Source organism: Neltuma alba, unplaced genomic scaffold (assembly GCF_004799145.2).
Source record: "Neltuma alba isolate B1F8T4 unplaced genomic scaffold, ASM479914v2 tig00011737_pilon, whole genome shotgun sequence".
In the NCBI taxonomy this organism is placed as follows: domain Eukaryota; kingdom Viridiplantae; phylum Streptophyta; class Magnoliopsida; order Fabales; family Fabaceae; genus Neltuma; species Neltuma alba.
This window is the reverse complement of record NW_021636365.1, coordinates 107594-395951: the sequence shown is the minus strand read 5'-3', so window position 1 is coordinate 395951 and position 288358 is coordinate 107594. Positions and strand designations below refer to the sequence as shown.

General features: G+C 36.2%; 21 protein-coding genes and 1 long non-coding RNA gene across 30 annotated transcripts in view; 16 read left to right on the top strand and 6 right to left on the bottom strand.

Moving 5' to 3' along the window:
* LOC114717476 (uncharacterized) overlaps nt 1-2166 on the top strand; it is a 3314-nt gene extending 1148 nt beyond the window's left edge. The window contains exons 4-8 of the mRNA XM_028902614.1: nt 299-394; nt 490-588; nt 674-862; nt 954-1294; nt 1378-2166. Coding sequence (XP_028758447.1) covers nt 299-394; nt 490-588; nt 674-862; nt 954-1294; nt 1378-2166 — 1514 coding nt within the window. The remainder of the gene's footprint in view (nt 1-298; nt 395-489; nt 589-673; nt 863-953; nt 1295-1377) is intronic.
* A 32180-nt stretch (nt 2167-34346) lies between these two features.
* On the bottom strand, nt 34347-36391 carry LOC114717475 (uncharacterized). The gene is made up of 2 exons (XM_028902613.1): nt 34633-36391; nt 34347-34525 (listed from the first exon to the last, which is right to left on the bottom strand). Exons 1-2 carry the CDS (start codon nt 36389-36391, stop codon nt 34347-34349), a joined length of 1938 nt encoding a protein of 645 aa, XP_028758446.1.
* Nucleotides 36392-49238: 12847 nt separating this feature from the next.
* Nucleotides 49239-52841, top strand: LOC114717474 (uncharacterized). Its single transcript, XM_028902612.1, has 4 exons — nt 49239-49318; nt 49425-49509; nt 49760-49796; nt 52270-52841. The coding sequence occupies exons 1-4, from the start codon at nt 49239-49241 to the stop codon at nt 52839-52841; spliced, it is 774 nt and encodes a 257-aa protein (XP_028758445.1).
* A 21395-nt stretch (nt 52842-74236) lies between these two features.
* On the top strand, nt 74237-77043 carry LOC114717473 (uncharacterized). The gene is made up of 6 exons (XM_028902611.1): nt 74237-74738; nt 74812-74964; nt 75335-75430; nt 75589-75711; nt 76223-76423; nt 76823-77043. The coding sequence occupies exons 1-6, from the start codon at nt 74237-74239 to the stop codon at nt 77041-77043; spliced, it is 1296 nt and encodes a 431-aa protein (XP_028758444.1).
* Nucleotides 77044-80908: 3865 nt separating this feature from the next.
* LOC114717472 (uncharacterized) lies at nt 80909-84183 on the top strand. Its single transcript, XM_028902610.1, has 7 exons — nt 80909-81503; nt 81740-81889; nt 81972-82103; nt 82454-82588; nt 82680-82886; nt 82967-83334; nt 83426-84183. Exons 1-7 carry the CDS (start codon nt 80909-80911, stop codon nt 84035-84037), a joined length of 2199 nt encoding a protein of 732 aa, XP_028758443.1. The 3' UTR covers nt 84038-84183.
* An 18877-nt stretch (nt 84184-103060) lies between these two features.
* LOC114717461 (uncharacterized) lies at nt 103061-103950 on the top strand. Its single transcript, XM_028902600.1, has 2 exons — nt 103061-103217; nt 103324-103950. The coding sequence occupies exons 1-2, from the start codon at nt 103140-103142 to the stop codon at nt 103930-103932; spliced, it is 687 nt and encodes a 228-aa protein (XP_028758433.1). The 5' UTR covers nt 103061-103139; the 3' UTR covers nt 103933-103950.
* Nucleotides 103951-119687: 15737 nt separating this feature from the next.
* On the top strand, nt 119688-120137 carry LOC114717462 (uncharacterized). The gene is made up of 3 exons (XR_003737710.1): nt 119688-119766; nt 119857-120006; nt 120125-120137. It is a non-coding gene; the product is annotated as an uncharacterized LOC114717462 (long non-coding RNA).
* Nucleotides 120138-121213: 1076 nt separating this feature from the next.
* On the top strand, nt 121214-158651 carry LOC114717471 (uncharacterized). The gene is made up of 4 exons (XM_028902609.1): nt 121214-121340; nt 121553-121735; nt 157575-157945; nt 158043-158651. The coding sequence occupies exons 1-4, from the start codon at nt 121331-121333 to the stop codon at nt 158649-158651; spliced, it is 1173 nt and encodes a 390-aa protein (XP_028758442.1). The 5' UTR covers nt 121214-121330.
* Nucleotides 158652-162334: 3683 nt separating this feature from the next.
* Nucleotides 162335-166286, top strand: LOC114717470 (ankyrin repeat, PH and SEC7 domain containing protein secG-like). The gene is made up of 7 exons (XM_028902608.1): nt 162335-162848; nt 162935-163087; nt 163455-163550; nt 163985-164113; nt 165469-165669; nt 165984-166031; nt 166198-166286. Exons 1-7 carry the CDS (start codon nt 162335-162337, stop codon nt 166284-166286), a joined length of 1230 nt encoding a protein of 409 aa, XP_028758441.1.
* A 2784-nt stretch (nt 166287-169070) lies between these two features.
* LOC114717469 (uncharacterized) lies at nt 169071-172557 on the top strand. Its single transcript, XM_028902607.1, has 8 exons — nt 169071-169572; nt 169656-169808; nt 169926-170018; nt 170113-170334; nt 170805-170864; nt 171053-171112; nt 171755-172098; nt 172204-172557. Exons 1-8 carry the CDS (start codon nt 169071-169073, stop codon nt 172555-172557), a joined length of 1788 nt encoding a protein of 595 aa, XP_028758440.1.
* Nucleotides 172558-176687: 4130 nt separating this feature from the next.
* Nucleotides 176688-179074, top strand: LOC114717460 (heat stress transcription factor A-7a-like). 2 transcript variants are annotated; one of them, XM_028902599.1, is made up of 5 exons: nt 176688-177274; nt 177366-178164; nt 178244-178309; nt 178402-178497; nt 178940-179074. In XM_028902599.1, exons 1-2 carry the CDS (start codon nt 176972-176974, stop codon nt 178098-178100), a joined length of 1038 nt encoding a protein of 345 aa, XP_028758432.1. In that variant the 5' UTR covers nt 176688-176971; the 3' UTR covers nt 178101-178164; nt 178244-178309; nt 178402-178497; nt 178940-179074. The 2 variants fall into 2 exon arrangements, with proteins under 2 accessions (XP_028758432.1, XP_028758431.1); XM_028902598.1 differs by lacking the exon at nt 178940-179074 and having other exon boundaries at nt 178402-178675.
* A 4654-nt stretch (nt 179075-183728) lies between these two features.
* LOC114717452 (protein indeterminate-domain 12) lies at nt 183729-187834 on the top strand. 2 transcript variants are annotated; one of them, XM_028902590.1, is made up of 4 exons: nt 183729-184147; nt 184254-184427; nt 184687-185083; nt 186676-187834. In XM_028902590.1, exons 2-4 carry the CDS (start codon nt 184259-184261, stop codon nt 187418-187420), a joined length of 1311 nt encoding a protein of 436 aa, XP_028758423.1. In that variant the 5' UTR covers nt 183729-184147; nt 184254-184258; the 3' UTR covers nt 187421-187834. The 2 variants fall into 2 exon arrangements, with proteins under 2 accessions (XP_028758423.1, XP_028758422.1); XM_028902589.1 differs by having other exon boundaries at nt 184242-184427.
* A 5339-nt stretch (nt 187835-193173) lies between these two features.
* Nucleotides 193174-201254, bottom strand: LOC114717446 (jmjC domain-containing protein C). Of its 3 annotated transcripts, none has more exons than XM_028902578.1 (15): nt 201097-201254; nt 200880-200957; nt 200369-200452; nt 200106-200276; nt 199817-199885; nt 199589-199715; nt 199089-199161; nt 198631-198747; nt 196977-197096; nt 196833-196851; nt 196202-196277; nt 195732-196051; nt 195075-195190; nt 194882-194975; nt 193174-193561 (listed from the first exon to the last, which is right to left on the bottom strand). In XM_028902578.1, exons 1-15 carry the CDS (start codon nt 201190-201192, stop codon nt 193493-193495), a joined length of 1629 nt encoding a protein of 542 aa, XP_028758411.1. In that variant the 5' UTR covers nt 201193-201254; the 3' UTR covers nt 193174-193492. The 3 variants fall into 3 exon arrangements, with proteins under 3 accessions (XP_028758411.1, XP_028758412.1, XP_028758413.1); XM_028902579.1 differs by having other exon boundaries at nt 195732-196015; XM_028902580.1 differs by lacking the exon at nt 193174-193561 and having other exon boundaries at nt 194877-194975; nt 195075-195236.
* Nucleotides 201255-208684: 7430 nt separating this feature from the next.
* On the top strand, nt 208685-227416 carry LOC114717467 (protein SPIRRIG). The gene is made up of 19 exons (XM_028902605.1): nt 208685-209293; nt 210295-210364; nt 210469-210554; nt 211136-211271; nt 211367-211423; nt 211790-211960; nt 213400-213591; nt 213727-213792; nt 214912-215026; nt 215221-216392; nt 216697-217396; nt 217485-217587; nt 217684-218798; nt 218901-220551; nt 220711-223743; nt 224097-224405; nt 224719-225025; nt 225128-225274; nt 225536-227416. The coding sequence occupies exons 1-19, from the start codon at nt 209127-209129 to the stop codon at nt 226706-226708; spliced, it is 10770 nt and encodes a 3589-aa protein (XP_028758438.1). The 5' UTR covers nt 208685-209126; the 3' UTR covers nt 226709-227416.
* A 5425-nt stretch (nt 227417-232841) lies between these two features.
* LOC114717449 (peptidyl-prolyl cis-trans isomerase CYP63) lies at nt 232842-239066 on the top strand. 2 transcript variants are annotated; one of them, XM_028902584.1, is made up of 14 exons: nt 232842-232918; nt 233785-233882; nt 233976-234030; nt 234854-234942; nt 235775-235799; nt 235886-235924; nt 236104-236221; nt 236501-236661; nt 236814-237156; nt 237259-237386; nt 237509-237707; nt 237839-238123; nt 238201-238281; nt 238425-239066. In XM_028902584.1, the coding sequence occupies exons 2-14, from the start codon at nt 233805-233807 to the stop codon at nt 238789-238791; spliced, it is 1968 nt and encodes a 655-aa protein (XP_028758417.1). In that variant the 5' UTR covers nt 232842-232918; nt 233785-233804; the 3' UTR covers nt 238792-239066. The 2 variants fall into 2 exon arrangements, with proteins under 2 accessions (XP_028758417.1, XP_028758418.1); XM_028902585.1 differs by lacking the exons at nt 238201-238281; nt 238425-239066 and having other exon boundaries at nt 237509-237607; nt 237839-238003.
* A 634-nt stretch (nt 239067-239700) lies between these two features.
* On the bottom strand, nt 239701-242580 carry LOC114717444 (2-methyl-6-phytyl-1,4-hydroquinone methyltransferase, chloroplastic). Its single transcript, XM_028902575.1, has 4 exons — nt 242412-242580; nt 241708-242275; nt 241253-241559; nt 239701-240138 (listed from the first exon to the last, which is right to left on the bottom strand). Exons 2-4 carry the CDS (start codon nt 242265-242267, stop codon nt 239983-239985), a joined length of 1023 nt encoding a protein of 340 aa, XP_028758408.1. The 5' UTR covers nt 242268-242275; nt 242412-242580; the 3' UTR covers nt 239701-239982.
* Nucleotides 242581-244078: 1498 nt separating this feature from the next.
* LOC114717453 (beta-carotene isomerase D27, chloroplastic-like) lies at nt 244079-248199 on the bottom strand. The gene is made up of 7 exons (XM_028902591.1): nt 247983-248199; nt 247750-247889; nt 247488-247580; nt 246565-246626; nt 246177-246283; nt 244913-245005; nt 244079-244633 (listed from the first exon to the last, which is right to left on the bottom strand). Exons 1-7 carry the CDS (start codon nt 248197-248199, stop codon nt 244593-244595), a joined length of 753 nt encoding a protein of 250 aa, XP_028758424.1. The 3' UTR covers nt 244079-244592.
* A 1523-nt stretch (nt 248200-249722) lies between these two features.
* Nucleotides 249723-251518, bottom strand: LOC114717454 (histone H2A variant 1). The gene is made up of 3 exons (XM_028902592.1): nt 251430-251518; nt 250865-250981; nt 249723-250348 (listed from the first exon to the last, which is right to left on the bottom strand). The coding sequence occupies exons 2-3, from the start codon at nt 250976-250978 to the stop codon at nt 250052-250054; spliced, it is 411 nt and encodes a 136-aa protein (XP_028758425.1). The 5' UTR covers nt 250979-250981; nt 251430-251518; the 3' UTR covers nt 249723-250051.
* Nucleotides 251519-251761: 243 nt separating this feature from the next.
* LOC114717464 (uncharacterized) lies at nt 251762-252972 on the top strand. Its single transcript, XM_028902603.1, has 3 exons — nt 251762-252204; nt 252317-252433; nt 252675-252972. Exons 1-3 carry the CDS (start codon nt 251833-251835, stop codon nt 252747-252749), a joined length of 564 nt encoding a protein of 187 aa, XP_028758436.1. The 5' UTR covers nt 251762-251832; the 3' UTR covers nt 252750-252972.
* Nucleotides 252973-259600: 6628 nt separating this feature from the next.
* LOC114717447 (uncharacterized) lies at nt 259601-262085 on the top strand. Its single transcript, XM_028902581.1, has 3 exons — nt 259601-260611; nt 260743-260935; nt 261334-262085. The coding sequence occupies exons 1-3, from the start codon at nt 260192-260194 to the stop codon at nt 261885-261887; spliced, it is 1167 nt and encodes a 388-aa protein (XP_028758414.1). The 5' UTR covers nt 259601-260191; the 3' UTR covers nt 261888-262085.
* Nucleotides 262086-277630: 15545 nt separating this feature from the next.
* On the top strand, nt 277631-281150 carry LOC114717448 (V-type proton ATPase subunit F). 2 transcript variants are annotated; one of them, XM_028902583.1, is made up of 5 exons: nt 277631-277747; nt 278540-278618; nt 279246-279327; nt 279903-279985; nt 280561-281150. In XM_028902583.1, the coding sequence occupies exons 2-5, from the start codon at nt 278556-278558 to the stop codon at nt 280723-280725; spliced, it is 393 nt and encodes a 130-aa protein (XP_028758416.1). In that variant the 5' UTR covers nt 277631-277747; nt 278540-278555; the 3' UTR covers nt 280726-281150. The 2 variants fall into 2 exon arrangements, with proteins under 2 accessions (XP_028758416.1, XP_028758415.1); XM_028902582.1 differs by having other exon boundaries at nt 278535-278618.
* Nucleotides 281151-282310: 1160 nt separating this feature from the next.
* LOC114717437 (tryptophan synthase alpha chain) lies at nt 282311-287830 on the bottom strand. 3 transcript variants are annotated; one of them, XM_028902563.1, is made up of 10 exons: nt 287634-287828; nt 286905-287100; nt 285924-286070; nt 285787-285852; nt 285141-285249; nt 284225-284301; nt 283877-283954; nt 283074-283151; nt 282690-282749; nt 282311-282606 (listed from the first exon to the last, which is right to left on the bottom strand). In XM_028902563.1, the coding sequence occupies exons 2-10, from the start codon at nt 287085-287087 to the stop codon at nt 282472-282474; spliced, it is 933 nt and encodes a 310-aa protein (XP_028758396.1). In that variant the 5' UTR covers nt 287088-287100; nt 287634-287828; the 3' UTR covers nt 282311-282471. The 3 variants fall into 3 exon arrangements, with proteins under 3 accessions (XP_028758396.1, XP_028758395.1, XP_028758397.1); XM_028902562.1 differs by having other exon boundaries at nt 286905-287106; nt 287634-287827; XM_028902564.1 differs by lacking the exon at nt 282690-282749 and having other exon boundaries at nt 286905-287106; nt 287634-287830.
* Nucleotides 287831-288358: the final 528 nt, after the last annotated feature.

Below are 288358 nucleotides of genomic sequence, written 5' to 3'. Positions count from 1 at the left end.
TGCGTTCCTTTTACTATGCATGCAAGTCAGCCTGCGTTTTCTTTCTTTTGCCTTGATTAGTTATTTTTCAACATCTCAGCAGTGTGTAATTCGCCGTCTTCTACCACCGAGTACATTTTTAAAAAATAAATAAACATATTATTGTAATTTTAAAAAATTACTTTAATAACAAAGATATAAAAAAATTATATGCTATATTTCCTTTGTATGGTCAGAAGTTAAGCGTGGGTTGTTACCATTAGCTATGATGTGCTGATCTTATTATTATCATGCGATTCAATGAATAAACGTTTGGAAGGTAAATCTATGGCTGGAGGAAAAGAAAATGAACCTCAAGCAAATAGCAAGGATCTCGAAAATGCGAGAAATCCTCATACAGCCGCTGGTGCTGGAGGTCAGGATTTTATTTTATTTTTTAAATTTTAGAGAAATGTAAGTTGATAAACAATCTGATCATATTATTAATTGTTTCATTAACCAAACCGGAAGAGAGAGATCATGGAAGTCGATTATTTCCTGCCAACTACAGAACCTGCTTTAATTTCGTCAGATTCTTTTATCTGGCTCTACTGGTGATTCTTGGAGAAGGTACGCCATTTGTACATTAATTCCAACCTTGTCTTGGACATTTATATATCTCTGTCTAATTTACGTAATATAATATACCCTACAGGATCGAGCAAGTTAAACAAGATACGTCGAAAGAAGGAGAAGCACACTTGGTCTGTTCAAATAATGCATGCACTTCTTAATCGTGCCTCTGATTATGAGTACGAAGACAATGGCTCCAAACCGGACGACTCCCCTATTTTAGAGGACCTGCCATCCTTTGGTTTTAAACCATCACCTGCCAAAGACGGGGGTAACTATAATACACAGCCTGCATCATGAATTTATAAATTTAAGTATCAAATATGCATATCCTCATATTATTAACATTAATTAATGCGCAGGTGTGGAAGAATGTGAAAAAAGGAAAAAGGAGCCGCCCATACTCATTGCGGCAAAAAATGGCGTGATCGAAATGGTAAAGGAAATTCGAAGATTATTTCCGGTGGCTATCTACGACGAGAATGAAGAGAAGAAGAACATAGTGTTGTTAGCAGTAGAGAAGAGGCAACCCCATGTGTATAAGTTGCTGCTGGAAAATAACTTCTTCAAAGAAAGTCTATTTCGGCAGGTGGATCATGAAGGAAATAGTGCACTGCACTTGGCTGCCAAAAGTGGATCCCACGAGCCATGGCGCATTTCTGGTGCCGCCCTCCAAATGCAGTGGGAAATCAAGTGGTATGAGGTATGTATGACTGTGATGAACTGAACTGATAGCTGAATACATAGTAAGGCACCTCGTTTCTTAGTTAATTTTTGGTGATGCAGTTTGTGAAGAATTCAATGCCACCTCATTTTTTTGCCCATTACAACAAGAGTTACAAAACCCCGAAACAGATATTCACTGAAACGCACAGTGAATTGGTGCAAAAGGGGGGGGAGTGGTTGACGAAAACCTCAGAATCATGCTCGGTGGTGGCGACATTGGTGGCCACGGTGGCGTTTACGTCGTCAACCGCCGTGCCTGGTGGTTTGGAAGAGGCCACCGGTCGTCCGCTTTTGAGAGCAGAGAGAGCATTCGACTTGTTTACCATCTCTTCGCTGGTGGCGCTCTGCTTTTCCATTATTGCCACCATCATGTTCCTATCGATACTCACTTCTCGCTATCAGGAATTTGATTTCAACAGGGACCTGCCGAAGAAGCTTATTCTGGGTATGTCCTCGTTGTTCATGTCCATTGCATCCATGTTGATGTCATTCTGTGCCGGCCATTTCTTCGTGCTCAAGGATCAGTTCCAAGATGCTGCGCTTCCTATATATCTTTTGACTTCATTTCCGGTGACACTTTTTGCTCTGGCGCAATTCCCTCTTTACTTTGATCTTTTGAAGACTACGTTGAAGAAGGTTCCACAGCGAAGCTACAAAGCTACCCCAGTAATGGAGCTACAAGACTCAGAGGCGAAGAAGAATAATAAAAATGGGGAAGAAGGTCAAAAAGGAAGAGATCATGGAAAAGGATCGCCGAAATCCAATGAAAAGACTTCAACTGGAGATCGAAACCAAAGAAATCATGGAGAAGTGGGATTCAGTATCGTGGAATTTAGTGATGCAGAGTGATAAATCCTGATTTTATATTAATTTTTCATATCTTATTTGGGATTTTTATCAATTAAATTGGGCTTAATTGCATTTATTATGATTAATTTGGATTAATTGTGATTGGATGAAAATATTGCTAAAAAGGGCAAAAATATCATATTTTTCTGATTTATTTTAACTAATTATTATTATTTTTTTAAAAATATGATGTCACAGTATCTTAGATTTTATTGTAGAAAATTTGGGAGAAATTGAAGAAAAAAAAGCAGAAAGAGAACGAGCAGCGGCGGGAGAATTAGGGTCTTCCATCATCTTCTTTTATATATATATATATATATATATATATATATATATATATGAAAATCCACACACACAGGCGGCACTACCACATCACGTCGTCGTCATCATCATCTTACGAAACCATCACACCCACACACCAAAAAAATCCATCCACACAGATGCGACCTTATTCCTTTCCACCTTCATCACCGTCTTGAACCATCATCCCCCTTCTCCAAATGTGCGTGTCGCTGTGATAATTCTCAGAAGGTTTGAGGAGCTCGGTGGAGCAAACCAAACTACCATGAGCAGCTGAATCTGATTTCCCCAGGGAGCAGAGAGCCATGCCAGAGAGCTTGGAGCAATTAATTAGGGAGTTTTAATAATATTCTTATCTCTAATTTCAGTTTTGCATTTTGGTTTATCTTAGTTAGATAATTGGATTGGGATTCTGGATTTGTTACATTACAGTTGTAGTGTAGTTTGGGATTTGAATAGAGTTTGACAGCTGTGCACTTGATTTGCATTGTTTAATTCTTAACTTGATTGCTTGATATTGTATTGAGTTAATTTAATATTAATCTTTTGAGTTAAGTTTCCAGTTCAATCTTGCATTGTTAAGATTAGGGGTGTTCACGGGACGGATCGGGACCGGGACAGGCCCGTCCCGATGAACAGTAACGGGACAGATTTTCTGTCCCGTGTCCCGGCCCGTCCCGGGGTTGTCCCGGTCCCGGTCGGGAAGGGACGGGACAGATCCGGGACGGGACTGGGACGTCCCGAAATAATTTTATTTTTAATTTTTTTTAATTTTTTTAAAAAAATCTAATTTTTTTAATTATATTTTTTTGAGCTTAAATCTTATAAAAACATCTTTTTTATTTGTTTGGGCACTCTTAAACAAAAGCTCAAAATATTACATATAATAGTTATTAAAAACTCTAAACAAAAGCTTTTAACACAATAAAAACTTGCTAAAAATTCTAATCATCAATAATCTCAAATCATTAACAAATATAAAAACTCTAAATAAATATATCCATAGTTCCATACAATAGTCTCAAATCTTAAAAAAATATAAAAAAAATGATATTATATAAAAAATTAAAAAATTAATTTTTTTTTTTAAAAGGAACCGGGACGGGACGACCCCGTCCCGTGTCCCGTCCCGTCCTGAAAAATTTCGGGACGGATCCGTCCCGTCCCAATAAGACCGGGACCGGAACGGGCCGATCGGGACGGGCCGGCCTTGAACACCCCTAGTTAAGATTGTTGAATTTTGATTGTGCAAAGTTATTAATCTTTTCCAATGGGACTTCATGAGGATTGTTAATGCTGATAAGAACTCTTTTAGTTAAAGGGCTTTCGATACAGGTTAATTAATCTAAGTTTAAATGGTTGCTTGAACTAACTGATTTATTGAAAATTAAAATTCTATAAATCTTTTGAAGCAAGGAAGGCATGGTTTAAAGCTCTAAAAGGAAATTCATTTCAATTGTTATATCTTTAATCAAGTATCTTTCAATTTTTAATTTTAGTTGACCTTTTCACTTTCTTTATAAAAGAAAATCCAAAAAGAAGTATTTAGAATTATTTTCAATTTATTTTGCAAAGTAGTTTTTAAATTAAAAAAAACAACAAAAATTCCCTTTTTAATAGCAATTTTGATTTTTAGTTAACTTAGAATCTAATCAATTTCTTCTCCAATAAAAGAACGACTTTGGTTTACATCACTTGTTACATTCTAAATTTAATTAAATTTCACCCCAAAACGACATTGAAGATCACAGAGATAAAGTGATAAAGTCACTATCTTGGCTCTTTTTCTTTCTTCATTTCGGTTAAATAATTTATGTAGAGGTTTAAGCGGTCGACTGAAAATTTCAGCAAGGAAGAAAGGGCTTCCATATAAAGAAACGCTTTAACTTTTACTTTCAACTCACACTCTGACCCTCTATCATCATCCCACGCCACTCCACACACCTCACGCAATCAGACTTGTTGTTGGCCTGTATTCTCACGTCACATCTTCACTCTCTTTTTTCTTCTCTTTTGCTGATGCTAAAGATACAGGCCCCCTTCCCCTATTCATATTAGAATTAAACTGGATTTAGCATTCCAAGAGCATTTTATCGGCACTGTTAGTATCTTAAAATAATTTGTAGTGTAATTTTTATCTATAATATTTCTGAAAAATAATTTTAACTTTGTTATTAATTATCAATAAGTTTATTAAATAAAACCCATAAATTTAGAAACAAAGTGCATCTAACCCCCTTAAAATAAGGTTTGAATGAAACTTAGCGTTCTTAAATATTTAACGGTAAAACTAACAAGAAATTATGAAGAAAAACTTTAAAGGTGGTAGATGGTCATTAACCTTTCATATTATGATCACGCCGCCCTTCATAGTTAATTATTAGTCGGTTTCCCCTCAGTCACAGTCTCCTGGAACATTCTAACATTAATGTTCACAGCCTTTGATGTTTGGACTATATTTATTGCTACAATCTTGTGTAGTACGAATGATCATTTCCTTTCTTGGCACGAAAAATTCACATTTAACTATGTGAGAGTGATCATTGAAGATTATATGAAAAATTGATGTCAATTTACGAATTTTAAGTTATAAAAATATTAGAGTTAAAATAGTAACCCTTATCACTTCAATGAGCACCAATACCAGTTCAAATTTAGAAGTTGAGAAATAATACATATATTATCCTCAATTTATTACATTAATTTTGTTAGAGAATCTTTAATGGCCATTCTCTAATTAATTAATTCCTTCAACAGTTCAATCCCATCTCTTCTTTTGGCTCTTGTGAGTCACAATCTTTTATGCTGTTCCCTTTCTTTTTTTTATTTTCCCCGCTCTTTAAAACTCAGACGTACGTACAATTCGATCATAATAAGGAGGCTTCAGAGAGGCAAAGTACTGGACTTCGGTTGATTCTTTTTCTTTCTTTTTTCAATTCGTTTTATCTGTTCACTGCTTGATTTTACATCCATGTCCCGCGCCATTCCCTGCTCCGTGTCACTGGCTTTTTTGAGCTACAATTTTTCCTGCTTTTACCTTTCCGATTCAACTGCATCCATCCTTAACTTGTTATTGTTTCTATGAGCCGTGCAAAATCACGTGGTATATGCGCATTGGTTTGTGCTTGCCAATTCTCCAGTTTTGATCGGCAAAAGCTCGCACAACTTTTCTGTCGAGAGTCTCAATTCAATTTTGTAATTTTCACGATTGCTAAAACTGTGAAGGCAAGATATAGGCAAGTACTTCAATCCATATAATTTACAAAGAGAAAAGAATTAAAAGAGAGTCACACGGCACGACATTTAAATTGTGTCATCTGTACCAACACTTAAATCCTTTGGAATGAAAGCGAATTTACAAAGAGAAAAGAATTAAAAGAGAGTCACACGGCGCGACATTTAAATTGTGTCATTTGTACCATCACTTAAATCCTTTGGAATGAAATTTTCTAACAAGTCGTGTAAGAAAATGGGCCAGTCCACCCTCGGTGGATTGGACCCAAGCCCATTATCATTTGGGGTCTTAGTGTGAATAGTAAAAAATTATGGGTCCTTAACTGTAATTTTCGCCTTTTCATATATTATGCAAAAGGGAGGGACGGTTAACAAACAGATGAGGCGGTTTTCACATTTGAAAATAACGTGGAGTTATTAGTAACTCCCAGATGATCAGTTTCGGTCTCCACGGTTTTTCCTTCCTCTCCTGTCTCCTCCCTCTGCATTCTATTCATCATCCTCCCCACCCGGTGCATTTGCTGTGTCTCCCAGATCCGACTCCATCACCGTGATCGGACCTCCGCGTGGCAACCTAACTTCACTGCAGACTTCAGGTATGCTCGAAAACCTTCATTGGTATCAGAGCATGTGATTTTTCCTGTTGATTCTGTGGCCTGCGTTTTCATATCAGTATTTTTTTCTGATGGTTCGGTCTGAGTAACTTGCGATTTGCTTCAATATATTATGCAAATCCTCCATCTTACTTTCAGTATGATAGTTTTTGTGTCTTATATTTATGTTTAGACATATTAGGTTGCTTCTCTACCTCCATGAAAATCGTTTCATGCAGTAACTTCATTCGGCTGTACACTTGTTCGTTTTTGGGTTGCTTAAAATCAAGTTTTTAGGCTTCAAAAATTTATCCCATTGCGTAGAACTCAAAAAAACGAAGAAAATGGTATAAAGTATGCTAAAAACGGACACCGGACGGCGAAAATACGGAGGAGAGAAGAAATCGGGTCTGACCCGACCTAGTTGCAGAAGCCGGGTCAAGACGACCCGGTTGGAGGTTGAAGGTGACCTCCGGGGCCAAAACGTCGTCGTTTTGGCCCCTGCTTTTATAATAAAAAAAATTTTGACCTAGCACAAAAAAAAAACGGATGGGCGGAGTGGGCTTACTTTTGGGCTAGTACAGTTACCAAGCCCAAACAGTATTTAAAAAAAAAAGGTCTTTCTAAAAAAAACAAAAAAAATTTTGAGCCAGCAGCGCCACGTGGCATCCCATCTGGACAATTGGGGACCACCACCTGAAAGGTGGTGGCGCGTAGAGGCAGCCGGGGCGGCGCGTGTCCGGCGGCGAGCTTCATGGAGGCGCGTGTAGTACACGCGCCGACTAAGCGAGTGGGAAAATATTTTTTTTCTTCAATTTTTCGCTAATTTTTCCTTCTAAGGGCACGTGTAGGCGCGTGGAGGGTCCGTTTGAGGTGCGGTTTGTCTCTAAAAATCCCTAAAATCAAGATCTTCATTTTGATATATAATTTGATAATTTTGGAGACAATTAAGGATCTATTTGTGAGTATTTTCTGGTATTTTCATGCGGAAATAAATTCCAGAATATTCAAAATAATTTAAATTATTTTGTTCTAGGTGAAAATGAAGCAAGAGGCTTCTAGTAACACTGAAAATATCCAAGATGGTTCATTGGAATACTTATACATGGATAATGTAGTTCCAGAACATGAACCAGAGGATGAGGATCCTGAAGAGGACCCTGAAGAGGTTCCTCAAGAAATCCCGGAGGAGTTAATGGATTCTGGACCTGAGTCAGAATCTTTATTTCCCACTGAACCCCTCCGTACCGAACCTCATTTGGTCTGTAATGATTCACTAGATCTTCCCAATAAAACCGAAGTAGAGGAAGGCGAAGAGGTGGATCAACCCTGTACCCCTGCTTTAGCTATGAGAATAGCTGAAAGAGATGCAGCTAAATTGACAAACATAAAAGGCATCAATGGTGTGCTCGCTAGCTACGTCCATTACATGACCGATAAGAAGAATACCGAATTCTACCTTAGAGTCATAATGGAGTACATAAGAGCAATAAGAGTTAGAGGTGGACCTAAAGGCAAACCCATAAGAAAGTCTTACTGGATTTGGGCCATAGAGCTAGTGTCCTCCTTTATGAACAAAACGTGCAAACTTAGAAGCCTAAGAAAAGCAATGCTTGATTACTTTTATGTTCATATCAAATGATGTAATATTAGTATTCGCCTTAAGTTTGTGGTTTCATGCATTGTAAACAGACTAAGTATGTTATTTCATTTAATGAAATTACTTGAATTATTGTTGTATGATTATTTGTGAATATCATGTGTATGCCTTTATAAGTGGGAGCTTTTAGAAGATAAGACTTCTAAAGGTTACATTTTTAAAGTGCTTATATAGTATTCTTGATAGAATATAATGATAATTACTAGTATTTGTGTGATGGGAGGTACAAACGTATTCTCCTGATCATAGATATTGTAATTTCATTATTTACTGATCGAGGATAATATAGGCACATTACATTGTATACTTCATTGTGCTATATAACTGAAATGTTCTTTGGTTCGATTCTCTTTAAAGAGAACATAGATTAATGTGGGATAGATTTGTCATAGAACTAAGAATGGCAACCAAGAACATAATTGCTAAATTGAACAAAGGGGAAAAGCTTAACGGGGACAACTGGGACATCTGGCACCGAAAGGTCCAATATATCCTAGAAGAACAGGATGCGATAGAGCCTCTCACCACTGCTATGGTTGAACCTGAAGCTGGCAACACGGTCCAGCACAGGAGAGACCAAGAGGCATATCTAACCTGGAAAAAGAAGAATAGCATAGCAAGAATCACACTTTTGAGCTCCATGGCTGACGACCTGATGTGCGAGTTTGAGTCGTACAAAACTGCACAAGCCATGTGGATAGCATTGAAGGATAAGTTTGGCGGAGTCTCTACGACCAAGCTTAGAAGGTTGACAATTAAGTTCGATACCTATAAGCTCAAGCCAAACAATCCTATGAAGCAACATCTGAGAGAGATGGCCAATATGATCCGGGAACTGAAGGAAGCTAGACATAACTTGTCTAATGAGCAGCAAGTGTAGGCTGTCATCAGGTCACTCCCTGCAAGTTTGGAGCACATGAAAGTCAACCTAACCCACAATGAAAACATCATCACTTTTAGTGATGTAGCTAAGCATTTGGAGCTGGAAGATGAATGGCTCGAGGCTTACAAGAGCTCTGGACAGACCTATTTGACTGAGGATGCTGGCACTTCCCAATCTAGGCCCAATTTCAAAAAGGACAAGAAGTCCTAAAAGAAAGGGAAGAAGGGCGGTCCTAATTTAAAAAGGGCAAGAAACAATTCAAAAGAAGGGAAAGAAAGGTGGGAAGAAGAAGCTAGACCTGAAGAAGGTCAAATGCTTTGCCTGCCAACAAATGGGCCATTTCGCACGTGACTGTTCCAAACAGGCTGAAAGCGAAAAGGTATTAGTGAATTATGTGAATTCACATGTTTCATATGTTTCTAGTACTGTTTTTCTAACAGAACCTGTTTCTTCTTCTTGGATTATAGACTCAGGCTCCACAGACCACGTAAGCAGGGATCGGGGATCCTTCGTGGAATACCGTCAGTTGCCATATCAAAGCAAGTGGCTTTATGTTGGGAACAATGCGAGAATCGAGGTTCGAGGCATTGACACCTGCAAACTTGCTTTGCGTGGTGGAAAGACCTTGATACTCCATGATGTGCTTCATGCTCCCGACATCCGGCGGAATTTAATTTCTGTAATTTGCTTAGTAGACTTTGGGTTTAATGTTAATTTTCATAGCAAAGTTGCAGACATTTTCTTCAACTCAAAACTTTATGGTTCAGCATTCAGATTCCAGAAATTTTTTGTTATGGATCTTGCTTTTGGTTTTAACGCCCATGATTGTTTTGCTATTTCTTCAAGCAATCCTGATATGAATATCTGGCATGCTAGACTAAGACATATTAATCAAAATAGAATGATTAAACTGGCAAAAGAAGGAATGTTGGGCGCAATCTCTAACATGGAAATGTCTTTATGTGAAAATTGTCTAGCTGGTAAGGCAACTAGAAAACCTTTCGGTAAGGGAACAAGAGCTGAAAATCCATTGCAATTAATCATTCTGATATCTGTGGTCCGATGAGTGTGAGGGCGAGACACGGAGCTTGGTATTTTATTACCTTCATTGACGATTTTTCACGATATGGTCATGTCTATTTGATCTTGCATAAGTCTGAAGCTCTTGAATGTTTTAGACGATACATAAATGAGGTAGAGAATCAAATGGACAGTAAAATTAAAGCATTACGTACTGATCGAGGTCGTGAATATTTATCTGATCAATTTAAACAACTCTGTGAGGAAAAAGGGATAATTAGACAACTGACTATCCCTGGCACTCCACAACAGAATGGAGTGGCTGAGAGGAGGAATAGAACTCTTCTAGACATAGTTAGGTTTATGATGGCTCAAGCAAACCTACCAATTTCATATTGGGGTGATGCTTTATTAACGGCAACCTTCATACTTAACCGTGTGCCCTCAAAATCAGTCGCTTCCACACCCTATGAATTATGGACAAAATGCAAACCGGATCTAAGTGTCCTAAGACCCTGGGGGTCAGCGGCATATGTTCATGATGATTCCCACAAGCATGGGAAATTGGGTCCCAGAAGAAAGAAGTGTATCTTTATAAGGTACTCTGAACAATCTAAAGGATATGTTTTCATAGGTGAAAACGAAGATGGAACAGTGACTGAAATGGAATCAAGAGATGCCACATTCATTGAGACTGAATTTCCTAATAGAGGAGATGTTGACCGCACTGTATCTCTTTATGAGACACAGGAACAAGTCAGTGCAGAACAAATTGACAGACCAGAATCGTCTAGGTGTGTCAATCTGAGTGGGAGCCAAGAAAGGTCAACACCAAGACCTGAACAAAGAAAGAAAGATAACAAATAGCTCCCGTCAGAAGGAGTAACAGGGAAAGTGTTCCCAAAAAACGCTTTCAAATAGAAGGCGAATCTCTCTTAGTTACTCCAGAAGGGGATGATGAGCCCCGTTCTGTACGAGAGGCCTTGTCAGGTTCTGCAAAAGATGAATGGATGAAAGCTATGGAAGAAGAAATGGACTCAATGAAAAAGAACCAAGTTTGGGTGTTAGTTGATCTTCCAAAAGGGCGTAAAGCCATTGGGAACAAGTGGGTTCTCAAAATTAAAAGAAAAGTGGATGGATCAATTGACAAATACAAGGCTCGATTAGTGGCAAAGGGGTACACACAACAGGAAGGAATAGATTATGAAGATACATTCTCACCTGTTGTGCGTTTCAATTCTATTAGACTTATTCTGGCAATAGTAAACAGTTTAGATTTAGAATTACATCAGATGGATGTAAAAACCGCATTTTTGAATGGTGATCTGGATGAAGAAATCTACATGGAACAACCATTAGGTTTCATTGAAAAAGGAAAAGAAAATAAAGTTTGTAAACTCAAAAGGTCCATTTATGGATTGAAACAGTCATCCAGACAGTGGTATTTGAGGTTTCACAAAGCAATAACCTCATATGACTTCCAAATGATAGAGGAAGACCACTGCGTCTACATTAAGCGGTTTGAGGGTAATTTTGTCATATTATCCTTATATGTAGACGATATACTATTAGCTGGAAATAGTCTAGATTCAGTGGTGGCTATTAAAGAATGGCTTTCGTCAAATTTTGAAATGAAAGACATGGGTGAAGCAGAGTATATACTTAGAGTTAAGATCCAAAGAAATCGTTCAAAACGAATCCTCTCTCTTTCACAAGAGAATTATATCAACAAGATTCTTGAGCGATTTAACATGAAAGACTGCAATCCCATGAGTACACCCGTTGCCACTGGAGTGGCTTTGAGTTCTGACATGTGTCCCAAAACGAATCTGATAAAAAAAAGATGGAAAGAGTTCCATATGCCAGTGCTGTTGGTAGTCTGATGTACGCAATGATGTGTACAAGACCAGACATCTGTTATGCAGTGGGACTGGTGAGCAGATTCCAGTCTAACCCCGGTGAAAAGCATTGGAAAGCAGTGAAGAGGATCTTGAGATACTTAAAGGGCACTTCCAATTATGCACTGTGCTATGAAGGAGGTGACCTGCGTCTTGTTGGGTACTCCGATGCTGATGTAGGTGGAGATGAAGAAGAACGAAGGTCAACTTCAGGTTATACCTTCTTACTCAACAATGGCGCCATATGTTGGAGTAGCAAGAAGCAAACGTGCATTGCCTTACATTCGATGGAAGCTGAGTTTGTGGCTTGCACTGCAGCAGTGCAAGAGGCTTTATGGCTGAAGAGATTTATAGAACACTTGGGATTTGGAAACAAGAGTACCAATCTGGTGATAGTATATTGTGACAATACTGCAGCCATAGCCTATACTAAAGATCCTAAGTATCACAGCAAAACCAAGCACATTGACATCAAGTATAATTTTGTTAGAGATTACATAGCACAAAAGATTGTTACTGTACAATACATTTCAACCAAATGTATGGTAGCAGATCCTCTGACAAAGCCAATAGGCGAAAAAGTTTTTAAAGAACATGTACAAGCCCTTGGCATACATAAAGTGTAATATGAATGCTTCATTAATGAAATTATATTTCGTTATCACTTTATGTGTCTGTCCAAAAGTATACAATGTCTAGTATGTCGTACAGGTTAAAAAGGTTGGCTCTCTCACACGGGCAACCACCTTTGACACTCGGGTGGAGTGAACAAAGATGAGACATTTGTGTTCACCAGTAAAGCAGCAATGAATGCTGATATGGTAGAGAAGAAACGCAAACTATATGTCGCCTTGACTAAAGTGTAGCAAGTCAAGATGAGATCCACGTTGATAAAGCTGGATCGAAGTTTGGAATCCCACTTCCATAATACCTGTAGCCAGACAACAAACTCTTCAACGTTGACGTCATAACAATGAGCAGAGTTGAAGAATTTGGGTTTAGATACTGAGTGTGTCTGGACCTAAGTCTGTACAGTGTTAATAATAAATCTAAATCGACATACGCTCTTATGGTAAAAGAGTAACACCGTAGCATGTGTTTCATACCACATGTGCTGGGAGAACCGCAAAAGGGAAGCAAGTGAAAGATCCCTGCTTCATTGCTGTGTGAGTCCCAGGGAGGAATTATCCTCCTGCTGGTGTCCTTTGACTTTGACAATATCATGAAGATATGTTTCAGTGACTGCTACTTTGGCATATGTCCTATGGTCATGATTGATGCGATCTAAGGTAGTATGCTGAGAAAGCGACTGATTCATTTCAAGGTGATATTTGGGCGAAAAGAAGATTGACTGTGATATACACACCTATGCTAGTGTCTGTGACATGTCCCTTATGACATTTTGTGGTCGTAAGTATGGATACTAGACATAAGAGGAAAGTAATCTAAGTCAACCATTGACTCGAGAGAGATTAGATTTACCGTGAAAAAGTGTATATAAGTAAATCTGGGACATCTGAGGCATAATTGTAAAATTCAAACTACACAAAAGAAAGGGTGACCTGTGTTGATCCTATAAAAGGAGTCTCTAGTACAAGGACCCAAGCAAAGACGTCATGCCCACGCGGTCACGACAAAGCACTAAGCATGAAATTGGGGGAAGATGAAGAGACTAGACCCGCGACATCTAATTCACCAAGTGTGAGTGGGAGATGTAAGAAAATGGGCTAGTCCACCCTTGGTGGATTGGACCCAAACCCATTATCATTTGGGGTCTTAGTGTGAATAGCAAAAAATTATGGGTCCTTAACTGTAATTTTTGCCTTTTCATATATTATGCAAAAGGGAGGGAACGGTTAACAAACAGATGAGGCGGTTTTCACATTTGAAAATAACGTGGAGTTATTAGTAACTCCAGGATGATCAGTTTCGGTCTCCACGGTTTTTCCTTCCTCTCCTGTCTCCTCCCTCTGCATTCTATTCATCATCCTCCCCACCTGGTGCATTTGCTGTGTCTCCCAGATCTGACTCCATCACCGTGATCGGACCTCCACGTGGCAACCTGACTTCACTGCAGACTTCAGGTATGCCCGAAAACCTTCAAGTCAGAATGAGGAACTGGTTTGTTTGTGCAATTTAACAGATCTGGAAAACATACTATAGGGTGAGATCTGAAACGATCATTGGTTCCACACGTCACAAGAGTGTGTAAACACCCGTTTTTGTTTTTTTTTAGACGTGAGATTTGTAATATTAATAATGTTGTAGGCTTGGCGTCGTTCTCTCGCCTATTACAATCTTTGGCATATATATGTGCCATCTCTTTCTCTTTTTCTCTCCAGCTTTATTCATAAGATGCGAGTATTTTGTCCATAATGGGTGCCCCTTGTGTGTCCGGTAAAATCTTTTCAGCTTTAATTATTCTTCTCTTGTGACTCGAACGGGAAATGCGTCTATCTTACTCTCTCTCTCTCTCTCTATATATATATATATATTTCCTTACAGCTTTAACTGTAAGAGAACTTTATCTTTTAAAACCTTTATTCAAACTGACGCTGTCCCACTCTCTATCTTTTTAATTTCCAGAATTAATCAAGTAAATTAACCTAACATTGTCTTCCCTTGTGCTGTAAAAGATTTTAATTTAATTTGAGGAGGGTAAAAAGCCGCTGGGTTTGGTATGAATTAGCATGGATGGGCGTGGACGATGAAGCGGTGAAAACATTAGTACTGTGATCTTGTTCATCATTCATAATATATAGTTCCTAAACAAATGGAGTCTCCCTCGTCATCATGGCGACACATGAGGGAAGAGAGCGATGATTCTGAACTAGATATGGGTAAACTATACAGGCACGCGTTCCGGAAGTCGGAAAGGTTGGTGAAATTATACGAAACAAGACCAGAGGTGTGGAACGCAGAGATCACGAGCTCAGAAGACACAGCACTGCACATGGCCATCAACGAAGAAAGGGAAGATGTTGTGGTGAGGCTGGTGGAGATCCTCGCCGAAGCTCACGACGGCGACCGGTGGTATGAGAGAGATGCTGAGGAGGCTCTGAGGAAGGCGAATGAGGTAGGGGACACCCCTCTGCATCGCGCAGCTGCGAGAGGGTCCGTGACAATTTGCAAGTGCATCGTAGAGGCAGGTAATAAGATGGGCGTGGATTTGCTCAGAATCACTAACGATGGGGCGAGACCCCTATCTTCGTCGCTGCTCTCGACAACGGCAAACAAGCCTTCATCTTCCTCTTCGGGAAGCTCAACTACCAAAGGATGAGCTGCTCAGATCTCCCTCAACGATGAAACTGTACTTCACTCCGCCATTCGGAGAGAGCATTACGGTAATAAGCGTCCCGCATACACCAGATAGCTAGGGTCTTCATCTAGTACTCATCATCATTATTGTAATACAATTTAAACTATCTAAAATTTAATATGGATGCTACATATTTAAAATTTTTAATATATAATTTTTTAATCATAAATTTTTTTTAAAGATATGTTAGTTATGATATTATATTCATTTTAAATTCTGTATCTATTAAAAAGAATTGATTAAAATATATAAAAAAATTTAAATTTAATCTGAATCATCTAAAATCAATTTGGATGGCCCAAATTGCGATGAGCATGGAATGTGCTCCCAAACAGCAATTTTAATTTCCCTCATGTGTGTGTGTCCCTCTCTACTCATCATCGTCATCTTAATTATATCATTAACGTGCAGACTTGGCATTTCACATAATGCGACTGTGCCCATGTCTCGTGGTCAGATACAACGAAGAGAGAATAACTCCTCTTCACATCCTAGCCAGCAAACCTTCAGCTTTTGGAAGCGGCTACGACCCCCCGTGGTGGCGGCAATCATATACTACTGCAAGTACACACACACACAGATATATGTGTGTGTAGATAGGTTTTAATTTGTTTATTATCAAACATGAATGTTGGTGAAAGTAGGAACTAAACACTCTAAACTCATCCTATCTGGACCATCTATATATGATTTGAATAGTTCGGATTTAAAATATTTATTTAATTATTTTTAAATAGAAAAATTATTTTTTGAAAGAATAATAGTTAAAAAATTATCTCTATTTTAGATTCTATATATATTAAAGTAATTATTTTGAATAAATAAAAATAAAAAAGAAATCAAATCCGAAGCATCTAAATGAGATATGGACATTCTAGATCTGATGAATCAGAGTACTCATTAAAGTGATGAGTAGTACTAAAACTAGTTCCATAAAAGTAGCGTATTACTATATTATATTATGTTTGGGAAATTGCTCTTTTTCTGCGCAAGCTATACGGGTAGATCCGCTGGAGTTTGACGATTCTCTCCCAACAAATCCAATCAGAAGCTCGGAAGAAGAATTTAAAATTTAAAGATTGAGATTGAGAAAATCTATAAAAAGTATTTAATATAAAATATTACTTGTTATATGGAATTAGCAAAACTTGTGTATATACGACTCGGGAGTACCAATGGGAGAAGCGGTATTCTCCAATCCCATTTTTATAGATTTGCCTAATCCTATGTAACAAGTAATTTCTCATACTAAATACTCCTCCGGTCCTAATTATAAGACCCAATTGACTTATTTGAGGAGATTAAGGAAATAAGTTAAGTTGGTTATTTATAATAAATAAGTGTTGTTATTCCTAAAATATCCTTGCTAATTAAGTATATTGGCTAAAACTATCATTATTAGAAGGATTATCTTGGAAAAAAATGCATAAATATAAGAGAGAAAATGGATTGGGTCTTATAATTAGGACCAAATAAAAAGTCAAATTGGGTCTTATAATAAGGACCGAAGGAGTACTATTTTAATGATTTTTTTAAATTGCAATCTCAATCCTTATGTCTCAGTTTTAATACTTCGTATCAAATAGGACCTAAGTGTCTAGAAAACTACTTGACATGTCATCAGTCCTTTTCAAGTTGGTGTTCTGGTAATTAATTCGAGCTTAATCTTAAGTCCTGACTGAATCTCCTATATATGTGCTGCGCCTTTTATCACTACTTGCATTGATGCTGCTAATTTATTTTGTTAAAAATCACGTTTTTCTATCTTTAAAATATACTTAAACAAAAGTCACGTTATAATAAACTTACCCGATGCATAATCAAAATCAAGTTTGCACTTTGCAAAATAAGTCGATTCAAGCTTATCTTTTAAACACGTTAAATTTATGATTTATTTACCATAATAATGTGTATACTTTATTTATTGGCGTATCCTCCGTTGGATTGTCTTTAATTTATTTTGTTGAATGGAAGAGAATAATATATAAACTCATGTCGGTGGAATATTAACATGGATTTTATGTGTTTTTATTTCACCACACACATGGAACCAGTTTCGATGCTCATTACTTTGATGAGCATCATAAGATCATCAAATCTAGATTGTCTATATCTCATCTGGATGGTCCAAATTTGATTTTTTTAATTAATTATTTTTAAATAGAAAAACCTTTTTTTTTGAAAGAATGATAGTTAAGAGATTATGACTATTTTAGATTATATACATATTAAAATAATTATTTTGAATAAATAAATAAAAAAAAAGAAATCAAATCTGGACCATTCAAACAAGATATAGACAGTTCAAATTTGATGAGCACTTGGTGCTCGGAACTGGTTCCCCACACATGTACGCGGGAAATGAACATCATATATTAAATCCAATGTAGGTGGGACATTCAGATGAATCAACTGGTAAATTAGTCTCCTGATTAGTTGGGTTAAAAGTTTTGAATCAATCAATCTGATTAGATTTTATATTTCTTCCTTGCCGAGTGTATGTAAAGACGTCGTTTTGATTTTGAACAAATAGCAGTCCATCATATTTTTTATTAACTTTATTTTCTTAAATTATATGTTACTCAAACATAAATATTTCATTTATTTATGAATTAATATTTTTATTTAAATATTTCTATTTTTAGAATTATATATGGACAGTTTTTTACATTTTTTAATTAAATTATATTATTTAATCATTATTGTGTCGATACTGTGCAATCTTAGTTGCACCATTTATCTTTGAAATACTGTATTACTTGGTTTAATATGGCATGTTGATTTTCATTAGTAGTTCGGAAATAAATCATGCTACTGATATATTAGTTTTAATTTGGTCTTCATTTTTTAGGTTGGACCTGACAAAAAAATTCTTGAAAATTGCTTACTCACACATGGGTTCGCACCAAACTAGAACATATTTTCGAAGGGAGGATAGCACATGTGTATGTTTAAAATAATCAATATAGATGAGATTTAAAGCTAGGAAGAAAATCTGAGAAAGGAAATCTCTTTTCCTTTTTACACCCTTTTTCTACCTTCTTTTTTTTTTGGTTTCAATCCCTTCCTATTATAATTTGTCAAATTAAAGCTAAAAAGAAAATCTGAGCGCACATATATTCGTAAAAGTTTTAAATTTTGCTCAAGTTATAGACAGTTACAAAATTTTTCAACATATTTTTTAACCTTAACTAAAATGCCTTCTTAAATATTTTCATAGAGGGCAGCATAATTAAAAACCTAAAATTAATGAAGAGGAAAAATAGATAAAAACTAATTAAATAAGTATAAAATATTCATAAATTTGATAAAATATATCCCAAAATAAACTATTTTAATTATAAACTAAAATGTATATTTTAAAAAAATAAAAGAAAGATCACACGAGTCTCTTTGATCAGAAAAATTTTAACTCAGCTCTCAAAAATGTAACGTGCTAAGTAATTATGTTAATTGAACATGCAATTTTCGGATTGTCATTCATTCATAAATTTATGAAATTAATATGGGAAATTAAAAAAAATAGTCGGCTTGGTTTGACAAATTATCATGCGTTTATCATCTTGGCAGGAGTAAAGGCGCCAGAAAGGGATGCAGAGAAGCAGTACAACTCTCATCTTCAGGGAAATATTGTTCCCCAAAATTCTGTTACCTGTTTTCAGTTTCTATTCATTGTCTTGCAATTTTTTTTTCGCGTTCTAGGATTGGGTATGCCACATTCATGTTTAACTTATATTGATTATATACTGTAATTCTTCCAATTAAATTAAGTTTTCACTTCTGCGTTCGTTTTTTTTTTTCAACCCAAAAAAAAAAAAACCAAGTTGTCTGTGTGAATATGCTTGTCAGGGAAAACATTTGAGGAAATAACAAATGCGAGACGCAAGCATACATGGAGTATTCAGATATTGGATGAACTGATGAAAGACCCTAGGAGGACATACCTGACTAAAGGTGGAGGAGGCCCTGGCCCATTGAATTTCGGAGTATTAGGTGGTTCGCTCCATGGAGCTCCAGTTCCATATATATTTCAAAAAAATAAACAAGATGAGAAAGGTAATCCGAACATTTAATTTTGAGTTTGTTACGATCGATATGTAAAATAGAGGATCAAGAGGATGAATTGGCATATGGCAGGTGATGAAGAGGCTCCAAGAAGTGATGCAGCCTTGTTGGTGGCAGCCCAGAAAGGCATACTCGAAGTAGTGAACAGAATTCTTGAACGATTGCCAGCCTCCATCCACGATACTTGATCAATGAAGAAAAATATCGTACTGGTGGCAGTGGAGAATAGGCAGCCCCGAATTGCAGATGCACTATACAAACACTTAATTGTGGTGTGGAAGAAGCCTCAACTCTGGTCAGACCTTATTAAGTCAGTGGATTCTAATGGCAATACTGTGTTGCACTTAGCAGCAAAGTACGAATGGCGGACTATGGGCTCTAGCGCCTTGCAGATGCAACGTGAAATCAAGTGGTATGAGGTAAATACGTAGATATTATATTATATTTATTTTCCACTCTCAGGATGCATGTATTAGTTATCCTTTTAAGTATTTGCATTTAATTATTCTCACGATCGAATTGGGATGGCAGTTTGTGAAATCGTTGGTGCCAGCCCATTTCTCATTCCTTACAAACGAAAAAGGGGAGATTCCGGGATAAATCTTCCTTAGAGATCATCAATATCTTGTTGAAAAGAGTGATGAATGGCTTAGTCGGACGTCTGAATCTTGCTCAGTGGTGGCTGCGCTGGTTGCCGGAGTTGCCTTCGCAACATCGAGCACAGTACCCGGTGGCAATGATGACAAGACTGGCAAACCAACCTTAGAAGGACATCCTGGGTTTGATGTTTTCGCTATCAGTGCACTCATTGGGCTCTGCTTCTCTGTTACTGTACTCATCATGTTCCTTTCCATCCTCACCTCTCGAAAACAACGAGCTGATTTTATGAAAAAATTGCCGGTGAAGCTTTTTCTGGCCTTAAGCTCACTGCTTGTGTCCATTATCTCAATGTTCATCTCTTTTTGTGCCGCACATTCCTTTGTGCTTGAGGACAAGTTCAAGAAATCAGTGCTCCCTCTTTACGTTGTCATTTGTCTTCCTGTTTCCTTCACAATTGTAGAGTTTACGCTCTACATGGATCTTTTCAAAGGCATTTTTATGAGAGTTTAATGAGCATACGATCAGAGACGTCTTTGTTCCTAGACCCATCTAGGATTATGTTTATTCAAGGTTTTTTTTTTTTTGCCAACGTTTATTCAAGATTTTGTGTAGTGTGGACTCTTTCCCTTCGTCTTCCATGTCTTTATTCTTTCTTGTAACTTCTTGTTTCCTGATAGGTTCAAATTAAATGAACATATGTTCATGGATAACATCGTTTGAAAGTGGCGTGTAATTTCAAATGTTACGTTGAGTAGCTGATGATGGACTGCTAATCCTAATTTTTACTTGGCCTTAGTTTATGAGGAACTTATATCTTAATTATTACACATTGAAATGATTAAAATTAAAGACCTTTAAATATCTTGACATAGTTAAGTAGAAAAAATTAAGAAGATATCATTTTAAAATTCAAGATAACAATATCAATGCAGCAACACCACCGCCACAGCCACCAAATATGCGACCCGTAGTAGAAGTTATTTTATGAAAAGAACATAGCTACACTCAGGGTTTTTAGATGACTATCGGGGATTGTAAATGAGTTTGAATAGAAACATAATCAGATAAATGGAAGTATAAATTATAATCATAAAAAAATTCATCAAATAATAAAATTAATAAAATTAAAACACAAGTTCATATAACTTCACCTTATTTTTAATTAGGTCCTTATAATTTTTTTTCTTTTTCTTTTTTTTGCTGAGCCGTACGTCCTTATAGTTTTATCAATTATTAGTTTATATGCTCGTATATAATTTGTTAATTTATAAGAAAACATTAGTAACTGATGGTGATGTGGCTCACTCACCATACACATGGATTAATTTTGCCACTCCCATTTCCATACTCATTCCCAATCCCATTCCCATTTACAATCTATCAAAATTCAGACATGCATACCAAACAGTCCCTGGTGTCTTGAACATGAGTCCTGGAAAGCATATAAAATTATTTGTATTATTGTGGTAAAAATTTAATTACCAAAATATATTAAAATTAACGAATTTTCAGCCCATCAATTAAACTGAGTCCTAGTTTTTTAATTCCAGAATCTCGATCGAAGATCAAATATAATATTTGTGTGAAGTCAAGAGGATGTAATTTGTCTTTGTAGTCTTCGGCCAAATATGTATGTGTATGAAACACATGGGTATCGGCTGCTGCTTTTTTCAGGACAAATATTCTGGTATCAACAAAATTAAAGCTCGCCAAAGTTCTCTCTCTATTTCAATTTTGTAACTTTCAAGATTTCTAATTGTGAAGGCAAGGGGGTCGAGTACTTAATTAATTAGCTATAGATCATTGGTATTACCATCTCCGAGTGATTTGATATTTACAATACTCTGGGTTACATTATTACTATATACACTTGTATGCTTGAAGGAAAGATCATTTACTTTCTTGCCACAAAGCACGAAAATTCACATTCAATCAAGGGAGGGTGACAATCAAAAACTGTATAAAATAATTAGTGTCAGATGATGGTCTTTTATTTATAAATATATCGTTCAAATAGTAAATTTAGAAGTTCAAAATATATATATATATATATATAAATACACACACACGTTCTCATTTTACATTACTTTGTTAGGGAGTGTTGAATGTCATTCTCCCTTTAATTAATACCTTGAGTAGTTCAATTCCATCTCTTTTGGCTTTTGTGAGCCACAATCTTTTCCGCTTTTCCCTTTCTTCTTTTATTTTCTTCCCTTCTTTAATACTCAGACGTACAATTCATATAAGGAGGCTTCCAAGAGACAGACCTGGGCTTCGCCTGATTCTTGCCTAACTCCATTCTTTTTCCTTCCTTTGTTTCAATTCACTTTATCTGTTCATGCAAAAGCTCGCATAACTTCTCTTCCGAGTCTCAAATTAATTTTGTAATTTTCAAGATTGCTAGACTGTGAAGCGAGATGGTCAAGTACTTCAATACGTATAATTTATGAAGAGAAAGAATTAAAAGAGTCTCACACAACACGATTTTAAAAATAGTGTCATCTCTACCCACATTTATATCCTTTGGATTTTGTAATGAAATTTTCCAACACGTAAGAATGAGAAACTGGTCCGTTAAACTTTTCAGTTCAACTCGTTACAAGTATACATTTATATATACCCCTTGTTTTTTCTTATAATTATTTTTTTTCAGATGTGACATTTGTAATATTATTTGTGATCTTTTGGGCGTGGCGTGGTTCTCTCTCGCTTTTTCTCTCCAGCTTTATTCATAAGATGTAAGTATTTTGTCCTTAATTGTTCTGGTCTAAAAACTGAGAAGGTGTCTATCTTAGTACCACTTCCAGAGATTTAGAATCCTACTAGTTGCTTCTAAATACAAGGCAAAGATGTGGTAGTTAAACTGTTTTCCCAATAATCTTACTCCTTAATTGCAACAAGTTGGAATTCTTTCAATTATCAGATAACATTTTACTGTGGTAATTAATTTTAAAACGGTGAAGTTAATTAACTTGACACTAAGTTTAGGATTAAAGGAGGTATATCTGATAAGTAGTACACTTTATCTTATTAAAAACCTTTATTCAAACTAATGCTATGCTCCAATCTCTACCTTTTTCATTTCCAAATCTAATAAAGTAGTCTCGCTTAGCATTCTCTTAACCCCTTATGCTGTACAAGATTTAAATCTAATTCATGGAGGGCAAAAGTTAAAGCGTCAGAGAGAGTTTGGTATAAACTGACATGGATAGTCGTCAACGACGGAGTGGCTGTTGAACGTTATCGATCAGTACTGTGACCTTGTTCTCATCATTCATAGTATATAGTTCTCAAATAAATGGAGTCTCCATTTTCATATTCCCAAATGAGCGAAGAGAGAGAGAAACATGATTCTGATATGAGACAATTATACGACCACACATTGCAAGGGGAGTGGAGTGAAGTAGTGAAGCTATACGGAACAAAACCAGAGGTGTGGAGCGCAGAGATCACGAGCTCAGGAGACACGGCTCTGCACATGGCCATCAACGAAGACAAAGAAGATGTCGTGAAGAGCCTGCTGGATATTTTCCTCAAAGCCGACAGAGGATATAATCAGCAAAAAGTGGAGGCTCTGAGGAAGGCGAATGAGGCAGGGGACACGCCTCTGCATCGCGCGGCCGCGAGAGGGTCCGTGGAAATGTGCAATTCCATCGTAGTGGTAGCAACTGAACTTGGTATGCTCATTGATGCTGTTATCGTCCGTGGATTGCTCAGAGCTCATAACAGATGGGATGAATTGGTAAGACAGGTAATCCAATTATTTAATTTGAAGTTTGTTACGATCGATATATAAAATAGAGAATCAAGTGGGATGAATTGGCATGGCAGGTGAGAACAAAGATGAGACTGAAAGAACTGATACGCCCTTGTTGGTGGCAGCCCAGAAAGGAATAACCGAAGTAGTGGAAAAAATTCTTGATCGATTACCAGTCTCCATCCACGATACCTCATCGAAGAAGAAAAATATAGTGCTGGTAGCTGTGGAGAATAGACAACCCAGAATTTTAGATTTACTAGAGAAACACTTGAACGAGGTATTAAAGAAGCCTCAACTCTGGCAAGACCTCGTTCGAGCGGTCGATGATGACGACAACACTATATTACACTTAGCAGCCAAGTACGACGAATTCACGTCTCACCCTTGGCAAATTCATGGCGATGCCATGCAGATGCAATGGGAATCAAATGGTACCAGGTAAATACCCGCCTAGATATTTATAATCACTAGTGGTTTAAAAAAAAAAACAAATAGTTCGTCGATGTTAAGAATGTAATGGGTCCAGTATATAAGCCCAGATATATAAAGCCCAACTAACTGTTATTTCTTCTAATATATTCCTGATCTGTTGTGCAGTATACACGTGTAAGCTTCTCTTGTAAACTAGGGTTTATATGCTGTCTATATAAGGAATAACAAAGGGCCTTGAACAGTGCGCCTCATTAAATTCATTCTATTTTATTATATTTCTTATCTTGGTATCCAGAGCCAGTTGGTTAGTCACCAATGTCGAATCCCAGTGAATCACCAGAGTCCCAAAATAACCCTAGGACATCATCTAAAACGTCCAGAATGGATGACAACTCTATTGTCTCTACCGCCCTTTTAGCCAAACTTATTGAAAAGAGTAGCCCATTGTCCCAATCCTATTCTGTCAAGTTGGACAGACTTAATTACTCATTGTGGCTCACACACGTCTTGCCTGTTATTAAAGGTCATAAGCTGGAAGGGTTCATCAATGGAACCAAATGGTGCCTAACTCAGTTCATCACCGAAGGAACTAAAACGAAGATCGACCCAGCCTTTAAAGACTGGGTAGCAACCGACCAGCTCCTCTTTGGATGGCTTCTTAATACCATGACCACGAAATTTCTGCTGAAATGACCTCAGTCTCCACCTCTGTTGGTCTCTGGCGTGCTGCAAAGGAGATTGCTGGTGCTCAAACCAAATCTCGTCTTCTTCTTCTATGTTCTGAACTTTAGAGGACAAGAAAAGGCTCCATGAAGATGTCTGAGTACTTGGCAAAAATCAAGAATCTGGCAGAACAGCTCTCACTTGCCAGTAGCCCAATACCGTTGCTAGATCTCATCATTTAGGCTTTAGCTGGACTGGACGGCGACTACAACCCTATTGTGGTTCAACTCTCCAACCATGCTGATGAGTTAAGTTGGATTGAGATGCAGTCTCAACTTTTTACCTTTAAGAGTCAACTAGAGTAGCTTCAACTTATTTTTGAAACTTCAACTCATTTTGCAAACTCTATTCGACTTGATGACTCCTTCACCTCACATCAAATAGTAGTTCTTTCTCTAGAAGCAACTAGCGTGGTGGCCGTGGAAATAGAGGAAGACGTGGCAGAGGTCGAAATGAATGTGGAGGTTCTGGGAGAAACAACAACAATGACGATGGTCCACCAAAATGCCAACTCTGCAGTAGGGTCGGTCATGTGGTTGAGAACTACTTTTACTGTTATGACCGGTCCTTTGTTCCTTCTGGTAGTTGGAAGCAGCAGAGAACCACATACACTTATCCGGATAGTGCTTATTGGGCAACTCCAGAGGTGGTAAATGATGATGCTTGGTACCTGGATAGTGGAGCAACAAGTCATGTGACCAATGATATCAACAAAATTGATAATGCTACTAAAACTAATGGTAAGATGAATATTGTGGTTGGAGATGGTTTTAAACTTGGAGTAGAAAAAATGGGTTCCTCAACTATTAAAAATGTCAGTAATAGAGAAGTTAAGCTGAATAGAATACTTTATACTCCTCAAATCAAAAGGAATTTACTCAGTGTGTATCAAGTGGCTCATAATAATAAAGCTGATGTGATTTTTAACACTAATGGTGTTTCTCTGAAGGATCAGGTAACAGGGCAGTTAATACTACAGGGAAAGCCAAGTAGTAGGGGCATGTTCCAAGTTCTAGACTTGAAGAGGAAAGGAAGACAAGTATATAGTTTTAGTTGCTGAAGAAGCTGTTAACACAGCATCTAGTTTTAAAGCCTTTAGTAAAACCTTTTGGCATTGTAGACTTGGTCACCCTAATGACAAGATTCTAAATAGAATTATAGCTGAATGTAATCTGAAAATATCTTCCACTAATGAAAGTGAGCTAGTTTTTGTGAATCTTGCAACTATGGAAAAATGCATTCTTTACCATTCAAAGTGTTGACCTCACATGCTTCTAAACCACTTGAGTTAATACACACTGATCTTTGGGGACCCTCACCACTCCAATCTATGAATGGTTTCCGATACTATATTCTCTTTGTTGATGATCATAGTAGATACTCTTGGATTTTTCCTTTAAAAACCAAGGATGAGGCTCTTCACATGTTTGTTCAATTTAAGAATTTTACTGAAAAACAGTTTGAAAGTAAGATTAAAATTGTTCAAAGTGACTGGGGAGGTGAATATAGGAAGTTTTCCAAGAATCATGCATACATTTTAGATATTCCTGCCCCCACACATCTCCACAGCATGGGAGAGCAGAAAGGAAACATAGGCACATAGTGGAAATGGGTCTGACTCTCCTAGCTCAAGCCAAGATGCCCTTATTCTATTGGTGGGAAGCTTTTCATACAGCAACTGAATTAATTAATCGGTTACCATCACTGGTTCTAAGAGAGATCTCACCCTTCTTCAAACTTACTAGCAAGCTTCCAGACTATGAACATCTCAAAATATTTGGAACAGCGTGCTATCCATGCCTTAGACCCTATAATGATCATAAACTGCAGTTCAGAACCACTAAGTGTCTTTATTGGTTACAACAACAATCATAAAGGATATAAGTGCCTAAGTCCTACTGGAAGAGTTTACATTCTCATCATGTAGTTTTTAATGAACATGATTTTCCTTTTTCTACAGGTTTTCTAAACAAGAAAGAGGTACCTGTTGAAGAAGTTCACCCAAAATCCTGCTTTCAATCTGCTCTGTGCTCTCTGCCGAGATACTGTCTAGCTGATAGTGGTGATAACAACATTCAATGTAGTAGTCCCAATGATTCTCAAGATGCCTCAGATCGTATTCCTTATCTTCCAATGATGGAATGTGATTCTACACAAACAGAGCATGAAGAAGAAAGTGAGCAGGTCTCTACTAATTAATCTTCTGGTTCAGCTGGTGACAAATCTCCAGAAATCTCTTGTAGACAGGCTGAAGAGAACATTCAGACAACAGAATCCTCCTCAGGAGATAATTCTCCAATCAAACATCAAATGGTGACTCGAAGTAAAGCAGGGATTCACAAACCCAAATTTCCCTACATTGGAACTGTAACAACAGAGACAATTATTCTAAAAGAGACTACAATTGTACGAGAGGCACTTAATTCTCCATAGTGGCAGTAGGCAATATTGAATGAGTACAAAGCTCTTATGATGAATCATACACGGGATTTGATTCCTTATACTGGACAGAAGAAACCTGTTGATTGTAAATGGGTTTTCAAGGCCAAACAACTACCTGACGGATCTGGTTACAAACCTAAAGCAAGGTTAGCTGCCAAAGGCTTTTAACAGAGGTTTGGGGAAAATTTTGATGAGACCTTTAGTCCCGTGCTGAAAGCTTCTACCTTGAGGTTTGTACTATCTCTAGCTGTTACTTTTGGGAGGAAAATTAGACAACTAGATATTAACAATGCCTTCCTAAATGGTGACTTACAAGAGCAAGTGTTAATGAAGCAACCTAAAGGCTTTGTATCCTCTAAGTTTCCTAATCATGTCTGCTTACTAAGAAAAGCACTCTATGGCTTAAGACAAGCACCTAGAGCCTAGTTTGAAAAACTAAGATCTACTTTGTTGAACTGGGGCTTCTGTCATTCTAAATGCGATACTTCTTTGTTCTTTCTCAAACACAAGGAATTTGTTTTGTTTGTTCTAGTATATGTGGATGATATTGTGGTCACAAGTAATTCAACTAAAGTACTTGAGCTGTTTATTAAACAACTTAATTCACGGTTTCCTCTAAAAGATCTAGGAAAACTTCATCATTTCCTAGGCATTGAGGCCTTTAGAGATTATACAGGCTTATATTTGAAACAGAGCAAATATATTTCAGCTATTCTTGACAGATTCCATGTGACAAATTGCTCATCAGTACCAACGCCTGTGGTAATAAATAGACACTACGCCAAAGATGAAGGGTCACCTCTCAATAATCCCACTGCATTCAGACAAGCAATTGGGGCTCTACAGTATTTGATTAATACTCGGCTTGACATCACTTTCATAGTAAACAAGTTGAGTCAGTTTCTTTCCTCACCAACTGATCTACATTGGGAAGCACTCAAATAGATTCTCAGATATACGAAGGGGACTATAAACCTAGCTCTACATATTAAACCGAGCACTCACCTCAATTTGCAGGGCTTCTCAGACGCTGACTAGGTGGCTTGCCCTGATAACAGGAGTTCAATTGGCGGGTACTGTGTCTTCTTGGGAGATTCGTTAATTTCTTGGTCAGCCAAAAAGCAGCATGTAGTAGCATGATCCTTAGCTGAGTCAGAATATCGAGCTCTCGTAAATCTAGCTACAGAACTCGCATGGTTTCAATCTCTGTTCGGAGAACTTGGTGTCTACCTAAAGCATCCTCCCATTGCCTAGTGTGACAACTTGAGTGCAGCTGCCTTAGCATCAAACCCAGTTTATCATGCTCGGTCGAAACACATAGAACTTGATGTTCATTATCTGAGAGATAGAGTGTTAGACCAAAAGCTCACAGGTCAGTACATTCCTACTTCCGAGCAATTAGCTGACGTCTTCACCTAAGGCCTTATCTCATTCCAAGTTTCAGGCATTTAGAGACAAACTGGGCCTTATAGATTCACCAAAACCTAGTTTGACGGGGAATGTTAAGAATGTACTAGGTCCAATATATAAGCCCAGTTATATAAAGCCCAACTAACTGTTATTTCTTCTAATTTATTCTTGATCTGTTGTGCAGTATACATGTGTAAGCTTCTCCTGTAAACTAGGGTTTATACCCTGTCTATATGAGGAATAACAAAGGGCCTTGAACAGTGTGCCTCATTAAATTCATCTCTATTCTATTATATTTCTTATCTGTCGATATTGAACCTGAATGTTTGCAGCATGTGAAAGCGTTTCTGCCATCCCACTTCATTTTCCTTGCCAACCAAGAAGATGAAACTCCAGGACAAATCTTCATAGAGATCATGAACTGCTTGTCGAGACAAGCAGCATATGGCTTAAGGATACATCTGAATCTTGCTCCGTGGTGGCTGCGCTGGTTGCTGGAGTTTCCTTTGCAACGTCGAGCCAAGTCCCCGGCGGCACTGATGAGCAGACTGGCAAGCCAAAGCTAGAAGGAAGGCCTGCATTTGAACTTTTCGCTGTCACTGCACTTATTGGGCTCTGCTTCTCTGTCACTGCGCTGATCATGTTCCTTTCCATACTCACCTCTCGGAAACAACACAGAGATTTTAGGAGGGATTTACCACTGAAGCTTCTTCTGGGCTTAAGCTCGTTGTTTGTGTCCATTGCCTCGATGCTCATCTCTTTTTGCGCTGCTCATTTCTTCGTGCTTGAAGACAAATTCAAGCAAGGAGTGTTCCCTCTTTATGCCGCCACTTGTCTTCCTGCTTCCTTCTATGCAATCGCGCAGTTCCCGCTCTACCTGGCTCTGCTGAAAGCCATTGTTAGGCGTGTTCCCCAGTCGCATCAATTTGGCCATTTTTTATTATTTTCATACGCATATAATTTATGCTTTTAGCTGCGGGCTTTCTTTCTCGTCTTCAATAAATGCTTTTCCTCCGACGATTGGAATTTGGAAAAGTAGCCGGTGTGTTACTTGTGCTTTGTTTTCTCAAGGGTGTTTATTACAAAACCCTCCAAGTAAGTACTTATTATCTACTCGTACATGATCAACCTCAGAGAATTAATGTATCTGATTCGTTGTTGGTTTTAATTTGTGTTTAGCTTTGTGCTACTTTTAAGTTATGAGATCCAATATTTTTTTATCAAGATTAAGTAATTCAAGGTTTTGTTAAATAAATTAGTTTAATTGTCAAATGTGTTGTAAAAGCATCTATATTAATAAATAATCTTTAAGTATGTTTTGAGTCTTGAAATTTACCTTTGATCGGTTAGTATCTGAAATCCAATTTATACAAAATCTAATTAAAAAAGAAACTTTATATGCATAAATATAAATGAAGTAGCTCATCATCTCTCCTTAAAACTGTTTAAATTAATTTTAAATGATCGATATTATTTCCTTAACTTTGTTATATATTATTTTGAAAATTATTAAATTTGGTATTTTAGAATTTCATTTATAAATAATTTGTATTTTATCAAAAATAAAAATTAAAACGTTTTAAATAAGAAAAATATTGAAATGGAAAAAATGCAGGTTAATTTGAAATATAATCTATTTTCTATCACTGTTTAAATTATTCAAAGAGAAATAAACACAATACTAATTGATTCCCATGACATATTAGAAAACTGAAGTGAGATGAGACGAAGAATGATGCGGAAAAGGTCTAGTGTTTCTTTCTCAGCCCTGGTGCATATGGGCTGGGTTGTCAGCTGTACCTGAGGGAGGGAATAGAGATGAGAGGAGTGGGGTACTCGAGACCAGGAGAGGGAAAGTGAATGCTTTTTTTTATAAAAAAAAATTGCGGATGGTAGAGGGGGTAGGAGAGAGAAAGAGTAAAGACACACGAATGACTAAAAAATTATTAAAATAATAGGGGCAGTGACATGTGGGTTGACAGGTAGGATAAAGATTCCTTGAGTTGTCAAAGTGTTATTGGCCAGTGTATAAATGGGGTGGTACACCTGGCGTATACAAGAATTTCTCAGCCGAAGGAAGTCATTTTAAGGTGTGTTTAGATGAAACCAAACCGTGGTTTGGAAAAGTGATTCTAGAGAATAGATTCTGGGAAGAATAAATTCTGTGAAGAATAGATTTTGTAAAAAAGTGATTCTGAGAAGTGAGAGTATTTGGATAGTTGTTATCAGAAACACTTTTTGTATATACAAATTACTAAAAAAAAACATAAGTTAATATGATAATTACAGAAAAATAGATTTTATGATATATTTTAATTTGAAGGAATAAAATTATTAATAATATATTTTTTACCAACATAATTAATAATACATAAGATAATATAATTAATAAATAATTAATATGTATATATATTTATAAAATATAAGATTAAATATGTTTATAAAAAAATAACAAGATACATATCCTATAGGCTCTCACACTCTCCCTTTTTTCTCCAAAAGCAAAAAAATTTTGCTTTTTCTAAAACCATGGTTTTGGTTTTTGGGTGGGTGTTTGGGTGATTTATTTCCCAAACCATGGTTTGGGTCTCCAAATCATGGTTTGAAGTGTCACCCAAACACACCCTTAATCCAAGAGGCGCTAAGTTGGAGGGTGCTTCTAAACATTTTTGCCGCATTGGATGATTCTGAAAGTGACAAGAATAATAATATAAAAAATGAGAACATGAAGGACAAAATTAAAAGTGAGTTAAAAAAATTGAAGGAATAATTAAAAAATGAGTCATATATAAATCAAAAATTGAAAGATTAAAAGACTAATTTTTGCTTGATAAATTAAACTAAAATAAAATTTTCCACTTATAAATTAAATCGAGCAGTATATAAGAACCGATTGGAATAACTTATAATTAATTTTCTTCAATCATGATTAACAAAAGACAAAATAAATGTGTGAAAAAAATTTTGTCTCAAAATATATTTATAAATAATTTCAATCATGATGCCAAACAAGCACAGATTTTTAATCCTAAAGTCTTGCCTGAAAGACCCGATTGCGTAAGTTGTAATATTAGTCTCTAGGTTTGGCTGCGCAACACATGGGGTTCGGTGTGGGTGTGTTGATATGCCTTCCTCATGCAAGTTCTGGCTGATTCGGGGCAAACACTTGCAAAAGGTCTCTCTCAAGTTTCTCAGTTCATTTTTGTGATTTTCAGGAGGTCTCTCGAGTGATATACAAGAGGTCCCTTAAGCTCTTGTAGAATCTTGATAGGGTCTCCCTAATAATTAGTTAGATTTTTCAAAAGTACTGTTCACATATCGCTCTAGTCAAATTTATAAGTTATTTCTGACGAGGGGTAAAGGCAAAAATTGATAATAAAAAATTAAAAAAATTATAAATGATCAAATAATTCTTTTCCCCTCGTATAAAGAGGAACATGCTCTGTGGACTCCACCTGGCTTTCGAGCAGGTTGTTTTCCCCCTCTATGCTGATCTTGTCAGAGCTATCTTCAGCAGGGTGCCCCAGTCGAGAAATGGAGAACCTCATAAGCTTATTTCGTAGAACTCTAATTCCTTTTCCGTATGCCGAATAGTACTCTGTTTTGCTATCAACAGCAAATTTAAAATATAAGATAAATTTTGTTAGAAGAGTTTTTTTCATAAGATAATATTTATTTTCGTTTCAACATCTAATGATTTTTTTTTTAATTTTACCTCTCATATATTTTTTTTTATTTTCAATTCATTTATTATATCTTTTACTTATTTTTTTTCATTAATTAGGCCATATTCAGGGAAAAAAAAGCCTCATATATTTAGTATTTTAAACTAAATTTAACTAATCTTTGGATAAACATAAATAAATGAAATTTATCTTATATTTTGAACTGAATGGAATATTTTATTGTTGTCTTGTTTCAAAATTTATTACTGTACGTAAGAATCCTCTGTTATAATCTTTTTCTTCAGTTATATTTATAAACTTCAAATTTAAAAATGGGTGTGGTTCATTTTATAAGTTTCAAGTTGAGTCTGTTTTAACATTTAATGTATTTTTTTTAATGTTGTTCTTAATTTTTTCTCTCTTGTCAAACTTTCCCATAATTCTTTTCATCATTTTTCTCATTTATTATAAAGGCATATTTAAAAACAAAAGTATTTTTTAATCTATTTATTATTTTTAACTAATTGTTTATTATCCGTGAATTAGTTATTTAAAACTTATAATAAAGATAGGGGCAGTACTCTCTTCATCTTCTTTTTATAAGCAACTTTAAACTCTATTACGTAGATAAAAAATTAGTTAAAATTAGTTAAATACAATAAATATGTAGAAATTGAAGGTTTTTCCCCTCCAAAATACCTTTATTTATGGGGGGAGGAAGTATAAGGAAAATAATAAGAAAATTATTATAATGAAAAGAATTATGAGAGAGATAATGCATGATGGAGAAAGTATGGTTTGAAAAATAAAATAAAAATATATATATTGAGTATTAAAATAAGTAATTAATATGGGGCAAAATAAAAATTTTGCTACAAAAATTTATGAACATTTGTAAATGTTACTTATATTTAAGAACAAGAGGAGAATGATAGTTGTTACTAATAAGGAGCGTTGAATAACTAGAAACTTGGAGAGAGATTCAAAATCACTATTCATCTAGTCATATTTATAAGTCATTTTCAACAAGTTTTATACAGATTAAGAAAAATTTTAAAATTTGTTAATCCTCATTTAAATTTCAACAATTTTCCTACTTTATCCATATTTAATAATATATATTATACCTCATGTAAATAAAGTCATTAACACAATAATAAATAAAAGGTAAAATTATACATCTATATATAAAAAAAAAAAATTTAGTGTCCTCGAAAAAAAATCTTCTCTCCGTTTTATGAAGAGAGTACCTTTAATATATTGAATTTGAGTCTCTCTTGCAACATTTATCCCCTAGCCAGAAGCCGATTTGGTGCCATTAAAGATCTATAAAACGAGTGCGGCCTTTATTCTTTATAACTCTTCACGGGAATTCAATTCAAGATTAGTGTGCTGGCACTTAAAGTATATATGTGGCAGACAAAATTGAGAACTACGAGCAATGAACAAAAAACCAGACCGGATACTAAACCGGTCTAGCTAGTGGGTTAAGGGTCAATGGGTCAGACCGGGGTCAGACCGGGGTCAAACCGGTCATATTAAAATAATATAATTTAATTGGCAATGACAAAATAAAAATAACATTCATCAATAATAACCATTCAACAAAATACAAAAAACAACCAAAGTGATTTAAACATTTAATTGTACTAAACTAACATTAACAAATATATATCTTCATCATTACAGAAAATCAAAATCATCATTAAATTCATTGGCAGGGTCAGGAATTGAGACATCAATAGTTGGAAGAGGAAAATTAGAAGGAGTAGCAACATCATCTTGCAGAGGTGGAGGTTCAACAATATTCATATCATCATCACCACCTAAATAAGACAATAATAAAGTGTCAATTAAATGTATGTAAATCAATATTAAAATAAAAATATTTATAAAGTTCTAAGAGACTAAGACAATAATACCTTCATTATCCCTCCCAGGAGTTGTCAAATTTGAAATGTCTTCATTGTTGACAACACTTTCAAATGTTGCCACATCTCCATCATCAAACTCTGGAACAGGATCTTCTTCAGTCACCCAAAAGTCCACCAAATCAATGTTTTCAAAGTCAATAGGATCATAGCTTGCCTTCTGCTTCTTCAATGTACTCCTGACAAATAAAATTTTAATTAGATGTAAATCCATATCAAAATAAAAATGTTCATAACTTATAAAATTACCTATACTTTAATCGCAAGTTATAGTTTGTGAAAACTAAATCATTTAGCCTTTTGTGCTCCAGTCTATTTCTTCTTTTTGTATGAATGCGTTCAAATAAACTCCAATTCCTTTCACAGCCAGAAGAAGAAGAAGTTTGACTAAGAATGCGCATTGCAACACGTTGCAATTCTGGCACTGAACATCCATAATATGTCCACCATTCATCTAAATCATGAAAATATGAAATATAAAATTAGTAAATGACCATAAATATACTATTAGCTATTAAATAAAACACTTACAAGGGTCAAGTTTCTGTGCTGCTTTTTGACATGATGGTCTACTGAAAGATTCTTTGGCTTCACGATAAGTAGTTGCTTGTTTCATTACCAAGAAGCCATCAACCTCTTCGTTTGAGTAAGACTCCACCACATCAATTAAAGCCATCATTAACTTTGACTTGATAGAGCAGTCTGGAGCATATGTGATTGCAGGATTCAGCAAATATGATGCTGCATGAAGATTGGTCTTTAAATGCTTGTCCCATCGAGTTTGAATGATTGTTGTGTAGGGCTTATACAGCTCCTTGTTCTTCTTAAACATCTCCTTAATTGCCATTTTCGCCCTTCGCATGCCTTCATAAACATAAGGCAATGAAGGCTTCTCATCTGAATCAACAATTCTCAACAATTTTATGAGAGGAGATACAATTTTCACAACTTGATAACAATCATTCCAAAACCAATTGTCCAATATGATTGCACTAAAATTTTTTCCTGCTTCAGTCCTTGATAATTTGTGGTCCATAAAGTGTTTATCAACAACTAAAGCTTGCAAGTCATTCTTGTGCATATATATGCTGTGCAATGTAATAAATGTGGTAGCAAACCTCGTGGCACCAGGACGCACAATTTCTTTCCAAGTTGGTCTTCTCCTCAACCACGATAAGAAAACCATATGATTATATGCAAATACAGTTATCTTTGATGCCTTTGATGCGAGGTCTGACACATGAGGCATGCTTGAAAAGTCTTTCAATACAAGATTCAAACAATGTGCAGCACAAGGTGACCAATAAATACTTTTATACTTCTCTTTAATCAATCTACCACATGCTACATAGTTAGCTGCATTGTCAGTCACCACATGAACAATATTTTTAGGACCAATCCACTCAATGACTTCACAAAATAGTGTGAATAGAGTTTTGGCATCTTTAACTAGATCTGATGCATCAACAGACTTCACAAATACCATACCATGTGTAGAATACACTAAGAAGTTTATCAAGGTACGCTGTCTAACATCAGTCCATCCATCAGCCATGAGTGTGCAACCATTGTTTTTCCATTTAGCACGATGGCTATCAATGAGTAACTGACATTCTTTTCTCCAGTCACTCAACAAGTTAGTTTTAAAATCATAAGCACTAGGAGCTTTAAACCCAGGCCCTATTGAAGCAATGCCATCCACAGCCTTTTGAAATAAAGGACAATCAAACGCCTTAAACGGAATGCAGTTTACAATAGCCCATTCAGCAATCAACATTTTCACATTATGCTTTGCTTCTTTAGTTGCTAATGCACTCTTAATGCCAGGTTGGGAATCAGGAGTTGTCCTAGGAGCAAAAAAATTGTCTATGCTCCCAGAAGCTTTCCTCTTCCTCACACTACTTGTGACATTTGGTGATTCAACATGAGTTTCTTCGACTTCCTCTTCTATGTTTTCAATAGTTTTCTTCTTTGACCCTTCTTTTAAAGACTCTGCCATTCTATAACGTACATCATGTGGAACTTTTTTACAAGCAGCTATTTGACCAACAGTGCCAGCAAGATGTTGCTTCATCCTATTTATCCCACCTCCTCTATAACTATTAGTACAAAAAAGACACGTATATATATTTTGTGTTCCTTCTTTTTTGTACGCAATATGTGCCCATGCTGGATCAGTTTTGGCACGTAATGAGGATGTGGGTGTGGAGGTTTCGGTAGGAGGATTTGAAGATCCAGTATTAGGAGTCATGTTGTCATTTCCAGAACTTTGGTTATTTGAAATATCCATCACTGCTACTCAAAAAACAAATCAAAAGCTTAACACAACATTAATCATTAAACAATCAAGTTATTTAGTTTCAGATTTCATATTGAACAAAGTGGGGAACCGTCCATAATTTTACAACCGTCCATAGTTTCAGATTTCACTACTTCATTATATACAATGAAATGACCACAATTTTAAATCAAACACGTTCACAATTTTGAAACCAAACAAGTAATTCTAAACTAGAGCATCAAATTATTTCAGAGTACCATTAATTTTCAGAATATCCGTTTCTCACGCATCAATTTTGGAATCCATTGATGAGTTCAGAGTCTTACTTTTCACACAATTGAAAATGAACTTCAGACAATTAATTCGGAAGCAGAATTCAGACAATTAAATGAACTTCAGACAATTAATTCGGAAGCAGAATTCAGACAATTAAATGAACTTCAGACAAATAATTTTCACACACAGAATATCCATTCCTCACGCAGAAGCAGAACTCAAATTCGGAAATTCCAGAATGACAAAATCAAACCATAAAAATAATTATCAAACCAAAATGGCAGAGATTAATAGATTATCACCGTCACTTCCTCCAAGTTCGACTTTGCTGAGTGGCCGAGAGCAGAGAATGAGAGTTCAAAATCAAAACTTCAAACGAAAATTGGGAGGCTGGACCTGGGAGAGATCGGCGAGCACTCAGCCGCTCTCTAACAATTGGATCGGCGCGACAGGGCACCAACGGCGCGGGCAAGGCGACGAGCTTCAGGCGCGGGCAAGGCGAGGAGCTTCAGGCACGGCGACGGCAGGGCACCGAGCAGCTTCAGGCGAGGCAGGGGACGACGGTCGACGACACACCGAGAGTGAGGGCACAGAACCGTGTGCGAGCTTCAGCGAGCTGGGAGATTCAGCGAGCTGCCGAGCTGGGACCGAGGACGCCGTAGCAAGCTGAGCACACGGCGGCTGCGAGGGCGACGGAGGACGAGATCGAGATTGCCAGAGACCGAATGAGGAAGAACCGAAGAAGGACTGAAGGAGACGGGTGTAACATCCTAAGTTTTATCGGGTTTTAATAGCCTCTTTTGGGTTGATTTTGAGGATAGATTAGTGATTTAATCTTGATCTTGGTGTTTGGGTTGGATTTGAGGTTTGTTGGAGGAATAGGTGAACGTACCCCTTTCAGGGTATGTTCGCCGCGGCGAAGTTTACTTCGCCGCGACGCACCGGGAGTTTCAGAGGGGAGTGTCTTCTCGGGAAGGTTTGGCCGCGGCGAAGTCTAGGGGACGCCGCGGCGAAGTTACTCAGGTGAGCGAGGCTTCCCTTTCGGGAAGGTTTCGCCGCGGCGAAGGTAAGGGCACGCCGCGGCGAAGTTCTTCTGGGCGAGCGAGAGTTTCCCCTCGGGAAGCTTTCGCCGCGGCGAAGATTGGGGTTCGCCGCGGCGAAGTCAGGTTTTCAGGCGACTAATTCCTCTCGGGATTAGTTCGCCGCGGCGAAAGGTCGCGATTTTATATAATCGCTGGAGGGTTCAGTTGTGCGAAAATAAGAAAATCTGAAGGAGGAGAGAGGAGCTCTGCTAGGGTTTCGTTGTTGAGGCTTGGGAAAGGCATTTCTAAGGATCCATTACCTCAAGTAAGTGATTTTAACCTCTAATCTTTTTTCTTTCTTGAAATTCCATGGAATTTATGAGGATTTTTGGTGGAACCCTAGGATTTTCTAGGTTGTGATGGAATTGAGGTTTTTGACCGATTGTTTTGAGTTTAATTGATTGCATTGGGTTAGTTTAAGTATTTAATCGGTGTAGTTTTCTTAGATTTAAAGAATCTTGAATTTTGGAGCTAGGGTTTATGGAATTGGATGATTTGGGATTGAGGATGATAATGTAGAGATTGAATTTGAGTTTTGTGAATTGGGTTATGTTAAGGAGGGTTAAATTGGAGGTTTAATCGGTTTAGAATTGTTGTTGGAACCTTAATTTCTCAAATGGGATGTTGGAGGTTGAATTCCTATAGTGGGTCCTTGAGGTTTGAACTCTAATTGATGCTTGGAAGGAGACTTGATGTTTTAATAGACTTTGAGGACTTTGGAGTGTGGTTTTGTTAGTTATACCCTTTAAGTTGGGTAGAGTTTTGATGGGAGATAGGAATTTTATGTCCCCAAGTGTTGTTTTGGCCACATTATTAGTTTGAGAGCTAATATATGTTGGTTGTGCGTTTGTGTGCTTGTGTAGACCGGTTGTGAGTCTTGGTGGTGCGCGGGGCCACTTTGTTGGTTGTTATTCCTTGCTCAGGCGAGAGGTAACCACTTTCCAATCCTTAGTACTTGCTTCTGTGGTATTGTGAGTAGATTTGTGTTTTGTGCTCCAATTAGTAATTGTGTTCGAACTGTATGTTGTATATAAGAATGGAAAACCGTCTTGTGGGGTTTGGACTTATGATGAATGAATTTGTGGAATTGTGAAAGATATGCCACTGAATGAGGTTAATTGTGAAATGATTATTACTCTTGATTATGATTTGAGCATGATGCATTAATTGGGAAATTGGTGAGAGTTTTGTCTGTTACTACCACGTGGTAAGGCCTCCATTAATGTATGATGGTTGGCTCTTTACGTCCCCCATAGCGAGGGATAGGCCTTCGGGCTCATTACGTCCCCCAGAGTGAGGGATAGGCCTTTATGGCTCCTTACGTCCCCCATAGTGAGGGATAGGCCGGGTTCGGCTCCTGAAAATCCCCCAAAGTGAGGGATTTGGTTGATGGGATTGCATCATTTCACTTGCATAAATTGTTGTGGCCATCATTATGTATTATTTGTGAATTGCCCCACTTGACACCTCACGAACACCTATTTAGTAGTACTTAGTATTGGAAAGGTTGGTTACTGAGACTTTGTCTCACCCCGTGGCTTACAATATTTTCAGGTGAAGGTTCTAGGCGTGTGCCTTCGGGAAGAGACGCGGAGGCTTGAGCTTGGTTAGCTTTAGGCCTCTAGCTTTATTATGTATGGATAGTTGTATATTGCCACAGCTAGGGTTTTCTTGAAATATTCTGATTCCCAGCCTTATTGTAAATTGGAGAATACATTATCTACTCGTTTTGTTGGCCGGAGGCCATTGCTATGGTTTTATGGAACTATGTTTTACTTGGTGGAGAAACTATTTTGATGGGCTGATTTTGATGTATGTGTTACCCGGGCCGGAGGCTCGGAGGCCCAGTGAATATGAATGGGTTATTTTAGTTGCATGCAACGTCTATCGGGTTGACCCGAGTTTGGAAAGTTAATTTCTAAAAATATGAAATTTTCCTTCTACTATGGTAGTTCGTTTTAACAGCTTTCCTTTTCTACCATAGTAGTGGACTTTATGACGAGTTACGATGTTTTGGAGGTTAAGGGTTTTACAACGGGCGCTGGGTCGAGACTCGAGCGACTGAGCGAGGCTGCGGGAGTTCGAGCTGGTGTTTTGGAATCGCCGAACCGGTTTGCAAGTGTGTGTTTTTTTTTTTTTTAAGAAACGGCGTCGTTTTCGGGCTCTGGAGGGGGCAAAAAGGTGAACCGGATAAACCACCTAAACCGGCGGTTTACCCGGTTTAACACCGGTTCTTACCGGCTCAACCGGTTCACCACCGGTTCAAACCCTGGCCAGTTTTTTCCTTAACCCAGACCGGACATCAGGCCGGTTCACCGGTTCACCGGTTGAACCGGCCGGTCCGGTCCGGTTTTTTTTTCCATGACTACGAGTGGCATAAATTTGGGAACATTTTTTTTTAACAAGAAAATTAGAGCCTGCTTCTCGCAGTTAAAGTTATTTTTGAAAAGAAAACAATGATCTGTGCGGGCCAAAGGTTCGGAACCTTTTCTTTTTCCTTTTTATTCTATTTTTTCATTTCTTTTTCCATCCCTTAGATTAATATATTCTAACAGCTCACATTTTTATTTTTTATAAACTATTTATAAAAGTTTTAATGGTTTTCATTTTATTATTTAATTATTTTTATGATTTAATATTTTAATAATAGTTGAAAAAGATTTAAATCTTAACAGTTGAAATATTAATCTAATAACTAGAAAAGAAAAAAGAAGAGGGAATAGGTAAGGGAAAAAAAGAAAGAAAGAAGAGGTTTCGAATCGCTGTATCTGAAGATGAAAGGAACAAACTGCAGGAGGATAATATACATTGCTGCTTTCGCGCTCCCTTTTTTTGGACGAAACGTGTATTCCAAAAGAAGAGTCCAGAACAAATCAAATGCTGGACCAGATTCCTGTCATCATCAACTTAAACCGCCCTTGCAATTTGAGTGACTGTTTGGCAAGGTGTTTGTAGAACTTAAAAAGAGTTTATTGGTGCCATAAACTCGACCTGCAAGTTTGTCCCTGTTTGGATAAGCTTTTAGTTTATTTAGTTTATAAGTCAAAAGCCGATGAAAAGCATAAGCTGGGAAGAAATGTTTATAACTTATGGAATCGTGTGTTTGCTTTGGTAAAAGATCCGGGAAACGTTTATTGCAAATTTAATACCAAATTTGCCTTCTGGCTTTTCTCCCTCGTACGTTGATTTTGTGCATTTTCAAATTTTTTAATATAACACAATTTTCTAAAAAGTTATCGTATGATAAGTAACTTTTTTTATTAACGGTTTTTTTAATATTTTTTACCATCTGTAAATGTAATACACACACGTGAACATATGTATTACTCCCTCCTATTCATATTATAAATTAATTTAAATTTATTGTATTACAGTATGTAAAATCATTTTTAAATCATATTTTATTATTTATTAAAACTCATATCTATTTTGGTCATTTTATAACCAAACTTACTTTTATCCAATCATAATCCAAACAATCTTTTATCAATCTCACTTTTATAAGCTAAATTTTCTGAATTTCAATCCAAATATAATTCAGTTTATCCAATTTAGCTTTTATCTAACTTTATTTTTCTATAAGTCAAACTCATAATAAACTTCTTTTCTAATTGTTATTCCAAACGGACTCAGGTGGATTATTATTAAGGGAGATGCGCTTTCGGTTTTCCCGCCCATTAATTGCCACATACGGATTGCGGTGGAGGGCACACCGGAATAGCCTTCGGCGGGGTGTGGCCTGTTGCAGCATATAATGTCCCCAGTTATCTTTTTATTTTTTATTTTATAGTTACTTCATTACATTTTTATAATGATTAATTAACACAAAATACTTCGTAATTTTTCTTGTTAACATTAATAGTTACGTTAACTCTTAATGTAAAACCAATATTATGATATCTTTATAAAATTTTTAGAATGCCTTGTAACATAATTATATAGTACTTTATTAAAAATTTTATAATGTGAAATATATGTATATTTTTAGAGTAAAATATTTTTTTTTAAAAAAAGAACTCAATCCTGAATCCTTTCTTTTATCTCATGTTTTTCTCGTTATGAGACAGTCATACTTTGTTTTCAAATAATTCAAAGAAAAATTAAATTCGTATAAATTTTAGACTCACATTTTGGTGTTACATAACAAGCCTATAACTTCCTTTAGTATCGCGAGACACACGGAAGGTATTATGTCGAGTTAATTAGAAGCTATTTTTGTAATGCTATTTCCAGTTTTTAATATAAATTTTTTTATCTCTTTTATTTATTTATTTTTTAAGGTACTTCTTGTAATAGTTGCACATATTAAATATTTTATTACATAATAATTCTAATATATACACATATTTATTACAAATAACTAATTTAATTAATTTTTTTAATTTACTTAAATTAGTCAACTAGTTTTTACATCAACTATCAGAGATAGTATTTAAGAAAAGAATATACAAAAGCAATTATAACCTACACAAGAGAGCAAAAGATGATACCTTGCTCTTTCACGATAAAATGCCATGTATTCTTGCTTGCCGGACTGCTCTGTAGCGTGCGGTAGACACACACACATATATGTAAGTGGTGCATAAAATGCGAGTTTTTTAATCAAAAGTAAGCACCGGCCACCACGAGATCGAGTCTCTGCAAGATGTTGATGTCGGTGAAGGCGGAGAGTTTATATTATTGCACATTAGAAGGGAAGTGGGATGACATGGTGGCGGAATACCAAAGAAACGCCAAGATACACAAGAGAGCAATCAACAGCTCGAACGACACTGCATTGCATGTGGCGGTGAACGACGGCAGGGAGGCCATCATGATGAAGCTGGTGGAAGCACTCAGGAGATCAGGGTCGTTGTCGCTGCTGCGGATAGGGAATGAGAGGGACGACACGCCACTGCACTGCGCAGCGTGGAAAAGGTCGCTGCTCGCTGGAGATGTGCTGGTGCATAGCCGAAGCTCAAGAAGGCGACTCCGAATTGATCGAAGCTCGCAACGAGAAAGGAGAGACGCCTCTCTACTTGGCTGCTCTTCAAGTCCACATGGACACTATTGTGTATCTTTACTCTCCTTGCGCCGACAAGTCTGTGGGGCCTTGTCGACGAGGAGGCGATGGAGACACTTTGCTTCACTGCACCATTCGCCGAGGCCACTTTGGTTTCACCCTAAGGGGTGCAGGGGTTGTTTGGATAATTTCAGAATCACTTTTCAGAAATAATTTTTTACAGGTTGAGACAAACTCCTCCATATATTTATTTCGTCTACCATAAAAATACTTTTAAAGCCATGATTTTTTTCTTACCCAAATATTCTCTTAAATCTCTCGTGAGTAATCTCAATGATTTGGTTTGCTGTTATTATTATATATGATAATTATACACGGATGGATGGATTGAGAATTATATAAAATGTTAATGGCAGAGGTGGCAAATGAAATCATTCGTCTGTACGGAGCCCAGATTGTGGGTTCTGTGAACGAAAAGAGGATTACTCCTTTGCACATCCTGGCCAGCAAACCCTCCGCCTTCCAAAGCAGGACTAACTTTGGATGCTTTAGCAAGCTTGTCTACAGCTGCAAGTACAGCACTTGTCTTACTCTCTCTTTTTTAGATGTAATGTATCTACTAGTATATACTACTATATCTATATCTATATACATAATAAATAAAAATCAAAAGCAAGCCGAGCCAACTTTCTATCCATAATGGCTCCTCACTTATTTTCCTGTCCTATGAACAGTAACAGCTAAGTGAACAATATCGGCTCTTGCATGTGGTTCTGTGCTAGGATGAATTTCTTTGGTTTTAATTTTCTGATTTTCTCTCTCTTGTTTCGTAGGAAAGGGTAAATACTGGTCTCATCTCATCATATTTTTCAGTCTTTACAAAGAGTGTGTCAGCTCCTTTACACCTGCTACATTCAATATTTTCCCGGTTCAAATTCAAAATTGTTTCCTTTCCCCCTCATTTTCTTCTTTTCTTCACCAAACCTGACAATAGAGAGGGGGAGGAAATTTTCTGCATAGGTAATCTTTTCTTAGATGGGATAGGATTTAGCATATAACTTTCTCCCTCTCTTCTACATCGCTGGACAAGAGGAGAATTAGTGGCTGGAAGAAGCTCCTTCTTTCAATCCAAGGATGTGAGGAGGCCAAGAATTTATGATCAAGAGAGACAATCCGTTTTCCTTCTTACACATTAGGTATGCATCTTAGTAGGGTAAGGCCCTGTTTTTCTCATTAGAATCACTACATCATCCACATATATATCTTCATCTCTGTATTGGCTATTGTACATGCCATGTTTTATGTCACCACACTGCAGCTTGGAGGCACAATTACATATCCATAATTTGGGCAAATATGATATTGTATTGCAATAATTCATTTTCAAGGACCTTATAACAATTATGCAAAATGTTGTTTTATTTTTCATACTTCCTTTATTGTGTTCCACAGCTGTTATGCATATTGGTTAGTCTTTAATTATTTACCTGAGTTCATATCTAGCAGAATGTGAATGTGATAATTATTTTTTAATCCTTTTTTTAAGCATAAGTTTGATGCTATCATCCTCAATAGACTGCTAAAAGTATTGAGTATGGTATTGGGTAATATCTGCAAGTCAATGTGTTAATTACTAAAGTTTATTTGCTTGGCAGTTGGCGATGTGCAGCTTTCTTGTGAGTTTCGCGTAAGAAAAAGATTTGTCCCATACCTTTTTACTCAGAGTTGACGTTAACCAAAACCAATAGGTTTATCCTCAATTGAGGATAGGGTAATTATCAAAACTCAATGGTACTTGCCCACTGGTTCCAATGTTGAACTTGGCAGTTGAAGAGAAGGAAGAAAGTGTACGTACAAAGCGAAACAGAGGATGGTCCTTGGTGTTCTTAGGCTGTGATTTCGAATTAAGACATCCATTGAATCAAGTTCTCCCTCTTGTCCATTTTGGCTCATTTCTCCCTTCCTTATCTCATCATATATGAGCGATAGACCAACGGATGAGAACAAAGTTGTTTTGTCCATAGTATCAAATAGCTAAAAGTCACAAGCCAAAAACCATGACTAAAAACACAGTTGTTTTGTGGGACTGAAATAATGAACGAGGGGATCTCTAGCTTCTTGCTCTTTCTTATAATTCTAATTATGGTACTGTTCTTTTCCTTATGTTTATTTGATACATGTCCAAGCTCTTCTTTTTCGTCATTCATCATATAGGACATTTAAAAAATTGTTGTTTGCCTTTTTTAAAAAGAAAAAACGGGATTGTATTGATGAATCAATTTTTTTCTTCACTTTGGATGGTTAATAAAAGAATGTTATTACTGCAGCAAGGAAAAATTTGAAAGAGGAAGATTTTACAAGGAAAGTGCAAAAGATGATATTTGAAGAAGAATACTAACGGATTCCTATTGCAATAGGTCTTCCTTGAATAGCAGATGAACCAGTGGCATAGGTCCAACAATTGTTACTTTGTAAGTTGTGGTATAAAGCTTGATTAAGTGTTGCTAACGAGGTTGCTTTCAATTTGTTTTGTTACTTGGTAAAGCCTCTGGTGTAGGAAGGTATCATGCCTATTGATGTGAAACTTCATAGTGATTTGCGAGCCATTGACTGAGCTGTCTTTTACCATTCAATGTCTTCTCTTTCACCTGTTTAAACCTTTATCTCAGTTTTTACCCATTGGGTCAGGAAAAAATGTACTTGTCTTTTGGGTCAAGGGAAAAAAATTATGCCGGGTGGAACACGGTTCTTCTGATAAAAGTGTAAAAGTTAAAAATCGAGAGTTATGATGGTTGCTCTTATGAAAGCGTAATAGCATATATAAGAGATAAGGCTATATATTTTGAATTTTCTTCCACCTGCTCAATAATTTTTTCTTAATTTTCAAATCATTTCAAGACAGTGTTTCTATTCTTGCTCTCCATTTCTCTTTTTTTTTTTTGTTTATTTTATGAACTGGAAGATCAAGATGATTTGTTGGGCTAACTTTGCAGCTTTGTTATTGACAAAACATAGTAGTTGTGTGCTTTAGATGCAAGGGAAGATGTCAAGTGAAAAAATGCATAATAAGAATGCAAGTGAATATAAGTAGTGAAGGGAGGTTTTTTTGGGTATTTCTTTTAAACTGATTAATTAATACAACTCTTTTTGGATGGCTTTTATAGTTGGTATCTATATTTATTTTCCTCCATTTTGAATGTTTTAACTATTGGACTAAGTAATTCTTATGTCTCAAAGATCACACGTTATCCAGATTCTCATGTTATAGAGTTACATGTTATCCAGATTCTTATGTTATAGAGTTACATTTCAGGAAGATATTAATAAATAAAAATAGATCCTTACACCAAATACAAGTAAATGAAAATATTGAACAAATGCTCCTCATACCAAATACTGCTAGGTACTATTTAAATTTGAACCAAATACTGTTTGAAATAAATATGGTGCAAGGGAGCAGAATCCTATCTTCTGTTATTAAGAAGACTGGTTTAACCAATTTAAAGACAATCAGATCGAGTGATTTACTTCATGGCTAATTTTGTGGTTCAGATACTACTAAGAAAATTAAGGCCACAAACCATGCATATAATATATGTTAAGCTTAATGAAAACATTAAAATAAATTCATCCCGTGCATCGCACGGGGAGAGGAAACTCTAGTTTTATTATTATAATAAAGTAGTATAATTGTTAAATCTATGATCCCGTTTGATAAGAAGTATTGGAATTAAGAATAGAGATTTGAATTGAAAAAATCTATTATTAAAAAGATATTTAACATAAAAGATCTATATATCATTTAAATAAAAATCAAAGTTAAGCCTAGCCATTTTCCCATTCAGGATGGCTCCTCTCTATTTTTACTGTTTTATGAACAGTAATTGGCTTGTTGTGAATAGTATCAACTCTTATTGGGCTTTGTGCATTAAGTATTTTTGTTTAGTCCTTATGTTTCTTTTGATTATGCAAGACTTTTTTTCCTCTCCTTAAATTTGAATTTTAAAATTTCAAATTCCCTCCACTTACATTCCTTTATTAGCATCACCTGTTCCCTCTCTTTCAGTTTGCAATTTTTTTTTCCCCCTTTCCAGCCATATACTCTCTTTTTCTCTTCATCTTTCTCTGCGAGCTATGCTAATGGGACTCCAAACCTCACCTTCATCATCCTTTTTCCAGCCGACCCTTCTCATCTTCTATTCTTTTTTCCTCCTATTCTTTCCAGTACAAGTAAAGGGGAGAATAGAGAACAGAGGGCTTTGAACGTGATGCTTCTAAAGTAAAAAAGGAAGGATGGGATGTAGAGTTTCATCAAAAGGTTTGTAACTTTATTTTCTGTTGGGTCACCAATTGATTCGATGCTTAATAGTTTTCTGTGTTTGGCGTGGAAATTCAACATCAAGAAGTTACACTTGTTGAAGCTGAGACAAAGAAAATCAGGTAAGAATACGAGCGCAAAGAGAAGCAAGTTGAAGTTCAGAAAAAGATGTAACTTACTTTCTACTTTGATCTACTTCGGCTTTTTTCTATTTCTTCCTTCTTGATTCTTGAATTCAAAATTTTCCATCACTTCTTCCGTTGAGAATTGTTTTAGCAAGCTATTGGACATAACTCACAAGAGAAAACTTTCATCGCTTTTTAAGATTACATGATGCATGGTACGATTTTTATTGCAACGATAGCCTTAGATTTACTTGCAAAAACTGGCATGATGATTCAATTTGCTTTGGTGCAAAGAGATCAAGGTTATCTCTCTCTCTCTCTTGCTCTCTCTTCTATCATATTAGCATTTTCTTATTTGTTGTTTTCCTTACTTTTTATTCATCACTGCCAGCGTCTTTTAATATCATAGAAGGTTTATATTGGTATTATATGATTATATGATGGATGCTATTTTTTTGTGCGGAGATCTGGTGTTTATTGTCACAGAGTATATACAATTAATTTTGTTAATGTCCACAGTTTTAATGGTGCCTTTGTGACTTTGTCTACCATGAGTCTTTCCTCTCAGTCTCTGACAAGTTTTATTGCTACAAGCAAATGTAAAATGAAGTTACAACTGGTAGCCAAATGTCAACCTTAAAATTCACGTGAAAAAGGTAATAAGCAAGACATATTTGTTAAAGTGACTGTCCTTCAGGCCAAGAAAAAAGTGACTGTCCTAAACGGTGAGGGAAAGATCTGACTAAGCAAGTGGTACTAGCATTATACTTTTTCTTTTCTTGCAGCAGTACCTTTTAGCATGAATTCTATTGGTATGTTAACTTTATTTTATGACACAAGTAATCGGAGGTTTGGATCATGCATTATTCTTTGTAACTTTATTTCTTGCACTTGCACGCCAAATAGATGAGGTTGGTAGAGTGCAGAGAAAAACACATCGTTTTAAGAGATTCAGGCCCATGAAGGAAGGCTGCAAATTTAAGCAAAAGAACTTATTTTTATGATCTTCTAAGTTCTTTAGTTCTTTTATTGTTAAATGCTATTCTCAATATGCTATGCTTGGCTAACTTATTTATATGTTGCCCGATGCTTGAATCTTCTAGATTGAAATATGGGGAAGGATAGAACACAGCATGTTATATATTCCTCCGGTCCTTAATATAGGACTCATTAGAAGGTTGATCTTGGTCCTAAATATAAGACCATTTTCTCATATTTTTTTTATTCTTTCCTAAATTACCCCTATTAGATAATTAAATACCACAATAATACTCATTATTCATTAATAATACATCTATATATTTTATAAAGTGAATGAATACTTATTACTTATTGATTCCACACAAACATCAATTCTACCATTTTATATTTTTTAAAAATAATTTAAACATTAAAAAAAATATTTTCATACAAATACCCATTCAAGGTAATTGGATTTTTTACCTCCAAGGAATAGCATAATAATAATCGTACTATCTATTTTCTTTGTGCCCAGAAAATATAATCTTCTATTTATATTTTACCCAATCAAACAGAAAACTTAACTACGTTGTATCGGATGGTGCGTGAGCCAGGAGAATTTGGACGACGTGGTACCGGAGGAGGCGAGTTAACCAGACTAATTTTTTTCAAATGTCAGTTTCTTTTTAGAAGTGTAAACGGAGGGATATTTTGGGATATCTATATTTATTACTTAACTTAACTACCATCCTTAATTTAATCAAAATAGTCAAAAGGGTCCTATATTAAGGACCGGAGGAGTAATATGTTTTCCTTGATAGGTGTCTGTTAAAATGCATGTGACAAAATTTTGTGTAAGTGGTGTTTTTGTTGGGTATATCCTCTCTATTCTGTTTTTTGCTTGCTAAAGTGGTGCGACAATTTGTAATCTTTGATAGTCCGGAAGAAAAGATTATTGAGTGAATGTAATAATCTACGGCTAATAAAGAAGGTCTTGTCTAAAGAGTCTTATTGAGTGAATGAGGTTTGTTTTGATGGATGCATAGGGGGTTGGTGAATTGAGTTCGTTTTCCCCTCTGTTACAACATGAACCATGTCTGTGGTATTTCTGGTAAATTTGACTTCAAACCTTTGTTCTTCAGGAGGAATTAAGAAGGAGTTGCAAGGAAAAAGGTCACCCATTATATTTTTTGATTTCCTTTACTGTTTTATTCATGCATCGTTTCTTCAATACAATTTTAGCTTAATGACAATGGTTTAATGTTAACTTTGGTTACAGGTTGCTGATAGACTTTACGCAGAGAAAAAAGCTTAGTCCAGAATGTTTGCATGGAGTTCTCGGAGTTGTGGCACATACTGTTGCTGTGCTATGAAACAAAATGGGGATGACTGCTAGATATCATCTGGTCAAAATTTTCTCATTTTCCGTTGCAAGCTTAAATTGTCTTTTAAAATCATCAGGTATAATGTTAATTAGCATTATTGCATTTCTTCTTTATGTATAGAGCTATGATGGGATAATCTTTCTTCTATCAATTTTCGTTGCTTAGGATTCGAACTTGCATACCTTGATGTGCCTTGTATATTTTCTGATGGAATGTGTTTCAATCTCAGGTATCAGATATCAAATCAGTCATGCCCAACTTTCATGGTTTCTGTTTTTGGTGTTGAGTATGTTAAAAATTAATACGACGTGAATCGTCGTCTGTAACTGTAACTTGAATGTTGGTTCATGTAACGAGGAGACAAATATATGCTAAAATTCCAAAGACGCCCACTCGAAGTGAAATGTTCAAGAAGAAATGGTGTTGAAGGATACGGATTTGGAGGGTTGGAAGCAACAAAATATGCCCACATAAGACTCTTATATGTAAAATTTCAATTATATTGCAACCTCTCATTGTAACCAAATGCATTGACAGTTTACCATTCGAGTCGAATAGGACTGTGTGAGGTAAAATTTCTTTATAAATGTGATATAGTTGTTTCCATATCTGCCATTTATGATCGGAGGTTTGGCTGATAATGTTTGATTTTAAAAAAATAAAGGAATAATTAATATATAAGTCCTTATAGTTTCAATTGGTTTTTAATCAGGTCCCTATAATTTTTTTTCTTTTTATTAGGTTCTTATACTTTCATATATTTTTAATCAAGTCCTTATAATTTTTTTCTTTTTATCAGGTCCTTATTGTTTTACTTTGTTTTTAATTAGGTCCTTGTAGTTTTTATTATTTATTCTACAAATAATAATATTTTAAAAATAATAAATTATTGTAACAATCTTATGTTAATATTCTTTTAAATTTTTAGTTAAACAAATATATTATTTATTTTCAATTTGAATTTTTATAATTATAAAATTAAAATTATAATAATAAATTTTTCTAAAATTAAAATATGATTATAAATAATTTATATTTAAGTATAATTATTATTCTAATTATTTATTAATTACTAAATGATTATATTAATTATTTTGTCCAATTATATAATTATCAATTTTAAAATGAAATTAATTTTAAAGAATAAAGTTAATAAATAATTTTTCAAAAACTACAAAGCACCTAATTAAAAAATAAGTGAAACTATAATGACCTGATAAAAAGAAAAAAATAGAAGGACCTAATTAAAAACATACGAAAGTAAAAGGATCTAATAAAAAGAAATAAATTTATAAGGACCTAATTAAAAATCAGATGAAACTATAAGGATCTGGAGATTAATTATCCCAAAAATAAACATAAAGTTATTGAATTGGCAAATTGAGATTTAGTTATTTCATGATAATTATAGTACCATTGTTTATACATGGTGTCTATTCTATTGTGTTGGCGTCTTTGTGCTGATGGAGATTATAATGAATTGGGCTTAATGATTAGACTGAAGTGAATTCTTCCCGTGCATCACAAGGGGGAGTTAGTGCTAGTTGTTTGATATATAGGAATAGCTAAATTCATGTATATGGTATTGGGAAATATATCATGGGAGGAAGTGGTATTTCCTAATTCTATTTCTGTGAGTTTGCCTAATATCATATAACAAGTAATTACTTATGTTAAATATTATTGTGATAATTTTTCTCAATTGTAATCTTAATCCATATTTTTCATTTTTAATGCTCCGTACCAAACGAGACCTAAGTTTGAACAAAGCTAAGGCTTTATTTGGTACTTTGGTTCAATGGAGTATAGGAGAGGGGAGAAGAGGTATTTAAATAATTCTTATTTGATTTTTAGGAGTAGGGGGTGGAAAGCTAATTAAAAATTTGTATGATAGGCCAATATATACATAGCAAACTTTGGGTTGTGTTTTTCATTCATCGTGATTCATCTGATTTATATTCTAACTCACGTCATCACAAATGTGGGAAGGATGAGTGAGTTTCGTCTGTGATATATATTGGAATATTGCAGATAATAAACAGAGTGTACAGTAGACTCAAATTGATGTTCCTGACCATCAAAGCAAACAAAAAGGTAACTCTGCCATTATATCGGTCATAACCATATAAAAGCTACTTTCTCACCGTCTCTAAAATTGCTGGGGGAAAATCTGTCTATGCTCATCAATTCGAGAATCCGACGGTAAAATATTGAAAAGAAAAGGAATAACTGCATGAATACGCACGGGGTGAAGAGAAGGAAGGTAGTGGTGGGGACAAAAAGAGAGTCAGAATTGCTTATTGCAGCCAAAAATGGAGTAGCTGAGATAGTGAAGATAATTTTGAGGGATAAGCCTGGGGCCATCTAGCAAACCAACTCTCAGGGCCGAAATGTATTGCATGTGGCTGTTGAGTTCCGGCAACCCCATATATTTGAGATCCTTAGGAAAGAGAAGTCATGGGATGTCCTTATTCACTCAGGGGATTTTGATGGCAATAATACATTGCACATAGTAGCAAAGTCCAACTTGCAGATTCAGGGCTCCAGCGCCTTGGAGATGCAAGATGAAATCAAGTGGTACGAGGTAACCATATGTGTAGATGTTATATTTATTTTCCACTCACTTATACATGTATTAGTTATTCTTGTAATTAAATAATCAAATTTAACTACTCTCACCATCGAATTTGAATTGCAGCATGTGAAATCATTGCTGCCATCCTACCTCATGGATCACAGTCCTAACCAACCAAGAAGGTGAAACTCCGGCAGAAACCATCCTCAGAAAGCATAAAGATCTTGTCCAAAAGAGTGATGAATGGCTCAGTCGTACTTCTAAATCCTGCTCAGTGGTGGCTGCGCTGGTCGCCGGAGTTGCCTATGCAACATCCAGCACCGTACCGGGCGGCAACGATGACAAGACTGGCAAACCAACCTTAGAAGGACGTCCTGGATTTGATATTTTCGCTCTCTCTGCGCTAATTGCCCTCAGCTTCTCCGTCGCTGCACTCATCATGTTCCTTTCTATACTCACCTCTCGAAAACGTCCCGCTGATTTTATGAAAAAATTGCCAGTGAAACTTCTTCTGGCCTTAAGCTCATTGTTTGTATCTATTATCTCAAGGTTCATCTCTTTCTGTGCAGCGCATCCCTTTGTGCTTGAGGACAAGTCCAAGACATCAGTACTCCCTCTCTATGCTATCATTTGTCTTCCTGTTTCCTTCAAAATTGTAGAGTTCCCGCTTTACATGGATCTTTTCAAAGGCATTTTCATGAAAGTTCAACAGCCGTACGATCTGAGACGTATTTAGAGGAGGGCAGGGGGATACTGGTTCAAAAAAAATAAAACGCTATGAATTTTGGAGAAATTTGGCCTTCCCCCTCCTAAATCCATCAAGGATATGTGTTTGCTCATGATTATATGTAGCTGGCCTGGGGACTCTCTCCCCCTCTCTTTCGTGTTCCACATCTTCCTTTCTTTTGTTCCCCCTCCTAGTTATTACTCCTCCGGTACTTATTATAAGACCCCATTTGACTTTTTATTTGGTCCTAAATATAAGACCCCAATCCATTTTGTCTCTTATATTTATGCATTTTTTTTCAAGATAATCCTTCTAATAATGATAGTTTTAGCCAATATACTTAATTAGTAAGGATATTTTAGGAATGACAACACTTATTTATTATAAATAACCAACTTAACTATAGGAAAATGGGCCAGTCCACCCTTGGTGGATTGGACCCAAGCCCAATTACAATTCGGGGTCCTGGTGAAAATAACAAGAAATGTGGGTCATTAGTTGTAATATTCCCCTTCTTGTTTTTGGAACCGCACGGTTACGAGGAATAGATAAGTGGAGGTAATTACAAAAAGGAAAAAACTGCCCCCATGTATAATTTCAGTTTTTCTTTCCTCTCCATAACACACCAGCGGGTTCATTTTTATTTCATTCAGAAAAAACACTTCCTCCCTTCGGCTCTCTCTCTCTCGTGGTGCATTTGCTGTGAAAACATAGATCCGACTCCGTCACCGTGATCAGACCTCCGCGTGGCAACCTGATTACATTGCAGACTCCAGGTATGCCCGAAAACCTTCATTGGTATCAGAGCAAGGCTTATATTTTTTTCTTCCGCTGCCCGAGTCCTTCTGCGTCTGCATTTTTCGGTTTGGCATTTCAGTACACCTTAAGTGATTTGCTCTCAGATATTAAGCAAATCCTCCATTTTACTTTCAGTATGATAGTTTTTGTGTCTTATATTTATGTTTAGATATATTGGGTTGCTTCTCTGCCTCCATGAAAATCGTTTCATGCAGTATATCAGTTCGGCCGTACGGTTTTCGTTTTTGGGTCTCTGGAAAATCAAGTTTTTTGGTTTCAAAAATTATCCCATTGCGTAGAGCTCGAAAAAACGAAGAAAATGATATAAAGTACGCTAAAAACGGACACCGGACGGCGAAGATATGGAGGAGAGAAGAAATCGGGTCCGACGGGTCCGTCGGACCCGACCCGGTTGCAGAAGCCGGGTCAAGGCGACCCGGCTGGAGGTTGAAGGTGACCTCCAGGGGCCAAAACGGCGTCGTTTTGGCCCCTCCTATAAAAAAAAAAAAACAAGAAAAGGTTTATTTGGGCTGGAGGCAGGATCCAGCCCAGACCCCAAAAAAAAAAATTGTGAAGGGATCCGGTTGGGCCGAAATGGACCCAAACCCAACCGGTCCAAATACTTTTAATAAAAAAAAAAGGGGCTGTCCAAAAAAAAACGAATTTTAAAAAAAAAATTTTTGGACCAAGCAGCACCACGTGGCGCGTTCTGCCACGTGGCACCCCACCTTGGCACGTGGGGACCACCACCTGACAGGTGGTAGCGCGTGGAATCCGCAGGCGCGGCGTGTGTCGCCTGTGGCAAGCTGCATGGTGGCGCGTGAAGTACACGCGCCGACAGGGCGAGTGGGAAAAATATTTTATTCAGTTTTTCGCTAATTTTTCCTTCTAGGGGCGCGTGTAGGCGCGTGGAGGGTCCGTTTGAAGTGCAGTTTGTCTCTAAAAATCCCTAAAATCAAGATCTTTATTTTGGTATATAATTTGATAATTTTGGAGACAATTAAGGATCTATTTGTGAGTATTTTCAGTGTATTTTCTGGTATTTTCATGGGGAAATAAATTCCAGAATATTCAGAATAATTTAAATTATTTTGTTATAGGTGAAAATGAAGCAAGAGGCTTCTAGTAGCACTGAAAATATCCAAGATGGTTCATTGGAATACTCATACATGGATAATGCAGTTCCAGAATATGAGCCAGAGGATGAGGATCCTAAAGAGGACCCTGAAAAGGTTCCTCAAGAAATCCCGGAGGAGTTAATGGATTCTGGACCTGAGTCAGAATCTTTATTTCCCACTGAACCCCTCCGTACCGAACCTTATTTGGTCTGTAATGATTCGCTAGATCTTCCCAATAAAACCGAAGTAGAGGAAGGCGAAGAGGTGGATCAACCCTGTACCCCTGCTTTAGCTATGAGAATAGCTGAAAGTGATGCAGCTAAATTGACAAACATAAAAGGCATCAATGGTGTGCTCGCTAGCTACGTTCATTACATGACCGATAAGAAGAATACAGAATTCTACCTTAGAGTCATAATGGAGTACATAAGAGCAATAAGAGTTAGAGGCGGACCTAAAGGCAAACCCATAAGAAAATCTTACTGGATTTGGGCCATAGAGCTAGTGTCCTCCTTTATGAACAAAACGCGCAAACTTAGAAGCATAAGAAAAGCAATGCTTGATTACCTTTATGTTCATATCAAATGATGTAATATTTGTATTCACCATGAATTTGTGGTTTCATGCATTGTAAACAGACTAAGTATGTTATTTCATTTAATGAAATTACTTGAATTATTGTTGTATGATTATTTGTGAATATCATGTGTATGCCTTTTATAAGTGGGAGCTTTTAGAAGATAAGACTTCTAAAGGTTACATTTTTTTTTTAAAGTGCTTATATAAAATCCTTGATAGGACATGATGATTGTTGCTAGTATCTGTGTGATGGGAGGTACTAACGTATTCTCCTGATCATGGATCTAGTAATTTCATTATTTACTGATTGAGGATAATATAGGCACATTACATTGTATACTTCATTGTGCTATATAACTGAAATGTTCTTTGGTTCGGTTCTCTTTAAAGAGAACATAGATTAATGTGGGATAGATTTGTCACAGAACTAAGAATGGCAACCAAGAACATAATTGCTGAATTGAACAAGGGAGAAAAGCTTAACGGGGACAACTGGGACATCTGGCACCGAAAGGTCCAGTATATCCTAGAGGAACAGGATGCGATAGAGCCTCTCACCACTGCTATGGTTGAACCTGAGGCTGGCAACACAAACCAGCACAGGAGAGACCAAGAGGCATATCTAACCTGGAAAAGAAGAATAGCATAGCAAGAATCACGCTTTTGAGCTCCATGGCTGATGACCTGATGTGTGAGTTTGAGTCGCACAAAACTGCACAAGCCATGTGGATAGCATTGAAGGATAAGTTTGGCGGAGTCTCTACGACCGAGCTTAGAAGGTTGACAATTAAGTTTGATACCTATAGGCTCAAACCAAACAATCCTATGAAGCAACATCTGAGAGAGATGGCCAGTATGATCTGAGAACTGAAGGAAGCTGGACATAATCTGTCTGATGAGCAGCAAGTGCAGGCTGTCATCAGGTCGCTCCCTGCAAGTTGGGAGCACATGAAAGTCAACCTAACCCACAATGAAAACATCATCACTTTTAACGATGTAGCTAAGCATCTGGAGCTGGAAGATGAACGTCTAGAAGCTTACAAGAGCTCTGGACAGACTTATTTAACTGAGGATGCTGGTACTTCCCAATCTAAATCAAATTTCAAAAAGGGCAAGAAGCCCCAAAAGAAAGGGAAGAAGGGCGGTCCTCAATTTAAAAAGGGCAAGAAACAATTTAAGAAGAAGGGAAAGAAAGGCGGGAAGAAGAAGCTAGACCTGAAGAAGGTCAAATGCTTCGCCTGCCAACAAATGGGCCATTTCGCACGTGACTGTTCCAAACAGGCTGAAAGCGAAAAGGTATTAGTGAATTATGTGAATTCACATGTTTCATATGTTTCTAGTACTGTTTTTCTAACAGAACCTGTTTCTTCTTCTTGGATTATAGACTCAGGCTCCACAGACCACGTAAGCAGGGATCGGGGATCCTTCGTGGAATACCGTCGATTGCCGTATCAAAGCAAGTGTGACAGACTCAATTATTTTTACATATTTTGATATCTTTTATATGAGTTTTGTCAACTTAATTGGTTCCTTTTGGCCTTAATTGATTATTAATTGGTTTGATATGTTTTATTTTGAATTATTTTTTTATAGGGGTAAAATTGTCATATTTTGGTTTAATTGTGACTAATTAATTTTTGAGGACAATTAATGCTACCTTATCTTTGAATTTTTGCTTGCAGGTATTTGGAAGATTTTGAAAATAAAAAAAGAAAAAAAAAAGAAAGAAAAATAAAACAAAAAAAAGAAAAAGAAAAACTAAAATAATAAAAGGGGGAGCAAAACGTTGCGTTTTGCCCCCTCCCCACTAAACCTATTATTGATATGATCTTCAACACGGGAGGCAGGAGAAGACGCCGAACGCTGGAGAAGAAACGGAACACACACGCGCGACGAGACGAACCCACGAGCTGGCGGCGGAAAACGAATAGAAAAAACAAACCAGCGGCGTGAGGGAAGAGGATTCAGCGTGAGCTTCCACAGCAAAATCACACCCCAGCATTCATCTTCTTTGTTCTTCATGGCTGAACCGAATTGGTTTGTTGGAGCTGTGGTTGTGATGGTTAAGAGTAACTAAATCTTCTAATTCTCTAGAGCAATGGTTATGGCTTGAACTTAGAGCTTCAAAGGGGAGTTTCAACTCTTCTAATCTTTACTTCTTTCATTATAATTGTGATTTCTAGGTCTTAGAATGAATTTTATAATGTTTGAATGGGCTGTGATGATTTATATTTGCATTGAGATTAGTTGTAGTTGTTAGAATCTTTGATTAGCATTTAACATTATGCTGTAATTAGCTTTAATTTCTTTACATTGTACTGGGTCAGACTATGTTTTGAAATTATTGTGAACATTTAGTGGTAATTCAAGGTGGCTTGGTTATTGGACTAAAAATGTTAATTGCTTTTCTTTGATTTTCTTTTTGGCTAATTGTGCTGAAACAGTTTAATTGTGAGTAATTAATATGCAAGGTGGCTTGGTGTTGATTATTCTAATTAAACCGAGTCTGGGGGGTGGCCCTTAGAGTCTTTTGAATTTAGCTAACTCCCAAATTAATTGAAGTAATGATAGCCTTAATCATTGTGCTAGAGGATTGCTCTTCCATTTGCTATCATTTGTTAATTCTCTTTATTTATTTAATTCATATCCATTTTATAAACTAAAAATCCAAAAATTATTTACTCATTTTGCATCCTTTTAAATTTTGCCAATTAGTTAATTAAAAAGAAAATCAATCCCTTTTCAAGTCAATTCTTTATTTTTGATACTTAGTTGCTTAGGATTTCAAATAAAGGCTCCTCAAAGTGAAACGACCCGAGTTTTGTACTATATTGCATTACTTGGATTTATTTTTGATTGGGAACCCCAAGGCAAACGACAAAGGCTCTCATCAAAGTGGCTTTATGTTGGGAACAATGCGAGAATCGAGGTTCGAGGGATTGGCACCTGCAAGCTTGCTTTGCGTGGTGGAAAGACCTTGATACTCCATGATGTGCTTCATGCTACCGACATTCGACGGAATTTAATTTCTGTTATTTGCTTAGTAGACTTTGGGTTTAATGTTTATTTTCATGATAAAGTTACAGACATTTCCTTCAACTCTAAATTTTATGGTTCAGCATTCAGATTCCAGAAATTTTTTGTTATGGATCTTGCTTTTGGTTTTAACGCACATGATTGTTTTGCTATTTCTTCAAGCAATCCTGATATGAATATCTAGCATGCTAGACTAGGACATATTAATCAAAATAGAATGATTAAACTAGCAAAAGAAGGAATGTTGGGCACAATCCCTAACATAGAAATGTCCTTATGTGAAAATTGTCTAGCTGGTAAGGCAACTAGAAAACCTTTCGGTAAGGGAACAAGAGCTAAAAATCCATTGCAATTAATCCATTCTGATATCTGTGGTCCAATGAGTGTGAGGGCGAGACACGGAGCTTGGTATTTTATTACCTTTATTGACGATTTTTCACGATATGGTCATGTCTATTTGATCTCGCATAAGTCTGAAGCACTTGAGTGCTTTAGACGATACATCAATGAGGTAGAGAATCAAATAGATAGTAAAATTAAAGCATTACATACTGATCGAGGTCGTGAATATTTATCTGATCAATTCAAACAGCTTTGTGAGGAAAAAGGGATAATTAGACAACTGACTATCCCTGGCACTCCACAACAGAATGGAGTGGCTAGAGACATGGTTAGGTCTATGATGGCTCAAGCAAACCTACCAATTTCATATTGGGGTGATGCTTTGTTAACGGCAACCTTCATACTTAACCGAGTGCCCTCAAAATCAGTCGCTTCCACACCCTATGAATTATGGACAAAACGCAAACCAGATCTAAGTGTCCTAAGACCCTGGGGGTCAGCGGCATATGTTCATGATGATTCCCACAAGCATGGGAAATTGGGTCCTAGAGGAAAGAAATGTATCTTCATAAGGTACTCTGAACAATCAAAGGGATACGTTTTCATAGGTGAAAACGAAGATGGAACCGTGACTGAAATGGAATCAAGAGATGCCACATTCATTGAGACCGAATTTCCTAATAGAGGAGATGTTGACCGTACTGTATCTCTTTATGAGACACAGGAACAAGTCAGTGCAGAACAAATTGACAGACCAGAATCGTCTAGGTCTGTCAATCTGAGTGGGAGCCAAGAAAGGTCAACACCAAGACCTGAACAAAGAAAGAAAGATAAGCAAATAGCTCCCGTCAGAAGGAGTAACAGGGAAAGTGTTCCCAAAAGACGCTTTCAAATAGAAGGCGAATCTCTCTTAGTTACTCCAGAAGGGGATGATGAGCCCCATTCTGTACGAGAAGCCTTATCAGGTCCTGCGAAAGATGAATGGATGAAAGCTATGGAAGAAGAAATGGACTCAATGAAAAAGAACCAAGTTTGGGTGTTAGTTGATCTTCCAAAAGGGCGTAAAGCCATTGGGAACAAGTGGGTTCTCAAAATTAAAGAAAAGTGGATGGATCAATTGACAAATACAAGGCTCGATTAGTGGCAAAGGGGTACACACAACAGGAAGGAATAGATTATGAAGATACATTCTCACCTGTTGTGCGTTTCAATTCTATTAGACTTATTCTGGCAATAGTAAACAGTTTAGATCTAGAATTACATCAGATGGATGTAAAAACCGCATTTCTGAATGGTGATCTGGATGAAGAAATCTATATGGAACAACCATTAGGTTTCATTGAAAAAGGAAAAGAAAATAAAGTTTGTAAACTTAAAAGGTCTATTTATGGATTGAAACAATCATCCAGACAGTGGTATTTGAGGTTTTACAAAGCAATAACCTCATATGACTTCCATATGATAGAGGAAGACCACTGCGTCTACATTAAGCGGTTTGAGGGTAATTTTGTCATATTATCCTTATATGTAGACGATATACTATTAGCCGGAAATAGTCTAGATTTGGTGGTGGCTATTAAAGAATGGCTTTCATCGAATTTTGAAATGAAAGATATGGGTGAAGCAGAATACATACTTGGAGTTAAAATCCAAAGAAATCGTTCAAAACAAATCCTCTCTCTTTCACAAGAGAATTACATCAACAAGATTCTTGAGCGATTTAACATGAAAGACTGCAATCCCATGAGTACCCCTGTTGCTACTGGAGTGGCTTTGAGTTCTGACATGTGTCCCAAAACCGAATCCGATAAAAAGAAGATGGAAAGAGTTCCATATGCCAGTGCTGTTGGTAGTCTGATGTACGCAATGATGTGTACAAGACCAGACATCTGTTATGCAGTGGGACTGGTGAGCAGATTCCAGTCTAACCCTGGTGAAAAGCATTGGAAAGCAGTGAAGAGGATCTTGAGATACTTAAAGGGCACTTCCAATTATGCACTGTGCTACGAAGGAGGTGACCTGCGTCTTGTTGGGTACTCCGATGCTGATGTAGGCGGAGATGAAGAAGAACGAAGGTCAACTTCAGGTTATACCTTCTTGCTCAACAATGGCGCCATATGTTGGAGTAGCAAGAAGCAAACGTGCATTGCCTTACATTCAATGGAAGCTGAGTTTGTGGCATGCACTGCAGCAGTGCAAGAGGCTTTATGGCTGAAGAGATTTATAGAACACCTTGGATTTGGAAATGAGAGTACCAATCCGGTGATGGTATACTGTGACAATACTGCAGCTATAGCCTATACTAAAGATCCTAAGTATCACAGTAAAACCAAGCACATTGACATCAAGTATAATTTCGTTAGAGATTACATAGCACAAAAGATTGTTACTGTACAATACATTTCAACCAAATGTATGGTAGCAGATCTTCTGACAAAGCCAATAGGCGAAAAAGTTTTTAAAGAACATGTACAAGCCCTTGGCATACGTAAAGTGTAATATAAATACTTCATTAATGAAATTATATTTCGTTATCACTTTATGTGTCTGTCTGAAAGTATACAATGTCTAGTATGTCGTACAGGTTAAAAAGGTTGGCTCTCTCACACGGGCAATCGCCTTTGACACTCAGGTGGAGTGAACAAAGATGAGACATTTGTGTTCACCAGTAAAGCAGCAATGAATGCTGATATGGTAGAGAAGAAACACAAACTTTATGTCGCCTTGACTAAAGTGTAGCAAGTCAAGATGAGATCCACGTTGATAAAGCTGGATCGAAGTTTGGAATCCCACTTCCATAATACCTGTAGCCAGACAACAAACTCTTCAACGTCGACGTCATAACAATGAGCAGAGTTGAAGAATTTGGGTTTAGATACTGAGTGTGTCTGGACCTAAGTCTGTACGGTATTGATAATAAATCTAAATCGACATATGCTCTTATAGTAAAAGAGTAACACCGTAGCATGTGTTTCATACCACATGTGCTGAGAGAACCGCAAAAGGGAAGCAAGTGAAAGATCCCTGCTTCATTGCTGTGTGAGTCCCAGGGAGGAATTATCCTCCTATTGGTGTCCTTTGACTTTGACAATATCATGAAGATATGTTTCAGTGACTGCTACTTTGGCATATGTCCTATGGTCATGATTGATGCGATCTAAGGTAGTATGCTAAGAAAGCGACTGATTCATTTCAAAGTGATATTTGGGCGAAAGGAAGATTAACTGTGATATACACACCTATGCTAGTGTCTGTGACATGTCCCTTATGACATTTTGTGGTCATAAGTGTGGATACTAGACATATGAGAAAGGTAATCTGAGTCAACCATTGACTCGAGAGGGATTAGATTTACCGTGGAAAAGTGTATATGAGTAAATCTAGGACATCTGAGGCATAATTTTAAAATTCAAGCTACACAAAGGAGAGGGTGACTTGTGCTGATCCTTTAAAAGGGATTTCTAGTACAGGAACCTAAGCGAAGACGTCATGCCCACGCGGTCACGGCAAAGCACTAAGTATGAAATTGAGGGAAGGTGAAGAGACTAGACCCGCGACATCTAATCCACCAAGTGTGAGTGGGAGATGTAGGAAAATGGGCCAGTCTACCCTTGGTGGATTGGACCCAAGCCCAATTACAATTCGGGGTCCTGGTGAAAATAACAAGAAATGTGGGTCATTAGTTGTAATATTCCCCTTCTTGTTTTTGGAACCGCACGGTTACGAGGAATGGATAAGTGGAGGTAGTTACAAAAAGGAAAAAACTGCCGCCATGTATAATTTCAGTTTTTCTTTCCTCTCCATAACACACTAGCGGGTTCATTTTTATTTCATTCAGAAAAAACACTTCCTCCCTTCGGCTCTCTCTCTCTCGTGGTGCATTTGCTGTGAAAACACAGATCCGACTCCGTCACCGTGATCGGACCTCCGCGTGGCAACCTGATTACATTGCAGACTCTAGGTATGCCCGAAAACCTTCATTAACTTACTTCCTTAATCTCCTCAAATAAGTCAATTGGGTCTTATAATTAGGACAGGAGGAGTATTATTTTGATATTATATTTGATCCTCTCTAGCTATTTTTCTCATCTTAAGTGGTGGCTGATTTGCTAATTTGCGCTTTCAAAATTATTATTGACCTCATGAGATTCTATAATTTTACAAATATTGCATGACAATAAATGCCATCGCACATGCTTAACAATTGACAATATTGAACAGGACCTACATATCCCTCAAGTTTTTTTTTTTTTTTAAAAACATCCCGTTTACTTCTTTAGACTCTGTAATATAAAGGACTAATCTTGATAGCAAATAAAATAAAATAAAATAAAGGACTAATCGCAAGCGAAATTTCATATAAATAAAGATTTTAAGCTTTTGTAATAAATCTTGGTAGCATCTCCCTAATAAGTCAGATTTTTCAAGAGTTCTACAATAACACAGTAGTCCTTGTATAACTTCCATGTTATTTATAAGTTATTTTTAATGCATTTTATAGTAGTTTAGGAAAACTTTAAAACTCATGAATGTTGTTTAAAAATTTAATAAATTTCTAACTATGCCCCTCCTAAATAATTTATATTAAGAATTAAATAATTTCTAACCTAGCGCCATGCAGATGCAACATGAAGTCAAGTGGTATGAGGTAAATATGTAGATACTATATTATATCTATTTTCCATTCTTGGATACATTTATTATTAGTCATCCTTGTAAGTATTTAAATTTAACTACTCTCATGGTGGAATTTGAATTGCAGTATGTGAAATCGTTTTTGCCATCCCACTTCACATCCCTTACAAACGCAGAAGAAAGAACTCCGGAAGAAGTCTTCCTCAGAAATCATGAACTACTTGTTTTTGAGAGTGATGAATGGCTTAGTCGTACGTCGGAATCTTGCTCAGTGGTGGCTGCGCTGGTTGCCGGAGTTGCCTTTGCAACATCGAGCACTGTGCCCGGTGGCAACGATGGCAAGACTGGCAAACCAACCTTAGAAGGACACCCTGGTTTTGATATTTTCGCTATCACTGCACTTATTGCGCTATGCTTCTCTGTCACTGCACTCATCTTGTTCCTTTCCATACTCACCTCTCGAAAACAACCCTTTGATTTTATGAAAAAATTGCCGGTGAAGCTGTTCCTAGCCTTAAGCTTACTGTTTCTGTCCATTGTCTCAATGTTCATCTCTTTTTGCGCCGCACATTCGTTTGTGCTTGAGGACAAGTTCAAGAAATCGGTGCTCCCTCTCTATGTCATTGTTTGTCTTCCTATTTCCTTCACAATTGTAGAGTTTCCGCTTTACATGGATCTTTTCAAAGGCATTTTTATGAAAAATCCACAACCATAAGATCGGAGACGTATTTAGAGGGGGCATTGCGGATGCTAGTCCCCTCTTACATAATTCTAGATTTATTCCTGATTATTATATGTAGCCGAGACTCTCTCTCTTTCTCTTCCTCCACCTTCTAATTATTATTAGTTTGAAAATATATTTGAAGGTCGCTGGATCATTTAATTTGCTGATTTGCCTCTTCAATATTGACTTTGTTCTAGTTGTACAAAACATTGCACGACAATAATAATGCCATTGCACTTGTTTGACAATATCATCCAACGTCAACCTGATATTAATCTACATCCTCAAGTTTTAGACACCGCCCCAAAAAAAGAAGAAGAAGAAGAAAACACTCATTTACTTCTTTAGACTCTCTTTCCAATATAAACGTAACAGTCGCAAGCCAAATTTATAAGTTAGATTTTTTAAATGTAGGGTTCAGATATCACTCTAGTCATATTTATAAGTTATTTTTAACATGTTTGATGGGAAGGAAAAAAAAACTAAAAAAAAAAACCTCAAAACTCATTAACTCTATATAAAAGTTTTATAAGTTTTTAATTTTAGTCTTATTAAATATATATTAAAAATTAAATAGCAAACCAATATTTAATGAGAAGTAAAGGGAAAAATTAACAATAAAAAATTAATAAAATACCTTATAAAGGATAAAAGAATTTCGTTTCTTTTTTTTTTATGGGAAAAGAATTTCGTTTCTCCCCCAGATAAATAGGATGAGAGTGAGTCAACGGTAATGATATAGAGAATCTAAGAAGCTTATTTTCTAGAACTCTAATTCCTTTCCCATAAAGTACTTTGTAATTTTTCTTAACGTAAAAAATTAATATTATTTTATTTTGGAAAAATTAATTTTTTAGTCTTTTAACTTTTAACCGACGTTTAATTCAGTCTCTTTATTAAGATTCGGTGAGACTCAATTCCTAAGTTTTTGACTTGCTAATGATTTAGTCCTTTATCTTTTTATTTTTTGAAAATATTATTATTCTTATCATCTATGACTCACTTTGAGTCATCCTACATGGCATCTGAGTTATCCTTGTCCTCTATGACATGTTAAGATTGCTCCACCTCAGGTCGGCTTTTTGTGAAAAAATCTAAAAACAGAAGGAAGGACTGTAGCAGGGACGAAGATGGGAAAGACAAAAAAAACAAAGAAAGGAAGTTGCAGGTATGAAAAAAAGGTCGGAGCTTGAAGAGGAAAAGAAAACAGCTCGGCTTTGTGAAAAATTGCTCCGCCTCAAATTCCACGCTGCCACTAACAATGCTCCAAATTCAAATTCTCACATTCTCTCATACCTCACTCCACTTTTTTTTTTGGTTACCCAGAGTATCCTCCCACCCGAACGGTAAGAGACTAATCTCTCTCAGGATACTGTTAGCCGCCGTAGCAGAAACCCCTCCCAATAGTCTTTTTTTAATACACACCGCCCCAATGATTGAACCCAGGATATAATGTTTAAAGTATCCAAGTCCCTTCCCCTTGGACTAACACTTTAGTCTAACTCAAAGACGCTTTCTTCTTTTCTTATCACCGCTGCTTCTGCTTCAACTCGGCGCCACTTGGAGAGCACTGCAGTGTCTTACTAGTTCTCTTTTTCCCATGTAGTTTGTTTTTCATCATTTATTTTATTCTTCCATAATTGTAAATATAATTAGTTGGGGAACTAGATGTGGTTTTATCTTTTTAATATTAAATAATAGTTTTATTTAATATAAGAGAGTCATGTGGTGGCTGAAAGAATAGAAAAGGGGAATTGAAAATTAAAGAAAGGGGTCGGGGAGCAAAAGCCGCGGACTGAAAAAAAGGAAAAGAGAGGAACAAGAGGAAAGCGGCAATGAAGAGGAAAGGAAGAAGGGAGATTAAACAGACCAGAGGCGAGAACGCGTTTGTTCTTCCTCACAGTGTAAATTTTTAGCTAACTTAATAAAGATGTGGAGGTGAGGTGGACCAATTTTAACAATATCATAGATAACAAGGACAACTCAGATATCATGTAGGACGACTCGGAAATGAGTTATGAATGATAAAGACAATAATATTGAAAAATAAAAAAAATAGGGGAATTGAGTCACAAGTGAGTCAAAAATTTAGAGACTGACTTGCACCAAGTCATAATTGAGGGACTGAGTTATAAGTGACCTAAAAGTTGAGAGAGAAAAATAATTTTTCCTTTTATTTTTATAAAAATTTTACAATAACTTATAGTAATATTATTATATTTATTGTACTTTATTACAAACTTTTATAATGTGAAAGATTGTAAACTTAAATTTAATAAAGTATAAACAACATTGCGTGTGTTTTCACCCTAACTTTTATTTTTTTGCGTATAGTAATATATGCATATTTTAAGGTAAAATATTTCACATATATGCATGAGATTTTATTGTTTTTGTCAAATTCCCCCCTCCCCCAAAAAAAAACAGCTCTGGATCTTCCTTTTATCTATCTCACTTTTCTCTTCGTATCACACTCATACTTTTTAAATTTCATTGGCTGATTCCAAATAATTAAAAACTAAGCTCGTATTAATTATACATTCACATTTTGTTGTTATGATAACACGTCTATAATTATATATTCGTCCCAAATCTTTCGTGAATTCTTGATTTGGTTCTTTGTTATACTTATAATTTTACATGGTTGAGTTAATTGATTAATGTTAATGGAAGAGTGTTGGCATTTCAAATCATTATAATTTGCAGGGAAACCAGATCGCGGGCTATGTGGATGACAAGGGGATTATATTACTCTGCACATCCCGCCCAGCAAACCCTCCGCCTTCCATATATAGCAGCACTGACGTTAAAATAGTGTCATCTGTTCAAACATATGAACGTTGGTCGTCACTTTAGAATGAATCTTTTCTCGTAGGAATTAGAAGCTGCTCTCTTTGCCTCATCCTCTCCTCTATTCCATGCATTCTCTCTCTCCCCCCCCCCCCCTCTCTGCACCTCTTGCGAGAGCTAAAATGCTTTTTGCTTTTTATGATTCTTGTGATATCATAAACACGAAAGATATCTATTGTGTACGTTATAAAAGTGAAGTTAGATACGGATTTCATTTATGGCTTCTTTGCCACTCTTTATTTTCTTTCTTTCTTTTAACCTTCATTCAAATTAACGTTGTCCCCACCTATTTATCTTTTTCCGTTATGAAGCTAATCAAAGTAATCTGGTGTTGATTCTCTTTGTTAGTGTGTTATTATGCAAGTGCAGAGTTTGGTATAGAATGACATAACCCTGAATCGGGATCCAAGTTGAAGTGGTGAACATTGTGGTCATCATATACCTATTCATCCCGATCGTCAAACCTGGACAAATGGATATGGATGATTTCCCTCCATTTGCTGGTTTTCCAACATCGCCAGCAGCTTCAGAGAGCGAAGATTTTCCATGTGCTGCTGCTTCACCGGAGGGTGTAAGTGCCGAAGAGGAAACTGAAGTATCGCATTCCACATTCAAAGGTGACTGGCAAAAGGTCATGGAGTTGTACGAAACAAAATCAGGGGTTCAGCACATTGTGATCACGAGCTCAAAAGACACCGCACTGCACGTGGCCATCAGTGGTGACAGAGAAGAAGTGGAGAGGATGGTAGAATCAATGCTCAAGTGTACCAACAAAAAAGCTCTGAAAATAAAGAATAACAGAGGGGAAACCCCTCTGCATCGCACAGCCACAAGAAAGTCTGTGACAATGTGCAAGTGTATCGTAGAGGCAGGCCAACGCATGGGTCTCCATTTGCTCAGCATTACCAACAAATAGGGCGAGACGCCCATCTTCACGGCGGCTCTTCACAACCGTAAACCTGCCTTCATCTTCCTCCACCGTGCTGCTGAAGAAGCATACTCGCAGGACACAGAAAAACCATATCAGTTTCTTAAAAGAACTATCGGTGGTGCAGATACTGCCCTTCACGCTGCCATTAAGAGAGAGCATTTCGGTAAGCAATCCATCATTTGTTGTTAGGTTCCTTTGATGATATATATGAATTGATTATTATTTGTGTTGTGTTGTTAACATGCTTTTGCAGATTTGGCATTCCACATAATCAAAATGTGCCCAGATCTATCTTGTGGGCAAATCCAATGAGAAGGGAATGACTCCTCTTCATGTCCTTGCCAGCAAAACTTCTGCCTTCAGAAGCGGCCTGCGCCTCTCGTGGTGGAAGCAAATTGTATACTACTGTAAGTAGAACACTAATCCAATTATAGTGTTTGTGTTCTTTCCGGGGTGGGGACTAAAATAAAATTGATAACTTGAGCCTTTGTACGAAATAATGATTTTTTTTTTCCTTTTTGAGGGCAGGTATCCATGTCGATCAGCTAAAAGATTATCCAGATTGTACTTTCACTTCAACAGTATCAGACAAAACATCGGAACACGAGTGCCCGGCCCTCAAGAACTACTTGACGTTTTATCAGTTTTTTGAGGGTTGGTACTTTGGTAATTCTACAACTTAACATTTGTCATGTAGTAGTAATTAAATTAATTACTATGGTAATTCTACAACTTAACATATCTCATGTAGTAGTAATTAAATTAAATATCTCTTATATATATATAGATATATTCACATACACATATATATATGACAGTTTTGGGTAAAATTAAGGATAAGCGGGGACCCACGGGCAAATCAGCAGGCAGCCAAAGTGGTAAAAGCCAACTAATTCATACTCCTCTTGACTTTAAAGTTATACTTTCCGAACGTCAAAATATGGATTAAATTGTTTAAGCATTTTGATTCTAAGTGTTAGCTAGAAGGGTTTTTGTTTAGATCTTTTTTTTTTTGGGCCATGAAAGTTGGCCTTGCCTTTTGTATCTCAAAAAATAAAAAACCAAAATTGGATATAAAGCTTCTTGGGGATTTTTGTTTGTAAAATGCTATTCAACTCGCCCATTTTTAATAATCCTCGTGTTCTTCATTTAAAATCTAATTAACTAATTTAAGTAGATTAATAATGTTAATTAAATTAGTTAATATGATTTTTTAAAAATATCTTAATCATTTTTCTTAATTTTCTTTATTCCTCTTTTACTTGATTATTGTTAAGAAAATATTAATATATAAAACTAATTTGATTGAAGGAAAACTGATAAACATATAATATATGTCTTACATATAGAACGAACATAAACTTTTAAATTAAATCTTAGATTAAGGACATGAGGAGTATTTTTTTCTGTGGAAACCATTTTGGTAAAAATTACATTAAAGAGTGTGTTTCACTGTTTTATAATTTCAAGGGACATAAAAGAATTTGTTGTAATATACTACGAAAAATATTTGACGCTCTATATAGTTTAAGAAATTAGTAGATTGAAACCAGAGACGGAATTTTCCTTTGACATCTAATCATGCATTATTCATTTGTTGGTGCACAGAAAAGGAGAAAGGAAGAGATCCAGAGGTTCCAAATAACTCCCATATTCGTAAAAATATTCCTCGGAATTATACCGCCTGTTATGAGGTTCTGGTCTCCGTCTACCTAAATTTGTTCCGCTACATGGGATTTGGTATATATACACGACCTTCAAGTTTCATTTCTTGCACTCCTCTTGTTATATCTAAAAGCCATAACAGGCCACATACACTATTTACAAATCGTGAATTATATTTGCTCAGTTTAGATTTTATATAAATGTAGGAGTTCACTAATCTAGTATTTAATCATTATAAAATAAGTTATAAAAAATTATGTTGCTCATGAGAGAATTTACTTGACAGAGAAGATAGTTAACAAAATAAGGGAGGAGAAAGAAAAACATGAATGGAGTGTTCAGATACTGAAAGCACTCATGGAAAAGCATAGTACAGCATACATTACCGAAGGAAGAGACCCGGGTAAAATAAGAAAGGTATTTGATCCGAGAAAGCAACAAAATGCACCAACGAATGCTCAAGTTCATCAAAAAGGTATAGTCCATTGAATTTTCAGCTGTTTCAAATCAATTAAACATACGATATGTATCTCTTCTGTACTAATGAATAAAGCAGGCACAAACATTCAATGTCCAGCTGTCAGAAATAGTATTGGGGGATGCATGGATGAATTTGAATATTATATTATGTATGTGCATGATATGGCAGGCAATGGTCAGGACTGAAATGAGGAGACAGAAACTTCTACACCCTTGTTGGCGGCAGCCCAGAAAGGCGTAATTGAAGTAGTGAACGAAATTCTAGGCCAACTACCGGTGTCCATCTACGAAACCACATCAAAGGACAAAAATATGTTGCAGGTAGCAGTGGAGAACAGGCAACCCAGGGTTATTGAGGCAGTGCAGAAACAAGTAAACAAAGAGCTAAAGCTTAATCTTTGGGCTGACCTCATTGAATCAGTGGATACTGATGACAATACTATATTGCACTTAGCAGCCAAGTTTGAAGAATCCAAGGTAGATCCTTGGCAGATTCATGGCACTGCCATGCGGATGCAATGGGAAATCAGGTGGTATGGGGTAATTTAACTTGCTATAATTAAGCAGGCATGTCTAAGTGCTATCATCACAATATCCATGTACTCTTTTGACGATGAAATTTGAATTATTATTGCAGTATGTGAAATCCTTGTTGCCACAACACTTCTTTTCCCTTAGCAATGCAAAAGACGAAACTCCGGAGCAAATCTTCACTAAAGGTCATGGAACTCTGGTCAAAGACAGTGGCGACTGGCTCAAGGATACGTCTGAATCTTGTTCGGTGGTGGCTGCGCTGGTTGCCGGAGTTTCCTTTGCAACGTCGAGCCAAGTCCCCGGCGGGACTAATGGTGACACTGGCAGCCGACCTTAGAACGACAGCCGGCATTTGAACTCTTCGCTATCACTGCGCTCATTGGGCTCTGCTTCTCTGTCACTGCACTGATCATGTTCCTTTCCATACTCACCTCTCGAAAACTACCCAGAGTTTTTAAGAAAAATTTGCCCCTCAAGATTCTTCTGGGCTTGAGCTCGCTGTTTGGGTCCATTGCCTCGATGCTTGCATCTTTCTGCGCCGCACATTTCTTCGTGCTCGAGGACAAATTTAAGACAGCAGTGTTCCCTCTGTATGCAGCCACTTGCCTTCCTGTTTCCTTCTACGCAATCGTACAGTTTCCACTCTACATGGATCTTTTGAAATCCATTATTACAGAGGTTCCCCAGTCACTCCCTTCTGGCCATGTCTGATTATATATTTTCTCTAGCGACGGAATTTCTTGTCTTTCTTTCGTTCATTTGTTCCCCTCCCAATTGAAACCTGCATTTTCTGATCTCCAATTTGTGCCTGTTTATTTATTATGGGAGATTATAAACCTCGTTGACGTGAGCAGCCTCAATGTAAGTGATTCGTCGTTGTTTTTGAATTAAATAAAGAAATCATTTGCGTGCTACTGTTTTTGTTTTTTCTCAGATACGATAGCTTGTATCAAACTTAATTTAAGCGACACATGAAAGGTAAGATTAAGGTAAGAAATTAACATTGGGTAATCTTAATTTTCTAAAATTAAGTAACAATGTCTTTTTTAAAACTACCCCCCTAAAAGAGTGAGTCAATTCTATTTTCTAAATACTTTAAGATAAATAAGGATATTTTAAGTAATTATGACCAATTTAAAAGGTCCTGTATCAGGGGTCTGCAGAGTAAATTATCCAACAAAAATGAACAATCGCCAAGCCGCCCACAAAAGGCTAAGTATTTTCACCAAATCAATAGCTATGAAGCAGTTAATTAATCACGATTTAATAATAAGATGCTTAAAAAAGGCTTTAGAAAATAAAGAAATGTTTGTACCCAAGCCTCTCTAATGGCAGGGACCATCTGATGAAGACGTGACGACACTGAGAGCAGCGGAAGTCATATTATGGTTCGTCCGTCGCTCTTTTCTTCAGATAATGCGTTTTCTTTTCTTAAAATTACAGTTGTGTTGAAAAATAAAATAAAATACGTTTTTCATATCAAATGCCATGTGTGTTTCATTATTTTGACATCGCAAACGGAGTCAATAGGATGAACAGCAAGGAGGCTGAGTAAAAAAATGAAAATAATAAATAAATAAAATTTCATGAAAGTATAATTTGAACTGAAGGAAGTACTTAAAAAAACAGCTGATTATCAACACAATGATAGATAAAAATTCTGTCATTAATCACATACTCTTTTTATAGTGAGTTATTTAATTATTTATGGTTCTGGAAAAAGTTTTGAGAAATGGTTCATATATTTTTGCCGAAACTGAAACGTAAAACTTACAAAAATATGCCTCGCATCATATGCCAAAAGTGAGAAAGCGATACAAGTTGATAAGATTAGATATGAGGCCTATTTTTTCACTATTGTTTATTCAAAAATGCGCCCCCAACCTTCCTCCTTGAATAACACAAAAGATGCATTGATTTTTTCTAAAGTGACGAGTGATTAAGAATTAAGGAATATTAGTAGTGATTAACAGAAATTTGGTCTATAAAAGGTGTCAGTTCATAAAGTGGTAAACCACAGTTTCAACCTTGTTAAATCACATTTAATACCCAACTTAAAAATAAAAAGGAAAGAGGAGAGAAAATATTATGCGTGGGGTGAAACGCATGGGTATATTTGGTTGGTGCTTTCCACAGGGCAAAGCAAAAGGTTCTGTCTAAAGTGAGGATGTCAATTTTGTAATTTTCAAGATTGCCAATTTGAGAGGGCAAAATGGGGAGGCACTTGATTAATTAAGCATGGATAATTTATTATATTAAAAAAGAGGGAAAAGAATTAAAAAGAATGAGTAGGGAGTAGGGGGCTTTTAAAAAATTAAAATATATATGCCATTGGAACGCACATTTGATTTGAGAATTGAGAATGATCCCTTGAGAATGAAAACACTCTTTGCCGACACACATGAATTAGAAGCCAGTTTAAACTACTTGCATATCCCAAAAAGAGTCAAATCAAACCCCACCCAGGATTTAGTACGGATGTTAGTCTTTTAAACTCAACACGCATTCGATTCTACATATTCCTTTTTTTTTTCATTTTAATACAGCCATTAAAGTTTTAAGGGAACTATACTGCCTCCGGTACTTTTTATAAGAGCGTAATAATTAAATTACACAGTTTAAAAAAACAGTTAAAATTAGTTAAAAATAATAAATATGTAAAAGAATAAACTTTTTTTCTTTACTTCTCGCAGTCGAAGTTATTTTTTTAAAAGGAAATGGCATTGTCTCTGACGAAATTGGAACAAATTAACTTCGGGGGAGGATGACATACGCTCGCATATATTCACAGCCAGATGTTCTTCCCACCTTTCTCTCTTGCTACGCTTTTCTTTTATATTTTTTTGATTTTCAAATAATTAAAAATATATGCCAAGAACCTTTAACTCAAATGACAGCTCACATAATAAAAAGTGGTGAGATTAATCTAATAGAGGGTATGCCGCGCGCGTGGGTGTGTGTCTTCCTTTTAAAAAAAAACAAAAAAAAGAAGAAGTTAGGTTAAATTTCTTTGAAAAAAAAATTGAATTGAGATTAAATTCATACTAGTTATGTGCACTTTTTTTTTTCGTGATAAGCTGTATTCACATTTTATTGTTAATTAACATGCCTATAACCCTTATAAACAGGAAGAAATTGTGTAGGGAGATTACTATTATGGTCAGGATCGAGCCATTTTTAGAATGTGTGTGCTCACACTTTCCGACGCGTATTTATTTGATCATATATAATTAAGGAATTATCAACTTAAACAGAATCACTAAGTTCAGTTGTGCTCAGATTATCTCTTGGTTCACCTCTGCAAGCTATGCTTAACACACTACGTACTATACTTTTGGGTTTATGCTTTACTATGCCACCACACTTTTCAAAGGGCTGGAGAGAATCCATCTCAGCCTCGTAGGCTATTTGATTCCAGGTTATCGTTGCTCATCACATTCGAAAGGGCAAGCAACGTGTTCCATATACATATGTATAATTATTAACTGATACAAAATGAAAAGATAAAAAGATATCACATTGCCCTTCCACAATATAATGAAAAGAGATTCCTCTGTACCGTACAGACACACATGGCAGCAGTTGAGAAGTATAAAAAGCGAGTTTTGGGAGCGAAGTGACCACCAGCTACTGCCACCATCTTAACACACACACATAGTCACGTTGTGTTGGTTTCGCGCATCAGGGCAAAATCCAACATATGTATTCTGATATGGATGTTCTGACGACGAGGCACAGTTTATACCATTCCACGCTTCAAGGTGATTGGCAAGAAGCTTTGGCGATATACAAAAACAATGTGAGTATTATTCACGATGCAGCGATCAACAGCTCCGGCGACACAGTGTTGCATACGGCGGTGAACGACGACAGAGGAGATATGGTGGAGAAGCTAGTAACGGAAATCCCGAGAAGTGGGTCGTTGTCGGCGCCGCAAAAAAAGAATGATCGAGGAGACACCCCACTGCACCGTGCAGCATCAAGAGGGTCCCTCGAGATGTACAAGTGCATCGCCGAAGCTGAAAGGAACACCCAACTGATTGAAGCTCGCAACAAGGAAGGAGAGACTCCTCTCTTCTTGGCCGCTCTTCACGGCCACATGGATGCATTCCTTTACCTCCACTCTTGTTGCCCCGATCCAAGTAGTCGCCTCTGGAAAAGATCCAGCGATGGAGAGACTATCCTTCACTGCACCATCCGCCCAGACCACTTTGGTTGGTTACTCCCTTATTCATTCATTTCATCTTAATCATTTAACTCATTTCTGTTCGCATTCTTCATATATAGGGTTGGCATTTGAAATCATTCGTCTTTACGGAGAGCATATAGTGGGCTCCGTGGATGAAAAGGGAGTTACTTCTCTCCATATCCTGGCTGAGAAACCTTCCGCCTTTGAAAGCAGCAGCAATTTCAGATGGTATAACAAGCTTGTCTACAACTGTAAGTACATCGATCGCTAGTTTAGGGGTGAAAAACTGAAGTTGGAGCCAACAACCATGAGATCCACTGGCCCCATATTTCTTTATTCTCTGTTTTTTTCCTTCTTTGACCTCTTTCTCTACCGGATAAGAGAGAGCTTAATTCATGAAAGGGGACCAAAAAAATTTAAAAAGAAAAAAGAAAGAAAGAAAGAAAAGAGAAAGAAACAAAGAACATAAGCCTCTTTACATGGATGTCAATTTGTAGAATTTTAATAACACAAATTAAAGCGTAATTCTTTGGCATCGTTTATATTTTAGAATACATACAATCTGCTAGCTAGATATATCGATAATTGAAGTATTTATTTATTTTCCTTTTGTGACGCAAGGCATTCACGTGAAGTCATTGAGGAGCCTCGAACAGTACCCAAAGAATGACCCATGGCTCTGGATAAAATCATCTGAAAGACAAAGAACCCAGACTGGCAAGTTCAATATAAATGAAAACATGCTTCGTATATATCTTTAGTTTGCTCAGTTTAGTCTTAAAGTATATATAGTTGCATGCAGTAATTAAGTAGTCTGTTGTTCCTTTATAATTAAAGTATCTTATGATCTGTTGTTCATGTTTTGTTGTACGCAGGAGCGGATGCAGAAAACCCAAGTTACGACGGATATGAAAATGTGTGGCCAAATTACTGGACATGTTTTGACATTTTCTCGCGTGCATTCACCTTTGTTATTTGGCCTGTCGTTAAAACCCTTGGTATACACTCTCGATCGCTACCTAATTATAATATTAGTAACTGACAGGCCCCGGCTTACTTGTGCTGATATAATATAAATATGTGTTAAGGTGTATTCAACACCTTCAGATATTTTTTTCAAGCATATTCAATACCCTAAAGTATCTAGTATTACATCCAGCATCCTAAAATATTTTTTTTAGTACATCCAAAATTTAAAATAATTTTTAGTGCAATTTTACATATAGCAATTTAGGGTATTGAATGCGTACATCAAAAAATAATGTGAGGTATTGAGTCCACTTGAAAAAATATATTAGGATGCTGAATGCACTAAAATATAACTTAAGATATTGGACGCACATGAAAAAAATACTTTAAGATGCTAGATACACCAAGAAATATTTTAGAATAATGAATGTACCATAAAATATTTTAGGATACAAGATGCACCATAACCTTATAATTATTTGTGAATCATGGTTTTAATTCTCTGTTGTTGACGGTACGCGTGGTTTTGTTTATATAAAGGATTTCGGGTACTAAAGGATTTGGAGATCAAGAAACAAAGGCACGTCTGGTGTCGCCAAATACTGGATCGACTTTGGGAGAATAAAGATGTAGCATACGTTGGAGGTGGAAGTGCCCTGCAAAGCTCTGCCTTAGTTCATGGAACTACCGGAGGAGAATCATCATTTCCCAGACCTAGTGGTCTGATCGTTGACAAACAAGGTTTTTAACCTTTAATTGAAATTTCCCAATTTCTCTGCAAAAGCAATGTAATTAATTGCAGGCCAAAAACAATATAGAACGCGAAGTTTCGGTCGTCGTATTACCATTATTGTGCTTAATCTGATTTATATTCTAATTTCTAAATAGGGTGCCACCAATTTATAATTTAATAATTGCAGTTGCAGGACAAATGATGAAACCAAATGATGATAGCAATCAGAATCAACAGGAAGGTAGTCGAAATTTCCGGATTTCTCTGCAAAAACTAGGTAATTAATTGCAGGCCAAAATATAGAACCTGAAGTTCAGGTCGTCGTATTATTCCTATTGTGCTTAATCTGATTTATATTCTATTTTTTAAAACGATCCGAAATCTAATCTCTACTTTATGAATTGCAGATAAAAAGACTGAGGAGGCTAAAATTGTTGAATTCATAAGGAGGCTTCAAAGAGACAAAGTGTTGGCGGCAGCACCTGCAAAAATAGTTAATCCGAGTCACGTCCTAAGGACGCTGTCCTTAAGAGCTATTCCGCAACCACCGGTAGATAAGGATGCGGCACTTCCCAGGATTAAACGGATCCTTCCTGTAAAACAGGGTGAGCAGAACAGCAGAAGATAGTAGTAAACTCAGCAAGTAAGAGAGCACACAAGAGGGGGAAGAAAGGAGCTCGAAAACTCTAGAGCTGTGTGTAACCTTAGAATGAAACACCCTTTTATAGGCCCCATATATTTTGAACGTTGGCAGCCTTCTTTTCACATTAAGTGGTCAGTTTTATAGAATTAAACGCATGCCATCAATTTAGGGACGTTGCAAAATCATGGACGTTGGGAGTGAATGGAGAATCCGTTCACTATTTCAAACATTCTTAATATATGATTGTTTAATGTATTAAATGTATTTGAATGGACCTAATTTCAAATTGCTTCAACCGTTTTTATTTAGATTGAAGGGACCGTAATAAAAAACCTGCCGTTTTTATTTGAAACCTTCCACCGTTTGATACACACAAAAATAATAAATACTCATTAAGAATTTTCAAACACCCAATCTTTAAGGCATTGAAAATCCGTTTATGATATTAAAACTCTACAATATTTGATTTTCCTATTCCTAATAATAATAGGAAAATCTGTCCATGATTAATGCTCAATTTTTATTTTTATCTTCCCACATTCCTAATTAATGTAGGATCCTTTCTTTGACACACCCAAAAAAATATTACAACACAAAGTACTGGTCTTCGCCTGATTACTGCCTGACTCCATTCTTTTTCCTTTCTTTGGTTCAATTCACTTTATCTGTTCACTGCAAAAGCTCGTGTAACTTCTCTTCCGTGTCTCAAATTAATTTTGTAACTTTCAAGATTGCTAGACTGTGAGGGAAGATGGTCAAGTACTTCAATACGTATAATTTATGAAGAGATCGAAAGAATTAAAAGAGAATCACACGACGCGCGACTTTAAAAGTAGTGTCGTCTGTACCCACATTTTGTATCCTTTGGATTTTGGAATGAAATTTTCCAACACGTAAGAATGAGAAGCTGGTCCGTTAAACTTTCCAGTTCAACTCGTTACAAGGACACGCGCACATACACCCTTTGCTTTTTCTTTTAATTATTATTTATAATCTTTTGGGCTTGATGTGGTTCTCCCTCGCTTTTCCTCTCCAGCCTTATCCATAAGATGTGAGTATTTTGTCCTCACACACACACACACACACACACACATATATGTATGTATGTATGCATATATAAGCGCGCTACTTAGGTAAGGCAAAATGCTTTTAGCTTTAATTGTTCTGGTCTAAAGACCTGAAAAGGTGCCTATCTTAGTACTACTTCCAAAGTCTTAGAATCCTACAAACTGGTCTAAATACAGATCAAAGATGTACTACTTCTGATCCTTAATATTAATATAAGAGTTTGTGTAACTTTTAAATGAACATGTGTTCGTGGATAACGTTGTTTGAAACTTCCATGTAATTTTAAATGCTGAGTAGCACTAATCCTACCTTTTTACTTGGCCTTAGTTTATAAGGAACTTATACCTTAATTAGTACACATTGAAATGATTAAAAAATAAAGACCTTTTAAATCGATATTCTGTAATATCTTGACATAGCTAAGTAGAAAAAATTAAAAAGAAATCATTTCAAAATTCAAGATAACAATATCAATGCAGCAACGCCACCGCCAGCGCCAAATATGCGACCCGTGGTAGAAGTTATTTTATGAAAACAACATAGCTACACTCAGAGTATTTAAATGACTATCGGGGATTATAAATGAGTTTGAATAGAAAGACAATCAGATAAATGGAAATATAAATTATAACCATAAAAAATATATGATATTCATTAAATAATAAAATTAATAAAATTAAAACGCAAATTCATGTAACTTCGCCTTGTTTTTAATTAAGTTTTATAATTTTTTCTTTTTCATTTTTGCTGAGTCCTTATAGTTTTATCAATTGTTAGTTTGTATACTCATATAATTTGTTAATTTATAAGAAAACAGTTGCAACTGATGATGATGTGGCTCACTCACCATACACATGGATTAATTTTGCCACTCTCATTTCCAATCCCATTCCCATTCATAATCTATCAAAACTCAGACGTGCATATAAAATTATTTGTATTATTGTGATAAAAATTTAGTTAGCAAAATATATTAAAATTAACGAATTTTTAGCCCATCAATTAAACTGAGTCCTAGTTCTTTAATTCCAGAATCTCGATGGAAGATCAAATATAATATTTCTGTGAATTCAAGTAGATTTAATTTGTCTTTGTAGTCTTCGGCCAAATATGTGTGTTGTGTGTGTGAAACACATGGGTATGGCTGCTGCTTTTTTCAGGACAAATATTCTGGTATCAACAAAATTAAAGCTCGCCAAAGTTCTCTCTCTATTTCAATTTTGTAACTTTCAAGATTTCTAATTGTGAAGGCAAGGTGATCGAGTACTAAATTAATTAGCCATAGATCATTTGTATTACCATCTCCGAGTGATTTGGTATTTACGATACTCTGCGTTACATTATTACTATGCACTTGCATGGTTGCAGGAAATATCTTTACTTTCTTGCCATAAAGCACGAAAATTCACATTCAATTAAGGGAAGGTGACAATTGAAAATTATATAAAAAAATGACCGTCGGATGATGCTTTTTTAATTATAAATATAGCATTCAAATAGTAAACTTAGAAGTTCAAAAATAATATATACACACGTTCTCATTTTACATTGCTTTTATTGGAGAGTCTTTATCTCCCTTTAATTAATGCCTTGAGTAGTTCAATTCCATCTCTTTTGGCTTTTGTGAGCCACAATCTTTTCTGCTTTTCCCTTTCTTCTTTTATTTTCTTCCCCTCTTTAACACTCAGACGTACGATTCATATAAGGGGCTTCCAAGAGACAAAAGAGCAGGGCTTCTCCTGATTCTTGCCTAACTCCATTCTTTCTCCTTCTTTTCTTTCAGTTCACTGTATCTGTTCACTGCAAAAGCTCGCATAATTTCTCTTCCGAGTCTCAAATTAATTTTATAATTTTCAAGATTGCTAGACTGTGAGGCGAGATGGTTAAGTACTTCAATACGTATAATTTATGAAGAGAAAGAATTAGAAGAGTCTCACACAACACGACTTTAAAAATAGTGTCCTCTGTACCCACATTTATATCCTTTGGATTCTGTATTGAAATTTTCCAACACGTAAGAATGAGAAACTGGTCCGTTAAACTTTTCGGTTCAACTCGTTACAAGTATACATTTATATATACCCTTTTTTTTTCTTTTAATTATTTTTTTTTCAGATGTGACATTTGTAATATTATTAATGATCTTTTGGGCGTGGCGTGGTTCTCTCTCGCTTTTCTCCCCAGCTTTATTCATAAGATGTAAGTATTTTGTCCTTAAGCTAAGATGCTTTTGGCTTCAATTGTTCTGGTCTAAAAACTTGAAAAGGTGTCTATCTTAGTACCACATCCAAAGATTTAGAATCCTACTAGTTGCTTCTAAATACAAGGCAAAGATGTGGTAGTTAAACTTTTTTTTCCAATAATCTTACTCCTTCTTAATTGCAACAAGTTGGAATTCTTTCAATTATTAGATAACATTTTGCTGTGGTAGTTAATTTTAAAATAATGAAGTTAATTAACTTGACAGTAAGTTTAGGATTAAAGGAAGTATATCTAATAAGTACACCTTATTTTTTTAAAAACCTTTATTCAAACTAACGCTATGTTCCGATCTCTACCTTTTTCATTTCCAAAGCCAACAAAGCAATCTGGCTTAGCATTCTCTCAACCCCTTATGCTGTACAAGATTTAAATTTAATTCATGGAGGGTAAAAGTTAAAGCGGCGAGAGAGTTTGGTATAAATTGACATGGATAGTTGTCAACGACGCAGTGGCTGTTGAACGTTATCGATCAGTACTGTGACCTTGTTCTCATCATTCATAGTGTATAGTTCTCAAACAAATGGGGTCTCCATCTTCATATTCCCAGGTAATCAGAGAGAGAGAGAAACAAATAAGCGAAGAGAGAGAGAAACATGATTCTGCTATGAGACAATTATACGAGCACACATTGCAAGGGGAGTGGAGAGAAGTAGAGAAATTATACAAAACAAAACCAGAGGTGTGGAGCGCAGAGATCACGACCTCCGGAGACACAGCTCTGCACATGGCCATCAACGAAGACAAAAAAGACGATGTGGCGAGCTTGCTGGATATTATACTCAAAGCCGACGACAGACATCGTCAGAAAAAAGTGGAGGCTCTGATGAAGGCGAATGAGGTAGGAGACACGCCTCTGCATCGAGCGGCCGCGAGAGGGTCCGTGGAAATGTGCAAGTCCATCGTGATGGCAGCAAGTAAACTGGGCGCGGATGGATTATTGCTCAGAGTTCTTAACAGATGGGACGAGAACCCTATCTTCGTGGCTGTTCTCGACAACCGTAAACATGCCTTCATCTACTTCCTCAAAGCTTTCAATACCGTAGAGGATGAGTTGCTTATGTCTCCCCGCAATGGAGATACTGTACTTCACTCAGCCATTCGGAGAGAGCATTATGGTAATAAGCGTCCTATACCAAAAACTTGTTTTCTCTCTCAAAAATCCCTCACACACCTTCCCATGCACGCATATACGTATATTCGTACGTAGCGATATCATATATGGTTTTAGTCTTCCAGTTCCTATTCATCCTTCTAGCGGTTTCTCTCCCATAATAATGTGTGTGTACACATACATAAATAAATATAAATATTCATCGTCATCTTAATTATTAACATGCAAATATATATGCAGAGTTGGCGTTCCACATAATCCGAAAATGCCCACAACTTACGGGCAAATGCAATGAAAAGGGAGTGACTCCTCTTCATATCCTGGTCAGCAAACCTTCTGCTTTTAGGAGTGGCTCCCACCTCTCGTGGTGGGAGGCAATCATATACCATTGTAAGGTTTTAATTTGTTTATCCTCAAACTCAACGAGTGTTTGTAAAAGCAACATGGATTAATGATTCATTTTCGGCGCTAGGTATAGCGGTAGATCAGCTGAAATATGATGATTCTCTTCCGACAACACCTTCGATCAGAAGCTCGGAATTTGAGTATAAACCAGACAACTACAAGACATGTTATCAGTTCCTTTCAATTTTGCGCTGTTGTGGTAATTTGTTAGAGCTGAATCTTGAGAGCGCATGTTACACCCTGAATCTCCTATATTTTCTTTGTCTTTTATCAGTACTTGAATTGAACCCTCTTATTTACTGTGTTAAAATCACTTTTCATTGTGAAAGTATTTAAGCGAAAATCACCGTTATAATAAACGTATTGCTAATGTGTATAAAAAAAATATTAATAATCAAAATCAAGTTTGCAAAATAAGTTGATTCAAACTTATCTTTGAGATACTCGTGAAATTATTTATTTACGATGTGTATCATTCATTTATTGGTGTTAAAATATGTGGGTGGCTTTGTTTGACATAATATTATCATGCGTTTATCATGTTGACAGGAAGAGTAATGGCAGGAAGTGATCCCGAGAACCATTATAACTCTCATGTCAAGGGAAACGTTCCACAAAATTATGCTACCTGCTTTCAGTTTCTATTCATGGTCCTGCAACATATATTTGGCGTTCTAGGATTTGGTATGCCACCTTCAAGTTTCATTTATTGATTACACACACCCTCTGTAATTCTTTCGATTAACTGAGTTTTCTGTGTGAATATGCTTATCAGGAAAAACAATTGAGGAAATAATAAATGCGAGACAAAAGCACACATGGAGTATGCAGATACTGGATGAACTAATGAGAGACACTGGGAACATATACATGACTGAAGGTGGAATTGACCCTGGCCAAGTGGATTTCGGATCATCAAACGATTCGCCTGAGGGACTTCCAGTTCCAGAGACATTTAGGAAAACTAAACAAGATAAGACAGGTAATTCAATTATTTAATTTTGAGTTTGTTACGATCAATATATAAAATAGAGAATCAAGAGGGATGAATTGGCATGGCAGGTGAGAACAAACATGAGACTCAAAGAACTGATACGCCCCTGTTGGTGGCAGCCCAGAAAGGAATAACTGAAGTAGTGGAAAAAATTCTTGAACGATTACCAGTCTCCATCCACGATACCTCATCGAAGAAGAAAAATATAGTGCTGGTAGCCGCGGAGAATAGGCAACCCGGAATTTTAGATTTACTAGAGACACACTTGAAGGACGTATTAAAGAAGCCTCAACTCTGGCAAGACCTCGTTCGAGCGGTGGATACTGACGAGAACACTATATTACACTTAGCAGCCAAGTACGACGAATCCAGGTCTCACCCTTGGCAAATTCATGGCGCTGCCATGCAGATGCAATGGGAAATCAAGTGGTACGAGGTAAATGCCCGCCTAGATATTTATAATCACTAGTAGTTTTTTTTTTAAAAAAAAAAAATAGTTCGTCGATATTGAACTTGAATGTTTGCAGCATGTGAAAGCATTTCCGCCATCCCACTTCATTTTCCTTCCCAACAACGAAGGCGAAACTCCGGTACAGATCTTCGATAGAGATCACCGCAATCTTGTCAAGAGCAGCAGCGACTGGCTTAAGGATACGTCTGAATCTTGTTCCGTGGTGGCTGCGCTGGTTGCGGGAGTTTCCTTTGCAACCTCGAGCCAAGTCCCCGGCGGCACCGATGAGGAGACTGGGAAGCCAAAACTAGAAGAAAAGCCTGCGTTTGAACTTTTCGCTGTAACTGCGCTTATTGGGCTCTGCTTCTCTGTTACTGCACTGATCATGTTCCTTTCCATACTCACCTCTCGGAAACAATACAAAGATTTTAGGAGGAATTTGCCACTGAAGCTTCTTCTGGGCTTAAGCTCCCTGTTTGTGTCCATTGCCTCAATGCTCGTCTCTTTCTGCGCTGCGCATTTCTTCGTGCTTGAAGACAAATTCAAGAAAGGAGTGTTCCCTCTTTATGCCGCCACTTGTCTTCCTGTTTCCTTCTACGCAATCGCACAGTTCCCGCTCTACCTGGCTCTTTTGAAAGCCATTGTTAGGCATGTTCCCCAATCGCATCATTTTGGCCATTTTTTATGATTTTCACACGCATAAATATATGCTTTTAGCTGCGGAGTTTCTTTCTCATCTTCAATAAATGCTTTTCCTCCTACGATTGGAATTTGGAAAAGTAGCCGGTGTGTTATTTGTGCTTTGTTTTCTCCAGGGGGTTTTATTACGCACCCCCATGTGATCAACCTCAGAGAATTAATGTATCTGTTTCGTTGTTGGTTTTAATTTATGTTTAGCTTTACGCTACTTTTAAATCATGAGATCCAATATTTTTTTATCAAGATTAAGTAATTCAAGGTTTGTCAACTAAAGTCAATTTAATTGTCAAATGTGTTGTAAAAACATCTGTATTAAATGAATAATCTGTAAGTATGCTTTGAGCCTTAAAATTTACCCTTGCTCAGTTAGTACTTAGTATGCGAAACCCAATTTATACAAAATCTAATTAAAAAAGAAACTCTACATACATAAATATAAATGAAGTAGTTCATCGTCTCTCCTTAAAACTGTTTAAATTAATTTTAAATGATCGATATTATTTCTTTACCTTTGATATATATTATTTTTAAAAAAATTTAAAGTTGGTATTTTAGAATTTCATTTATAAATAATGTGTATTTTATCTAATATGAAAATTAAAACGTTTTAAATAAGAAAAAATATTCAAATGAAGAAAAATGCAGGTTAATTTGGAATATAATCTATTTTCTATTACTGTTTAAATTATTCAAAAAGAAATGAGCACAATACCAATTGATGCCCATGACACATTAGAAAATCAAAGAAGATGATCGATCTGAAAAAGGTCTAGTGTTCCTTTCTCAGTCCTGCTGCGCATATTCTGGTTTGCTAGCTATAGGCCTCTCCCCTCTCAGGCCCAATACATACTCCATTAATAACTTGCGTAAACTTCTTAGGTATGATAACTCTAAAGCCCGTACTTGCGTAAACTTCTCAGGTATGATAACTCTAAAGCCGAAAGTAATAGAGTTGCTGATGCGCTAGCCAAGAAAGGGTTATCTGAATCCTCCTTCTTTGATGTTTGCCCGACCATTCTAAGGGCAATTGTGGAAGCTGAGAAACTGGGAGCTAGTCCCCACTTATTCTAGTTTTTTTCCTTTTGGACTTTGGTCCTCTTTGTTACCAAAAAAAAAAAACTCTAAAGCCCGTAATTATATATATGATTATTATTTGAAAAATTTATTTCGAAGGGACCTATAATTTTTTTAATTTTTAATTCCGTGTATTTTTTTTCCTTATCAAATCTTCAATTTTACTCTTCTAACAACATTAATCTCTGTAACTTTTCTCTATTAACTTTATTAGATCATTTACAAAAACTAATTGTGCTAATAAGATAAAATTAAATGATTTAACATGGAAAGAAAAACTCATAAGTATCAAATTAAAAAATTTTAAAAAATAACTATCTCAAGAATAGTTTCCCTTGTTATTCACACGAGATTTATAAGATTTAGGAGGTCGATAATTTCCTTTTCCTCTCTTTTTTTTTTCCTTCTCAAAATCTTGTCACTATATACCTACATGAAAAAATAGATAGTTTAAATGTAATATGTTCTAAAACCATTATTCTAATATTTTATAAATTAAAATTTTTGTGCATGTCAAATTTTAATACTTTAATTTTATATATTTATATTTATAATAATTTTATAAAATATTAAATCTGACGAATCATTATCTGTTCGATCTAAGGATAGATATGAGATTTTAAAAAAAAAAACAGAAGAAAAAAAAAAGAGAATCACCGTACCCCCTTATTTACTTTAATTTTGCCAAGGCCTTCCTTTTCTTTAATTACTCTAATCACTTTTGATTTCTTTTCTCTCCTAACACAGAACAAAACCGCACGGAATTATTTCATCAGTTCTCACATATATAATCCGTTCTCTTTCTTCTTTTTCCTCTTTAAAACTTGATGACATTTATACATTTTTCAACCGCATCGACCTTATACTTGTCGTGCTTATTATTATTTCCTTAAGCTTGGTCGTCTGCTCTGCAGTTAGAGGGAATTAATCCGTTGGTGGTTGTGATTTTGTTGATTGAAGAACGAAATATTCCCATTTGAACTTAAAATTAAAAATTGATTTAGATAAATCACATCGCTATCAAGACTTTTTCATATCATATGCCATCTGTCTGTTTTGTTCATGTGATGTAGCAAACAATAGCGTTAATAAGATAAACAGATGGGGGGGTTTGAGTAGAAAAACAAAAACTCACAAAGGTATATAATTTAAACTTTTAAAGACATAGGAGCTATTTGCGTAAATTGAAATAAACTCTCAAAAATATGCCTGATATTATATATTTAAAGCAAAAATGATACTATTACTTATGAAGCCTATTTTTCATTATTATTTATTCAATGCTCTTGCTCCCGCCATTCATCCCTGAACAACACAATTTTTTTTGGGCCAGAGAATAACACAAAATATACAATGATTTTTGTAAGGGGATGGGTAAGAATTAAGAAATATTAGTGGCGACCAACAGAAATTTGGGGGCTTGTTTTTCATAACGCGGTAATTAAGATTTGAATTTCGTTAAAAAAAAAGTGTTCACACTTACCACCAAATACTTATTATTTTATTATTATTAGTTGTTAAAATGTGTATTTGTGTTTGTAAATTTTTATCAACATTAACATGAAAAAACCAATTGCCAGCAAAACTTCATATAAATAAAGATTTTGTGCTTTTGTGAGATCTTAGTGGAATTTTCCAATGAGTTAAATTTTTTAAAAACTGTACAATAATGGACTCAGTTTGGGTGCTTATCACTCTTGATAAACATCCAAACTCATCAGGTCTGAACCATCAGGTGGCCATCAATCTTAATTCGCTTCTCCCTTCCAAGGTTTTGGCTGCTATTCAACTTATTACCTCAGCAATGAAGAAAAATATAGTGCAGTGGAGAATAGGCAACCCATAATTTTAGACGCACTTTACCCACACTTAACCGTAATATTTAATTATTCAAGACCCAACTTATCTAAATTTTTGTAATGAAAAAAAGGAAAGCTTATACATAAATATAAATGAAGTTTAAAAAATGGCAATCGAGAAGTTCGTTTATAAATAATATTTCTCCAATTGTTAACGGGTAATCTATTATTAAAAGCAATCCAAAGAACAACTCTAGTTCTCTCTGCTCCTCTCCATTTCCAAATAGCCTTGTAGGTTGAACTATAAAGATTAGGAGGTGGGTTTTCAATCATATAATAAGTGTTTTCAGTAGTGAAATTACCATGAGAATGAGACACCAAGCCATCACGTCATGTCCGGCTTTAGGAATAGGAGGGAGAATTGAGATGAGCTGTTGCATTACTTCTCTTTTCACTATTTGAGCAAGAGGTGTGAAATCCCAAGAATTATGCACCACCCAGATAGCCGCCGTACTTGAGAACTCTGGCGGAATTAGCTGTCTGATGCATAAATCTTTAATTTTCTTTTCATGAAAGAGCCAGCAGTGATTGAAAAAATTGAGAGATTGCCCATTACGTATTTCCCATCTTGTACGGCTTGCCCTACAATCTCTTTTTGTTGACATATGAATTTCCACAACTTAAGAGTCACCTTGCATCACATTCAGCCGATTTTCATCACCTCTCATAATGTATTTATGCAGCAAAACTTGAGCCCACAATCTATTAGAACCAGGAACTAAATTCCATGCAAGCTTCACACCCATTGCTTGATTAATTGAAGTTTGCTTTTTGAAACCAAGCCCTCCATAATTCTTTGGTTAAATAATTCTTTCCCAGATCATAGGATGAAAACTGTGGTTGTTCTGCACTTTTCCCCAAATAAAATTTCGTTGCAATCTCTCAACTTCGTCGCACACAGTCACAGGTAACTTAGCCACTTGCGTAGGACACAAAGGAATAGTGTTTAAGACTGTTCTTGCTAGAGTAATTCTTCCAAAACTAGATAAACAATCAGATTTCCAAGCTAATGATTTATTCTTGACTCTATCCACAATGTATTGAAAGGTTTCTTTATTCCTTCTATTATCAGTAAGGGGAAAACCGAAGCACCTTGCAATTTTAAGAAGATCTTCATACCTGTTATGTCTTTCAACTTGCCTTTCCAAGTAGCAGGAACTTTTGGAGAAAAGAAAATAGAAGATTTAGCCTTGCTAACTTTCTTCCCAGAGGCAGGGCATAAAATGTCAAGACACTTCATCATGCATTGAGGTTGAGTTTCAGTTGCCTCTCCAAAGAGAATGCTCCTTTTCCTTGTCAATCAAGCTGAATCCGCTGCGCTCTTTGCCTTTCTTGGAAAGTCGGCTGCTCACATTAAGTAAGTTGGATTAGCTAAGCCCAAAGACATTAGGTCGATTGGACGGGCTGGGATAGGGTGGGTTTTGTCGGTAACACTTTGAGTTGGACCAAGTCCACTTATGCACACATTTCTTGGCTGAAAATGAGGCCGAATAGCATAGCACGTGGGCCATCTCTTGGGATCTAATCAATTGTTTCTGAGAGAAGGGATCTAATCCATCAATAGTACAATGATCTAATCAGTTTCTGCTTTCAATTTGTTTGAGTCTGCACGTATGATCCTATGCTTCTTGGCCTGTGCACCTGCTGACGTCGCTCCTTGTATATTCATCGCCGACATTGACGTCGAGATCGGGGAGGAGAGAATCAACCGGGAGAAGTTGAGGGGAGAAATTCTTGCATACATCAAGTGTATCGCTTAATTTAGGCACTGGCCAGTAATATTTTGACAGTTTCTGGAATTTTTATCCTCCATGTCAGCCCACATGTTATTTCTTCCCTTTCATTATTTAAATAATTTTTCAGTAATATGTGTTTTTTATTCTCTCTCTCCCCTCTACCCTCTCTCCCATCTGCAAATTCTTTTTCAAAACTCCTCCCTCCGCTGTTACCGCCACTCCTCCCATCTCTCTTTCCCCCACCACACCACTCTCTCTCTTTCGTCTTTCCCTCCCCAGTCCCCTCATCCCCTCCATCTCTCTCTTATATGCGATCTTGTCTCAGCGAGGCCCTGTGGAGGTTCTGATACATCACCCTTCATGAGCTTGTGGGTTTCACCACTTATATCTTTTCTCCTCTCCATCTCTCTCTCTCATAAATGGTGTCTGATTTGTTTGGAAAATATGAAAAAGAAAGAGAAGCTTCCGGCCTGGGAGAAATCTGTATCTTGTTCTGTACCTCCTCCAGCATCAGCATGCCAGTAACCGATTACTAGCTCACCAATCTTCTCAACCTCCATCGTTATATACCGACAAGGCTACTCGTGTTCTCGTTGTTTGCTTAGAGATTAGCGTCGTCACTTTTTGGAGACGGTGAGGCAGCAGCCACGGTAGGCGCAGACCCTGATCTTTCCGTGAAGCTCCCCATTTTCCGGCTGGCATCGGCAGCGTAGGCCACTCTCCCAGACTCCGACGGAGGTAGGTCTCCTGATATCCACTTGCCTGAGAGAGGGTGATGGGAGGAGTGGCGGTACTTGAGGGAGGGAATAGAGATGAGAGGAGTGGTGTGGTCGAGACCAAGAGAGGGAATTGAAAGTGAAAGTTTCTGGGGGAAAAAAGGTTTTCAGATGGGAGAGAGGGTAGGAGAGAGAAAAAAAATAAAGAAACACGAATTACTAAAAAATTATTAAAATAATAGAGAGGGGAGGAGTTGCATGGTGGTTGACAGGTAGGATAAAGATTCCTTGAGTTGTCAAAATGTTATTGGTCAATGTATAAATGAGGTGGTACACCTGGCGTATACAAAAATTTCTCAGTTGCGGGAAGCCATTTTAATCCAAGAGGCGCTAAGCCGGAGGGTGTTTTTAATCACTTTTGCCGCATTGGATGATTCTGAAAGTGACAATAATAATAATATAAAAAATGAGAATATAGAGGATAAAGTTAGAAGTGACTTAAAAATTAGAAGACTAAATTGTGTCGAGTTATAATTAAGAAACTAAATTGTATATAAATAAAATGTTAAAGGATTAAAAACTAATTTTTGTTTAATAAATTAAAATAAAATAAAATAAAACTTTCCACCTATAAATCAAACCAAACCATATATAGGAACTAATTAGAATGACTTACAAGTAGATTTTTTAATTGTGATTTACAAAAAACGAGATAAGTATGAGAGAGAAATTTTATCTTGATTTATATAAATTATATTTATAAATAATTTTAATTGTGACGCAAAATAAGTCTAGATTTTTAACCGCAAAGTCTCACCTGAAAGAACCAATTGCGTAAATTGTAATGTTAGTTTCTAGGTTTGGCCGCGCAACAGACGAGGTGCGGTGTGGGTGTGAGCTGATTTGCATTTCTCATGCAAATTCTGGCTAAGTCGGGCCAACAACTTGCAAAAGGTCTCTCTCAAGTCTCTCGGTTCATTTTTGTGATTTTCAAGAGGTCTCTCGAGTGATACACAAGGAGTCCCTTGAGCTCTTGTAGAATCTTCATAGGGTCTCCCTAATAATTAGTTAGATTTGTCAAAAGTACTGTTCACATGCCGCGCTAGTCAAATTTATAAGTTGATTTTGACGAGGGCTAAAGGCAAAAATTGATAATAAATTGTTTTTACAAAAAAAACTTATAAAGGATCAAAGAATTCTATTCTCCCCGTATAAATAGGAACGTGCTATGTGGACTCCACCTGGCCTTCGAGCAGGTTGTTTTCCCCCTCCATGCTGATCTTGTCAGAGCTATCTTCAGCAAGGTCCCCCAGTCGAGCAATGGAGAATCCGAGAAGCTTATTTCGTAGAACTCCAATTCCTTTTCCATATGCCGTACTGGTACTCCGTTTTGTTACCAATAGCTCGTGCCGGCATGTTATTTTGAAATGATAGCCCGGTTTAAAATATAAGATAAATTTTATTAGAAAAATTCTTTTTATAAGATAATATTTATTTTTGTTTTAACATTTAATGAATTTTTTAAATTTTATCTCTCATATTTTTTTATTTTTAATTTATTTATTACATCTTTTACTTATTTTTTTATTAATTAGGACATATTAAAAAAAAGTCTCGTATATTTAGTGTTTAAAACTAAATTTAACTAATTTCTTGATAAATATGAATAAATAAAGTTTATCTTATATTTCGAACTGGACAGAATATTTCATTGCTATCTTGTTTCAAATTTTATTACTGCATATAAGAATCCCCGTTATCATCTACTTTCTTCGATTCTATTTATAAGTTTCAAATTTAAAAATGGGTTTGATTCATTTTATAAGTTCAAATTTGAGTTTGTTTTAATATTTAATGATATTTTTTCAATGTTATTCTTAATTTTTTCTTTCTTGTCGCATTTTCCTAACATTCTTTTCATAATTTTTTTCATTTATTATAAGGGCATATTTGAAAACTAAAATATATTTTAACCTTTATTATTTTTAACTAATTGTTCGTTATCCGTAAATTAGTTATTTAAAATTTATAATAAAGACAGGGGATTACTCTCTTCGTCCCTCTTTTTATAAGCAACTTTAAATTCCATTACGTGGATAAAAAAATTAGTTAAATATAATAAATATGTAGAAATTGAAAGTTCTTTCTTTAAAATACCCTTGTTTATAGGTTAGAAAGTACAAGAAAAAGAATAAGAAAATTATTATAATAAAAAGAATTATGAGATAATGTATGATGGAAAGAGATTATGGTTTGAAAAATGAGATAGTAATAAATATATTTAGTATTAAAATAAGTAATTAATGGGGAAAAAATAAAAATTTTGCTGCAAAAATTTTAGACCATTTGTAAATGTTACTTATATTTAAGAACAAGAGGAGAATGATAGTTGTTACTTATAAGAAGTAATGAATACCTAGAAACTTGGAGAGAGATTCCAAATCGTTACTTATCTGGTCGTATTTATAAATTACTTCTAATATGTTTTATACAAATCAAGAAAAATCTTAAATTTCATTAGTCCTTATTTAAAATTCAACAACTTTTCTGCTTTATCCCTATTTAATAATATATATCATACCTCATTAAATAAAATCAACACAATAATAAATAAAGGATAAAATTATTCATCAATGTAAAAAATTTCTCTCAGTGTCCTATAAATAAGATCAAAATATATCTTTTCTCTTTACCTTATAAATAATACCGGAGGAGTACCTTTAATTTATTGAATTTGAGTCTCTCTTACAACGTTTATCCCCTAACCAGGAGCTGATTTGGTGCCATTAAAGATCTATAAAACGAGTGCGGCCTTTATTCTTTATGACTCCTCACAGGAATTCAATTCAAGATTAGTGTGTTGGTACTTAAAGTATACATGTGGCAGACAAAATTGAGAACTACGAGGGGCATGAATTTCGGAACTTTTTTTTTCCCCCACAAGAAAATGGGGTCTTGCTCCTCGCAGTTAAAGTTATTTTTGAAAAGAAAACAATTCTGTGCGGGCCAAAGGTTCGGAACCTTTTCTTTTTTCTTTTTATTTTATTTTCTCTTTTTTTCCCTAAGCCGTTAGATTAATATTTTTAACCGTTCATATTTTAATTTTTTATAAACTATTTATAAAATTTTTCATGGTTTGCATTTTATAATTTAATTATTTTTATAATTTAATATTTTAATAATAGTTGGAAAAAATTAAAATCACAACAGTTGAAATGTTAATCTAATAACTAGAGAAGGAAAAAAAGAGGAGGGAATAGGATAGGCAAAAAAAGAAGAAGAAGGGGTTTGAATCGCTGTATCTATCTGATGATGAAGCGAACAAACTACAGGAAGATAACATGCATCGCTGCCTGACCATTTTACTGTAATTTGTTCTAGGTCATTTGTAAATAACGATATACCTAGGCCCTAGCTGATGTACAGATAGTCAATTGAGTTCTTTGATCCTTTCTTCATCAATTCTCTGATAACCAAATTGGCTGGAAGCTGGGCTTAAGGGAAAATGTAAAATGAAAGTACAGAAGTATACAATAGCTTTTAAAGTCATATGAAAACAGTCACAGCACAGAAGCTGTACGTGCCCCCGGTATTTTTGGCTAGACGAGTATTTTCCTGAATTCTTAGTGGGTTTCATTCTTATGTGGGGAGGAGTATATGAGTATATATATCATCAGAATTGTTTGCTACAAGCACAAACTTCTCAACAGCTTTTTCGTGAAGAAGGAAAAAGAAGCAGCACTTAAAAAGACGATATCTCTAGCCTAAGTCTCTACTGGGCATATTTTCTTATTATATCAACAGAAGTTCATCAAAAAATAGAAGAAATTGTATGAGAGAAATGTGTTTGAAATGATATAAATTTCATAAGGTTTTAGTTAAGAAATACTTTGTTTTTATTTGAACTTTATTTCTTTTCATTCAATTGGAAAAATGAAAATTTTAATGCTTAAACATCATTATATTTGATTCTTTGTAGAACTTACTCTTTATTATTTAATACGATTCGCACACTTGCATTATTTATACTTTGCGTGCATAAAAATAATTGACTATAATTGTTAAAAAATTATGATTCACATAATAAATCAAAATAATCAACGGATTTTCAATCCATAAATCAATCCGAGCCCTAGTTTTTTAATTCCAGGACCTCAACAAGATCGAAGGCCAAATATTTGTGCGAATTCAAGCAGCTTTAATTTGTTTTTGTAGCGTTGGGCCAAACACGTGTGTGTAAGAAACGCATGGGTATATGCGGCTGCTGCTTTTTTCAGGACACATATATCAGCAAAAGCTCGCCAAAGTTCTCTCTCTAATTCGATTTTGTAATTTTGGAGATTTCTAAATTTTGTGAAGGCCAGGGTGTCATGAATCTAACAGATATTTGTGGGACCCAAGGAAGACACGTGGCTTGTGACCACCTCATAAGTGTGGTTCCTCCGCATGATGCCGTTAGAGATAACCGAATGAGAAAGGAATCCCAACAACATGAAGCAAGATGAGGCAACATGTGAGAGTAGGATGTGATTGAAAAGGGTGCGGATGATTTGTACGATATTCTTTCTGGTCCCATCCTTGGGAATCTTTTTGTGGCTCACTTCTCCTTTCCTTCCCTCTGTTGCTATCAATTTGTTTACAGAGTTATTTGAATGCATTTTTAGATGCTTGTAGTTTTTATGAGTGGTTGAATATTAAATATGTGCTGATGATTCCACTGTGTTTGAGATACTTAGGATTTAGGTCATCACACAGGAAAACCAAATTGTGGGCTATCGTGGATGACAAGGCGATTACTCCTCTGCACATCCTGACCAGCACACCCTCCGCCTTCCATTACAGCACTAACGTTAAAACAGTGTCATCTGAACGTCGATCGTCACTTTAGAATGAATCTTTCGCAACGCGTAGGAATTAGAAGCTGCTCTGTTTGCATTCTCTCTCTCGCCTTCCCTTCTCTGCACCTCTTGCGAGAGCTAAAATGCTTTTTGCTTTTGATGATTCTTGTCATACCATGAACACGAAAGGTATCTATTGTGTATATTATAAAAGCGAAATTAGATATGGATTTCATTTATGGCTTCTTCGCCACGCTTTATTTTCTTTCTTTCTTTCTTTCTTTCAACCTTTATTCAAATTAACGTTGTCCCCACCTATTTATCTTTCTCTGTTGTGAAGCTCATCAAAGCAATCTGGTATTCATTCTTTTAGTTAGTGTGTTGTGCAAGTGCAGAGTTTGGTATAAACTGACATAAACCTGGATGGGGATCCGCGTTTAAGTGGTGAACATTGTGGTCATCACATATTCTTCATGATCGTCAAACCTGAACAAATGGATATGGATGATTTTTCCTCCATTTTCTGGTTTATATATTTTTGCCTAAATTGAAGCGTAAGATAAAACTAATATAAAAACATGCCTTGTATCATACGTCAAAAGTGAGAAAATGGTACAAGTTGATAAGATTAGATATGAGGCCTATTTTCTCATTATTATTCATTCAATGCCTCCCGAGTCGCAACCTTCCTCCTCGAATAAAACAAAAGATACATTGATTTTTCTAAATCGAGGGATGGCTAATAATTACTCCATCCAGTCCTTATTATAACATTCTTAACTAATTTTCACATAGCAAGAATTGAAAGTCAAAGCATTAAATTGGTCTTAAATTAATAATTTTTTTTTAGTTTACCCTCACTTAAACGAAGAGAGAGAAGCACCAATTATGAGGAGTTCATGAAAAAATCACTAAATCTTACTCCTCTGGTCTTTTTTATAAGGCACTTCCAGCATATTTTATATAGACCAAGAAAAACCTTAAAATGCATTAAACATATTTTACGTAGATCAAGAAAAATCTTAAAATGCATTAACTCTCCATTAAAATATAACAATTTTTCAAGTTTACCTATATTTAATATATGCCCTTTTCAAAAGAGATAACTACCTATATTATAATAAATTAGGACAAAATAGTATATTCATACTGAAAATTTAATAAAGTGACTCATAAATAGGACAAAAAAACCTTCTCTTTCTACCCTATAAATAGGATTAGGGGTAGTAATTAATGATGAGCGTAAAATGAGAAAAAAAATCATTAATGAGTTAGCTATTGACTTGTATTTGGGATAAAAAAAGCTTCTAGAATATGCCTTTTAATAGGGATTTTAGGGAGCAAGAAATATTATTAGTGACAAAGAGAAATTTGGTCTAAGAAAAAGAGTTGGTTGCTCATAAAGTAATAAACTAACGTTTAAACCTCATTAAATCATATTTAATACCAAAGCACTTAAAAATAAAAAAGAAAGGGGAGAAAAAAGTATTATTCTTGGGGTGAAACACATGGGCATAGATGGCGCTTTTCCACAGGGCAAAGCGAAAGCTCTGTCTAAAAAGAGAATATCAATTTTGTAGTAATTTTGAAGATTATATTGCTAATTTGAGAAGGCAAAATGGGGAGGCACCAGATAATTAAGCACAGGTAATTTATTATATTAAAAAAGAGGGAAAAGAAATAAAAAGGATCAGTGGGAGCTTTTAAAAATTAAAATAGTTAGTGCCGTCGGAAGGCACATTTTATTTGAGAAATGAGAATGATCCCTTGAGAATGAATACTCTTTGCCGACACGTATGAATCGGAAGCCAGTTTGCCCTATTTGCATATCCCAAAAAGAGTCATACGAAACCCCACTCGGGATTTAGTACGGATGGAACATTTAGTCTTTTAAACTCAACACGCATTCAATTCAACACATTCCCTTTTATCTTAACAGAGCAATTAAAGTTTTAATGCAAGTTGAGAACTGTATATAGGTGGCTTCAATTTATTATTACTCCTCCGGTTCTTAATATAAGACCCATTTAACTAATTTGATTAAATTAAGGAAGTTAGCTAAGTTAGTTAATTATAAAAAATGTGACACGTTTTTCCTAAAACATCATAATCATCTTCTTAATACCCCCTCTCCCTCTTCTACTTGATTATGGTTGAGGGAGTATCTATAGGGGTAATTTAGAGAACACTGATAAATATAAGAAATGGGTCTTATATTTAGGACCAAAACTAACTCAACAATTGGGTCCTCTATTAAGGACCGGAGGAGTATTATTATTGTTTCAAAGTTATTTTTCAAAAGAAATAGCGTTGTCTCTGACGGAAGGGACAAATTAACTAACTTTGGGCCAGGGTGACATACGTACGTGTGTGTGTGTGTTTGTTCACAGACAGATGTTCATCCCACCTTCTCTTTTGTCACACTTTTCTTTTTTTCTTTTCGATTTTCAAATAATTAGAAATATATGCCAAGAACCTTTAACTCAAGTGGCAACTCACATAATAAAAGGTGGTGAGATTAATCTAAGAGTGGGTATGTGGTGCGTGTGGCTGTGTGTCTCCCTTAAATTCATACTAGTTGTATGCACATTTTTTTTGGTGATAAGATATATTCACTTTTTTTTGGGGTTAATTAACATGCCTATTACACACATCCACGGGAAGAAATTGTTTGGGAAGAGTATTATGGTCAGGATGGGGCCATTATTGCTACAATGTGTGCGGTTACACTTTCCAACACGTATTTATTTGATTATATACTCCTCTGGTCCTATTTATAAGGCAGAGAGAAGGTATTTTTTGGTCCTATTTATAGGGTACTGAGAGAAATTTTCTATATGGATGTACAATTTTACCCCTCATTTATTATTGTGTTGACTTTATTTATATGAAGTATAATGTATATTAAATAGAGATAAAGTTAGAAAGTCATTAAAATTTAAATGAGAGTTAATGAAATTAAGATTTTTTTGGTCTGTGTAAAACATGCTAGAAGTACCTTATACATAAGGGTGAAGTAGCGCTCAACACCCTAAACTTATTTTATAGGAGCATTCAATACCCTAATCTTTTAAATGGTGCAATTTTATCCTTCATTTTTTAAATTTGTAGCAATTTTAACTATGACTAACTTTGCATTAAACTCCATTTAAAAACCTTGACACATAACTCTTTTTTTTTTTGGAAAACTTCCACGTAAGTATATGACATGAAGAAGGGCTGATCTGAATCTTTTTAAAAAATTTATTAACTTGCATTTTTTAACTTTGAAATTGATCAGAAACCCTAACACGCAAGAACTTGGTGGCTGCTTGTACCTATGGTCTTCATCAACCTGGTGGGCTCTTTTCTTCCTGTCATCTTCAACCAACACATCAAATGCCACATCATCTCGATTCCCATCTCCTTCCATTTTCTGAATAAAAAACCTCTTTTTAGTAAACCCTATTTGTTTTTTTATGGCTTCAGTGGGACTATAGAAGGAAAACAAAACCAATACAAATTTATTCCTACCTTTTAATCGATCTTTCCTTTCTACTCGAAGACGAATTTCCTCACCTGATTTTGATGCTTCTCTACTCTTCAACTGCTATTTGCATGATGCTTCTCCACTCTTCTTTACATGCTGAAACACTGAAGGGTTTGTTTCTGATTGAAAAACCAAAGCTTATGTGGAAATTTCATTATTATTAGGTGCCATGTCAATATGCTTACCTGGAAGTTTTCAAAAAAAAAAAAGCCATGTGTCAAGGTTTTTAAACGGAGTTCGATGCAAAGTTAGTTCTGATTAAAATTGCTCCAAATTTAAAAAATGAGGGGTAAAATTGCACCCTTTAAAAGATTAGGGTGTTGAGTGTGCCTGTGAAATAATTTTAGGGTGTTAAGCGCTACTTCGCCCTATAAATAAAACCAAAAGAGTATAAGCAATTGTCAACTTAAACAGAATCGCTAAATTCAGGTGTGCTCAGATTATCTCTTGGTTCACCTCTCCAGGCTACGCTTAGCACACTATGTACAGTACTTTATTTTTTGGGTTTATGTTTTACCATGCCACCACACTTTTCAAAGGGCTGGAGAGGATCCATCTGAACGTCATAGGATGTTTGTTTCTAGGTTATCGTTGCTCATCACATTCGAAAGGGCAAACAACGTAACGTGTTCCGTATACATATATGCATAATTATTAATTGATAAAAAAATGAAAAAACAAAAAGATATCACATTGCCCTTCCACAATATAATGAAAAGAGATTCATCTGTACTGTACTACAGACACACATGGGAGCAGCTGAGCAGTATAAAAAGCGAGTTTTGGGAACGAAGTGACCACCAGCCACTGCCACCATCTTAACACACACATAGTCACGTTGTGTTGGTTCGTGCATCGTGGCAAAATGCAACGTATGGATTCCCTTACGGATGTTCTGGTGACGGCGGACAGTTTACACGATTCCACGCTAGAGGGTGATTGGGATGAAGCTTTGACGATATACAAAAACAAAGTGAGTATTATTCACGATAAACCGATCAACAACGCCGGCGACACAGTGTTGCATGTAGCGGTGGAGGACTACAGAGGAGATATGGTGGAGAAGCTAGTAATGGAAATCACGAGAAGTGGGTCGTTGTCTGCGCTGGGAAAAAAGAATGATCGAGGAGATACCCCACTGCACTGTGCAGCATCAATAGGGTCCCTCGAGATGTGCAAGTGCATCGCCGAAGCTCAACGAGACGCCCAACTGATTGAAGCTCGCAACGCGAAAGGAGAGACTCCTCTCTTCTTGGCCGCTCTTCACGGCCATATGGATGCTTTCCTTTACCTCCACTCTCGTTGCCCCGACCCAACTGCGCGCCTCTGGAGAAGATCCAGCGATGGAGTGAATATCCTTCACTGCACCATCCGCCGAGACCACTTTGGTTGGTTACTCCGAGCCCTTGTTGATTCATTAATCATTTATTTATATATGACCTTTGTTAACTCATTCTTGTTTGCATTCACAGAGTTGGCATTTGAAATCATTCATCTTTACGGAGAGTTTATAGTGGGCTCTTTGGATGAAAGGGGAATTACCCCTCTCCATATCCTGGCCGACAAACCTTCCGCCTTTGAAAGCAGCAGCAGTTTTAGATGGTATCACAAGCTTGTCTACGACTGTAAGTATGCCACTAGTACGTATTTATTTACCTTTTTCCCAAAAGGGGGGAAAAAAGAAGTAGGAGCCAACACTAACGAGTCAGGCCCCACATCTGATTTTTATTTTGAGAGAATTTTCATAAAGTCTCAAGCCAAGAATTTAATAATAAAAAAATCTTAATGATAATTGAGCATCATTTTAATAAAGAAAACGATTAGAAGTTTTTGCTGTTGATTTGTTATTTAAATTTTTATTGATTACATTTTTTCTCCTTTTAATCTCCTCGTAATTCTCTCTGTTATTTTTTGTCTCCGTTGTACGACCTCTTCCATTACCCGACAAGACAAAGCTTAATTCATGAAAACAAAATAAAGTTAAGAACATGAACCCCTTCATGGATGTCAATTTGTAAATTTTTAAAATAAAAACTGAATTATAAGTATTCTTTATATTTTAGAATACAAACAGTCTCCTAGATATATCAATAATTCAAGTATTTATTTATTTTCCTTTTGTGGCGGAAGGCATATGCGTGAAGTCATTGAGGAGCCTCGAACAGCACCCAAAGACTGACCCATTGCTCCGGATAAAATCATCTGGAAGACAAAGAACCCAGGCTGGCAAGTTCAATCTAAATGAAAACATACTTCGTATATCTTTAGTTTACTCAGTTTAGTCTTAAAGTATGTTCATTTGGTTCTATTTAGAAGTCACTTTCAACCTGTTTCACACGTATTAAAAAAATCTTAAACTTCATTAACTCTCATTTAAAAGTCAATAACTTTTTAATTTTATCCCTATTTAATATCCATTATACATGTAAAGAAAGTCAACACATCAATAAATAAAGAATAAAATTATACGTTCATATAAAAAATTTTCTTAGTGCCCTATAGGAATAAAAAGCATCTTCTCTCTCTCTTATAAATAAGATCAGAAGAGTATATAGTTGCATATAGTAATTAAGTAGTCTAGCTAGGGTGGCTTGTTTGAGTTTGATCATATATATGTTCCTTGTTTTGCTGCGCGCAGGAGCGGATGCAGAAAATCCAAGTTACGACGGATATGAAAATGTGCCGCCAAATTATTGGACATGTTTTGACATTTTCGCGCGTGCGTTCACTTTTGTTATTCTGCCTGTCGTTGGCACCCTTCGTATGCACTCTCCATCTCTACTCTCTCGTTGCTTTTTATAAATAATAACTATCATTTTTCTTTTATTTTTAAATATAAGCAATATTTATAATTTGTTTTAAATTTTTGTGGCAATTTTTCTATTTTATTCTCATTAATTACTTATTTTAATACTCAATATATTTATTATCTCATTCTCCAAGTTATCATTTTTCTCCATCACACATTCTCTCTCTTTCATAATTCTCTTTATTATAATAATTTTCTTATTCTCTTTCTTATACTTTTTCTCCCCCCATAAATAAAGATGTTTTGAAGAAAAAACTCACAATCTCTACCTATTTATTGTCTTTAACTAATTTTTTTATCCACGTAATGAAGTTCAAAGTTACTTATAATTAAAAAGGGACAGAGAGAGTATAATATTAGTACCTATCAAGCTGGCTTAATTGTGCTGATATATATAACTATGGGGTAAGATGCATCCAGTAACTTGAAATATTTTTTTGGGTAGATCTAACATCCTAAAATATTTAGTGTTGTGTCCAACGTCCTAAAATATGTTTTCTAGTACATCTAACACCCTAGAGTATTTTTTAGTGCAATTTTACACATAGCAATTTAGGGTGTCAAATGCATGCATCAAGAAATAATTTGAGGTGTTGAACCCACTTGAAAAAATACTTTAGGATGCTGATGTACCAACATATAATTTAGGGTGTTGGAAGCACATGAAAAAAAATGTCAGAATGCTATACAACACGAAATATTTTAGGGTACTGGATGCACCATAACCCTATAATTACTACCTCCGATCCTCAATATAAAAACTTATTTGACTTTTATTTTAATCCCAAATATAAAACTCCAAGTCACTTTGCCTCTCATATTTACCTTTTTTTTTTCAAGGTAGTCTTTGTAATAATAGTGGTTGTAACTAATACGCTTGATTGGCAAGAATATTTTTAGAAAAACAACACTTATTTATTACAAATCATTAACTTAACAAACTTCCTTAATATAATCAAATTAGTTAATTAGCTTTATATTAAGGACTAGGTAGTATTTGTGAATCATGATTTTAATTCTCTGTGACCGTACATGTGGTTTTGTTTATATGAAGGGTTTCGGGAACTAAAGGATTTGAAGATCAAGAAACAAAAGCACGTCTGGTGTCGCGAAATACTGGGTCGACTTTGGGAGCATAAAGATGTAGCATACGTTGGAGGTGGAAGTGCCCTGATCCAAAGCTATTCCTTACATCATGGAACTACCGAAGGAGAACCACCATTTCCCAGACCTAGTGGTCAGATCGTCGACAAACAAGGTTTTCCAATTATGGTTAATTTCATGGTATCAACAAGTTCTATTTTTTCGCTAAAGCATAGTATCCTACTATTGGAAGTAATCCTATTCGAGGCACTGTCGGACACTAAATGTGAGCACATCTCCTAGTAAGGATTCGAACCTTGGTTTATCAACAAGTTCTATTTGCAACAATAAATCACCCTCAACGCCCACCTTTATTTTTATTGGGCTTGTGGCACTGTGAGTGTAGATGTTATATCCATCCAGAAAACAGACTTAGTTTCACCAAAAAAGATAGAAAGAAAATCGACTCAAAATAGTGAAAATAAACTTATACCTCATTGTTGCATAAATGCGCGCGCGCACACACATATATAAAACTATAGATTATGGATGGGAAGAAGTGGGCTGAAATTTCTAAATAGAGCGCCACCAATTTATAATTTAATAATTGCACTTGCAGGCCAAACGACGAAACAAAATGATGATAGCAATCAGAATCAACAGGAAGGTAATTAAAATTTCCCGATTTCTCTGCAAAAACTATGCAATTAATTGCAGGCCAAAATATAGAGCCTGAAGTTCGGGTCGTCATATTATTCTTATTGTGCCTAATCTGATTTATTATTGTATTTTTTAAAACGATCCGAAGTCTAATCTCTACTTTATGAATTGCAGAAAAAAGGGAGGAGGAGACTAAAATTGTTGATGTGGATGAAAACAAGTTAAAGGGTAACTCTCTAACATTAATTATATCAAGTCATTGAATTTTGAAACCTGGAAGTCTTTAATCACAACATGTAAAATAAAAGTATTTCTCAGCTCCCTTTTGTTCTCTTATTGTCTAAATTAACGTTTCAAAACAATCAAGAATTGCGAGGACTCCTCACAAGCTTGTGCAAAGGCAAAACTAGTGGATCCGAAAGCAAGGCTTTAACCGGATGCTGCATATGCCTGGGTTAGTGGTGTATTATATCCTCTGTTTCCTTACTCAGATTCCACTGCATCATATTCATTGGATTTATCTGTAGGCGACGGAGAGAAGAAGGAAGAATGGGACAGAAAGGAGTCAGCATTATTTATTGCAGCGAAAAATGGAGTTTTGGAAATACTGGAGCAAATTCTAAAGGACAAACCAGGGGCCATCCACGAAACCAACTCGAAAGGCCAAAATGTGTTGCATATAGCAGTCGAGTACAGGCAACCCTATGTTTTTAAGCTTCTCAAGCAGCAGAGGCTGTGGAATAAACTCCTTCAGTCGGTGGATTTCGGTGGCAATAATATATTGCACATGGCGGCAAAGTACGAATCGCAGTTTCATCGGGGCCCTAGTGCCTTGCAGATGCAACATGACACCAAGTGGTATAAGGTAAATATGTAGATATGATATGCATTTTTCGCTCTCAGATACTTGTATTGGTTATCCTTGTAAATATTTAAGTTTAAGTACTCTGACGATTGAGTTTGAATTGCAGTATGTGAAATCGTTGGTGCCATCCTACGCAGCATTCCTTAAAAACCGAGAAGGTAAAACTCCAGAAGAAGTCTTCTTTACATATCATAAAGATCTTGTCGAAAAGAGTGATGAATGGCTTAGTCGTACATCTGAATCCTGCTCAGTGGTGGCCGCGCTGGTTGCCGGAGTTGCCTATGCAACATCAACCACTGTACCCGGTGGCAACGATGACAAGACCGGCAAACCAACCTTAGAAAGACGTCCTGGATTTGATATTTTTGCGATCTCTGCACTCATGGCACTCTGCTTCTCTGTCACTGCACTCATCTTGTTCCTTTCCATCCTGACCTCACGAAAACAACCCGCTGATTTTATGAAAAAATTGCCTTTGAAACTTTTTTCGGCCTTAAGCTCACTGTTTCTGTCCATTATCTCAATGTTCATCTCTTTCTGCGCTGCGCATTCCTTTGTGCTTGAGGACAAGTCCAAGAACTCAGTAGCGCTCATCCTCTATTGTATCGTTTGTCTTCCTATTTCCTTCACAATTATAGAATTTCCACTCTACATGGATCTTTTCAGAGGTATTTTTACGAAAGTTCAACGACCATACTATCAGAAAAGTATTTAAAAGGGGTAGAAGGGGCAATGGCTCAAAATAATAACCCCACGACTTTTGGAGAAATTGAGCCTTCCCGCTTGGATAATTCCTAAATCCATCAACAATTATGTTTATTGACTTATTCATGATTATATGTAGCTGGGGATTCTCTCCCTCCCATCTTCCATATACATGTCTTTAATTTCTTTCTCCCTTCCCCTCCTAATGATTATTAGTACAATAATGTATTTGATCCTTGCTAGATTTTCCCATATTAACATTGCTGATCTGCCCTTCAATGTCGATCTTGTGAAATTCTAGTTCTGCGAAATATTGCCCGACAAGAAATACCATTGCACATACTTGACACTGTTGATCATGAACATGAAACAATCTACATCATCCCTCGAGTTTTAGAGGGGAAAAAAAAATCTTTGACTTCTTTAGACTCTTTTTACAACACAAAAAACCAATTGCAAGCAAAATTTCATATAAATAAAATTTTTGCGCTTTCGTGAGATCTAAGCGGAATTTTCTGATGAGTTAAATCTTTTGAAAACCCCACAGTAACGGACTCAGTTTATATGCTTATCAGTCTTGATAAATATTCAAATTCATCATATTTGAAACATCTAAATCTAATATAGATAGTACACATTTAAAAGTTTCAATTGATTATTTTTAAATAAAAGATTATTCTTTGAAAAAAAATAGTTAACAACATATTATCTTTGTTTTCGAGATTATTCTTTGGGGAAAAATAGTAAACAGATTATCTTTATTTTAGATTTTGTATTTATTAAAATAATTATTTTGAAAATAAATTAAAAAAAAAAGAGATATGAATATTCATTTTTTATCTAGACAGTTCATATTTAATTTTTTTATTTTTTATTTTTTATAGGTATGAAATTCAAGATGAAAATAATCTCTCAATTTTTGGTGTTTTAAAGCATAATTTTTTAATTCAAAAATCATAAATTGAAAATTTTAAATTTAAACCATTACAATTAGATTTAGATAGAGAGTGCGTGTGTGTGTCATTACAATGACCCCAAAATCGTTTTCAATCTACATATATCATATGAAGGCCCGCTTGCAACAATATATTTATATGGGGATTCGACTTCTATTAAAAAAATCTCTTTCTTCCAAGCTAAACAAGTTAATTACCAATGATGAGGATTAAGCTGATTATTAAATCAACTAGAAACTCAGTAAATATGATATCCATCGATTTGTTGCGTGGATATGTAGAAGCACGCTATGATGATCCAGAGAAACGTGTGGTTTCTGAACCCATTGAGATGACCCGAGAATTTCGCTATCAGTCCTTGGGAATAGCGTAGCGACGTATAATTCAGAATCTGAATAATATTATATTAATACTTTTTTTTTTTTATCACTTCCGGTACTGGCAGGGGCCCTCCGAGGCCCGCAAGGCTGCAAACTTCCACTCTCGCGCAGCAGGAGAAACATTGAGTGAAGGAGAGGGTTGGGGGGATGAAGCTCGACAGGGAGCTATCTTCCAACCCCCCTTACCTGCGAGGACGGAGGAGCCGGAGAATAAACAACCCAGAATTTTAGACGCACTTTACCCACCCTTAACCGTAATGTTAAATTATTCATGACTCAACTTATCTAAAATTTTCAGTACGGAAAAAAATTATCTAGATTTTTTAATAAAAAAAGGAAAATTTATATATAAATATAAATGGAGTTAAAAATTGGTAATCGAAAAGTTCGTTTATAAATAATATTTATTTTATTTTAAAAATAAAAAAATGAAAATGATTGAAATAATTTATGAGGAAGAGAAAAAAAAAAGAAAAAGTAGAGAATCCCACGCAACACAAATTTAACATCAGCACGCACATTTGAACCAACATTGTCACTTGAGAATGATTATTTCTCAACACAGAGGAATTAGATCTGCACGCACGAAAAACCATGCAAGCCATCCGTTCCTTTTTCTCTTTCTTGTTGCATTCTTACAGGTCATATACATAATCACATCACTCAATTAATTTGTTGCTGCACAGAATTCGAATCTGGTGGCACCCCACACATCTCATCTGAATTGTTACATGCTCAAAAAAGAAAATTAGAACCCTTTTTCCAACAAGATGCGTTTATTTGAATTTAAGAGATCCTAATTAGAGTAAATAATTAATGTTGAGTAATACTACCTCCGATTTTTAATATAAGAGTTAGTTTGATTTTTAATTTGGTCCTAAATATAAAACCTCAATTTACTTTATCTATCATATTTATCTATTTTTTTCCAAGGTACTCCTTGTAGTAGTTGCACATGTTAAAATACCCTTACTAATACACAAAATTAGCAAGAGTATTTTAGGAAAAACAATGCTTATTTATTACAAATAACTACCTTAACTTATTTCTTTAATTTATTTAAATTAGTTAATTAGCTTTAATATCAAGAACTGTTTGCCTTCAGGATCAAATTAAATTTGATTTAGAATACAGTAAGTGATGCAATCAAGGTTATTCTCTTGTTGACCTAAAAATTATTTAGTTCCTAATCTAACTAAATATAAAAATTGCTACTAAAGGGGGTTTTATTGGTTTTTTCAAATTTAAAAAAAAAAACTACTTTGCCAAAGAAATTGAATTTTTTTTCCAAATACTTCTTTTTAAATTTTCTTTTTATAAAAATAAGTGAAATGATAAATTGAATTTGAAGATTTTCCTTTTAGAGTTTTAAACCATGCCTTCCTTACTTCAAAGGATTTATAGAGTTTTAATTTCCAATCAATCAATTAGCTTAAGTAACTGCTTAAACTTAGATTAATCAAGTTAAGCATTCAATAATACAAACCAAGTGCACAACTATCAAACTCAATATTCAAATCCCAAATTACACTGATTCTGTAACGCAACAAATCGAGAATCACAATCCAATTATCTAACTAAAATAAACCAAAATTCAAAACTGAAATTGGAGATGAGAATATAATTAAAACTCTTTAATTGATTGCTCCAAGCTCTGGCATAGCTCTCTGCTCCTAGAGGGATTCCACACTCAGCTGCTCAAGGTAATCTGAGTTGTTCCGCCGAGCTCCTTCAACTCTTCAATCCCCATTGTAGTAACCAAGAATTGGAAGAAGAGAGGCGGGCTGAGAGACTCACACAAGAAGAATGGAAGGTGGAGGCGTCGCGGCTTGAAGATGATGATGATTAGTGGTGAAGACGAGTTCGACGGCAGTGCTCACGGATGGAGGAAAACGAAGGTCGCGATCTTTCTCCCTGGCTGTGAGAGATTGAAGACTATGATGATGGAAGGGATGGAGGTGGTGATTGACAAAGGAAAGGATTGGGTCGCCGTCGATGGTGATGGTGACTGTGGAAGGGGTCGACGATGGTTCATGGAGTGACGGAGAGATGTGACGATGGTGAATGAAAGAGAAGGTGAAGGTCGCGACCCTCTCTGCCCTCAGTCCGCTCTGCCTCCAATCCCCCACGTTCTTGCTAATCGAAGAAGAAGAATTGAGTCAGGTGCCCTAAGCTTGTCTCCCGAAACGGTGAGTCTCATGTGTTGGTCCTCTTGTGTAATTATTGAAATCTGCTGGTCCTTGCCTACAATTCATTAAGTCCTTCTCTTTCAGCTTTTGTCTTCAATTTTTCCCAAATTTTTTACAATAAAATTGAAGATATTGTGATATCATATTTTTCAAAAAACCAATCAAGTAAGATAAGTCATAAAAATTGATATTTTTGTCATTTTTAGCAATATTTTCATCCAATCACAATCAATCCAAATTAATCATAATAAATGTATTTAAGCCCAATAAATATGATAAAATCCTGAATAAGATATGAAAAATCATAATAAAATAAGTACTTATCACACAGCGTAACTAAAGGCCTCTCTCAAGTCTCCCCTTTCATTTTTGTAATTTTCAAGATTGCCCTGCCATTTTACTGGCAACTTGTTCCAGGTCGTTTGTAAATAACGATACACCTACTTGTAAAGATAGTCACTTAAGTTTAAAGACATTCAAGGTACAATATACTCCTCCGGACCCTTATACTAGTGTGTATAAGGATCTTATATTTAGGATCGAAAGAGTACTTTGTTCAGCAATTCTCTGATATGAGATGATAACCAAATTGGCCTAAAGGTGGGCTTAAGAAAAATTAAAAATGAAGCAGAAGTATACAATAACTTTTTTTAGTCATATGAAATTAAAACAGTCACAGGAGATGAACCCCACACTACATTTGACTAGACAAGTACTTTTCTGAATTTTTAGTCATTCTTATGTAGGTAGGGTAGGGCTATCATTTAGTATCCAACAATGTTTCAAACATGATTCTTTTTAATAAAAGGTTAATTGTGTTTAGCCAAAAAAAAAAATTGTTTGCCACAAGCCCAAACTTCTCAATAGCTTTTTCCTGAAGAATGAAAAACAAGGGGCACTTAAAAGATTATGCCTTTAACTCAAGTATCAATTACGCATATTTTCCTATTATATATATATATATATATTCATCAACTGCGTGGAAGTTTATGAAAAAAAGAAAAGAAATTATACAAAAATATATTGAAATGATACGAATTTCATAAGGTTTTAGTTAAGAAATATTTTGTTTTTATTTGAATTTTATTTCTTTTTGGTTAATTAATTTTAATTTAGCTTGCTTAATTAAAAAAATGAAAACTCTAATGCGTAAACATCATTTTATATGTTTCTTTGTAGAAACAATACTCTACTTTTTTTTTGTTATTTTAATACTATTAGTACACTTACGTTGTTTACATTTTGCTTGTGTACATCAAAAAATTATTGATTATTATCGTAAGAAAAACGCAATTCACATAATGGATAAAAATCAACGGATTTTCAACCCATAAATCAAACTGAGCCCTAGTTTTTAAATTGCAGAATCTCAACAACATCGAAGACCAAATACAACTTTGTGTGAATTCAGGCAGCTTTAATTAGCTTTTGTAGTCTTCGGCCAAACATGTGTATGTGAGAAACACAGGAATCAGTTTCGGTGCTCATTGTTTTGATGAGCACCCTTGATGAGAGCCTTTATCATTTACCTTGGGGTTCCCAATCAAAAATAAATCCAAGCAATGCAATATAGTGCAAAACTCGGGTCGTTTCACTTTGAGGAGCCTTTATTTGAAATCCTAAGCAACTAAGTATCAAAAATAAAGAATTGACTTGAAAAGGGATTGATTTTCTTGTCCTGATTGGCAAAATTTAAAAGGATATAAAATGAGTAAATAATTTTTGGATTTTTAGTTTTATAAAATGGATATGAATGAGATAAACAAAGAGAATTAACAAGTGATAGCAATTGGAAAAGCAATCCTCTAGCACAATGATTAAGGCTATCATTACTTCAATTAATTTGGGAGTTAGCTAAATTCAAAAGACTCTAAGGGCCACCCCCTAGACTCGGTTTAATTAGAATAATCAACACCAAGCCACCTTGCATATTAATTATTCACTATTAAACTGTTTCAGCACAATTAGCCAAAAAGAAAATCAAAGAAAAGCAATTAACATTTTTAGTCCAATAACCAAGCCACCTTGAATTACTACTAAATATTCACAATAATTTCAAAACATAGTCTGACCCAGTACAATGTAAAGAAATTAAAGCTAATCATAGCATAATGTTAAATGCTAATCAAAGATTCCAACAACTACAACCAATCTCAATACAAATATAAATCATCACAGCCCATTCAAACATTATAAAATTCATTCTAAGACCTAGAAATCACAATTATAATGAAAGAAGTAAAGATTAGAAGAGTTAAAACTCCCCTTTGAAGCTCTAAGTTCAAGTCATAACCATTGCTCTAGAGAATTGGAAGGATTTAGCTACTCCTAACCATCACCACAGCTCCACCAAAATTCCAATTCGGTTCAGCCATGAAGAACAATGAAGATGGAATCTGCAGGAGTGATTTTGCCGTGAAGCTATGGTCCTTCGTTCTCTCTTCCTCGCCGCTGGTCTCTTCAATTCACGCCGCCTCCAGCTCGTGAGTTCCTCCCGCCCCGCTTGCGTCTTCGCCTCCGCGCGTGTGTGTGTGTGTCGGTTTGCTCCTGGGTTTTTGAATAATAGGTTTTGTGGGGTATTATTCACGCCGCCCACGTCTTCTGCCTCAGCGCCGCTTGCGTCTCTTCCTTTCGGGTCCCCCTATGGTGAATGTAATATTGGATATTAGGGGTGGAGCAAAACGCAGCGTTTTGCTCCCCCCTTTTATTATTTTATTTTATTTTCTTTTTTTTAATTTATTTTTTTCTTTTCTCTTTTTTTTTATTTTCAAAATCTTCCAAAAACCTGCAAGCAAAAATTCAAAGATAAGGTAGCATTAATTGTCCTCAAAAATCAATTAGTCATAATTAAATCAAAACATGACAATTTTGCCCCTATAAAATAATAATTCAAAATAAGTCAATTAAGGCAAAAAGGGACCAATTAAGCTGACAAAACTCATATAAAAGATACCAAAATATATAAAAATAATTGAGTTTGTCAACCCTAAACTTATTAGAGTTGGATCATCCATATTTTATTTGGATGGTCCAGATTTGATTTATTGTTTATTTTTATTTATTGAAAATAGTTATTTTAATTTATACAGAATCTAAAATAGAGATAATCTCTTGATTATCATTCTTTGAAAAAATAGTTTTTTCTATTTAAAAATAAATAATTAAAAATTTTAAATATAAATCGTTTAAATCAAATATAGACGATCCAGATTTGATAAGTTTAGGGTGCTCATCAAAGTGATGAGTATTAAAACTAGTGGTTCCGAGAAACCTATGGGTATATGTGGCTGCTGCTTTTTTCAGGACAAATCTTCTGGTGTCGGCAAAAGCTTGCCAAAGTGTTCTCTCCATTTCAATTTTGTAACTCTCAAGATCGCTAAATTATTGTGAAGGCAAGGTGGTCGAGCACTTAATTAGCTATAGACAATTTATAAAGGAAAGAGAAAAAAGTGAAAGAATCATTCTATTTTTAATGACTCTTATGTTGTCATGAAAGCGAAAGGTATCTATTGCGCATATATATTAATAGAAGTGAGGTTAGATTGATTTAATTTATAGCTTCTATGTTACGTGCGTACCTACCCTTTAATTTCTTTATTTCTTTTAACGTCGTCCCCACGTATTTATCTTTTTTCCGTCAAAGTAATCTGGTATTCATTCTTTTCGTTAATGTGTTGTGGAAGTAGAGAGTTTGGTATAAAATGACATAACCGTGAATGGGGGATCTAAGCAGTGAACATTGTGGTCATCATAATTATATTCATCATCGTCAAATCAACCTGAACAAATGGATAAGGATGATTTTCTTTCATTTGCTGGTTTTCCAGCATCGACAGTTTCAGAGACTGAAGATTTTCCATTTGCTGCTTCTTCACCAGAGGGTGCAAGTGCTCAAGAGGAGACTGAGTTATACGAAACAAAATCAGGGGTTCAGTGCAGTGTGATCACGAGCTCAAAGGACACAGCACTGCACGTGGCAATCACTGATGACAGAGAAGAAGTTGTGGAGAGGATGGTAGAATCAATCCTCTAGTGTACCAACAAAAGAGCTCTGAAAATGAAGAATAACAGAGGGGAAACCCCTCTGCATCGCGCAGCCACTAGAAATTCCGTGACAATGTGCAAGTGTATCGTAGAGGCTGGACAGCTCATAGGTCTGCATTTGCTCAGCATTACCAACAAATGGGGCGAGAGGCCTATCTTCACGGCGGCTCTTCACAACCGTAAACCTGCCTTCGATGCTGCCGATGAAGCATACTCGCACGACACAGAAAAACCATATCAGTTTCTTAGAAGAACCGTCGGTGCTGGAGATACTGTCCTACGCGCTGCCATTAAGAGAGAGCACTTTGGCGAGCATCCATCACCGGTCGCTAGGTTTCTTCGATGATATATTAGTTGTTAACATACACTTGCAGATTTGGCATTCCACATGATCAAGGTTTACCCAGATCTTGTCGACAAATCCGACGTGAAGGGACTCCCTCCTCTTCATGTCCTTGCCAGCAAACCTTCTGCCTTCAAAAGTGGCATGCGCCTCTTGTGGTGGAAGCAAATCATATACTACTGTAAGTACACTACTCACACATATATATATGTTCGTAGGTATTATTGCTAATTAATAACTTGGGCCTTTTCATACGAAAGAGAAATGGGAGAAAGATATTCTGAACTGTATAGTATTTCATATCATTTAACAAGGAGCACAACTCATCTATATATTTATATACAGCTAAGATAAATTGTAATGGACAGCTGGAACCAAAAACTAGTTAATCAGTTTTTAACTCGTTCTTTTTTCGAACATAAGGCGTGCATGTGGATCCGCTGAAATTTGATCCGGAATTTGCTTTAACTTCGAGAACATCAGATAAGAGTCAAAAGACATCGGAGCTCATGTGCCGGGCTCCTGATAACTACCTGACATGTTACCAGTTTCTTTACGGCTGCTACTCTGGTCATTCTAATTTAACAATGCAACAACTAAAGATTTCTCTTACTAATTGTGTTTTCAAATTAATCATCTCTCTTATCATCTTCATACACATATATTTGACGGTTCTGCTGAAAACTAAAGAGTGCATGCTGGGAACGGCCGAGTTATCAGGCAGCAGCGAAGTTGGTAAAACCCAAAATACTCCTCTTCACCTAAAACTTATACGTGGTTATCCAATATCAAAATACTGATTCGATAAATTTTCTTTGAGATTTTTGTTTGTTAAAAGAGATTCAAGTCATATAATTATTTTGAAATTAAATAAATTTTTTTTGTAACACCCCAAATTTTATGACTTAGGATGGGCAGAAAAGAGAAAATTCATTAAAATTATTTATTTGCCAAATAAGTTGGGAAAAATTATGGAATATTTATTTTTAGGCTTTAGAGACATTTTGGAAAAGGTATTTCCCCAAAAATGGCTTAAATAATTTTAATGGATAATTTTAAGAGAAAAATGGTTTATTTTCTCCGAAAATTATGAAAAAATACTTAGAGATTTATATTTAATCTGAAAATTTTAGGATGATCATTTGAGATAATAAAGAAGATAGTTGAGGCATAAAATCCTTAAATGGGTTAAGGATTAATTTCTGGAATTAAGAGTTATTTTCTTGGAAAATTCAAGAAAAATAGTTATGAGTTAATTTTTGACCCAAAATTTTTAGGGAAATTATTTTATGGGTCAAAGAAGATAATGGAGAAGGAAAATCCAAACAAAACATCATGGAAAAATTTCTGGATTTATTCTATAATTTCAGAAATTTAGTGAAAGGATGAAATTGTAAATAAGAATGTTTAGAGGGGCAAAATGGTCCATTAAGTCACACACTACACGTCCCATCTTCTTCATTAACAATCAGCTCACCGTGGCATTCTTTCATTTCCTTCCATCCGCGACAGTGAGAGAACTCGAGAGAGGGAGACAGACCGAGAGAGAGAACGGAGAAGGAGTAGTGCCGGAGGTGGTGATCTGAGGAGCTACACTTGCATGCAAACCGGTTAAACTGTCAAGGTGAGCATCCTGATCAACCTCCCACCATTTTCTTTCCTGTTATCCGAGTGGTTATGGCGTGTTTGAGGAGAGAGAGACAGAAGGGTAGTGAGAGAAAGTGATGGAAAGGATAAGAGGACCGATGGATTCGGATTCTATGGGTAGATTGAAGTGTTTGATGTTGGTTTTTAAGCTTGCATGTGAGATTTCTGGTTGTGCTCTAGGTTGGCCGAACAGGGGGGCATCATGGTTTCTGTAAGAATGAATTTCGGTTCCTTATTTACTTAGTGAGAGGAGTTGATCTTGAGGCTGTAAGTTCATTTCTTCCTTCTGTTTTCTTGCTGGCCGAACTGACATAGCACGAAACATATATATATAAATATATGCATGTGCCGCGGGATCCAGAAGGAGTTTGTGTGTGACGGGTTGCTCTGTATTTTTTTTTTTTTTTGAATCCGAGACAGGGGAGTGTATTCGGTGCTTGCATGTTGTTTACGTTAGTTTGCTGATGGGACTTTGTTACTGGTTACAGAGATTTTGGAGTGTATATATATATGAGGAAGAACCGAAGCTTATGTATGTGTGTGTGTGTGTGTATAATGTGTGTGCGTGCTTTGTTGCTGTCATGGGACTCGAATTCATGGAGCTAAGGGAAATGGTCACTGGTTAGATGATGACCGTTTTGGAGAGGAGACCGAACTGATATATATGTATGTATGTATGTATGTATGTAGTTTCAGTATATGTAGCGATATATGACTTATATAGGATTTTGCACTGGATATATATTTCTTATATAAGGGCCGTGGGAAGCAATGGCTATGACTGGAAATTAAAGAAAAGATTAAGAGTTACTTGGAAGCAAATAAATGAAGGTTTAGTATTTAATAAGTGTAAGGATATTTCTTTGCGTTAAGTAGTATTAACCTAGCTAAATAAATTGTTTGAGGCTGGGATGTAAGTTTAGGAATTCAATGTTTTGGTTGCCTAACATCCTTGAGGGTACGCTATTATTGAAATTAAGTTAATTACTGTTTTGAGGGAGAATTAAGAATGTTTAACTTATATTTAAGTTAGTCTTAAACCTAAAATTTTTTCTAGATTTAACTTGAAGGTTGAAAAGAGATGTTGTTGGGTATTTTTAAGTAGTGAAACTGAAAATTGATTGATACTCGATCATAATTATGAAGCAATAGTAATACATAATAAAATTTTGAGATAAGATTGTGTGTCTGTCTTAAGGTGGAAGTGTAGTGGCTGTTATGTGCATTTAGATGTCCAGAAATTAGCTTGAATGAATTTAAGTATTGGAAGTGAAAAGTGATACATACACACATATTGAGGGAAGGAAAGAAACGTGTGAGGCTTGGAATGCAATGAACTTGAGTTTTGAATACTGGATATAAATGAAATGGAAAATCTGAAAGTTTAAGAAAGAAGCCTTTGATGGAGGGTTCAAAGGTTATAGATAGTATTTTAGATTAGAGATGTCTTGAAGTTAGGAATAATTTCTAGATTATGAAAGGTAGAGGAGTTGATTTAAATTTTATTGTTGAGATGTGCTTGTGATGATAGATAGATATTTGTTGTCAATTGATGAGAAAAGAAAACTGTCTTGTTTCTCTAGAATATAAGTGTTAATTGAAGCTAAATGAGGATTAAAATAATATATATATATCTCTTTAGTTTTTCCATGATGACCAACCACTTGATAAAAGTGGAACCACCTGGGAAGAAAGGACATGGGAATTGTCCTTAATTATAATAGACAAAAATAATTTTTGACCAAGATGACCAGTTACTAAGTAAAGTAACGCTATGGGTTGAGAATGGGTTGAGATAAGGGAGGAAGCGTTCCAAAGAGAATGGTTTAAACAAGAAAAATTGTTCAGGATGACCGGCTACTACAAAAGGGTAGAGATTAAAGAAGATTTGAGATTTAAAGAGTTACTTAATTTATGAGATACAGTTGGATCAAGTATTGATCTACCTTTACTAATATGATAGGTTTATATATCTGTACAAGCCCACCAAGAAGCAGAAAGAAAGGAAAACGGTAAGGTTTGATTTGGAGGGAAGTGGCCCAGGTAGTAGTTCTTTCCTACCTTACACTTGTGTATGATTGTTGCATGTCTGTTTGTGCCATATTGCTTTTCTAAAACATGAGAACATGTAATCTTTAATTCCTTGCATGGATTTTTAGCCGTGATCACATGTAGCTGATAGACATGGGGCAGTATCTGCCAAGTATTTGCGCATTATTTAATTAGCTTGTCTATCTGTCATTGCGCATAAATGCTTAAATGCAGTAGCTTGCAAGGTTATGTTCTACTTTGGCTTGTTTTGCATGCTTTATGTAATCTGCACATTTGTTTGATGGAAATTACTACTACAGGGATTCTTTAGAATCTCACCCTCCCATTTATGATGAACAGCGAAGGCTAATAGCTTGAAGTATAAGGAGGTCATAAGAGCTGAAGGTGGGATTGTATGAAGAGCAAGAATGCCTGCTACTTTTGTACATATAGAATAATTATTTTGATAGTTAATTATCTGACTTATCAGATGTTTAAGAGCAAGTAACCTTTACTTGCTAGTATTTATACTATTTTGTATCCTCCATAAGGAGGTATGCACTTCCGATGCACAGGTAAAGGTCATTGTCTTGAATAGCTGGTATAACTACTTATATAAATGTAGTATTATTTTAAATCTGTGTGTCTGTCGTATGAGCTGCAGGAGCAGGGTTCAAGTGTGTGAATCACTCGTCAGTGTATTCATTTAAAAATAAAATTTTTGCCATTTTTATAATAGAACACTGGCGTCTAGTGATTCACAAATATTCAATGGACCCTGTTAGTATATATAGAGGTAAGGTGTTGCATTTTTCCCATAGTCTGTTTCCATTTTCTTGAATATTTTTTATGGAAGGCATTTCGGTAATAATTAAAAATTATACTAGAATATATGTTTTAATAATGAAAAGTCTCAAAACAATCTAATTTCAACGAACATAAAAGAATTTTTTGTCATACACTATTAAAAATATTTGACACCAAGAGTTTAGGAAAGTAGATTCAAACCAGAGGGAGTTTTCCTTTGACATCTAATCATGCATTCTCCGTCTGATGGTGCGCGGGAAAGAAGAAAGGAGAGGATCCAGTGGCCCCAAAAAACTCCTATATCAATAAAAATATTCCACAGAATTATGCCACCTGTCATGAGTTTCTGGTCCCTGTCTGCATAAATTTGTTTCGCTTCATGGGATTGGGTATATAAGTTCGTTTCCTGCACTCTCGTATATAGTAGTATGATATTAGTAAGAGGACACATACTATTTATTGCTCATTTTAGATTTTGAGAGTGAGTCAATGGTAATGATATAGAGAATCTGAGAAGCTTATTTTCTAGAATTCTAATTCCTTTTCCATAAAATACTTCGTAATTTTTCTTAATGTAAAAAATTAATATTATTTTATTTTGAAAAAATTAATCTTTTGGTCCTTTAACTTTTAACTCACTTATAACTCAATTTCTCAATTACGATTTGATGCGACTCAGTCTCTAAATTCTTGACTCACTAATAACTCAGTCTTTTATCTTTTTATTTTTTTAAATATTATTGTTCTTATCATCTATAACTCACTTTCAGTCATCCTACGTGGCATCTGAGTTATCCTTGTCATCTATGATATGTTAAAATTGCTCCACCTCAGGTTAGCTTTTTGTGAAAAAATATAAAAACAGAAGAAGGAAGGACTGTAGCAGGGACGAAGATGGGAAAGGAAAAAAGAAGAAGAAGGAAGTTGCAGGTATAAAAAAAAAGGCGGAGCTTGAAGAGGAAAACAAAACAGCTCGGCTTTATGAAAAATTGCTCCACCTCAAATTCCACGCTGCCACAAACAATGCTCCAAATTCACATTCTGATGTTCTCTCGTACCTCACTCCACTCCAGTCTAACTCAAAGACGCTTTCTTATTTTCTTATCACCGCTTCTTCTGCTTCAACTGGGCATCACTTGGAGAGCACCGCTAACGACCTGCGTAAAAAGAACCTTAAGTGTCTTACCAGTTCTCTTTTTTCCTCATTTATCTTATTCTTCTATAATTGTAAATAGAAGTTTGGAACTAGAGGTAGTTTTATCTTTTTAATATTAATAATAGTTTTATTCAATATAAGGGAGTCACAAGGTGGCTGAAAGAATAGAAAAGGGGAATTGAAAGTTAAAGAAAGGGATCAGGGAGCAGAAGCCGTGGATGGAAAAAAAAAAAGAAAGAAAAGAAAAGAGAGGAACAAGAGGAAGCCGCAAGCAGAGGAAAGGAAAAAGGGAGATCGAACAGACCAGAGGCGAGAACGAATATTAATGTAAATTTTAGTTAACTTAAAAAAATGTGGAGCTAAGGTGGACCAATTTTAACAATATCATAGATGATAAGGACTACTCAGATGCCATGTAGGATGACTGAGAAATGAGTTATGAATGATAAGGACAATAATATTAAAAAATAAAAAGAGAGGGGACTGAACCATAAGTAAGTTAAAAATTTAGGAACTGACTTGCACCAAGTTATAGCTGAGAGATTAAGTTATAAGTGACTTAAAAGTTGAGGGATGAAAAAAATTATTTTTATAAAAATTTTACAATGACTTATAATAATATTATTATATTTATTGTACTTTATTAAAAAAATTTATAATGTAAAAGATTGTAAACTTAAATTTAATAAAGTATAAACAACATTGCGTGTGCTTTTACCCTAACTTTTTTTTGGCGTATAGTAATATATGTTTGTTTTAAGGTAAAATATTTCACATATATGCATGACATTTTATCTTTTTCTCAAAATCCCCCCCCCCCAAAAAAAACCCAATCCTGGATCTTCCTTTTATCTATCTCACCCTTTTCTCTTTATATCACACTCATACCTTTTAAATTTCATTGGCTGATTCCAAATAATTAAAATTAAACTCGTATTAATTATACATTCACATTTTGTTGTTATGATAACATATCTATAATTATATATTCGTTCTAAATCATTCGTGAATTCATGATTTGGTTTTTTTTTACACTTATAATTTTACATGGTTGAGTTAATTGATTAATGTTGATGGCAGAGTTGGCATTTCAAATCATCATAATCTGCAGGGAAACCAGAACGTGGACTATGTGGATGACAAGGGGATTATATTACTCGTCTGCACATCCTGCCCAGAAAACCCTCCGCCTTCCATAGCGGCACTAACGTCAAAATAGTGTAATCTGTTCAAACATATGAACGTCGGCCGTCACTTTAGAATGAATCTCTTCTATTCCATGCATTCCCCCCCCCCCACCACTTGCGAGAGCTAAAATGCTTTTTGCTTTTTATGATTCTTGTGATGTCATAAACACGAAAGCTATCTATTGTGTATGTTGTAAAAGTGAAGTTAGATACGGATTTCATTTATGGCTTCTTTGCCACGCTTTATTTTCTTTCCTTCTTTTAACCTTCATTCAAATTAACGTTGTCCCCACCTATTTATCTTTTTCCGTTATGAAGCTAATCAAAGTAATCTGGCGTTGATTCTTTTTGTTAGTGTGTTATTGTGCAAGTGCAGAGTTTGGTATAAAATGACATAACCCTGAATCGGGATCCAAGTTGAAGTGGTGAACATTGTGGTCATCATATACATATTCATCCCGATCGTCAAACCTGAAAAAATGGATATGGATGATTTCCCCCCATTTGCCGGTTTTCCAACATCGCCAGCAGCTTCAGAGAGCGAAGATTTTCCATTTGCTGCTGCTTCACCAGCGGGTGTGAGTGCCGAAGACGAAGCTGAATTATCCCAGTCCACATTCAAAGGTAACTGGAAAAAGGTCATGGAGTTGTACGAAACAAAATCGGGGGTTCAGTGCATTGTGATCACGAGCTCAAAAGACACCGCACTGCACGTTGCAATCAGTGATGACAGAGAAGAAGTTGTGGAGAGGATGGTACAATCAATCCTTAAGTATACCAACAAAAAAGCTCTGAAAATGGAGAATAGCAGAGGGGAAACCCCTCTGCATCGCGCAGCCACAAGAAAGTCTGTGACAATGTGCAAGTGTATCGCAGAGGCAGGACAAAGCATGGGTCTCCATTTGCTCAGCATTACCAACAAATGGGGCGAGACGCCCATCTTCACGGCGGCTCTTCACAACCGTAAACCTGCCTTCATCTTCCTCTACCATGCTGCTGAAAAAGCATATTTGCAAGACAAAGAAAAACCATATCAGTTTCTTAGAAGAAGAGCCGGTGGTGGAGATACTGCCCTTCACGCTGCCATTAAGAGAGAGCATTTCGGTGAGCAATCCATCATTTATTGTTAGGTTTCTTTGATGATATATATGAATTGATTATTATTTGTGTTGTGTTGTTAACATGCATTTGCAGATTTGGCATTCCACATAATCAAAATGTGCCCAGATCTTGTGGGCAAATCCAATGAGAAGGGAATGACTCCTCTTCATGTCCTTGCCAGCAAACCTTCTGCCTTCAGAAGCGGCCTGCGCCTCTCGTGGTGTAAGCAAATTGTATACTACTGTAAGTAGAACACCAATCCAATTATAGTGTTTTGTTCTTTCCGGGGCGGGGAATAAAATAAAATTGATAACTTGAGCCTTTGTGCTAAATAATTATTGTTTTTTTTTGTTGAGGACAGGTGTCCATGTCGATAAGCTAAAATATGATCCAGATTGTACTTTCACTTCAACAATATCGGACAAAACATCGGAACACGAGTGCCCAGCCCCCAAGAACTACTTGACATGTTATCAGTTTTTTGAGGCTTGCTACTTTGGTAATTATTCTACAACTTAACATTTTTCATGTAGTAGTAATTAAATTAATTACTTTGGTAATTCTGCAACTTAAAATTTCTCATGTAGTAGTAATTCAATTAATTATCTCTTATATATATATATATTCACACACACATATATATGACAGTTTTGGGTAAAATTAAACACAAGCGAGGACCCACGAGCAAATCAGGAGGCAGCGAAAGTGGTAAAAGCCAACTAATTCATACTCTTCTTGACTTTAAAGTTATACTTTCCGAACATCAAAATATGGATTAAATTGTTTAAAGTTTTTGATTCTAAGTGTTAGTCAGAAGGTTTTTTGTTTAGGTCTTTTTTTTTTTTGCCATGAAACTTGGCCTTACCTTTTCTTTCTCAAAAAATTAAAAACCAAAATTGGATATAAAGCTTCTTTGGGATTTTTGTTTGTTAAAATGCTATTCATCAATTCGCCCATTTTTAATGCTCCTCTTGTCCTTAATTTAAGATCTAATTAACTAATTTGAGTAGATTAATAATGTTAATTAAATTAGTTAATATGACATTTTTTCTCCTAAAACGTCTTAATCATCTTTCTTAATTTTCTTCATTCCTCTTCTACTTGATTATTATTGAGAGAATATTAATATATAAAGCTAACTTAATTGGGGGAAAACTGATAAACATGTAACATATGTCTTACATATAGAACTAACATCAACTCTCAAATTAAATCTTAGATTAAGGGCAGGAGGAGTATTTTCTTTTTTGGAAGCCATTTTGGTAAAAATTCCATTAAAGAGTGTGTTTTACTGTTTTATAATTTCAACAGACATAAAAGAATTTTTTGTAATATACTATGAAAAATATTTGACACTATATAGTTTAAGAAATTAGTAGATTGAAACCAGAGACGGAATTTTCCTTTGACATCTAATTATCCATTATTGATTTGTTGGTGCACAGAAAAGGAGAAAGGAAGAGATCCAGAGGCTCCAAATAACTCCCATATTAGTAAAAATATTCCTCAGAATTATACTACCTGTTATGAGGTTCTGGTCTCCGTCTACCTAAATTTGTTCCGCTTCATGGGATTTGGTATACATATACGACCTTCAAGTTTCATTTCTTGCACTACTCTTGTTATATCTAAAATTCATAAGAGGCCACATACACTATTTACAAATCGTGGATTATATTTGCTCAGTTTAGATTTTATATAAATGTAGGAGTTTGCTAATCTAGTATTTAATCATTATAAAATAAGTTATAAAAAATTTATGTTGTTCATGAGAGAATTTACTTGACAGAGAAGATAGTTAACAAAATAAGGGAGGAGAAAGAAAAACATGAATGGAGTGTTCAGATACTGAAAACACTCATGGAAGAGCATAGTACAGCATACATTACTGAAGGAAGAGACCCAGGAATAGGAAAGGTATTTGATCCGAGAAAGCAAAATGCACAAACGAATGCTCAAGTTCATCAAAAAGGTATAGTCGATTGAATTTTCAGCTGTTTCAAATCAATTAAACATACGATATATATCTCTGCTGCATTAATGAATAAAGCAGGCACAAACATTCAATGTCCAGCTGGTAGAAATAGTATTGATGGATGCATGGATGAATTTGAATATTATATTATGTATGTGCATGATATGGCAGGCAATGGTCGGGACTCAAATGAGGAGACAGAAACTTACACACCCTTGTTGGTGGCAGCCCAGAAAGGCGTAATTGAAGTAGTGAACGAAATTCTAAGCCAACTACCGGTGTCCATCTACGAAACCACATCAAAGGATAAAAATATATTGCAGGTAGCAGTGGAGAACAGGCAACCCAGGGTTATTGAGGCAGTGCAGAAACGAGTAAACAAAGAGTTAAACAAAGAGTTAAAGCTTAATCTTTGGGCCGACCTCATTGAATCAGTGGATACCGATGACAATACTATATTGCACTTAGCAGCCAAGTATGAAGAATCCAGGTTACATCCTTGGCAGATTCATGGCACTGCAATGCGGATGCAATGGGAAATCAAGTGGTATGAGGTAATTTAACTTACTACAATTAAGCAGGCATGTCTAAGTGCCATGCTCACAATGTCCATGCACTTTCTTGAGATGAAATTTGAATTATTATTGCAGTATGTGAAATCCTTGTCGCCACACCACTTCCTTTCCCTTAGCAATGCAAAAGACGAAACTCCGGAACAAATCTTCACTAAAGGTCATGAAACTCTCGTCAAAGACAGTGGCGAGTGGCTTAAGGATACGTCTGAATCTTGTTCGGTGGTGGCTGCGCTGGTTGCCGGAGTTTCCTTTGCAACGTCGAGCCAAGTCCCCGGCGGGACTAATGGTGATACTGGCAAACCGACCTTAGAACAACAGCCGGCATTTGAACTCTTCGCTATCACCGCACTCATTGGGCTCTGCTTCTCTGTCACTGCACTGATCATGTTCCTTTCCATACTCACCTCTCGAAAACTACCCAGAGATTTTAAGAAAAATTTGCCCCTCAAGATTCTTCTGGGCTTGAGCTCGCTGTTTGTGTCCATTGCCTCGATGCTTATATCTTTCTGCGCCGCACATTTCTTCGTGCTCGAGGACAAATTCAAGACAGCAGTGTTCCCTCTGTATGCAGCCACTTGCCTTCCTGTTTCCTTCTACGCAATCGTACAGTTTCCGCTCTACATGGATCTTTTGAAATCCATTATTACAGAGGTTCCTCAGTCGCTCCCTTCTGGCCATGTATGATTATATCTTTTCTCCAGCGACGGAAATTCACGCCTTTCTTTCGTTCATTTGTTCCCCTCCCAGTGGAACCTATGCATTTTCTGATATTCAATAATTGCTTTTCCTTCCACCAATTTGTGTTCCTTGTGCTTGTTTGTTTATTAAAGGGGAATTATAAACCTCGTTAACGTGAGCACGCAGCCTCAATGTAAGTGATTCGTCGTGGTTTTTGAATTAAATAAAGAAATCATTTACGTACTACTGTTTCTGTTTTTTCTCAGATACGATAGCTTGTATCAAACTTAGATTAAGCGAGACATGAAAGGTTAGATTAAGGTGAGAAATTGAGATCGGGTAATCTTAATTTTCTAAAAATAAGTAACAATTTCTTTTTTAAAACTACCCACCTAAAAGAGTGAGTGAATTCCATTTTCTAAATACTTTAAGATAAACAAGGATATTTTAAGTAATTATGACCAATTTAAAAGGTCCTATATCAGGGGTCTGCAGAGTAAATTATCCAACAAAAATGAACAATCACCGAGCCCCCACAAAAGGCTAAGCATTTTCACCAAATCAATATCTATGAAGCAGTTAATTAATCACTATTTAATTAATTATTTGCTAAGGCATGGATCCATTCAACTTTTAGTACGAGTATTATATTAATTGATGATTGATTAAATCTCTTACATGTACTCAACCACTTATTATAAGAGGCAATTTAAAGTAACTCACACCTAATCGATTAATGTCTATAAAACATTCTCATACTTCCAAACATATTTGTTAAAAACAGTTGATTTTCTCAATAGGGAATGAACTATATTAATGGAGTTTAAGTAATTTTTTATTTGTTAGAGACATTATATTCGAAATAAGCACACTGATTACGAACTCTTTAACATTTTACCGAATGTTTTATAAATTGGAAGCTAACATATATAAGCCGCCTCTCCTAAGCTTAAATACATATAACCCCTAATATTTTAAAGTTTAAAATTAATCTGCTTGAGTCTTTATTTATTTATTTTTAAACCATGGACCTCCATGTTAACTCTGTTATCTTTTAAACAGAAACTGACTGGTGAAATTAATAGAGAACATAAGACATCTTATGGAAATTAACCATTTGATAGTAATTATATAATTGCCAGATGAAATAATAAGATGTTTAAAAAAAGCTTAGAAAATAAAGAAATATTTGTATCCAAGCCTCTCTAATGCCAGGGACCATCTGATGAAGACGTGAGGACAGTGAGAGCATCGGAAGTCATATTATGGTTTCGTCCGTCGCTCTTTTCTTCAGATAATGCGTTTTCTTTTCTTAAAATTACAGTTGTGTTGAAAAATAAAATAAAATACGTTTTCATATCAAATGCCATGTGTGTTTCATTATTGTGATATCGCAAACGGTGTTAATAGGATGAACAGCAAGGAGGCTTTGAGTAAAAAATTGAAAATAATAAATAAATTAAATTTCACGAAAGTATAATTTGACCTGAAGGGAGCACTACAAAAAAAACTGCTGATTACCAACAAAACGCTAAATAAAAATTTCGTCATTAATCACATGTTTTTTTTATAGTGAGTTATTTACTTATTTATGGTTCTGGAAAAAGTTTTGAGAAATGGTTTATATATTTTTGCCCAAATTGAAACGTAAAATTTACAAAAATATGCCTCTTATCATATGCCAAAAGTGAGAAAGCGATACAAGTTGATAAGATTAAATATGAGGCCTATTTTTTCACTATTATTTATTCAATAATGCGCCCCCAACCTTCCTCCTTGAATAAGACAAAAGATGCATTGATTTTTTCTAAAGTGACGGGTGACTAAGAATTAAGGAATATTAGTAGTGATTAACAGAAATTTGGTCTAATAAAAGGTGTTAGTCCATAAAATGATAAACCACTCTTTCAACCTTGTTAAATCACATTTAATACCCAACTTAAAAATAAAAATGAAAGAGGAGAAAAAGATATTATGCGTGGGGTGAAACGCATGGGTATATTTGGCTGGTGCTTTCCACAGGGCAAAGCGAAAGGTTCTGTCCAAAGTGAGGATATCAATTTTGTAATTTTCAAGATTGCTAATTTGAGAGGGCAAAAGGGGGAGGCACTTGATTATTAATTAAGCATGGACAATTTATTATATTAAAAAAGAGGGAAAAGAATTAAAAAGAATGAGTAGGGAGTAGGGAGCTTTTAAAAAATTAAAATATATATGCCATTGGAACGCACATTTGACTTAAGAATTGAGAATGAAAACACTCTTTGCCGACACGTATGAATTAGAAGCTAGTTTAAACTACTTGCATATCCCAAAAAGAGTCAAATGAAACCCCACCCAAGATTTAGTACGGATGTTAGTCTTTTAAACTCAACACGCATTCGATTCTACATATTTTTTTTTTTAATTGTTAATACAGCCATTAAAGCTTAAGGCAAGTTGAGAACTATACTGCCTCCGGTACTTTTTATAAGAGCCTAATAATTAAATTACACAGTTTAAGAAAACAGTTAAAATCAGTCAAAAGTAATAAATATATAAAAAATAAACTTTTTTCTCCAGTATACCCTTATTTATGAGGGGACAAGTAAGATAGAGAAATATAATAATAATGAGAGAAGTATGAAAGAGAAGATAATATGCCGAATTTTCAACCTTTTAATTAACACAATGTACAAAATTAATTAGGAAAAAATGGTAAAAATACATTAATGTTTCAGACAATTCTAAATGGATTCTCATAAAAAGGACCAAGGCAATTCAAATTTTTGGTTCTTATAAAAAGGACCAGAGGGAGTATATAAGTGGTGTCAATTTATTATTATTATTACAAATTTACTTCTCGCAGTCGAAGATTTTTTTTTTTAAAAAAGAAAGAAATAGCATTGTCTCTGACGAAATTGGAACAAATTAACTTCGAGGAAGGATGACATACGTACGTATATATTCACAGCCAGTTGTTCTTCCCACCTTTCTCTTTTGTTAAGCTTTTCTTTTATATTTTTTTAATTTTCAAATAATTAAAAATGTATGCCAAGAACCTTTAACTCAAATGACAGCTCACATAATAAAAGGTGGTGAGATTAATCTAGTAGAGGGTATGCGGTGCGTGTCGGTGTGTGTAGGAAGAGTACTATTATTGTCAGTATCGAGCCACTGTTAAAATATGTGCGCTCACACTTTCCGACACGTATTTATTTGATTATATATAATTAAGGAATTATCAACCTCAACAGAATCACTAAGTTTAGGTGTGCTCAGATTATCTCTTGGTTCACCTCTCAAAGCTATGCTTAACACACTACGTACTATATTTTTGGGTTTATGTTTTACTATGCCACCACACTTTTTAAAGGGCTGGAGAGAATCCGTCTCATTCGAAAGGGCAAACAACGTGTTCCATATACATATGTACTGTACATACACACATGGGAGCAGTCGCCAGTTGAGCAGTATAAAAAGCGAGTTTTGGGAGCGAAGTGACCACCAACCACTGCCACCATCTTAGCGCACACACAGTCACGTTGTGTTGCTTCGCGCATCAGGGCAAAATGCAACATATGGATTCTGATATGGATGTTCTGATGACGACGCACAGTTTATACCATTCCACGCTACAAGGTGATTGGGATGGAGCTCTGATGATATACAAAAGCAATGTGAGTATTATTCACGATAAACCGATCAACGGCTACGGCGACACTCTGTTGCATGTGGCGGTGAACGAAGACAGAGGAGAGATGGTGGAGACACTAGTAATGGAAATCACAAGAATTGGGTCGTTGTCGGCGCTGAAAACAAAGAATGATCAAGGAGATACCCCACTGCACCGTGCAGCATCAAGAGGGTCCCTCAAGATGTGCAAGTGCATCGCCGAAGCTCAACGGGACAACCAGCTGATTGAAGCTCGCAACAACGAAGGAGAGACTCCTCTCTTCTTGGCCGCTCTTCACGGCCATATGGATGCTTTCCTTTACCTCCACTCTCGTTGCCCCGACCCAACTAGTCGCCTCTGGAAAAGATCCAGCGATGGAGAGACTATCCTTCACTGCACCATCCGCCGGGAACACTTTGGTTGGTTACTCCCTTATTCATTCATTTCATCTCCATCCCTTGTTCTTATTAATCATTTAACCCATTTCTGTTCGCATTCTTCGCATATAGGATTGGCATTTGAAATCATTCATCTTTACAGAGAGCATATAGTGGGCTCTGTGGATGAAAAGGGAATTACTCCTCTCCATATGCTGGCTGAGAAACCTTCCGCCTTTGAAAGCAGCAGCAATTTCAGATGGTACAACAAGCTTGTCTACAACTGTAAGTACATCGATCGCTAGTTTAGGGGTGAAAAATCGGAGTTGGAGCCAACAACCATGAGATCCACTGGCCCCATATTTCTTTATTCTCTTTTTTTCCTTCTTTAACCTCCTTCTTTACCGGATGAGAGAGAGCTTAATTCAAAGGGGACCCAAAAAAATTTTAAAAAAAAAGAAAGAAAGAAAGAAAGAAAGAAAAGAGAGAAACAAAGAACCTAAGCCTCCTTACATGGATGTCAATTTGTAGAATTTGTAATAAGACAAATTGAATTGTAATTGTTTAGTATCGTTTATATTTTAGAATACATACAATCGCCTAGATATATCAATAATTGAAGTACTCCTCCGGTCCTTAATATAAGACCCATTTAACTAATTTGATTAGATTAAGGAAGTTAGGTAAGTTAGTTAATTATAAGAAATGTGACATGTTTTTCCTAAAACACCATAATCATCTTTCTTAATACCCCTCTTCCTCTTCTACTTGATTATAGTTGAGAGAGTATCTATAGGGGTAATTTAGAGAAAACTGATAAATATGATAAATGGGTCTTATATTTAGGACCAAAACCAACTCAACAATTGGGTCCTATATTAAGGACCGGAGGAGTATTTATTTATTTTCCTTTTGTGGCGGAAGGCATATACGTGAAGTCATTGGGGAGCCTCGAACAGCGCAAGAAGAATGACCCATGGCTCTGGATAACATCATCTGAAAGACAAAGAACCCAGGCTGGCAAGTTCAATATAAATGAAAACATACTTCGTATATCTTTAGTTTAGCAGCATGCAGTAATTGAGTAGTCTGTTGTTCCTTTAAAAGTGTCTTATGATCTGTTGTTCATGTTTTGTTGTACGCAGGAGCCGATGCAGAAAACCCAAGTTACAACGGATATGAAAATGTGCCGCCAAATTACTGGACATGTTTTGACATTTTCCCGCGTGCATTCACCTTTGTTATTTGGGCTGTCGTTGAAACCTTCGGTATAGACTCTCGATCGCTACCTAATTATAATATTAGTAACTGACAAGTGCTGGCTTACTTGTGCTGATATGATATAAATATGTGTTAAGGTGTATTCAACAACTTCAGATTTTTTTTTTCAAGCGCATTCAACACCCTAAAGTATTTAGTGTTATATCTAGTATTCTAAAATATTTTTTTTCAGTACATCCAACAATTTAAAATAATTTTTAGTGCAATTTTACACATAGCATTTTAGGGTATTGAATGCGCATGTCAAAAAATAATTTGAGGCATTGAACCCACTTGAAAAAATATATTAGGATACTGAATGCACTAAAATATAACTTAAGGTGTTAGACGCACATGAAAAAAATACTTTAAGATACTGGATGTACCACGAAATATTTTAGGGTACTAGATGTACTGCAAAATATTTTAGGATACTGGATGTATCATAACCCTATAATTATTTGTGAATCATGGTTTTAATTCTCTGTTGTCGACGGTACGCGTGGTTTTGTTTATATAAAGGATTTCGGGAACTAAAGGATTTGAAGATCAAGAAACAAAAGCACGTCTGGTGTCGCCAAATACTGGATCGACTTTGGGAGAATAAAGATGTAGCATACGTTGGAGGTGGAAGTGCCCTCCAAAGTTATTCCTTACGTTATGGAACTACCGAAGGAAAATCATTATTTCCCAGCCCTAGTGATCAGATCGTTGACAAACAAGGTTTTTCACTTTTAATTGAAATTTCCCAAATTCTCTGCAAAAACCATGTAATATAATTAATTGCAGGCCAAAATTAATACACAACCCGAAGTTTGGGTCGTCGTTATTGTGCTTAATCTGATGTATATTCTAATTTTTAAAACGATTCGAAATCTAATCTCTACTATATGAATTGCAGGTAAAAAGAACGAGAAGCCTAAAATTGGTGATGAGGGTGAAAAGAAACCACAAGGTAACTCTCTAATATTAATTATACAACTATAGATTATGGATGACACTCACAACGTGATGAACCAAGATTCGAATCCCTGTTGGGAGAGGTACCCATATTTAGTGTCCGATAGTATCTCAAATAAGATTGCCTCTAATAGGAAGATATCTATGCTTTAGCGAAAAAAGATTATGGATGACAAGATGTGGCCAAAATTTCTAAATAGGGTGCCACCAATTTATAATTTAATAATTGCAGTTGCAGGACAAACGATGAAACCAAATGATGATAGCAATCAGAATCAACAGAAAGGTAATCAAAATTTTCCAATTTCTCTGCAAAAACTATGTAATTAATTGCAGGCCAGAAAATAGAACGCGAAGTTGGGTCGTCATATAATTATTATTGTGCTTAATCTGATTTATATTCTATTTTTTAAAACGATCCAAAATCTAATCTCTACTATATGAATTGTAGATAAAAAGAATGAGGAGATTGAAATTATTGATCTGGTTGAAAACAAATTAAAAGGTAACTCTCTAATGTTAATTATATAACTATAGATTATGGATGACAAGACATGGCCGAAATTTCTAAATAGGGTGCCACCAATTTATAATTTAATAATTGCAGTTGCAGGACAAACGATGAAACCAAATGATGACAGCAATCAGAATCAACAGAAAGGTAATCGAAATTTCCCAATTTCTCTGCAAAAACTATGTAAACCAAATGATGATAGCAATCAGAATCAACAGATAGGTAATTGAAATTTTGCAATTTCTATGGCAAAACTATGTAATATAATTAATTGCGGGTCAAAATTAATATAGAACCCGAAGTTTGGGTCATCATATTATTCTTATTGTGCTTAATCTGATTGATATTCTAATTTTTAAAACAATTTGAAATATAATCTCTACTATATGAATCGCAGATAAAAAGAATGAGGAGGCTAAAATTGTTGATATGGTTGAAAACAAATTCAAAGGTAACTCTCTGACATTAATTATGTCAGGTCATTGAATTTTGAAACTCGGAAGTCTTGAATCACAACATGCAAAATAAAAGTATTTCTCAGCTCCCTTTTGTTCTCTTATTGTCTTAATTAACCTTTCAAAACTCTCAAGAATTGCGAGAATTCGTCACAAGCTTGTGCAAAGGCAAAACTGGTGGATCTGAAAGCAAGGCTTTAACCGTATGCTGCATATGCCTAGGTTAGTGGCATGTCCTCTATTTCCGTACTCAGCTTCCACAGCGCCATATTCATTGGATTTATCTGCAGGCGACGGAGAGAAGAAGGAAGAACGGGACAGGAAGGAGTCAGCATTATTTATTGCAGCGAAAAATGGAATTTTGGAAATACTGGATAAAATTCTAAAGGATAAACCAGGGGCCATCCATGAAACCAACTCAAAAGGCCAAAATGTGTTGCATATAGCAGTCGAGTACAGGCAACCCCATGTTTTTAAGCTTCTCGAGCGGCAGCCGCTGTGGGGTAACCTCGTTCAAAGAATAGACCATGAAGGAAACACTATCCTCCACTTGGCCGCCAGGCTCTCCCAGTACAAGCCCTGGCACATCCCTGGATCTGCCTTGCAAATGCAGTGGGAAATCAAATGGTTTCTGGTATCATTAACTACAACTCATTCCTCTTTAACTTCATCCTCGATCAAATCAAACATATAGTTTACTCTCAGTTACGTATAACCTACGGCTTTTTTGCAGTATGTCAAGGATATAATGCCCAATTATGTGTCATTCCTCCCGAACAAAGGCCATAAGACACCGGTGGAAATTTTCAGAGAAGATCACGAGAATCTAATCAAAGAAGGCACTGACTGGCTCAACCACACGTCAGAGTCGTGCTCCGTGGTGGCCGCACTTATTGCCGGCGTCGCCTTTGCCACTTCCACGACCTTCCCCGGCGGCACTCAGGAGGAGACTGGCAAGCCTAATTTGGAACGCCACCCGGCTTTCAACATGTTTGCGCTCACCTCCCTCGTGGCTCTCTGCTGCTCCATCAGCGCTCTCATCATGTTCCTCGCCATCCTCACCTCGCGCCATCAGCCTAGAGATTTCCGCAAAGATTTGCCTCTAAAACTTCTTTTGGGGTTGAGTTCGCTCTTCGTCTCCATCGCTTCCGTGTTGGTTTCTTTCTCCGCCGCATTCTTCTTTGTGCTCAAGGACAAGCAGGTTGTTTTCCCGCTCTACGCCGCTGCCATCTTGCCCGTTGCTTTCTACGCCATCTCCCAATTCCCCCTTTATGCTGATCTAGTCAGAGCTATCTTCCGCAAGGATCCCCAGTCTAGTAATAGAGAATCTGAGAAGCTTATTCTCTGAAACTCTAATTCCTTTTCCATCATTATTATCCCCGTCACCGAATAGTGCTCTGTTTTGTTATCAACAGCTCCGGCCAGCAAGTATTTTGAAGTGATGATTTCATTGTTGTGTTGTTTCAAATTTTATTACCGTATAAAAATCTCCCGTGATCATCTAATGAAAGAGATATTCTAAATCGCTTCGTTTAGCTAGTGAATTGAGTCTCTCTTACAATGTTTATTCCCTAGTCAAAGCTGATATTTGGCGCTATTTATAGAGATCCCTAAAACGAGTGTAGTCTTTATTATTTACCATATACACGAATTCAATTCAAGAGTGTTTACAGCGTGAGGCAGACAAAAATGAGAACTACGAGTGGCATCAATTTCGAGACTTTTTTATGTTTTTGCAGAATGAGAGCTTGCTTCTCGCTGTTACTTTTTGAAAAGAAATCAAGTCTGTATCTAACAAAAGGAACAAATTAAACTACAGGAGGATGATATATATTCACAGGACAGCAGCATCCACTTTAAAAAAACAAAACAAAAAGAAAACGAAACATCTATTAAACAGGAAGTTTAGTACAAATCAAACGTATACCTAATTCTTACACATTCCCCAGCTATCTATTTTTCACTTCATTAATATTTTATAATTATTAATATAAAATAAAAAATTTTCTTGTAAACATTAAAAGTCATATATGTTCATCCTCAATGTAAAAATTAATACTGTTACAGCTTTATAAAATTTTTAGAATGACTAATAGTATTATTATACTTTTCATTTATTGAAAAATTTTATAATGTGAAAGAATGTAACTTGATCTTAATCAAATGTGAAAAAATATTATGCATGTTTCTAGGCTTATTTTCTTTACATATAGTAATATGTGTGTATTTTTAAAGTGAAATATTTTACATATACGTGATATTTTATCTTTTCCTCAGAATCCCTCCGGGGAAAGAACTCAATCCTGCATCCTTGACCCCAAAAAAAATCATGCATCCTCCCCTGCATTTCACCCTTTTCTCTTTGCAAGGCACTCATACTTTTTATTTTCATTGCCAGTTTCCAAATAATTACGATAATTAAAAATTAAATTCGTATTAGTTAGATATTGACATGCATTTTGTTGTTATTATAACATGCCTATAACCTCTGCGTGTGAGGGGTAAAAGTAGTTTTGTAGCTATTATCAGAATATTTCTGGAAAAAGAAAAGAATATTTACGCAGGCTCAAACGTGACAAAATTGAGAACAAGGGTTGGTGTGGACATGGTAGGATTTGTTTTTTGGTTAGCCTTGATGAACTGTGGTAAACAACGTACGTGATGCACTGAACACAAACAAAGCAAAAGATAATACTTTGCTCTTTCACAATGAAATGTCATATATTCTTGCTTCGCCCACTCCTCTGTACTGTAAAGTCATTTATGGAAGGAGTTTGGCAGCAAAGTGGGCGATGTTAATCTTGTATATAAAATCAGAAGTGAGCGCCACCACTAGTACCACCACCTAGAGTTTATGCAAATTAAAATGCCGATGTCGATGGAGGCGGAGAGTTTATATTTCTGCGCATTAGAAGGGAAATGGAATGAGGTTGTGAAGGAATATGAAAGCAACGTGAAGATACACAGGAGAGCAATCAACAGCACCAAAGACACTGCGTTCCATGTGGCGGTGAAAGACGGCAGAGCAGACATCGTGAAGGAGCTGGTACGTCAACTATCAATAAAGTCGTCGTTATCGGCGCTGCAGATAGGGAACGACAAAGGCGACACGCCACTGCACTGCGCAGCGTGGAAAGGGTCGCTCGAGATGTGCGAGTCCATAGCTCAAGCCCAACCCCATGGAGGCGACTCCAACTTGGTCGTAGCTCGCAACAAGAAAGGAGAGACGCCGCTCTACCTGGCCGCCCTTCAAGGCCACACGGAAGCTTTTCTGTATCTTTACTCTCGGTGCCCCGACAAGTCTGTGGGACCCTTCCGACGAACCAGCGACGGGGACACCGTGCTTCACTGCACCATTCGCCAAGACCACTTTGGTTTCATTCTAAATCTTTCATGAGTTTGTTTGGTCTGTGGTTAGTTATGATCGATAATTGATGACTGTTAATGTTAATGGCAGAGTTGGCATATGAAATCATTCGTCTGTGCGGAGAGCAAATTGCGGGCTCTGTGGATGAAAAGGGGATCACTCCTCTGCACATCCTGGCCAATAAACCTTCCGCCTTCGAAAGCAGCAGCAACTTCCGATGGTATAACAGGCTTGTCTACAACTGTAAGTGCCACACTTTCGCTCTCAGTTTCTCGCCCATAGTACCTCCCGTCTTAAATATATATACATATAGATATGTATGTATAAATAATAATTATAATTATTGTTTAATTATTTTCCTTTTGTGGTGGAAGGCATAATGGTGGAGCCGTTCGTGATACCGGAACACCGCTCAAAGAGCAATGGCACATCCCTGAACTGGTCAGACTCTGCAAAAACTCAGACGGGCAAGTTCCTGAGTGAAAACAAACATATTTCGTTGTAGGAGTACTTGATGCAATTCTTTTAACTTTATAGTCAACTACTGTTGCTTTGTTGTAGGTGGTGGGAGCAGAACAACAGCGGATACAGAGAGCCCATGTGAGGGAGATTATGGATATGAAAATGTTCCGCCAAATTATCGGACATTCTGTCACAACAGCCTAGCTTTGTGGTAACAGATAGGATTGATGGTATATTTTATCGAATTTGTTGAATAAGGATTGGAGGAAATAAGGAGGAAGAATGAGAAGCACGTTTGGTGTGGTCACATACTGGAGGCACTTTGGAAGCATAAAAATACAGCATACGTTAGAGATGGAAGTGTGCCCTAAGGCCCTCCCATGCCACGAGAAGGAGAAGAAGAAGAGTATATGAATCCTTTTGACGTCGATCCTCGTCAAAAAACAGGTTTCTCTATCACTTCACAATCCTCGTCATTGTTCCTATGCGTAGACCTCGGCCTCAAATTCTTTCTTCTTTTCACTCTTGCTTCGACACAACGTGACAAGCGTTTCAACATTCAATAATATTGACACGGTTATGGGAGAGAATTAATTAATTATAGGGAAAATTAATCTTTTGGTCCCTATAGTTTTCACTCATTTTTAACTCAGTCCCTATATTTTGACTTAATGCAACTCAGTCCCTCTAGTTTTGACTCGGTTGTAACTCAATCCTTAAAATTTGACTCACTGCAACTCGGTCCTTATAGTTTTAACCAATTTATAATTTAGTCCCTCTTTTTATTAGATATATAATTTTATTTTTCAAAAACAGAAGGACTAAATTATAAAATATACAAAACTATAGGGACCGAGTTGCAGTGAGTCAAACTTCAAGGATTGAGTTACAACCGAGTCAAAACTAGAAGGATTGAGTTGCACCCAGTCAAAATATAGGGACTGAGTTACAAATGAGCGAAAAATATAGGGACCAAGAGATTAATTTTCCCTTAAGGATATATAGGAGCAAACCCAATTCTGCCGTCTTTGTAATTGTAATTTGCAATTGCAGGTGATGATATCAACCCAACGGGAAAACCAGATGTCGATGATGGCAATCAGAACCAGCCGGAAGGTGATCAAAAAATGTTTCAGTATTATTCTCTCTGCAATTATATAGCAAAGCTCGGGTTGTAATCTGATTGATTGTGATAAATCTGATCTATATTCTGAACCATCATCACAAATGTGAAGGATATATATATATGTATGTATGTATGTATAAGTTTCGTCTGTGTTTATATATATATATTGGAAAATTGCAGGTAATAAACCGAAAGAACCGCAGACTCCTCAAATTGTTCCTGTAGATAAAAGCAAACAAAAAGGTATCTCCCTGCCTTATATATCATGCCTGGATTAGAAACTTGGAACTTTGTAATTACGATTCAGTCACAACAATAAAATTAAAGCTACTTTCTCAGTTCTCAGGCTCACCCTCGCTCTGTTGATCTATTTAAGAATCATACAGTAAAATATCCCTTAAAAAATTAAAAAGAAAAGGAAGATGTGAGAAATGAGAGACAAGAGAGTCATCTAAAGATTAAATATCTGTGGCTCCTCATATCATGGCTAAATTCAAGATATATTTGATGGAAAGCAACGTCGTGAAGCTAAAAAGAAAAACATACATTTCCTACTTTGGGTGGTCAACATCCATTCATTCTTCCTGTATACATATAAGCATTCTGTGTGTTATTTTTTTTATTTATACATTTATAATCTTCAAAAATTTATACAAATCTATAATTAAAAGCATATCCATTTGGCACTGGCCGTTCTACTTCATCTGGTTACGGCTAATGGATGTTACAAAACCCTCAAGAATTGGCTGAATTCCTGGCACGCTTGTGCACCGGCAACGCTGAAGAATGTGCCAGCAAGTCTTTCAGCGGATGCTGCGTATACTTATGCGAGATTGCTCTCTCTCTAGGTGTATATATATAAAATATTCATATCTCACTCTCGTCTCCGTAGAGTACTAACTGCATGAATATGATGCAGGGGGTGAAGAGAAGAAAAATAATGGGGACAGGAGGGAGTCCGCATTGTTTATTGCAGCCAAGAATGGAGTAGTCGAAATAGTGAAGAAAATACTGAAGGATAAGCCGGGGGCCATCCACGAAAGTAATGTGCAGGGCCAAAATGTATTGCACGTGGCAGTTGAGTACCGGCAACCCCATGTTTTTGGGCTCCTCAAGAAGGAGGTTGCGGGACAATGACGGCAACACCGTCCTCCACGTCGCCGCCAGGCTCTCCCAGTATAAGCCCTGGCACATCCCTGGTTCTGCCTTGCTGATGCAGTGGGAAATCAAATGGTTTCGGGTAATCATACATATATGTATATATAATTTCTTTCTCGTTCCTCTTCTTAATTAGCTTCCTCGACCAAAATCAATTCTATATTCATGTATTCGCAGTATATCAAGGATATCACGCCACGCTATGTCCTGTTCCTCCACAACAACCACGGCCAGCAAGTATTTTGAAATGATGATTTCATTGTTGTGTTGTTTCAAATTTTATTACTGTATGAAAATCTCCCGTGATCATATAATGAATAACCCTAAGCTTTAAGCGATTTTACACCTAATCCCTTCCTTTAATTTATTGAATTTCAATCTCTCTTTTACAATTTTTCTCCTAATCAAAAGTTGATTTAGCGCCATTAAAGATCCTTAAAACGAGTGTAGTCTTTATTCTTTACCGTTAAGGCGAATTCGTTTCAAGAGTGCGTTAGTGTTGAGAGTATATATGCGGCGGGGAAAATTGAGCAAGGGTGATAATATGAGCTATCGTGCAACTCGTGGGTTTTGGCATGTGATATGGGCTAAAAAGACCCGTGTAATGATGGAATGGCTAATCTGCCACCGTAAGTGGGCCAACCCAGCACCTACTATTTTCTTCTTCTTTTTTTAATTTTTAATTTTTAAATATTTTTTTCTCAGCTATAAAAAAAATATAGTGAAATTTTTTTAAAATACTTGATTAAAAATATCAAATAAATAATTTTAGTTTTTTTTATTTTTTAGATAGGATACAAAATATAATAATATAATTATAATAATTAGTAAAATTTAAAAAAAATTTAAAAAAATGCGGGTTAACCTGCTAGTTGGTAGGCTAACCTGCAACAAGTTAGATGATGCATATTAGAAAGTTTTATTTGTTAGAGGGTTAATTTTTAGCCAATCCTAACCCATTATTTTTTATGATTTTGCCGGTAGAACCCATACTAGCTTTAAAATTGAGAACTTCGGGACTTCGGTGGCATCATCAATTTCAGAACTTTTTCTTAAAAAAAGAAAAAGTAAGACCTTGCTTCCGCAGTTAAAGTTTATGTTTTGAAAAGAGATCAATTATGTGCCCGACGAAAGGAACAAACTACAAGATGATACATATTCATGGGATTAAGGAACAAAAAACCGAATCAAACCAGGCGGTTCAATTGAAAAATCAGTGAATCAGTCATTGGACTAATTTGGTTTAGACATTGAACTGGCCAAGAGTTAAACTAGTATCGAACCGACTAAAACTAGGGGAATCGGTGATAAACCGGTTTGAATGATTATATTGCTATTAGTTCTATTTTTTCTTATTCATCTTCTAATATCTCAATTACAATATATTTGAATAAATTTTAATGATAATTTTGGTATCAATAATTATTAATTTTAATTATTAATTAATCATAAAAATTAAAATTCTTAATATTGTTCTACTTTGTTATTGTTACAATCAAACTATTATTATATTCCCTTATATTTTGTTATTAGTGATTATTAATCTTATTGTATTTTGTCATTTTTAATTAAATTATCTTATTTTAATATAACTAGTTTTACTCCGAGTTGACCCCGATCCGACCAACTAACCCTTGAACCACTATCTCAACCAGTTTAATATCTAGTGTGGTGTTTTGTTTCTTGCCCAGGATAGCTGCTTTGGCTTCTTTTTTCTTTTTTTTTAATAGAAAACGAGACATATATTCCAAGAAAATAAGTTTAGTACAAATCAAATGCAACTCTAATTCTTTCATCGTCCCCCAGATATCTTAAAGTGTCAATTCAATTTTGTAATTTTTAAGATTGCTGCTCCTTTAATCCTATTTATAAAACACTTCCTACATATTTTACACAAATCAAGAAAAACCTTAAATCACATTAAATCTTTATTAAAATATAATAACTTTTTAACTTTATCTCTATTTAATATATACACCTTTTAAAAAATAACTATCTACACTATAATAAATAAAGGATAAAATAGTAAATTAATGTTAAAAATTTAATGAAGTGGCTTATAAATAGAAATAAAAATATTTTCTTTCAACCTTATAAATAGGACTAGATAAGTAATTTGCAAGGATCCATTAGAAATTCTTTAGTTCTTAATATAGGATCTAATTATTGAGTTGATTAGTTGTGATTCTAAATATAAAACCTATTTCTCATATTTATCAATTTTTTCTAAATTACCTATCAACCATATTTAAGTAAGAGAGGGAGAGAGAATGTTAAAAAAGATAATTACAGTGTTTTAAAAAAATATGTCATATTTCTTATAATTAACTAATTTACCAAACTTTCTTAATATATATAATTAAATTAGCTAAATAGGTCTTATACTAAAGATCGGAAGAGTATACATGCTTCCTTCTGATGGTTGAAGTTACTTTTCAAAAGAAATAGCACTATCTTTGACGAAAGGAACAAACTACAGGGAGATGACGTACATATTGGAAATTGGAAGGGAAATTAAAGCATAGTGCAAACACGCGAGGTTAGCATTGCTCAGTATATTGGCAGGGGTAAACAACGTGTTTTACACACAGCACAAAATGAACAGAGAAAATATATATATATACTCCTCCGGTCCTTAATATAGGATCCAATTTTTAAGTTGATTTTGGTCCTAAATATAAGACCCATTTCTCATATTTATCAATTTTCTCTAAATTACCCTTATGAATACTCCCTCAATCATAATCAAGTATAAGAGGGAAATGGGGTATTAATAAAGATGATTATGGTGTTTTAGGAAAAATGTGTCATTTTTCTTATAATTAACTAACTTACCTAACTTCCTTAATCTAATCAAACTAGTTAAATGGGTCTTACATTAAGAACCGGAGGAGTATATATAAAACCCTGCTCTTCCGCAATGAAAAGAGATTCCTCTGTACTGTATAGAGACGCATATCGGAGGAGTTTGGCAGTACAGTGAGCGACGTCAGTGTTGTGGTATAAGAATCGAGTTTTGGGAGCAAAGTGACAACCACTAGCACCATCTTAATATATACACACGGTTACGTTGTTGGCCCTGGCACCACCGCCAAATGCGACATATGGATTCAGGTATAGACGTTCTGACGACGGCGTACAGTTTATACCATTCCACGCTGCAAGGTGATTGGGATGAAGCTTTGATGACGTACAAAAGCAATGCGAGTATTCGCGATGCACCAATCAACAGCTCCGGCGACACTGTGCTGCACGTGGCGGTGAACGACGCCAGAGAAGATATGGTGGCGGGGCTGGTAAATGAAATCAAGAAGAATGGGTTGTTGTCGGCGCTGGAAACACAGAATGATCGAGGGGATACCCCACTGCACTGTGCAGCATCAAGAGGGTCCCTCAAGATGTGCATGTCCATAGCCGAAGCTCAAGGCGGCATCAAACTGGTTGAAGCTCGCAACCAGAAAGGAGAGACCCCTCTCTTCTTGGCTGCTCTTCATGGCCATAAGGATGCTTTCATTTACCTCCACTCTCGTTGCCCCGACCACACTAGTGGACTCTGGAAAAGAGCTGGCGATGGAGAGACTATCCTTCACTGCACCATCCGCCGAGAACACTTTGGTTACTATCTTATATTAATTCAGTTCATCTCCATCCTTTCTTCTTATTAATCATTTGTTTGTCTATGGCCTTGTTAATTCATTTCTGTCCTCGTTCTTCATAGAGCTGGCATTTGAAATCATCCATCTGTACCGAGATCATATAGTGGGCTCTGTGGATGAAAAGGGAATTACCCCTCTCCATATCCTGGCCAACAAACCTTCCGCCTTTGAAAGCAGCAGCAATTTCAGATGGTATAGCAAGCTTGTATACAAGTGTAAGTATACCACCAGTATTTATTCACTTTTTTACCACTTAATTAACAAAAGAAGAAAAAAACTGAATTTGGAGCCAACATCGATGAAATCTTTGGCAATTAAGAACATGGGATCTGTCAAAATATATATACTCTTCCGGTCCTTAATATAGGACCCAATTCTTGAGTTGGTTTTGGTCCTAAATATAAAACCCATTTCTCATATTTATCAATTTTTTCTAAATTAACTCTATAGATACTCCCTCAACCATAATCAAGTAGAAGAGGGAAAGAGGGTATTAAGAAAGATGATTATGGTATTTTAGGAAAAACGTGTCACATTTCTTATACTTAACTAACTTACCTAATTTCTTTAATCTAATCAAATTAGTTAAATGGGTCCTATATTAAGGACCGGAGGAGTAGTTTACATCCATTACCCGACAAGAGAAAGTTTAGTTCATGAAAAGAAAGAAAGAAATTAAGAACATGAGCACATTTGCATGAATATGAATTTGCACATTTTTTTAAAAATAGCAATTAAATTTTAATTATTATTTATATTTCAAAATAAATGCAATCTCCTAGGTATAACTAATTGAAACATTTCATGTATTTTGAAGGCATAATCGTGGAGCCATTGAGGAGCTTCGAACAGCGCCCAAAGGAGAATGACAAATTGTTCAACTGGATAAAATTATCTCAGAAAACCCAGTCTGGCAAGTTCAATATTAATGAAAACAAATTTTCTTTATCTATCTTTATTTTGTTCAATCCAGTCTTATAGTGTGCTCGGATAGAGGGAAAATTAAGGGGAAAAGAAAAGTAGAGGAAAAAATAAAGAGGGAAAATTGTCTAGATTAAAGGAGAAAATAGAAGAGGGAAAAGGGGAAGAAAAAAATAATGTAGGTCCCATATAATTTTATCCCACATTTTTCCTTTAATATATTGGAGAGAAAAATAGAAAACTGATTTCCCATATTTATCCCTTTACACGTTCACTGGGCATGATGATCACCTGATCCGGGACTTTCCCTCTTTTCTTCTTCGCCACCTCTTTCCTCTCTTTTTTTTTTCCCTAACCTTTAGATTAATATTTCAACGGTTGAGTATAAGCCTTTTTAAAACTATTATTAAAATATTAAATTATAAATATAAATAAATTATAAAATATATTAAAATTTAGTTCTAATAGTTTACAAATGCACTAAATATTTTTAAAATTTTTATAATAATTTATAAAAAAATAAAATTTGAATTGTTGAAATATGTTAATCTAATAATTAAAAAAAAAAATGAGAAGAGGATGAGAACAGAAGTAGGGTGATGTGGGGCCCATATGAATAGGTGATAATCCCACTTGCTCTCCCATTGTGACCCAAACCAATCTCCACCGTGACATTGGGACGCCGTGAGTATATATTATTATATTCCATAGATATAATCATATAAATTACTATCTCCTACTATTAATTAAATTTCAAACTAGTTCTGATATTAAAATTGGAGATAGTATATCATAATAATATTGTGGGTATTATTCCTCCAGTCCTTAATATAGGACCTAATTGTTGAGTTAATTTTTGTCCTGAATATAAGACTTGTTTCTCATATTTATTAATTTTTTCTAAATTATCCCTATGAATACTCCCTCAACCATAATTAAGTAGAAGGGGGAGGGAGGATATTAAGGAAGATGATTATGATATTTTAGAAAAACAAGTAATTTTTTCTAATTAAATAACTTACCTAACTTTCTTAATCTGATTAAACTTGTTAAATAGGTATTATATTAAAGACCGGAGGAGTACATTCTATAATTTCAGTCTTTAAAAAGGTTTATAATACTAAGCTTCCTAACATAACTCTATTATAAATATAAAGTGATGCCTTATGTTTTTTTTCGGTATATTAATTACTTTCTCGGATAAATAATAATAAATTATGACGTTTTATTTTAAATTTATCGTATAAATAATAAAATACTAATAAAATAAAAGGAGCCTGAGTGTATTGTCATTATGATATATTTTAAATTTCTTTTGTCATTTTCCTCAATGTCTTAACTTTAAAATACTACCTCCTAAGTATAAGATCTCATTTGTAAAATTTAAAAAATAATTTTCTTTTAGCTTCACTTTGATCCTTAATTTAGTGGTGTTAATTTTTTATTTGGAATTATTTTTCATGACATTACTTAAAAAATAGCTTAAAAATTAAATAAAGTATTATTGTCAATGCCATGCATTTTCCTTCAAGTATGAAGTATATTATTATGATCTGTTGTTCATGTTTTGTGATGAAAAGGAACGGATGCAGAAAACCCAAGTTACGACGGATATGAAAATGGGCCGTCAAATTATTGGAGATGTTATGACATTTTCGAGCGTGCATATACCTTTGTTATTCAGCCTGTCGTTGAAACCCTTGGTATACTCTCTCTAAATGACAAGCTGGCTTGTGCTGACATATGTGCGCGCGCGCGCGCGCGTGTATAACTATTTATGGATCATGGCTTTAATTCTCTGTTGACCGTACGTGTGGTTATGTTTATAAATATAAAGGGTTACAGGATCTAAAGGATTTGAAGAAGAAGAAACAAAAGCACGTCTGGTGTCTCCAGATACTGGATCAGCTTTGGATTTATAGCAATGTGGCATACGTTGGAGGGGGAAGTGCCTTCCAAAGCTATTCCTTACTTCGATCTGTCAAAGAACAACAATTTCCCAAACCAGGTCAGATCGATGACAACACAAGAGGTTTTTCACGACTTCTAATTCACACCCATCATTAATTTTATATCAGATAAGTTTCATGCAACAATGAATTAACCAAAATGCCCACCTTTATACTCCTTGGGCTTGCGGTACTGGGCATTATCCGTCATACTTTCTAATCCATATATATATAGATTATGGATGGAAAGATTTGGGCCAAAATTTCTTAATACAATGCCGCCAATCTATCATTAAATAATTGCAAATTACACAGGTGATGCCAACAAAGTACTGAAACCAAATGATGATGGCAATCAGAACCAGCAGAAAGGTAATAAAAAATTTCTCTCTCTCTGATAGCAAATACTATATAATTAATTGTAGGTCAAAATATAGGACCCAAAGCTTGGGTCGCCGTGTTTATCTGATTTATATTAGTCTAATTTCTAAATGATCAGAAATAGAATCAGAAGGGTAAGTAACTTTAACTTGTATTATATGAATTGCGCAGAAAAAAAAAATGACGAGATGGAAGATGTTAGCAGGAACCAAAACAAATTAGAAGGCAACTCTCTACCATTACTTATAATATCAGGTTGAATTTTGAAACTTGAAAACCTTTAATGACGACTCAGTCACAACATATAAAAGCATTTCCGAGCTCATTTTGCCTCTTCTGTTGTCTAAAATCGGTGTTGCCAAAATCCCAAGAATTGCGAGAACTCCGCAAAAGCTTGTGCAAAGGCAAAAATCATGGATCGGCAGGTTAGTTGCATATCTTCTCTTTCCTTATTCAGATACAGCACTGCACAACGCCTCTACAGTACACCATATATATTGATTGGATTTATTTGCAGGCGACGGGGAGAAGAAAGAAGAATGGGACAGAAAGGAGTCGGCGTTATTTATTGCAGCGAAGAATGGAGTGTTGGAAATAGTGAAGAAATTCTGAAGCATAAACCGGGGCCATCCACGAAACCAACTCGCGAGGCCAGAATGTGTTGCATGTGGCAGTGGAGTACAGGCAACCCCATGTTTTTAAGCTTCTCAAGCAGCAGAGGCTGGGGAAAAGCCTCGTTCAAGGCGTAGACAATGATGGCAACAGTATCCTCCACTTGGCCGCCAGGCTCTCCCAGTATAAGCCCTGGCACATCTCTGGATCTGCCTTGCAAATGCAGTGGGAAATCAAATGGTTTCTGGTATCATTTGTTTCTCATAATTCTTCTTCTTTTTCCTTCTCGATAAAATCAACCATATATATACATACATATTAATCTCATTCACATACAATATATGGTTTCCTGTTTTACATTTTTTTGCAGTATATTAAGGATATAATGCCCAGCTACGTGCCATTCCTCCAGAACAACAACCAAGAGACGCCGGTGGGAATTTTCAGAAAAGATCACGAGAATTTAGTCAAAGAAGGCACTGAATGGCTCAATCACACGTCCCAATCGTGCTCCGTCGTGGCCACACTTATTGCTGGGGTCGCCTTTGCCACCTCCACCACCATGCCCGGCGGCACTCAGGAGGAGACCAGCAAGCCTTACTTGGAACGCCACCCGGCTTTCAACATGTTTGCTCTCACCTCCCTCTTGGCTCTCTGCTGCTCCATCACCGCTCTCATCATGTTCCTCGCCATCCTCACTTCCCGCCGGCAGCCTAGAGATTTCCGCAAAGATTTGCCTCTCAAGCTTCTTATGGGGCTGAGTTCGCTCTTCCTCTCCATCGCTTCCGTGTTGGTTTCCTTCTCCGCCGCATTCTTCTTTGTGCTCAAGGACAACCTCAAGCAGGTTGTTTTGCCACTCTACGCCGCCGCCATTTTGCCTGTTACTTTCTACGCCGTGCACTACAAGAAAACGTTGAATTAGCAGCGGAACATTTCTAGCGGTTTTTAGAAAAGCCGCTGCAAATTACTGACGGTTTGACCATTGCCCGTACATTTCTAGCGGTTACCACCTAACTGCTAGAAATTTAGAGCTAAAAATTTCCCGGTTTTGGCGGGAACTTGGCGCCAAATTTGTAGCGTTTATTTTCTAGTGGTTCAGGCCAATAAACCGCTAGATACTGAAAATTTCTAGCGGTTGATGCATGAATCGCTAGAAATATTTTAATTTCCCAAGGAGTTTAGCAATTTCTAGCGGTTTATCTATAAACCGCTAGAAATTGCTAGCGGTTCGTGTAAAACCGCTAGAAATTAGTAGCGGTTTTTTACACGAATCGCTAGAAATATCTGTAAATTCCCGAGGCGCTTGTGACCGTTAGGAGTTCTAGCGGTTTTTCCAAGAACCGCTAGAAATTTCTAACAGTTTTGACAAAAACTGCTAGAAATGCTCGGCCTATATAACCCCCCCACTTTCACTTCTTCACTCGTTCTGGAAGCAAAGCTCTGCTGAATTTTCTCCACAAAACATATTCGAGTTCTGATTCAGTTGCAGATCCTTATTATCAGGTAAAAATAGTAATTTATTGATAAATAATTTTTATTTTATGTTTTATGTTATTTAATTTATTATGTTGTGGCTTATAAATAATTTTTCTTTTTATTTTATTTATAAATAATTACTATTTGTTGTTATTAGGATGAGTCGTCGGCACGGGAAGGACCCAGTTGATCCTGAGAGAGCTGGACCCAGTGAGGTTCATCATGATGCTGGTGAGCCATTCCCTAGCATTCATGACTACGATCTCAGCGAGGAGGATATCCTTAGTTTTATGGAGCAGGATGATATTGAGCGGACTGAGGAGGCTCATTTTACTGGGGATGAGCAACCCCATGCTGATGCTGATGCTGCTGACGAGGAGAAGGAGGAGGAGCAGGATCAGGGGAATGAGAATCCCCAGGCTGCGCAGCGTCCTGCTCCGAGACGTCAGGCTGATTTTGAGGTGGAATTTATCGGTAAGTATTTATTTAACTTTTTTAAATTTTGATCAGTATTTAATTTATATAGAAATTGTATTAATTCATTGATATATAATTTATTTCTTAATTAAATTTTGCAGACACTGAGGGGAACAGGTCCTATAGGAGGCTGACAGCCAGAGAGCTGTCTATGATGACGAGCGGACGAGTGGTTGTGCCGCTCAATGAGTTGGGCCAACCGACGAAGAAAGGTGGCCAGTTGTACAACAAGTACGTGCGCCTCCTTGGTCAGCAGTGGACGCTGTTCCCCATCTACGTGCAGGACTGGAAGAAGATCACCTCAGAGAAGAAGCAGCAAGGGTGGGAAATGATGAAGGTAATATAAAATTGTTATTTATAATTTTTTGTAATTTAAATAAATGATTATATATTTTGTTTTCAAATAATTTAATTGTTTGATTATAATTTTTATTTATTTAATTTTTTTTGTTATTTATAATTTTTAAAAGTAGTTAAATGAATATATATATTTTTTATTTAAATTATTTAAAAGTAGTTAAATGAAAATAATTTGTTATTGATTTCATTAATTTATTACTTATAACAATTTTAAATTTAGTTGAGTAAAAATATTTTTTCATTTAAATTACTTAATTGTTTAATTATTATTTGTTTTTGATTAATTTATATTTTATTTATAATATTCTTAAATTAGTTAAAAACTAATATTTTTTTTGAAATTGCTTAATTATTTGTTTATAATTTGTTATTTAGTTAATTTATTATTTTAATCATAGAGTAAATTTATTTGGGGGAGGAGTTGAGGGCTGACACGATCAAGAGGCTTGGGATGGCATGGAAGAACAGGAGGGCCGACCTGTGGAGGGAGAAGAAAGGTGACGGGACGAGGCCCCTCCAGGAGATACTGGCAGATGTACCTGGTGGAGTCCCGGAGCAAGACTGGTCCAGTTACGTCTATTTTAGGATGACGGCTGACCAGATGGTATGATAATATTGTATTAATTATAATTTCTTTATTTTTTATCCGACTTGACTCATTTAATTTAATTTTTTTACATTTTGCTTCAGGCTCTTTCTAGGAGAAATGCTGGGAGCGTCAGGCATCAGACGATACGTCATAGGGCTGGATCCAGGAGCTTTGCGATCACTTATGACGAGATTGTGAGTACTTGAAATAAATTTATTAAATATGTATATGTATTTAATTTGTAACTAATTATTTCTTTGATTTCATTTACAGAGGGAAAAGATACGGCAGGAGCGGGGATACACGGCCACTTATGGCGAGATGTGGCCGATGGTGTATAGACCTCGAGACGGGCGTGCGTCGGATGAGGTTGAGGAGATAGCGGTAAGTAATAAATTAAATATTAATATAATATCACAGTGTAGATATCATTATATTATAATTAACTTCTTTATATTAATTTTGGTAGGCACGGATGACTCAGGTCGATTCTGAGTTGCGTGAGTCTCAGGAGTCTGCCTTGGATCCCACCGCCTCACTTTTAGCGGGTCGTGGCCGGCCGCAGCACCCTGGTCGAGTTAGCGGGCTTGGACTTGGACCTACACCGACTAGGTTGCCCCGCTCAAGTGGCGCTGGCCCTTCATATACTGTCGGGAGCTCTCAGGCGAGTGCGAAGCGGCCGGGTTCCTCATCCTCAGAGGAATTGCGAGAGGAGCTCAGACAAGAGTTCGAGGCCAGGATCGTGGAGCATGATCGTCAGCTGTAGGAGCGTGATCGTCAGCTCCAGACGCAGCTTGACCAGCTCTTGGCAGCTGCTACGGCTCTGCGTCATGTGGTGGTCAGTATAGCTCCAAACATCTCGATTCCTGAGATCCCGACCTACCCTGCCACCACCTACACCTGCACCAGTCCCGTCCCTATCCCCCATCCGCCAGTCCAGTCCCAGCAGGTTGAGCGGCCTGCCCACCCCCAGCCGGAGGATCCAGCAGAGGATGATCACGATGATGCTGCTTCTGCCCCTCACCCATGATTTATCTTGCTTTCATTGTATAGGATTTTATTAGAATTTTGATTTTATGGTTTTATATACTATTTAGATATTTATTTAAATTTTATATTTATTTGTTTACTTTATTTATTTATTTCTATAATTTTATTTATGTCAAGTATTAATTAATATTGAAATATTTATTTATTTATTACAACATGAACATTACAATTTATTAAACACGTTAAACATGTTAATTAATCAAAATAATTCTATAATCATTTATTAATTTAATAAATATTTATTTTTGTAATGTTATTAATTTATTGCGTAGTATTTATATTTAATATTTAAAAATAATATCATTTGTAGCGGTTCTAAAACCGTTAGAAAATTCAACCGAATTTCATTACAACGCGAACCTTTCTAGCGGTTTATGAAAAACCGCTAGAAGATTACATAATTTTCTAGCGGTTTTGTAACCGCTAGAAATTTCAAAACCGTTGGAGACAAAATTCCCGTTAAAACCGCTAGAAATTTCTATCGGTTTGTAACCGATATTTTGAATTTCTAGCGGTTAATAACCGCTGGAAAATTAAACTTTCCGTTAAAACCGCTACAAATGTGTAGCGGTTTTGTAACCGCTACAAAAAAATGACCGTTCCACCACATTGACAGCCTTCTTTATAAGCTGAAGCACTCCAACTGAATTCCATTTTAACTTCTCTTTGAGCTTCTTGTGTCATATTTTTCATGAAATTTGAGCATTATTAGTGATGGATAGGTCGTGGATCAACTTGCACCGGTCGACTCCGCAATACTTGGCTGGTCTAAACTATTTCTTGGATTTTGCTTTCGCCAATGCTGCCATAAATGGTAAGATTCAGTGTCCCTGTCCTAAATGTAATTTCAAAAAGTGGCATCCCAAAGATATTGTTAGGGAACATTTAATCTTTAAGCCTTTCCTGAGAGTACGTATTTTGGCAACTACATGGGGAACGGCTAGATATGGGTGCTGAGTCAGTTCCAGTAGTTTCACGGATGGGAGTTCGAGTGGATGAAGCCGATGCCGTGAATGATGCTGTGCGTGATGCTTTTGGTGTTCACGAAAGCCTGAATCCCAACAAAGATGAAGTAGAGGGACCTCAACCGGAGTTTCTAAGAAACGAAACTGCTCGGGAATTTTTTGACCTCATGACCGAAGCTGACAAGCCTCTTTATTCTGGGTGCACAAAGTATTCGAAGTTGTCATTCTTGGTGAGGCTGTATCACATCAAATGCTTGTGCGGTATGACTGACAAGGCGATGTCCATGTTGCTGGAATTACTGGGAGATGCTTTCCCCCAAGCTGAATTCCCTCCATCTTTTTACGAAGCAAAAAAGATTATTAACAAGTTTGGCTTGAACTATAAGAAGATAGATGCATGCCCAAACGACTGTATGCTATACTGGGGAGATGATGCCAACAAAGAGATTTGTACGAGATGCAAGACGTCACGCTATAAGTCGGTACGGAAGGGCAAGAAGCAAAAGAAGAAATTGGCCAAAATTCTCAGGTACAAATTATTACAGTGTGTTACTTGTTCCGTCTCTAAATATTCGATATTTGAAATTCTTAAAACAATTGATTATGTCATCAATTTTTTTAAATTGAGTCGATATTTAGTATTTAAATATTCGGTATTTTAAATTTTTAATATATTATTTTCTTAGATACTTTCCTTTGAAACCACGATTGCAAAGAATGTATATGTCATCAAAAATGGCTCAGCATATGAGGTGGCACGCGACTGAGGAAAATCTAGATGGTAGGTTAAGGCACCCACGAGACTCGGAGGCGTGGAAAGCATTTGATGCGAAATTTCCAGACTTTGCCAATGATCCTAGAAATGTACGTCTTGCATTGGCAACCGATGGTTTCAATCCCTTCGGAAACATGAGCACAAGTTACAGTATCTGGCCGGTGGTGTTAATTCCATACAATCTACCACCTTGGATGTGCATGAAGCAGAGCTCCTTTTTGCTTTCCATGATCATTCTTGGCAAGAAAGCACCAGGAAATGATATTGACGTATACCTGCAACCGTTGATACACGAATTGATCGACCTATGGACGAATGGTGTTGAGGCATATGACTCACATGACAAGCAACTATTCAATCTCCGTGCAGCCTTGATGTGGACAATAAGTGATTTTCCCGGTTTGGGAACTTTGTTGGCTGGAATGTGCATACTGGGTTGGCCTGTCCTGAGTGCAATTTTGATTCTGTGCCATGTCGCCTTCCACACAGTCGCAAGTGGTGCTTCATAGGACATCGACGGTTCCTTGATTCCAAGCACAGACTTAGATTGCAACGGATTCGCTTTGATGGGAAACAGGAGAAGAGAGATCCTCCTGTTACTTTGTCTGGTATGGATATTTTGCGGCAGTTAGAAGATGTTAATGTCGAGTTTGGTAAGAGTGTGGATCCCGAACGATTGGGATGACGATCTCGTGGGACATCTGATACGCAACCTATGCAATGGCGGAAGAGAAGCATATTTTTCACTCTTTCTTATTGGGAATCTAATTTGCTACGACACAGTTTGGATGTTATGCACATTGAAAAAAATGTGTGCGATAATGTGCTATATACGTTGCTCAATGAAGCTGGAAAGTCCAAAGACCATCTCGCAGCTAGAAAAGATTTACGGGCCTGGGGAATTCGTGAAGAGGCTTGGCCTAATGAAAACGACAAGTTTCAGCCAGCTAAATTCACCTTGACAAAGCATAACAAGGATATCTTCCTCTCGACGTTGAAGAACATAAAAGTACCAGATGGATATTCTAGCAACATCTCAAGGTGTATCGATCTGCAGTCTCGAAAGGTTACTGGGTTGAAAAGTCATGACTCTCATGTTCTTATGCAACAGTTACTTCCATTGGCCTTGAAAAACACACTTCCTTCTGATGTATCGGTGGTTTTGGTAGAATTATGTTCATTTTTCAAGAAGTTGTGTGCGAAGGTCTTGATAGCGGAAGAGCTTGATCAGCTGCAAAATAAAATTATTCTTACACTTTGTCACTTGGAGATGATATTTCCTCCATCATTCTTTACTGTTATGGTTCACTTGACTGTCCACCTTGTTCGAGAAGCAAAGGTTGCTGGCCCAGTTCACTATTAATGGATGTACCCTATAGAGAGGTACTAGATTATCTTTTATTCCCGTCTCTTTAAATTTCACATTGTTCTTTCATTTACTCATAATTATTAATGCAATTTTAACTTACAGGTACTTGGGAAAATTAAAATCATATGTTAGGAATAAGACATGGCCTGAGGGGTCAATAGCAGAAGGTTATTTCGGAGATGAGGTCCTAACTTTCTGTTCGAGGTACTTTGATGACATGGAGACATCTTTTAACCGCCCGCGTCGCGTAGATGATTCTCCTCCTGGTCCTTCCACGTCAACTTTATTTCCTCCTGTTGGGAAACTAGTTGGAGGATATGAATTCTTCAGACTCACTCCTACAGAGAAACTCCAGGCACACAGACACGTTTTGATAAATTGCAGCCAAGTTGAACCCTTCATGCAGTAAGTATATATATCATATAAGCTCACTAGCTTTTACACTTTATATTTGTTTCTTACTGACTCTTCTAACAAATTACACTTTACTATAGTGAGTTTAGGAGTTATCTCAGGCGTCAGCTACGGGGCCGTGCGCGTTCTGCTGACATTGATAAAAGAGTCCACAAAGAGTTTCCTAGTTGGTTTACACGTCGAATACGTAATGACAACAGCCCATACACAGATGAATTCAAAGCTCTTTCTCTCGGTCCGTTAGACCATGCATGAAGGTTTACCGCGTACAATGTCAATGGCTTCAAGTTCTGTACGGTTGGACGTGATCAGGGATTGCTCACACAAAACTCTGGAGTTTGCGGGACATTCGAAACGAGATGTTATGCTAGTAGTAGTGATGGCGATATGCGCTTTGGAGGCATCACTTACTATGGAAAGCTAATTGACATTATTGAGCTGAGTTACCAGCTTTTCACCGTGACACTGTTCAAGTGCTCATCGGCAAATACGACAACTTCACGGGGACTCGCTACTGACCATTTGGGCATCACCTCAGTTAATTTCTCTAGACTTATTCATACGGGGGCATCTGAAGATGATGAGCCATATATCCTTGCTTCTGAGGCACACCAAATTTACTATGTCGAGGACGAGAAACATAAAGACTGGAATATGGTCGTTTACCTCAAGCCACGGGATCTTTATGATATGGGTGATGGTGACATTATTTACGACAGTGAACCCTTCCAACCCTCGAATTTTGAAGACTTCTTTCCTCAAGGAGATGATAATTTGCCAATTATCAGGTACACGTCTTTTCTTAAATTATTTAAATAATTAACTACTAATTACTAATTTTTTTCAAATACATTATAAATTTAACAAAAAATTTTAAAATGTGTCCTTTCAGGCCGGATGATGATGGAGAATAGCAGCATCCAAAATAAATTATTAAAAAAATTTTCCGTCCATAAATACATATGTATAAATTAAAATTCGTACATTTTTTTTAAAAATAAAAAAAATTAAATTTGTAGCGGTTACATAACCGCTACAAATTTATTATACAAAATTATAATTTGTAGCGGTTATTAACCGCTACAAATACATATCTATAAATTAAAATTCGTTCAGATTTTTAAAAAATAAAATTTAAATTTCTAGCGGTTAAATAACCGCTACAATTTTATTATACAAAATTATAATTTGTAGCGGTTAATAACCGCTACAAATATAACCACTACAAAATACTAGCGGTTAGGCATACGTGAGAAAATGAATAACAGCTACAAAATGCAATAAAACGCTACAAAAACACCGCTACAAATGTGTCGCTGATCCCTATAAATACCATATCTTCTCTACATTCATTTACTCCATCTCTTTTCTTTCCTCTCCTATTCTTCTTCATAATTCTCTCTTTTTTCCTTACTATCTCATATGGTGGTTTCTTTCTCTTTACTGTATGGTAAGTGAATTTTATTTCATAATTCATTGTATCTTTTATTTGTTTTTATTTAAAATTTACTAACATATTTATTTCTCCTTTTCTTTCAGATTTTTCTGCTTCACACTTGTCATACCCTCCTCAAATACTCCTCAACCTAACACTATAAGTTCAATATTACAAAATATATCATCTTCAATTCAACTATCTTATTAAATATTCAATTCAATTATCTTATTAAATTAAATTCACTTCTTTTGACACACTCATAATTTAATTACATATTGTTTATTACAAAATTTAAATATATAAAATGTAACATATAACTAATTATACAAATTAACAAAAATTCTTCAACATAATTTATTTAATGGTTTTTAAAATTATAATATGAAAAACCATAAATTTTTTTTCTGACACAGAAAACATTTCTAGCGGTTCCAAACCGCTAGAAATATTTCGTCAAATTTAAATTTTGCGCTAAAATTTCTAGCAGTTTTAACTGCTAGAAAATTTTTTTGCCGCCATTCCAAAAATTTAATTGGCGGGAAAATTTAATTTCCCAAACATTTCTATCGGTTCTCTAACCGCTAGAAATTTCGGCGCGAAATTATTTAATCCCGGCAATATGGTTTAGCATGTTTCTAGCGGTTATAAAACCGCTATAAATTTTATTCCGTTGAACATTTCTAGCGGTTACAAAACCGCTAGAAATGTTTTCATTTACACATTTTCTAGCGGTTAGAAACCGCTAGAAAGTTTCTAGCGTTTTGACCATGATGTGTAGCGGTTGCTATAACCGCTAGAAAATTTTTCTTGCGCCTGGTTTTCTAGCGGTTTTTTTAACCGCTAGAAATGTTATTTGTTGCGGTTAAAACCGCTAGAAATGTTTCACTCTAACCGTTATAATTGACATATTTTTTTTTGTAGTGGTGGCTCAATTCCCCCTCTATGCTGATCTTGTCAGAGCTATCTTCAACAAGGATCCCCAGTCCAGTAATAGAGAATCTGAGAAGCTTATTCTCTGACAGTCTAATTTCTTTTCCGTCATTGTTGTCCCAATTACCGAATAGTGCTCTGTTTAATTTGCTATCAACAGCTCCATCAAATATTCTTAAATGAAATAATGGCTGCGTTGTTGTGTTGTTTCAAGTTTTCGTATTGTACAAAAATGTCCCATGATCATCTAATGAATAACTGGAAGCTTTGGAGAGTTGCACCTCTCTGATATTCCAAGTTACTGCCTTTATTGAATATAATCTCTCTTACGTCAACGTGACCCGTAATCAGAAGCTGATTTGGCGCATTAAAGATCTGTAAGGGTGTAGTCGTTATATTCTTCACCGTTTACACGAATTCGATTCAAGAGTGTTTTAGTTTTTTTTTCCCATCAGGAGTGTTTTGTTATGTCCAATCCTCAATATGAAATTAATATAAAAGCTAATTGACTAATTTCAGTAGATTAAAAAAATTAGTGAATTTTATTATAATAAATATGGGTTTTGTTTAAATATCATTACTAATTAAGCATAGTATCTAGAATTATTGTTATTACAAGAATTACCTTTAAAAAGAATTTAAAAAAAAAGGGTGATAGAATGAATTTGGGTCTTATATTTAGAATCAAATTAAAAGTTAAATTGATTATTATATTAAGTATCAGAGGAGGTAGTAGTATTTAAAGTATACATGGCAGAGACAAAATTAAGAAATACGAGTGCCATCAATTTTAGAGCTTTTGTTTTTTTCCAAAAAAAAAAAAAAAGGTGTGTAAATTTGTCTTAGAAATTTTTAATTAGAAGCACTAAGCATGTAAATTTTTTTTGGTGCAAATTTATTTGAAAAATTTAAAATATTAGCAATATTATTCCATATTGTTAAAAAACTAATGTTAGCGATTAAAATAGTCACATTCATTGTTTACATTTTTAATTATAAGGGCATCATTGCTACAATTTTTAAACTTTTAGAATAAATTTGGAAAAATGACAATAAAATATCTTCTAAATTTCAAAATGACAAATAAGGCATCCGAAAAAACAAAATGATAAAAAAGGCATCAGGTACTAATCTAGAATTTTTATTTTTGGCCTCAAAACATGTTGTAAAACCCATTGACAAAGTAGTAACTCTTACTATGAAAGTTGTAAATCTCACTATGTATTGTAAAATTTAACATGGAATTGTATTGTTTTTTTACAAAAAAATTACCCAACCTCTCAAAACAGATTGCAAAACTCATTAACCAAGTAGTAAATCTCATTATGAAAGTTGTAAATCCCACTATGTGTTTATAAAATTTGGCGTGGAATTTTTTTTTTAACAGAAAACTTAACTAGCCTTTCAAAACAGGTTGCAAAACCCATTGATAAAGTAGTAACCCTTACTATAAAAACTGTAAATCTCACTATGTGTTTTGTAAAATTTAAAATCAAAATTGTCATTTTCCTAATAAATTTTCACTCAAAAAAATGTTAGCATTCATGAGTTAAAACTTTTAAGATAAATTTATACTTTAATATAAAATACATATAACAGCTTGCTTCTGGCAGTTAATGTTATTTGGGTAAAAGTACAATTTTATACCTAATCTTATTTTTTAGGTACACTTAGCATCTCAATTTTTTTGGTAATTTAATTTTACCTATAATCTTTTTTTTTATACAATTTTACCTCTAGTCTTATTTCTCAATTGTATAAAAAAAATTATGGATAAAATTGTATTATTAAAAATCAGAGTATTGGGTACATATAATAAATAAGATAAGGAGCGAAATTCCACCCTTGCCCAGCTTATGTTTGAAAAGAAATCAGACTCTGTCTGAAGAAAGGAACAAACTACAGGAAGAAAACTAAACATATACTCCAAAAGAAAAGTCCAATGGAAATCAAATGGTAGACAAAGTCAACCTCTCCTGCCTGACCAAAAAAAAAAAAAAAAACCTCTCCTGCAATTTGAGGGGGGCGATGAGACGCATGGCGATACGGGTATATTGGCCGCAGCTTCCTATATAAGTTTATTTCATTAGATTTTTAAATCATTAATATCAAATACTATTTTTTTTTTGTAAACATTAATGTTATTATATTTTTAAAAGATTTTAGAATGACTTGTAATATTATTACAGATTCATTTGTTCAAGACTTTTATAATGTCAAAGAATGTAAACTTAATTTCAATAAAGTATAAACAACATTATGCATGTTTGTAGTAATCTTCCATCTTCGGGTCTTTAATATAAGATTTATTTAACTAATTTTATTATATTAAGAAAATCAAGTAAGTTAATTAATTGTAAGAAATGTAACGTGTTTTTTCCTAAAACTCTTAATCATCTTTTTTAATACTGCTTCCGGTCCTAATTATAAGAGCTAGTTGACTAATTTGAAGAGATTAAGGAAAGAAGTTAAGTTAATTATTTGTAACAAATAGGTATTGTCTTTCTTAAAATATCCTCACTAATCAACTGTATTGGCTAGAACTACCATTGTTAGAATGATTACTTTGGAAAAAAAATATATAAATATGAGAGACAAAGTGGATTGGGATCTTATATGTAGGACCAAAATAAAAGTCAAGCAAGGTTTTATATTAAGGACCGGAGGTAGTATTGCCCATCCTTTTTCTACTTGATTATGGTTAAGGGAGTATCAATAGAGGTAATTTAGAAAAAATTAATAAATATAAAAAATAATTTTTACATTTAGGACCATTATATCAACTCAACAATTAGAAACTACATTAAGGACCGGAAGAGTACCTCATATTCTTAATATGAAATGTAGTTTAAACTGCAAACTAAATTTTATATTGAGAACAAAAAATAGTTGTAGTTTGATATTACGAATTCACATGTATATATATATTATTTATATATTTTTAGTAATTTACAAATGAAAAATAATTCTGATAATAATAATTCAAACATATATTTTTAATTTTTCAAAATTATTCTTTTAACAAAATCTATTCTTTTAAAATATATTTTTCCAATAATCTTTTTGATCACTTTTTTCTAGAAACTATTCACAAAAGCTAATTCGAATAACCTCAATGAACTGTGGTAAACAGCGCAGGTGATGCACCGAACACAAACAGAGCAAAAGATAATAATACCTTGCTCTTTCACAATGAAAGGTCATATATTCTTGCTTCGCCCACTCCTCGGTACTGTATGGACATCTACGGGACGAGTTTGGCAGCACAGTGAGTGATGTTAATCTAGTATATAAATGCGAGTTTTCAATTTAAAGTGAGCGCCACCACCTGGTAGAATCTGGGCAAAATGCCGATGTCGACGGAGGTGGAGCTTATATTTCTGCACATTAGAAGGGAAATGGGATGAGGTTGTGGAGGAATACCAAAACAACGTGAAGATACACAAGAGAGCAATCAACAGCACCAACGACACTGCGTTGAATGTGGCGGTTAAAGACGGCAGAGCAGCCATCGTGAAGATGCTGGTACATCAACCGTCAATAAGGTCGTTGTTATCGGCGCTGGAGATAGGGAACGACAAAGGCGACACGCCACTGCACTGCGCAGAGTGGAAAGGGTCGCTCGAGATGTGCGAGTCCATAGCCCAAGCCCAACCCCGCGGATCCGAGAAAGCAAAATGCACCAACGAATGCTCAAGTTCATCAAAAAGGTATAGTCCATTGAATTTTCAGCTGTTTCAAATCAATTAAACATACGATATATATCTCTGCTGTATTAATGAATAAAGCAGGCATAAACATTCAATGTCATGCTGTTAGAAATAGTATTGATGGATGAATGGATGAATTTGAATACTATATATTATGTATGTGCATGGATAAGGCAGGCAATGGTGGGGACTCAAAGGAGGAGACAGAAACTTATACAACCTTGTTGGTGGCAGCCCAGAAAGGCGTAATTGAAGTAGTGAACGAATTTCTAAGCCAACTACCGGTGTCCATCTACGATACCACATCAAAGGATAAAAATATATTGCAGGTAGCAGTGGAGAACAGGCAACCCAGGGTTATTGAGGCAGTGCAGAAACAAGTAAACAAAGAGTTAAAGCTTAATCTTTGGGCTGACCTCATTGAATCAGTGGATACTTATGAAAATACTATATTGCACTTAGCAGCCAAGTATGAAGAATCCAAGGTACATCCTTGGCAAATTCATGGCACTGCCATGCGGATGCAATGGGAAATCAAGTGGTATGAGGTAATTTAACTTGCTATAATTAAGGAGGCATGTCTAAGCGCTATCCTCACAATATCCATGTACTCTTTTGACGATGGAATTTGAATTGTTATTGCAGTATGTGAAATCCTTGTCGCCACCCCACTTCCTTTCCCTTAGCAATGCAAAAGACGAAACTCCGGAACAAATCTTCACTCAAGGTCATGAAACTCTGGTCAAAGACAGTGGCGACTGGCTCAAGGATACGTCTGAATCTTGTTCGGTGGTGGCTGCGCTGGTTGCCGGAGTTTCCTTTGCAACGTCGAGCCAAGTCCCCGGCTGGACTAATGGTGATACTGGCAGACCGACCTTAGAACGACAGCCGGCATTTGAACTCTTCGCTATCACTGCACTTATTGGGCTTTGCTTCTCTGTCACTGCGCTGATCATGTTCCTTTCCATACTCACCTCTCGAAAACTACCCAAAGATTTTAAGAAAAATTTGCCACTCAAGATTCTTCTGGGCTTGAGCTCGCTGTTTGTGTCCATTGCCTCGATGCTTATATCTTTCTGCGCCGCACATTTCTTCGTGCTCGAGGACAAATTCAAGATGGCAGTGTTCCCTCTGTATGCCGCCACCTGCCTTCCTGTTTCCTTTTACGCAATCGTACAGTTTCCGCTTTACATGGATCTTTTGAAATCCATTATTACAGAGGTTCCCCAGTCACTCCCTTCTGGCCATGTCTGATTATATATTTCCTCTGGCGACGGAGTTTCTTGTCTTTCTTTCGTCCATTTGTTCCCCTCCCAATTGAAACCTGCATTTTCTGATCTTCAATAATTGCTTTTCCTCCACCAATTCGTGTCATTTGTGCCTGTTGGTTTATTATGGGAGATTATAAACCTCGTTGACTTGAGCAGCCTCTATGTAAGTGATTCGTCGTTGTTTTTGAATTAAACAAAGAAATCATTCACGTGCCACTGTTTTTGTTTTTTCTCAGATACGATAGCTTGTATCAAACTTAAATTAAGCGAAACATGAAAGGTTAGATTAAGTAACAATGTATTTTTTAAAACTACCCACCTAAAAGAGTGAGTCGATTCTATTTTCTAAATACTTTAAGATAAATAAGGATATTTTAAGTAATTATGACCAATTTAAAAGGTCCTATATCAGGGGTCTGCAGAGTAGATGATCCAACAAAAATGAACAATCACCGAGCCCCCACAAAAGGCTAAGTATTTTCACCAAATCACTAGCTATGAAGCAGTTAGTTAATCACTATTTAATTAATTATTTGCTAAGGCATGGATCCATTCAACTTTTAGTGTTATATTAATTGATAATATATTAAATCTCTTACATGTACTCAACCACTTATTATAGAAGGCAATTTAAAGTAACTCACACCTAATCGATTGATGTCTATAAAACATTCTCATACTTCCAAACATATTTGTTAAAAACAGTTGATTTTCTTCATTGGAAATGAACTATATTAATGGAGTTTAAGTAATTTTTAATTTGTTAGGGACATTATTTTCGAAATAAACACATTGATTACGAACTCTTTAACATTTTACCAAATGTTTTATAAATTGGAAGCTAACATATATAAGTCGCCTCTCCTGAGCTTAAATACATATAACCCCTAATATTTTAAAGTTTTTTTTTACCAGGAATATTTTAAAGTTTAAAATTAATCTGCTTGAGTCTTTATTTATTTATTTTTTTTAAAACCACGGACCTCCATGTTAACTCTCTGTTATCTTATAAACAGAAATTGACTGGTCAAATTAAGAGAGAACAGAAGACATCTTATGGAAATTAATCATTTAATATATAGTAATTATATATTAAAAAAGGCTTAGAAAATAAAGAAATGTTTGTGCCCAAGCCTCTCTAATGCCAGGGACCATCAGATGAAGACGTGAGGACAGTGAGAGCATCGGAAGTCATACTATGGTTTCGCCCGTCGCTCTTTTCTTCAGATAATGCGTTCCCTTTTCTTAAAATTACGCTTGTGTTGAAAAATGCCATGTGTGTTTCATTATTGTGATATCGCAAACGGTGTTAATAGGATGAACAGAAAGGAGGCTTTGAGTGAAAAAATGAAAATAATAAATAAATAAATAAAAGCTCACAAAAAGTATAATTTGAACTGAAGGAAGTACTAAAAAAACAGCTTATTACCAACAAAGTGCTAAATAAAAATTCCGTCATTAATCACATGTTTTTTTTATTGTGAGTTATTTACTTATTTATGGTTCTGGAAAAAGTTTCGAGAAATGGTCTATATATTTTTGCCGAAATTGAAATGTAAAACTTACAAAAATATGCCTCGTATCACATGCCAAAAGTGAGAAAGCGATACAAGTTGATTAGTTATGAGGCCTATTTTTTCACTATTATTTATTCAATAATGCGCCCCCAACCTTCCTCCTTGAATAAAACAAAAGATGCACTGATTTTTTCTCAAGTGACGGGGGACTAAGAATTAAGGAATATAAGTGGTGATTAACAGAAATTTCGTCTAATAAAAGGTGTTAGTCCATAAAATGATAAACCACTGTTTCAACCTTGTTAAATCACATTTAATACCCAACTTAAAAATAAAAAGGAAAGAGGAGAGAAAATATTATGCGTGGAGTGAAACGCATGGGTATATTTGGCTGGTGCTTTCCACAGGGCAAAGCGAAAGGTTCTGTCTAAAGTGAGGATGTCAATTTCGTAATTTTCAAGATTGCCATTGGAACGCACATTTGATTTGAGAATTGAGAATGATCCCTTGAGAAATGAAAACACTCTTTGCCGACACGTATGAATTAGAAGCTAGTTTAAACTATTTGCATGTCCCAAAAAGAGTCAACATGAAACCCCAGCCAGGATTTAGTACGGGTGTTAGTCTTTTAAACTCAACACGCATTCGATTCTACATATTCCTCTTTTTTTTTTTCATTTTAATACAGCCATTAAAGTTTTAAGGCAAGTTGAGAATTATACTGCCTCTGGTACTTTTTATAAGAGCCTGATAATTAAATTACGATGTTTAAGATAATAGTTAAAATTAGTTAAAAGTAATAAATATGTAAAAATAAACTTTTTTCTGAAGCATATCTTTATTTGTGAGGGGGCAAGAGAGAGAGATATAGTAATAATGAGAGAAAGCATGAAAAAGAAGATAATATGCCAAGTTTTCAACCTTTTAATTAATGTAATGTTGAAAATTAATTAGGGACAAAAATGGTAAAAATAAATTAAATGTTCAGAAAATTCTAAATAGCTTCTTATAAAAAGGAACAAGGCAATTCAAATTTTAGGCTTTTATAAAAAGGACCAGTAGCGTCAATTTACTATTATTATTATTCTTGCTGCTGCTGCTGCCGCCGCCGGTACAAATCTACTTCTCGCAGTCAAAGTTATTTATTTATTTTTTTTTAAAGAAATAGCATTGGCTCTGACGAAATTGGAACAAATTAACTTCGAGGGAGGATGACATACGTACGTATATATTCACAGCCAGATGTTCTTCCCACCTTTCTCTTTTGTTACGCTTTTCTTTTATATTTTTTTAATTTTCAAATAATTAAAAATATATGCCAAGAACCTTTAACTCAAATGACAGCTCACAAATAAAAGGTGGTGAGATTAATCTAATAGAGGGTATGCGATGCGTGTGTGCGTCTGTCTTCCTTATTTTTTTTTTTTTAAAAAAAAGGAGTAGGTTGGGGTAAATTTCTTTGAAAAAATTTGAATTGAGATTAAATTCAGACTAGTTATGTGCACTTTTTTCCCCCTGGATAAGCTGTATTCACGTTTTATTGTTAATTAACATGCCTATAACCCTTATAAACAGGAAGAAATTGTGTAGGAAGAGTACTATTATGGTCAGGATCGAGCCATTATTAGACAATGTGTGCTCACACTTTCCGACACGTATTTATCTGATTATATATAATTAAGGAATTATCAACTTAAACAGAATCACTAAGTTCAGGTGTGCTCAGATTATCCCTTGGTTCACCTCTACAAGCTATGCTTAACACACTACGTACTATACTTTATTTTTGGGTTTATGTTTTACTATGCCACCACACTCTTCAAAGGGCTGGAGAGAATCCATCTCAGCCTCGTAGGATATTTGTTTCTAGGTTATTGTTGCTCATCACATTCGGAAGGGCAAACAACGTGTTCCATATACATATATGTATAATTATTAATTGATGCAAAATGAAAATAGAAAAAGATATTACATTGTCCTTCCACAATATAATGAAAAGAGATTCCTCTGTACTGTACAGACACACATGGGAGCAGTTGAGCAGTATAAAAAGCGAGTTTTGGGAGCGAAGTGACCACCAGCCACTGCCACCATCTTAACACACACAGTCACGCTGTGTTGGTTCGCGCATCAGGGCAAAACGCAATATATGGATTCTGATATGGATATTCTGACGACGACGCACAGTTTATACCATTCCACGCTAGAGGGTCATTGGAATGAAGCTTTGACGATATACAAAAACAAGGTGAGTATTATTCACGATAAACCGATCAACAGCTACGGCGACACAGTGTTGCATGTGGCGGTGAACGACCACAGGGAAGATATGGTGGAGAATCTACTGATGGAAATCACGAGACTTGGGTCGTTGTCGGCGCTGAAAACAAAGAATCATCGAGGGGATACCCCACTGCACTGTGCGGCGTCAAGAGGGTCCCTCGAGATGTGCAAGTGCATCGCCGAAGCTCAACGGGACACCCAACTGATTGAAGCTCGCAACGAGAAAGGAGAGACTCCTCTCTTCTTGGCCGCTCTTCACGGCCATATGGATGCTTTCCTTTACCTACACTCTCGTTGCCCCGACCCAAGTAGTGGCCTCTGGAAAAGATCCAGCGATGGAGAGACTATCCTTCACTGCACCATAGGCCGAGAACACTTTGGTTGGTTACTCCCTTGTTCATTCATTTCATCTCCATCCCTTATTCTCATTAATCATTTAACCCATTTCTGTTCGCATTCTTCGCAGGGTTGGCATTTGAAATCATTCATCTTTACGGAAAGGACATAGTGGGCTCTGTGGATGAAAAGGGAGTTACTCCTCTCCATATCCTGGCCAACAAACCTTCCGCCTTTGAAAGCAGCAGCAATTTCAGATGGTACAACAAGCTTGTCTACAACTGTAAGCATATCGCTAGCTTCTTTTTTTTTTTTTTTGGGCCCCCGGGGGGGGGGGAACTGATGTTGGAGCCAGCATCCATGAGATCCAGTGGCCCCGCATTTCTTTCTTTGTTTTTTTCCTCCTTTGACCTCCTTCTTTACCGGACAAGAGAGAGCTGAATTCATGAAAGGGGACCGAAAAAAGAAAGAGAAAGAAACAAAGAACATGAGCCCCTTATTTATTACGTGGATGTCAATTTGTAAAAATCTGAATAACAAAAAAATAAGTTATAGTAATTATTTAGTATTCTTTATATTTTAGAATACACACAGTCTCCTAGATATGTCAATAATTCAAGTATTTATTTATTTTCCTTTTGTGGCGGAAGGCATATACGTGAAGTCATTGAGGAGCCTCGAACAGCACCCAAAGACTGGCCCATTGCTCCGGATAAAATCATCTGGAAGACAGAGAACCCAGGCTGGCAAGTTCAATCTAAATGAAAACATACTTCGTATATCTTTAGTTTGCTCAGTTAGGTCCTCAAGTATGTTCATTTCATCCTCCCTATAAGTGACTTTTAATATGTTTGATACATGCTAAGAAAAATTTTAAATTTCATTAATTCTCATTTAAAAGTTAACAATTTTTTAACTTTATCCTTATTTAATATACATTATACGTGTAAACAAATCAACATATTAATAAATAAAGGTAAAACTGTACATCCATATTAAAAAAATTTTCTTAGTGCCTTATAAGAATAAAAAGCATCTTCTCTCTCGTATAAATAAGATCAGAGAAAAGTATATAGTTGCATATAGTAATTAAGTAGTCTAGCTAGGGTGGCTTGTTTGAGTTTGATCATATATATGTTCCTTTATATCTTATGATCTGTTAATGTTTTGCTGCGCGCAGGAGCGGATGCAGAAAATCCAAGTTGGGATGGACATGAAAATGTGCCGCCAAATTATTGGACATGTTTTGACATTTTCGCGCGTGCGCTCACTTTTGTTATTCTGTCTGTCGTTGGCAATGGCACCCTTGGTATGCACTCTCCATCTCTACTTAATTACTCTCTCGTCACTATTTATAAACAACAATTATTATTTTCTCTTAGTTTTAAATATAAGCAATATTTATAATTTGTTTTAAATTTTTATGACAATTTTTCTATTTTACTCTCATTAATTATTTATTTTAATACTTAATATATTTATTATCTCATTTCTCAAATCATCATTTTTCTCCATCACAAATTCTCTCTCTTTCATAACTCTTTTTATTATAATAATTTTTTTATTCTCTTTCTTATACTTTTTCTCCCTCCATAAATAAAGATATTTTAGAGAAAAAAACTCAAAATCTCTACTTATTTATTGTCTTTAGCTAATTTTATTTAATCCACGCAATGAAGTTCAAAGTTACTTATAAATAGAGCCAGAGGGAGTATAATATTAGTAACTGTCAAGCTGGCTTAATTGTGCTGATATATATAACTATGGGGTAAGATGCATCCAGTAACTTGAAATATTTTTTTGGATAGATCCAACATCCTAAAATATTTAGTATTGTGTCCAACATCCTAAAAATATTTTTTCTACTACATCCAATACCCTGAAGTATTTTTTAGTGCAATTTTACACATAACAATTTAAGGTGCCAAATGCATGCATCAAGAAATAATTTTAGGATGCTGGATGTACCAAAATATAATTTAGGGTGTCAGGAAGCACATGAAAAAAATATGTCAGAAAGCACATGAAAAAAATATGTCAAATGCTATACAACACAAAATATTTTAGGGTGCTGGATGCACTATAACCCTATAATTACTACCTCCGATTCTCAATATAAGAACTTGTTCGACTTTATTTTATTCCTAAATATAAGACTTCAATTCACTTTGTGTCTTATATCTACCCATTTTTTAAAGTAGTCTTTGTAATAATAATAATTATAGCCAATACACTTGATTGGCAATGATATTTTAGGAAAGACAACATTATTTATTACAAATAATTAACTTAACAAATTTCTTTAATACTACATCCAGTCCTTAATATAGAATATTGTTTGATTTTTATCTTGGTCCTAAATATAAGACCCCAATTGACTTTCTCTCTAATATTTATGTATTTTTTTTCAAAATAGTCCTTCTAATAATGATAGTTCTAGCCAATACACTTGATTAGTAAGGATATTTTAGGAAAGACAACACTTATTTATGACAAATAACTAACTTAACTTCTTTCTTAATCTTCTCAAATTAGTCAACTAGCTCTTATAATTAAGACCGGAGGTAGTAAAATCAAATTGGCCAATACGCTTGAGAGGCAGTATTTGTGAATCATGGTTTTAATTCTCTGTGCGACCGTACGTGTGGTTTTGTTTGTATAAAGGGCTTCGGGAACTAAAGGATTTGAAGATGAAGAAACAAAAGCACGTCCGGTGTCGCGAAATACTGGGTCGACTTTGGGAGCATAAAGATGTAGCATACGTTGGAGGTGGAAGTGCCCTCCACAGCTATTCCTTACATCATGGAACTACCGAAGGAGAACCACCATTTCCCAGACCTAGTGGTCGGATCGTTGACAAACAAGGTTTTTCACTTAGGTTAATTTCATGGTAGCGACAAGTTCTATTTGCAACAATGAATCACCCGCAACGCCCACCTTTATTTTTATTGGGCTTGTGGCACCGTGAGTGTGCATGTTATATCCATCCAGAAAACAGACTTAGTTTCACCAAAAAAGAAAGAAAGAAAATCGACTCAAAACAGTGAAAATAAACTTATACCTCATTGTTGCATGACATAATATATATATATATATATATATATTATGGATGGCAAGACTTGGGCCGAAATTTCTAAATAGAGTGATACCAACTTATAATTTAATAATTGCAATTGCAGGCCAAACGACGAAACAAAATGATGATAGCAATCAGAATCAACAGGAAGGTAGTCGAAATTTCCTGATTTCTCTGCAAAAACTATGTAATTAATTGCAGGCCAAAACATAGAACCCGAAGTTTGGGTCGTCGTATTATTCTTATTGTGCTTAATCTGACTTATATTCTATTTTTTAAAACGATCCAAAATCTGATCTCTACTTTATGAATTGCAGATAAAAAGACTGAGGAGGCTAAAATTGTTGATGTGGTTGAAAACAAATTCAAAGGTAACTCTCTGACATTAATTATATCAGGTCATTGAATTTTGAAACTTGAAAGTCTGTAATCACAACATGTAAAATGAAAGTATTTCTCAGCTCCTTTTGTTCTCTTATTGTCTTAATTAACCTTCCAAAACTCTCAAGAATTGCGAGAACTCCTCACAAGCTTGTGCAAAGGCAAAACTGGGGAATCTGAAAGCAAGGCTTTAACCGTATGCTGCATATGCCTAGGTTAGCGGCATATCCTCTATTTCCGTACTCAGATTCCGCAGCGCCATATTCATTGGATTTATCTGCAGGCGACGGAGAGAAGAAGGAAGAACGGGACAGGAAGGAGTCGGCATTATTTATTGCCGCGAAAAATGGAATTTTGGAAATACTGGAGAAAATTCTGGAGGATAAACCAGGGGCCATCCATGAAACCAACTCGAAAGGCCAAAATGTGTTGCATATAGCAGTCGAGTACAGGCAACCCTATGTTTTTAAGCTTCTCAAGCAGCAGACGCTGTGGGATAACCTCGTTCAAGGCATAGACGATGAAGGAAACACTATCCTCCACTTGGCCGCCAGGCTCTCCCAGTACAAGCCCTGGCACATCCCTGGATCTGCCTTGCAAATGCAGTGGGAAATCAAATGGTTTCTGGTATCATTAACTACTGCTCATTCCTCTTCAACTTCATCCTTAATCAAATTGAACATATAGTTTGATCTCAGTTGCATATAATCTACGGCTTTTTTGCAGTATGTCAAGGATATAATGCCCAATTATGTGTCATCCCTCCGGAATAAAGGCCATAAGACACCGGTGGAAATTTTCAGAGAAGATCACGAGAATCTAATCAAAGAAGGCACTGATTGGCTCAACCACACGTCAGAGTCGTGCTCCGTGGTGGCCGCACTTATTGCCGGCGTGGCCTTTGCCACGTCCACGACCGTTCCCGGCGGCACTCAGGAGGAGACCGGCAAGCCTAATTTGGAACGCCACCCGGCTTTCAACATGTTTGCGCTCACCTCCCTCTTGGCTCTCTGCTGCTCCATCACCGCTCTCATCATGTTCCTCGCCATCCTCACCTCCCGCCATCAGCCTAGAGATTTTCGCAAAGATTTGCCTCTAAAACTTCTTTTAGGGTTGAGTTCGCTCTTCGTCTCCATCGCTTCCGTGTTGGTTTCTTTCTCCGCCGCATTCTTCTTTGTGCTCAAGGACAACCTCAAGCAGGTTGTTTTCCCGCTCTACGCCGCCACCGTCTTGCCCGTTGCTTTCTACGCCGTCTCCCAATTCCCCCTTTATGCTGATCTTGTCAGAGCTATCTTCCGCAAGGATCCCCAGTCCAGTAATAGAGAATCTGAGAAGCTTATTCTCTGAAACTCTAATTCCTTTTCCATCATTATTATCCCAATCACCGAATAGTCCTCCATTTTGTTATCAACAGCTCCGGCCAGCACGTATTTTGAAGTGATGATTTCATTGTTGTGTTGTTTCAAATTTTATTACCGTATAAAAATCTCCCATGATCATCTAATGAAAAGAGATATTCTAAATCGCTTCGTTTGGTTATTGAATTGAGTCTCTCTTACAACGTTTATCCCCTAATCAAAGCTGATATTTGGCGCTATTTATAAAGATCCCTAAAACGAGTGTAGTCTTTATTATTTACCGTATACACGAATTCAATTCAAGAGTCGCACCAATTTCGAAACTTTTTTATGTTTTTGCAGAATGAGAGTTTGCTTCTCGCAGTTAAAGTTATTTTTTCAAAAGAAATCAAGTCTGTATCTGACAAAAGGAACAAATTGAACTACAGGAGGATGATATACATTCACAGGACAGCAGCATTCACTTAAAAAAAAAGAAAAAGAAAATGAGACATCTATTAAAGAGGAAGTTTAGTACAAATCAAACGTAGGCTTAATTCTTACACATTCTCCAGCTATCTATTTTTCACTTCATTAATATTTTATAATTATAATATAAAATACAAATTTTTCTTGTTGACATTAAAAGTGATATGTGTTCATTCTTAATGTAAAAATTAATACTGTTAGAGCTTTATAACGTTTTTAGAATGACTTATAGTATTATTATACTTTTCATTAATTGAAAAATTTTATAATGTGAAAGAATGTAACTTGATTTTAATATGTAAAAAAATATTATGTATGTTTTTAGACCAATTTTTTTACATATAGTAATATATGTGTGTTTTTAAAGTGCATGATATTTTATCCTTTCCTCAAAATCCCTCCGGGAAAAAAATAACTCAATCCTGCATCCTCCCCTACATCTCACCCTTTTCTCTTTATAAGGCACTCATACTTTTTATTTTCATTGTCAGTTGCCAAATAATCACAATAATTAAAAATTGAATTCGTATTAGTTAGATATTGACATGCATTTTGTTGTTATTACAACATGTCTACAACCTCTACGTACGTGGGGTGAAAGTAGTTTTGTCATAAGAGTTAGTATAGCTATTATCAGAATATTTTTGAAAAAAAAAAAAGAGAATATTTAAGCAGGCTTAAACGTTACAAAATTGAGAAGAAGGGGTGGCACGGACGTGGTAGGATTTGTTTTTGGGTTGGCCTTGATGAACTGTGGTAAACAACGTACGTGATGCACTGAACACAAACAGAGCAAAGGATAATACCTTGCTCTTTCACAATGAAATGTCACATATTCTTGCTTCGCCTACTCCTGCGTACTGTATAGTCATTTATGGAAGGAGTTTGGCAGCACAGTGGGTGATGTTAATCTTGTATATAAAATCAGAAGTGAGCGCCACCACTAGTACCACCACCTAGAGTCTATGCAAATTAAAATGCCGATGTCGATGGAGGCGGAGAGTTTATATTTCTGCGCATTAGAAGGGAAATGGAATGAGGTTGTGAAGGAATATGAAAGCAACGTGAAGATACACAGGAGAGCAATCAACAGCACCAAAGACACTGCGTTGCATGTGGCGGTGAAAGACGGCAGAGCAGACATCGTGAAGATGCTGGTACATCAACTATCAATAAGGTCGTCGTTATCGGCGCTGCAGATAGGGAATGACAAAGGCGACACGCCACTGCACTGCGCAGCGTGGAAAGGGTCGCTCGAGATGTGCGAGTCCATAGCCCAAGCCCAACCTCAAGGAGCTGACTCCAACTTGATCGTAGCTCGCAACAAGAAAGGAGAGACGCCGCTCTACTTGGCCGCCCTTCAAGGCCATACGGAAGCTTTTCTGTATCTTTACGATCGTTGCGCGGACAAGTCTGTGGGGCCCTTCCGACGAACCAGGGACGGGGACACCGTGCTTCACTGCACCATTCGCCAAGACCACTTTGGTTTCATTCTAAATCTTTCATGAGTTCCTTTGGTCTGTGGTTAGTTATGATCGATAATTGATGACTGTTAATGTTAATGGCAGAGTTGGCGTATGAAATCATTGGTCTGTGCGGAGAGCAGATTGTGGGCTCTGTGGATGAAAAGGGGATCACTCCTTTGCACATCCTGGCCAATAAACCTTCCGCCTTCGAAAGCAGCAGCAACTTCCGATGGTATAACAGGCTTGTCTACAACTGTAAGTGCCACACTTTCGCTCTCCGTTTCTCGCCCATATTACCTCCCGTCTTAAATATATATATGTATAAATAATAATTATAATTATTGTTTAATTATTTTCCTTTTGTGGTGGAAGGCATAATGTTGGAGCCGTTCGTGATACCGGAACAGCGCTTGAAGAACGATGGCACATCCCTGAACCGGTCAGACTCTGCAAAAACCCAGAAGGGCAAGTTCCTGAGTGAAAACAAACATATTTCGTTGTAGGAGTACTTGATGCAATTCTTTTAACTTTATAGTCAACTACTGTTGCTTTGTTGTAGGTGGTGGGAGCAGAACAACAGCGGATACAGAGAACCCATGTGAGGGAGATTATGGATACGAAAATGTTCCGCCAAATTATCGGACATTCTGTCACATTTTGATGCGAGCAGTCACCTGTTTCCTGTGGCTTATCTTTGGAGCCTTTGGTACGCTCATCGATCTCTCCCTAATAATTGATGGACGACAGCCCAGCGTTGTGGTAACATGTAGGATTGATGATGGTATATTTTATTGAATTTGTTGAATAAGGATTGGAGGAAATAAGGAGGAAGAAAGAGAAGCACGTCTGGTGTGGTCACATACTGGAGGCACTTTGGAAGCATAAAAATACAGCATACGTTGGAGATGGAAGTGCGCCCCACGGCCCTCCCATGACACGAGAAGGAGAAGAAGAAGAGTCTACGAATCCTTTTGACTTCGATCCTCGTCAAAAACCAGGTTTCTCCATCACTAGACAATCCTCGTCATTGTTCTTATCCATAGACCTCGGCCTCAAATTCCTTCTTCTTTTCATTCTTGCTTCGACACAACGTGACAAGCATTTCAACATTCAATAATATTGACACGGTTTTGGGGGAGAATTAATTCATTATATCAAGAAGAAAAGAAACTTTTAATATACAAGAAATACAAAAGATATGCAGGAGCAAACCCAATGCAGCCGTCATTGTAATTGTAATTGCCATTGCAGGTGATGATATCAACACAAAGGGAAAACCAGATGCTGATGGCAATCAGAACCAGCCGGAAGGTGATCAAAAAATGTTTCAGTATTATTCTCTCTGCAATTGTATAGCAAAGTTCGGGTTGTAATCTCATTGATTGTGATTAATCTGATCTATATTCTAAACCATCATCACAAATGTGAAGGATATATATTTATATATATATGAGTAAGTTTCGTCTGTGTTTATATATATATGTATTGGAAAATTGCAGGTAATAAACCGGAACAGAAGACTTCTCAAATTGTTCCTGTGGATAAAAGCAAACAAAAAGGTATCTCCCTGGAAACTTGGAACTTTTTAATTACGGTTCGTCACAACAATAAAATTAAAGCTACGTTCTCAGTTCTCAGGCTCACCCTCGCTCTGCTGATCTATTTAAGAATCGTACAGTAAAATATCCCCTAAAAAATTAAAAAGAAAAGGAAGATGTGAGAAATGAGAGACAAGAGAGTCATCTAAAGAGCAAATATCTGTGGCTCCTCATATCATGGACGAAATTCAAGATATTTGATGGAAAGCAATATCGTGAAGATAAAACGGCAAACATACATTTCCTACTTTGGGTGGTCAACATCCATTCATTCTTCCTGTATACATATAAGCATTCTGTGTGTAATTTTTTTTATTTATATATTTATAATCTTGAAAAATTTATACAAATCTATAATTAAAAGCATATTTATTTGGCACAAACCGTTCTACTTCATCTGGTTACGGCTAATCGATGTTACAAAACTCTCAAGAATTGGCTGAATTCCTGGCACGCTTGTGCACCGGCAACGCTGAAGAATGTGCCGGCAAGTCTTTCAGCGGATGCTGCGTATACCTGTGTGAGAGCTCTCTCTCTCTCTCTCTGTATATACATATCTCACTCTCTTCTTCATAGAGTACTAATTGCATGAATATGATGCAGGGGGTGAAGAGAAGAAAAATAATGGGGACAGGAGGGAGTCGGCATTATTTATTGCGGCCAAGAATGGAGTAGTCGAAATAGTGAAAAAAATATTGAAGGATAAGCCGGGGGCCATCCACGAAAGCAATGTGCAGGGCCAAAATGTATTGCATGTGGCAGTTGAGTACCGGCAACCCCATGTTTTTGGGCTCCTCAAGGAGGAGAGATTGTGGGATAATCTCCTTCGAGGCGTAGACAATGACGGCAACACCGTCCTCCACGTCGCCGCCAGGCTCTCCCAGTATAAGCCCTGGCACATCCCTGGTTCTGCCTTGCAGATGCAGTGGGAAATCAAATGGTTTCTGGTAATCATACACACACACATATATATATGTATATCATTTCTTTCTCGTTCCTCTTCTTAATTAGCTTCCTTGACCAAAATCAATTCTATATTCATGTGTTTGCAGTATATCAAGGATATCTATATCGCGCTCACGCCGCGCTATGTCCTGTTCCTTCACAACAACCTCGGCGACACCCGTGGAGATTTTAGAAAAGATCACGAGGATCTGGTCAGAGAAGGCGCTGAATGGCTCAAGAGCACCTCGGAGTCGTGCTCCGTGGTGGCCGCACTTATTGCTGGCGTCGCCTTCGCCACCTCCACCACCATCCCGGCGGCACTCAGGAGGAGACAGGCAAGCCATACTTGGAACGCCACCCGGCTTTCAACGTTTGCGCTCACCTCCCTCCTGGCTCTCCTGCTGCTCCATCACCTCTCTCATCATGTTCCTCTCCATCCTCACTTCCCGCCATCAGCCTAGGGATTTCCGCAAAGATTTGCCTCTCAAGCTTCTTATGGGGCTGAGTTCGCTCTTCGTCTCCATCGCTTCCGTGTTGGTTTCCTTCTCCGCCGCATTCTTCTTTGTGCTCAAGGACAACCTGAAGGAGGTTGTTTTCCCGCTCTACGCCGCCACCGTCTTGCCTATTGCTTTCTACGCCGTCGCCCAATTCCCCCTCTATGCTGATCTTGTCAGAGCCATCTTCGGCAAGGTTCCCCAGTCCAGTAATAGAGAATCTGAGAAGCTTATTCTCTGAAACTCGTATTACAAACCACTTTTTTCCATCAACAGCCATGCACTGCCTTTTGAAACAATGATTTTTCTTTACCGTGTAAAGACCTCCCATCGTGATCTAATCAACAACTCAATTTTTGGAGAGTTTTAACCTCTGATATTTCATATCAATCTGAATCTATGATATGTAATAAACATTTCGAGGCCTTCAATTGGTCTTTGAACCAATATTCCTGATGCAATCGCGCTCCAGGATCGGAAAAAACGGACAGACATTTGAGGAGCTACTGCAAACATCAATATAAAAGACTAAATTTTAGAAATTTGAACAAGGATTTTGCTGCATTCAATTTATTCTTAGGTATTTAACTTTTTTTCCCTTCATATTTATTCTTCTATTTTTCAAGAAAAATTAAAGATGGATGGTCTTGGCATATTGTGGGAGATCATCTCCTGCTCTTTCCACTGCCATGATTATCATTTTTTTATATACTGAAATTGATCGATTAAGTTTCATCAGCAAACGATAATGAATTTGAATGAAAATTAGGAGTAACCTCTCTTTCCTCTGTCGCGTCGCTCTCACATATGATTTCAGTTTATATTTTAATTTTTCTTATAATTCAGAGTATCATCAAATTATTTTTGACTTAAAGACTAATTTTTGTCGGTTGAAAATATTAAAATCAAATCCCTCCTAATAAATGTATTTTTTAAAATTTAACTTTCTTATAATTCAGGCACAAATAGCTTGTTATATTCTGATTTCCGCACATACAAGAAGCACGTTAAGAACAAAATGTAACGTGGCAGAATATAATGCTACAAATGGCCCAGTTCAGGAGGGGGGGAAGAGGAGGGGACACTCATACAGGGACGTGAGACTCTGTTTGTCTTTGGGAAGAATTATCAAGAAGTCTTTAAAAAAATTTTAATTATTAAAAAATTTCAATAACAAGTAACCAATTGACCATGTTATCAGTCTCTATTTTGAATTTGTCGATCGACTTTCGGATAATTAAATCCATTTTCTGAGACCTGGTTATAATTCTCTCTTCTTTTTTTTTGGGTTTTGGTGGAATGGAGTTTCTATTATTTTCCAGCCTAACTTCCAATATCAAGATGATAAGATTTCATTTGATTCGGTCCAACCCAGATTAGTACACGCATTCATGGAAGCTTTTACCTAAAAGTGATGTCACACCCCATGTAACCCAACACCAAATCCCTCCTCATTAAATTATACAGATAAACTCAAAAATATCTACTTAGGACGATGACAGATTAATTAAGCTTTTGGACACACCAAACTCCACTTTGTTAATCTCTGAATATTTGACCCGCTTGGAGTGAAGGATAGACGCATGACTAGGCTTGAACAGAGGATCCCTGTCAACTTTTCAATGGGAAAACGAAATGGATTTTATCGTCCTTTAAGAAAACCGAAGGAAAATGAATATTTAAATTAAGCAGAGCCACCAATGATTTGTGTACAGAATAATTATTAAAAAAAAAACAGAGATGTACGATGGAATTGAATTCATAGAAATCCAGTAACTTCCGGAACGTTGTAGAAGTTTCATGAGGACATTCCCCACACTAAATAAATAAGTTTGGTTCTCGTTACGTGTCATTAGGATTCCCTCACCTTTGTTCAGCATAAATTAAGCAGTACATTAACCCCATGCCAATTTGCGAGCTCGAAGTGACACTTTTCAAATAATATCCAATGATATCATAATAGCATCATCCTTAGAGTCGAGAAGCAGTAATATTATATTAATATCTCCGGTGATACGTGTCGAAATTATGCTTCGGCAACACGAGTCTCGTGGAGGAAGACGTGTCAACGCTACTTCCCTCTTCATTTCTCCACGCAATACCTTTTGCAAATGACCTGACCTTTGCACTTGTTACGTTGTCATGGTATATTATCCCTCTTCAGGATATATTTTATTTTTAAATTTATTTATTTTTTTAAATAGTGCTTATAATATTTACACATATTAAATATTTCATCAAATAATAATTTTAGTTAATACTCGTGATTGATAAAAATATTTTATAACAGATAATGCATATTTAATACCTATACTTAACTTAATAAATTTTTTTAATTTACTCAAATTAATCAGTTAGAAATAAAAATTAATTTTTTATTATGAAATATCATGACTTTGATGGTAGAAATGTTCAACTGTTTCCAATCCCGACGTCCCGTCCCTGTCCCAGTCATTTTGGGATTGGACAAAATTGTTTCGGAATAAGATGGGACGCGAAACAGAGATGTCCCGTCCCAATATCTTATCTTTATTTTTAGTTGTTATAAATTTATTTTATTTACCATTGTAATAGTATTTTGATAATGATATTTATCAATTGTTATTTTTTATTTGTTTATAAATTATTTTTGCATTTGATACATGATATTCTTTGCAGTGAACATTTTATGTTTGTTTATTTTTTGTCTCTCAAGATTATAAAAATTATTTTTCTTTGCCATTATTTCCTTATTTTTATCTATTTTCTTCACATAGTTTTTATCATAAATTCTTACATTTCACGTATAATTATTTTTCAAATTAAAAATAAAATAAAATTCAAAAAAAAAAATGGAACGTCTCTGTCTCATCCCAACTATGTCTTGTTCCAATTGGGACAAGATGCTATTGGGACAAAACGGGACATAGGAAGAAAAAGCCATCCCATCCCGATTATTAGGACGAGATTGGGATAGGGTCATTCTTATCCCGTCTCATCCTATGAATATCCCTATTCGATGAGAGTAAATAATTACTTATACCTTCAATTTTACAATTTTTAGTGTTTTTCAATGTAAATATAATCTAAATCTAAATCTAAATCTAAATGCACACTAAACCTGACAGGAGCATGTTATGAATGTCCCTAGAATGGGATTATTTTATCACTCGTGCAATCCCCAAGTGCCTTTCTTTTTCTAAACAAAAAAATCCGACAAAGATGAGCTAACCTTAGATCAGTGAATGTACGGAAATCCTAAGCGTTGTATTTCTTCCACTTTGCTTCCCGCCACTGGCCTTCCCCCTACCCGCCAACACCCACCGAGAAAGAATTCCGGTCTTTCTTCCACCTCAGATAAATTTAAGCCATTTGACCATTACATGTTATATAGCTATTACATTTCTAAGTGTAACCGCCGAATAACTAATTTATAAAATTTAAAAAAATATTTAAATTAATTATTCATGAAAAATGTTAACTTGTATTAACAATTATTTTACATTTACTCTATAGAACTGATAGAAAAATTTCAATTTTAAAAAAAATATAAATATGAAAAATAAAGTGAAATTGAAATGTTAATCACATTGAAAATGAAAGTAAACTCTTTAACTAATTCATAGAATAGGATTATTTTATCACTTGTATATGCACCCTATTATGGCAAAAGTAGCTTTAGATTACCGTTATTAAAGCGAAGCAATTCGGAGTTCCAACGCGCGTGGGAACCCCACGCGCAGTCTTCCTCCCACTGTGATCACCATTCCCCCTTGGCTTCTCCCTTTAATTTCCAGAACCTTCCGAGCTGAAGGACCACTCAGCTCCGCTCTCCCTCAATCTCATGATTCGTCCACTTGCTAAATGCCATTAGAGGGAGGGATTTGTATTAAATGAGTCTAGAACTTTCTAATAATTTATTCCCTTCCCAGTTACGTCACACCATTCTCTTCTTCTATTTAATCACCTCAAAATCTGCTCTTTAAACTTATTTATACATGGGAATGACGACTAACCAACTTCTCTTAACGGCCTAAACGAGTTTCCGCGGAGGAACACTTCATCCTCCGCGTTCCCATCACCAGTGTAATATTCACATCATCCCATATACCGAGTGGTTGCGTCTCGTTTGAATTTTTCTGGATTAACTAATACCTCCATTTTTTTGGTTCCCCTGTCTATAAATTTGAGTTTACTGACAAGTCCACGTAAGTCTCTTCAACCCCTTTCATTCTCTCGCTTCAGTTATTGAACTATGTTAACTGCTTTTCTGCGAGCCTTTTAATAGGGCCATATCCATCTGGATTAGCATACTCTGTATCTGGGTATAGAACAGAGTCAGCCAAACTCATCAGAATCATAGAACCCATCAAGTTTTTTGAAGTTACCAAGGAATTCAGGGATGGATTATCTGTACACAATAAAAGAGGAGTACTTGGAACCATCTTCATCTGAATTAGGAGATGAGCTAGCAATGGTTCTACCTCCACAGCCAATGCGGGGACTTCATGAAACAGGACCACCTCCATTCCTCACCAAGACGTTTGAAATGGTGGACGACCCTTCAACCGATCACATGGTCTCGTGGAGCAGAGGAGGAACAAGTTTTGTTGTTTGGGATCCATGCTCTTTCTCTACCAATCTCCTTCCTAGATACTTCAAGCACAATAATTTCTCAAGCTTTGTCAGGCAATTGAACACTTACGTAAGTATTCTCTTCACCGCTTCTTCTTCTTCATCGTCTGCTCGTACTTACTTGATATTTAGCTAGGGTTACTATCATTCTAATTTGACAGGGTTTTAGAAAAATTGATCCAGAAAGATGGGAGTTTTCAAACGAAGACTTCATCAGAGGGCACAAGCATCTACTTAGGAACATACGAAGAAGGAGAGCACCTTCTCAGGTTACTTCATCCTCCCAAGAACCAGGTCATTGCGTTGAAGTTGGTAGGTTTGGAGTAGATGAAGAAGTTCTGCGTTTAAGGCGTGACAAGCAAGTGTTAATGATGGAGCTTGGGAAGCTTAGGCGGCAGCAGCAGAAAACCGGAGCCTACCTTCAGGCAATGGAGCAGAGGTTACGAGGCATAGAAATGAAGCAGCAACAAATGATGGTCTTCTTAGCTAGAGCATTGAAAAATCCAACTTTTCTCCACCAACTACTTCAGCAGAGTAATAGAAAGGAGCTGGAAGAAGCCATGACTAAGAAAAGAAGATCAGTTGAGCAAGCACCAATTTATATTGCTGAATCAAGCAGTGAAAGTGAGGGAAGGAAACCTGTTAAAGTTGAAGTGTCCGAGCTTGAGGTTCTAGCTATGGAAATGCAAGGTCTTGGTAGGGGTAAGAAAGAACCGGAAGCACTTGGATCGCCAGAGAGGCTGGACAACGAACTTGATGAAGGATTCTGGGAAGAGTTTTTCAGTGAAAATGTTGAGGGTGAACTATACATTCCAAGCGATGAAGGTGAAGATGAAGATGTAGATATCGACGTCTTGGTCAAGCGCTTAGGCTACATGGGTTCAGGTCCTAAGTGAACGTCAAGACTTCTGAGACTGAAACTATGGAGCACTGTGCCTGTGGAAATCTTTTAGTTTTGGGGTATCTAACCCAATTCATGTCCTTTTTGTACCATTTTGTAAAACCCTCAGTTTCTCATTCTTTTCTCAATGTTAATTAGGTAGCTTGAAGCCGCTGCTTCGACAAAAACCTGCGGTAGCGTTAGCGGTCATTATTTGGTCTTAAGGTTCAGTTTTTCAACCCCTATGTGTGCAACATTTCCATGTTATCGTGCTAGCCTATTTTAAGATTCTAAGTTTTTGACTTCAATGAATGCAGATTATCAGAAGCCGGGGAACGGACAAGAAATGGCTGAAGCAACTGCAGGAACCATAAGTTACTGAGTATTGCTTTTGAAGCAGAGACTGAATCGTGGTTTGCTTTTGCTGTTTGATTCCCCCCCCCCTCCTCCCCTTGCTTTTTATGTTCGTCTTTGCTGGTAGTCATTGGTCAGAAATAAATGAATCCCACAGTGGACAAAATCCTATGTTACATCAGTATCATGTAGGCATCTCCATGTTCTCATGTCATGAACTATTATTCCATTCATTAATTATGGCCTCTTGCAACGAAACGTGTCTCCCTCCAGAGCACAACAGAACCATTGAAGTGCCGTTTTTCAAGTCGAAGCCCCCTTTTTTTTTTTAATGGTTGCACAAGGAAAATGACAACCCCTTGATGCAGATTTTTTTTTTGGCGGGACATTAATGGTGATCCTAAAATTGCATGGCCCTATGTGAAGTAGTAGGAACAATCTCATATAGACCCAATCCCAAATGAAAGATATGATTCATGGAAGTTGCTGATATATGTGCAGACATGTTCCATGATCCTGTGTTGGACTTGTTGCACAGTAGACACACAGTGCAGAGGAACGGTTTCGAAGCATATGGGATGGTCAAGTGGTGGTAATATTAGAAGTCTAAAATTGTGGTCCACAAAGATGTGATATTTGTTGGAATCGACATCCCAGTTACGTTGTCACGGCTGAGCCCTACAGCCAAAAAAGTCTATCAGGCAGCAAAACCTGGGATTCTTGGGAAGTCACAGTTGATATGGATATTGATATGTACCTGAATTTCTGAGGATTGCGTACTAAAATTGAATCCAGTAACTCCAGCATTAATTCGACATAAGGCGGCTACGTGTAGAATTATGGGAGGCGGCACTTGACTCTTCCCCAGTCAAAACCACTCAAAAACGCTAACCTCGAGAAATAAGACATGTTTAATTATCCACTGGTGGCCTGACTTCCTTGTCTTTGTGGCTCAGCATTTATATAAAAAGGACATTAATTTATAATAAATAAAAAAAATCCTTATACAAATATTATTCTTTTTTTTTTAACTCAAAACATTGTTATTTCAGGCTTAATCAGAAAAGGGAAAAATGTGATAAAATCAAATTCGATTGACTCATCCAAAACTTTCAGACCAATTAGGAATGATGAGTTGAAATCCTACAAATAAATTAAAAGAACAAAACTAACAACCTAGTTGATATTTTTGGTGAGAAAGATTCAATGCAGGGAATAGTAAGTGGCCTGCTCGTAAAGCACAATTCCTTGAAGTTTGAATTGATACTGTCAAGATTGTCATGCCACGCAGACATGAAGGGGCAAGGAAAGTAGGTAACAATGTGGGCGTTGATTCAAGTTGAAGCAGCCAAACTAAGCCGACTCAATAGTCAATACAGTACGGGAAAATGTTGACATATTATCAATATCAATCAATATAAAACATAAAATAAGTCATAAATGTTCAAAGTTCATTTTTTCCCCCTTCATGAATTTTGTAATACTAGTATGCGCAAACTCAATCGTGGTCAAAAGAGGACTCCGAGGAGGAAGATCGGGGAAGACAGTGGGCTCAAGCTACCCGTAATGTTCTACCTACTAGTCTGTGCATATGGCAAAGTGAAGCAATGAGGGTCTTTTGGAGGAGACTGTTTCTTTCTCTCTATGATACCATTTGGGCCTTTTTGGGAATATTGGACCTAATGCTATAATGGTACCAACTTGCCCACTCTATTCGACTTATTTTCATCCACGTCTTTATCGTCTCTTTCATTCATTGGCTCTTCCTCACTTTCAAGTCTCAATCCACCAACCACTACACGTTGCTCTCTGTACATATATTTTAAAGATACAATTTTTTTTATTATTTAAAATTGCATCTGGAAACAGTATCTCAGACCATATTAGTTCTTTGGAGGATGTGGCGCATTCATATTTTATACTGATATTCGTCAAACCGTAAAAATTCAGTATTTTGGTTACACCTTTAAAACAGCCAAAATTTTAGCTATATGGTTTTTCTATTTGAAGGAAAAAGAGTGTCAGTATTGCATTATTAATGCGGTAAACACTAAATTATTTATATATTTTCGTCATTTGCCACTTCAATTTGATGTCCAAGTTGTAAAACGAAATAATAAGGGTTCTAAGATTTATTTCCTAACAAGTGCCAGATTATTCTTCCAATATTTTCTTCTGAGTAGTGTCAGCCATTTCCTTTAAGAGGTCTGTTTAGTTCAATGAGAAAAAGGGGACGGAAGGGATTTTAATGGAGGGAAGAGAAGGGGAGAAGAGTGGAAAGATTTTAATATTACCTTATTTAAATTTATAAAAAAGGAGGGGAAGGAAGGAGTTTAAATATTATCTTATTTGGTTCATGACGGGAGGGGAGGGAAAAATATTTTTACATAGATAATTTTGCCCTTATTTTATTTAAGATATGGGTATAATGGTCATAACATGACAAAATATTATCCTTTTCCTCTAAATCCTCCCAATTTTGGAGGGAAGGGGAGGGAAATTTTTTTAAAATTTTCCCTCTCCTCCTAAAATTTGTGTGCTGCCAAACAAGAAAAAATGATTAAAATTCTTTCCCTTCCCTCCCCTCCCTTCCAAATCTCTCATACCAAACACACCCTAACTGATGGTAAATTCCTGCAGAATTTATTTGGGAAATAAGTAAATGATTTAAAAAGAGATCTAAAAATACTATATATACAATTTTTTTTATAAACATATATAACAAAAGTGATCTGATATGAATTGAAACTGACACACATATATGTGTATAAATGATAACGTGCCTGAATTATTACTAATAACACAGGCGTTTAATTAATATACATATATATAAGGGTTATCATATATATGGATATATCGCAGCTCGTTGTAATAGAATAGATGGGGAAACAATAAATAATAATTAAGTTGAAATTATGGTCGCATTAATTTAACCCATAATTGGTAAATATATGGTAGGCACTTGAGAGAGCTATATATAAATATATATATATATATATATAAATTTTGCAGTCCGGTGTTGATGGGAGAATCTGGTAATAGAAGAACCCGTGAATTAAGTGTGGCCCGCATCTGGATGGCGTATTCCTTTCCACTCATTAATATGCCCTTCCCTCTCTCTCTCCCCCCTTCCCTAGCTCTCTCTCCCCCCCTCTTCCCCAGCTCTCTCTCTCTCTCATGCAAATTCAGAACACAGTGTAGTAGTATATATATGGAAATTAGAAAACCCAAAGAAGAGCACAGAAACACTATCATGAGCTTCTTATCATAACCCTCATATTTGTGCCTTTCATCGCTTAATATGGAAACAATATTTATATATCTGTTCCGCCTTCAAAGTAAAAACAAACAAATAAAAAAAAAAAAAAAAGCATGAGACTTTCCTCTGACTCAAAAAATGCAGAATTTTCTACACAAAATTATTAAGAGTTAGGCCCCCGTATCTGGAAAGGACATCTTTCGAGTTCATTAGTCAACAGACCATCCCCATCATAATCTTCAGAGGCGTACTAATTAAGGTTTCCCCATAAAACTAACTTTCCACGCGATGCTTAATCAATTTCCCGCAGGATTTTTGGAAACAATGTAACCCCCAAGAGAACAACTTCCAAAAGTTGATTTTACAGGTCAAATTCTGATCTCCCTTCCTCAGTTACATCATTCTCCCAACACTACTTTTGAGTCTTTAATTATTTTCAGATCATAGCGTGCCTTTTATATGCAGGTTACGTTCTCTCTCTATATATATATTTATATATTACAGCTAGAACTTGTGCTCAGAATCATTTATCTATACATACCCACAAATTAACTCCTCGAATGTTTGTCTATGTGCAGATTCGAAATTCGCAAAAAGATCTAAATTATGATGGGTCCTATGTAAATGCGAAAGCTATTTGGAATTGCTTGCATGCTTCTGCTAATTCATACTATCTCACGCATGGACCCAAGCTTAAAGTAAGTTTATGAAGACATTTTTGACCTCCAAGCCCAAGGAAAGCTACAAGCAAATCCTTGCTGGATTGTTCGTACACGTAGTGGATAGAATGGACAATGCAAGCTACCCTTTCATAGCTTTAGAGTTGGATTTAGAATAAAGAGAGCGAGATAAAGAGGGCGGGAAAAGTAACCATGCCAATTCTCTTCGGTGGGGTTTTGCTTGAGCACTTTCACTGCACACTAGGACGTAAGAGAATGATGATACCAAAAAATAAGAGGGACACACACACACACACAAGGGAAGAAAATCTGCAAGATTGTAATGAGAAACAAGTATATGATACTGAATTCCACGAGGAACATAATAACTGTATGGAAAATATATGTGCATAATTGGCAGGAGATCAATTCATATCGTATATCAGTGTCTATTTGTACTATATATATATATATAGAAATATTTTCACAACTTCATTAATTAAGAAATTATAACGAAGAATAATCAACAACATAGTGTTAGGGTATGATAAACCAACTAGTATTCACTAATTCGCGCAAGTGAAATTATGAAGCTAAGAGACCAATGGGTTTAATTACAATCTAGGCAAAACCAAGGTACGTAGTGACTAGGTTATTATATATATATGCCTCAAGTCAATCAGTGAATCAATCATGTTAGTTGTGGGGATATCCCTTGAAATTTGCCTTTACTCTCACTTGCCTTTTCTAGCCTCCTTCATCTTTTAAAAATTGTTCTCCGAAAAAAATAATAAGAAAACTCCTCATTCTCCAATAATCAAACTCCTCTTTTTTTATTTCAAAAAATCATGTCATTCTTCTTATTGGCCAAGAAAAATTCAAGCCATTCGTATCAAGCTCCGTTTGGGTCTGGGTGTTTTGTTACAGGAACAGAAGAATAGACTGAAAGCGCCAACATATTTAGACCCAGCTCGCCATAGCAGAAAAGAACCCTTAAACAAACAAAGAAATCAAGGCATGAAAGGGAATTTTTACTGAGTCTTGTGTTTTTTTTTTTTTGGGGTAAGGGATATTTCCTAGTCTTTTCCCAGCCGTTCTTATTCTCTATATCTCATTCTTTCTCCAGACTTTTTATTCGTTTCCTTAGTCACCTTGAACTTTTTTATTACCACCCAAGAATTTTTTATTTTATTATTTTCTACGTACGTGTTTAATTTCTCCATTAGCCTACCATTGTCATCATCACCTTCTCTCCTCTCCTGGTGGCTACTGGCTAGTATTATTTTACAATAACCTGGTAGCTACTAGCTAGTATTGATCTGTTTATATATGTGTGATTCTCTCCTTTATCTTTTGCCACATATGTCGACGCCAAAATAGATAAAAAGTAGGGAGAGTTATTGGGTAGTAGGATCGTGCTGAAGGAAAAAATCTTCTTAAAACCTGATTTTGCCAGTTTGATTGCATCTTTACAAATATAGGCACACGCACAGAGAGAGACTGGAAAGAGATATGTCTGAAATAGTTGTGCAGAGTTGCTCAGACAAGCAATCCATGGCCTAGATAGCGACTTGGAGAATAATCCATCGTCATCGTCATCATCTCTTCACGAGATTAATTCTGCTTTTTTCCCACCAACTGAATCATCCCTTTCTCTCTCCCTCCCACACCTCCTCACAACAAAACTCTTCAGTTTAATTTAGTTCTGTCCTGAATTAAAGCGAGGTTTTTGCACTTTTCTGGGCCCGCCTTCTTCTTAATCAGTCCCTTCCCAAAGTTGCGAGAAACCGGGTAGGATGATATAGGATTTCAAAGTTCAAACAAACAAAGACATATTAGAATATCGTATCTCACTTTTTCTTCCTCTTGTTTTTCCCTGTTGGAGTTTTCTCCAAAGGCAAAATGTTTCCTGCGGCGATGTCCAATTCTACTACTTCTTTGTCCGTAGAATCCTCTGTCTCTTCTGCTACTAGACTTCATGACCTCTCTGGAGTAAACCCGGTCCTCCCCACAATTCCTCCTCAGCAGCCTCCAAAGATCAAGAAAAAGAGAAGCCTCCCCGGAAACCCAGGTTATTTCATTAATTAAGCTCCTTCTGTTTCTTCAAATCAGTGTCTGTTCTCTTTATCAGCACATGTTATGTGTGCAGGTTTTCTGTCTTTGGTTTTTTTGTTGTTAAGTTTAGCTCCAACTAGAATTCGAATTCCAATAATCCCTATATTCTGGAGAAGACTACATGATTCTACTGATTTGACAAAGATTGCTCAGTGGTTAGGTTTTCTAATAACCTCGTCTTGTAGCTTTTGACCGGACGTGGTATTTCATTTCAGACCCAGATGCAGAAGTGATAGCGTTATCCCCGAAGACTCTTTTGGCCACCAATAGGTTTGTGTGTGAGATCTGCAACAAGGGTTTCCAAAGAGACCAGAATCTTCAACTCCATAGGAGAGGCCATAACCTGCCATGGAAGCTGAAGCAAAGGAACAACAAAGAGGTGAAAAAGAGAGCCTACGTTTGCCCCGAGCCTTCATGCGTTCATCACAACCCCTCGAGGGCTCTGGGGGACCTCACTGGAATCAAGAAACACTACTGCAGAAAACATGGAGAGAAGAAGTGGAAATGCGAGAAATGCTCAAAGATCTATGCGGTTCAGTCAGATTGGAAAGCGCACTCTAAGACCTGTGGAACTAGAGAATACAGATGTGATTGTGGAACTCTCTTCTCCAGGTATCACTTCATTCTTTTCACGACTTCTATTTTCCTGATCTCTGACATATTATATATTTTCGTGGTAACATTTTCCGAGCTCCTTGGTTTTTGAATTAATATATACGCCTACTTTTGACTTCACTGAGAGTCAGGTGTAATTCTGTGAAGAGGGTAGCCTATGGAACCAGGAAAACAGTCTTAGTCTTAATTTTGTTTTTCAGTGGATTATTAGTTGCACTAGAATGGTAGGATATGTGTCTCCGCAGACACACATTCTGGGGATTAAATGCAATGGGCAGGCTGCATGCAAGTGGACACGGATAATACAAGTGTCTGTTACTGGTTATATTGTAAGGAATACTGATAAAATTTAACAGTTGCTGATTTCTAAAACTGCCAAATGAATATGTGCGGCAACTTCAAAAAAGCACAATTCACGTATCTTTTTGTTTTATGTACTGTATTGTCTGTGACTCGCGCTATAGCAATTTTGTGTAATTTTTTATTATTCATTAGTTCTTACTATATTATTGGATGCATGTGCATCCACATCCATGCACATCTAACCATATATAACCCATGACATGTAAATAGTTTTGCATGCATGATGTACATGTCCAATTATATATAATTGACGAGTTATAGGGTTTTAGCTAGGTTACACCAAAATTTCCAGTCTGTCAGACAGTGCTCAATTATCTTTTAGACTTCAATATTCTCTCTCCTAGTGTACTTATATATGGCTGTGTATGGGGTGGCTGCATTCTCAAAAAATATGATGGCGAGTTATTTTTGTCTTCTGAAAAGCGGATGGAGTATGATACTTGAGAAATTTGTGATGACTTATCTCTCCCTTCTTTTTTTTCCCCCTTCTTCTCAAGTTCTGTGCATATTGCTGGTCTGAGCCTTCATCATTGTAAAATCTGCGAAATCTGCAAAAATATCTGATCTGCCAAGTTGCTTTCTTTTTGCTTCAGATATGCATTATATATATACGGGGCATTGATTGATTTCAGTTGCTCATCTTTTGTTTCATTTCATTCATGCGCTCTAGTTTCAAAGAAAAACTTGGTCATCATAACAGTTTACCAATAACTTGGCAACATTTTGAGCCAATACTATCGTATAGTGACTTTTTGCATGCATAAAGCTCAAGCTCATCCATGTCTCGTCATTCATCTCTCTTTCTCTCTCCTACTTTCAATTTGACCCTCTGCAACCATATCAATTATATCTCTTGCATGTGCAGCTGAACTCTCTCCCCCGTGCATGATTTCCCTCCCCTTTTTGGGAAAACGGGACACGCTCTACGAAGACACTACGTATATGCTAATGCAAGTTCACAAATATGCATGCATTATTTCACCTCGCATTTGCTAAGATCAATAAATAAAAGATATATAATTGTCTCATTTCATCATTTGAGAAGTTGAACACCTATATATATATATATATATATATATGTAAATATGTGCATACTACTATATATATAGTTTTCGTAGAAGTCCTCTTAATTTCCTGAAAATTAATGTGCTCGTGGAAGATGGACGTCGTAGGTAATTATTAATTCATGTGCATTAATTGCTTCAATATTTTCTTCTTGCATTCAGGAAGGACAGCTTCATAACTCATAGAGCATTCTGTGATGCATTGGCAGAAGAAAGTGCGAGACTCTCAGTAAATCAACTAGCTTCCTCCGCCACGAACCCACTGGTCCAATCTCTCTTGCTGTATCCCAACCAACACAGCTTCCTCAATAATCCATGGAACCCGTCTCAAGAAAACCCTAACCCTAGCAACGTTATCCAGGTCAAGCCCGAAGCTCAACATTTCCAGATGCCTCCTTCGTTTCTTCAGGAACCTCCTCATCCTCACCACAAGAGCGCTCTGATAAACACAACCTTTAGGAACCCACAAATGCCCATGCAATCTTCCTCAAACGCTGCCACGTCAGCCCACCTTTCTGCCACCGCTCTCCTCCAAAAGGCTGCCACCGTCGGGGCCACCCCAATGACGCCCCAACCATCTCAGTCGCAAGCTCATCACCTGACTCCGCTTAGCATGAGCCAGTTTGGATCAGTGGATCAGCTCGAATCGGTGGTGCCTGGCTATATCAGAGGGTTCGCGACTCGGAATCTTAAGAATGAGCATCTGACGAGGGACTTCCTGGGTCTCACCGACGATGGCAACAACGGAGGCGACGGTGAGAACGCCGGTGCTGTCAACCTGAAGAATGTCATGACGTTCACGGGGGATGTATACGAACACCACCATCACCACTCGCTCTTCAGGTCCCGACAGGGTTTTGGATTCGTTGGGACTTCCAATGCCCCCGAGACGTGGAGCAATTATTAAGCCCAATGAAAGAATACTTCCAAAAGGCAAGGGTAAAATGGGCAAGAAGATTTTTCTACTATAATTTATGTATGCTTGGATGAGAGTCAGAAGCATTTTCAGACGTTTGATATCAAGTTGTCCGCCAATGAAAAGATGGTATGTGGAGAAGGTTTTCAAAAAAGAAAATAATCACATATTATAAAGTAAATCGAGTTCGGCAAAAAAAGAAAGAAAGAAAGAAAAGTCTTCACTTACCATCTTTTTTATTGGGGAACTTGTAACAAACGCCTAACAGTATAATTAGGGTTTTATTGTTCACGAACGTGCAAGTCAAGGTTTGATTTTTCTCTTTTGGTTTTCCCTTTTCTTTTTCTAGACCTCCAATACTGTTATATTTCAGATCTTCGCAACCTGAATATTTAGACGCTTTAATCTCTCTCTCTTTTTTCCATCAATCTTCAAATATATATATATAGAACTAGCAAGTTCAGTAATTTTATTTCGTTGCCAGAACTATATATATATATATATATATATATATCAGTGTTTAGGGAAATTAGACGAGGAGGGTGTGTGCATATGTGTGTGGTGGAGTTGCGAACAGAGAGACATAATGGTGGCTTTCCCTCGTCAGTAAGGCAACAGAGAAAATGTCACATGCAAATTTGTAATCATTAATCCTTTTGTTACTATCACTACCCATGTCCTGTCTCTATCTCCGACAGCTTTTCTCTTTTGGCTTGTAAATCATATTTGTTTTATCTCCTATTTTTTCACCTCCATTATTTCACAATTCCTGTCAACAAGCTGAGTGAAATCTCAAGGAATCCGCTTATTAAATTTGCAATTTTCCATCATGAAAAATCATTTAATTAATGACCTCATATCGTCATTTATATATATATACACACACACACACACACACACACATATATGCATGCACCAAATTAGGGTTTGTTTAGACTAAAGGAAAGTGATCATTTATGTGCTTAACTAGATAGGTTTCCCTAGTGAATTTCAAAGCAGAATTTGCTTTTCCCCCTTATTCCGTAGTTATAGATATATAGGCAATTAGTTATTCACGGTTCCATTTCCTTGTAATCATTACCGACTAAATTTGTATTTAATTATCGTAAAACTGCACTTTTCTCCGCACAGCTTAGACGATGGCTACAAATTTAAACCCCTCCTACTAAGCTAATTATATCGATCCATTTGTTATAATGTATTTAAAGACAGCATGGAATTGATAAAGACAATATATCTGGCTAAATCACGTTTGTCTTATTATTTCTTTATGTCTTACCCCCACTTAGGTTAATATATAGTAGCATGAACGACTGAGTTCATATCACGATGTGAAGTGATTAGTAATTTAATTGCCCTGTGCTATCAAAACCAAAAAAAAAATGTCCCAACAAAAAGAATCATCCATAAAAGAAAAGAGCCATACATTAATTATTAGAAAATTAAAATAATATATACGCATTGATCTAGCTCCCTCATGAATTTCATTGATCACACAATAAAATGAATAAATAAAATTGTCATAGTGCATGCAACAATGTCACGCACACAATACAATAATTAGATTAGTCAATAAGCTACTAGTTCAATTTACGTACGCGACATTGATCTCGAAAAATTTTAAACCCAAGACAAGTCTAATGTTAATATGTCCAACCTTTCTTAATTATTCTATACGCTCGAAATAAACAAAAATATTCATTACAGACAATTTAAACTAAGATTGGCATACATTATACCCTGTTGTCTTTTCAGCTCTTGATATGATGACGTTATTGACGTACGTTCTTCACATGCCGTGTTAATTGATTAATTACCAATATGTCGATTAGGCTAATTAGTCCCATAAGAGGACATTTGAGGGGCATTTGTTGTCCACGTTTTTCTCAATGATTTTTTAAAAGATGAGAGACATAGAAATTTGGTCTCTTATCATTACCTAATTATCAATGTAGCATAGAGACAATTGTACATAAATTACTAATTTACAAGTGTATGGCGATATTTTATTGATGGCGTCCCCGTCACGGGTAGTGTCCTGCACGTATGTCTTTTTCCATATCTGCTTTGTGTGGCATAATTAGAAAACCATTTTCATTTTACATCGATCCCTTCAAAGTTTCACATTCGTGAACGTGATTTCAATCGTAGATTTTGAATGGGATATCTCATTCTGGATTAAGATAAAGTCTGTGTGTGATAGAGAATGGAGCAAGTACGAACGGAAGAGATGAGTTCAGGTGATCACGTGTCGGTGGAGACATGTTACAGTGAGTTTTGTGCACACATACAAACACATGCCTTTTGGACTTTGGTTATGCCGCACAATTAAACTTTTTAATTTATACAAGTTCCCTTAATTAACTCCATATTGATTCCACCATTTCTTAGTAAATCCTCTATACCTGATATAAAGGCTAGATGGGGCCTTGAGGGGTTAGATTTGATTTTAAATATACGACTTGAATATATTTTGTCTTTTATATTTATTTTCTTAAAACTAATTTATAACTTATAAATGATATATAAACTCCGGTTCTTAATATAAAAGCTAAATAATTAATTTGTGAATGTTAAAAAAATAAATTAAGGTGCATTCAGCATCCTGAAGCATTTTCTCAGGTACAGCCAACACGGTAAAATATTTTTTGATGCATCCAGCACCTCAAAGTATTTTTTAGGGGTACCCAGTACCTTGAAGTATTTTTTTTTGCCTTGGTGCTGGACACACAAAAAAATATTTTTAGGTGCTAGACACACCTAAAAAAAATACTTTGAAATGCTGGATGCATTACAAAATACTTTACGATGCTGGACGCACATGAAAAAATACTTCAAGGTGCTGGATGCACCAAAAAATACTTTAGGATGCTGGACGCAACTAAGAAAATACTTCAGGGTACTAGATGCACCTTAATCTTAAAAAAATTAGTTAAGTTGATTATTTGTAATAAATAGGTATTATTATTTTTAAAATGTTCTTATTAATCATATGTATTAAAACAATTCTTACTATTACTACATATAGAGATTATTTGATGACAAAATAGATAAATATGAAAGATAAAATAGATTGTGATATTATATTTGGGATAAAATTAAATCTCTAACTTGTTCTTATATTTGAGACCCGAGGTAATATCATCTAATGCTATATCTTTATTATAATTAACTAATTTATTTGACTTTCTTGAATCCAAATTATTTAATAAGGAGCTTTTATATTTAGAATTGGAGGGAGTATTAAAATAAGAATTAAGCTTAAATAGAAGCTTAATATACAATTGCTACCAAGGGTTTTTCAAAAATATATGCGCAGTAAAAATCGTTCATTTTTTAATATAATTATTGCATTATTTAATATGCATAAAAGCACATAAATTATTTGATTTAAAAAACAGTAATTCAGATCATTCTTATCGAAGCTAACAGAAAGTAGATTATATCTCCATTCCATATGAAGGAGCTTGTGGTTTGGAAAATTATTATTGGTATAATTTTGGACAGCGAAAGATGTGGACTCTGAAGCAAGAAGTGACGCAATTTTGGATTTAGCGAGCTTAGCTAAATGTCACAAGGATTCAAATCCGTAGCTTTTTTGTTTGCATCTAGGCACGACTTGGCTCCACAAGCCTCAAGTTGGTCATCCATTAATCATTCATATGCCTCACATTCTTACCTAAACACCTTTTTCTAAATGTTTCAGACCGAAACAGCTCATCAACTCTCCAAATCCTAGTCCGTGAGTCGCCTGTGAGACCACAAAGTGATTACATTGATGATCACGTGGGTCCCTTGAACTATAGTTTAGTAATGAAAAAGCTTCGCATTATGATTAACGCAACCAAGGTAACAACCCTAAAATGACAAGTCAAAGAAAGGGTTTCCTTGATGGGGAGGTTATCAAGGTTTATAGAATACAAACACATGCATGACTTACGGTAAGTGAAATCTTCTGCCTAATTCCATTAAAGTTTATGACTGCAAAATCCCAAAGAAGCTATACATGGTTCAACGTAATGGGGAAATAATGCTGGGCAGAGGAATTGCCAAATGCACTAAATTCAAATTCCAAGAAATTCTTTTACTTGGTCACACTTTTTCTTTTGAGAGGGCTAGCTAGCTAGGGCCAAAAAAACTGGGATGGTTATCGAAGAAATGGTGAAGCTTTTGTAAAGAAGAGCAAGGAAGGGGATGAAACCTGCCATAAGCGTGAGTGAAAAGGGAAACTCTAAGTTGACGGTGTGTGTAAATTTGTGCGCAGTGTGATGGTGGTCCGACGCCAATATACGTATGGTGGTGCTAAACCTAAAGGAAAAGAAAAAGAAGAGGATTGAAAATAAAGAGGGTAGAAAAATGTCAACGGCTGTTACAAAGATGCTCAAAGTTTCAAAATCACTGTCCCTTAGCCTTCTTTCCTGTGGAGTGTGTGAACACTTTATCAAATTCTGTGCAAAGCTGGAACTTCAATTTTTATTTTCAACTTTAGCAACGATATCATGATCTTCAACATGTATACAAAGAGTTTAGATCGGCTGTTCATAATTTTTTCAACTAGTTTCAGTACCGTGTTAGTACTGGGTTGTTAAGAACTCAATTATTTGATGCACAAAACTGAATGCATTTTGAAAATTGCAACAAGAGAAACAATTTGTGTGGAAAATTGCGTATACGACGGCTTTAAAGTTCCACTTCCATGCACAGCATCTTAGGCTAGGAAATGGGGTGGAAAAAGTTGGTTGTCATTAAAACAGTATATCCACTGGGGAAGAAAGGAAAAGGCCTAGGGATTAACAAAAGCAGGTTTTGGGTGTTATGGTGTGTGTATATGTTGAAGCTTTTAGAAAGTAAATTTATAAGTTGCAGGGTTAGGGGGTACTATATATCCCATTTGCCTACTAAAAAAAACTGTGTCTTTTCATATCCCCCCCCTGCACAAAGAGACAAACCAAAAGCTTCCCTTCTCCCTTCTATTCCTTCATACTTGCTCATGTCATCTTCCACTAAGGAATCTCTTCTCAACTCAACTTCCCTTTTCCTCTTTTTCTTTCTTCAACTCCTGATTATTACCAAAACTTTATTTTTCATGCTTTTCTTCCCTTTTCTTTTCTTTACTTCTTCGGCAAATCCTCACGCAATAGCTTATTTACCATACAACACACTGATCGTTGCAACCAGAATGCACTCTAACGTACAAAGAATCTTGGGCGGTGATATTCCCTGTTTAGCTACTCGAAAACCATTATTCGGCTGTTCTCCCATATTTTAATTTCTAACGAGTGAATATGATTAAAAGTTAATTGCAATATCAAGGTCTTTTATTTAGGGCCTTTGATTCAGTTTTAAGCTCTCAATTTTTTTCCTACCAAGCTAGTAGTAGGTCCACTACAATAATGCTGAAGCACGATGCAAATGCCCGTCACCCAACTCGTTCTTCTGATTTTACTTTAAAAAAAAAAAAAAACCTAATCACTTCAATGAAAACTGTTTACATCCCAGTGTAAACTTATTGCAAGCGTACTAAAGTTGCAAGGAGCGATAGAAATGCGCGTACTTGTAATTCATACATTATTTCCCAAGATTCTCCACATCCCATGCCCTGACCCCGCCCTTCATTGCATCATCTCTTCTGCGCATACAGGGTCACTCTGAATAAGAGAGGTTGTTAAACTTCATTTACATAGAAAGAGTTCATCCAAACTCCAAGCTAGACAACATGCATCTTGGGAAGGAGACAAATTATGGGGTAATTGTAACAGCCCAACATAATTTCAACGTATTAAGTTGCTCGAGTGTCGAAACACACTGATCAGATAGTTATTATGTAGATTGGTTTTGAAACAAAAAAAACAAAAAACAAAAAGATAGCTTGTATGTATCTGACATATACAACACCGTTCAAAATAGTAATCATCATCTGTTGAACGTTGGAAGACTGACAAATTAAAGTACGTACCAAAATGGAAAAGAAAAAAAAAACTTCAGTTTCGAGTATGCATCAATTCGCTCTATAAAGATTCCCAGTGGGCCAATTAGTCCATAAAGTTCACACCACTAGGCATCTCATCTGAACCCGGGTTTTGAACTTTCCGGATTCACTCCCAAATGTTTCTCCAACACATTCTTGAATGCCTGTAACAAACAGCATGGGGAGGATATGAATATTTTCATCAGAAAATACTTCAAAGGAGTGCCGCAAAAATTTTCTCAAGGAATTTAATATCTTCAATAATTAGCTTGAATTAATCTGATGTGCATAATTTACCATTAAAGTTTTGCATATATTTCCTCACAAAACAAAAGATCTCCTAATCGAACTGCATATTCTCTCACGTAACAAAGTGAAACTAAAGTTTCAATGCACATGCAGAGCAACTGATGCAGAGATCCATGCACTCAGATCATAATGATGAAGGAGAAAATCAAAAAGAGAAATTGTCATCATCAATGCATATTTTTTTTAAAAAAAATCTTATTCACCAAAAAAAAAAAAAATCTTTACATCTCACAGTGGGGAAATAAAGAAAAAGAAACATCACAGTAAAATATGTCAGGATCGCTTGATACCAAAAAAATAAAAAAAAGTTTGGTCAAAAAGTAATGATGGGTTCAAATCCAATTTGGAAAAAAAATGACATGCATGACAAATGTTATAGATGCAATGGATCTACATCTGCTAATACAAATTGTTATGGATTAGGACACTAGATGCACATCAAGGTTCAAATCAAGAAATTCAGGCCACACAATAACAGGACAGGGTAGCCTGCACAATTTTTGCCTGTTAACCTGCCCGCTTCTTTTATGATTAATTGGTTTAGAAGCAAACAAACTGTAACTGTGAATAGTTTCCTGGGGTACACAAACTAGAAATATCCAAGCAGCTCTAGCACTAAATCGCATCAACCAAATAGCTTTTCATGTGGGGGGACCACCAAAGGAAGCAATAAACATGATGTTCAAAATAAGATTTTTCTTATGCAAATTATCATCACAAGTGGGAAGTTAGTACTCAGATAACTCAGCTGCACACGGACAAATGGTCTTACATCATCAGGAATCCACAGCAACAATAAAGGAAGCATTATCGTTCATGTACAAACAAATTTAGGTTGCAATAAATCACTTCATGTTTTCCATAGTAAAACTACTTGCATGAACTACAGGGACAATTACAATGGATCAGATCAGATCAGTAGGCTTATTGTCCCCTATGAGAAAGCTTTTAGTTCTAAGAATCTTGCAAATGTTGAAGCTCATACAAAAATCAAATTTCCATATCAGATCAGACCAGTTGGCTTATTGTCCCCTATGAGAAATAAGGGATCATTTTAGTTCTAAGAATCTTGCAAATGTTGAGGCTCATACAAAAATCAAATTCATCATGCATAAATGAATGACACAGAAAGTTGAATTTCACAATAGAATTTCAAGAGAAAGCACAGGAAATACCTGCTGAGCAAATGACTCCTTCCCTTTCAGAATAGAACTCATTGCCATGGACTGGTCACCAAAAGCACCGTAAAAGGCTTCATAAAATCTATTCCTAAAATCACAAGTCACAATATCAAGAGTTAGCTAACAAAGTTGATGCTATCTATGCGACAAGCAATCACATGGAACACATGAAAATATCAGCAAGTACCGATCTTCTGCAAGAGTTTGTTGATCCATCTCATCAAACTTGCGAGTAAGAACTTCTGCTCCCACAGGTGAGAGTACATGCAGCACAAGAGCCTCTAACGTCCTTGGGAAGTTTTGCTGAAAATAATAAATCATCATAATACAACATGCCTTGTAATTGAAACTGAAACAATGCATCATGACTTCTCAGAACTATTTTAAAAATTAACCAGCATCTATAGATAGAAATCAAGGAGCTTATATGAGCTAAGTCATAACTTTTGATGTGCAGAAGCTGGAGCAGCTTCAATATCATATTACCAGGAAGACCAATAGAATGCACAATGCAAAAAATAGAAGAAAATGGCCATATCGCACCTAACTTTAGTCAAATTAAACTATAAAAGTCAGCTACCTCAAGCAATAGAGGAAAGGACAAGTTGTAATTAGCAGCTCATTTTCTCATGGCAAAGAGAATCTCATGATATAATTCCCAAACATGAGTAAAATGCCACAAATGAGGTCCAATCGCTTAGAAGGTTTCATTTATATGATCAAGTAATAGAGCCTTTATATTTATTACACCCTGTCTAATCATGATACAATCATCAAAATCATAGTTCAAGAGTGTATAAAGAAGACCAAATGATTTAATCTGGTAAGTTTTCAAGGAACTCACTGCCATAGCTAGAAAGGCATTTCTGAGAGTTTGTGGCTCAACATCCCAAAGAATTTTAGCCACTGGATCATCCTTCAAATTAGCAGTCTCTAGCTTCTCAAATTCATCACTCACTCCAAGCTCAGTATCATTTATCGAAGTCGGCAGCAACTGCTGCTGCTGATCAGCCACACTCACGTTGCTGTGAACCAAGGAAACAAGTTCATGAAGCACCTGGGCGGCGGCAGGTTCTAATTCAAGCAACATGTTCTCGCCTTCAAATCTTTTCCCTTTCAACTTCATCCCTTTTAACATCAGAGTATCACTATCATCACCATGATCTGGTAAGCAGAATATCAATGCCATTTAGAAACCCACTGGTTAAAAAAAAAAAAAAAAAAAGCTGCAAATTTCTTTCTCTTTCAAGGTGACAAACATAGAAAATTATGGCATCAATTAACTATATTTCAGCCATCTTATAACTAACTGACCTGGTTTTCCATTATCAGGTTGCTTGTATGCACATACCTTGGTTTTACTCATCCCAGACTTTTCAAGTAGTTGATCCTGTCCTAAATTAAAAATATCCATCATAAATGCAAGCCCCTTACAAAACGTAATTGGTAAAGAAAAGGAAGAAAGCAAGGAAAAAGAACAGATGGCTTGGCTCAACAATGAACTTTTTTAAGTTGCAAAAGGCCAAAGCTAGCAAGCCCCTCTTTCTCCACTCATATGAAAGAGGGAGAGAAAAGGTATATGATGATGGGTGTTCGTAAGAATTTAAGCTTATCACTATATCAGCAACCAATATTTAACCTTAGCTGTGAAATTTTTCCTAAAACTGCAATCTAATTCTAATGACAAAGAATTATCAATTGTAAGTCATTGACTACTTCAAAAATGTTTACTCCATTGAGTGATACTTGCCAAACAAAAAACAAGGGAAGGACAGTGTAGTTAAAAAAAAGTAACATAAGTAATGAATTGTACATGTCCAAAGGTGTAGTTAAAAAAAAAAAGCAAAGATATAAAGGTTCAGTAATACAACCGACAAAAGAAAACATAAAGAATCCAGGCTTCCTAAAACATTTTAGTAATAAATGGATCGTGTAAGGCACATACCATTTCTTTGTCTATCAATCTTTGATTGCATCCATTGATTTGTCCGACAAATGGTATTTGAAATAAATATAACTTTCAAAAGTCAGTTTATCAAATAGGAATATAAAGTGATGCATTTTCTACAAAGAATTACATCATCAGTACCTTCTCAATATTCTGCGCAAATAATATGTATCCATGTGTTCCAACATGCAAGACATTAACTTGGATCTCCACCAAATGTTAACAGCAATAGTCAAATCATCGCTGTCTACCTGATGAAACCTACAGCAAAAGAACATTCGTGACATTAATATTTAGAAACTCATAAAGCACAGGACACAACTGTTTGCAGCTACGTTTCAGCATTTGATTCTAACGCCACCACTAGTATGAATAAAATAATACACTTAATAAAAGGACATTTTCCATGAACTAGATCTTTTCTAATAAAGAAACTTGACCACGAACTACACGCTCTCCTAAGTTGGTGGGTGGATACCTTCCATCCACACCTTGCAATATATTTCCCAAAACCTTGTGGTGGATAGACCTTTAGTTAAAGCATCTGCTAGTTGATTTTCTGATGGCTTGTGTGGCAAGCTGATTAGGCCAGAGGCAAGTCATGCCCAGTATTTTCTGACACTTTATTTCACTTCTTCCTAAATTCTGATCCATTTATGTGATTTCTTACACTTAATTAGTGTCTTTAGATTAGGAAGTCGACTGCATGATCTGGAAGAAAATTTTGGGACAAAAGACAGCAAGTCACACAGCTATCCATGCTTTTTTCTTTTTTCCCACATGAGCTGTGTGTTTCGAGAGATATTAAGAAGCCAGCATACAGGAGGCTACATATTCTTCCCATGAAAATTCACACAGGCCATTTGTTTGAAGAAGCAGCATAAAAGTTATAAAAAGCCTGTCTAAGGCACACAACAACCAGGGAAAATACTCTAAAAGTGCTAACACCAATGTAACTTCAGGGATTCTTCTTGAAGCTCTTGCCATGAATTCTGTTTAATCTTTTGTGATCTCTACTCTCAATCATGAACTCCATTAGATTGATTTTTAGGATTTCATTTCCAATCATCTCTAGCAACCTTTTATTGGCTTTTGGACAGATTAACTACCTACTGTGATGATAGAATTCATGCGGATGTCTTTTTATGATGATAAGTATAATGCATTGTTTTCAAACTCTTGCGAATGGCCAACCACTATTTGGAATTCTGATGTACTGTACTAAGTACTCAAAGGTGAATTGCAATAGTATATCATCAACGTAATACACTTAGGTTTGATAACACCTGAGTGGCCAGAACAGACAATGCTCTTACATGACCAAATACAGTCAAGCAATTGTGAAAAACACTGAACAGGATGATCCTGTCCAAAAAATTGCCACCCAAAATAGCCGTGAGGTGAGCAAAACAACTCCAATCCTAATAATCATCACAGACCAGACCATCTTGATTCTTGATAAATGCCAAAAAGAAGAACGGGCTAAAATTACCATTTCAACCAACTTTGGATAGTCTAACCGCCCCAACTCAACAAGAACGTAAGGTGAAGATGCCCAAAAACAAGACCCTAACTGCAAAGTGAGATGAGGATACCCAAAAATGAAGACCCTCACGGCAAAGTTACAGTAAAAAAAGCAATGACAAACTAGGGGGACCCAGACCCAAACACCTTTTTAAAACTAACCAGCCTGAACCATTTTGCCTAGATCAGAAGAGGAAGAATCTTCCAAACAACAGAGAAAGATTTCTCCATAAAGATCTTTTTGTGGAAAAAAATGAATTTGAGACCTTACCAGCCTTCAGGGATGAAAAGTGCGTCGCCTGCTTCAAGAACAGCTTTCTGTGCAAACTTCATTGAGCCTTTTGCCCTTGGATAAAGTGAGTAATCAGGGTTTTCTAGAGCAACAGAACTGCCACATTTTTTTTGGAGAAAGGGAGGGCAAAAGAGCAGAAGAGAATACAGAATAAGTTACCAAAGTAAAAAAGAGAGTCACTAAGCTTAGCACAAAAGAATTATTAGTAAATATATTCAAAGGGTAGAGGAAAATAAACAAAAATTTCATTGGATTAGACTTATATGCAATTCATTATATTCTTAGTATAAGGTTCCTCAATAAAAACAAGAAAATCGCATGGTTCTCCAATAAATATGACATATACAAGGTTTGATTGGGGAATTATACGAATTGCCTGTAAATAAATTTTTCCTATTTCATTTCCATTTCCACTGCTAGTAAAGATTGTAGCATACCTGTGGTTAGATGCCTCCCCGTATACAGGCATTGGGTATAGTAAAGGACTAGCTGAAGGAGGCCATAAAAGAACTGCAAAGAATATAAATTAGTATTTTAATTATAATTTCCCGCATAAGTTGTCAAGATTCATTAGAAAGTATATCCAAATAAAACATTTAAGCTAGACAAGAAATTGAGAAGCCAGAGTAAAACTAGCTCTCCCAACATTTCATTCCCCAATGTAGACTAGAACAGAAAATCAAGACTAAAGCAGGTTGCAAATGCGGATCAAAAGTACCAAAACACCATGAGGAGAAACATCCACTCTGCCACATTACTTTATAGTTTAGACATTAACCAGATTAAAACATTAGTAAGCCATTCAGTCTGTTGAATTCCGTAGATAACTGATAGGACGCACCTGGCAGAGGCTGCCAGTGTACGACCACTACTGTAGAGAAGAAAAAATCTATTAAAAGAAGGAAATGGTACCTCTGAAAGAAGGTACATCTCTTACCTTGTTTGCGCCCAGAAACTATGCACAGAAGATTATGGTGCGGATCATAGTGAGTACTAGATCTAGCTTGAGCATTGTTCATCCACAGATTGATAGAAGATAGCTCTTTTGCCTCCAAAATCGGAGGCTGCAGTAAACAAATATCAATAATCAGAATTCTCTGAAGAACAATGCATGATATGTAAAACTATAGATGTGTGACAAAATTGTGAGGAGAAATGAACTAACTATCTGAACGTCTTCCCTCAATGCTTCCAATTGAACCCTGTCCTCATGATCACTGTTCATGATTGCCACCTGACTAACAAGTCATTAGATTTCATTCAAAAATTATGGCACTGTCAATCTCAAATAAATCAAAAGAAGACAGCAGCAAACCCAAGACAAAGTATACATAATTACTGAACATTATTAAGACATGGAAATAGCTAAAGCTGTGTATACTCGTCAGGAACAAGTTCTTTTGTGAATCAATAGAAAAGGTACACATCATGTCATAGATCTTGAATTTTCAAACCTGAGCTAAATAAATCTGTTCAGGAACGTCTTCCAAGTGCAAAGAGCCATGTTCAGTATTGGAACCCACAGGATCGTGTCTTAGAGGCCCAAAACAAGCATCAAGGCCTCCATCTTTATTTTGTATGTGTTTCTTGCAAAGGCCAACGAAGGTAGAAAATAATATAGGAACCTGATAACGATGGAAAATAGTGTAATTGATTCTTTAGTACCACTATAGAAGTACCAAATTTCAAGATCAAATTGGAGATTATAGGTAATTACCCTTTCATGGCTACCAATATCACCGTAGAAGATAGGTGCAGATCGAGAAAGCATAGCCTCCACCATGAAGGACCCTACCCGTTCCTAGATGGGAGGTAGAACGAAGATAAAACTATTAATGATTTATAAATATGTTGCAAAAGATCATCAGATACTCCAAAACAAGGAATAGCTCGGTGTGCTTTTCATCTATAAGATGCAAGCAGTGACTCACGCATTGAAATTTGCAATGAAAGCCATGTGAATCATACACTTGAACCTAACGCAACTTTACTTATCATGGCAACTCAAATTTCAAAGGGCAATCTTTTAATTTAAATCAGAATTAACTATGAAGATACAAAACCAAGCTCTTCAAGTAGACTGACATTTTTGTTGTACTTTGCTTGCTTTATAATCGAATATTGGATTTGAAAAAGAGGAAAGGGAACTCGTAATGGGCAAGAACGCATGGAGAAAAAAACAGATTTTCTACCATGGACTATGCAGAGCAGTAAAGTAAAAGATGAACCTGCAAGTAGTCAAGGCCTCCGTTTGAAGGATTCCACTTGGAGAACGCTCTCCATCCCTTGGTGCATCCACTAAACACCTTTTGAGTATCAAAAACAACAGATAAACAGATAAATACCCAGGTAAGCAACAAGCGAAACAGAGAGTTCAGCTTTTCATTCTGTTGAAGCTATTGGTGAGAAAGTGAAGCAAAAACTCGAAACGATGAGTGTTCTTACAGCAGGAACGTTTCTTGTTTCGACAAGAGACTCAAAATCAGAGGCCCTGGGAAGTTCTTTGAATCTTTGGATTCTAATAGGCTCCTCTAGAGACATTGGGCGCCCGCGCAACACTATCGTTCTTTTCCCCCGCGACGATAGGAACGCTCTTTTTTCCCGGGCAGAGTAACGTTGAAGTCGTCCTTTTTCGAACTAGGGAAAAGGGGAACTGATTTTTTTTTTCTTTTTCGGTGAAGCTTCCCTATGCTGTTTTTTTGGCACGTGAAAAATATTATAGGCCGCGTTCCTAGTGGGTACATCAGTTATTATGGGCTAAGCTAATCCAAATTGGTATCGGACAAGTTCCTTTGGATCTTAGTCTCACATTACAAGTTCCTTAAAACAGGCAGTTGGGGGGCGGGGGGGAGAACAACCGTGATTTGAACCCGTAGAGTGTGTTGGCATATTTTGAGAATGAAGTGACCAAATAACTAACCAGGATTAAGTCCAACAGAAGAGTTAATATCTCACAATGAGAAAATTTTTTTGCTGAAAAAAATACTTATATTTAGGACTACCTCCGATCCTAGTTATAAAAGCTAGTTGACTAATTTGAGGAGATTAAGGAAAGAAGTTAAGTTAGTTATTTGTAATAAATATGTTTTATTTTTTCTAAAATATCCTTGCTGATCAAGTGTATTGACTAGAACTACTATTGTTAGAAGGACTATATTAGGAAAAATACATAAATTATAAGAAACAAAGTGAATTAGAATCTTATATTTAGAACCAAAATAAAAGTCAAATAAGGTCTTATATTAAAGACCAGAGGTGGTATTTGACAATATCCCGAATAGAATTACATCTAATAAGATTATTCTTATACATAACCAAGTGAAAAAAAAAATGAATTGATATGTTTTTTGAAAAAGTGATGCACTTGTAAATTAAGAAATTTATGTCAAGGATTGCATAGGGAGTCAGAATACTAAAACTCACCGAGATCATGCATCTTTAGTTAAGAATTGTACATGAATTGTAGATGTTCAAAATTGTATGTAAATATGCAAATGAAAGAGTAAACATATAAAGGTTTAGTAACATCCTTTGGAAAACCATTGACACTGACAATGTTTACATAAAATTTCCAGATTTATGCAACTTGGGAAAATTGTGTCGGTGTGTTTAGTAAGATCATGGGTTTTCTACGTTGTATGATTTTTTTTCCTCCCAATTTTAACCATATAAAACGGGAGAAAACCCACACGCACCTATCCCGTTTTTAGCCAATTAGAATATGGAACCCACAGCCTTCTGTATAAGAGAAGATGAAGGACTAATTTTTATTTTTATTTTCATACGTGTTAGATGCAAATTAATGTTATCTGTTTAGTTTACTTAATGGGACACATCAGCCCTTTTGTGTTTGTAAGGTGGTGGCGGTCATCAATCGTCATCTTCTAAATTCAGAAACACGTTAGAGATCTATGGATAAGAAGTGACATTTTCTCTTTTATTAATTCAGGTCAGATTTAGATTTAGGTTTAGGTTCAGATGGTACTGTTTTTCGGCTCCTTCTGCTTTGGAGGTCATTCATGTGAAGATAGATCGAGGTCATTGAAGTTTCTGGTGTCAGAGCTGCTCAGACAGGCAAACGACTTAGTTGCTAAGCTTGGGAGTTTTGGGCTATGGTTGTTTGGGTGTTTTATTTCAGTTTCTATGTTCCAGGAGTTTGTTTTGGTTATTGAATTAAAAAAGAATTGCAACTGATTAAAATGTTCATAATCAGTATTTACCCTTGAAGTTGTTAAAATAGCAAAATTAAACTAAGTAAACTTGTGAAAGACCGTCCACTTGTAAGGCACTTCAATCATAACTTGATGGAATCCATCGCACTTAATAAACACCTATTGAAAAATATGTAATCACATATCAATAACTTATTAAATATGGTATACTCGAATGAAAATAGTTTAAATTCATCTGCATGGTAAGAAAACTACATTTTAGAATGGTCGTTCACCTTTATTAGCTAATTGTTCGGTTATGATCATCCTCGTTGTGTTGAATCTAGACCTCTATATATTAATCCGTATATTATAGAAAGAAATTATAATGAAAAACTGAATTCAGAAATCAGAAATTTGGTAGTAGCATAAAGAAAATTGAATATTTTAAAGGGTCAAAAACTCAGTCTTTTTTTTTTTTAACTAAATTGGTAGTGTAATAACCAATATCATAATTTTATCAATGACTAGTTGTCCTAATATCAGCGTTTCTTGCCTCGCTATGTTGACCTGGCCTGGATTTATATCTGGTATTAATATGATTGTGCGCGTGTATGCAACCGGATTAATTTCCATAAAAACCCTGTAAAATGCTCCTGAAATACAGATTAATAATATACTCCTCCGGTCCTTAATATAGAACCAATTATTGAGTTAGTTTTGATCATAAATATAAAATCATTTCTTATATTTATCAGTTTTTTCTAAATTACCTTTATGGATACTCCTTCAATCATAATCAAGTAGAAGAGGAGATGGGGTATTAAGAAAGATAATTATGGTATTTTAAGAAAAATATGTCATATTTTTTTAAAATTAACTAACTTACCTAACTTTCTTAATTTAATCAAATTAGTTAAATAGATCTTATATTAAGGACCGGAAAAGAACATGGTTTAATTTGTTCAATATGGACACAAATATTGTTGTTAAAAATGAGCGAATACTGATTACAATCTCCGCCTCCTTTTAATTTTCCCACAAATAAAAGAGCGGGTGATCGGCTTCCATGAACGAAGAGAAGACATCGCAACTCCGCAGGAATAAAACAGAACTGTCCGTGAAGAAAGTAAGAAACACAAGGGGTCAAAAAATAAATTATAAAAGCTATCGCACGCTCCGCGAGGAGCGCGATTTATCGGATTGAGCAGGAGCAACAAAATGATGGGGCCCCACTTTCACGCGCTTGTCGGCGGTATTGGGGCCCACTCTCTTTTCCTTCTCTCCTTTTTTCGGCCTGAAGCTCTCTTTTCTTCCTCGAATCCTTCTTTTCGTTCTCAATATATACTTATCATTTCTCATCACTCCTCCACTATACAATAGTATCCCACGTTGCGCATGTTTCCCAAAAAAAAATCTAAAAAAAAAAAAGATGTATGCACTAATTACATAATCAATGTTTGGGGTTACTTTTTTTGCTTTTGGGGGGGAAGACGAGCTCGAAATCGATATTTCATTAACCAGGGAATAGTCGTCAATGTCAATGAGAGAGGGGATGAACCGATATGATGTGAATCTTAAAATTTGGATACCGTAAGCTGCTATCCATGTAAATATTAGTTGACTGATTTAAATAAATTTAAAAAGTTTGTTAAATTAGTTATTTATAATAATTATATATATATTTTAAAATATCTTTACTAATTGTGTATCAATTAAAACTATCATTTAATTAAAATTTTAACATGTGTAACTATTACAATAACTATATTAGAAAAAATATATAAATATTATAAACAAAATAGATTTTAGTCTTATATTTATAACTAAAATAAAAATTAAACGAGCTTTGATATTAACAATTTGAAGCAGTATTATGCAAATAAGGGACAATATTGGGAATTTGGGATTTGTGGAACGTTCCTTTCAACTTTCATACTTTTATTTCCAGAACCAAACCCATTGTTTTGCTTTAATACAATGAACTTCTCAGCTAAAAAAGATTTTCTTGTGTGTTTCTTCAAGAGTCAGTAATCAATTGACGGTGAGTTATACAGCCATGCATATGCATACCAATAATAGTTTTTTTATTTTGAGTTTAATGAATAAGTGAAAGTTTAAAATGGAAAACTTTAAATCAAGTAAATCTTATATCAGCTTCTAGTCAACACAAAGAATGTTCAGTCTATATTTTTATACCGTTGGATTTACTACTCCTCCAATCCTTATTATAAGACCCCATTTGACTTTTTATTTGGTTCTAATTATAAGACCCCAATCCATTTTGTCTCTTATATTTATGTATTTTTTCCAAGATAATCCTTCTAATAATGATAGTTTTAGCCAATATACTTAATTAGCAAGGATATTTTAGGAATGACAACACTTATTTATTATAAATAACCAACTTAACTTACTTCCTTAATCTCCTCAAATAAGTCAATTGGGTCTTATAATTAGGACCGGAGGAGTATCATTTAATCCTGATTATGGGCCTTAAATTCTTAATCTTGAAACTAGATAGAGTTCGGAGCTGCTGGTAGTTAAAAATAACAAATACCATAGTTGTTTGAAACATGGAAATGAACAATAAATAGATACAAAATCTGTTTCTAAATAAAGGACAGAACTCAATCCCACTTAAATTAGATAGCGGTAGGAACTTAGCACCATTCTAGTGCCATATACCCTGTCTGATCATTGGTATAAAAGTTAACTAGGAGATTAAATTTGGTTTTAAATATAAAACTTCAGTTTATTTTATTTTCTATTTTTTCTCAAAATATCCCTATTGATTATAAAAAAATTCCCACCAATCGATAATTCTAATAATCTCTAATGTACATTGTTGGAGAAGATAATTTAGATAAAATAATATATATTTGTAACAAATAATCAATTTGACTAATTTTCTTATTTTATTCAAATTAATCATTTAGCTCTTATATTAAAAACCTAAAGTAGTAATATTTTTTGAATAGAAACTAAATGTTATTACTTCAAAACAGCAAGCAGTGCAAGATGATACAAAAGAAACAGGGTCTAGCTTCCTTCATCGTCCTCCATTTGCTATCAAGGAAGAGTTGATCAGAGACACGATAGCTTCTTGTTAGATCACGAGGGCGTTTAGCAGCCAGTCAACCATTCAGTTATTTTTTCTAGGAGTATAACTAACCATGATTTGCCAACTCGTGCCACTGCCGTATAATATTTGATCACGTAATAGGAGTAGGAGGCAATAAGGTTCCTCCTTCTCCCCTTTTGTTAGGGTAAGGTTGCATTAATGATATTGGCCCCAGCTCATTCATTAATCATTCCGGTGTTCGCTGCTACAGAACAACCTTGTCTTCGGGGGTGTTTGGCTAGAAACCAAACCATGGTTTCAAAAATGCTTTTACGGATTACGAAGTAAATATGTGGAGGAGGTTACTTCGTTTTGCAGAAAAGTGATTCTGAAACATTGGTTTTGATTTTGCCAAACACCCTCTTCGTTCAAAGCTAATAGCGATAGCCTGAGGCATTTGACTGAGGCTAAACGATAGATACCGTGTCACTGGCCAAATAAAGCCAGGAGGTTGCCAACAATTTTTACCCCATGTTAAATGATATATGCATGTTATATAAGCAAATGATCGCATGATATCTCCAATACTTAGTATAAGAGTTATTTTGATTTTTATGTTAGTCCTGATAAATATAAAATTTAAATCCATTGTCCTCATATCTATTTATTTTTTCATAAGATAGTCATTATAGTAATGATAAATCTAGCTAACAAACTTGATTAGTAATGATATTTTAAGAAATACAACATATATTTATTATAAATAACTAACTTAATTAATTTCTTTAATCTATTCTGATTAATCAACTAATTATTATATTAAAAACTAGACATAGTATGTTGAATGAAAACAAAATATATTTGATTGATTGCACGTGCACAGACCACAGTCGCCCATCGTTCATTATTTGTTTCGAGAGTAGACCACAGCGCATGCTTGCATGGTAATCATCCCAGTAAGAGGGAAGGGTGGGCGGCACGTTTCTGTGAGCCACACAAACGGAAAATTAAGTTTTGCAGAGGAGGGGTCTAATTCTTTATTTATTCTCTCTTATTTTTTGGTACAAAGTTGTTTTCTTCGTATAGCGGGACCATATACTGATGTTTAAGATTATAAGAAGCTAGATCAAACTTACAACTTTTTATTTATAAGCTAGCTAAAAAAATATTGTTAGTATGATAAAAAGAAGGCGCACTCTGCTTTTCGAGCTTGTAAGGGACACAACGTTAAATCCAAGACAGGTTTGTAACTAAAGCTAAAGCAAGCATACATAAAGTACGACCTTTGCCCCAACGACTCCTTAATTGTACTTGATATATATTGCTTAGCCATTAAGGACTCATTGCGGATTGCGGGTAGTTTTCTCTGCCTCTTCCAGTATCAGTGTTTTACTAACTTTTGTCATTAATATAAGAGTTAGTTTAATTTTTAATTTTATTATAAATATAAGACTCTAATTCGCTTTATCTTTTATATTTATCTATTTTTTTAAGATAATCTTTATAATAGCTGCACATGTTAAATTTTTCGTCAAATAGTAGTTCTAGCTAATATATATGATTAGTAGGGGTATTAATTTTAGAAAAGATAATACCTATTTATTACCAGCAACTAACTTAACAAACTTTCTTAATTTACTCAAATTAATCAACTAGTTTTGATATTAGGGACCAAAAGTAGTACTATAAAAGGAACATGATGTTATGATATTTAGTTTAAATTTTAAAAATCACTAAAAAATTAAAACATAAATCACCCTCCACTAAAAGTGGAATTAAAAATATACAATAAAGATCATAATAAATAAAATAATAATGTAACATAAAAATTATTAGGCTCTCAAAAATAATAAAATATCTTAACAATATTTATAAAACACTAAAAGCAAAAATGTCATATGTCTAAAAAATTAAAAGTATATTCTTTTTCCGGTCAACAGAAAAACAACATAGTTTCAAGGCATTCTGAAAATAAATGACAACATTTCGCGAAGAAGCTGACAAACTGCGACATAAGTATTTCAGGCCATCAGTCACCTAAGCCTTCATAATAGAGAACATCTTAACAAACCCATGATGGGAAGACCGTCAAGACTTGAGACACAAATCATCATTATATATAATCATGTAATTAATCAAGCTTAGTACAAAATACTAATGGAGAAATTTTAGGAATAGGCCCGAGCCGGCAGTTCCTAGTTAGAGATATTTGAGTAGAAATCAAAATATAATTTTAAAAGTGATTTTGAAGTGTTGGGATAGCAACCTAACTATATTTTTAAAAATAATTTTACATTATACAAAGAGAGTTTTATCTTGATTTGTGTGATTGTGGAAACCAAACACTTTTTTATAACATGCAAAATAAATATATGAAATGCGAATTATCTTTATCTACATAAAACTATTTTTTTAAAATTACTTTCTGGACATTCCAAACAGTCCACTCACGTCAAAAGAATCCTTAAACGGCTTCAATCACCTCCGTTTCGCAGAAGGGACAAGAAACTCTCTCATCACGTAGGGTACTTCAATCAGGGGACTCCACGTGGAGAGGTTTCCATATGTGGACCCCATGCTGACGTGGTTGACGTCTATGGGGGAGCACGGACATGCATACAAATTCCAAAGACCGCAGTAAGCGAAGAACAAGGCGCGAAGTGGCCGTCTTAAACCGGCACACACACAGAGACATGGAGGCGGAGAGAGAAAAATTTCATTATTATATGGATATTTCTTATTACCATCAATAAATATAAATACATTTTTTATTGTTCAACAGCAGTCAGAGTTTGATTTTCGTTTAGCTCTGCCCCGGCTGTTTAGGGTTGCGAATTGGAGAATAATCAGAAAAATACTAAACGATTAAACGCATTATTCAAGAAAAAGACTTTAGGAAGGAAAACGGGGTAAGACCAGAACCCGGGAGCGAAATATCGATCTCTTGCACGCACAAGAACTAAATTGGAAATCCGAAATAGATGAATTAGAATCTAGTAGATCTTGCTGATTTCAACGTTGTGGCCATTTTTGATCGGCCTCGTTGAGTGCATTTCCAGCTGTAATTACCGGGTTTTTTTTAATACATGTATTTTTTGGGTTATCTGAATATTGTTTTTCCCGTCTGGCGGGGGAGATTCGGAGCTGACGTTCGGGAAAGAGGTTTCATCCTGTAGATTGTTGTTGGAGGGGTTCGATCTGGCGAATGTTCATTGGATGAGAACGGTCTGCATACGTTTCAAGGATCAAGAGGGAAAACGATGAAATGGACTTCATTGCTTAAGGACTTCAAAGAGAAGGTTGGCCTCACTCAACCGCCTTCTTCCGCTTCTGCTACTTCTTCTGCTTCTTCATCGGCTTTCAGCTCGACACCTCGTGATAGCAATGTCATTTCAGCTTGGCAAACCTTGGGTTCATCTCCTCCCAGGTTCAATATATTACATCTATTTCTTCTCTGTACTTTTTGCCCTTGGTACCGCTCAAGATATAAGATGGCTTTGCTTTGTTATAGACTAATAGTGCGATGATTTGGCTACTGCATTGCATTGTCTTTGATTCGCCTACGAGAGCGAAGAGGAAAAAGATTGTAGCTCGGCCGTTTTGACCACTTCATCTCTACTAGGCAGAATTAGAGTTATTTTCTTTCTTCTTGTCCTTCCTTCAATACTGGCAAAATGTCGTTAGATACGTCGATTACGGCATTTTTTTTGTAAGTTTCTATAGGTCACTCCTATTTCTCCAGGTTGTCAGCACGACGTTAAAGGTTTTTCCTGAGCTTGATTAAAGAGGGCGTGATCTTATTTTGTCACTGCTATGGTTCCATTCAGATGTTCATGATGTTCCCTGACTATTTTCCATTTATCTCATCTCCTTGGCTTCTGACATTAACTATTTTGTTACGGAATGGAGAATTAACTTCATTGATGCTGGCACGATTTTAATTTTGTGTAATTCTGCACTACAAATACAACGGTTATTTTTAGTCACGGATCCATAACTCTTTATAGGCTGATCAATAATCAATAAGTATTACTATCTCTACATCATGGAAGCTCAATTGAGAAATTAGGCTTAAAATATGGAAACAGTTGGCTTATCTGCTCACTCTGCAGCAACGAAAAATGGTGTACTGATTGATTATTGATCAGCACGTTTAGAATAAGCAAATGATCTAAGTATTAAATGAAGAGACATGAATAGTTAAATTCACAAAGCCATTTTTTTGGAAGAGATCTCTTGTTTTTATTTCCTATGTTCATTGAAGCAGTTTAACTTCCTCCAACTTGATGTCTCTAATTTCCAATTCTTGATGCAGTTCTTTAATGACCAATAAAAACTGATTCTCAACAATTTTGTTTTTATTAAAAAAATAGCATCCTTTGCCTATGATGCTGCGTGTGATTATGACATTTCAAGATTTTAAATCAGGGACAGACATGAACTGGAATTGGACTTCAAGAGATTTTGGGAAGAGTTTCGGGCATCCACCTCTGAGAAGGTTCTTTTTTGCCAATTTGTGTGTTTGTGTGTTTTGATAATGTCACTTGGAATGGTGGATTACTGATAAGCTATAAGTTACTAATTTCTTGCATTTTCTTGCAGGAAAAAGAAGCGGCCTTGAATTTGACTATAGATGCATTTTGTAGATTAGTAAAGCAGCATACTAATGTAGCTCAATTAGTTACCATGTAAATAAACAATTTCATCTTATCCCTACTCTTTTATCATTTGTGTTAATTTATTTGTGATAGCATAGTTGTGAAGAGATAGCTAATCACAAGCGCTTGCACTGACTTTGAAATGGAGATGTGTTTTGTCTTAAGCTCTGCTTTTGGATAAAAGCATAATTATTGTTAGATGAAGAAACTTTCTCCTTAGCCCAGTTACAAAGAAGAAACAAAGAAGAGACAAACTGAAACTTGTATACATGACTTTCTAAGCCAGCCACCAAAGAAAGAAACTTTTCGTCCTTGATTAATAGCATGTTTTGATTTCTTTATGTAGATGCTATCTTTTGTTGTGGAAGATGAGGATGGCCATGATATTTTGATTTTTGAGTATGCATGGTTATGAAATGAGCCTTAAATAAACTTAAGAGCTGGTTCATGGCTTTCCTTTTTCTTTAAGAAATGAGTTATAGGACAAGATATTTCCCGCTTGAAATTTCAAAATTTTCCTAGTGAGCTAGCTGAGATATCATCTTACATATTATTCTTCTGCTTCATTGTAGTTTATTTATTAACTGACTCTTAATAATGATGACTTACAGGTTAGTCGAAACACATATATTCTTATTTGTTGTTGGGAGAGCATTTGTAACAGATATAGAGAAGTTAAAAATGAGCAGCAAAACAAGATCTCTGGATGTAGCTCAAGTTTTAAAGTTTTTCTCTGAAGCCACAAAGGTTAGCCTTAGATGTGTATTTTTGCATAGGGTCTTTGTTTCGCTGATTCTTTGATTTTTTTTTTTTTTAATTCTATCTGATTCACTGCTTGGCAGGATGGCATCAGTCCTGGATCGAATTTGTTAACTGCAGTGGAAGCCCTTGTATCTGGGGTATAATTTTAAAAGTTTTCTTGAGATTAGTGATCTATTAGGAGATGTATGTTATACTTTGTTCATAGCATCCATATAGTTGCCTTGCTGTTGACATCTCTCTTGTGTCTCGACACCTGTGAGTGATAGTTGACTGTCAGTGGTTTTCTGTAAAATCGCCCCAAAAAAAACAAAATGCTGGCATGTTATGGATCAGAATCATTAGATTTATGATTTATTATGAAGAGTGATGGGGGTTTCGTTCAATTAGAATTTTTTTAACCTATGACCTATCACATTTTTGTCATTGACTACTCCTGTATTATAGAATGTAATTTCTTCCTATTTTGCTGTAAGATGTTGTTCTTATGTTTATATTTTTTGCAGCCTACTGACAAGCAATCCCTGCTCGACTCTGGTATATTTTGCTGTCTCATTCATATTCTCCACGCCCTTCTAGATCCTGATGTAGCCATTCAACGGGAAAATGTTGCTATTGATCAAGAACTGTTGCAAAAAGGTTATAATGGTGACATTGGGCAAGTTCGCCAGCTTGAGGTTTCTTTCTCTCCATGTTATGTGCATATATACACATGCGTGTATCTGTTTTTGCATCTGCGCAACCTTTAATTATGTTAGCATAAGGTCTGATGGTCGTAAATAGATAGAGCATATTATGCTCTGTATGGTTGCTGGAATATTTTTAATGGGAATGTGAATTGTGATGGGGTATGAGAATGGGAATGGGTTTTGATGGAATAAAATAATTACATTTGGTATGTTATAGGGTGCAATGAATTTTTAACTTTGTGTATGTATTTGGTTGGATGGAAATAATATAAGAATGAAAAGGAAAGTTGATCAGATGTGATAATACTGCTGGTGTAAAAATGTGTTAAAATATCATTATTAATTAGTTTTTAATTTTCTGATTGTTGAAGAATCCATTCTACTCTATATTCTATATACTTGATAAATCTAGACGAAACCCAATGGCTTATGAACATTACCAATCTGACTTCTTTTAGATTTCGTGACTTTCTATTTTTTTTTTCTTTCGTTCGTTTTAACAGTTATCTCGTATTTATATGTCACACATTATTAATTACAACTTGTATTTTTGCAGCACTTCTCTCCTGATCATTTTTTACTCTCTCTCTCTCTCTCTATTGTTGATTGTGCTTTTCCCTCAAAATTTTCAATTGTTCAATTTTTTCTTTTGTACAAGTCACATATGATGAAAACATTATTTATCTGGAATAAATATATTTTTACATATTTAATATCAATGTTAAAAATATTTTTTTGATTATTTGAATTTGTAAAATGGTTTTCAAATTATGTTTAGAAAAGTATTTTTATTTAATAATTAAAATAAAATTTTAATTATCAATGATAGTAGAGCCTGCAATTATATTTCCAGATTTGTTGCCGTGAAGATGAATTCCATCAGTTTCTTTATTAACATTAAAAATTTAAAATAAATCCAAAATCAGTTCCATAATAGTGTGTGGTTGCCAAAATGAGCTTCGTTCTCCTAAATGATGACCAAACAAGTGTGCATCTAGGGATTTAAGTGTGCACGATAAAGAAGGCTTCTTTTTGCGTGATGGCTTTTTGGTGATTTCGACTTGTTTACAAGGGTATGATAATTTTTACTTCCATTCCTTGGTATGAGATCCTTTCCATCACAGGATGATAGGGATCACCATTCCCACATATGTGGGAATGAATTTTCTGGCTTATGATCCGTTGAGCCCAAACAAATATTTCCATTCCCTATCCCACCTCAACAGTGTAAATTACATCCAAGCAAATGAGACTTGAATTTCAATGGGAAACCTTATCTTTATTGTTCTATTGCATGATCTTTCCATGGTTTTGCCCAAACCTTTCCTAAAGCATTGAGCGTCAAAATTATGTCTTTGCCTACAATAGGGATCTGCTAAGTTTATATTTGTGTTCTCTATTTATTTTCATTTGAACTACTTGTGCAGATAGAGGGAAGTGTTATGCATATTATGAAAGCACTTGCAAGCCATCCATCAGCGGCACAGAGTTTGATAGAGGATGATTCGCTTCAGTTGCTCTTTCAAATGGTTGCAAAGGGGTCTTTGATAGTTTTCTCAAATTACAAGAAAGGACTTGTTCCATTGCACAGCATACAACTTCATAGACATGCTATGCAGGTAAAGGGAAGTACCAGCGTCTGCAATTAAAATTGGTAGAAATATGTGATAATATTGCTTTGGATGAGTAGTCTGAGATGATTTAATGCCTCTGATGGTTTAATATTCATGTTGCTGCTGCTTATATATATTTAGATACTGGGTCTACTTTTGGTCAATGACAATGGAAGCACTGCTAAATACATCCGCAAGCATCATCTGGTATGTTCTTAGCTTTCAAATCTTGTTTGTTTACTGTAAGTCAAAGAACCTGTATATCGTGATTTCAGTCTTCTGCTCATTTTTCATTATCATTCAGTTGATGTTCAACTCAACCTCTTTACAAGCATATACCAGTTGTTAACAGCATCAAATGGTTGAGGTTTTTATTTTTTCTTGGTGAACAATGCTTGAGGATGTTATTTATTTATTTTTCAATTCTTCCAGGATAGGAATTTGTTATTATTCTTTTCAAGTATTGACTGTAAAACTTTCGATCCTGGATGTGAATTTTGACAAGAGGGGCCCCTCACTGCCCCTTTTGTCATTGTTGAATGAAGTGAAGAAATGTCTGCGAAATTATCAGAGTTGAACTTTTGATAAGGATTTTTATGTAACATTATTGAAGGACACGGTGATGCACGATTCAACTGTGTACTCTCATTCAATCTGGTATGAAATATATACAAGAGTAATTGATATCTGGCCGATTAAAGATGGCTGAAAATGGGGGGAGAAAATTATGGAAGGATACAATCAGATTAAAAAAATGAAATTCTAATATTTTCAAAACTATCTTGATATCTCCTATAATCTGGGAGAGGAGAATATCCACAATTATCCCCTTGTACCATGTTCGAGAGCTTCCATCATTATTATTTCTTGATTGAAGAGAAATCCCTCTACAAATTTATCAAAGAATGAATTCTTAATAATGCCATTTGTAATATTGTCCTTAATACGGACACATTTACCAGTCATAACATTAATGAAGTTCAAGGATTTCATTTTGCTTAACAAAACCAAAGATGTTTAATGTTTTGTCGTTAATAAACGCTCTTCTGTTGAAATTGTTCCACATATTAATAAAATAGTCAACTGTGCTGAGCAATCTTGGCTATTTTTTGATGGTATTTCTTTTCCACTTAGCCAAGTTAAATTATGCTATGTTTTCCTCTCAATCAGTTACCCAAATACGCCTTTTTTTTCCCTTCTCCTTTTAGGAGAACCATTCCTGTGGTATAGTAACGTGATAGTCGTAATGATTCTCATGGTGCATAATATCCATTTTTTTATTATTGATACTGAACAATTCCTGTGATATATCTTTCTACCATGCAGATCAAAATTCTTTTAATGGCTGTCAAAGATTTTGATCCTGATTGTGGTGATTCTGCCTACACCATGGGAATTGTTGACTTGTTACTTGAGTGTGTGGAATTGTCCTATAGACCTGGTAATTTCTGAATAATTTTTTTAATAATGCGCTTTAATTTGATTGCAATGAACAAGGTTTCCATAAATCTAACAGTTACTATGGTCTAGAAACTTGGTGGACACCCCCATTGTTTCTGCTATTCAGATTCTAAGGCTTAGCTGTGTACAACTCTTGGTCCTGATATTTTTTGTTTTTAAAATTTTGGATTTTAGAGGCTGGTGGCGTCAGACTGAGGGAGGATATACATAATGCACATGGATATCAATTCCTTGTTCAGTTTGCACTAACTCTATCCAACATGACAGAAAGTCAGGGATTTCAGTCTGTTCATCCTGAGACATTTACGGACAAAGATACTGCTTCATCGGGATTTCAGGCACTGGATGATGGAGGACAAAGTTCCAGAGGACAAGAGGATTCTTCCCTTCATCATCTCTCACCTGTGTTATCCAGGTTGCTCGATGTTCTTGTTAGTCTGGCCCAAACAGGGGCAAATGAGTCTCCACGGTCTGCTGGAGGCAGGGGTTCTAAATCTGCTCAGACAAAGGCAGGTGGTCATAACAGAAGTCGTACGTTATCTTCTGATTGGCCTGGTGATGAAGTGTGGGAGAAGGACAATGACAAAATTAAGGACCTTGAAGCAGTCCAGATGTTACAAGATATTCTCCTCAAAGCAAAGAACAGGGAATTGCAAGCTGAAGTGTTAAATAGAATGTTCAAAATTTTTTCAAGTCACCTAGAGAACTATAGGTTGTGTCAACAATTACGCACTGTCCCACTTTTCATCCTTAACATGGCTGGTTTTCCTTCATCTTTGCAAGAGATAATATTGAAAATTCTTGAGTATGCTGTTACAGTTGTGAACTGTGTTCCTGAGCAAGAGTTGCTTTCACTTTGCTGCTTACTACAGCAACCGATTACTTCAGAACTGAAACAGACAATACTTTCTTTCTTTGTAAAACTCTTGTCTTTTGACCAACAGTACAAGAAAGTCCTACGTGAAGTTGGTGTATTGGAAGTTCTGTTAGATGATCTGAAACAGAACAAGATTTTGGGTCCGGATCAACAGAATAATTCTTCCAATCAGCCGGAGAGAAAATCTGGCTCAGGCAGTTTCAAGAGACATTTGGACAATAAGGATGCTATTATCACCTCACCTAGGCGCATGGAATCTGGCTGTGAGAGTCTTATTTTTGAAGTTGGAGCTACTATTGATATTGCATGGGATTGCATGGTTTCTTTACTAAAAAAATGTGAGGCTAACCAGGCTTCCTTCCGCTCAGCTAATGGCGTGACTGCTTTATTGCCTTTTCTGGTTTCTGATGTACATCGTTCAGGAGTTCTTCGGATATTGTCATGTCTTATAATTGAAGATGTTTCACAGGTTAGTTGGCATTCATTGTTCAATTTCAAGCTTTGCTAAAATTTCTCTTGTAAGAGCTGCCCTTCATTTCTCTCCAAATTTCTATGATTTCTATATTTCAGCTGTGCGCGCCCATTTGATGCTGGCAATGAATTATGAATCAGAAATGAATAACTTCTAAATCTTCACATGCATCGCACATTTAAAATGTCTTTATATTCTTATGTTGTTTATTCTTTTTTGTTTTTTTGCCACCTATGTTGTTTATTCAATTATTGGTCATTCAGAATCGTCAAGCTGGTAATCTAATCATTACTTGTACCAGGCTCATCCTGAAGAACTGGGTGTGTTGATTGAAGTTTTGAAAAGTGGAATGGTAACCAGTATATCGGGGTCTCAGTACCGGCTTTCTATTGATGCAAAATGTGACATCATGGGAGCTCTGTGGCGGATATTAGGAATCAATCACTCTGCTCAGAAGGTTTTTGGTGAAGCAACTGGTTTTTCTCTTTTGCTTACTACACTGCATGGGTTCCAAAGTGATGGTAGGGACATAGTCCAATCTGCATGGAATGATTCCATCAAGGTGCTTACATATTTGTTGCGTGTGGTAACTGCTGGAGTGTCTAACAATGCTGTTAATAGGATGAAATTGAATGCTGTTATATCTTCACAAACTTTCTATGATCTCCTATCTGAATCTGGCTTACTTTGTGTGGAGCATGAGAAACAAGTCATCCAGTTGATGTTGGAACTTGCCCTTGAAGTTGTGATTCCGCCTTTCTTGACATCCGAAGGTTCAAAACTAATAAATGCAATTGAGGATGAATCGTGTCATACTCTTTTATTAACTCCATCAGGTCCAATTAATCCTGATAGAGAGCGAATTTACAATGCTGGTGCTGTTAGAGTTTTGATCCATTCATTACTGCTGTTTACTCCCAAGGTGCAGTTGGAAGTGTTACATTTAACTGAAAAGCTTGCTCATGCTGGCCCCTTTAATCAGGAAAACCTCACCTCCGTAGGTATGTGCTCCCCCCCCCCCCCCAAAAAAAAAAAAAAAACCCATATGCTCAATGGTAGTTTAACCACTATTTCCTTCCATATCTTTAGGTTGTGTGGAACTTTTGCTGGAGATAATCCACCCTTTTCTTCTGGGTTCATCTCCGTTACTTTCTTATGCATTGAAGATTGTGGAAGTTCTTGGTTCCTACAGGTAGGATTTATATCTTATTGTTGTTTAGAATATTTTGCTCCCATTTAATGTGGTTTGTTATTTATAATATTGAGTAACATCTTTCTGTTTGGTTAGGTTATCTCCATCTGAACTTCGCATGCTCATCAGATATGTTTTGCAAATGAGGCTTAAAAATTCTGGTCAGAGAATCATTGAAATGATGGAGAAGTTAATTTCTATGGAAGACATGGCCTCCGAAGATATTTCCTTGGCACCCTTTGTGGAGATGGACATGAGTAAGATTGGCCATGCTGCCATTCAGGTTTCCCTTGGTGAAAGATCGTGGCCTCCAGCTGCCGGTTATTCATTTGTTTGTTGGTTTCAGTTTCAAAATTTCCTAAAATCACAATCAAAAGAAACAGACCCTTCCAAGTCTGTCTCTTCTAAGAAGCGGTCTGGCTCAAATGGGCGGCAGCATGAGCGGCACATTTTAAGGATATTTTCAGTTGGTTCAGCTAATAGTGATAACACAATCTTTGCTGAACTTTATCTTCAGGAGGATGGTGTTCTAACTCTTGCAATCAGTGACTCTTGTTCCTTATCATTTTCTGGATTGGAACTGGAAGAAGGAAGGTGGTATCACCTTGCAGTTGTCCACAGCAAACCGAATGCTCTTGCTGGTCTTTTCCAAGCCAGTGTTGCCTATGTCTATCTGAATGGAAAGCTTAGACACACTGGAAAGTTAGGATATTCACCATCTCCACCGGGGAAACCATTGCAGGTTACTATTGGGACTTCAATTGTTAATGCAAGAGTTAGTGACTTGACATGGAAACTACGATCTTGCTACCTTTTTGAGGAAGTGCTGACATCAGGGTGTATTTGTTTCATGTACATACTTGGTAGAGGATATAGAGGGCTTTTCCAAGACACAGATCTTCTGCAGTTTGTACCTAACCAGGCTTGTGGTGGTGGTAGTATGGCCATATTAGACTCTTTAGATGCTGATTTGACTGTGGCTCCTAATGGTCAGAGGCTTGATGCTGCTAGCAAGCAAGGTGAACTGAAGGCAGATGGGAGTGGAATTGTGTGGGATTTGGACAGACTAGGGAGCCTTTCTTTACAGCTTTCTGGGAAAAAACTTATATTTGCATTTGATGGAACCTGTACAGAATTTATTCGTTCATCAGGGAGTTTTTCAATGCTTAATTTGGTTGATCCAATGTCTGCAGCTGCTTCTCCCATTGGAGGTGTGCAACTACATTTACAAGCTAGAACTTCATAATTTTCTCTTTTTCTTTTCTTTTGTTTATTTTCTCATTCTGTTACACTAATGTCTTGGGGGTTTGCAGGTATTCCTCGTTTTGGGCGACTGTATGGAGATATTTATATCTGCAAGCACTGTGTGATTGGAGAGACTATTCGTCCTATAGGTGGCATGGCAGTTGTGTTGGCTCTTGTTGAAGCTGCAGAGACTAAGGATATGCTACATATGACACTGACATTGCTTGCCTGTGCACTTCATCAAAATCCTCAGAATGTCAAGGACATGCAATCATTAAGGGGCTACCATCTACTTGCGGTTTTTTTGCATCGTAGAATGTCACTATTTGAGATGCAATCTCTCGAGATCTTCTTTCAAATTGCTGCTTGTGAAGCTTCATTTTCTGAACCAAAAAAGTTGGAAAGTACTCAAACTGTTTTATCCCCTGGGGCATCAATGCAGGAAACCAATCTTGATGATCATTATCTTTCAACGTTTCATGATGAGAATTCTTCTGTTGGATCTCATGGAGATATGGATGATTTTTCCATTCAGAAAGATTCATTCAGTCATATTTCGGAGTTGGAAAGTGCTGATATTGCTGCTGAAACTTCAAATTGTATTGTCTTGTCAAATGCAGACATGGTTGAACATGTCTTGTTGGATTGGACAGTGTGGGTAACAGCCCCAGTTTCAATCCAAATATCATTGCTGGGTTTTCTTGAACATTTAGTATCTATGCACTGGTACAGAAATCATAACCTTACAATTCTCCGGCGAATTAACCTTGTTCAACATTTACTTGCGACTTTGAAAAGGGGTGATGTTGAAGTTCCTGTGCTGGAAAAATTGGTTGTGCTGCTTGGTGTCATCTTGGAAGATGGCTTTCTGTCTTCTGAGCTTGATAATGTAGTTAGATTTGTGATTATGACATTTGATCCCCCTAGGTTGGTTCCACAAAGTCCAATAATGAGAGAGTCAATGGGGAAACACGTGATTGTGAGAAATATGTTACTGGAGATGCTTATTGATCTACAAGTGACCATAAAATCAGAAGATTTGCTTGAGCAGTGGCACAAAATTGTTTCTTCCAAATTAATTACATATTTTCTTGATGAAGCAGTTCATCCCACGAGTATGAGGTGGGTTATGACTCTACTTGGTGTGTGTCTGACTTCTTCTCCTACTTTTGCTCTTAAATTTCGAGTGAGTGGAGGTTATCAAGGTTTGGTTCGTGTGCTCCCAAGTTTCTATGACTCCCCAGACATTTATTATATATTGTTTTGTTTGATATTTGGCAAGCCAGTTTATCCAAGGTTACCAGAGGTTCGGATGCTGGATTTTCATGCCCTTATGCCAAGTGATGGAAGTTATGTAGAACTAAAGTTTGTGGAATTGTTGGATTCTGTGATTGCTATGGCAAAATCTACTTTTGCTCGGCTGAGCATGCATTCAGTGTTTGCTCACCAGACTGGTAATCTTTCCCATTTTGGTGCAAGCCTTGTGGCTGAGCTAGTAGAGGGATATTCAGATATGGTTGGTGAGCTTCAGGGGGAAGCTCTTATGCATAAGACTTATGCTGCTCGTCTAATGGGTGGTGATGCATCAGCCCCAGCTGCGGCAACTGCAGTTCTTAGGTTTATGGTTGATCTAGCTAAGATGTGTCCCTCTTTTACTGCTGCTTGTAGACGCACAGAATTTCTTGAAAGCTGCATTGATCTATACTTTTCTTGTGTCAGGTTTGTTATGAGACAACAACTCTATTTTCTTGCTCTTCTGTTCAACTTCCTGCCTGTATTTGTAGGCTAATTACTCACACAATTTTGTTGAAATCATTTTTTCTTTGCCCTGCTAAAATTGCTCCTTTTGTAATGAACTGTGTGTTTTGTCCTTTTCAGGGCTGTCCATGCTGTTAATTTGGCAAAAGAAATCTCTGCCGGTGTAGAAGAGAAAACCTTGAATGATTGTGACGATACTTGCAGTTCACAAAATACATTTTCTAGCTTGCCTCTTGAGCAGGAATCATCAGTCAAAACCTCCATTAGTCTTGGAAGCTTTCCTCAAGGGCAGGTAAGTACAAGTTCTGAAGACATGGTTGCGCCTGTGAAGTCTATGGATGCTGTGAGATCAGATAATAGTGTTACTACATCCCAGATGGAGTTAAATAAGTCTGTCAAGGTCTTGGACCGTGATATTGCAGATCAGGTGTCTGCCAACATGGGTGCAAATGAATCTGGCTTTCGCAGTTTCAAAGGCACTTTGGACAATCTCCAGACAACAGATTTACAGAACTCTGCATCTTTTACCACATCTGACTCTCCCATTTTTTCTGAAAAGTCTAGTTCTAGAATTCCTCTTTCACCTTCATCACCTGCTATGGGATTGGCATCCTCAATGGGAAATGCAAGCCAGAGTGAATCTAAATCTCCCTTATCAGCAGCTCCCTCGGTAGATTCTTCCATATCTGTTGGGAATTTTGATCCAGCTTCAGATTTGAAGTCCAGTGCTCAAGGCCCATCTGCCACAAGTGACTATTTTGCTGTAACTTCAAAGTTGCTTCTGTATATAGATGATTCTGGATATGGTGGTGGGCCATGTTCTGCAGGAGCAACTGCTGTTCTTGATTTTATTGCAGAAGTTCTTTCGGATTTTGTGACAGAGCAGCTGAAGGCATCACAGATTATTGAGAACATCTTGGAAAGTGTTCCTCTATATATTGATGCTGAATCAATGTTAGTCTTTCAGGGTCTGTGCCTAATTAGGTTTTTGAACTTCCTTGAAAGGCGATTGTTGCGTGATGATGAAGAAGATGAGAAAAAATTGGATAAGAGTCGCTGGTCCTCCAACTTGGATGCTTTGTGTTGGACGATAGTAGATCGTGTATATATGGGTGCTTTTCCTCAACCTTCTGGGGTAATAAAATGTCTTGACTTCTTATTATCAATGTTGCAGCTAGCAAACAAAGATGGTCGAATTGAAGAAGCATCTCCTGGTGGAAAGGGGCTCTTGTCAATTACTAGGGGAAGTAAGCAACTTGAAGCTTATATATATTCCATTCTTAAAAACACAAATCGGATGATATTATATTGCTTTCTTCCATCATTTTTAAGTAGTATGGGGGAAGATGATCTCCTTTCACGCTTGGGTTTGCTCACTGAGTCTAAAAAGAGACAACCATCAACTCCTCAAGAGGATTCGGGAAATGACATCTGTACAGTCTTGCAATTATTGGTTGCTCATAGAAGAATTATATTCTGCCCCAGCAATACTGATACAGATATTAATTGCTGCCTTTGTGTTAATCTTTTGTCTCTTCTCTGTGATCAAAGACAGACAGTGCAGAATATGGCTATTGAAGTGGTCAAGTATCTTCTTGTGCACAGGAGGGCAGCGTTTGAAGACTTGCTTGTTTCTAAACCTAACCAAGGGGAACAATTTGATGTGCTTCATGGTGGTTTTGATAAATTATTGACTAGAGGTTTATCTGAGTTTTTTGACTGGTATCAGAATAATGAACATATTGTAAATAAAGTATTAGAACAGTGTGCTGGCATTATGTGGGTGCAATATATTGCTGGATCAGCAAAATTTCCTGGTGTAAGAATCAAAGGCATGGAAGGTCGTAGAAAGAAGGAAATGGGGAGGAAATCTCGAGAAGCTGCAAAATTGGATTTAAAACATTGGGAGCAGCTGAATGAGAGAAGATATGCACTGGAATTAGTTCGTGATGTGATGTCTGCTGAGTTGAGAGTTGTCAGGCAAGATAAGTATGGATGGGTTCTGCATGCTGAGAGTGAGTGGCAAAGCCATCTTCAGCAGCTTGTGCATGAACGAGGGATATTCCCTCTCTGTAAATCATCTATGACTGAAGAACTGGAATGGCAGCTTTGTCCCATTGAAGGACCTTATCGGATGCGCAAAAAACTTGAGCGCTGCAAACTGAAAATTGATACCATTGAAAATATTTTAGATGGACAGTTTGAAATAGATGAAGCAGAGTTGTCTAAAGGGAAAATTGAGAAGTGTCTTGATGCTTCTGATTCTGATTCTGAGCTGTACTTTGAACAAGTGACAGATAATGATAAACAGAGTGCTTTTGACAATGAGCCATATGATGCGCCCTTATTTAATAAGTTGAAGAGCATCAAAGATGCTGTTTCTGATGGGAATGAGTGGAATGACGACAAAGCTAGCAGTATAAATGAAGCAAGCCTCCATTCTGCGCTAGAGACTGGTGCCAAGTCTAGTGCTGTGTCAATTCCTATAGAAGAGAGCATCCAAGGAAGATCTGACTTAGAATCTCCTCAGCAATCTTTTGTGAAAGTTGATGATGCTAAGTTTGCAGATGAGAAATTTGATAAAGAACTGCATGATAATGGTGAATTCTTAATCAGACCTTTTTTGGAGCCATGTGAGAAGATAAGATTTAAATATAACTGTGAACGAGTTGTAGGTCTTGACAAGCATGATGGAATATTCCTGATAGGTGAACTTTGTTTGTATGTGATTGAAAATTTCTTTATTGACAACTCTGGCTGCTTCTGTGAGAAGGAATGTGAAGACGAACTTTCAGTTATTGATCAGGCTTTGGGTGTAAGGAAAGATGTTAGTGGGAGTGTGGATTTTCAATCTAAATCAACTTTGTCAGGGAGCACAACAGCTAAGTCGTGGGTTGGGGGAAGAGCATGGGCTTATAGTGGTGGTGCCTGGGGGAAGGAAAAAGTGCATAGCAGTGGGAATTTACCTCACCCATGGCGCATGTGGAAACTAAATAGTGTTCATGAGATATTGAAGCGCGATTATCAGCTCCGTCCTGTTGCTATTGAAATATTTAGCATGGATGGATGTAATGATCTCTTGGTTTTCCACAAAAGGGAACGAGAAGAAGTTTTTAAAAACCTAATTGCCATGAATCTTCCTCGAAATAGCATGTAAGCATATTTATTTTGCTTTATGTTCTACTGTCTTTGTGTCCACTCAATTTACTTTTATATATATTTTTATGAGTTGATGCTGTTGGCATGGTTGGATGTATGAAACTTTACACTCATGCAAAGTATGCTTGACATATTTGATGTTTGATTCCTATTCATATATGCACAATCACATGAATTCTGGTCTTCTACTGAAGCGTGGCACATTCACATGAATTCTGGTCTTCTATTGAAGCGTTAGTGTTCTTGTGTGTGTGAGCTCTGATTTTGTTTCATAATTTATGATTTATGTTTGTGCTGGTTACTTATACATTTTGCTTTGGATCCATATTTTTTATGTGTTGCGTCAGGTTGGATACAACTATATCAGGAACCTCAAAACAAGAAAGCAGTGAGGGTAGCCGTTTGTTTAAAATAATGGACAAATCCTTTACTAAAAGGTGGGAAAATGGAGAGATAAGCAACTTCCAGTACCTTATGCATCTCAATACCTTGGCAGGACGTGGTTATAGTGATCTTACGCAATATCCAGTCTTTCCATGGGTCCTTGCAGATTATGAGAGCGAAAATCTTGACTTATCCAATCCAAAAACATTTCGTAAGCTGGAAAAGCCAATGGGCTGCCAGACACCTGAAGGGGAAGATGAATTTAAGAAAAGGTTGGCTCCATATCAATTTTATCATTACTTTTCTCTTGCAGATTGGAATTTTTCATTGATTATCTATGGCATGTTGTTTACAGGCATTTGCCTTCGCTATAAAATTAATACACTTAATATACCCAAAAGGCATGAGAATTAATTATCTTATAGTTTCTTTGCATTCACAGTGAATTGATACTGCCTGTTAGATTACAATATTATGACATATAGATATATATCAAGAAAAGAGAGTATCTATGACATCTGATCTTGTAAGATAGTTTCTTCTAAATCTGGTGTGTGATTTTAATTTTTTTCCCCCTTTCGTTAGATATGAGAGCTGGGATGATCCAGAGGTCCCAAAGTTTCATTATGGATCTCATTATTCTAGTGCGGGAATTGTCCTCTTCTATCTTATCCGCCTGCCTCCATTTAGTGCGGAGAACCAAAAGCTCCAAGGTGGTCAGTTTGATCATGCTGATCGTCTTTTCAATAGCTTAAGGGATACTTGGTTAAGTGCAGCTGGGAGAGGAAACACATCTGATGTGAAGGAATTGATTCCAGAATTTTTCTACATGCCTGAGTTCTTGGAAAATCGTTTCAATCTTGACCTTGGAGAGAAGCAGTCCGGAGAGAAGGTTATCCTAGTGCTGCTTTTTTATTGTTGATTTATGAAGTTCGAAAAGACAAAACACAAGTTCGAATGACTGGTAGTGTGATGACTATGGTGTTTCTTTCAGGTTGGGGATGTTACCCTACCTCCATGGGCCAAAGGTAGTGCAAGAGAGTTCATCCGGAAGCATAGGGAAGCTCTCGAATCTGATTATGTCTCGGCAAATTTGCATCATTGGATAGACCTCATTTTCGGATATAAGCAGAGAGGGAAGGTGGGTGTCCCGCTTAATTATAGTAGATAGTTGTCCCCATCTTGTGAGGCCATTCTTGTAATTTATGAATCTTTATATCGTGTGAAATTTTTTCTTTTCTTGATCGTCAAGAGTTTAATATATGCATTAAAATTTATATAAATGTGCTGAAGTGGAACTTTAAATTTCTCTACCAACGTGTTGAAATCCTTTTTGCCGTGAATATATATATATATATTTTAATCTGCTTCTAATATCTTTTTTGCTTGCAAAACTTGACAGGCTGCTGAGGAATCTGTCAATGTGTTTTATCATTATACCTACGAAGGGAGTGTAGACATAGACTCAGTTACTGATCCTGCAATGAAAGCATCCATTTTGGCACAAATTAATCATTTTGGCCAGACACCCAAGCAACTATTCCTCAAACCCCATGTGAAAAGGCGAACCGACAGAAAACTTCCTCCTCATCCCCTTAAACTTTCCACTCATCTTGTTCCTCATGAAATTCGCAAAAGTTCTTCACCTATCACTCAAATTGTTACTTCTCATGATAAAATTCTTGTGGCAGGAACTAACAATTTGCTTAAACCAAGAACATATTCCAAATATGTTGCTTGGGGATTCCCTGACCGTAGCCTGAGATTTATGAGCTATGATCAAGACAGGCTTCTTTCAACCCATGAAAATTTGCACGGGGGCAACCAAATTCAGTGTGCTGGTGTTAGCCATGATGGTCGGATCTTGGTTACTGGAGGTGATGATGGGCTAGTAAATGTCTGTAGAATTAGCAAGTTTGGGCCCCGTGCCTTGCTTCGTTTACAGTTGGAGAAGTCACTTTGTGCGCACACGGCCAAAATCACATGTCTTCAAGTTAGCCAGCCTTACATGCTTATTGCGAGTGGATCAGATGATTGCACAGTTATTATATGGGATCTTAGCTCCATGGGATTTGTTCGACAGCTCCCGGAATTCCCAGTGCCAGTTTCAGCAATTTTTGTTAATGACTTGTCTGGGGAGATTGTGACTGCTGCTGGTATTCTTCTAGCGATATGGAGCATCAATGGGGATTGCCTGGCAATGATCAACACGTCGCAACTCCCATCTGATTCTATTCTCTCAGTGAGAAGTAGTACATTTTCCGATTGGATGGGCACCAACTGGTATGCCACAGGTCATCAGAGTGGGGCTGTTAAGGTGTGGCAAATGGTTCACCGTTCTGATCCTGATAGCTCCCTAAGTAAAGCCTCTAGTGTGGGAGTTTTAAATCTTGGTGGAAAAGAACCAGAATACAGGCTGGTTCTACGCAAAGTACTGAAGTTCCATAAACATCCTGTTACTGCCCTCCACTTGACAAGTGATCTGAAACAGTTACTGAGTGGGGATTCAGGTGGGAATTTGGTTTCTTGGACAATACCAGATGAGAGTCTGCGAGCTGCATCAAATCGGGGGTGAAACTGGTAATATGATTGTTAATTTTGATGACTTCAGCTTCTGGGCCTGCCTTTGATTCTTGAATCTTAGTATTGGGTTCTGCATGAAACTCAATAATCAAGAAAACGGATTCGTATTCGTAATTCTTGAAGATTGTAAAACGGTAAGGAAGCAGGGCTCAGATTCTAACTGGGTGAGCCGGGTTGACGGAGAGAAGTTGGGAACCTCGCGCCGGATTTGAGCGTTGGGAGCCACTTGCATCAGGATCTGCATGTGCTCACACGGTGGGTGAATAATCTAGTTAACACAGCAGGATGAGTCGTATAAAGGAAGAAAAACAATGATTGCATGAGATATTGCTTCATTTTGGGTGAATGGTGGAGGATTCTTTTGGTTATGTGCGTCCATTGGCTTTTATTTGATGTATATATTCATACACATGAAGCTTTTAGAGTGTAATTAAGCTGTACAGGTCATGAATTAGGTCTGAGATGCGGATGATGGGATGAACGTAATCGTTTCTCGGAAATTTTTTTTTTTTTGCATGGGGAAGTTGGGCCATCTCTTCTGCCGAGAGAAAAGAAGGCCCTTGCTTGTGAATTGTACATGTATGTCACCTACCTTCTATCGTTCCAATCGTGTGATTCTCCCTTTATTCGTACACTAAATTATTAAAAGGACAAACAAGAACATCGGACATATGTCGATTGGACAAGTACCCACTCTCCTGTAAAACAGCAGGTCTTGCAACTTATGCCTGTAGTTCTTGGAAATGTTTATGTTACATTATGTTTACTTGACACTTGCGTTTTCTAAAATTCATTTTAAATTTCTCCTTCTTGTTCAAATAGAAACAAATGTGAAATTCCATATGTGCGAGCAATGGATTATAACTTTTGATCAAAATAACAATTTTTTGAGGGCTCAATAGAAGTCCTATATAATATTTATTATATTGTTACAATTAATAGACAACTATTTCCCAATTATTTTTGCAAAAAGACATGACGAACATTGTTCGTCAAGAAAATTATTTTCCGTTTATATTTCATTTCATTTCATTTTACCTTGAGAAACAAACTCAGAAATTTGGAAGCTTCCCCACCTACATATCAAAGGAAGCGAGAGGAGAAAGTGTTGGCTTCTACTCGTCTCGAGTTCTGGCTTTCTTGGCTAGTTTGGAGGCCGCACTGCATGCATTCTGTAGAAGACATGAAAGTTGATTTCCTATTTCTCCTTTCAGCTTCAATCCATTGTTGGAATATCATACATACTTCTTTTGATTCACTCTCAATTCTATTCTCTTTTTGGTTTTTTTTTGGGGGGGGGGGGGAATGCTTTACAACTTCGTGCTCCAAGAAATTACATAAACTGTTGGCCAAAAAAGAGGGGAAGGAAGTGCCATAAACTAGTAAGTGGTTAACGTACGTCGTGTGAACTTATGCTATTATATCATGTTTTTAGATTTTTAATTGAAATTTGAAACTGAATATTTCCTTAACTCATCTTTTTACTATATGTACTCTTATATATGTGTATGTATATATGGCTCTATATGGTTGAAGAGTATGAAAGTATGATCGCACAGAAAGTAATTGGTACAACAGCAGATACGATTCAGTGGGCATACCCCATGATGAAATCAATATATATTGGGAACTTTTCTCATGGAACAATGTGTTTTTCCACATTCTGATATATATTGTTAAATGGGGACGACTCTGCGTGCATCTATTGGTTCCATGCATCGATCTGCCAAAGACATCACAACAACTCGAAAGAAACACTACGTCGGAATCACAGCTAGCCTCACAGTACTTTGTTCCTACCACCTTCCTCTGTTGCATCATATCTGCAGATAAAAATAGTTTTTTCATATAATTAATAATAAACCCGAAATCGAAGCATATATGTCAGAGAAAAGTTTAGATCATATAAAAATGGTCATGATGTGTCACTAGGAAGCCATGCAAATGGTCCCCCATTAACTTAGTGACATGCACTTTTTTCTTTGGTTGATGTGTACTCCAAGATAAACTTGGAACCACTCAATCGTGCCTGTTATGAAATGTTGGAAGCATATTGGTCATGATCATACTATTTAAATTGTCTTTAGGTTTGGACCACACTGACACATGTCATCCCCTAATTAAGAACAATATATTAATTTAGCATTAACCAAATCACTAACATGTGGTTGCCTTTTCAGTTCTTTAGCTTTACAACCCTCTATTTATATCCCTTTACTCTCCCCCTCTCCTCCCTTCTATCCCTCACTGAAAGATTCAAGAGTCATATCTCTTTCTTCGTCTTTGTGTGTTTCTCTCTCCCCCTCTCTCGCTTCCTCTCTCTGATCTGCTAAATAACATCACATATCGTGCACCAGTAACAGATGAAGCTGCCAGCATGATCTAAACTTTTCTCTGTCATATCTCAGTCTCAAGGAAGGATTGGATCATGTGGCTGCTTCACCTGTTGGTAGGACCACGAACAAATCTACTCCTATTCATTGATCATATAACCCAGTCTGGGCAGTTTCTCGTCCATGGAAATGAGAGGTACATATACATATCAGTTCCTTCCTTTCTTTGTTTTTTTTTTTTTTTGGTTCCTCCTTTTGTTTTGGTATGATGCAGACATTTCAAGTTACCGCGTGTTATATAGTTATTAACATTCCAGAAAACGGTTTATTACTTCAGCAGAAACCATTTTGTTGATCATCAAATAATTAATCCTGAGATGATATAAGCAAATATGGACAGTTATAATCTGAAGATTTGCTTTTGTAATGTGAAGATATGTTGGGTGGAATCTGGGGACTGCACGTGAAGCTATGAGTGTTAGGGTTTTGAATGACAAAATCTCTCTCAGTGACTGACGTATGGTTGGTGCTTTTGAGATCTCATCTTGCCTCCTTGTGTGAAGTCTTGCTTTCCATTTGTTACAGTATTTGAGGACCAATAATGGTCGTCGTTCTTTGCCTCTAATCGATATTCTGTAATATATATTAAACTAATAATGTGTTGGTTTTGGTGGAGCGCAATTAATTATTCCTTGGCATGCATCACTGGGGCATCATTCGAAGATAACATGTATGATGACAGCCATGCGAATAACTTAAAATATTCAGTTTAATTAAAGTAGTGCATGATATGATATCAAAAGCTTACCGTGAGATCTATTATAATTTTTACTTTTACTACGATCATATGAAATTATGAAAGATTAATTAATATTTTGTAGTTTCATCTTTTTAACGGAATGCATGTTATTTGGAGGGGAAAAAAAACTTTAATTGCATTAGGGGCCCAACGATTTTATACCAAGAATATCAGGTTTAATATAGTTGAAAACATAATGTGGTGTTCTAAATAACTGAATCAACGAAGCAAGCTAGCTAGGCAACTAAATTAACGAGAAGACCAAGTTTAAATTTCACGATGAAAAATTAGAAAATTGAGAAAGCCACAAATAAAAGGAAAACCTAATCGAGAGGTGGGAAAAAAATGTGTAGCGCCATGTCTTGTTAGCAATAGCATGCCCTTCTGTTTTTGTGTGTGGGTGTTATCTGTATATATAAAGTATGAGTTCTGGTTCAAAGAACTTTTTAAAGCTTCTCCGTTGGAAATTAATCTTATAAAACCGATAATATATAGTATGATTTCACACACACACACAACCATTTTTGGCCATATATATATATATTGTTGAGCATCAGTGACCATATTTACACCAACTTGTCCTGTCATGGAGCTTCATTGGTCCGGAAGAGAATCCATGATAACTTCTTTCAACAAGACTACCCATCTGATTCCCCTAATCTCGATCCGTAGGCCTACACAAACCACTAGTACTGTGTTTATAAAAATTTGTTAAAGATTTTGGGTTCGAATTCATCTTCTGGGTATGACATTTTATGAACATGTAATATTTCAATATTTATGCGATGACCACGTTTTGAAAATATGAATTTCATATGCGATATGTCTACAACGCGAAGTGATAAAGAGTAAAGAGTCGATGGTGGCCGAGAATATAATGGGGGAAAAGGGATAAAGCAGGAGTTCGGTTTTCTGGATTTCCTACTAATAATATACCATCAAAAACCACATTGAATTGATAGAGAAAAAGATAATTCAGACCAAATAAATAGGTAAAGAGTAAGAAAAAGAGAATGGAGCTATCAATTTGAAATATATATGGCAATATTGGGTTGTTACAGCTCCACTAAGCTTTTTTATAAGTTATCTCATCATGGTCATGATTGATCATCATTTGTCACACTACATCACTTGTTGCCCCAAGAATATAATTAATCAGGCCCTTTCAATCGCATTATTTACCCCCCTTCTCAATCATAACATCTAAAAATCTCATTTTACTTGAAATCATTTTTACTCACTGCCCTCGGAAACTACTACTTCTTCTTCTTCTTCTAATGCAGTAAAAGAGGCTGCATCTGAAAATACAAATGTGTTAAATTTATGTAATTGAAATTCCTATATGCACATCTTTACATAAAATCCACGTCAATAATCTCCTGCTAGCTTTATTCAACTTAAATTGGAGAAAACTGTCAATAATCAATGATAGAAAAGAACTGGGCGTGTAATAACAATCCTTGTAAATTAATACTGCACTTCATATTGTATATGTATGGCTGCGATCTTTTGTTTGTATGCTGCACACTGTTTTTGGCCCCCTGATTTTCTTCGAAGCTGGGGCATATATTTTACCTAGCACGCGTCAAGTTGTACATAAATGTAGAAGCTTTCATTAGCAAAAGTGTACATTATTTCTAACCAATAATTCTAAGGTTTGGTGGGGGATTCACAAGAACTTTTATAAATGCTATCTGAAAAGTTCTTAATACACGACTTACCTAAATTTTTATTCACTAAAAAACATATTTTTGTTCAGGAATTACTTTGCAACTTATCAAATTAAATATCTCTTCTAGGCTACACAAACTCAAAAGTCACCGACACGTTAAATAAATATTTCTCCCAAGCAACTTATGGGAGAATTAACTGTCCGGGTAAATAAGAACAACGGTTTATTGCTTTATTCCCTGGTATTGTTGTAATACGTTATTAATAAAGTAAGTGATGGTATTGAAATGCGAATTTCTTTTGGCACGGATGATCATTTCTACCATGATCCACAATCACTAAATAATTTTTAAGAAAATAAATGTTAACTGTAATTCAGTTAATCTTGATTTCTTTTGTATAATTCGAGCTAACATTCATTACTTATAACTTTATCCTTATATTAGTATTTACATACTAAAGAAAAATATCAATTCCAAATAAAAATAATACTAAAAAATAAAAAAAAATAAATAATATTAAATGCGACACATATATCACATAAAATCTAAGAAATGAGCAGTATTGTAACTATAAATAGTATGGTTTGATAGAATTGGTATGTTATATATAGATGGATATTACCTCCGATTTTAATTATAAGACCTCATTTGTAGTCTATAAATAATCTTATAATTAGAATCAAAGGTAATATGTTATTAACATCAATGTATATTTAAATTTATCATAAATCTTCTTATTCATAAGATGTATCCAAATCCTCATATTTAATATTCTTCTGGTCCTTAATATAAGACCTATTTAATTAATTTGATTAGATTAAGGAAGTTAGGCAAGTTAGTTAATTATAAGAAATATGACATGTTTTTTCTAAAACATTATAATCATCTTCCTTAATATCTTCTCTTCCTTTTCTAATTAATTATAGTTGAAAGAGTATGTATCCATAGAGATAATTTAGAAAAAATTGATAAATATGACAAATATATTTTATATTTAGAACCAAAATCAGTTTAACAATTAGATCCTGTATTAAAGTATCGAGGAGTAAAATAAATGTATTTGGCAAACTCGTGGATAAACCGCAATATCCCCGAAACCCCTTCGATGCGGCAGCCAAAATGTGAGGAATTGTTTAGCCTCGTGACGAAAAAAGAAGAGGAAGGAAAAGAAGAGGAAGAAGGAGAAGAATTGTTTCTGGCACGATAAACTGAGCTGGGCCGGCTCATGGTTCTTTGGGCTGGACCGAGCGATAGGTCGGCTAGGCCATGGCTTTCCCAACCCAAGAACCGCTCATCTTCTTCGCTCCTCACTTCTGAGAACATCTTTCCTCTCCGGCGTAGGCCAGCAATTTTCCTGAGCACTGAGCACTGAGCAGTGGCTGCTCCCTCTAGCCACAGTGAGTATACTTCTCTCTATTTTTCTCGCTGATCCATATAATGCCTGTCGCCTCTCATTTCTCTCTATCGAGCACGCCTGCAATAAGCTTGTGAAGTGTGATTTCTTTTCGAATCATATCCTCCTTGCCTGATGCAACGACCTCCTCTCATGGTTTTTCACCTTCGAAATTTTCTGTTATAGTTCTCTGCAGTATTTACTGATGGATGGTTGGGTGGGTGGGGTTGGGGGTGGGGAACATAACCAGCTCCTCCTTCTGTAGCACAAATGTTGCTTTGAATGAATATTACGGTTTGCGTCTTTGTGGGTTATATTCAAACATTATCTCTAACTTAAATTTGTAAGGAAATAAAATTCTGGAGTTTCATGGAATTGAAATGCTGTTTGGTTGGATTCTTAGGGTTTAGGGTTTTGCAGCTTTATAATCTCAAGAGGCTCTGCCAACTCCTTGTATTTTCATATCTTAGGAAGTTCTTTTCCATTTTTGAGAGGAACGATATTATCCGACTTTCTTTGCCAGGGCCTTAGAGCAACTCAATTTTAATTTCATCCAATGATCAAAATTGTTAAATGTGATTGAAATGCAAAACAACATGGTTATTGGGAACTTGGTAGGGATGAGGGCTGCATGATTCTTTATTGCCAAGGAGAAAGAGACTGTAGTTTTTAAATGTGCAATTCAAACATGCTCCAAAAGTAAGAATTCAAACGCTTGTAGGTTGATATAAGAATTTTGATGCCTCTGACTCACAATAGCCTTCTGTTTTAACTGTATCACAAACATGGATGCTTTTTATAATAGGCTTTTATGCTTATAAAATGTTGGTGCTGATTCTTGATTATTTCTTCTCCTAAATCCTTCTGAAGCATCCTTTGAGCTAGGAGATATGAGTAAGAAAAAGAACCCTCTTGTGTTTCTAGACATCTCGATTGATGGGGATCCTGTGGAAAGAATTGTTATTGAGGTAATGAGGAAAGCAGAGCCATACTCTTCTGCATATTTGAAATTTCCCCTAATTTCTCAGATTGATGGAAATGTCCCTCTTGTAATGGCGCAGCTTTTTGCCAGTACTGTTCCTAAGACAGCTGAAAATTTTCGGGCACTCTGCACAGGTATCTTTTGATTGTTCACAAGTAATTGTCTGTTACTGTTATAATCCTTTATTTGGATTATTGCTTGGGTAGCTTGTCCTTTGATTAACGTCAAATGTGGGAACATCTTCTTAGCCTAGGAGGCCCTTTGCAAGGTAGACCATTTTGGATGGGGTTAGAAGATCATCTACTTCCTGATCAAATCCCCAGACCTACCCAACTATTATCCTTCACATTCTATTTGTTTTCCGTTTGGAATTTTGCTAACATGAAAGCACATCCCCCCCATGGCGGGGACAGGGGTGGAGATGCTCTTGCTTTGATAATTTATATTAGTCAAAAACTATAATTTGCTAATAAATGGTGTGTGAGATAGTCCTCCGTTTTCAAAGAAATGAAATGATATCTTCTATCCGCTATGCTTTTGTTTCTCTCTCTCTAATTGCATGGGTCAACACAAATTCTAAAGATCTAATGTTGGACCCTTTGGGCTTTATCTGAAGAAATTTTTGGGCTGCTGAATTTTGAAGCAAGATATCTTGACATGACAATGTTCTTCTAAAGCTTTAGGCTTTTATTGACTTTAAGATTTCCTAATTTGTATGCATGGCATGGTAAATTCTAATTAGCATATGGTTGCTCTGCGCAAATGTGGCGTATGGGTACAAATTGCAAATTATAGTATACTGGATTTATGAAATACTGTTTATTTGGTTAATAATCAAGGATTACAGGTTTACTACACTAGGAATGGTGGCTTCTGGGGAGATGATAAGCTCTGACATCAATTTGTTGTTTAAATTCTAGGATGCCATTACCATGACTAACTGTCTTTTATCTGAAGGTGAGAAGGGCATTGGAAAATCAACTGGAAAGCCTTTGCATTATAGAGGAACTTGTTTTCATCGTATAATTAAAGGATTCATGGCCCAAGTAAGCTTCCCTACACCTTTCTGTTGCACTTTCATTTAGAGATCTTTTGAAAGGCTTGAGTCAGCTGTTTTCCATCAAATTGCTTAGGAGATATAGAATTGGCGTAAATTTATCTACAAGTATCTGCTTGTCATAAGTAAGCCAGAATTGTTAGACAATGTAACAGTTAAAAGTTGACTTTTATGACGCGAATTCATCCTCTAACATAAAATAAACGGTAACAGTTGCTGTACTTCCCTACATTTTTATTTTTGCTAGTTGGGTAATCATTGTCTGAGGAACTTACCTTACAATCCTAGGATTCCTGTGGGTGTCTGAGAGATTGGCTCAGTCGCTGGACATGATTATTTATTTTTGATTGTCATAAGCTAATTATGTCATGGAAAACTTGTCATCTTGCATGAGAAGCCTGTGGCTATACTGGTTGTTAGCTGGTAGAACTGATAATCTGTGTTGGTAACTGATGTATAGTGTTCAGAAGAGAGGAGGGAGAGAAGAGAAGAGAAACAGATCAGGAAAGAGAACACACACACACGCACGCACGCAGATGACTGAAGTCGATTTTCATTAACTGAAGATACACCTTACAATCCTTTCCATACGCTTCCTTTTATAGCTGCTGCCCCTCCAACGACTATAACTCCCTAACTAAAATAATGACTCATGCGTGCATCACTTAACTCACAAATTACACGTTAGTAAAGTTGTAAAGTAGGGTGTCAACTTAACTTTGAGTTTTGAAGCCCTTCTGTCCTTATTCTACAAGTGTTCTGCTACTTTTTATTTCCTAATACTTGCTTATTCATCACTTTTTGTCCCAATTTCCTAACAGGGTGGTGACTTTTCAAGGGGCAATGGTACGCTTTTGGCAAATGCAGACTCCCTATTGACTGCCATATCTGTTTTGAAGAATCATAATTAACAACCTTTGACTTGTTTACAGGTACTGGTGGAGAAAGTATATATGGAGGAAAGTTCGCTGGTAATTTTAGTTTCCATTGGAGGAGGATTCATATCCTATGATTCTATTCTCTAGTCTTTTATTTAAGTTCTTTGAACTTTCACTTTTCTGAAGATCAAATAGCTTTATATAAAACCTTATGCTGTTGAAGTGCTTTCATGATTAATCATATAAAAGTACACATTCCCTCCTCATTGCAGATGAAAATTTCATATTAAAGCATGACGGACCTGGTCTTCTATCTATGGCTAATGGTGGTCCAAACACAAATGGTTCCCAATTCTTTATTACCTTCAAGCGCCAACCACATCTTGATGGGTATATAACCTTTGCATGATTTGTTTCAAAGTTTGATTTTTCAAACATCATGTACACTGTTCTCATTGTAAAACCTCTGGCCCTTGTTAGGGTCTCTGACCTAAATTTTGAAATTAAGCTGTTTTCTTTTGTTGTTTTTGAAATTTTCTCAACAAAGTTCTCTTCGACCTCTTGTATTTGCTGCCCTCAAGCTGATGAGATTAGATTGCTGATCTTTGCTTTGTTAAAGATTAGAATTGTTAATAATTTTAATTTTTTTTCTTTCATGTGACATTGCAGGAAACATGTGGTTTTTGGAAAAGTTGTCGGTGGATTAGATCTTCTGAAGAAAATTGAACTGGTGGGGACACCAGATGGGAAACCTGTCCAGCCGGTTAAAATAGTTGATTGTGGTGAAACGAGTGAAGTGAAAATTCAGCCAAAAATTGGGAAAGAGAAAGGTGCGTGGTGATAAGGAAAACCGTTTATGAATATGCCTCTCTTCAATTCTTTTTTTTTTTTTTTTCCCGTGGCCTAGTAAGCCTCTCCTCAGCTTGGTTATTCTGCATTTTATATTTTTCTTTACCAAATGGGCAACTATCTCTTATTTTAGGTAAGAAGAGAAAGTCTGGGGAATCCTCAACTTCTGATGATAGTTCTGACAAAAAATCAAAAGGAAAAAGGAAAACATCTTCCAAGGATTTGAGGAAGAGGAGCAGACACTCAACATCTGATTCATACAGCTCACATAGTGATAGTGACTCTGTTTCTTCAGACTCTGATTCAGATTCAGGGTCAGAATCATCGCTTTCTGATTCAAGTTCCTCTAGCTATGGTAAACATAGGAAGAGGAAACCTCTGAAAAGATCTAGGCACAAGCAGGGGAAGAAGAGAAGAAAAGGACAAAAGCAAAAGAGAAGCCGGCATAATAGACGATCAAGACGCAAGTCCCGATGGTATGGATATAATTAAACTGCAGCATGGCCTTTCTGTTTTAGTTTTACACATCAAGCACCTGCCTGATCTCATCCTTTGTTAAATTGATTTCCTTGGTTCAGGAGCTCAGAAGATTCAAGTGATACCGAAAGTGATAGTACTAGTGGTAGTGTCAGTAGTTCTGATGATGAGAGAGCTCATCGCCGTGTGTCTGGTCGTAAAACTGACAACAAACAAAAAAGAAATTTAGGTATACTATCTTTTTTCAATTTTGCTATGTATCCTCCATCTCTCCCACAAAATAATGTGAACTTAACATGTTATATTACGAATGCTGCCTAAAACTAATAACTGATCACGCTACAAAAACAGGAAAGCAATCTCCCAGCTCTCCTTTAGTTAGAACTGCTCCAAATCAAGGGGAAGACTCCAAGGTGAGAAGATCTGAGGACAAGCAATCACATGAAGAAGGTGAATTGTCTCCAGAAAATTCTGAGTTTCTGAATAATGGGCATGATACTGAAGCCAAATTCAGTAAATCTGCTAAGCAGGATGATTCTAATGACAATAGGTTTCACTTCTTGGCTTCCTTGTCTTCTAATTAATGATCACCTTTGGCATTAATTTTTCTTAATGTCTAGTACATCTTTGGATTGGAATGCGCATCTGATTGAGGTTTTGTGAACATCTTATTTGTATCAGAGTCACAAGTCCTAGAAGAAGTGATGCTATGAGTCCCACTAGGAAGTTAGTTGAGCAAAACCAAGGAGGCGCTTTGTTGACCAGTCCCCGCCAACCTGCTGCCTACAAACATAGTCGGGGCTTGTCAAAAAGCCCTTCACCAAATGGTGAACCGAAGCGTATTAGAAAAGGACGAGGCTTCACTGAGCGCTATGCCTTTGCACGCAGATATCGTACTCCATCTCCAGATCGGTCATCCCATTCCTATCGTGGTGGTGATAGAAATATAAGAAGGAACTTCGACAGGTATGCCCATTGCATTTTGCTAGACTGGACTGATAGAAAGGCGTTGGGTTATTTTGATTTGTTATATTTTGTTGAAGGCGTACAAGCTACAGAAACTACTCTGAGCGTTCACCACAGAGACGCTATGGGAGCCCTCCAATGCGCAGGAGCCGTCCAAGGTCATCTTTATCTTGTGATAATATTTGTATTATCCCTCCATGGTCATTTTTCTCTTGTGATAATATTTGTATTATCCCTCCATGGATAAAGTAAGCATTTTAATGATATATAACTCAACATTTTTTTTTATTCGTTTTGATAGATATCAGAGCAGAAGAAGCCGGAGTAGAAGCATCTCTCGCAGTCCAGTGCGTGGCCGTTTTAGGGACCGTGGTCGTAGCCAGAGTCCAGTACGTAGCCCCAGTCCAGACGGCAGGCGACCTCCAATAAGTGATGGATTGAAATCCCGACTTGGCCCTCGAAGTGTTCGGCACTCCCCAGACAGAGGAAGGGCCAGGTCCAATTCCAGGGATCATCTGTTTCCCTCTAGATCCCCCGATGCCACCCCACCCAGGCGTCATGATAAAAGGACTTCTGTGTCCCCAAGCAGGTCTAGATCTAGTTCGTCATCTGGACAGAAGGGATTAGTTTCCTATGGAGAGGCCAGTCCTGATTCCGGGGCAAGGTAGGATGATATGGCATTTTCATGCTGAAATCATCGGTGGTCGTTGGATTTTCGTGATGATAGGCTTCTCCATCTAAGCTGTTGCTCTACATCGCCAACTATGATGGGGATGGAATAGGCTGAGTTTCTGTTTTTCATCGTAACGTTTTGTTGTATATTGAACAATTCGGCTTCCAAGTTGCTCATTAGGTAATGTATTTTAACTTTGTCATGTCGATTTTGAAGTCAAGAAGCAAGTTTAAGTTTATAGCTATCTCAAAATCATGGAGCATTGTGATATTGCTCATATCTTAACCATCCCATCACACGCAGCTCACGGCTCAGGAAAGGGGTGGCAGCGGAACTTGAGGTTGGCTTCCATTTCCCCCCCCCCCCCCCGACCGTAGGCCTGATGTGTAAGGTTCTGACTGCTGCCTAACTTGTTACCAATTTGCGAATGGCGTCCAAAAGAATCAATATAAAATATAAAAATGTTAAACCCTGCCGTTTAGAATTTATGAATGACTTGTTTTTACGGGCTCTCAAGTTTGTAATAGACTAATAGAGCGATGGGCTTTGTCTTGTGGACTCCCTGAGTATTTATTCGAAGCGTCTTTCCTCCGCGACAGTGCTTGCATTTTTTTGTCCCCAACATGTAGCTTACATATTTTACTCATTATCCCAGGCGAGCTTTATTTTCAAGTGTCTTGTTTTTCACAATAAAATCAAAAGGCATCGCACAACAGAATTTGAGCAAGAGACATATGGTCGGGATATACGTATTCAAACGACTGGGCGAGTCTATATCATGATCTCCACTCAAATATGGTTTGAATGGTATTAAAAACAAAAAAAAAGGTTTGAAATAGTTGATTTCTTCCCTCTTATCGAAGTGAGACGTAAAAAATACAAAACATTGGAGACGAAAAAACAGTTTCGAAGAAATATTCAAGATCAATTTATTGTGTTCACCGGTTACTCAATCACTCCACGATTTGTAATCCCTGTTGAGTGCAATTTGATCCTCATAAAACATGGCTTGCAAAGGCATGCAGCAACATCGAAGCTTAACTAGTCGAGACTAATATGTGACAGTAAATTGACCATACCAGTGAGGTATGATAAAATGTTTCTCGGCTGCAGATGTCATCTTAGCTTGACGAAAAGGTGAACAAAATCACCGAAAATATAACAAGGTTCCTCGGCTAACAAGGTCTCAGATTGGCTGACCTTTGGGAACAATTTGATCTTTGAGCCACATGTAAACAGGAACCAATACAAACCATGTAGCAGCCATGGCACCCAAAATCAACCGCATCAAGAAGACAAAAGGATTTACAGGCTTTTTGACATCTTCTTCCTTTGGACCAAGCTGCATCAAAATTGCAAAACTTAATCTCAATGCATCTTTACAAAATAAAAAGAAAACAAGCAAAAAAGTGGGGTGCACATTGACAGAGGAAACTACGGTCAATCAGCAAATTTCACTAGTCATTGACAAATTTGAATCTATAATGAGAAAATAAATTAAGGCATAGCTAGCATCTCAAGTATAACACTGATGTTTTGTTAATATTTTTTGACAATTACCTATTTCAATAAAGCCTTGCGTATTGTAAATATCATCATCAGTACCATTCAGTAGACACATTTCGCTCTCAAACAAAAATTCTATTATTTTCGCAGCAGTCCAGACACGACTTTTGATGGAAACATATTTAAACTTAGTATCACTTTGCTATTTATGAACATTGGGAATTAAATATTTGCGAATGTCACGCATATTAGTTAAAGGACACAGCCCTTGGAGGGTAAATAAGGGCGAAAAAATTTGAGTGCTTGCTTGGAGATCCAGAGTCTATGCCAAAGAACTAAATAAAAGGCACTCGTTCAGAAAGCCCACAGGTAACATTCAATAGAAATAGCCTCGTGAAAGTGTCCGATTATGTGCAAATAGTTTGTAGACATTAGCTGTATCCGTATAATGAAGCTTGAAGCCATTAAAAATGGATATCACACACTTTCTAAGTAGAGATCAGAATCAAAGTTAACAATCTGTGGAAGTTAAATCAGAAGTTCTAGTAGAAACAACTACATCAGTACCTCAGACAAGGGATATAAAATTCCGCTTTTTCCCTTTTTTCATCCACACTTATCAATGGTTAATTCTTTATGTTACGACCTTTCCACATTATCATAATCTCATTAGTTTGCCCACAGCTACTTTCAACTTCATCGTCATGACAATTTGCTTACTATTACAGCTTAATAGAGAAGATTCCAAAAATTTGTGATTTGATCTCATAACGTTCAACACATAAACTCTAATGATCAGATGCCCTTACAGAATATTTGTGAGTGAATATGTATGTGTGGGTAGAGAGAGAGGCACAGAGAAAATTCCTTTGATTCTACGTAAAATGAAATTGCAAGCAAAACCCCAAAGAAAACATAAACATGAATGGAGAAGTTGAGATGACAATTACCTGCAAAGGAGAATCTCCAGATGCAGGTTTAACACCAGTGACAGAACAACCCATGATTAAGCCATGACGACGAACCCCGCGATACCATTTTGGGCCAATCCGCTTCAGTTGGACATCCTTGAATCCTGCTTTTTCAAACCACTCAATGTACTCTTCCTCCTTAGGGAAAAGCATCCAAACATCAGCAAAGAAGCGTGACAACCAAAACGTAGGATAAACTGGTCCAATTATACATGCTTTGCCTCCAAGTTTCAAAACCCTGTATGCTTCCCTGATGCCTCGTTGTGGATCTGGCCAGTACTCAATACTGAGAAATGAAAGCACATCTTAAGCATGCTCACTGAAAAACATATTTTTATAGAACTCATGCGGGCAAATGCAATAATTTACAATGCAGTAAGAATATGTAAACATAGAATTCAAAGAAGATCAACTGGAGAAGTTGCAAAGTGTACCTTCCTGCAGATACGTATCTGTCAGCGTAATCAGTACGAAAAGGAAGATCCTCAGCATCACCTTCAATTATTTTGCATTCCTTCAGTGGTTCCTTCTGCTTGGCCTTAGCAAGCTGATGAGGTGATTGGTCCAGAATCGTAACATTCTTCGCATCCACATGTTTCACTATTCCCAATGTGGTAAAACCCGTGCCACCACCAACATCTACGACTATCATATTTCTATCACTGAGATCAGCTGGTTCAAGTGCCTCATCCCTCATGTCCTCAGTCCAATGCCCAGGATTTATGATATGGTCGTATACAATAGACAGAAATCTATAGAACCAAAAGGCCTCTTTCTTGTGTTGTATGAACCTCGGCTGTGAGCTAGGCCTCGAAGCCGAGAGACTACACTTGGGTGCTATGGTCCTGTAATTGGGAACTCTAGCAGAACTAGCAAAACCCACTCTTGGGAAGTTCTTCCCATGCCAATCCGACCCTATAAAACCTAACTTATTAGGGTTTCTGCTACTTAAGAGCGCAAGATTTTCAGCTCCACTAAGCATTACTGAAGCCATGAATGAATCTGACAAGAGAGGAAGAGCAATGAAAATAAAATTGAACTAAGTTGAGTCCACAGACAGTAAAACAGCGTACGAAGAGCGTATAAGGGTATAATTGTACCAAAAACTGAAAAAGGCTTAGCCGCAAAGTGAGCTTACCGGAACTAGCTTGTCTAGAAAGGAACGCGAAAGAGCCCCGCAAACCACAAACTTCAGCCTTCCCTGTCACACACAAACCACAAACATGGGAGGCAGTAGAAGAGCGGAAGAAGGAAAGCTCGAAGAATACTATTTCCTATTCTCACCGCTGGCCACGTCGGAGTTCAGACACAAGATTTTTCTAAAGGGGAATTATCAAGAGGTCGGAAAAAAAAAATAATTATAAAAAGTTTGAATGATAAGTGAGTTATTTCTTAGGCTACTTTAAAATTTTTCATTACCCACTCTTTACTTAAATATTTCTTTAAAATCTAATTATAATTCTTCTCTTTTCTAATCAATTTGGAGAAAGAAATACGAGTTTGGGATTGGATAAAAAATTCTAAAAAGAAAATATTTGGGATTGAATAAAAATTTTCAAAAAATATTTTTAAATTTTTAAATAGAAATAACGATAAAAATATATTGTTATTTCCATTTTAAATATTATCGATTACTATTAAAGTATACTAAATAAGAATGATTTAAAATTTAAATATTTTTTTAGACTCTCATAAAAAAAACCCATTTTTATTCTAAAAATGGATTACCTGTTGGCTATTGGTTTTGTTCAATTAAATTTTAAAATTAAAAATAAAATACAGAAACGAATTTCTTCACGGTGCTTAACCAAGCCGATGTCTCATTTTCTAACCGATGGTAATTGTAATTAACTCACATCTTCATCTTTTGCCGCCCTTAGGAAGATAAGTGGATTGAGATGTGTTTGATTTCAATGGAGTATTAATGAGAATTAATACAGTCGGCAAAAATTAATGACAATTAATGCTCTTATCCAAGTGACATGGACCACGGAAAGGGGGTTACGTGGCGTTATTTCTCGGGACCGAACCATTTTTGTTTCGCTGGGCTGATGAAACGGAGCTGTCAAACGACGTCGTATTTCCGTAAGTTGGAACCTTTCCTTTCCCCCCGTGTTCTCATTCGTCGTTTTGCTTTTCGAGCTCCATGGACCAGTGGTGACTGCGTCTGAGCTCACTTGATCAGCATTTTATGTTAATGTGATTTCGTTTCAAACGCTTCCTCTTTCTAAACTCCTTCCATTTGTTTAAATTTTCGTATTGGGCAATTCATTAAGGACGGCTATTACATCACCATGATGCATGCAAGGCACTAACATGCATTATCAAGGTGTTCTAATCTATTATTATTTTACCCCATATTTTGATTATATCGTTGTCCAAATGATCAGTCCCCCCCTCGCTTCTGGTTTGGCGTAGGAGTGGAGAGATAGGATTTTTCAGTACATGGCCAGTAATGTTGCTGTGGAAAGAGCACCCTGTTTGCTGTTGCTTGGCTGAAACAATTTTTTAGTCCCCTTTCATGTGCTATAACGATACATGGAGGAGTTTTGGTAAAAGGCTCATTGACTATCATATAAATAAATATACTTTTGTCCACTTGCTCTGCTTTTACATATTCTAATGACTCCAAAAGGATTTTCAAATAATTATCATGAAGCAACTCCACTTTGAAGTGAACTTTATTGGGACGAAGTGGGGCGGAGCACTTAACTATTCTCTTGATGAGATAGTAATGATGGCCGACGAGTCTTAGCTTTGGTACCACACAGAAGGTGGGAGACACTCCTGTTCTATCATTGCTGACCTAAAAGCCTACAACAATTTTCGAGTCAAAAAATACTTCTTATAAAGGGAAAACTATTTGGTTTTGCAATTATAGATAAAGGACACTGATGATGTCCTTCACGGACTCAATCCAACCTCCACCGCATGGTGGAGAAAAAACTCGAAATTTAAATTTTTCATATTTATCGTGCTCTTGCATCTTACAACTAGTTTTTCGAAAGTCTGGAAACAAGTCTTTCCATGTACCAAACACTGATAAACCACCGAACCTATGTCTGAGTGGAAAAGTTTCCCAAACTGAGTTTTAAGTTTGAGCGGTTTGCCAGTCTATGGATTTTGAGAAATAGTATCCCGTGCTTCTTTCTTGTGGATGATAGCAGTTGCCACTTATCGTTCTTTCTGATTAACATTGAAACCCAGCTAGAGGATATTGAACATCTCAAATTTCTGACATGTATGCATAAATTGGCGAGTCTAAGGTTTAGAAACAAAGTCGATCCATTCACGAGCTACTCATTCCATACCATCGCCATTAATTGAGGCAGTTCATCCCATGTTTCTTCTTTACCGAGCCTGCATGATATAAGAAGAACATAGGACATGAGTTAGGTTCAACCGTCTGCCATGATTTACACTTTGCTCTTAATTTCTTAAACTTATCTTGCCCATTGTCGCTTCTGCAGAGCAAAATGACAAGCGGCTTTGGTTTTCAAATAGTATGTTTCTAGTCAGGCATAATAATCCTAGAGCCTTTTTCTTGTTCATCTTACATAGTTTGCCTGATTGCTAGGCTTCAATTTTTCCTGTCAGAAAGTGTAAATCAACATAAAATGGTCATAATAAAGTTATTACATAGTTTATAGCATGGTTGCTTTAGTGCTGGATCATCTGTTGATGCTGGAGGATCCTCGCCAAATATCATCTCACAACTCATGTCATCAAAATCTGCAATTTAAGAGATGCAGATAAAGTTCAGACTGATTATAGGCCCTTCAGATTTATTAAACTAGTGGCATTCATTTAATCATCCACTCACAGCAATTCACCTTACTATTCTGCTACTCCTCCGGTCCTTAATATAGGGCCCAATTCTTGAGTTGGTTTTGGTCCTAAATATAAGACCCATTTCTCATATTTATCAATTTTCTCTCAATTGGTTTTGATCCTAAATATAAGATCCATTTCTCATATTTATCAATTTTCTCTCAATTACCCTTATAAATACTCCCTCAACCATAATCAAGTAGAAGAGGGAGAATGGGTATTAAAAAAGATGATTATAGTGTTTTAGGAAAAATATGTCACTTTTCTTATAATTAACTAACTTACCTAACTTCCTTAATCTAATCAAATTATTTAAATGGGTTTTATATTAAGAATCGGAGGAGTATTATCAGAGGTCCTCTACTTTTCAGCAAGTTATTAGAGGGGGAAGGTTTTTGAGAAAGAAGAATGACTGGTGCTCTATTGTCAATTATGTCATTATGAATAGGATGCAATTTTAATGCTTTTGATGAACGCAACTGATAGGAATACTATGAAAGAATCATTAGAGCCAAGACACCAGATGTCAAAAAAAAAAAAAAGGTGCATGGTACCATTTATCACATTGAAGATGTTTACGGCTATACTAGAGTTGTCAATTTCTTGATCAAATGCATGCAATGTATGTAGGTTTCCTCAACTGACTCATCCCAACTCTGTATCCCTCGTGGCATATGAGTGGAACCCTCCATCGAAATGATGAGGGTGGCTCCCACAATCTAGCGGATGCTATGGTACTCCTAAGTATGAAAGATGTTTCTTTTATTTATATTTTTAGTGGGAGTTACCATAAAAGGAAACCTTAGAATAAATTTTGTAGCAGGATCAACCTTTCCTCCTTAGTTTTAGTTTTGGTGTAACATAGGTGACTTTTTTTAATGGTTATAACGTATTGACATTTTGCTAATACGAGAAACAAACACATAATGGATCAAGCTGTTTACTTTTCTCCATTTCTTGCTAAAAGAAGTTCATGACAGAGAAGTTAAACAGAGACTTTCCAAGCAAGACCATGTGAAATAATAGAATGTGCTCATGCGAATGCAAGGAGTTGCTGAATGCTAATACTCACTTGGAACCATGTTGACTGGCATACCCAAGGAGTCCTTTATAAATGACTGAGATGGCATTTTGCAGAGATTCACGCACATCCCAACACAATTTGTCTGTTCCAAAAACCTGTACATATTGTTATTAAAACAAATTTGAAAAGAGAGAAGATTGTTAGGTTGCTTAGGTGAAATGATGAGGGCGATGGGAATAATAATCATCATTTTAGTTTTGACAATAATGTTGATGGTGATCATGATAGTCATGATGGGAATAGAGAACGCAATATTGGAGCTGCATCATCATTGAAGCAAATTGTTTGAGGCCAGAACGTATCTTAGGTTGGTGAATTGGGGACCATCATGTGTTATATACTTGAAGTTAAAATATAAGAGAAAAGGTCAAGTTACCTGCACTTTTTTATGTGGACAACATTTTTCTCTCTTATCCCGTTGACCTCCGATTCCCTCACCTTGTTCATAGTGAAAATAATAATGAGGTTAATTCTTTAACAATATCATAGGTTGGATATTAAAATAAAATAGTTGCATACACAAGTCAATTAAGTTATATATATATTTTTGGCCAAAAGTCAATTGTGTTATATGGTTGTGTGTGTTTGCATGATATGGAGTTGATTTCACTACTTCCGCTTCCTTAGTTAGTCTGCAAATCCTTATGCTCAACCACGTTTGTCTCTTACTGTTCTGTTGGTTATTGTGAAGGTTGATGACATACTACACATATATTATTCTTCATATCCATTTGAATGATCTATTGACGTGTCATATGTGTTAATAAAACTCAAGTGGGGCAAGATGTATGAATGAAATTACACGGTTCTTGTGGAGACTAATTAGTGGACTCCCAACAGTGAATGGAGATAATTGCCTAGTTCTTTTCAGCTCTTCTGAGTTGACTTCCTTCCCTATCGTCCAGCTTTTCATTACTACTCTGCTGCCATGCAAGAATCTATTTGTAAATTTTTTGTTGCATTAGAAACTTTGTAGCCCAGCTTCTACAGTAAGAGGGTTGCTTTCAAGGTTTCTTAGTATCAGGCATACACACACACACTTCTGCTTCGGATTGCTTAGTTAGAACGGCAATTTCCAGTATCTTAATCAGCTTCCAAAATGATTTACTTCAATATTTTTGAACAGACTTATCACCAATAAAATTCCAGTCTTATCACAAGTGGAAGGCGGAGTGTACCATGTTGCTCTGCCTATGGGTTCCCTTGAGGGGGTTCTAATAATTATGATTCAGATTCTAACTCCATTATGACATCAGAGTAATTCCAACTAACATCGACGCTATCGTATCAGATGTTTACCTCGCAGTGCCCGACTAACCAAGCAAAAAACAAAGTAGTGAAGGCGGCAAAATATTCCCTTGCCAATCTAGATCGCGGCAGCACTGTCCTTATCTGCAATCGTTTATAACAACATATTCATTAAAGACAATCAGAGTCTTTTTTCCCCAGAAAGAATAAAATAAAAAAGAAACATGCCTGCACTATATTTCATTTTAGTCCAATGCTAATATCTGTGAGAATCGACATAGCAGGAAGATGACCAGAATGGTGATGAACTCACAAAGGAAAGTATGGGCCTTGGGAAGCTTCTGTCGAGAGCTTGAATGACAATTTCACGTTGCTGGGAAGGATTGAATTTCTGAGAAACCACAGTGGCTGCCTCAACCAAGCTGTCATATCCACTCTTGCTGTTATAGAGTCCTGCGTAGGATTAAGGTAAGTGATGAATGAGGAGGAAAAAACCAAATTCATGAAACTTATGTGTTGCATACAAAAGGATGGAAGACGGTGAACCTGATGCCTTTTGAACGTTCTTAGAAAGATGATGTAGAGCCAAGCGATCAAACCAGTTGTCTTTGTAGACATTGGTTTGTCTTGTTTCTTCTTTAATGCCATCCGCAGGCCTTGTCACCACTCCAACCACACAGGGATATCTTGGTTTATGTTTCAACTTCCGGTATGCTGCAGTCACTGCTGGATTTCTGCTCACTGTCAGAATTTTGGCTTCCATTTCTGCGTTTAACAATTGCTCTGCGTGTGTGAGAGAGAGAGGTGGGGGAGGGGGGGGAGAGAGAGAGTTTAACAGGGGATGAAATGACGGGGTGGTATGTGTGTGTGTTGGAACAAAGGAGTGCATGGAAAGAATATATAGCAATGGGGTCGTGTAATAGATTCTGTAGTGGTAGCCTGTTCGGATGTTTAGATGCTCTCTTGTTCTTATATGGTGCTCCAAAATGTGTACTTTATTGTTTCATTTATTTTTAATTATTGAGTAAATTATACATCTCGTTTGTGTAATGAAGTTCGAAAATGTTTGAAAACCCAACGAGATGTCGAACAGAAAATGTTACTAGCTTACAATTTTAATGATTCAATCGAACCATAGTCGAGCTGGTGATGCGATAATGAAATAGACATAATACTATGCCAACTGACCAGCTGTAACAAGACAAATTAATGTATAATGTAACAAACTAATGTTTGAAAGAAATACTCATATTTAATACTCAACAATATAAAGAGATAAATTTGCGTAATAAAAAAAAACATATAATATTATAACATATACGTCAATTATTTAATAATAAGAAAATAAACTTAAATACTCCTCCGGTCTTTAATATAAAACCCAATTATTGAGTTGGTTTTGGTTCTAAATATAAGATCTATTTTTCATATTTATCAATTTTCTCTAAATTACCCGTACAGATACTCCTCAACTATAATCAAATAGGAGAGGAAGAGGAGGTATTAAGAAAAATAATTATGGTATTTTAGGAAAAACGTGTCACGTTTTATATAATTAATTAACTTACCTAACTTTCTTAATCTAATCAAATTAGTTAAATAGGTCTTATATTAAGGATCGGAGGAGTACTCTATCATTCAACATATTCACTTAAAAATGATGATGATGATTACTATTAAGGCGCATCTAAATAACATGGGGTTATTGACTTATTGTTATCCTTAAACTTATTAAAAAAAGATGTAATTCTTTAATTTTGCCTTCTTTAAAACTAATAATCACAATAAAATATGATTAATGAATTAAATTCAAGCTAACCAAAACAAAAAAAAACAAAAATTCAAGCTAACAATTTATTGCAATTAATTAAAGAGGAGTAAGATTGAGAGAGAAAAAAGTTAAGTATCTTTCTTAAATAGGACAAACTAGGACTTTAAAATTTGGCCATATAAAATTCCTCTTCTTTTTAAAAAAAATAAATCTTAACTCAAACTAGGTCAATCCTTCAAGCAAAAAATAAAGATAAAGATTAAAAAATTAAGTTGCTCATGGTCGTCTTTGGAGTAGTATGCCAACTTACCTGGTTAACTTATTTTGATCACTATTTTATAAGAATCACATTATAATTTAGATCTGTTTAATTTTTATTTTGAAAAACTGATATATACACAAGGAACGTGAAGCCTTTAAATTTGTTTCACATTGGAATAGGACATCAATATTATGATTATGTCCCTCCAAAATTAAGACGAAAATTAATTTTATCAAACTGACGGTTGCTCTGCTGCGCATCAGAAGCCTGTCCCACATTCTCGACTAATAACAACACCAAGAAATTCTAAACACAACCATAAGCATGAGCAGAATTCATATTACAGAATCACGATGGCCAACGTAAATGCCTATGAAACCATCCAACAGCATTACAAATTACAACTCTAGTTAAAGGACAGATCATCACATGACCATTTACACACTACCGTTTCAGTTCTAGACAAAAGGATTAAATTAAACAGCCTACGCTACAAGTAACTGTGCTAAAGTCATCATAATGAGCACAATCGAACTTGATAAGAAAACAGGCATAGAAGCTGAGAATTTAGGACAAAGATGGTCATTCTTTGGAGGTCTTGTTGATGAGGGACTTGTGAATATGAGGGATGACACCCCCACCAGCAATGGTGCCCTTAATAAGGGTGTCAAGTTCCTCATCTCCTCTGATAGCAAGCTGCAGATGCCGAGGTGTGATCCTCTTCACTTTCAGATCTTTGCTTGCGTTTCCAGCAAGCTCGAGAACCTCAGCTGTCAGGTACTCAAGAATGGAGGCCAAGTAAACTGCAGCTGTAGCCCCAACACGCCCATTTGCTTGGATCCTTTGTTTCAGCTGTCTATGAATACGACCCACAGGAAACTACACCCCAACCCCGCAAACATGTATGACGTCAGAGTACAAATGGTAAACAAGAAAAAATCGAATATAATCCCATCGTTTCCAAGAGGCATTTAATACTGGAAATAGGTAATCCAGATAGATGCTAAAAAAATAAAATAAGTGTATTGTTTTATTGTTCAATTAGCATTGTGTATGTCAACACTTATCTTAAATGGCCTCAATTTTTTCACTCAAACCAAGAAACAGTCGAATATACTTCACTGTGGCACTCATTCGGCCATCACCCAAACCACCGCCCAATAAAATAACGAACAAAAAAAGCAGAGGCAGGACAAATCCACGATCCATGAATTCTATAAAATATCTTACCAACATACTAGCAAGAAAGAGTGCAGACCACCGAGAAAGACAATACGCTTAGAGACAAAAGTCAAATCGTTAAACTATCCAAAAATCCCAGCTACAGTGGATAACTTGGTAGCCACGACGATAATTTAATACAGATGAAAGCAGAGTAAAGGAGAGGTAGGTTACCTGGATTCCGGCACGGGATGACCTGGAAACAGGCCTTTTCTTATCCTTATCCTTGTCCTTGTTAGCAGCCGTGGTTTTTGCAGCCAAAAGGCCCTTGCCTCCTTTTCCCGCCATTTCCTAAATATTGAACGTAAAAATAAAAATATATATTTAAACAAATCGAAACGAGGGGGACACGTACAGATCTATAGAAAAGAACAAACAAATGAAGAAAAGAGAAAACACCAATTTCTTCCTCAGAACACGGCAAAGATATTTCAGGGAAATCAAGAGTAGACATGAAAACCCGTTAAAAAGAGAGGTCACGGTATACTTGTGCATAAACGGGAGCAATTCAGCACCTAAAAATGATAGATCGAACACAAAGAAGGGCTATAAAGGAAAGAGAAGCAATGAATTGAGGGTCTGGTTCAACTTTTTTTGTGCGAACAAAGGAGAAATGTTGATGCCAGAAGCAAATGAAGAAATGATGCAGTTCAAATCCACATTACAGAGAATCTTGAAAGTGAGCACCAAAATGAAATCTCGAACATACCAGAGGACCTTAGCCAGGAAGAGAAATTACCTGAGAGTTTGAGAGCCAAAAAGCCAAAGAAGCAAGAAGAGCGGTTGGGCAGTCAATAGCAAGAGCACGCCAAATGCCAGATGGGGATGGACCGGACAGATGCGAATAGCCTAATATGATTCAAATGTTTTGAATCTGCAGTAGAAATGGCGGTCAATTTTGCGTGGGAAAATTTTCCCATTCCAATTTCAAAGAACTTTTCAACCCAAGCAACACGGGCCCAACGGGCCCATCCATCAAATGGGCCTACTCTACCTCTAAAGCCCAAAAATCTGGATAAGGTTTGATTGGTTCCACATCTTCCTGAAGCGGCCAACTTTCAGTTCCATTCACTTACACAGAGCATGATGAGCGATCATCCCAGTAAAGATATATTCCAGTGGTGAAGATCTGAACGGAAGCCATGACTACGACCTTATTTTCTCCAAATTCAAGTATAATTAGCGCTCCTAGTTGTGGAGCGCAATGTTTGTTATCCCAGCACACAACGTTGTTGGTTGTTCCACAACAAAAGATATTTCTGGGGACTACGATTCGGAACCGTCAAGCGTTTGGGAAGGAGGAATCGTCGAATAGAATTGTGGTGGTGGGTGGGACGCAAGGCTCTGCAGATTCGAGCAAGTCAGAAGAGACAATCCCTTCGTGGGCCAAACCAGATTCAGATGAACCCCCACCTTGGGCTGGGGACGAGGCCAACAACAATGCTTCCCAACAAGGATTAGCCATCCCTTTCCATGTCTATTTACTGGCGTCTGCTATTACCGCCATTGCCGCTGTAAGCTTTTGCATTTTGTAGCATATATTTTGTCCTTCGCATTTTCGGTTTTTCGTTTGTCGTATGATTGTCGTTCGTTAATATGCTTTCTTTGTTTGATTTCTAATTGCAGATTGGTTCCATATTCGAGTACGTGAACCAAAGGCCAGTTTTTGGAGTTTTGACATCCGACAGTGTATTTTATGCTCCCCTGCTTGGATTCTTTACCTTCACTGGCATTCCCTTCTCGGTGAGTACTATTGATCGTTATTATCTATCTGTTATATATTACTTTGATTCATTTGGAATCCAAGAAAAATTAAACCCTATAAATAATAGTCAGTTTCAACTTAATATGAACACTGCTAGGGTGAATTCAAAGGAAATGTAATTTGGTGATTTTAAATGCGGAGACCATTAGTTGAGAATGAGAAAGCCATGAATGACATTGGTCCAATGCTGCAGCTAATTGAAGTTGATATTGAAAACAGGGATATTTGTGGTTCAAGTCCGTTCAAGCTGCTAACAAAGAAGCTGAGGAACAAGACAGGAGGGATGGCTACTGATAGGGATAAGGGTCTCATGATCTAAACATTTCATATCTATGCTGCCATCTGCTTCACACCTTCTCTTCTCATGACTCAAGCAACCTTTCCTTCCCCAGATTGGATAATAGATGCCTTTTACCTTTTTCAGCCTTTCTCTATCTAACTTTGGGTTTTGCTCAAAAACAAACACTTTTGTGAAATCACATTAATATACAAAGTGAAAGAGTACTGATTAACTTAATATAAGAGATCACCAAGTCATAACGTAATAATCATTATTCAACCAGAGATCAAATTGTTTCTAATATGATAAGATGCCGTACTTCTGAAACAAGAAGAGGGGGGAGAGAAAAAAAAAGCATCATGGACAGCATTTACAGACGCTATTCCAACTTTTGGTTTTTGCCAACTTATGACAGAGTTGGAGTATTTCAAGCAATCTGCTTTGCCTACTTCATTACTGTTTCTGCGTCGGCTTAAGAGGGAAACTGCATTATGTTGGTGCAAAACTTTCCGACTCATATTGTTGTCCTCGTCCTTCCCTGTGCCCTCCTTCACCTCTCAGACCAATTGGTCCGAGGTAATATTCTCAAGTACATGCGAATACCTTCTCAGCCATATATCAAACATAGTAATACTAATAAATGAATTTCATGCCGAAGATTGTAAAAGTTTTATGCATTTAAGTTACTCTATTAAAAGAACTTATATTAGATTACTGGTTTTAACTCGTTTATTGATTACTGATGATGGATTTGATTCATAAATGACGCAAGAGTCCTTCAATTCAATAGTTGATTCTGAAAGTGGTGCTAGTACAGCAATATTTGAAAAAGTGATGTCTTTGTATTCTTGCTTCAAGGTCAAAAAACTCTGAACAGGTGAAGTTCAATTTCCCCTCCCCACCCCCATCAGGGTTGAGAAACTTTATTAATATGACCTTGGACGGTTACCTTTGATGCAGAGAAGCAAATAAATGCACCGACTAGTTTGCTCATGAACCCTTTTAGAATGCAGAGATTTTTTGAGATCTGATATGACTTAATTGTGTTGTTTTGCATGCTTTTTCTGTAGCCCGGTATTTGGGGGAAAAAACAAAACAAAAGAAGAAGGTTCAATTTCAAATCTCTTCTCATTTCTCATCTTCCATCCCAAGCACACCTTTGACACCCGAAACATGAGGTGGTGGGAAATTTTGGAACTGAAAATCAATTGGCCGCACTTGATAAGAGCTACGAAGCAATTGAATATTGGGGCTGCAGGTCGCCACTCTTTTTCACTTTGCCACCTCCTTCAAGGCATGAAAGTGATGTGAGAGTTGCTATCCACTTTTGCCCCAGTTGCTGAAAGAGTGAGAACAACACTTCTTTTCCCTGACACTAGTATCTTCCTAAGGATGGCATTATTTGATACTCTTCCAGTCCTAATTATAAGACTCAATTGACTTATTTGAGGAGATTAAGGAAGTAAATTAAGTTGGTTATTTATAATAAATAAGTGTTATTATTCCTAAAATATCCTTGCTATTTAAGTATATTGGCTAAAACTATCATTATTAGAAGGATTATCTTGGAAAAAAATGCATAAATATAAGAGAGAAAATGGATTGGGTCTTATAATTAGGACCAAATAAAAAGTCAAATTGGGTCTTATAATAAGGACCGGAGGAGTACTAAATATGAGTAACTCTTTTGATAGAAATTTAAATATTGGTTCACCAACCCTTTCTTCTAAACTAATCCCCTTATACCAACGCACGTGGGCACAGATAGATAAGGGTTTGTGTCCTTTAACTATCACTCCCGGGTTCAATTCCGTTGCAAGATGGGAATCAAGCTGGCATGCTTGGGAGGATAGTTCTCATAATTGGGCCTCTGCAAGTCCTGAGAGATTAGTTTCCTACTATTTGAGTGGAGGGATACTCTAGTGTGTCACCCCAAAAAAAAAAAAAAACCTATCCCCTTCTTAGAACAAAACAAACACTTTTAAACCTAAATTCTTTTTTTGCGTTAAGCTTTTTCACCGGCGGAAGCCTTATCCTTCTCTAGCTTTCAGGTTTCATGTAGTCAAGCCCAAACTATGGCTGATCGGACGGATCGTGGGCCTCCCAAAGCCCTCGCTGTGATGCGAATTGGGGTAAAGTATATATGCCCTGTCAGAAACAGGAGAAATCGAAGTCAAACCGAAAACGCTGTGGCTACAAAATTTACCTTTTTAAAATCTATTCATCTCTTTAGCATACATTTCAACATGGTTTATATTAAATTTAAATAAATTAATTTAGTGATTAAAAAGGAAATGACCATGCTAAGAAAATTAAAGAAGATGGATTTAAAATGTAGAAATCAACATATGAAAAGCAGTAGATATTAAAAGATAAAAAATGTCCCTGGGAGCTGGAAAAGAATACAGATACAAGGGTCAAAAACTACGGAGGCATTTGTACCCTCAGTCCAAAATCCAAAACCAACGTTTGTTTAAAAAAAGGAAAAGAAAAGAAAATCCCAAAGGCAATACAATCGACAATTTTGACATTGTTGGCAGGCTCGGACCCATGATGCGTGCTCCATGAAGAGTTGAGTTCAGAGGATGTCCCTGAGTATGGGCCCAAAAAAAAAATCATTTCTTCTCCCAGCAAATCGTCACGTTTTTTATTTAGTTTTACTATTTTTGTTTTTACAGCACTTGTGGCTTACCTCCTCTCGGGCATATTACGCAGAAACAACCTGCTACGTTTCAAAATGATGGTCCTAACACCAGTGGACCCAAGGCTTATTGAACAATTATTCATCTTCCAGGAATTTTTTTTTTTTTTTGGGCTAAAAAAAAAGAGCTAACAAGCTACGCTGAGCACCCATTAGTGATGACCCTGTTGTGTTATGCTCCAAACCTAACCTGTTTGGAATATGCTTTGAGAACCATATTACAGATTGGAAAAAGTCAAGCATCAGTCCCCATCACTCTCATAAAACCCCAACGTCAAGCTCCCGACTCGTTCTTTTGTTGCCATTCGTGCAGCGCAAAACGCGTCAATCGTTCCAGTTTTCTTCTTACCATGGAGACACGCATCACTTCACTATAAAACTACTCCTTTTATTTCCCTTTATCTCTCCTTTCATGTTTTAAAGCATCCATTTTCATTTCACCCAAAAAAAAAAAGCATCCATTTTCAAATATATATTTAGTACGCCTGAGCTTTTTTAAAAGTTCTTTAACAGCGCCTTCATCTTTCTTATCTACTGTCTCCATAATCATCTCTCTTACTTTATAATTAAAATCGTCGAATATAAGGATATAGTAAATAAAGAAAAATGTCTTCTTCTTTTTTTAATTTCAAACGTTATGTTAACAAAAAGGACTGGCCTAAAAGAGAGAAGATATTAGTATAAATGGATGGAGAATGAACCAGGAGGGCAGTTGCCAACTGGATAAGTGATTGAGTTGATGTGTTGTGAAGGGCTCATTATTGTGCATAAGCTATTTATCCGCGAATTGTCCCCGTATTATTTTGTCCTTGCCGCTCCTGGCCCACTGGGCCAGCCCATTAGGACATCACCGGCCCCAGCATATTAATTAATTGAACCCCCATCACGACCTAATGACCACAATTAATAAGTCAGCATATTAAAAATAACACGGTCATGATCATTGGAACTGGGCTCGTGATTGTACCTTGAGGTGTTTTCGTCTTTTGGGAAACTTGATGGATCGGAGGGTGACTGGAAAAAGGAGGTTAACGGTCTGTGATCATCCAAGCGAGCGGGGGTTGAGGATAAGGGCACCAATTTTTTTTTTTTTTGGGGGGTGGAAGGACACCGGATATTGATAACTACTAACTAGAGAGAGGGCCAACCACGTAGTGCGAGAAGGGTGCCTATAATACGGGGATGGACCAGAGGGACGTAGCCCTGCAGCTACCATTTCATTTCAATGCCCTAGCCCAGGCCAGACCCAACATTCCCCCTCACCTGACTTATTTCCATTCCAAGCATACTACTTTGAGCCAGTTAATCGGTCAAACTAGTAAACTCGTCTCCTAACCAGTTTTCTGAGGAGCTTTGAACAAGACCGTTGAGTTGAGTTTTATACTACATCTGATCATAATTATAAGAGCTAGTTGACTAATTTGAAAAAGATTAAAAAAAGAAGTTAGGTTAGTTATTTGTAATAAATAGATATTGTGTTTCCTAAAATATCTTTGCTAATTAAGTGTGTTGGCTAGAACAACTATTATTAGGAGGACTACCTTGGAAAAAAATATATAAATATGAGAGACAAAATGGATTAGGGTCTTATATTTAGGACCAAAATAAGAATCAAACAAGATCTTATATTAAAGACTGAAGGTAGTATTTTAATTACGATTGTGCTGACCTGATTCAACTATACTATACTTAGTTTATTGGCACTTCAAATATTGTCTCCATTAATCTAGTGATTGGCTTAAATTTCAATACGTGATTCTGAGTTATAACCACACCTGTATCTGGCACGTGTTTTCATTCCATTTTTTTGTAAGAAGAAGTTCAGGTGAGTTAGGTCCTGGAGGGTTCATTAGGGTTACATCCTGTCTTTTAAGTTCAAAAATCACTTACAGATTGCCCACTAACAAAGTCTCCCTGTTTGTGGGTTATGTTTTCATTTCCATTTGACATGGTGCAATAATATCTTCAACTGTAAGTTCAAACGCGATAAACTACTCATAAGAGGATGCGGTGTATTTGTCAGGACTTGACAAGCATTGCCTGGGAGTGTTTGTGTGGAGAGAATTGGACCATATGCTAGACATGGGCCACTGGGAGTAAGACTAGAGATCAAGTATTGTTTTGGGCCTCACATTCTCTGTCGTGGGCTCCCCCAAGACATCACTGCCTCCCGTGGGGCCCTCTTCCTTCATTCGCCCCCCAATCACCCATTCCCAGCATCTCTTTCTCCCTACGTCCCCCTATTTTCTGCCCGCTCACCTTACACTTTATTGTTATACACCAGTAAATACGTCTTCTTGCTGCTTTTGCCAACGCTGCTTTACTGCTTTTCATATTTTTTTCAACATGAGGGTTTAAAGTTTAAACCTAAACCTTTCATCATACTTTACCTACTCTTATCGCTCCCAGCAGATTCATGTGATCACACATTTCACATCGATTGATCTTGTACTAAATCATATCATATCATATTAATTGATGAAAACTTGTAACAAATTTCATGCTCCTCTGGTCCTTAATACAGCATCTATTTAACTAATTTGATTAGATTAAGAAAGTTAGATAAGTTAGTTAATTATAAGAAATGTGACACATTTTTCTTAAAACACCGTAATCATCTTTCTCAATATCTCCTCTTCCTCTTTTACTTAATTATAGCTGAGAGAGTGTATCTATATGGATAATTTAGATAAAACTGATAAATATGAAAAATGGATCTTATATTTAAAACCAAAACCAAATTAATAATTAAGTCATATATTAAGGACCAGAGGAGTATTTTATATTAGCTCATGTATTGATAACTTGACTTTTTTCATGATAATCACATTTTTTCACCTTCTCTCGCGAGTTTAATTTGTATTTTTATCAGTCACACACACCCATATATATATATATATATATATATAAATATATAGCATATGAGACTTCAAGGATATGTGATCCGAAAATAGGACAGTGACTTGAGTTTCACCATAACTGAGAGTGGACTTCGGACCGGGGCTCATATCGAAGCGAGCCTTTTTTTATTTTTCCAAAAAACTCCCCCGGAGAGAACGAATCGAACGGGCGAGGACGAGGTATTGAACCCGCGTGGCACCATCGCATGGTTTGAGTTTGGGGTAAGAAAACGTTAACACCCTTCAAAGGTCAGAACAAAACTGTACGGGGAACACTTTGTAACGTTCTCTCTTTTTAATTAATTTAATTTAACTGGAAAAGAGAAATACTTTGAAAAAAGCGAAGCGGATTAGTTTCCAAAAACAGCCCTGTGCTCTCGGGTAGCATGGGCCCCCCACTTTTTTTTTTTTTGGCCAAAGCCCCAACTGCTGTTGGGACCCCAAACTTTCACACAATATCCACTCTGCAGACTGCGAACTCCAGAGGCGAAAGTCCCCTAGTACCCCTCGTCTGCTGCCCCTACCTTACCCTACCCGCACTTATCCATACCCTTCAGGGCCCCACCATCATTTATCCTCCTACTTTCGCTCCATTTACAGTCGTGGTCATTCCTTCCCCCTCCACACGCAACTTCCACCTCCGGAGGTATCATATTTTCAACCTCCCCACATCATCCCTCAAGATTCTTAAACATGACATTGACGCTGAACCAACCAACCATCCGATGTCCTCTGTCTCCCGGGGGCATTTTCGTCTCACCATCTCCCCACTCTCTGACCACCGTTTCCTTCACTTCACACTCCCCCACACATTTTCAGTGTAGCTCCACTATGCACTGCACATTATCTGCACAATCTGGACTCTGCAACTTGACCCATTTGCCCTCCTCCGTTTCAGATTCCTCTCCAATCACTGCCAGGGCATTCTAGTCACACCGAACCATCCCACAGGCTTAATCCCCAAAAAAGGGCGTGCCATTTTTGTTCCTTCTCGCCCATGCCACCGTCGTGATCGCTGTTCCCAAATCGTCCGTATCCCCAGCATCAGGTGTTCCAGTACGCCAAGGGTAGTTTCGGTGTTTTATATTATATGTCCCTACCTTAGTGGCGCAACCTGATATCGACACGTACACCGCTCCGCCGGGCATTGCGTCTGCCACGTAGGATTCGCCCGTGGCCCCTTCTTCCTTGCTCATCTTTTTCCCACCCCCGCCTGTTCGTTCCCTTTAAATACTCTCCGCCCTCTGATCTTCGTCTTATCCTCGCCTCGCGAACAAGCCATCTTGGCGCCCGGTGAGAACAGACGTTCTAATTTCAGTCCCCGTTTGTCGCCGGTGACTCGTCGGAGAATGCCTTTGGCGAGCCGGTGGAAATGGGGTGCCTTCACGTCGCTTTTTTCCTTGATTTTCTGAGGATTCGCCTGACTTCATGGCGTCGCTTATTTCGGAGCTCTTGCCGTATTTCGTAGAAACCCTAAGCAAAAGCGACTTTACTTAGCAGAGTTTTCAAGTTATTCCAAGCCATCTCCCGCAAAACCGAGGTCTATTAAAACTATATAATAATCGGAGAACTTAAAGAGGGCCTGCTCTAGTTTCTGTGTCCCGAGTTTTCTACTGAAGTGCATTGTTTTTTTTTTTTTTTTGCCATCTTGATTTTGTGTGAATCGTCTGGTTTCTCTCTTCGTCCTCAAATTTTGTACTCGTAGGCGGAGAAACGAGAAAGTTGGTTTTACTGTGTTTTAGAGATTCGATTAGCTTTTGGTAGTTGTGTATTTTGACTCCCGAGTAATTGAAAATTCAGTTAGCGGTTTACAAATGGAATAGTGGAATTGAGAGTATTCTGAGACTCTCGAGTCATGCCTTTTCCAATGAAAATTCAGCCGATCGATCCTCAGATACATGCAGAGGGGCCTAGGCTTGAGCAGGCCAAGCCTCTTGTCAAATCGCGATTGAAGAGACTCTTTGAGCGCCAGTTCCATGGTGTTCTGAGAAATTCTGCGGCGGAAAGGGTCGGCGGCGAGGAGCTGCATTTAGCCAAGGACGCTCTTAGCGACTCCAATGATTTTGAACCGAGTTCGGTGTGTTTGGCCAAAATGGTGCAGAATTTCATCGAGGAGAATCACGAGAAGCAATCCTCTCTCGTCAGGTGCGGAAGAAACCGCTGCAACTGCTTCCATGGAAACGGTGATGATAGCTCTGACGATGAATCCGACGTATTCGGTAGTTTTGGTGACTCCAACTATTCTTCGACTGCTGAAGCGTCTGAAATTCTGAAGGTACCCCTTTTTCCTAAGAGATTAAACTGAGAACCTCGTTCTGCATTTTTCTGGGAAAAAAAATTGTTGGTGATTTATCTTTGTGAATAAAAAATTATTTTTAAATTACTTTCATTCTTTAATATGGATAGGGTCTGGTGGCTTGTGCTAGTGTTTGTGAAAGGAATTTGCTCGCAGACGCTGCTAAGATAGTTGAGAAGAATAAGATCTGCAAGCGTAAAGACGATTTTTGCCGAAAGCTTGTATCTGATGGGTTGTTGGCTATGGGATATGATGCGTCAATCTGCAAATCTCGCTGGGAAAATTCTTCCTCCTATCCAGCAGGTACTATCTCCCTTTATTTCTTGTCATCGTTTTGAATTGAAAGCTTTTTCAGCTGTGTTTGATAAGTGGGAGACTCGAACTCTTTTTTTCTTTTGGGGGGAAAATAACTGTACTCCATAACGGGAGAAAGTTCGATTCAAATGGGAAAAGCGTTTCTCTTCGGTATCATTTGATCCTGAGATTTTGACATGAATCTCTGGTATTCACCAGGAACTAGTCGTTTTATTCAAGTTTTGTGGAAAATATTGTTAATCATTGATTGTTTAATGTTCGGTGGCAGAAGTGGGAATCGATTTCTTTCAGATGAATTGTTCGCTTATTGAAGAAATTCAGTGAAATCAAGAACAAATTGTGTTTCCACATAGCTTATAGAATTCTAATGAATACTGTTTCCACAGGCGAATATGAATTCATTGACGTGATCATCGAGGGCGAGCGAATGCTTGTAGACATCGATTTCAGGTCAGAATTTGAAATTGCTCGGTCAACTAAGACGTACAAGACGATTCTCCAAACTCTGCCCTGCATTTTCGTGGGCAAGTCTGATCGATTGCAGAGCATCATATCTATCGTATCGGAGGCAGCTAAACAGAGCCTGAAGAAGAAGGGCATGCACATCCCGCCATGGAGAAAAGCCGAATATATGAAAGCAAAATGGCTCTCTCCTTACACGCGAACCACACCCACTAAGCTTGAGTCGCACGAAATGAAAGAAACGTCGGGAAAGCATCTGCCTTTGGTTGGAAGCAGCGAGTTTGGGCTGAGTAATGGCGAAGGGAAATCTGCTGATGATGAGCGTTGTGGTTCTGTGCTTTCTTTGCCTGAGTCTTCTGGGAAAGACGGTAAGGCGACGGTGGACGCAGGTTGGAAACCTCCGGCGCCGATGCCCAAGAGCATCCGATCTGGGGCAAACATCGTCACTGGCTTGGCAGCAGTCTTGGATAACCCTTAGAACATGAAGTTTTGATTTTTACTTTGTTTCTTCGGCTTCTTTTTCTTAACTAAGATGAGAGCTCAAAATGGTATAGCTGTAACAGTTCTATCCCTTCTCTTTTTATGTAAGGGGATGAAGTTACTTTACTGATATGAATGAATTAAATAAAACTTGATATATGATTATAGTAAATTTCATAATTCGATTCTTTGCTTATAGCTGACTACGGGGTTTGCCTTTTTTTCTTTTTGTTAAAAGTGCTAGTGTCCTGGGTTTGCGATGGTCTCGACTTAAAATATGCTACTATATCTCAATGACAAAGCTGGTCTATATTTTATAGCGTAGACTTTGGGTTTTGCTTGATTCACTGATATTCTTTTCTTCAGAAACAAGGAAAACGAGTCGGCAAATAAAGATCGGAAGGTAAGGTGGACGGACTACGAATTACAAGATGCCTTCTAAACAACTAAACTGGGCGATGCTGTTTTAAAATCTGGAACAATGGTTTGCCTTGCCCAGAATCTGTATGCAGTGCAATCTGACATCACACAACCGTATCCCTGGAAATTACTGGGATAATACAGACAAGAGTGATTAACAAGTCCTAGTATTAATTATTTGCGTGATGCTGCATCTCTAATATTTTAGATACGGATTAATCATCTCCTATTTATTTCTGACATTTCATCATCTTCCCGCTCCTGCAACACGACAGAGTCTCTCTTCTTTCTTCAATTTGACAGTTTCCTTGCTTTATACGCTCAGGCGATCATCATATCAAAAAGCAGAAAAAACGGTAAGCAATTTTCTGATTAAGTTTTAACTTTTTTTCCTCTCATCGTATGATTAAAATCATCATAATAATTATGGCACTAGAGATTTCCGTCGAAACGCTATGATGACAGAGACCCGTGGCCACGACCTGCGTTTTGGCTGTTTGGTTGCTCAGAAAATCCCGAAGCTGAGAGTCACAGTTTGGTTAAACATGTCCCTTCAAATCTTGTTTCTTTTGCCTGCCCTTTTCCTCAGTCTCAAAGCACAGGGCTGATGGAAACCATGTTTTGTCGTTTATTGGCCTCGTACCAAGTCCATAATTCCACAGAGCATGTTGGAAATTGCGCGTCCATTATTTTATTTCTTAAATCATCAGGAGCAGTCAATTCTGGGGCCTTTGATGTTAGCATTTTTTAATTTCTAAGTATTCAGTTTCTGTCGCAGTCAGTTCTCCCCTCATGCCTCAGAATAGTCACCCCCGCTTATTTTAATCCCTCTTGCCTCACTCTTCAGTCTTCACCTGACCTGAGTCACTCTATTTAACAAATAATAATCCATAAAATAAACTCACACTACTTTTTTGAAAGATGTGAGTACATATTTGTACAAAATCTGACGGTAAAAATGAAAGTATGTGCAGATCGTACCATCCACGAGTGTCTGTCTCTGGTTACCGTATTTATTGATACCAGGAACACTTGGCACTTGGCAGTAGTCATGACTTGATTACTTACTTAATTATATTTTGAAAAAAAAAAAAAGAAGGATTCTGAAAGGGGTCAGAGAAGCAATAATAGAGTTTGTTGGGGCCGATATTCTCTAATAATATTTCTTTTCTCAGAACCATAATTTACTTCAGGATGTTCACGTCTCACCTACTTCATTTAACCCTTCTGCCTCCTTCTCTCTCTCTCTCTCTCTCTCTCTCTCTATCCTTCAATCCTTGCTTTTACTTCTAAAATATTTGTGAGATAAAAAAAAATTTAAATTATTAATTCTTATTTAAAATTTATTAACTTTTAAATTTTATTCTTATTTAATATATATTATATCTTATATAAATACAGTTAACAAAATAATAAATAAAGGGTAAAATTCTATATCCATCTAAAAAATTTCTCTCAGTACCCTATAAATAAGACTAAAAAATATCTTCTCTCTATGTCCTATAAATAGGACCAGAGAAGTATCTCCTTTACTTAAATATAAAAGATTATTTAATTTTTATTTTGATCTTAAATATAAAATTTTAATTTATTTTATTTTTTATCTTTATCTTTTTTTAAATAGTCATTGTATTAATAACAGTTCTAACCGATACACTCTATTTGAATGATATTTTGAAAAAAAAATACATATTTACTATAAATAACTAAATTTATTCTAAAAATTTAAATTTATAACAATATTGTTCATACTGTTAGAATAATTAACATGATCCATTAAAATAATTATGTTTTTTTTTGTGGTGAGATTAAAATAATTATGTTGGTCGGTAACATTTATAATAATAGGAGGTAATATTCACGCCCAAAAATTTTTTCAGTTGTCTATGATTTTTAAATGAAAACTCCCTAAACAAATTTGTACCTTAACACTTGTCTTTTAATTATATTAGTATTGATATTGATACACCCACATAGGCAGAGTCAACCACTTGATTTAATTATAATTTTAAATTATAAAATTAATTGTAATAGTGATTTTAACCCTCCCATGTTTCTGTTTTTGAGTGATAACTAATTTAATTAATTTTTTCCATCTAAATCAATTTTTTTCCCATTTCGCATATGGGCATAACTGAATTGTTATAGATGATTACTAGAATTACACATAATTTAACTAAGTCGAACTTTTAAACAATCATCGCATCTGCAAGTCGAAGAAGCCACGCCACCAGATTTATCAAATTAAAGCGTCTTCCACCGTTAATGTCAATTTGGCAAGACGTAAACCGATGAACAATGACTTAATTACAAGTTATCTAATATGTGCATGCTTAGGGCATAACACATACACGTTTCTTTCGTCTCTTGTTTGCTTGTTTATTTTCCTTTTCCGTTGTTTTCTTGTAATATATACTACCTCCGGTACCTAATATAAAGTCCCATTTGACTTTTATTTTGGTCTTAAATATAAGATCCCAATCCATTTTGTCTCTCGTATTTATACATTTTTTTCAAAGTAACCCTTCTAATAATAATAGTTATAATCAATACACTTGATTAGCAATGATATTTTAGAAAAGAGAACACTTATTTAGGACAAATAACTAACTCATTTTGCTTTTTTAATCTTCTCAAATTAGTCAATTGGCTTTTATAATTAGAACGGAGATAATAGTTGGTTGCAAGACTCTGGCTGAACAATTAATAGTAGGGTTTTTGACCTTTTAGTTTATTACTTGTTAACTTTTTTTTCCCCACACAAAATAAACTGTTATAAGGACTTAGAAATCCATTTACGAAATAGAGAAGCCCATGGCTTAAACTAGTGCAATACAAATCGTTTGTCTCTCGTTAGATATGATAATTATTACTGCATCCAATTCTTAATTAATATAAAAATTTATTTGGTTTTTATTTTGATATTAAATATAAGATCCCAATTCTTTTTATCTCTTATATATACTTATTTGTTTTTAAAGTAGTCATTGTAATAATGATAGTTCTGACTAATATATTTGATTAGCAATGATATTTTTTAAAAAATAACATCTATTTATTACAAATAACCAATATAAATATTTTTTTTAATCTATTTAAATTAATTAACTAACTCTTATATTAAGGACTGGGGTATTACTTAATCACTTGTTAAGTTGTATCTTGTACGCCTTATTGAACTAAAGTTTTTGGATCTCGACTCAGCCGATGCCACCTCAATCTTGTAAAACTTTACAACACATTCTTTACGGATATTCTATACTTAAAATGTATGGTATATTCCACGTTATTTGATGATCGCTTAACATGTTTTTTATTCAATAATAATTCCCATGGTTAGCCATTAAAAAAAATTCCTGCGTTGCTGACTTTTTTTTTTTGGAGAAATTGCAAAAAAAGACCTTGGAATTGCAAAAACGCAGATATGGACCCTTGACAACTTCACTATGGGTTTTGACAAGAATAATATGCCCTGAAGTTGTCAAAACCCATAGTGAAGTTGTCAAGGGTCCCTATCTGCGTTTTTGCAATTCCAAGGTCTTTTTTTGCAATTTTCCCTTTTTTTTTTGGGTGATGATTCCTACTGACTTTTTATGGCTAAAAGATGTGTTTTTCCCCTAATTTTGTGAAATTAAAGGCTAAATATTCTGTGCGTTCGGTCTATCTAAATATTGCTTTTGCTTTAAAGTAATCATTTCACTACCAAATTAGTTGCTTTTTGGAAACTCTTTATAAAATACTACTCGTTATTTAATATGAGATCTAATTAATTAATCTAGAAAGATTAATAAGAATATTAGATTATTTAATTACAGCATATATCTCGTGATTTTTTTAAAATACATATATATATATATCATTAGATTGTATATCAATTTATAATAATGACTTCTTAATTTAGGTAAAAAAATGAAAAATATAAATATATTAATTTTTTTTAATCTTCTGGATAAGTAAGTTAATTAGTATTTATATTAAGGGTGAAAACTAGCATGTATTCTTTTAATTTTAGTTTCCAGTTATTACCCAAAAATATTTATTCTTAATCGTGTTCTAATTAACCGGCCACATCATTATTCTATCCAAGCAGTGCTGCACAAATCGCCTCCTCCCGCATGTGATGGTCAGGAAAACTAATGCAATGATGGTTTTAACACAACACATAATATAAATATATATATATATATATATATATTCGTTTGAATACAGTTTATAATGCCAATTCGGACGTTATGAGAACGACAGATTTATAAATTACTAAAAAAATAGGATCAACTTACGAATGAAAAATATGATTAATCTGGGAAAAGTGGGTGCATAAAAATTGATGCACCAACTTTTAGCTTTAAGCATGTTGATTTGCATGGAGATCTGAGAGAGAGAGGGCCTAAGGAGGGGAATATCGCGCCTAAGAGTTCCGCACAGACAAAACTTGCAATTTCCTTTTCTTTTCTTTTTTTAACTGATCAAATGCAATTATGTTTTTTTTTCTCACAAGGGTCAAATTGAAAGAGCATATCACCTTGCTGGGAGAAGTTTTGCCCCTAAATGTAAACCATTTATAATAAATTTAATGTCTTTTTTTATTTTAATTTCATTTAATTTTTATAAAAAAGAGAAAAGGAAGGAAAATATATGAGAATAATTTGTAAACGTGGAGAGAGAAAATTTTAACGAAGCTAAAATTGAAAATTTTAAAAAGAAAAAAATTGTTAATTCAATGTATTCATTAACATACAAAAATATATTACACGTAACTTATATTAGGAGAGGGGCGCAATACATATCAACACACTCATACATACAGTACAGGTTTGATCCGGTGACCTGAAGAGAGAACACTAAGGGGGTGTTTGGCAACCACAAAAAGTAATTCTCAGAAGCACTTTTTCACAAAACAAGACAAACTCCTCCACATATTTATTTTGTAAACCGTAAAAGCACTTCCGAAACCATGGTTTGGTTTTCATCCAAACACCCTCTAAATATGAAAAGCTTTTTCAACAAAAATTCAGAACTAAATTAGAAAGCACATGCAGATTTAATTGCCAACACTTGGCTTCCATCAAGACGTGTGAAGATAAGAAAAGCTGCGAGGGAACAAAGTTAAACAAGGGAAATTTCTTAAGAATCGTGCGCGAATGGAATATGGCTTTAATAACATAGTCTGGGGCGGAGGGGTGAGGTATGTGAATGAAGGAGGGCTGTTATGCAATGGCCTTTTTAGAAAGAAGGGTAAGGTGCTTGCAACACAAGTCAATGGCTTTGTCTTTTAAAAACTTTAATGTGATGGGATCCTATCTCTTCTCACTTTCACTAACCACTGTTCTCACTTGATGCGTCCTTGGTCTTGTTTTGGTATGATGGGTTTACTTCACCTTTTGGTGTTTTTTGTTCCTTTTGTCTGCGTTTTCGTTCCAAACAGGCTTTAGAACCCAGAAAAAGGTATGGGGAAGGTGCGAAGAAGGATGTGTTTTTGATTTTTATTGACGGAGTGAACAAGAAAAGAATAAATTATGTTGGGGGAAGAACAGTGAAGAGGAAGAGTGGGAAAGGGGCAGCGTTGGTTATTATTATACCAGACGCGTATATATGTGCAGTGGTCATAATGAGACTTTGAATGGCAGAGAGGGGGAGAGAGAAAGGGACCAGTCGGTAGTCTTCAACTTCATTCCTCAATAATGTTAAAATCTAATCTCCGGATGTGATTTCACTTTTGAATAAGTGGTACAGGGTTTGAAAACAAAAAAGAACAAGTTAGCTCTCAAAATTCAAATAATAATGAATCGATGAATGAATTCATCCCTTGGATTTTAAAGCAGAAAGTAACAAATCTCGTTAAACAAATATCTTTAATTAAGCAGGAGTAAATTTGAAAAAATTTCTTTATTTCTAGGCTACTTTAATAATTTAATTATATCTTGGTCTGATGAAATGATTAGACATAACCTGTATTTAAATGGGATAAAGTGTGGATGATCACTTTTGGAAGAACCATTTCTCGTGAAGCGGAACTGGTGCGCGTGGCAAGCTCGGAAAGATATAATGGGTATCAATCAATGTATAAAGAGAAGACACAAAATTTATCACAGTACACGTACCATGTATTTACAAACATGGATTAAAAAAAACACTAAAATGTCAAATTCAATAAATAACACACGTGTGGAGTCGTTAAGTATTATGTTATTAAATTCTGTCATATGATGGGGAAAAAAAGGGAAACAATTATACATGGGGTGGTGCCGTGGGGAGGGAAGAGGGGAAGCAATTGGGCATTGGAAAATGGGAAGGACACGGGAGTTACGCAATACGCATGAATCTCTCGTGAGTCGGCTGATGCCATATGGGACCCCCTTTCCGATTTATGTCTTGCATCTTTTCACTTTCACTCGCGCCTTTTTTTGATGGGCCGTCAGAACACCAAACATGCCTGCCAGCCCCCATATGGGCCCCATGCATCCAAATAATGGGCCCAGACCCCACCCAAGACAACAATCCAATAGAGCCCAGCCCAAATTGCCTTCTGTTGTTAACTGAGCTTCTTCTGTAGTTGCTTGGCTTGCTTCTCCTTATGGACCACCAGTGCTCTAGTTGGTCAGCAGTGGATTCATCACTTGTAAGCTCGAATCCCACTACCAAGTAAATAATCTGTAAGTATTTTTATAAGTGTTTTCTGAGTCTAGAAAAAAAAAAAAAAACAGACCGAGAGGAAAACAAGACAACACTAAAACGAAGACTTAGAACGTTAATACTCGAGTAACGTCTCTGGCCTCATAATCACTGTAAGTTTACGGAATTGCTATAATATAATTGCAGGTGAATGCGCCTAGCTATATCTAGCAACTTCTTCGATAAAATTTCATTTCATGCACTTTCTAACGTGTTATTATCAGCTAGCTTCTGGTACTTTCTTGGATATATAGATATTCAGCTTTAGTGGTAAATATCTATATATCGAGTAAGCAGCCTTTGGTTCTTTGGTTTTTCTTCATTTTTGAACCTGCTGACTTTGAATGTGAAGATAATTATATGATTATGTGCATTTACTTGGGAAAACACTGCATCTGCATATCGTATCATCATTAAACCCAAAATTATATGCAACTCATGATATCCGAAGGTCTCGTGTGTGTGTCCATATATATAGCTATACCATATATATATATATACTTTTAAAGTAGATATGGTTTTCAATTTCAAGTGCTGCGAACTTTGTCACAGTTCATAAGCAGCCCTCATTTAGGAATATCATGCATCCGTACCATATAATTAGGGAAAGGAATCGAGGGGGGAAAAACGAGGAAAAAGAACAGGGAAAGAAATCAATTCAGAACATGTGGATGTATAATGTAAAATTTGATCCTAAATTGGATTCGGACAGTTCTGATGAGGGCGGCAAAGAAATATAGAAAAAGAGATACTGTTAATAAGCAGGATGCGGATTACATTAACGGACATTCTCAAAGGTAAAATATGTATGAATCGAAAGAATATTCAACATAATTTCATAATAAGCGGGTTGCACGATTAATTAAATATTTCTTAATTTAAGGGAAAATGTAAACAATTGTTAGGAATAAAAGCATGTCAAAACTCAAAATGGTGTATACAAAGGTTAGAAAAAGCATGTACAAAAATGAAAACTCCCGCCATTAATTGCTCTTGTGTGCAAGATTAATTAAATCCTATTAATTAAAGTCTTTAGCAAAATTATATTGTCAGGAATAGATATCTAATAAAAGGCCATTACTTACAAGATATTGTCGTCATAAAAAAAATATATTAACTAATTTAACTAACATTCTTAATCTATTTAAATTGATTAATTAAGTTTTATATTAATGACAAGAGCAATATAAAACAAGCGAATCCACGTGTCAAGTAACAATAAAGTATCTATAATTGCAATGACAAAGGAAGGTTGCCATGGATTCAAGTATAATCGAAAAGCCCTCCGTTTGGATGACTATGTATGAATTTAAGAAGATACATTCAACCAATTAATTTGAAAAATATGGTAGCTAGGTTTACCAAAAATAATAACTTAATATTCTGAAATTTTATCTCAAGCCAGTTAATTGGATTCGGACGGTGTCCTGACTCCTGAGTCAAAACAGAAAAGAAAGAAATGCTGCTGAAGGCAGGAGTATCACTCTCAAAGGAAGCGCGTGAAAGCTACTCAAAAGAAAGCTATGTGTTACTACCCTCTTACACCAGGTCAGCATAAGTTACTCATGGTAGCACTCTCCCACACACAAAACACACGTGGCACCGTATGGTTGGACGGGACAGTGTAAATTCGCGAGCATGGATGGACTTGGCCACCTTTAATATGATGACATGAACAAAATGGAGTGCAATTAAGCGGTTAATAATAGAAAAATCCTCAAAACCCGAAACTCATTAATATTTGTTTATATTATTTTATAATAATTGAGAAGATGTATGTGTCCGTGTCTCTTGCGTGGATGTGGGCGTGTTTGTGTGTATATATAAGCCTATTAGCCTCTATTAGTCAATTCACTTTGCGTCAAACACAGCTTCCTGGTGGAGGTGGTCACACTGAGTCTGACTCAATTTCTCTGTTGCAGAGGTGGGCCAAGTAAGTGTGTTAGGGTTTCTGTGAATTGTTTAATTCCAGACACATATTTTTCAAAGGGTCCTAATCTGGATCTGATGCTCGCAGATCATTGGCTAGACTTGCGTAGGGAATTTTGACAACTTCAGCTGTAAAATATGGCCGACGCTTACATGTTCCACCAAAACCCCGTGGATGGTGAATTAATCCCCAGCCCCTACTCGATTTTCAATTTATCAACCCAATTATCTGGTTGCATGTTACTGATCTTCTTCTTTTGTGTCTGATAATTTGTGTGCGTGTGTGTTGATTATTGTGTGATTTGATTCTTGTCCATCATTGAATTGTTGCGAATTGAACCGAGGCGTGACAATCGGAGGCTGAAGTCCGAGGTTTTTTCTTTTATTTTTTTGCCCCCGTTGTCGATTGATAACTGATCAGCGGGTCCAGATCTAGATCTACTGATGGAGATCATGCCTAAACAAAGGAAGAAGATCATATCCAGAAAGTGGAGTTGATTTATTCTTACATCAGACACAACGCTAAAAATCTTTTCAATCAGAAAATTAAAAAAAAAAACCAAAGAACAATACGAAATTATATTTTTGCAAGGCAAAAAAGCCAAGGCTGTGTTTCGGATGCCATATGATACATCGAAGAGTTGGTGTCTTTATAAATCCAGAATGGGCTGTTGAAAGTTGACGAAGGGTAGCACTTCTTGAAGCAACGCTGCTGGTCAGAAAATTTAATGGTCAATTTAGCGATCACTAATCTTCATTTTCATTGTGTGTGTAGAGAGAGAGAGAGAGAGAGGCTACTTAATATATATACATCTTTAATTTGTGTGTGTATATATATATGTGTATATATATCAACAGGGGCATGAGATTGTTCAAAAGTTGTATGTTTGCTGCGGTCAAATGTTACATCTCCATGACTGTAGTCTTCCTGATCTTAATACATAAACCACGTAATTGAACACATTACGTGATTGTCGGGATAATCCCCTTGATGGTAGATTATGAAATGCCTACTTTTATTCCCTTCGAGATTCATGAGTTTGCATTGACTTGTCAATTCTATTTTCACACAGTTTATATTCTTCTTTCCCTGTTCTTCAATCGTGAATTAACTATATATAAATATATATATATATATATATACACACACACACACATGATAGGTTGAATTCGGATTCAGTTAATAATAATAGAAAAGATGTAAAATGTATAATCAACACTCGAGAAGAGTTTTTCCCTACCTTACATGATGATCTCTTTTTTCATATGTATATACCACACAAACAGTTTGTGTATGTTCATGTAATGCTTATTTAATTTCTAACAATGTTCTTGATTTTGTTTGAGTATAGTTGAAGACGCCTATTCATGTATTGAAGATCCCGAGCCCCAAAAGTGGAACAAAATAGCCGAACAAGAAGTTGATCAACCCCTTCCAAGGATCGAAATCATCCTGAATTTCAACAGCGGAGTGCAACCTCCGGTATGCGCTTTTGATTATTAAATAAACATTATTCATTTCCAACGTTTTGATTACTTGCTTATGATGACAATTAATTGTATGGAAATCCTGATCAACAGGGAAAGGTATTACCTCCTCATGCTCAGGCACTCATTGGTCGTTTGATCTATAAGACATCTGCTGGGGTTGGTTACTTAGGAACCGTCGTCGACTATGATGTTAACCGGCGCTGGTTTAGGGTACGAGTTTCTTCTTCTTCTCTCCCCCCCTTTTTACTATGTAGTTGTTGGTGTGTTCTGCGAGGTCATAATAAAGTTAGTTGTCTTATGATACAGATCGAGTACAACGATGAGGGATCAGAAGACTTGGTGGAGGCAGAAGTGAGAAACCTATTGGCCACTCCAACTCAAGTCGAGGAACATCTCCGACGGTAAGTTCCGCCTACTGATCCCTGGGGCTTAACTTCTCTCTTGTGTGCTTTGGGTTGTTTCATTATGTAGCCTTCAACAAGTCATTCAAACTAAAACTTTAAAACCCAAAAACCTATATATATATATATATATTGAGTACAAGTGAAAATTATATATGAATTTACATTAGTCTTTCCACCGGCTTAAAATATGAATTAAGATTTATATAAGATCGAGTATATAATAACAATTAAAACATGCATATCTGGGTTTTGTAGTGATGTGATGTTGTTTTCCATGCTTGCATTATACTCTTTCTGTTCTAAATATAAGACCTATTTTATAATATAATTTACATTATAAAATGAGTCTTATAGTTAAGACCGGAAGAATATAAAGATTACTTATTATTATTTTCCACATCCTTTGAGATGATATGCTCCATATGTAACATTTTCCCCTGTTTATGAAGTATATGTTCACAAATCTTTATTCTTTATTCCCTAATGAAAATTAAAATGAACATTCCGTTCACGACTAGTGATAATTAAGTCTGAATCCTCTTAAGTAAATGTCTTATGCGTAATGCTCTTTTTATGTCACCCTCAAGTATGTTACTGCCAAATCATCTCCCCAGTTTCCATCAATATTGTGATTTCTTCTGTGTGCGTGAGTGAGGAGAGGGGGGGGGGGGAGCACAGCTGGGGATATAGAGACCCAAGAACAAGAATGAACAATGATAAACCATTGAACCAAACCAAGAAGGTCGACCAAGTTTGTGATCAGTGTGCTGGTGGTGATCTGATAAGGCACTAAACGATGTTCACGTAAGTGGGTGAACAGTTCCCAGTGGCTCCATTTAGATTTGCCTCCTTCGTCGGTGACAACCGATAGTTAATAAGCAAGTAGCTAGCCGTTTTTTATTTCTAGATCTTGTGAGATTTTCTTGCCTGCTCTTATTTAAAGCTTTCTAATTCCAACTCGTTATGCCGTCACGACAATGATCCTATATATATACACGCATTCTAACCAGAAACGAGTAGGGAAAGAAATAGTAGACTCTCACTCTTTTTGTGCTACTCTTTAGCTCTAAATACGTAATGACTACTGTAGAAGATGTACCTCATGCTGTCTTTCTCCGTCCCACATTATTATAAGAAAATAATCTCCTACCTGAGGGGAAAAAAACCTAATATGCCAAACGTGTTATTTGAGCTTACCAAGGAATATCCTTTAATTACTTCAGATTACTCGGATAGGATAGATATCGATTATGCGCAAACTAAAATTTCTCGCGATTACATGCTTATATATACACGAAGATTTCCACTTGATTTTCTTGCATAATATTAATTATGAGAACCAGGGTTCAATATAACTGTGGTGGGGGGTTTGCAGATTGAGAGAAAGTGTGGATAATTACCAGAAGCAACAAGTTGCATCAGCAGAGGGACCATCAACTTCAAAAACCACACGCAAGGGAAGGGGCAAGTGTGCAAGCAAGGAAGGTGAAGGTGCTTATGTCCCTTTGTCCAAAAGAACCAGGAAGAAGGATCACTAGCTTTATTCCTGATCACATCATCAATGAGATCCCACCATATCCGCTAGCTTGCTATCTGGTTAGTAATCTTTCATTTCCATTCCGTGCGTACATCTTTGTAAAGCTTCCGTGTCGTCGTTCATCTGTGTGTGCGCGCATTGTGTTTTGGAGTGCATAGACTAGGTATAAAATTGGATCCAAAGAGCTATAAAGTAACATCGCATTTCTATATGTACAATTAACTTGTGAATATTTGTAGTGTAGAGATCGTCGGTGATTGGATCTACAGCGCTATATTGCATTTCCATACATATATACAGAATTAACTTCTCTAATTAGTTTCTGAAAAGTACTCATCCGTAACTATGATGTAATGTTTGCCATTCCTTTATTAATATGAACAATATGCTTCGAACCTAGTTGATATTTCCAGGATGGGGATTTGAGAGCTTGGAATATGTTCTTATACACTGGGTATATATCTGGGTTGGCAAATATACGAAAGGTCGAGATATACTATTGTCATACTCTTAATTAACATATCATATTGAGTATACTCATTATTATATATGTGTGGCTATATATATATATATATATATATATATATATTGCAGGTGCAGCTAGCTAGCTAGCGAACAAAGGAGGGGGAGGAAAGTACGCAGTGTCTGAGTTGCTGATTGATTAGGTCCTGTTTCAAGACTTCATGTGTCATCCATGTTGTTTAGACAAGTACTAAATCTGAAATGTTGTTTCTGATCTGTTTATTAATAATTAGTAGCTTCCCGTTTGTAAGACATCGTCTTTCCTTAGTCTCCTTGGATATGGTTTGAACTTTAAAGAGTCAGTGGTGTCACCTTTCGTTCGTCTGAAACTTCAAATAAGTCCGTATGCTTTGGACATAATAAAGTCTGCTTGCCAGTTATTTTTACCGTTGTTAAAAAGCCGCGCCTGATTTTGACTCCCTGAATTCTTATTCGTTTACTTTCTTAATCCTTTTCTTAAGACACTGTTTAACGAAATTTCTAAACTCATACTCCTCTGGTCCTTATTATAAGATCCAATTTGACTTTTTATTTGGTCCTAATTATAAGACCCAATCCATTTTTTCTCTTATATTTATGCATTTTTTTCCAAGATAATCCTTCTAATAATGATAGTTTTAGCCAATATACTTAATTAGCAAGGATATTTTAAGAATAACAACACTTATTTATTATAAATAACCAACTTAACTTACTTCCTTAATCTCCTCAAATAAGTCAATTGGGTCTTATAATAAGGACCGGAGGAGTACAAAATACTCTTTCAATGTTTATTTATCATGGAAATGACTGCTATTTGTTTGATATTTAAACATACAAATTATGCATTCATTTATTTCGTTTCACTTTACTTTTTATTGTTCTTCAATTACGTACATTCTATTCAGGCCAAAAAAAAAAAAAATTACGTACATTCTATAGCTCCGCCCCCATGCGCCACTATCTTAGTTGACTATATATGAACAAATTTTGTATGCCCATATTCATCTTATACTATTTTCGTCCTTAATATAAGACATAACTAACAAATTTGGGAAGATTAAAAAATTAGTTAAACTAGTTATTTATAATAAATAGGTATTTTATTTTTTAGAATACCCTTACTTATCATGTGTATTAACTAAAACAATTATGTTATGAAATATGTGCAACCATTGCAAGGACTATTTTGAAAAAATGGACAAATATAAAAGACAGAGTGAATTGGAGTCTTATATTTAGGATCAAATTAAAAATCAAACTAGTTTTTATATTAAAAATTGAAGGTAGTATTACGATTTAACGGCTCATAAAAGTTGGTACATGTATGCTACGTTAATTACTATAAATAAAAGTAATTTTGAACGCGCACTGCTCCATTAGGAGGGGGAAAAAACAGTTTTGATATCAAATAATACATCTACTCTATATAGCTTTTTCAAGCCTACTTTGTTTTCAATCATCTTTTTATAAACATACCTTATATGCGTATATATATAATATTCGAAATCGGTAACACACATGCACTGTTGGAATATTAGATTTATGAGTTAGTATTAGCTATTAAATGTTTTGTTAAAAAGGGAGGACTTGTATGTTTGGTAAGATTGGTCACCATTTCATGAGGAAGAGAGATCAATTAGGTTGTCACAACGTCACCTTATGCAAAATGCCCTTCGAAAGGAGGGATTGCCATGATGTCTCCACAGTTCCGCCTTTTAAGTGTTTGCCAATATTTAATGTTTGTGTTTTCCAGATTTGATTCTTCCTTTGTCTAAAATATTACCACCTCTGGTCTTAATTATAAGATCTTATTTGTACACTATAAACGAGGTCTAATAATTAGGACAAGAGATAGTAATTTGTTCTCGTGTTTCTCAACAAGTTAAACACTCTTCTAACAAAAACTAAATAACCACGTTTATAATTAATGAAATTCATTGAAAGAAGTTTTAAAATTTTTAAAGCATTAATAAGTTTTCACTTTTCAATGAATTATCTGATGTAAGCAAAATGATTAATATAATTGTCCCAAAAAATGATCCTGCCAGTGGGTTGGGCCTGTCTGTATCCAGATCCATACGTTCTGCGGTCAGGAAGGCTGAGTAGGTCCATTCATAAATAGTGCATTTTATTAAAATATATTATTAAAAATTAATATCCGTTATACTATTATATATTTCAAATAATACTTAATATATTATAACAGCTTGCAATCTATTGTTCCGGTAGATCTATACATCCCCATGGAAATTTACTACTTTCTTTCAATATTTATATTTTCATTGAAATTTTATAACTCTAATTTAAATTTTGATCCCTTTATATATATAATTACTCCTCCGATCTTTAAGACTTAATGGTTAAGTTAATTTTGGTCATAAATATAAGGTCTATTTTTTTATTTTTATCAATTTTTTTTAAATTACTCTTATAGATACTCCTTCAATCACAGTCAAGTAAGTGAGGAAGAAAGGATATTAAAAAAGATGATTATGATGTTTTAGAAAAAATATGTCTTATTTTTTATAATTAACTAACTTACCTAACTTCTTTATTATAATCAAATTAGTTACATAGGTCTTATATTTGTCCCGTCTTAAATATAATATTTTTTTTATAGTGTAATTTATAGGGTCTTGTGTTTAGGATTGGAGAAGAATTCACTGTTAAGCATCGGATAAGCATTACTCCACCAGTAATCAGTAATTCACAGGAAGCACTCTGACCAAAAAAACAAAAAGAAGTAATTCACAGGAAGTACTGTTTCTCGGCGAGAATGGGCTCCCCTTAACATTACAGCTGTTCGGACTCGGTAATTTTATATACCTCGTCACTGACGAACTCGCCTGGATCGATCCACTTCCATCTGTTCGACGCCAACGCTCTGAATCCTAACATTTGGTATGCTCTTACCCAATTTATTTATGCGCCCAAACTGCTCGCTTTATGTAATCTCTAAATACTGTATTTGATAATCGATGTATTTGTTCTATGATGTTGTAATCAGTAGATGGAGCCTGCCTTTATGTTTGATTCATAGTCGATGGGGTATTTCGCGTAATATGAATTTAATTTTACATAGTTGAACTCATTCTTGATGGCTAAGCATTTGATCAAGTGATGTTTTGATCATAGATCTCCGGTCGCGTCTGTGTCTGTCTTTATCCTGGTAGGAGTTTGTCCCAGAATGAATCCTTCTGAGTACCAACCCAGATCAAGTCAATTACTTTTTTGAAAGAGAAAAAGAAATTCAACGCTCCTGTTTCTTTCCTTCTTTGAAGTATCATTGCGATTTCTTCTTCAAATTATATCTTTCTTTGAGTGTTTGTTTCTGGGTTTTCCCTTGATATCTGTGAACCCCACTTAAATCACAAGACTCAGGAACTTTTCTGTCTAAAGTAATGTCAAATGTTCTTTAATTTGTTGATTTATGAGAATTATATGGTTTATATAATTGTTAAGAGATAGAGGGAACAATGAAAACGCTTATTGGCGCCGTATTTATTTTAGTTGTACAACTGGTTTCAAGTAGATGTTTATTCCATTTACATTTTTTAAATTTGTGCTTGCATATAGAAATCAAATTCATGTGTTTCATTTTATGGTTACACAATCTGTATTCTGAATGTTCGTGGCTAATTAACATATGGTCTCTCTTCCTTTTTCTGTTTTGCCTTCCTTTATCTAGTTCAGCACCATTTTCATACTAATGGCCAACAGAGTTCAAATTCCTTCGAGAAATTCCGCACTCATTGCAATGATTGCAGATGAGGTGAGAACTCCGCATTTGCTACTCATGCTTGGGGGGGTGTCTTGTAGAGCATAAGTGCTTGCTTATATTGGCGTGGTTTTGAGACATTTCTGTGACGTATGAAGGGTTTAATAGTTCGTGTGGCGTTTTATCCATTTGCTCCTAGCTTCAGTGGTTGCGTGGGTGGGACTTGAATAAGATCCCCTCAGGATCAAGCTGTAGAATTTCCTAATGTATCAAAAATCAGTGAGTCTTCAAAATCAATTTGTAAGATGGTGAATGGCAAATGACAAATGGCGATGTGAGAAAATACCATTAAAACTGATGAGTCCATTTTTGTTCATGAACTTTGATTTAGATAACCTCATAATTTCTTTTAAATTTTGTGTTGATTGTCTATATTTATCACCGTTGAAGCTAATGTTATTTCAATTCTACGACATCTGAAGAGGAAATATTTTTCGATATTTTGTATATGACTGTATGGTACGTAAATAATCGTGTATCATCCTAGACTAATTAAAAAATCGTTGATATGTTCTATAAATTCTCCATTGTGTTGTTTTATTTCTGATCCAAGTCATGTTTTTCTTACAAATGTTTAAAACATACGGAACTCTTACAACTAGTGAATTGAATTTAACCCAGGACACTGTTGTTGGATTTTTGCTGGCTGGGGTGGGCAATGTCGACTTGCGTAGGAAGACAAACTACCTTATTGTGGACTCAAGTATGCTTCTGCAATTTGGATCTCTCTAAGCACAACTTATTTCATCTTGTTATGCAGCAATTCTTTCCAAAAATAATGTTAGGACAATGGAATAACTCCATCTTATCTCAAATATCGTATTGACTCTCTCTCTCTCTCTCTCACACGCACACGCATGTACATGCACAGCACAATTCTTTAAATGATTTGAAAGATATTGAAGATGTCAATTGTCAAAGGTTCAGTCATATGCCATGCGTTGATCCATGATAAATTTCTAGACGTCCTTTCACTTTCATTGCAATGCTGATTATCCGTTGAGTAGCAGTCCCTGGAAGTAAATGGTTTGATAAAATGGGAACCAAGCGGTTTGCAGGAGATTGCATATTTGCATGATGGTGCTAGCTGCTGTTGTCATTTGTTTTAATGTCTAACTAGATGGGCCCTGTGCATTGCTCAGCATATGAAAAATGACCTATATTATTCACGCCTTATAAATAGTGTAATTTGCTATAGATTTTGTATTTTATATTGATATATTGATCTGAACATTTGTTGAATATGCTCATGTTTTATACCTTGTGTTGCCTTTGTAGAAACCACCGTCAAGCAAATAGAAGATGCATTCAAAGAGTTCACAACAAGGGAGGATATTGCAGTTGTGCTGATTAGCCAATATGTAAGGTTTTTTTGTACCATAGGACTTTTACATTATTACCAAAAGAAGTTGCTAAGGGTATTAAGCATTTATAGTCTTGCTAAAACTTATTGATTGCCCATTTTGCTGAAGCAAACATGTTGAGCATATTGCTGGATGCCAAAGGTCCTAACCTATCATGGCTAAGAAAAAGGTCCTGAGCGGATGGTGTATAGTTATGTTTCAATGGTATACTGATCTCATTACATGTTGAGTAACCTCTGCCTAAAGCATTCTTATTCATACTATAGGTTTCGCCTCCTCTGCAATATAGCATTATTTTGAGCTGAAGTTTCTGATTCATTTAGCATCGCAGATATTATGCTCTTATATCATGTGAACTTTTCGTATATATGATCTGGTGCAACTAATATATGTTAAGTCTGTCCCATGCTACTGACCACTGACCTCATTCATGAGCATTCAATGGAGTTGCGTTTCATGCAGTCTAATCTTGGAATTTCGTTACTATGATTTACAATGAATTTCTGTTCTCCATACGCTTATAATTTTTGGTGTCATATGGAGGATCTAATGCCCTATCATCAATTAACCAGGTTGCAAACATGATAAGGTTTTTAGTTGATAGCTACAACAAGCCTGTTCCGGCGATATTGGAGATTCCTTCTAAAGACCATCCTTATGATCCCGCGCATGATTCAGTTCTTTCTCGTGTGAAGTATTTATTCTCTGCTGAATCTGTGGCGTCTGGGAGACGTTAGGCATCTACCTCCTGTTAGAAACATTTTGTTTGGAATGATTGTTTCAAACTCAGTAATTTTATGCATGTTCCTGTTTGCTGTACATTTAGGACTTCACTCCATAGCCTCGTGAGTAAATTCCAGCCTTGTGTTGATTACTTGATCTCTTAATAAGCAAAATGGCTGGATGATCAGTTCATTTTCTTTTCTTTTCCTTTTTAAGGTAATAGATCGATTCATTTTCTTTTCTTCTCAAGTCAGTGTACTGCCTTACCAGGAGCTGTGCTAGGAGAAGTATTTGTTTGAGCTTGATGTTATCCTTTGCAATAAACGCACTTGTGCGATTGAAAAAAGAGTTAGAAGGTCAAGATGGAATCTACTCTCTCACACATCTACTGCACAAAGTACTGCACGCATTAGATGATTCATTTCGGTTTCTGGGTCAACCTTGCTTTCTTATTTTCTCAAACACATTTTGCTTTTATTGGTACCATTGATGCATGCACTTTTCAAACACCTTTCCTCGTGGAAATTTTTTATTTTTCCCGGGGCATTACCTAACGATCATATATGGAGCAGCTTCATCTCTCTCGCTGTCCAATGCGCCTGGGGAGTTTTTTCCTCCCTCCCATATTTCACGATAGCTGACCAAATACCTTTCCCTTCAATATTCTGCACCTATATAAGCTCGTGACTTCCAAATGTGCCCTAATGTATCTATGATTCAGACTCCAGAGCGTTAAACCCGTCAGCCTTAAAGGATGTGTTTGGTTCGAAAGAGGCGCGGGGAAGATTTCAATTTTTAATGGAGGAGAGAGAAAGAGAGTTAATATTAAGTCGACTGTTATGGTGGTATCAAATGAGTTTTTCTTTTTCCTTTTTCGCTTTTTGCAGGAATAGAAAGTCATATTACACAATATCAATTTCTTATTTTAAAAAGTCAACTTTTCATTTTAAAAATCTTAAAATTTTCACCCTGCATATAGCACAAATCTTGTGTAGTTTTAAAATTTTCCATTCTGAAAAAAATAATTTTACATTTCTAGGATGAGGGTGCTTGCTAAAGGTTGAGAGGGTACCAAAACTGTAAATGATAAAGAGGTGTGATTCTAAAATTTAATCAAAGTAAAAATGCTTTTGAAATTTTAGAAATTTTATCTGATTAATTTAGTCTTACAAGATTTATCCACATCCTTTCCTCCAAAGGAAACGCAGGGTAGGAGGGGAGGAGGACTAAAAAATTAAAGCAGTAGGGCATTTCTCGTCCTAACGAGAGGAAGAAAAGCAAATCCTATTCCTTTCCCTTCAAAGCCCCCAAAAAACAGATAGAAAATGACCATGTGAAGTTCTGGAATGAGAGTAAAGTTGCTATCAATTGTCGCCAAAGAAAAGTTGCTATTAAGTTGTGACACCGCTTAAAAAATATAACATATTACTAAGCATTCAAGGAATCAAAATGAACACATTGGTTCGTGGCCTTACTATATCCATCAAAGCCTTCAATCATCTTCCTTTAAAAGTAGTCTGTTTCACCACCATTTCATTCTTTGAAAACTATTCTGAGCGCCAAATGAGTAAAAACAGTGTCCGAAATTCAACGGTCAGCTTGAAAAAAGGGAGACAATATATATGTGTGCAATAAAATGTAGATTACTTATTGTGTCAAAGGTAGTTCAATGAGATGGAACACTAGGGAAAACAGTTGGGGGTACTACAGAAGTGTGAAGAGGATATGAATCTTATTCATTCAAGTTCATCAACTAGTTTTCAAGGAAGTGCAGATTTTAACGACTTGGTGAAGTTTTCTAATTCTCTCAACCCATCCTGGGGAGATTTGGCCTCACCAAGCAACTTCACCATAGCACTGCCAACAATCACCCCATCAGCTCCCCATCCCGCTATCTGCATCAAATCAAATTACATGATTCAGTATCAAGTAACTGCGTCAAGATAGAAGCACCAAAAGTTATGGGCAAAGAACAAACCAGTTTCGCATGCTCTGGTTTTGATATCCCAAAACCAACTGCCACGGGCTTTGTTGTCGTCTGATAAGAAATGAGGTAATCAACAAAGGGTTTAATCATGATGGAGAATGCTAACAATGTGACCATGGTGTGCAGGCTATTAAATATTCACCCAGTCTCATGGTAGCCGATTGTTATCAATCATACATGATCAATTGCCAGCACAAGAAAGTTCCAACCAAAGAGATGACAGGCTAAGAGCAGGTTAAAAGATTGACAAGAATTTTTCAAAGTATTCAGAAGACTTTCATAGCAAAACATGGCTTCAAGGGGGGGGGGCTCTACTTCAGAAAAAAGACTTTTACTTTAAATGAAAGAACTAAGACAAAGATTAAATAGACAAACCTCTTTAATTTCACGCAAAAGAGCCTGAACCTTATCACTCACTGATGCTCGAGTTCCAGTGACTCCTACTGAACTCACCTATATTGCAGATCAGGAAATGGTCTATGAATCATGATGTTTCATAGGCATAATATCACCAAATTGCAAGACATTTTCTGTTTTTACTGTTTCTGCATCACATTTTCAATATTTTGGGATAAAAGGCAATTAGATATTGCTGTCGCTCTGCTAAAGTCAAACAGAAGATGATTAGACAGAATTTAAAAGTGAAGAGAACATCACGACAGGTTTCTTGATATTGGCGATGCACTTTTTCCACTTCTGATGGCCACTAATTGACCCACCAACCCTCAATTCTTTTGCTTATCTTTTTAACTAACGAAACCAGGTGATTCTTTTGTGTTGTATTCCTTCCTCTTGAGGATCAACTGGATCGTTCATTCTTCTTTAACAGCTAATTACAATAGTACATTATTCAAATAGGAGAAATCCAAACTTGGGACCAAGTTGTCCGCAGTTTAAGGCCCAAGTTGAGGGCAAGGCCTCAAACATAAGACCATAGATAAAGCACCTGGTTACCATACTTGCGCCCCATGCATGCAGAAAAGTAATAAATACATAATAGCAAAGGAATTTGCATTTCATTCTGCTATATTATGTCCTTTAGTTTGTCAATTATGCAAAATTCAATTTAGAGGGGGTGGGGACTCAGAAGGTGCAAAGTTATAGTGACCAGGGGAGAAACCCCCCCCCCCCCGGGGGGGGAAGAGCTACAATGTTTGAAAGTTGAAACAGATTCTTACAAGATAAATAAATCCCTCTGCAGCTTCAACAATGGCTTTCATCCGGTCCGTTGGAGTAGTGGGTGTTGTGAGGAGTACCTTTAATCACATCACAGAAACAAGCTTTAAGCAACAACACTGACTAACAAATTTAACACATATATTGCAAAATGTAGAATCTAAAACTTAGAACCGGAGCTGATCACAATAAGCATTTCATTGTTCCACTTCATAAATTCATATTACAAACTACAATAAAAAATACGTTTAAAACTGCGTCTCTAAAATTATGACCAACGATTAAATATGTAGGACAGCTAATCAAGAATTCAGGAACAAAGTGAGCCAGCATTTTAAAGGTAGACAAACCAATTCAATCCCATGCTTCTTAGCTTCCATCCTCAAAGCTGTTGTCTCCTCCAGGGGAACATCAGGAACCACAAGCCCTGAAAAGATAGGGAAAATTATTATAATATTCAAATACCTAAATTGGAAGGAAACAAAGAAAATGATGCTTTTGTTCGGGAAAATGCCAAAAAGATCCCTTGAAATTTTGGTTCACTTGCAAACGGTCTCCTCGACTTTCAATGTTAGGTCCTAGCAGTTACACATTCCAGTAAATAAATCTTTCCCTGATTCTTTGGGATTTTTTCCCCTCATTGATGTTATCTCACTTTCCACCCATGGTAGCATAGTAATATGTAGATTGTGGGATTCTCTGATATCGCAACTAAACTAACATCAGCAAGTGAAAAATAGTAATACATTGAAGGACCCAGTTGCCGAAATATGAAAGTTAAAGAATCTAATTGCCAGTTCAGAAAGTTTAAGTTTGAGGGACTATTTGCATGTGGTCCAAAGTTCAATAGGTTTTTTTACAATTTTTTTTCCTTTTCATTTCCTAGGCAACTTTTTATGTTGACCTCATATAGCAATTCAAACCAGGACAAGGTAGGAAAGTGCTGGAATTTTTCTATTTTATCCTCCAGAAATCAGAATCAGGAATCTAATTAGACTCGTACACTGAATCATGCGCAGATTACAAAAATCCCGCATCTCCACAATTTTGGCGTACTAAAATAATGAAGGATGTCTTTTAAGGCTTAAGGTAATATGCTACCTCTCTTTAAAATTCAATTTTAAGTGTAGCACGTGAAATAGGAGATCGGAACTGCTTTCTTGATCTCGTTTATGGTTTCTATCACATTATTCGGCATAAGGGTCCCTAAATAAGCGGGCTAATCAGAATGATATAACGAACTTCAGGCAATTATTGACGACTTACCATGGACACCAACGTTGCTAATAGTGGACATAAATCTCCCAGTGCCACGCTTGAGTATTGGGTTGTAATAAGTAAACAGTGCAATTGGACAAGACAACTGTGGAACAACCTGTCAAATTAACAATTCAGGATAGTCATTAGAACATGAATCTAAAACTAATTTGACCTGAGCAAGCAGTCGCTGGAGATTTCTCAGATATCCCCATCCTTTGGAGTAATTGTTTTAAAGACTATGGATGTGTGTGCAAGTTTTTTTTTTCAAAAATACACACACACACACACAGAAGAGAGAGAGAGATATCCCGTCAAAGGTTCAAATTGGTCAGGTACTCTATGGTTTCATACTTTTGTGTTCAACTAGGATGGCCAAAATAATATGCATGTATGCAATTTAGCAGCAAATTCTTGTCCATAACCATATTCCCTAGATACCATTAAGTCTAATTGCATCTTCTTCCCCTTCAAGACACAGTACAGGATCCAATCACGGGTTCATGACAACTTTTGAGTGTTTGCACAGCCACCTTATCAGTGAAAAGTGAAAAATAAAAAGAGTAAAGAAAATTTATAAAGAGTAGCAGGAGAGCAATTGAAAATAGGTTGAGGTTAATATTTAATGAATAGCAAGAAATTTCAACAGTTTTACCTCCTTCAGCATGGATATAATTGCATCTAAATTGGTACCCCTTCCCAAGGAACGGGTAGCAGCAGCCTGAATAGAAAGACTCATCAATATGAGAATTGGACATTACATGTCACCAAAGCGCATAAAAACCTTCAAACCTGGATAACAGGACCATCTGCCAAAGGATCAGAGTATGGAACTCCTAGCTCAATTATGTCAGAGCCACATGAATCAAGCACCTTCAGTGCTTCTGCAGTGGTTGAAAGGTCAGGATCACCAGCAGTGATGTATGGGATAAAAGCCACCTTGACACAAAAAGACTTCTTAGAGGAGCAAAATCATTTGCAATTCGAAAACAAAAAGATTTAAAACATATAGAATCAAATGCAATATTTTATTTAAGGTGGTCAAAGTGTCAGTGTTGAAAATGGTCAACAAAGTAATCTAGTTCCCATTTAAGCTGCAGACTAAGAAATGATACTAAAATATTCAAAAGTAAGTGAATTAGCGTAGACCAAACAATTTTATGATCTGCTTATTCTCATTGTGAATAAATGTGCATAAAATTAGCCGTTTGCTTTTACTAGTTTGGTACTTAGTAATATTCATCCATGCGCACAAAATATTATAACATCTTAAGGGAATCAGCAATCTACATGACCATGGTATAACTTTAAACTCCAGAATTCTTTCATCCGCAGTCACAAATTTATGCTACTCCAACATCTAGTTGACCATTTCTTGAAAACCAAATACCAAAAAGATCAGTTCATGTTCCACCGTCTTCAAAATAACTCTGAAAAGATTCCAATACAGAAAACGAGTATGCATGATTCGTGCATTGCAGGAAGAATGCTATGTGGATGAGGGGGGAAAAACAACAGGTCCAAATATATTGAGCTAAAAACATAGTCAGAAAGAATAAGTGTACAATTAACTCTGGGAGCATTCTACATCCTAAAGTGCTCAACTAAAATCTCTTCACGATAAAGGCAAAATAGGCAATCAATATACGAAAGTAATCAACAACTGAGCACATTAAGGAACAAGTTGATAATCCAGTATTATTCAAGCTGAATTGTGACATAAAGGAAATAAAAAGCTTATGATTCGCAGCAGCAACAGAAAAAAGTCCTTACTTTTCCTTCTCTTTTCAGTCTATTGAATGTTTCGGAAATCCCAACAGATTTTGTGGTGCTGATAGCAGCCATTGTAGTGTATCTTCTAAGTGATACAATAGGTTTCTTGGAGGGGTAAAAAGTATGGAAATCGACCTCGCACTTCTTCAGTTGCAGGAAACTAGATGTCAGCGCAATAGCCATAAAGAAGGGTCGTCTGTCACTGAGTGATTTACAAATGAGTTTAAGCAGAAGATTAGTTCGATTAAGAGTTCAATAATGTAATATTACTCAAGATGAGAATGTAAACTTCTTTATGGGAATAAAAATATCAATGTCAGTCTCCTGAACAAACAAGCCATGACTCCCCCACGGATATGAAGGACCCGTCTGGTTGGGCGAAATTTTGGCGCCGGAAATGGCAATTAGCCTCCTTTCACCTGCACGCCCATTTGACCGCACAGAGGGAGAGCACAGTGCCTCATCGAGCTCTCAAACCACAGCCACCTCCGACGTCGATTCCCTCATCACCATCAGATCCCAGTCGACGACGACGTTGCTGCACTGAACTCTCTCACCTCCGACAATCAGCCAAATGAAGGGCATTCGTAAACCCCGAATAATATGTGCGTGAAAAACTTCCTACCATCCATACTTACTCGAATAGGAGAAGGATAAACGAAAACTAAATTTGAGGCTATTGATCGATTTATCAGCATTGGGCATTCAGGGAAAACAGAGACAACCCACCTATGAGATGTTAGAAATGAGGCCGAAAGCAAGATCCGTCTGGCCCTTCCACCGGAGGCGAGCTCACTCAACCTAAAAGTGAATAAAAAACAGTTCTTTCCACTCCCAGTGAAACAGTAGATGGAGTGAGACGTCCAAGCGGATTTGTTGCTCTTTTCGGCGGATATGCGAGGTTAATGATCGGTAATCGATAACTCCACCAAACGGTCCGCTTACGACGGGTGTGAAACACGTGCGGACGCTGCGCTCCTTGAGTTGCATCTATAATTTTTGCAAAAATATATATTTTAAATTTAATATATTTAGCTAAACTTATTTGTTGGGACTTGGGAGAATGAATCTGAAAATTGAATCTGTCAACTTCGACAGCTTAATCATTGTATTCTGGTTAAAAAAATCTACGTGTGCAGCATTTTAGTTTCTGGCCTTGATATTAAAATTCGTCTTAAATATAATATTTTAATAATTAAATATGAGTTACATTAAGAAAATTTTGGTGAAGGAAAGTTTTCAAATTAAAGAATTAAAAATAATACTTTAGGATATGCATATTTAATTTAGCTAATTTTCTCCTATGTTATTAAGAAATTAAGCCTGTATTTTTCTTTTTTTTGACAATGCTGAATGTATTATCTTCATCTTTCAAATCCCCTACTCTGATATTTATCTCCGATCCTAAAAATATTCTTACCATCTCAAACATCTTAAGAAAGTATTTTGTATTC

Excerpts from the sequence above, each read along its gene's own strand:
- LOC114717444 (XM_028902575.1), bottom strand. The coding sequence starts at position 242,267 with ATGGCTTCAGTAATGCTTAGTGGAGCTGAAAATCTTGCGCTCTTAAGT. Across the intron at positions 241,560-241,707 it reads AGATACGTATCTGCAGGAAG|TATTGAGTACTGGCCAGATC; the intron begins GTACACTTTGCA and ends TTCATTTCTCAG. Across the intron at positions 240,139-241,252 it reads CTGGAGATTCTCCTTTGCAG|CTTGGTCCAAAGGAAGAAGA; the intron begins GTAATTGTCATC and ends ATTTTGATGCAG.
- LOC114717470 (XM_028902608.1), top strand. The coding sequence starts at position 162,335 with ATGGATTCTGATATGGATATTCTGACGACGACGCACAGTTTATACCAT. Across the intron at positions 163,088-163,454 it reads CAACAAGCTTGTCTACAACT|GCATATACGTGAAGTCATTG; the intron begins GTAAGCATATCG and ends TTGTGGCGGAAG. Across the intron at positions 163,551-163,984 it reads AAGACAGAGAACCCAGGCTG|GAGCGGATGCAGAAAATCCA; the intron begins GCAAGTTCAATC and ends TGCTGCGCGCAG.
- LOC114717460 (XM_028902599.1), top strand. The coding sequence starts at position 176,972 with ATGGATTATCTGTACACAATAAAAGAGGAGTACTTGGAACCATCTTCA. Across the intron at positions 177,275-177,365 it reads TCAGGCAATTGAACACTTAC|GGTTTTAGAAAAATTGATCC; the intron begins GTAAGTATTCTC and ends CTAATTTGACAG.
- LOC114717446 (XM_028902578.1), bottom strand. The coding sequence starts at position 201,192 with ATGTCTCTAGAGGAGCCTATTAGAATCCAAAGATTCAAAGAACTTCCC. Across the intron at positions 200,453-200,879 it reads GAGGCCTTGACTACTTGCAG|GAACGGGTAGGGTCCTTCAT; the intron begins GTTCATCTTTTA and ends CCTCCCATCTAG. Across the intron at positions 199,162-199,588 it reads AGTTTCTGGGCGCAAACAAG|TTCTTTTATGGCCTCCTTCA; the intron begins GTAAGAGATGTA and ends TATTCTTTGCAG.
- LOC114717471 (XM_028902609.1), top strand. Across the intron at positions 121,736-157,574 it reads TGCTCAAGTTCATCAAAAAG|GCAATGGTGGGGACTCAAAG; the intron begins GTATAGTCGATT and ends TGGATAAGGCAG. Across the intron at positions 157,946-158,042 it reads GGGAAATCAAGTGGTATGAG|TATGTGAAATCCTTGTCGCC; the intron begins GTAATTTAACTT and ends TTGTTATTGCAG.
- LOC114717474 (XM_028902612.1), top strand. The coding sequence starts at position 49,239 with ATGTCTGTGGTATTTCTGGTAAATTTGACTTCAAACCTTTGTTCTTCA. Across the intron at positions 49,319-49,424 it reads AAGGAGTTGCAAGGAAAAAG|GTTGCTGATAGACTTTACGC; the intron begins GTCACCCATTAT and ends CTTTGGTTACAG. Across the intron at positions 49,797-52,269 it reads AGTCATGCCCAACTTTCATG|TCCTAACCAACCAAGAAGGT; the intron begins GTTTCTGTTTTT and ends CATGGATCACAG.
- LOC114717449 (XM_028902584.1), top strand. The coding sequence starts at position 233,805 with ATGAGTAAGAAAAAGAACCCTCTTGTGTTTCTAGACATCTCGATTGAT. Across the intron at positions 234,031-234,853 it reads TTTTCGGGCACTCTGCACAG|GTGAGAAGGGCATTGGAAAA; the intron begins GTATCTTTTGAT and ends TTTTATCTGAAG. Across the intron at positions 235,800-235,885 it reads TGACTTTTCAAGGGGCAATG|GTACTGGTGGAGAAAGTATA; the intron begins GTACGCTTTTGG and ends ACTTGTTTACAG.
- LOC114717467 (XM_028902605.1), top strand. The coding sequence starts at position 209,127 with ATGAAATGGACTTCATTGCTTAAGGACTTCAAAGAGAAGGTTGGCCTC. Across the intron at positions 220,552-220,710 it reads CTATACTTTTCTTGTGTCAG|GGCTGTCCATGCTGTTAATT; the intron begins GTTTGTTATGAG and ends TGTCCTTTTCAG. Across the intron at positions 224,406-224,718 it reads GAAGATGAATTTAAGAAAAG|ATATGAGAGCTGGGATGATC; the intron begins GTTGGCTCCATA and ends CCCTTTCGTTAG.
- LOC114717448 (XM_028902583.1), top strand. The coding sequence starts at position 278,556 with ATGGCCAACAGAGTTCAAATTCCTTCGAGAAATTCCGCACTCATTGCA. Across the intron at positions 278,619-279,245 it reads TTGCAATGATTGCAGATGAG|GACACTGTTGTTGGATTTTT; the intron begins GTGAGAACTCCG and ends AATTTAACCCAG. Across the intron at positions 279,986-280,560 it reads TTGTGCTGATTAGCCAATAT|GTTGCAAACATGATAAGGTT; the intron begins GTAAGGTTTTTT and ends TCAATTAACCAG.
- LOC114717453 (XM_028902591.1), bottom strand. The coding sequence starts at position 248,199 with ATGGAAGCCAAAATTCTGACAGTGAGCAGAAATCCAGCAGTGACTGCA. Across the intron at positions 247,581-247,749 it reads CAAGGCCCATACTTTCCTTT|ATAAGGACAGTGCTGCCGCG; the intron begins GTGAGTTCATCA and ends AAACGATTGCAG. Across the intron at positions 245,006-246,176 it reads GCCAGTCAACATGGTTCCAA|ATTTTGATGACATGAGTTGT; the intron begins GTGAGTATTAGC and ends CTTAAATTGCAG.
- LOC114717469 (XM_028902607.1), top strand. The coding sequence starts at position 169,071 with ATGTCGATGGAGGCGGAGAGTTTATATTTCTGCGCATTAGAAGGGAAA. Across the intron at positions 170,335-170,804 it reads AACATGTAGGATTGATGATG|GTGATGATATCAACACAAAG; the intron begins GTATATTTTATT and ends TTGCCATTGCAG. Across the intron at positions 170,865-171,052 it reads CAATCAGAACCAGCCGGAAG|GTAATAAACCGGAACAGAAG; the intron begins GTGATCAAAAAA and ends GGAAAATTGCAG.
- LOC114717473 (XM_028902611.1), top strand. The coding sequence starts at position 74,237 with ATGGATGTTCTGACGACGAGGCACAGTTTATACCATTCCACGCTTCAA. Across the intron at positions 74,965-75,334 it reads TAACAAGCTTGTCTACAACT|GCATTCACGTGAAGTCATTG; the intron begins GTAAGTACATCG and ends TTGTGACGCAAG. Across the intron at positions 75,712-76,222 it reads GCCTGTCGTTAAAACCCTTG|GATTTCGGGTACTAAAGGAT; the intron begins GTATACACTCTC and ends GTTTATATAAAG.
- LOC114717437 (XM_028902563.1), bottom strand. The coding sequence starts at position 287,087 with ATGGCTATTGCGCTGACATCTAGTTTCCTGCAACTGAAGAAGTGCGAG. Across the intron at positions 285,853-285,923 it reads CAGATGGTCCTGTTATCCAG|GCTGCTGCTACCCGTTCCTT; the intron begins GTTTGAAGGTTT and ends CTTTCTATTCAG. Across the intron at positions 282,750-283,073 it reads TTTTGCGTGAAATTAAAGAG|ACGACAACAAAGCCCGTGGC; the intron begins GTTTGTCTATTT and ends ATTTCTTATCAG.
- LOC114717454 (XM_028902592.1), bottom strand. The coding sequence starts at position 250,978 with ATGGCGGGAAAAGGAGGCAAGGGCCTTTTGGCTGCAAAAACCACGGCT. Across the intron at positions 250,349-250,864 it reads CATCCCGTGCCGGAATCCAG|TTTCCTGTGGGTCGTATTCA; the intron begins GTAACCTACCTC and ends GTTGGGGTGTAG.
- LOC114717452 (XM_028902590.1), top strand. The coding sequence starts at position 184,259 with ATGTTTCCTGCGGCGATGTCCAATTCTACTACTTCTTTGTCCGTAGAA. Across the intron at positions 184,428-184,686 it reads AAGCCTCCCCGGAAACCCAG|ACCCAGATGCAGAAGTGATA; the intron begins GTTATTTCATTA and ends ATTTCATTTCAG. Across the intron at positions 185,084-186,675 it reads TGTGGAACTCTCTTCTCCAG|GAAGGACAGCTTCATAACTC; the intron begins GTATCACTTCAT and ends TCTTGCATTCAG.
- LOC114717472 (XM_028902610.1), top strand. The coding sequence starts at position 80,909 with ATGGGGTCTCCATCTTCATATTCCCAGGTAATCAGAGAGAGAGAGAAA. Across the intron at positions 82,104-82,453 it reads TTCAATTTTGCGCTGTTGTG|GAAGAGTAATGGCAGGAAGT; the intron begins GTAATTTGTTAG and ends TCATGTTGACAG. Across the intron at positions 83,335-83,425 it reads GGGAAATCAAGTGGTACGAG|CATGTGAAAGCATTTCCGCC; the intron begins GTAAATGCCCGC and ends GAATGTTTGCAG.
- LOC114717475 (XM_028902613.1), bottom strand. The coding sequence starts at position 36,391 with ATGGATATTTCAAATAACCAAAGTTCTGGAAATGACAACATGACTCCT. Across the intron at positions 34,526-34,632 it reads AGCACAGAAACTTGACCCTT|TGCCAGAATTGCAACGTGTT; the intron begins GTAAGTGTTTTA and ends ATGGATGTTCAG.
- LOC114717461 (XM_028902600.1), top strand. The coding sequence starts at position 103,140 with ATGGCGGCAAAGTACGAATCGCAGTTTCATCGGGGCCCTAGTGCCTTG. Across the intron at positions 103,218-103,323 it reads ATGACACCAAGTGGTATAAG|TATGTGAAATCGTTGGTGCC; the intron begins GTAAATATGTAG and ends TTTGAATTGCAG.
- LOC114717447 (XM_028902581.1), top strand. The coding sequence starts at position 260,192 with ATGCCTTTTCCAATGAAAATTCAGCCGATCGATCCTCAGATACATGCA. Across the intron at positions 260,612-260,742 it reads AAGCGTCTGAAATTCTGAAG|GGTCTGGTGGCTTGTGCTAG; the intron begins GTACCCCTTTTT and ends TAATATGGATAG. Across the intron at positions 260,936-261,333 it reads TTCTTCCTCCTATCCAGCAG|GCGAATATGAATTCATTGAC; the intron begins GTACTATCTCCC and ends CTGTTTCCACAG.
- LOC114717464 (XM_028902603.1), top strand. The coding sequence starts at position 251,833 with ATGACTACGACCTTATTTTCTCCAAATTCAAGTATAATTAGCGCTCCT. Across the intron at positions 252,205-252,316 it reads CTATTACCGCCATTGCCGCT|ATTGGTTCCATATTCGAGTA; the intron begins GTAAGCTTTTGC and ends TTCTAATTGCAG. Across the intron at positions 252,434-252,674 it reads TCACTGGCATTCCCTTCTCG|GGATATTTGTGGTTCAAGTC; the intron begins GTGAGTACTATT and ends TATTGAAAACAG.